Source organism: Falco punctatus (assembly GCF_963210335.1).
Source record: "Falco punctatus genome assembly, chromosome: 1".
Classification (NCBI taxonomy): Eukaryota; Metazoa; Chordata; class Aves; order Falconiformes; family Falconidae; genus Falco; species Falco punctatus.
The window spans coordinates 6,578,905-6,835,417 of record NC_137580.1 but is presented as its reverse complement, the minus strand read 5'-3'; the positions used below and the strand labels follow the sequence as shown (position 1 = coordinate 6,835,417).

Below are 256,513 nucleotides of genomic sequence, written 5' to 3'. Positions count from 1 at the left end.
TACAGTGCCTTAGTCTAACCTAAGGTAAGCAGATGCCATCCCAATGGGATGCTTGACCTAGCACCCAAGTAACCTAGTTGTGAGTTTGATTGCCTCCACTGCAGTTCCACAGAGCCTGCTTCCTGCAGACCCTTTGATATAAAGCTCTGCCAGGGTTTGCCTGCTTCAAAGAGTTGTAGGTGATGTAAAAGGGCTTGCCTATTCAGGTGGGTCTGAGGTCCCAGGAGATCCCCCGGGGTCAGGGGGTCTGGGGAGAAGACCCCTGTACTGCTGCTCCCCCATTTGACTGGCTGGCAAGATCCCTGCCTGTGGTAGGGAAAGGCAGGCAGGCTGATCCCAGATAAGTGCCTGCACATGAGAAATATAGGACTGGGTGCAAGTCAAAGAACATTCCTGCTTTTTGTACCCTATGCTGTATAGGAGACATTCACACAGAGCTTAGTGCATTCCCCGAATGCCGCCTTTACTGTCCTTTGCCCCAGCTCCTCTCTACACTTTATTTCAATTTCAGGTTCCAAGTGCTCTTTTCTCTCTAATAAGAGATGTAGAAGTGTGGGATATTGATTTAGTCAGTGCTTGTCAAAGGTGAATTTATGATGTAGAAAGAATAATAAATGTGAAGTAGAGTTCATGTCTTAAAACATGGGTTACTTTTTCTGAGGTGATTTTTAAGTGTAGTATATTCTGCAAGAATTTCATTTTTCCAATTCTCAATTTGGAAGAAAGATGCCTCTCTTTTAGGTGAAGTATCAAAGAAAAGAAACAACATTTTTGGGTTTTAGAGTGTGTTTTTTTTAAATACCGAAAATCATTAAAGTTGGCCTCGAGGCCTTACTGCCACCAAATTCTAATGCTTCTCCTGTCTTCGATTTTCTGCTAATCTTCTGGCCAGCTGACCTCTCAAACATTTAGCCTCTGGAATATTTTCCTACTCACCATCTGTATTTTTTTAAGTGTAAAAGTGTGAGAAAAATTGCCAAGAAATGAACAACAGAAATGTGAAACTGAAATTTTATTTAGATTGCTAACCAGAAAGAGAGCCTTTAATGCTGTTGGGAAAATAGAAACACTAGCAAAGTGTAACTCAAAGATACATGCATTTGAAAGAAACAGTTAATATGACAGCATAACTGAACAAAAATCCATTAAAAGCAGTGAAAGAGACTGCTTTTGATGCTAATATAAGTTGATAGCCAAGTCCTGGAACTAATAAAAGGGTCTAGCAAGGCAGGGCTTTTAAATTGCTGAGAAGGCAGAAGATTAACAGAGAGAAGAAAGTACTCCTAGGTCAGCTGGTCTGCTGTAAAGCCGATGTGCGTTCAAATGATAGGAACTGAAGGTACGAATGAAAGTGTTCTGAACAGGGCAAATGAGTTTTGGTTAGGTTTAGGTCACAGTTGTGGGGGAAAGAAGATAAGTCTGTAATGAAAAGTCAGGGTGTTAGCAGGCAGTCCAAACTGCTTTGGTTGGGTAAAATGACCATGGGTGCCTAAGGAGTTGGGAAATGGAGAGAGCTGGAAGGTCTGAAATTTCAGGAAAAGTATAGTGCAGTGACAGAAGCCATTGCCACCTTGTTGAACTCTGATTGTCTTCTAAGAGGTGAGATTTACTGTCATGTATACTGCTGAAGTTTGTCCAGCAGCTATGGGCAAAAAGAAAAAGGGAATGTCAGAAAAATATAAAGGTACACAGAGAACGTCTGAAACTGCTAAATCCATTTCACTTCAGGAAGTTTTCAGCTTCACATTTCCTCTGACATGCCCCACCACTAATGTGGCGATGTGCTCACTCACACCCCAACCCTGGCTTTTATTTCCATCTGGTCATGATGGTGGTATCCAACTCAAAGTGGATTTGGGGGAGACAGGTAACAACATGATAGCTAAGGGCTAATTTGAACAATGCGCCCACCTAACAGTGCTGGTGAAGGTCCCACTCAAGCCAAGTTTGAAAGAAACTAACTTCTGTAGTCGGTATGCAAATATAATGAGTCAATTACCTTACTCCATAATTAGTGGACAGCCCCAGGGCCCATTGAGCTCCTGCATGGCAGCAGTGGGCTGCATGCCAGGACCTCCTCTTGAGTCAGGATGCCTCTCAAGGTTACTCCTTGAGGCTGAGAGATTCTTTGCTGCAACAGTTTCTCAGTAACTGATTAATAGCATGCTAAACCTTGAAATCTTAGCTAGGTGATATAAAGCATTGATTATGCACATATAATCCTTTAGATATAAACTGTTGACGAAGTCTGAGACTGTCTGGATCTAGCCACATATAAACTCCCCTCTGAGAAGGGGTTTAGAATGCAAGGGAGCCCTTTCTGAACCTCATGACTTAACAGGAGGGTGTCCCTGAAAGTTTTGTCTGACCCTGTCCTCTATGCAGTAAATAATCAAGTGTACCTTGCCATTGAATCTTGTTAAACCACTGTCACATTTACTACCAAGCTTTGTTAAATTGTTCTTTTATACCAATCAACATATTGCTGCTTCTCCTTTGAGTGAAGTGTGTCAGGCCACCTGCGGCAGCTGGGTGTATTTCTTTTTCTCCTGGTTTCTACCAGAGTGTGGTTGCAGTTGTGTGCCCATTGCCTGCTAGGAAGGTCTCTGAATCAAATCCTAACTATTGCTTTCCCTCTGAATATGTGGCTGTTTCTTTCCTCTGTCTCCTGCACCAGTGGAAATTTGGGCACTCTGGGTATCATGACCAACAAATTTTACACAGATAAGGCTCAGTGCTTCAGTTTTGCTCTGAAATACCTGAGCTAAACACATATTTTCACTGTAGGTCCTGAAAGGAATGAGCTCTGAGCCATATGCTATGCACCATTATGAAGATTCTGTTTCACTTTTTTTTTTTAATCCAGCGCAATGTACTCTCCAGATCAATGTCCTCTGGTAAAGACCCAAAGGACCATCTTTCCCCTTGTAATCCAGTAACGGAACTGTTAGTCCTCAAGGAACAATGTCACTTTTCCACTATGGGAAATTAGAAAATTCTTCTCAAAACTTCTGTTTAACTTACTGGTGGTTGTTTTATTTACGCAATGGCTTTGCCTTATTGCAGTATCTGAGCACTTTATCAGCATTATTTAATCATTAAAAGTGAAGCAGGATGCTTTTATTAACTTTTTTTAATTGCTTGAGCTTTGGAATGGGATAGAGAATTCTGAGATAATACAGGTTTAAAATGATAAAATTAAGATTGGTATATACTATTCTTATTTTTAACTGAATCTGCCTGTTATGATGTTGGAAGTTGGAGGAGATCTCGTTGCAGCTATAAGCATGAGAGGTCATTTAGCAAAATGTCAGAAGCGGTTTATCTTGTTATTGTTTAAGCAGCCTCTGGCTATTCTGCAAATGCCCAGAGCACCAGGCCACATGCAACGCTCAATCTTGAAGTATTCGCTGGGGTCTGAGTATACGTACAGGGAATATTTTCAGTGGAGGAATATATATATATATATATATATGAGACAAACTGAGAATAAAAAAAGAACTGCAGAGCAGTACATAGAGAGGCCTGTGTAGCAGTTGAAAGAAAGCCAAAGAAATGCTTGGACTTGTCTCTTCCTTTAGAGAAAAAGTAACACATGTGAGAGGTGGCCAGTGACAGTGAGCATGCAGTGTAGTGTTCGAGGTAGAATATCTGATGGAAAGAGTCTTGGAAGTATAAGCAAACACCCCCTATCTCTTCCTGATGGATCTACACAGAGCTGGGGGAAGACAGAACTTTGTGCACATTTATTGTAACTTAAGTGGGATCGCATCAAAGAGATGTCTGATGCCATTGCCAGTTTCACCTCCTAATGCAAACAATATGAAACTTCCCAGATATATGAGCTATATGCTTGGGTCAACTGGAGCAGTTTTTCAATTTGTATAATTCAAAATTAAATACAAGTCAGGAAAGTACTGCTCACATAAGAGCTGTGTACTTTTTGTAGCTGTTGGGGAATCTTACTGTAACTCACTGTGCTTTGAGTTCCATTCTCAAAAAATCTACCAGTTTTTATGCCACAAAGCTAATATTCCTCTTTCCAGTGTTATGTTCCATGGCCTGTCCTTTTTTTCTGATCAACCTGCTAAATGTGGTGGGCTTTTTTCTCATGTTTGTTTATGCTTCAGAGGTAATAATTCTTTGAAATAATAATTTATTTTTCCATCCATAAATACAGCACAGCACAAAAAACGCCAAGTCATAGAAAAAAAATGCATATTGCAGCTGGAACTGATATTCAGTGTATTAATTAGATCCTTCCTCCAATCTTGTGAAAACACAACTGAACCATAAAAGAAAGAACGCTACATTAGCTCAACTAAACATACATCAGTTACTCGTCAAGGAGGGACTCTTAAAACTCTATTTTCAATTCTAGTCTCCGACAATAAAAGTAAACCCAACAGAGAGCTTAGTATGGTTAGATAGTGCTATTTACTGCTAGTGCACTAATGCAGGAGGAACCTGAACAACCCTTTAAAATATTAACTGAAGCAACACTAGAACCCCTGCTGCCCCAAAAACAAGCATTTAACAAAGCTGTTTGGGTAAAGGGATAAGGGAGAGAGATAGAGGAAGAATTATCTGCAAATGTGGAGAGAATGAGGAACAAAACCCACTGACTGAAAAATAGGAAAGAAGCAATGGAAGAGGAAAATAAGTAAAAATAATTACAGCCATTGAATAACAATGATAGAAGAGGTGTCAGGGCAGAGGAAAAGCAGTTTGGAAACACAAGGCTTGATTGCAAAGCAGTGGTGTAACCCAGCTGTATTTGAAGGTTTGGTTATGGACAGGACTACATCATATTAAGTGGGTGTATGTATTAGCACTCAACATGCAATTCATGACTCTTCAGGGGAGGGCAGGAGTTGAGATAAGAAGCAATAACCTGGGAAGCACCTGCTTATCTAGCACCTGATTCAAGAGATACCTGTTCTAATAAGGGTTCCTTTTAACTTAATTTCCCAAGAAGATAAAGTTTTAGTCTTTTTTTTTTTTTTTTAATGGTTACTTACTAAACGCCTGTTGCTAGGTTTCCAACAAAAACAAATAAAAATGCCCTCCCTCCCAGACTTCTAAATCATTTACCCATATTTGGCAGAGAATTAGGAATCCAGTAAGATTATTACCCTGAACAAAAGATAGCTGGGATCCGGTATAGCAAAGATGTTGTACTAATGCCCCTGTTGAGTGGAAAATTCAGGAATAGCTTATCTAGATATCAGAGAATCAGTGTGAAGAAATAAGCACAGAATGAGGGCTTATCCACAGAAAAACCTTTCCGTGACAGTTATGGCCTCTTAGACAACAAAGAATCCATTCTGGATTCCCTCATGTCTAATGAACAAACCCAACCTTCCTACAGTGCAATTACAAAAATGGTGGATCACAAAACAGACTTCTGAGGAAAATCTTCCAAAAGCCTACACCCTATTTGTTATACCTTGCTGTGTACCTGCAGTTGACTGTGGTCAATGTCTCGGTGCCTACTTTGTGTGTTAATCTGAGCCCCCAAACCAGGTTTTCCTACAGATGAAATCTATGAATGGCTCTGGATTGGTGCCTCATGTCTTTCCCCCTAGAAAATAAGATTGTCTAAGGTTCTGTTCAGGTTCTGCCTCTAAACAGTCTTGAATCCTCTGTTTCGAGTTAGAAGATTTTAAAGGAATTAACTTCTCTTCCTTCCCATGCAGCCATGCAGTAAGGCACTGTCCTGGGAAGTGAGAAATGTACAGCTGTGGAGGAAAATTAATTCCAGTCTTCCATTTTCTACATACATCTTCCAAGCACTAGGTTACTTGGTAAATGATGGGGTGTCAAGACTACTCCTTAGTCTTAAGAGTAAAGTGGGCTCTTCCCTCTGAAAGCAGCATTGTGACTTGCACTTAGAAGCACTTCACGCTGGGAGTCCAGGTAGAAGAACCATTCTCAGAACTGCTGTAGGGCCACTTTGGCTATTTTCCTGCTGAGTGTCAGATTGAGACTGCCCTTCTCAGTACAACATGTAATCTTGTTCCCATTCTGTGGTACCTACTTGTTTTCTGGACTACAAATGTGGAAAAGGGTTTAGGTGCCAGGCATCCAGGTGTTTGCTGTGTTCTGGTCACTTGTGATACTTGTGGAGCACATTCTGTATTCCCTTCATGTGAAGTGCAAAAGGGTAGCCATCCTCTATATATCGTTTGTTCTGCAGCAAGTCATAGAATACCAACCATAAAGTAAAATGAGGCCAAATTAATAGATGTGCTTTAAGCAAATTCAGCCTATCCTGATACAACTACTCTGTAGAGACACACAGAAAAAAAAAAAAAGCACAAGAGAGTCATCCAAGGTATTAAAGAAGGGATTGACTCTGTAACCCTTGGTTTATGAACTGCCAACTGTTAACATTAGAGTTGCCTGTAGTTATGGGATTTTCTATCACCGCTGTTGGAGAGCCAATAGAACATGATATAACAAAGCACAAAGACCTGATTACTAAAGTAAAATATGTTTTGTTTGTATAAGCGGGACCTAGAATGTGTGTTTATCGTTAATGTTACGCAGATGGTAACACCCTAGGAAAGAAGACCCTTGATCTGTGTGTGTCATAAGGTATCTTTAAACTCAGTAAAAGTCATCATTACTTACTCTGTGTGCCATACTTCTATATTACTGGCTGCCAAGTTCTATTATGGCTAATTGATTTACTATGTACAGATGTAGTGAACTTTTTCATGTCTTTGGACCAGATGTTCCTGAACTAGAGGTCAGTTGTGGAACTTGGTATATCAATCCGTTTTTGTATAGCAGTACAATGAATCAGCTCTGCTGAAATCTTTGGCACCAGGAAATAGAATAAACTGGTTTTAATGCTGGAGAGAAAGGAGATCTTTGCTTGTTGTCCTGTTTGTTGTGTTTTTCCTTCAAACTATGCATCAGGACAGATGTTCACCTTGAATTTTAGAGTTGCTTAGATGCCTTTGAAATGAAGGAAAAGATAAACTGGAGTCCGTGGCATTGCCATCAGCAGCATTTCTCTATGGACTTACAGCACAATTTCAGATCACTTCTTGCACTGGTTTCAAAGGTAAGATGTCCTCAGTCTTGTTGGAACACCCTGATCTTTTGAGAAGAGAGCAGATTCAATGTAAGTGCTCTGTTTCTAATGACGGATTCTAGACGGCCATAAGAATGGAAAAGCAATTGTAACTCCATGTAGTGACTCACTGCATTTTCAACTGACAAGGAAAATGTTATCTATTCCACTTGTTAATGAGTGTTAATGAAAAACATTTGATCAAATCTTCCTCAGGCTTTTTGAACTAGGAGTGTGCCTCTGTTAATACTCTAAGAGGATCTTGAAACTTGTCATAAATATCAAAGGACTAAGGTCTAGTAAGACTTTACAGAGTTAGGGGAAGATAAACTGAATATGTGTTGGCAGTTTCAGAAATAGGAAAATGTAAAGCTCTAAGGTATATTTGCTAGTCACTTGTGCTGACCATCTCATTTCCATTTTGGGACTCGCAGAAGCCTGTTGGTCCCTTTTCTAGATGACCTAGCACTAAAAGCATGTCAAATTTGAATGAATTAAATTTGGTGGTTTTATAAACCATATGGTCTCATTAAATCAGAAAATAAAGGCTTGATGAAGAAATCGCTTGGTAAGGGTCTGTACAGGAAGTTTTGTGTTATGTATTATACAGAAAATTAGACTAGATAATCAAAATGGTACTTCTGGCCTCAAAACATACAAATCTGTCCAATGAACATTTTTTTTCCCCATGTTTGAGGAACCTTGTGGTTTCTTGTAACTCCTTAAACTGAGAATGGATCTTAGCTGTATTTTAAATCAAATGGGAATAGGTCTTTTAGGTATCAAAGTATAGCAACAAAACCAAATTTGTGCATGTAAGAGCAAACAAACACTTATTTAATTCAAAGACAGAGTTCTTTAAATTTTGTGAGGCAATATTTGCCATCATTTTCTCACTTCCTTAAGTGGAATATAATGCTGTTACATATGACATAAACCTCTATCTCTTTCTTTCCCTTTGTGTGTGTGTACAATAGTATAGATCAAACAGGAATTAAGGATAAACATGACTAAATTTTTTAAAAAAGATTATGGCATTTCCAGATAAATGCTAGAGCGGATACTTAAATCTACCCATTTATGATGTTTTTGTTCACTACCACCAGGCTACTTGTCAAAGATCATAGTCTTCATAAACAAGCTCACAAGACCTCAGTTACAGTTTCATTCATTAATTTTCCTTCTGGGACTGTATCCAGTTAGCCTTAAATGAAGTTACTCAGGAATTGGCCTGCTTTATGTATACATATGAATCAAATGGAAGCCAGTTGCTACATTTGTGATCTTGTAATAGTAGCTTAGTGTTGGTGACCAAAAGAAGGAAAAAAATAAGAAGACAGTAAATATTCCTTAAATATTTAATTGCACACTTACCTAAAACAAGATTCTCAAGACATATATCTATCCTTGAAGCATGTTTGATCTTAGTTACTTTGTTGTTGCGGGTACTAACTCTGAAGCAAAATATTGTCGTTCTCTAAAAAACAATGTATTTTTTTTGAAAATGTAATTTTGCATCTGAAGATATGCATATTAGCTTTGTGTAAGGCTTTGAACAGAACTTTGAACACTGAAATATATAATTAACTCTTTCTTTGTGATTGTCCGAAAATAATCTGTAGATTTCAGTAAATTTAGCCAACAGCTAAAGCACAAACCAGCTGAGAAGTATTGCTATGGTAGAATTAAGGACCTCACTGATCAGCCTAATCTTTTTTTCAGTGAATGTAAACTATCTATAAAAAAACCCCTATGGATGACAAAGATATTATTAAATCCATATTCCTTTTATCTAGCTCTTTCCATTTGGGATTAGAGCTCAAAGAGCTGTGGAAGTGCTTTCTAATGAGTTTTTGAAATTCTTGTAGCAGTACCACAGGGAGCTCTTTTGTCTGTGAATTTGCTGGCATATAACTCTTCCTTGATTTCCAATATATCTTTAGAAACGTTGAGGATCTTAGTTGCAGTTCAAGAAATAATATTCTCGAATCTGATAGTAAAATTGGACATTAATTTTATCTGACTGTTGTAGTATATGGTTGCAAAGTAGAAAGTTTTGTAACAACCAAAATTTAATAACATGTAATTAAAAATTTCATCAGACTGAATTGTGTTTAAAATCAACCACAAATTTTATGCCCAAAGGTGTAATGTGCTGCTGTCAAGTTAGACAGTATTGTTGCCACTGAAGTCAGTATTTAACAGTAACCTTTCTGTCTCTGTTGAGTGTCAAATTCAAATTTTTTCACTACTTGTAAAATATTTTCAAACATAACCATCTGAAATACTAACAGTTCAAAGGATCTAGAATTTGTGTTCAACTGTTTGCTAAATTTAACATGTCTGCCTTGGTATTAGACCTTATAGAATTGCTGTGCTTTCTTTGAACTTGTGGCTATGCCTATTTGTTGTCCTTGTTTTCATTCTTGCTATTATTCAGGAGTGATCGCCAGCTTGTCTGTGATGCCCCTCTGAAGGAGGAATACCTAATGTTAGTAAATATGACCAGACCTTGGGCAGACAGTGCATGGGCTGCAGCTGCAGGTGTGTGGTTGCAGGGTGAGGATTTGGTGGAAGCCCAAACTGGCTGGAAGGAATATGAGTGTGGCTGGGGAGCCTTGCACCAAATGTTTCACTAAGCCTCTGGAGACTTTAAAGTTTATTGACTTGCTACAGCTGAAAACTTCGTCCTATAGCTGGATAAATGAGGGGAAAAATTATTAATATGTGATTTTATTACACAAACTGAGAATTTCCTTACTTTGCCCTGCTGGTTCTATTTATTTATTTATATTTTTTTTTAATGTGTATGAACCTGTGTAGCAGAATAATCCACCTCTGGGCTGGCAACCTAAAGCTATGTGAAGGAATACATAAATTGTCTGTTTAGGAATATGCTTCCTCCCAAAGCCAGAAGACTTGAACTGTTTCCAGCAGCAGTAAACAACACCAGAGCATAACGCCTTGCTGTGTGAGTAGTCAGATTAGCACTGTGATCCTGTATTGTAATTTCAGTCCCCTCAGACCTGGTTTTTATGCCAAGCTGATAACCAAGAAGGGGCTGTTACAATCATAGATGCCAAAAGAGAGGGAGAGATTTGTGGAAATATTTTTTTTGCTATTGCTTTACACAGCGAGTAGCTCCAAGCTCTCCATCAGGATGGCAGTATTTAAGTGTAAGTATGTATACATATTTAGGGTAGTTGTGTGGTTAGTGACCAAGAAAAGTTTGGTGGAAAATGACAAAGATTATTCAATTCAAGCTCAACACCAGCATATACTCTTACAGTTCCTTTTGGGCCTGCATGGTGAGCAAGTGGTGAGAAGTCAGTTCAGGTGATCAGAAAAATCTATTTGTTTACTACAGAATCCTTCAATTACATCAAATGTAAAAGGTTTTATGTTCTTGCAAGTCAAAGCAGGAAAAGATAATTTTTGCCTGCATGTTCCTCTAGACATTCCCCCCCAAATCTCTGTACTTCAGGTGTCCCCAGAGGTTGTTTCCACGGTCCTACAGGCCTGACTGGTGCTTCTGTGGTGATACCCTGCCCCCTCAGTTTTGGCTATATTTGGGGGTTTTTTTGCTATTTTTTCCTGAATTTCACACAGAATCCTTTCTGAAACCTTACTCAGTGAATATTCATCTATTCACACCCAGTTGTTTTTTGGGAGCAAACAGTAGTTGTTTCTGTTTCTGCCCAGAAATGCCATGTTTTTCTTGAAGTTGTCTTCAGCGAGCATTGCCTCCTCAGTGCTCCCACAGCTGATGGCAGTAACCTGATTTTTAGTGACCACAACTGAAGCTGGGGCAAGTCAAGCTCTTCGATGGGTGTTTGCTGTAAGGCGGACCTCGGTGTCCTGCCCTTCCCTGTGCACGCCCTTGACTCCCAGGTAGCTTGTGTGTGGCACCACGCTGAGCTGTCGGACATGTTTGCCCATGTGTGTCGTGCAGGACCTGCAGGCCAGCCTCTGCCAAATTCTCCAAAGATTTTAATCAGTTGGACATTTTGTAATGGGATTTACCAGTGCCAGGTGTGCGTGCCCAGGCCGTGCCAGGGGGCCGCAGGGACCCCTGTGAGTGGAGGGGTGTGTGTGGGGGGGGCTCAGGGACCCCTGTGAGGAGCGGCTGGGGCACAGCCAGTTCCAGGGGTCAGAGGGGCTGGGGGCACCTCGGGGAAAGCCTGTGTAAGAAAGCACAAAAATGCCAGAAGGGCAGAGGAGGAGAGGGAGAAAAAGGTGTAAGAAACAGCTGAAGGAAGCCTGAGACCCATGAAGAAGGAGGGGAGAAGGAGGAGGTGTTCCAGGTTCCTGAGCAGAGAGTCCACTCCAGCCCCTGTATTTAGGAAATTTTTACTCTTGCAAATGCAATTAGGAAATAAATTATGACAGAATTTACACAGAGCTAAATTAGTAATCATATTCATGCAGACTATGCTTATGGAAGTTTCTATTTGTAAGTCTGAAATAGGCCACGCTAGATTCTTTCACATTATAGTAAGTGCGTATCTTTAGAGGTGAAAGACAGAGTTCTTTATGGCGCATAAGCACTATGAATTTTTCAGATTGATAAATAATGGGAATGTGTACTATTTTGTTTACCGCTTTTACAGAAGTTATCTTGTGATGTAAAATCATAATGTAGCAGGTTTTACAACTCCTTCCCAATTTTCATCTATCCCCTTTCTCCTGCTAACGGCATGGTTTATTTAGCTAATAAAGGGAAAGCTCACTCCCATCAGACAAAGGAGGTAGGTAAGAAAAATGCTTTTCTGTGATTTTCGTATCTGCTTTAACAATTTGCCTGATTTTGACAGTAAAGTGACAAGAGAGTACTTGCTCATAGGCCACGTGGTGACTGACACTCACTCTCTTTCCACAGCTCCTTCAGGTGGTGATGGATTCATGCATCCTCAGCCCCCAATGATGTTCTGCCCCAGAGGCAGCTTTCCCAAGTCTCCTAAATAGTATCTGCACTTACGAAAAAGGAAACAGTGCTGTGGATTTGATGTACTCACAGTTTGCCATAGACGGATAGGTACTGTCAACCTCTCTTTGGGTTGCCTCTAAAAATCTTCTAAGTAGTGAAATCAAGGGCAATTACTGCATCATTTGCTTGTGTTTATAACATATTAGAGCTTTCTGGGCTTAAGCACTACAATCCATCCTGATTGCTACCGAGTAATCCTTTGCAGACTTGTAAATCAAAACTGTGGCTGATTTTCAGCAGCATGATTGTCATGTTTTTGAAACTTTGCTAATTAAAACTTTATGAGCATGCAATTAAAAAGCAGAGAACAGTTTCCCTGTGTTGCAAATGAAAAGCCATAGTAGTCTTGGCAAAAATGAGCCTCCTTTATATTTGCTTTTCTTAAAAAAAATAGATGACATTTGTTGGTTTCAGGCTTTCCAAACCATTTACCACATTTGTCTTTGAAACTTTCTCTTCTGGTTGACTTAACAGCATGAACTGAACAAATCAGACTGCTTAGTTGGACCTTCTAAATATGCTGCAACTTCAGGTGCATCCTTTGTCACTGATTTAGTGTGCTTAGTAAAAATATTTTTTTTAAAATAGAAGACCTAGTCTTCTGAGCTATACAATACTGTTTAAAAAAGGTTTCTGGGATCCAAAACACAAGCAAGCATTATTCCAATATGTAAAGACAAGGTTGCTGGAAATCTACAAAGAAATTCAAGATATGAAAAATTAAAGGAAATAATAATTCGTTTAAATTAACAAGTTTGGTTAACTTCTAGAGTATATCCCTCTGGTGGGTTTCTATAAACAATATGGAAAAAAAAGTGAGAGTTCCTATTGAAGCTATTATTAGGCTGAGCTTGTATTATGAGTCAATTGACAAACCCAACAAATCATGACTGCTCTGGCTTAAATTTCAAATTGAGTCATGTGTAGAATGCCAACACTGACTAATTTTTAGTGATGACAAATAATTAAATTCACTTTAATTTCGAACTACCATTTAGAAGACACACAAAACTCCAAACCAAAAATTAATTCACTTTGAAGTGCTCCATACAGTCTATGCAATGCATAGAAAAATAAGCATACATTAAGCAGAAGTTTCTCTTTTACTGCAATTTCCACTTAGGCAATCATAGTTCTGAATGCGGAATTTGGAATCAGAAAAGAAGAAGACATGTCGAAGAGAGGTATGGTTATCTGGAATGTATAGGATATACAACAATCTTCTATGTGATATGATTATTTCCTTTGTTTGCAGCAACGGAAACCCATATGAGGGGTAATAATGCTTTAATTGTGAGACCTAATGATAATGGTATTCTTTTTTTTTTCCCCTTTGCCCCCACCTGTATACTATATTAACTTTGACTTAGACATACATCTTAATTTTAGATGTATGTAGTTTGGTGATGTGAATCTTGTATCTACCTATTGCACTACTCCTATCACTCTGTACTTTGTTCTTTGTCTTACTGTCAAACAACTTGCAATTTTCTTCCTTTTCTCAGTGATTTTCCAGGAAGCCTTGCTACTGTAAATGCTCAAGGGCTGCATAAGTGCTATATAAATACTGAAAGACTGTAGAGTGTGGCTTAGAATAAAAGTATGGTTCCATGGATGGGTTGCCAAATTAAGGCTTTCTTCTCAGTATTCCTACTGGCTTTTTGGCCACCTCTCCTCATCTTACCTTACCTCTACTTTCTCAGTCACCTCTTACTAATTCAGCTGGTAACCGTTTTGAGGTTCTTATTGACAGTATTTTTTCTTGTGATAGGCAGTGAACAGAGAACAGCTTGTGACTCTAAGCCCCATATCACAGACTTGTTTAATTCTTACCATAATGGGAATCCCTGTGTATAGTGGAACCCCTATTCCTGTAATAAAACAAATAGAATAAAATGAATTTAAATTGTTGTGACTTTTCCAGCTGAATAATTAGGTTGGTATAATGTAGGAAGTATGTATACAGGAAAATATAAATTTGATCACAAAGCATGGAAAGCAAATCAGAGCAGAAGGCATACTTTGACATTTATTAACATGCAAATTAAAGATATCATTGCACAGAAGGGATAGCGCCAGAATGCCAAGTGGCAATTTCCCAGTATATGTCATGGCTTAGCACTACTAATTATCTGTTCATTCTGTGAGAACCAACCTCTGGAACTAAGTAGATGATAGTTTTTTGGAAAATGTGTGTGACCTAGTTAATGCTCTTTAATAGGTGTTAAAATGCAAACAATTTCTCTGTGCTGGCCTTTGCATATTTAACATCAATATAATGTATTTTTAATTGTAATTTCAGAGTTTTCTGAAAGGTTACAAACTAGGGAAGGAAGAAGGGGTAAAGAATCAACTACATACACCCTACACAGGTCACTGGCAGGTTTTAAACTTTAAGTTACTGTGTTACCTTGAGAACCACAGCAATAAAATGGGTGTTTTTTCTTTAAGTGTACCTGCCACTAGAGGGGAATGGAAGCACATGTGTTGCCCCTGGGCTTCACAGCTATTTGCCCATTAGGAAAATGATGTCCTGATTGCACAACCTTGGGTCTTGGAAGAGCCTGTTCTCTCACAGTTCTGTCTGTTCCTTCTCTTTCCAGTCTGAGTATTCTCCCAAACTTTTGTCTCCACATCTGTCCCAGAGCCTCTCTTCCATTGCTCTATTTCTCCTTCCCACAAATGGTCCTCACGAGTGTCACCTGCAATATCCTCCCTTTTGTGTCAACCCTTCTTCCCTTCCATTTCTGCCATTCTGTCCTCAAAGCCTGGATCTGCTCTTCTCCCTGCTTTGTGCTTCCAGAGCCACTCTGTTCTGCATGACTTTCTTTTCCTTTCCTGTCCCTTCCTTTGCACTTATATCAGGCCACTTTCTCCTGTGTTTCTTGCAGATAAGCACTTGGAAATGAGACCACAGAGATATAATTTTTTCCCTCTGATTTTTATTCTGATATTTGGTACTATAGGATCCTCTGGGAAGCTGGAAAAGCATTACTGGAGAAAGATGTGGGGAGTCCCTGAAATCCTGGAGCGGAAAGAGTGCAATGCATTTGATGTGAGCTGTGTGGGGCTAGAGCATGCTCAGTGCAGAGACCATCCATCTCTGGGGAATTGCATTACCAAACTCTTTCATGTCTCTACTCTGAAATTACTGGTATATATGTAACTTGGTTGAAGCTGAGTGGGTTTTGAACAGAATGGGAAAAATATGCCTGTGATCTGACAGAAGCAATGGAAACGTCCTAGAGCTCTCCAAGATTTCTAGATGAAACAGAAATTACAATGTAATTAACCTGTCTGAAATAAATCTTCTTAAGGGGTCTGTTCATACCAGCTAAGCTTAGGCTCCTAGTTTAAGGTTCTATGCAGGCTCATTGCTGTGAGTTTTTTTGTAGTCATTGATGAAAAACAGATTTCCAGATGATGTTTCAGGTTGTCTAAGGTAGATTCTACTCAGCACAGTCTCTGGAATAATATGTCTTCTGGTTTTCATTGTATGTGGAGCTTAGTGTGTCCAGCCTTCTCATACAGGAACTTAAGTTAGAGGTCTAAAGTGGAGAGGTATGAAAGAAACATAACTTTGTCCAGGGTAATATGTGTATCGTCTTTTTTTAAAAAAAAATAATTAACTGTGCCCTGTAATTCACCATGGGGCAGATAAATGTCTAAAAACTTCTGGTGACTTATGTTTGCTAAACTGATAAGCAAAACCTGAATTTATGTAGTCTTGTAAATAAGAGCTAGCATTTTCACAACCTCATAAATGCTGTTCACTGTCTGTGAGAAAGAAGTTGCTGGATAATTAATGAAGACAAGTAAGACTGAAAAGGCATTTGTTAAAGTTTCCTTTGAACTGTGAAGTTCAACATTTGTTAAGACAGAAGCGACATTGAAAAGAAAGTGGCAGAATCTGCAGTTATTAATCACCTAACCCAGGAACTGTGCCACTATTTACAAATATTAAAATTAGTTATCAGGACGCACCTGTCAGGCTGAGATTACCATCTGGTCAAATTGTATAAATTTAGAAAATGAAAGAACCTTTTTTTTGTACATGTGTGTTTAATGATTAATAAGTTAGTGATAGCGAGCTGTGAGTTACACTAAGCATATGCTAGAAAGCCCAGGGAAATCAATATTACAATCCATCCATTCATTTTGTCCATAGAATTTGCTCACAATGATGCAGCAAGGGATGAGGAATGAAAGGGTTTTATAACAACTGTCTGTAAAAAGCATTAATTATCTCTATCACGTATAAATAGATCTGTGTTTTCCACAAATTTTCTTGAGCAAAGTTATTGACCTAAAACAACTTGATCCCAATTAAGAGCAATGAGAAGGAAGTGAGTAATATTTTTCTGTGGCTGACATGGTCTACTTTGCTTTATCATGAAAACAGAGGCTGTTCCAGAAAAAAAAAAAAAGTAATACTCCAAAATAAACCTTAGACATTCTCACATCATGTCTATAAAATAGCTGGTTAAGAGTGATTAATCCCAGTTTGAACCTGAATCAGAGGAGTTAAATGATAAAAGAACACGTTTTATAACTGCTGAGACCTTTCTGAAGACTTTTCTCCAAAGAATAAAATGTTGGGCTGTATAGATACATTCAAGTTGAAAAGAATTGATTTTTACCAAGATCCCAAGTGAAATGAATGGAAGGAGAATCAAAATGTTTGTCTGCAATTACAATGCTGCAGAATATTGCTTGGAGGTTAAAATGAAAAATATTTTAAATGTCTAAATTGAAAAACAAAAAAATAAGTGCCTTAAGTTAATTGGAGCCATCTTTTAAAGGGGTCTCTAAAGTAAGACAAACTTTTTTTTTGTGTGATTTTTTGTTCTTTAACAAATTAAAATATAAAGAAGGATGAATTCTGCATACTTTTGTGTCCATAAAAGGTTAGGTAGCACACATTCATTAGAAATTTCTATCTGCTCTGTTCTACTCCTGCGTGTTTACAGTACTGACATGAAGAATAGGATTTTGTAACCTAGTGAGAAAGGCGTCAGGTATAAAGTGAGGTTTAAAATGTTTTATATATGCCTTAATAGATGGGTGATTGATTGTCAAAGCAAGTGGAGTAGGGTGACAGGGTTGACTTGTATCTGCAAAAATTCAGTTTTGCCTGCCCTCAGAGGTGTGTAACGCTTTTAGGCACCAAAGCTTTCTAGGAAAGTCCCAATAGTATCTCTGTTTCTCTTACTAGCTATGCACACAGCCACCTAAGTTGAAGGCAGCTGCCTTTAATTCCTGCCTAAGTCGTACAGGACTCTCAGCGTACAGCTTTGGTACTTCACACACCTCACCTTCAGGATTTCATCTGGCAGGCATACACAGAGCAGGACTAAATTTCACACAAAGACAGTTTATATTTTGGCATTTCGGAACAGCCACATGGAAGAAGGAGACCTATGTTACAGTTCCCAGCTGAAATCTAATATCTCCCTTTTTAGAAGAGTGCTATAACCATTAGATTATGTGTTCCAAGATTGCTCTCAATTGGATTCTTCTACCTAAAAAAATTGAATGTGCAGTGCCCATGAATTTACAGCACCCTTGCTATTCCCTGCTAGCTCCCCACATGGGAATTAATTTACACATTTCATTTTGGTAAGGTGCCTTTTACAAAAGCACTTTTACTGCATGCTGTTATATACGCACAGCCTTTGCTAGCATCTGATCTTGAGCCACAGCTTACTGACCAACATACTAAACATTTCATCCCATTACATCACCCCTGGAGTTAAAGGAAAGCCAGCTAACAGTGGTGAACTTGTGATTCCTCTGTCCTTCAGGTTAGACCGGAGCAGAGGAAAAAATGGCAAACATAAAGAAACACAGGTGTGGAAGTTGGTAATTAAGAGGAAGAGAGATAATAACTTGTAAAGCTGCTTTTTTTGGTCTAAGTGGTCACCTGTGGCTTAAGCTAACCATTTTGACTTCACACAGGAACAGACTAAGAGAGTCTTGAGACATCTTCAAAAGCCAGCACTGTACAGCGGAGATGGTTAAATATGTGAGCTCTTCTACCTACTTTCATTACAAAGTCAAGTAAGATAATTCAAGCATATTGAATTACAATATATTAATCTTGTGGAATGATTTTATTTTTCTCGATTGAAACAGAAAACCCCATTATTTTACTATAACGTGGCCAAAATGGCAATTTCAATAGGAAAAAAAACCCTTGCCTGATCATGTTGGGCAAAATCTAGGGCTCAGTAATTTTGCAAGTCATTCATTTATTTATGAATGTAAGTACAAGCTATCTGTTAAACATCCAGTCTTCTAATACCTTTTAACTCTAAAAAGTTATATGCCTTAAAGTTATGAAATTAAAAAGTTGATTTCACCATAGGTGTGAAATTAAAATGCTTATCCCATTCTGTCTAATCATTGTACTTTCAGGGAAGCTGCTAAGAACTTTGGAATCTTTTAGAGTAGGTAGGTGGCAATCTACTTCTGTTTTTACAGTGCTGTTATACATATATTCTCTCACACAGATAAAATCAACAATCTGAAATTATAATTAAGATATAGAATATAACTGTATTACGGCATGCAGTTTGAGGACCGTTACCATACAGTTGTTTTTAATTTTGCTCAGATAGTTCACCCACCTGTTATTCACCCAGTTACACTTTTACAGTCTGTTGCCTTCCTTCTGTTTCTTTTCTCATACATTTATATATTTCTTCTAGATGTGTCTGAAGAATGATGGTATACAATGGATATGTAATGTCCTACCCATCTTGGTTGTAGCTCAACATAATTCAAAGGATTCGCATGTAAGACTGCAATACTTAATGCAGAAACTAAGTATTAGAATGGCTTCCCATTTTACTAGGGTCCAAATACATTTTCTACAGTATGATATGGCGGAAAACCCTAGTGACCTCTGCTATAAATTCAACAAGGCTATGGGGCCTAATGTCTGCTTAAAAACTAAGTTTTACAATAGAGAGGGTATACGCCCATTTTCTCATCTGCTTTTTGTATGTTCACCCTTGTAGGGGAGGCAACCATGGAAAAGTCAGAAATCTCTCTCTTAGAGCTTATACCGTAGGGTAGTTGTAGCTCAGCATGAAGTTTGCTTGATGACAGGCGCTTTTCTGTGATGCTTGAGGTGGGGACTTTGGCAAAATGCTGAAATACGTCCATAGGAGATGATTAATGGTGTAGTCATGTGAGCTGATGAGACTGACCCCAGTGGCATATCCCAGTAAGCACTGGGAACTGTCAAGAGATGATGGTGGCTGTCCTACAGGGGAAGCACCAGCTCAGGTGGTGAGCAATATTCAGGGTTGTGCTTGGCCGGTCAGGCTGGAAAGGCAGTAGAGTTCCCTTGGTGCTTGGTGACAGTCAAAGGTAAATAGTGGGCAGTAGTCTGTTAGCCATTATGCTCAGGGCAGCCCTTGGAAAGAGACCAAAAATGAGCTGATGGCCTGCGGGGTTTGGCAGAAGGTACAGAGACCTGTGAGCATTTATATGTAAAGGGACCTTACTAAGGAGCTGCCCTTGTCTGCTTGAATTGAACTGAAGGATTTTGATATCTCCCTGCCTGGGTTACAGAGGAGGGGAAAGGAGTCCTGTGTCTGTTTTACCTCATAGTCCCTGGAAAATACATAGTTAAGTAAGAACTGTGGCCTTCTGTTCAAATTCAACTATTTCAGTGCCCATGTCATCCTTTCTTCTATTGTCAGGATCAATGTGGGATGTGATGATTTAGGAAATGGCAGCAAATACTGTGGTTAAAAGGTTTCTAGATTTCAGTATAGGCTCTGCAACAGATCATAAATGTCATGATCACATATCAACTATTCTAAAATAGCAGATTATTTGAAGAAATAATACCAGATCATGTATTTGGAGATCAGTGCTTGCCCAGAAGAGAAAAACCACACTTATGGCTGACCCTCCAAATTCTCATATGTAAATGTCATATGAATAATGTTCTTTGCATGGATAATCTCAAGAATGACTCCTCTATTGTAATTTGCTGCCACACAGTAATGCCAAAATTTATTGTTTAAGCTGGGACTGTTTTCTCAGTGAAGCTGAGTTAGATCCTAACTCTGTATCTCTGCATCTGTCTCCTGACATCTCTGCTCCTTAACATCCCCTGGAACTGGAGATCTCCAGGATCCTGGGCAGTACGTCTTCCCTTGGGGGTGCGAGGCCAGGGAGGTGACAGGGCTCACTCAGCAGTGTCACTGTCCCACACAAGCTGCATCACCTCAGCACTGTTGGGCAGGGAAAGCTCACCTCAGCTGCAGCAGGCACTGTAAAACACTGTCAGCACTGAGGGCAGCAGGAGTTGGAAAGCACCCGGCACCTAGCAGGGCATGAGCATCCACCACCCTGAGGTAACGGAGTACATAACCCTCCCCTCCTACTCCTCCTTGGAAGTTTGACCTCAATATTTTAGAAGAGGGGAGTGTGTGGATAGGAAGATAAGTGTGTACAGAAAGTCTGAACAGACTGGTAGCGTCGTCCCCCTGCTCTGTGTTACTGGGCTGCTCCTTGCGTGGCCATGTTGCACCCGTCTGCACCCGTGGTTCCTGTCAGTGGGAATTCTGCAAGTCTGGTGAATGTGGTCAACAAAGACAAATTAAGGGAGAGGCGAATTTTGCCCACAGCTATGGAAGAAGAGAGTTACGTCTTGTTTTAGCTCTGTGGGAAGCCACAGTGGTACATACAGCATGTTAATGTTAGGGTGTTTTATTGTATCACTCTCATGCTGTGTTCATTTGTAGGGACAACATGACTTCCATAATATTTATTTTAGGGTCATTTTATTACTTTAATAATGCAGATTTAGATTGTAATTAAAGCCTGTATGATTTGTTTTAATAGCTTGCAGCTTCGTTCAGCATATGTTTTGATATTATGAAACTGCTTCAATAGACAATGAATTCATTTGTCCCTTTTACTTATTAAAATGCATGTGTACTTCATCAGGTTTATTCTTTGTGAATTTTATGAGCATGGAATTAAATAATAAAGTCACATACAGACACATGCCAAATTTGGGACTTGATTGATTCTGACTACCCTTGTGAAAGAAAGAACTGAGAAAACAAGTAATCATAATTGTATTTAATATTAGAATAATAACATTTTGTAGATTTAAACCACATCTTAGGAATTATTCCACTTATTGAGTCATATGATATTGTTAAAATACATTACTGACTAAAATAAATTTACGAGGTATTATGGCTATCATGCTTTTTTCTCAATAGTCCTATAGATAAAGTTCCTCCCTTTAAAACTGCACCTTTCAATTAACTTTGATTATTCCTTTTTTCATTGTTTTGTAAGTGGCATTCTCTGTTTTCTGGCATAATTCGTACTGTCCTTTAGCACACTTCATATAAAGGAACAGTTTTGCTACCCTTTTGTTAATTTCCAGTATTTTCTGACAGTGAGCTTATGTTGTCATCGTCTGTTACAAAGATTATTTTCACTTCCAGTTCCTTTAAACTGTTTCTCTTGTAACAGGATCCAGACCCATGAGGTGTTGAACATTTCTGATGAGGAATCAGGTACCTTCAACATTATGTGACTGCAAAGTGTACTCCTGAAGCAGCTGAAACAATATTTGGTGAGGATTTAATAGACTTTATTGTGACACCTAAATATCATGTACCAAGCCAAAGCCCCCTTAATCAATTTTGGTTTTCATCTATATATATTACAGGGAAGAGAACTGGAAAAGCATTGAACTAACAGGATTTTCATTTCTTCTCTCTCTATCTCCCACTTTCCCGTGTTGTGAGATATGTTTGTGGGGTTTTTTGGTGTTTCTTGTTTGTTTGGTTTGTTTACGTTTGAGAAAGAATGAGGGAGATCCTGTCTTGTTCCCATTTTGTTGTAGTAGTGATCATTCTAGCACACTCTTTTGTATCCAAGCATGAACAGCATTGGTAGTAGCGGCCAACTCTTTTCTTGCTCTGAAACATCTTACGTATGAAAATGTCTCATGAGATAATGACGTAATTATCATCATCATCATCTCCAAAACTGAGAATGTAGATATTTGGAAGCTATATCTGCTTATTGGTTAAAATTCCTGGATCAGATTATCTTGAATTTTGGGATTGGTAAAATCAGAATCCAAGTTTGAGCCTTATACACTCAGTGCTTTTTATCTGTCGCCTATGCTGACCCATAAATTCTTCTTGTATATTACTAAGAAACTAAAAGACTTTCCATGGCATTTTGTTTTCATGTCATAGCAAATGAATTCAGAAATTTTAAAATGTATTTGAACCTGGGTAAAAGAAAAAGGAGTATGATTAATAAAGAGTTTGAACCTTCAACTGTTTCACTACAGTCTTCTGAGAATAGTCAGATTATCCCCATACACACACACACACGCACTTATTCTAGAAGTTATTCTCAAAATGGTATTAAATATACCGTCATTGTTTGCCAACTCATGCGTGTACTGTTCTAACAGGGGGTACCAGCTCTGAGGCACCTTAAAAGAAGGTTTAAAGTTAACGTGTTTAAAATGGCCTAAGCCATTAACTTTCAGAGATATTCAAAGCTACTCATCTATATAAGTATTTAAATAGCTTAAGAGCCAGACGGATAAATAACGCCCCAAATCCAGAGGCTCGCATGGTATAACCAATCAGAACAAATAGTCATGAGGTTAAGTTTTATGGTTGGTGACCATGGATTTGGAGCCTACCACAGAGGTCTGGCAATAGAAGTCTTCAATGGAGGAACTTCTGCACTCCCTCGGAAGTGTGAGATTCAGTACTATCGTTGGTATGGTAAAAATGAACTATTCTCCTCCATTTACTTTTAAGATGAAGTTGAAATATGTTATGAGAAGTATTTTATGACATGGCTGCCTGTGGTAAGAAGCAACTGGATTGCATAGCCCTGGAGGCCTTTCTGATTTTTGTGTTTCAAAGGAGGAAACATGTTGCAGAGCCAGCCTTCCTTTCACCTCATGCTGCTTATCATTTCACTATGTTTGACTTGAAAATCAAAGAAGTAAAAAGGAACCTTTATTTGTTTTGTCACTAGATTTGTTGAAGTCTGGGAAGATGGTGGGGTTAAATCCCTAATGGCCTCGTAGGTGGCTCCCAGTTTGGAAGGCAAATGGCTACTGTTGGGGCATTCACTTTTGGGGAAAGGGCTTATTTTTAATGTAGTGTTTTCCAAAATCTGAGCTGGAACCTGGGCTTCTGCTTTGGACGCATCTTGGACCTAACTGTGTCACTTGTATCTGTTTCACCTAGAGGTGTCATAGTGATATGCAGTAAACTAGTGGGGGTGTTTTTTAATTTTTAATCCCTGCCCCCCCCCCCCCCCCCCCCCCCCCCCGCAAGAAGCAAGAGTGACAAACCAGTCTGAGCCATTGGGTATTAGTCAGAATGGTTACTGTGCTAGTGAAAATTTGGAATGCCATTGCAAACTGGAGTGCTTGGTAGAAGCAGGAATTTCTCCGTGTTGTTTATGAGTTATATTAAAAAATCAGTGTTACTTTATAGATCTTTAGCCTTAGCAGTATTTTCTTTTTTTATTATTTGCTTTTTCTTACTTTCCAACATTCATGGTTTTTTGTTTTAGGAATGTAGCTTTTTTGATTGGTTGGTGTGTTGTCGGAAAATACATTGTGTTTCTAAATTCCAGACACATTTTGACTGTATCATTAAGAAAATATTACTCCTGGAATAATAAATGATGGGGTTATTTTAAGCAATTGTCTTATATTTTCTAAATCTGCAAAAGAATCGGAACAATAAAAGAATGATCAAGGCTGGGTTTCTTTTGTTTTAACAGGCAGGTCATCACTTGGCCTGTTGGCAAAACTCCATTCATTGTAATGGACCTACATGAATTTCCAAAAGTTGCAGATTTGGACAGTAACTTCTTAAGTGTTTCAGAGTTCTTGACTTCTCATCTGGCACTGCCACATTACCAATTACAGGATCAATTTTGTGATGCTAACCTGCCTTTATAAATAAAGGGAAGAAAAATATTTTTTAGGTCACTGGACAACAGCATTGTCCAGTATGAGCCAGCATAAGATAGTGAAGTAAGACTTTGGATGTATTTGTATTTTTTGTGGTCTTTTTTCTTTAATTTAGTGATTATTTAGAAAGGAAAAAAAATAATATTCCTGAGGTGCCATTTTGCCCTACCAAGTGCTTAGCTTTTGTGAGGCATTGATACTTTCTGAAACGCAGAGCTATGTATACACTGTCAAGTACAGACAATGAACTGCAAAGTGTTGGTGGTTTCGTAAGATTGCATTCTTTTCTGTTCTAATTCCCCCAAAGAAATCTATGTACTCTCCTTTTCATAGAAACTTCTTTTCTAGGTACAGAATTCAATGTTAAAGAGCACAATTAAAACACATTGACTTAAACAACATATTATTTTAATAGTTAAGTGACTGCGCTCCCCCTGTGTGGCCTACAGTACATAGGTATAACACGGTAATAGCAGCTGTGAAAACAGTCTGCCTTCTCTGTGTTTAGATACCTATCTGTGGCTAGGGAGCAACAGAGGAAGTCAAAACTCCAAGAATATAATGAGGGTAGAGAATGTACAGTCGGCGCATTTCTTCCAAATCTTGCTAAGTAAAGCAGTTTGAAGACTTGTCCTTTTGTCCTGCCCAATTTACCAATCTGAAGTTTCTCAGACAGATAATGTGTGCTTAATCCCATTCTATCAAAGACAGCGGCCCCCCGCCCCCCCCAAGTGCTATGAGATTGTGGCTCAGGACTTAAATCTTCCTCCCACAGAAGCTGGTGTGATTTAGCCCACACAGAGGCATAGGTAGCAGGGTTAAATATGAAGAACACTGCTGGCTCCTCCAGAAGTATATTGAGTCCTAATGTCAGTTTGTGAATTAGCTCCTGGATGTGCAGTATGTACAGAAAACAGTTTTCACACTTAAATTAGGAGATAGGCTAAAGTTCCTCCTGATTCAATCAATGATAGGGGATTTAGTAGAGGTGATCAAGTTAATCAAGATTTGAAAAAAATAAAGTGTAGATTCTCTTTACAGTGATAACGTGCCCTTTCCAGAATAACCGTTTCTGGAAAACAGCTTTCCTTTTGTTGTCCCCCAGTGATGTGTTTTGGCTTTTTTTGAGACACGTGATCAGTCTGGAAAAACTACAGAGCTGATCACTACTTTGACAAGCAAGCATTCAGATGTATTTGAAAGGGCATCCTTTATTTTCTCCAAGATTTTGCTGCCTTTTGTAAATCAGGCATTGGAGAAATGCCTTAAAATCATCCTCTGGTCTTGAGACTAAGAACTGTGTGGCACAAGCATCCTGGTGAGATTTCAGTCATCTGATGGATATTAAATAAGGTGTCAGCAGACTATGCAGCCTCCCCTTCATAGAGGAGCTGTTGTCAGTACCTGCCTGGAGATGAATGAATAGATCATCCAGACGTTTCAGCATCTGTCATCCGCTGGGACTGTTACACCATGTTCAGATTTACCATTCCAGCCATTTAAAGGTAGCTACTGCTGTTCTCTAATTCACAGCCTATTTATTGCTAGGGGAAGTTATTTATTCTCTTTTCATTTATTTTGTTTACTTTATGGCATTAGAAGCAGTAGCAAGGCTTATAAAACAAGCACAAGCTTAAATAAATGCTATAGCAAGCTGGTGAACTGTTTTAGGGACCCAGATTTCTTCCATAAATTTTAAGTAGTTACTCAGACTACACAATTTTGGTATGATCTATATTATTTTCTCTCTCTAGCTGCAGATGTCATTCAAATCACTATCACTTTTGTAGTTGGACCTACCACCTATGAAGTTGGACTATATGATCATTGTACGTCCCTTTGAACCAAACTATTCTATTCTGCCTTCTGCCCCAGGTGGTGGCATAACTCCTCTTGACTCTGAGTCTTTCGCTTCCGTGTTATGGGCTTGATTGTCAGTCACTTTGGTCTTTCTATCATCATCATCTTCTTACTATAATAACGTCTTAAAACCCTAAGTGGGATAAAGCCCTACTGTGGTAAAGATAAAAATAGAGTAGCCAATGATTGATAACTGGAGCAGACAAATCAGAAATTAGTTGATTTGCACAGGTCAGAGAAGAACCTGTATGGAATTATAATTCTTCTAGTCCCACCTACTGGCACCTTCACTGGTGCTACCCATTTGCCTTACCTTCTTCTACATTGCTGCTCTGTTAATGTTGTGTTTCTTCAGTAGTTGAAGTAGTTTTGTAACTTCCCTGTATTTTAATAAGTATCCATTTCCTAAACAGCCTCTTGGTCATGTCATTTAATATAATTTTAATTCTCATTACAAGTTTATAGTTTGGTAATAATTATTCCAAAGACTTTCCAGGCTCTGTGATCTTCACTATGTTTAAAACAAAGAAACAAACCAACAACAACAACAACAACAACAAAAAGACAAAACACCCAGAAAACAACCTGAACCCTTTTGCTGCAGCAAATAGACCTGTTGAGATAAGTATCGTATGGCTATGCCAGCCAGAGAATGAATAATCAAAAGCTTTGCTGTGTTACTTTGCTAATGAGTTAAATAAAACAAACAATTTTCAAACCATAGGGATTGGATTCTTACTGGGGCAGTCTCACTGCATTTTTTGCTGCTTGTTCACTGACTTTTAGAGTCTAGGTACTACTTTTCAACAACTAGGTATTTCCTATGTGCTTATCACCGTAAGATGATGTTGATGTACTTTAAAGGTGGCTATCTGATATCTTGAGAACATGGTGAGGTAAATAACTTGAAGGGTATTTACTTCATGCAGTAAAAATTACAGCATCATTGTGCCTTGGGCAACACTGGTTAAGTAAGTGGAGAATGACCTCAACACTTGATAAGTGGTCTGAGTTTAGTACTTGGAGGGGTAACACGACAGAAAGGATCATCTTAGCCTAAAACGTAAGGGTATCTGTACCATTCTAGAAAAAAATGCAAGGGGCTGAACCAATTATTTTGTTACTCAGTCTTGAAAATCAGTCTGTTTAAGGGTATGGATTGCCTGATTTGTTCACTGCATACATTGTGATTATTTTTTTTTTTGTTCATATAGCAGAAAAGGCTGCTTCACTTGTTTTGAACACACAGATCTGCAAAGGTTTGCAAAATTTTCATTCTTTTCCATCTCTTCATGTAGCCCTGACATCTACCTTGTTCTTGTCCTTGTATGCTACCATGAAAACAGCTATGTTAGTACATAGCATAACATATATATATAGCACATAATGCACACTTTGAGCAGATGAAGCAATCAGCAACATCTTTACTCCCTGCAACTGTTCTAGCCAAGGCTCCACTTGGCTCGTTGTGTCCAAGTCGGTATTCCCTCATCCCCTTGGTATTCAATGTTTTAAAAACACAGAAGCTGATTTTAGAAACACTAAAGCCAATGAGAACTGCAAGAGCGCCGCACCTCTGGGAATCCAGCCCACATCCCTTTTGTTTTGAGTGTAGGATGGATCCTAAATGAGAAAACTTTTGTATTTTGGAAACTAGGAAGGAGCTGAAGCAAATTTCTTCATACTTGGCAAAACCAGAATTGTTCTTGATGGAGACCAAGCATGGAAAGTTCTGGTCTGAGAGGATTATTTTTGTCAAAGTTATGACAAGTCTGAACATAGAGTTTTGCATAGAAATCCCTCTCATTTTACTGTCTACAGCAACAGTAGAATACATTTATGCAAAAAATAAAATATGAGAAGTTAGATTTATATTCACCAAACAATTACTAGTAAGCAAAAACCAAAACCAGATCAGCATAATGATGTTTTTGTCAAGCGTAACAATTTTGGTTTGGCCCAAATACACAGATACAGATTTGGACTTTCTGTCACAAGTTGCCAAACATTTGTTTTCATTTAGATCTGTGTATTTGTGCGTGTGCATATTGACAAAGGGGATTTGACTCCAAGAAGAACAGAGGTATGATCCAAATCCCAACACAAATCCTTCTATTGACTTCACTGGGAGTTGGATCAGCACCTTAGTGAGAATGTTCAAAAGAGAGTGTCCAGAGTTAAACTATCAGTTCTTCATCCAACTCTCATTGAAATCAATTAAATCTTTCCAATAACTTCAATCATTCTTTGATCTAGCTTTAAAACACAAATTTTGTATAATGGGACATATGGAGGCTATTCAATAAATATATTTTGAACAGACAAGGGCATGAGGATTTAAGGACAGTGGACTGAAAGCCAATATTAACTGACTACAAACTATTAGAGGTTAGAAAAATGCAAAATGAGTTACTTTTAAAAGGGCATGATTGTTGAAATGAATCAGAAGTCTTCATTCTCTTTAAACCATTTTTAAGGATTTAAAGAGGATTGAACTGTGGCTGCCTCTTTGTTGGTTCTGGTTCAGAAAAGCAGCCCCATTCAGACAGCAGTTAAGCAATGCAACTTAAGTGTATGCGTAACTTCTTTCTCAAGGAGGGGTGGAATTAAACACATGCTTTAGTGATTTCCTGACCTGGGGCTTTTATTTTCCTTCTGTGAATATTAGTGAAAGTACCTTTTTGTTCATAAGAACACTCATGAAAAGCACATTTTGAGCCCCTGGCTCAGATTTGCTTAATCTAATCAAGGAAAAGAAAGTCACATGATGTATATTAGGTAACCAGTTGCACAATTTGTGGGTGACCATTAAATCATTTCAGATAATAAAAATTGTAGTAACTTACAGTGTGCTCTCAGATAATTCATGAACTTATTAGAAAGCTGTTCTCTAGTTCTGGATACTCTCTGTGAGGAACATTGCAAGATAAGAAACATTTTTTGCAAGGAAGTAGAAACACCTGAAAGAAAATTCAGATTGTCTGTTTTCTTATAAGGCAAAACAAAACCATAATTCCCTTCACATGTGGAAAGAGCTTCCATTGTCTACATTGCTCAGAAGTTTTCTGATTGAAAAGAAATACAGCCTGACTAAATAGACTTGCAAAAAGTTGTGCTTAAAGTAAACCTGTGGAAATTACAAAAGAACTAAGAACCCCCACAGGTACCTGCAGGTACCTTTCAAACGATATTACCAATTTTATTTGTGCAAGCTCAGATGAATATAGCATTTGTGTGAAAAAAAAAAGTTAATTTTTCTGAAATGCCTTTGAGAACACATGGGAAAGCATTTTTTATGTTTTATACCTTTATGCACATATTCCATATGTTTTACTCAGGCAAACTTTTAAGCAAAGATTTCTGGGTCAAATGACCTCATTTATTGTTTGTAAACTAAGCTAGCTAATCTGGCTCAGAGTCTTTTTATCATATGGTGTAAATCAAATAAACTCATCTGTTGCTCAGGCTTACAATTATATGGAATTTTCAACTCAACAGTTAAACATGAGCTCTGGTCAGGACAGGGCCATAATGGAGCAAGAGACACTATAGAAGAGTGCATCAGGCCCCAGAACTCAGCACCATGAGATTACCCATTTTTTGTTCTTCTGAAGGAACTTCTTAGCTCAGTCTACTTCAGCTGGCTGTAGCTGATGCCAAGCTGGCACCCAGAATCCATAAACACCCTGAAAATGGGTGACTCTAGGAGCTGTTAACCAGCCCAAGCACCTCTGTGCATCTGTCAGAGAAGGGTTCTCTTTATTTTTGCAGAAGAGGACTTGGTAAGGTGAAGCAGCTGTGTCTTACCCCACCTATCTCTCCAAGGCAATGCGTGCATCCCGGTTCCCAGCACCCTTGTACCACTGCGGAATGGTGCGAGGGGGAAACTCCTCACTAGCAGTCTGTCCTGTTGGCTCTCATCTCCTGTTTGCCAGGCAGCTTCATCCAGCCAAACAGGGGAGGTAATGTAAAAGCTGATGTTATGGCAGTGAGCAGAATGGACTGAGGACACTAAAGGGCATAAAGATACCGATTCTCTTTTTTCTTTTGCTTCCACCTAGAATCCTGCCTGTGAAATATCTGAACTGCTTCAGCCTCCTCCTACCTACATGTGAGCAGAGAAAAATACTTTCTTTATTCCCTGTTCAGAAGTCAGTTCATTCACTGTTTTTGAAAGAGGATCTTGTAGCTTGCTTGAAGCAGAGGGTAGGGTACCTCCTTTTACTGCGAGGCAGTCTTGAGTGCACTTGATAACTTATAATTACTCCAGCAGTGGGTTCATAACTACTGGGACTGGCTGTGGTTATTGAATTGAGTATGTTTATTGAAGAGGCTGGCTAGACATAAAGCCTATGGTACACAGGATCTACTGAAGAGCATTCTGTAGTTTTTCTTCTGCTCAGTCCAGTATTTTTTGCCAAGGTCTGAAATTTCATGTTAATCTTTTGCCGCTACAGGGGTTATTCAGACGACGTTTCACTGAAGTTCTGTCTCCGTTCAGAAAGACTAATCTCCAATTAATCCCTGTCGAGGGTGAGGTGTTTTTGAAGACTTACAGCCAGCCACTAGGAAACAGCAGACATTAGGGCATAGTGGACTTCAGGTTCCTGATCCTAAGCGATTCTTCTCAACTGCTCAAAACCCAGACACTTACATCCTTGTATGTTGGGGAGCAGAGGTGCATATGGAAGCTACGCATTTTACCCTTATGTTCCTTTTTGGAAATTTTAACACGTACCCTCTTAAACAATGTCATTAGGTTGGATACCATAGTCTATAAGGAGTCTGGAATGAGTCACAACTATGGCCTTTTACCAAAAAAAGATGGGTACTGCTGCTCTATAAAATGCGTTAAATGTACTTGCATGCAAGACTGGCCTTGGGCTAGACTCCCTCAGGAGCTAAGGGGATTGCAAATCTCTGCATGTTGTAGGTACTGTGTGCATTTCTTCAACCTTCTGCAATATCCGCCTCCCTCTGGATGGAGTTTGAGGGAAAAGGCATGCACTGTTACAGCTTGCTTATGTACTAGTTGATGTCAGAATAAAAAATGATGTTGAACATGGATAGACTAGCTAGGAAATTGTAGCGAACTGAGGCCAGTGGCGAGAAACTTCATCTACATTAATTCTTGAAGGATTAAGATAGGATCCTGTTGTTTTAAAACGCAAGAGAGGCATATAATGATGTGAGCCTGGAGACAGGAGGAAAGGTGGTGTGTTGTGGCATTTTAGTGAAGTGCCTAAATCTGACCCTAAAAAATGCAGAGCTGTATTATCCAGTGGATAGAACAAGGACCAGGTTGAGCTGACTCCTGCTAGCTTTACAAATTAAAACAGATTCCATCCAAAAATATTCTTCTGGGGCAGAAATAAAAGCTATTCCTGGGAAACACAGTTTTATGGCCAGAATTATGTGCTTTTTTAGCTAAAGACACAATGTTTCAGAATTACAGTGACTGAGCAAAGGCCATCTACGGTAGCCTGCATTATCATCTCTATTTCAATTGACAGAGGATGATTAATCATTTATCCCCCCTCTTCAATTTGCAAGTTTGCTTTTGAACCAGTTTGGGCTTGTTGCCAGGTTTTGCTGATGTCACAGAGTTCAGTGAACCAGTATTTAGCTAATTTCTCTGTTCATCTCATAGCATAACTTCAGTATAATGTAACAGCAATGTTGTGATACAGATGTCTGAACCATACTAAAATATGTGTTATCTTGTGTATTTGGTTTAGCAGGCTATGATGCCACTGATGCAGGCATGGATTTGATTTCTTTGTGATGAGTTTACTTAGCTCTCTATAATCTAAGGGCAAAGTACGAAAACCAGACATGGAGATAAGGCATGTGAATACTTAGGCACGAGCATGTCTGAGGGACAAATCCTTAGAGCATGTGAAGTTGATTATTTATTTTACCAGCTATGGACTTCATCTAGTGTATGCCCATTCTAGTCTGTGAATTTTAAAGTGCATAAATAGATAATTTGCTTTCAGGCATAACCTGCCTTCATGTGCTCTGTTACTTATTTCACAACAGTAAGTAGATATTTTGTGCCCCTAGCTGTGGGCACAAAACCTGTCTCCATTTATTTTCTATTTCTAATTGTAGTGATTAAGATCATGGCAAGGGGGGTGGGGTGGGGGATGTGTGTTCATTCTCTGCTTTTGCTAGATTCATTATGCTAAGTGTGGAATACTCTGTGCAGAGGAAAATTCTTTTGCTTGAAGCATGAAGTGAGCACTAGAAATGACCTCTGTCATTTACATGCTTATGAAATAAAACAAAGCAAAAGCATGCTTTTCCTTCATTTAGTGGAGGAAGCTACAATTTTGACCCCATCTTCAGTCTTCCGGAGAGTTAGTCTTCTTGGGGAATGCACCATTGTTTGTGATTTATGCTTCCAGTTCTCATTAGTGACTAGTTATATGTGAGGAATTCCTTTTCTTTAGTAAAAATACTGAAGAGTTTACATAATTGTTTTGTTTTAATTGCATACTTGGCCTTGGATTTAAGGAAAACAGAAGAAAAAAGAAAACCTCTGAAAAATGTTGCAATCCCAGCTCTGATCAACGTATTGCAAGAAGGAAAAAGTGAAACATCAGGAGCTGAAACTGCGCAAAGAAAAGGGGTGAGATCTTTGCAGGTATCTGACAGGTAAATCTCATGGATTTCATTAAGGGCCTGGCTTACCCTTGTTTAAATAAGCAAGCTGAAGACATGGATGAAAGTTATGCAATTTGTTTGACATTCTTTTGTATTGTTTTCTTATTTTCTCTGCATTCCCTAGGGTCTAACTGAGATTGACATTTTCAGTGAGAAATGTTACAGGTATGTCCATGCATATTTAAAATTTTAGGGTTTATGCCTTATGAACATACCTATTTAAAATATGTGGACTTTTTCCAACTGATTATGTATGATGGCACTAATTTGAAATCTAAGATTCCACCACCTCCCTAAGATCTGAATATTGTTAATGGAAACAACTCCCATACAGAAGGTTAACAAATAAAGTCTGTGAGTTTTAATGCAGAAAGGTGTTAATAATCAATAAGAGGGGAAAAAAAACCCAAACAAACCCCACACCTCTTTGCTTCATTTGACAAAGGAAATACCGTAAAATAGAGTTGACAAAACAGGAAATGCAGAATACAGTGAGCAAGATTCACTGTCTTTCTTGAAATCGTAAGTCTTTCTGTAGCCACTGAAGTTATACATACATATAACTGGTTATTGAGATCGACATAAACAGCGGATGTGGTGATGAAAGCAATACAGATCAATAACAAGTCACGATCCCATTATGGAAGTAATGTATTCTGCATAATGTTCAAGCACCTCAAAGTATGAAGGCTGATTTAAGTCATTAGGCAGAAGCTAGCATCCTTGATAATGGCAGCACTACTTTGCTTCCCAGGATAATTATTGAACTGACGAAAGCATTTCTTGGATTTGATGGTCTGCTGAAGATATAAACATACAAGGGTTTCTGCAAATCATCAATGAAGTGTTATCCAGCTTCTGCAGTACTCAGCCACCAATGTTGCCAGGAACACTCATATCAAATTATTTACAATAATCGTGAAAACACCACCACCAGAGACCACACGAATGGCTTTCCCTACAACACATGACTCTGGTGTGATGCTTCCCCAAAGCTAAACTCTGCAATTCTGTGAATGTTATGCATTCATGTGGAGTTTTCTTCTTGTTTCTTATAAAACTACATGTTGATCAGTGTCAGCTTTTCATAGCATTTTTCATAATGGAATTTTGTCCCTAAAGTCGTGATTGGCTTTGAAATTTTCAGATTGCTGAAGATGTGCTTGTTCTCCTTCTCTTTGAGGACTCACAGAGGCAGCCAGTCCTTCCTGGAAGTGTCACACATGATTTCAGTATATTGCCATGTTGTCTGTCGAACACATTTTGGTGGGTAGGGAACATGCAATTCACAGTGAGGGCTGTGTGCGTTTTCCTTGAACATAAGAATGGTGCTTAATTCTGTGTGGAGGACACATATGCAAACAGCAAAACTACTGTGACTAAGTAGTACACTGAGAAAGTCCAGCTTGCTTCCTTAGGTTGCTGTGCAATGTGAGATCATTGGCAATAAGGCAATTTTTGAGAAATCACTGGTTATGGTGGTTAATCGACCAGGTTTTGCCTTCAGAAACCAAATGCATGCTTTGTGAGGATGAGAGAACAAAAAGAGGGGGGAAAGGTGTGTTTTAACAACTGTCTCAGTTATTCCTAACCTTATTATGAAGGTCTATTCAATACAGCTCCACCTGCAGAAAGAATCATGGCATGTGTTGGAGATGGTCATGAGGAACTGGGGATGCCAGCAAGCCAGGTGCCGATTCCTGAGCAACGTTGTCTGCAATGACAGGTAAAAACACAATTTTATTTTGTGAAATACCACAACGTAGAGAGGAAGTTTAAGGAAAGCAACTCTCCCTGACCATAAGGGCATGGATCTTGACCCCTTTTTCACCTCAATGCTCTCTGACCCTGATTTAGTTTTATGAGTTTTTTTCTCAGAAGGTGATAACTCTGTGAGGAAGAAATAACACAAACCATTAGGACTTTTCCTATCAGGGGTAGAAATGTGTATAATGGCAAGTCTTGTGTTGTGGTCTGTTACTGATGGTTTCATTGGAAATTTTTATTGGAAAAGCTATGTAGGGGAAATAAAAACTCCAGCAAACAGCTCTTGCCTAATATTTTAACTGTAAAGCATAAGGAGAACAAGTCTCTGGCTGGTAAAAATGTTTCTGAACTCTCACAAGGTGTGTTTTGTTTGTAGTTTTAGGGTCTAGAAAGACCAAATCATCAAGTCTGGTACTTAACACCCCCCACTCCAGCAAAATAGACTTTTAGTCTAGGATGGATTTTTTATGAGCAGTTTATAATCCATATCAAAATAAGGATTTATAAAGGAAGTGCTGACACAAATTCAGAACAGGATCCAATAAAAACGTTGTATGACTTCTGGAGTGCAGAAACCTGCATAAGGTCACAACCCTTGTTCTCACCCCCCTGACACCCAAAAAAATTTGTCTTAGTTCAATGTACGTGGATTTTTGTGATGCCAAAGCCAAACAAAAGGGAATAATTGCATTTGGCCTCTAATGACAACAATGCAAATTTGTTCCTCTGGGTGGTTTACAACCTTTACTTGTATAATAAGTGACATGATATTACATTCTGGAGAATAAGAAACAGTTTTCTGACATAGAATTTTAAGGAGAGAAATAAGATTTTATGAGTGAGGTTTGAATGAGTGACAGATGGAGGGAGAAAAACTGATTTATTTAATGTTATCTGCACTTAAAAAATCATAGAAACTGGGATGTGTCTCCTTGCTGATTTTTCAAGCAAACACAATCTGTAGCAATGGTGCTGTGTGACAGGAAATTATCTGAAATAATGAACGGGTCAAGTATGCTAAAACTGATACTCTTCTCATCAGCATCCAAAATATGACACCTGCCAAAAAAATTTTAATTGCAGTATACTCTGTCCAAATTATTTTACTACTTGCCAAGAAGGGCTTTGAAATATTTGGCAGGGTCTTCTACCAAGAGAAAATGAAACAAAAGAGAATGAAGTGGAACACAATAAAGAAATACCCCCATCCCCTTGAAAAATAGCAGTTTTGGGGGGTTAGTGCTTTCATGCAGAGCTGGTAACTCTATAACTCATACTAAGTAACTAATCAGAAATAATTTATCATAGATAAACAAAATGGACTCAGCTAAAAGGCCTTCCAGTTTTAAAGATGTTTCTTGTTAGAACAGCTGCTTGAATACTATGATATTCATAAGGTATGTTGATATTAAACATCAAATAAAGTATCTTTCCATTCATTTACCTTGGTGCACAGCTATGATCCATGAAATAATGTACAAAAATGTCACTGACTAAACCAATTCTAAATTAAGCCATCACGAATAACTCTAAAGTAGTTTTAAAACAGCTCCAAAAACTTGCTTCACAGTCTAAGGTAACATGGACCATAGTCCTTGTCTCATTGTAAGAACAGTGAGTTAAATTGATTTTTCTTTTGGGACTAGCTCACAAATAAGTAAAATCCAATTCTTTTTTCAATTTCCTTTTTGTTTCTTGTGCCCACACAAGCAAAGTACAAAGTGCTGCTTCACCTTCATCTACATATTTGTGAGATGGGAGTACCGCAAACAGTATGTTTAGGACAGGTCTGAAAGGTATTGTTGTATTGTGAGAAGATTTTTATTTCAGTTTGCAAAGTATAACCTGAGTAGCAAGATGCTAAAATACAGCTAATAGATCTGCCTAACTGGATTCAAGGCTCTCTTTGTTGTGTCTCCTCTTTTTATTATAATGAACTACACTGAAAATAATTTTCAGGCTTTCATACTTATTAAGCCCTTGCTTGTGTATTCAAAAGATATCTTTGGCCATAGCTTGACAGATAAAAGATATTATTTAGATAAGATAATTTTGACTCCAGACATCATTACTGCTTGTGATTCTCACTTATCAAACAGAATTCACAGGAGGTTTAAGCTGCACAGATATGTTTCAGTCTTCCAAGTGGATGCCCCACTGGAGCTCTGCTGCCTTGGCCACAGCCCTGTTGTGTCTCCTGTTTCCTTTGACACCTCTTCCTTTATCAGGGCTGAGTTCTGCTGCCTTGGCCACAGCCCTGTTGTGTCTCCCGTTTCCTTTGGCACCTCTTCCTTTGTCAGGGCTGACAGCGGGAAGCACAACACATTTATGGATCTGGCACACGTGTGCCAGTGAAGACTCTCCTGCAAGAGGAGGGAGCAGTACTGGCTGTGGCCTCTTCCCTCCACCTTTGCAGCTCCCAAGGGAGGCGAGAGGGCCAGAAACTGATTAGAGGACCCAGGTCAGAGATTTTTGAACTCTGAATTTGGCAGGCAAATGGAGGAGTAATGGATTTTTACAGTATTGTGTTTTAAGATGCATTTATTCATAACTGTGAAAGCTGCAGACATATTGTGTTACTGCATCGGGATCTTAAGCAGATGTTTAGATTTTACAGGAAAGGGCATATGGAGAAATTTTCAGTTTTCCTGTAATTCTAAAAAACCTCATTGTTACCTTTGATTTTACACATTAATGTCTACAGGGAGACAGTCTGCTTCATTACATCAAATTGCTTGAATATATTTTTTTTCCTCTTCTGATTAGGCTAAGTACATCAAGGTAAAGGTGTACTGTCCTGCCATAAGACTGGGGCCAACATATGTCATTCGCAAGGAAACGTGACATGAAATTGTGTAGGAATCACTTAAGGTAAGATTTCTCAGAGTTTTCTGTTATGTGATCATAACTTAACACAAGGTTTACATAACGGATCAGTTTATTCATGTCGTAGTTTCTTGGACTACCTCTTGTTTCCATTTACGTTTTCATAGCAGACCTGTCAGTGAAGCCAGATCAATTGGAATGTGGAAAACCTGTATTATAGGGAAGGAATAATGTTATCTTAGTTTTCTATTCATATGATTTATTAGTTGATCTTTTTTTAAAAAACAAGACGACCCTACCAATGATGGTGTTGTCTCTGCAAACCATTAGGTAAGGTTCTGTGGGTCAGTGAGCTTTGCCAGCCCTCCACAACGCAATGTGTATTCCAAAGAATATGCACAGGGAGCATCTACCTGCATGTTTTAGTTCAGCTCAGAAGTGCTCTTTTGAGGAGAATCTCCCAGTTGTCCCCATTTACCTTGCTTTGATATGCATTGGCAAATGATCTTGGAGCAGATGAGCTGGATTCCTTTCAGATTAAACTATGCTGTGAGATACACTCCAGCATTGCAGCTAATGCGCTCCAGCTGCTATAAGGGCTTTCAGGCCATGGGACCTGACTGGTCCAAAGTTTAACAAACAAACAGCTAAACAAAAAAATCAGAAAGCCCCACAGTTCAGACCCTCTGATGATTAATGCGTGGACTCTGGGTCCCCAGCAGCAAATACTCACCTTTAAAAACTCTTCCTGTTGGTCTGTAAGACATAATAATGTCATTGCATGTGCTTATCTTTAGTAATGATTGTGTTTAGAGGTTTCTAGCTTCAACTTCTGAGATTACATATTTGTACCCAGAGTTTGGGATCTATATTGCCATTTCTTCTAATGTGGTTTTGAATGATTAAGAAACTTGAAGCTGTCCTAAAGAAGAAAATCCTTCTGAAGGAAACTTTCTCAAGTTTATCTATCTCTATTTTGTCACTGGTTTGCAAGATACAGGAAAGAAACCTGTAGAAAAAAACCCCATAAAATCAAAGTTACTCTGTTCTCCATTAAATATTTAAGTGATAGTTGTTGTAGAATCTGATTTGAGGTATATATGTACACCTTGATTAGAGACAGGTCAGAGATAAAAACTCCGAACACTGGAACAGTGTTTTCAAACATTGGGAAATTTAAGTACAAATGTGAATCTCTCCTTTCGTCTCATATCTAATATAAAAAGAACAAACACTCCCTTCTTACATGGGCCAGTTCAGGTTTCCTCATCTGGCTACTAAAGGAGCTCTGACAGCTTCCAGGAGTTCTTTGCTGAAATACTGTTTCAGGTGAAGAGACACGTACACATTCATTACTTGTATGTGGAGATCAATGGGTTCTAAATTTCTGCTGTTGACTCTTTTATGTATTTGATTGACATTGGTTATGAAAAGCACTGGGAGAGTGGATCTGAACTAGTGGGCTGTGGTGGGTATTCACAAAAGTATTGGTAGGCTGTGGCTAGATCTCTGTGGTGGAATTTTAGATTCTCTCTACCAGATCATCATAAAGAAACAGATCATTCTGCTTGCTAAATCTTCTGTTGTGTGCAAATACAGAGGTAGCAAAGCCACCAATGATAAGCTATATTCCTTGGTTACACAGGTACTCAATAACTAACACCCCTGTTTCTTTGATTGACCCCTCTACAGTCAAACATTGTCAGTCATTTTGAGAATTGTATATACAGGAGGAAATCCTAAGTGGTTAAGTTTTATGTAGTAAAAAAGGCTGATAAGCATGAAGCTGGGATACATTGCACACATGGATTAGCCAGTGCATAATGATATAGGAAAGTAGTGCCAACCTGGCAAAATATTAGGTAAGTGTGCTTTACAGAAGAAGCGTTTTTGTTGCTGCTGTCTGATATGACCTGTATGGCTTCCAGTAGCTACATACATGGTAGTTGGTTACTGCATCCAACACTACTGTTTTCAGCTGACTGCTTGCATCTACTAGCCTTACATTCATTTTATTGACTCTGTTGTCACTTTATTTATTATGCTTTTATATAGATTTATAGATGTTCACAGCACTTTATAAAACAGAATTAGACAACCTTGTTTCTGCAAAGAGCTTGCAATCAAAGCTCTGATCTTGCACTGAACTCACACTATCCAAAGCACAGTCCCATTGAACTTAATGCAATGCCACACAGGAATAGAAGTCTGCACAAGCAGATCCCTCTGTAAGGTCTGGGCTTAATACACTGATGGTTGATGCTGATCCAGAGGTTGTAGGTGAGCATCCAGGCAAAAATGTGTGTCCTTACATCTTGGCTTATGTAATAGCCATAACCTCTGCCATTCATGTCACAGTGCAAAGGAATCTGCTTTCTCTGGTTATGATGGCTGTTAATCTTTCTGAAATAAAATATGGCACCTCCTTCCATGGCTACATGAACCATGTTGGCCTCCTTTTGCTGGAGTCAAGTAATGAGAAAACATTCAGGACTGTAACTTAAATGGCTTGAGAACTGGGATCTCTTAAAATATTTTTTAATTTTCTCCTCATTCTGGCACCAAGGCAAATGTGTAGGTGAGTCCAAGAAAAATATGAAATATCCAAATATTATTTAACATAAGTCATGCAGGTCCCAGATTCCCAACAAAATACATCAGACCTAATAGTTAGCACTTTGTATCCTTACAATGGAAAACAACAGGAGTTGTAAAGCTAAGATTATTCTAAATAAGGATTATTCAAGTTCTTTAGACCTCTATCCACAGAGGAACTTGTGGAGTCTCACTGCTTCTGAAAGTAAATGCATTGTATTTTAGTAGTATGAATAAGGAGTTAGAAGTCTCACAGCAGGTATCTGAGACTGACAATTTTTTGTCTCTAAAATTTGCCAGTTACAATTGTGGAATAGTGCTATGACTTCTTTTGTTCAAATTCTATTCTAATACGGTTAAAAATCTGCACTTCTAGTCATGGGAATAATTTGGTTTTAGTGTTTGGCTTGAGCTGTTACTGATGGAGTTTTATATATAAAAATATAAAACATGTAGTTTATTATAAATGTAAAGTCCAAATGATTTAAAGCCTGTGTCTAAAACGTGATTTAAGACCTTTTGATTCCTTACCAATTATGGGATGGTTTGGCAGGTACTCAAGTCTCTGATTAAAATTTGAGTAATTCATGTTCTCTTAGCCCTATACCTCTCTGCCTATGTCCTAGTGAGCACGGAAAGACCACTGAAGGTAAGAAACTGTCAGAAGAGGTTTTGTCCTGAGCCCTCCTGAAGGTAGTAAATGGGATAAGAGAAGGCATCCCACAGTTATTCCTGGAGGAGGTTGGTTTTTGGAAGCTTTATAAACTATGAAGCAAGAGCACTGTCTTGATGACCCAGCTGTCTGTACTGGGGTAGCTACTGGAATTCACTGCAACACTTTCTGTGTCCATTTATCTACATTTCCTCCCAAATGGATTTCATTCCAGGTGCTGTGGTGCTCCCCATGTTAAAGATCATCGCTTCCAAACAAGAGAGGCAGTTTTTGAGATTTGTGTCAAAGTGATATGATTTGATTAACTGAACATGAAAAAAAGAAGTAGGAGTGACACTGAATAGTGTGTATTACAGAACCAGTTAATGCAGAACTACATTCACGACCAATGTCTGGACCATGGATTGTAGTTGTATATATGCTTACATTTCAAGTGTTTTGTAGGCACTTAGTCTATTCTTTGCTATGTTCTGTTACTTCCTAGTATTTGTAATTTTCAAGAAAGTGAGGAATTTAGTTTCCTGCACTGAGCCTATCAGCAGGGATTGCTTATGAAAGTGTTAATTTCACAGATAAGAAACCAAAAGAATGATACTTATGTTATTAGAAAACCCTCATGTTCACCTGGGAATTGTGGTATATTTTTTTGTGTAGGGGACAAAAAGACAAAATTCTCATCATTTCAGAGCTTAAGCCTATCTCTAGCAATTGACCTTTCTAGGGAGTGGGTTAATTCATGTTTGTCTAGCATGGGGTTGTTTGCATTTAGTACTGGATAGTGAGAGAGACACCATGCTGAAAAACTTGGCATTTAGTCCATCATAACACTTTGTATAACTCTGAAGAAGCTAATGAACATCACATGAAAACAGGTGCCAAGAATGTCACTGATATATTTGGGCTGATATGAAACTGGCCAGTTTCTTGTTTTCTCTTGTCAAGCTCCCTGTACCAGTGAGAGTTTTAAATGGCAGAATATTAGGACTCGCTTTGTGTATGTGAAAATTCCACAGGTTGAGAAGAAATTTGGTGCAGCTGCAGAATTCATCCCTACATCAATGAAAATATGTGGTTTGGGTATAGAAGGACAGATCAGCTTGAATCTAACTTTAGGCAAAACAAAGTAATGCTTCAAGAAAGACAAAGGAAAGAGAAAGGGATACAACTGACGTGCCAGTTTCTTGTAAAACCAATACAAAGAATTCTTTCTTAGATAGCATTCAGACTGCTCTTAGATTTTAGTAAGTGGATCCTTGACTTTATGCTAGCTGGGACCAGTGTAGATAGATGCATTTTAACACCCAATGAAGCTTATCACCTGATTTCTAAAAGGCAATATTTATCCTATTTTTATATAGTTTTTGTTTGCTTAACATCTCTAAATCATCATATAATACTGATCATATAATACTGATTGTACCGTATGCCAGAACTGTGGAATCATTTCCAGTCCTTTTCTTGCATCTTTCTCTTATGCCTGGATTCCTATTTGGAAGAAAAATGTCCCCGGATTTATAAAAGTCTAGCCCTGAAGATGGTTAGTGACTTTGTGTAAACTCCATTTTAATCCTGCAAAGGGTGAGTTGAAGTCCTTTGGGTGTGTGTTTTGTATGTTAATGCTTTGGGCTATTGCTTAGCACTTCAGAATAGCTACTCATTTTCTCTAGCCAACTACTTGTAGATCTTTGCAGATTTTAGCGCTAAAGAAAGCCTGCAAAATTGTAAACATGTTCAGTCATGTGAGAATCTATCAATCTAGTACATCTTGGAAATGCAAACCATATTTTGAAGGAAAATGATAAATGAGAAGACAGTATGAAGCTAAACCTAAGACTGTGCTTGAGATTACTTACTCCTTTCTTGGCAAATGATTAAATCTTTTCCTCTGTTGCTCTATATCTAGGGTGCTAGCTGGGGGGACAGTTTGAATATTCTTTCCCATGTTGCCTATTCCTCTAATAGGTTGGTATTCTTTGTAGAGAAAATCAATAAAAATAAAAGGGGCAAGGGGGAATTAGTCACCTGATTTCTGATGGCAAGGTAGGCCTTCCATGTGTGTCTGCCTAAATTGAGGACTGACTGCTTGGGAATGGAAGGGTGGGTAAAAAAATACTAAAGAAAAGTTCATATAGCATGGGGAACATTTTAGGCCATCGCCCCTGGAAAACACAAGTTATAGTGTGTATCATCTAGGCTCTCCTTCTCACTTAGTCTCTCTTTATTTCTCCCTGAATCTCTCTACTTCACTTTGGTTTCTTTGCTCAATTTATTATTAGGCACATTTACGGGAAACAGGATTTATGGTCTCCTTCTGCTAATAAATGCTGAGGAATATGACTTAAAGTGGAGAATACCCAGCAGGAGATGATGAACTCTTAATAAACAAATATCCTGTTTTCATGCAAATATTCTTAGTAACACAAACAAAACAAAGCAGAGAAGGAAATACAGCCAAAGTGTTATACAAGCTGTGGTGTAATTAAATAGGAGGGATTTCAGAATTTTCCAGAGGCCAAGAAGAGTTTCAAGTTATCCTTCAGACTCTTCCAACTCATTCCTTCGGATGGTTTCATCCCATAATGTTGGATGGAGGGTTGGAAAAGGAGAACTGGAAGAATGACAAAGTAACCTGAGAACTTCGCAAAATTCTCAGTGCCTGTCTTGTTCCATATCTTCTCCTCAATGAGAGACTCTGACCTTAAAGCTTGGCAGACTGTATTGCTTGAGGGTTTTGGAGTTTTTAAGAAGTTTCTAAGGTCATGTTGGTGTCCTCACTCTGATGAAAATATCTTCCTCCCCAGCCATAAGCATGACAGTATCTGCAAAACGTATTAATCCTAGTTAATTTGCGTTAACATTATGTCTAACATTTATCCATATTAACATGCTGGAATAAAATGTAAAAGCTTTTCTAATGGTTAATAGTGGCATAAGAACTGGGGAGTGATTAATGAGGAAGGAAAATCTAGATCATATGGTCATCTGGATGCAACAAATAGTTGGTCTGAATATGGCCAAATACTTCCTACATTGACTAGCCAAGGGGACAACTGTAATTACAGAAGAGGGGTCTCCAACTTGGAAAGAGTGAATAAAGAATTGGGAATAAAAATGGATAATAACTGATTGCTACCTTCTGGACTACTGCTGTGGCCAAAAAGAGCTGATAGTTCCTTACACAAATAACGAAAGGAATCTCAAGGTACCTCTGATTTGGTCTTAATGCAGTGGCTATTGGGCTTTAGTGTGCCCAAGCACCAAGAATTCAGGTTGGATGGTCAAAAGCTGATCAGAAAAAAAATGTCAGTATCAAGGAAGGATTAGGAAACATGTATCTTTTATGTTTATGTTTACACTGTCTAGCCTGTGAGAAGCTTAATGGGTAGTTCAGTCATTGCTGATGCGTGCTTATAAGGTGAATAAAACTTGAAAACTGGGATCACCAGTCTAGCAGAGAAAGCTTTCAGAAGATCCAAAGACTGCAGATTGGGACCTGGATAAGTTTAGGTTAGAAAGAAGATGCACATTTTTAGTTACTATTGGAACAATTTTCTAAGGGTTGTTGTAGAGTTGGCCACACTGCCAATTTTTACATTACAATTTTGCACCTTTACAGAAGAGAACCAAAATATTCACATTCATCCAAAGTGTATTTTTTGCTCTTTGGGTCAACTGCACTACAGACCAAACTAATGTCAGGTTTTGCACACTTTGGATAAGGTAAGTCTTGATCCAGACTATGGGCCCAAATTCATATCTGAACTTTGTGGCTATTCCATATCTTGCTCATGGATCAAACCAAAGCCTAGTTCATGAAAATTATTGAATTTCACACACAGTCATTTATGTAGCCAAAATCTGCAGCTGGCTCTAAACTTTCTATTGTGTTGAAACAATATCTGGCTTCAGCTATCTTTAAATTTGGGGGAAGTCTGGATTTGGACTTCATAGCTTGGGAGCTTCTGTTTTTTCTTTGCTACACTCATGGGATTGCAGGCATGTACTGTGTGTACTGTTGTATAAATGCCACATGGCTACTGACTTTGGCAAAGGATGAAGTTTTCTATCTGCTGAAATGATATGATACACTTACCAGGTTATTTCCGAAATATTCATGTCATCCTTGGAAAGAGTATGGGACAGATATAACTCACTGATGATTTTATATCTTAAAACATCATCTTCTTTCTTGCTTTTACTAGCTTTCATTTACATTTAGAAAGGGAAATCTCTCTGAAAATTGTAACTTTTTGGAAGGTTATGTTTGCAAAAAGTAAATTTGTTTCAGACAATACCGAGATGGGTACATCACCTGGAAGAGTTTAGTGGTGCAGACCAGGGTGGTGTAAGTGGAACAAGGCTTTTCAGAGGCTTGAAGCCAAGGTATCAACTCAGCTTCTCTGGAGAATGCTGGTTAATCCTTGCTTGGGCACTCTTTCCTCTGAAAATTGTAATATTTTTAATATCAAGAATCAATCATTGCTTGACTTCCCTTCATTGTCCATCTCAAGAAAACAGCTAAGAATAATACAGGCTGGCTGACCTGGGCCAACAAGTCCAGGCCCCTAAAACTGAAAGCCAGATATATGGTAGATGATTAGTTTAGATGGCTTAAATAACATCTACTGTGTAGACCTCTCTGCTGCAGGTGCCAGAGCCTCACGAGCATTAGACCCCACGGTAGAAAACAGAATGTCACAACTAATTGATGTCTTCTATTTGTTTGTTGTCTACTTGTCGTTTAAGTGACGTTTAGCCAACATTTGCTCTATGAGCCTACTGATAAGCTTTTTAGCCTGTCTTGTTGAAGTACAGATTGACACTTCAAAAATTTCTAAGTGTTACACCATCTTAAATAATTTGGTGCTTTTTATTTAAGTCCTGATCAAGAATCCTCATGCTAGCAGGTTTCCTTGCTTTTACTATTTAAAACCTACAAAATCCATTTAATGTCTTTTCTTGCAGAAACAGAATACAAATATACAATATATTTCATTATATATTTTTATATATTTTATTTTCTCGTGATGTATGTTATTTTTGTATATTGACTTGTCTATATAATCCATCTTGAAGGATCAATATTGTTTCCTGTGTGGTACGTGAAGATGGCGGATTTTAATTGCCAGATTCAACAGTATATCCAGTAGTAAAATGTTGCCATATAGCACATTCAAGTTTGCTATCTTCCCTATTAGACTGGAAAATATGTTAGTGACTTCAATTATTTTAAATACCACCAGGACAACTATGGGCATTGTATGCTTTCAAAAATTCAAATAAAACACATAGTTTCAAGTTAACCCAAATTTTAGTCATATAAACATTTGATTAGGAATGAGTAAAACCTTATACAAGAATAAAAAAAAAAAATATAAAGCATCTGTTACACAGTTTATGTAACATGATCTGTAGTATATTTAATTTCTTTTCTATGCAGAGGTTTATATAAAATTGTATGGTATGATTTAAAGGGACGTTATGCACTTTAAAACACCCAGCTTTGCAGCAATGCAAGCAACATCCTGATGTTTCTGTATTATCAGAGCTTGTATTGTGTCGGGTGCCAAGGATTATTACTTTTTCCCTTTGGTGTGTTCCCACAGTTCTCCTCCATATTATTATTTGGCTTGCTTTTGTGGAGGAAGAGCGCTGCCATTGCCTCCTGCGTACAGCTCCCTCTGTCTGGTGGTGTTAGCATAGGACTTTACCATCCAGTAGTCAACTTCTTCCCCTCTTGACAATGCTTATGCCATAGTCTTCTAATCTTTGTTTGAGCTGCTGTGTGGAGCACTAGGTTGCTAGATACCTAGAGAGCTTTTAAAAAAGCACAGAGCCTTAACAGTGACTGAGTGCTTCTTTGCACTTTTGTAAATCATTCCCCAAACACTGGCCTTTACAGTAACTAAAACATCAGCTGAAATGCTACAGCCACTTTCTGCAAATCTCTCTAAATAATTTAAAATAAGTTTTTTTAAACTTTGGATCAGCAATGTAAGTGTATTGAAATTTCGTGAAGTTGAAATTTCATGAACTGTTCGATCATTTCCCCAAATGTTTATACTGGAAAAGGGGCATTTGCTATTTGTTTGCTATCCTTTCAAAAATGTATTTATCTTTCGGTAACATGGACGCGTACTCCAGAATACTTTGTCCAAATCTAAGATGTTAAATTTAGCCCCCAGAATAGGCATTCCAGTGTAATTCTTGTGTGATGGCTTTGTTGTTTGGTATAATGGCTTCTGGACCTACGCTTGGAACCCAAGACTGATCTCATTGTCAGTGATGGAAAATGTACGTAACCCTCTTGAAAACAGATGAAGATCTAAACTGGCCCTTTGGTGAAAAGCTGCCTGTTTTGGAGATCATTATTTTTTCAGGGTTGTGAGGTATTCTGTTAGCATTTAATTTCCGTTTAGGGAATCTGTAATAATCTTGTTGTTTTGCTTGATCTGCTTTCTCTAAGAGTTGTTATACTGGCTCTCTAGAGCCCATTCAAATGCTTTTAGCACTACTTGTTCAATATTTTGCTTGTTAAGATGATGGTCCTGCATGATCGCAAGGCCTGTAAGGACTAACGTTCAGGAACGTGGAACAGTCTGAGTAGGTTTTGATTCAACGTGTTGAATACCTGACTCTTTCTTCCCCCTGCATTCTGAATACCATGAAAAACTCCCTGTTATTTGAAATCTCATGATACGATGTTGCTGTTTGCTGAATGCTTTGCTGCTAGTAAGGTTACCCCAACATGCTCTGCCCCGGGGTCTTGATTGACACTGAATGTGTTTGGAGAAAGAGAAGGAAACACACATGCACACGCAAATATCTTAATTTTTTGGAGACTTGTATTTTGGTTTTTAGCATTAATACTTGTGCCTTCAAACAGCCCAAAGCTTTTTTTATAATCCACACTTTTATTTGTTATTCCTGTTAGCTCCTCTACTATCCCTGACTGCATTTCACCTCTCCAGAACGAATGCCGTTGTTAATCTTTGAGTAATTATATACTTCTTGCCTCGCTGATATTTTCAGTAAGCCTTCTGGCATCAAATTAATTTTTTTTATTCTCATTTTGGAAGCTCTGTTTGTATGTTTGTTTCTTTTAGCAAAGCAACCATCTTGCTTTGCTCCCTCACTATATGAACCTGGGCTATACATTTAATATCATCTCTTTCTGGAGTTTTTCCAGAAGGGTACTTATCTTCCCTTCCCTTAGAAATTTTTTTCTTCAAACCTCAACTGTAATGTTTGTATGAAAACACTGAATATGAGGCACAGATTCAGGGACTAGTCTTTTCTTATCTGTTTAGAGTTATTCAGAAAAATGCAAATCTTTGTGTCATATTTGTGCATTGTATCTGCATTTATATAATTGTTTTTTAGTACTGATTGGAGTTCTGATCTGATGTGTCTGTTAAAAAGGATATAGTACTGGAAGAGGAAGAGAGAAAGGTAATAAGGAGTCATTTTTGTATGAAGAATGATTGAATAGATACATCTCTGCAGATGATTTGGGAAGCAAAAGGCAAAGGTCTGTAAACTGATAAATGTGATGGAGGAGGGAGCAGAAGAGGGAATGATTGCTCTTTGTCTCTTCTAATATAAGAACTTGGGCTTTAAATGCAACTGGCCAACAGCAGGCTCAAAACCAACCAACTGGAGTAACTTCACAAAGAAATGCTCTGTCCTGGGACACTGCGGATGCTTAAAAATGGCTTGGCTTCTGAAAGTAATAAAGTAAACTCATTGGAAAGATACAGCACCGAGACAGTGGATCTGGGTCAGGAAGGTCCTCTTTCCCATCTCACTGGAGATTGTAGGTGTGCATTGGGGTAAATATTACTTTTTGCTTCCCTAGGTATCCGCTCGTGGCTACAGGAGGAGACAAAAGTGCTGGGTTAGAAGGGAGTATTAGTCTCACCCAGTTTTTGCATTGCCCAGAGAAATTTAACTCTCTCACTACCTCTTCTGTGGAATTTTAAAATATTCAAGTAGCCTAAGCCTAACTTTGCCAATAGGTACTAACTTACCATACCTAATTCCTGTTACCTGGAGAGTAGATGTCTTACAAAACCTTGTGGTTTATGCTGGTTTTATTGTTGGTGGAGACAGCTCTGAAGATATCCCCACATGTCATGAAGTAAGTTAAGTGGTAAATTTGCTCCTAATGACAAACTGATTTGGCAGTCTGGAGCTCTGTTCCTGCCCCTGAAGGGTTGTATCAACATTTTGTTGCCTTCCCTTCTCTGCTCCCACATGTGTTTCCATTGGGCAATTTCCCCTGCCTGCTGTATTTGTTTCCATCCTTGGTATTTGGCCAAGCAGGACCAGTTGCACTCCTGATTCCTCTTACAAAATGTCTTCACTTCTCAGTCTCTAGCAGGTCTCCATCCTCACACTTCCAGACTCTGCATCCAGTCACAGCTTCCCTCCTTCAGACTTAAGCCAAAGTGTCACGGAGGATAAAAAGCGTCATTACAAGTTCTCTTCTTATACTTTAATTGCAGGAAATGTTTTGCTCAGCTGCATATTACAGTGAGCTGAGAATAGGAGGACTCTTCAGGGGAATTTGCAGTTCAATTCCAACTTCCAGTTCGTGCTGGGCTTGCTTAAATAGTCTTTTTTGTCCTTAATAGGAGTCTGGGTGGGCCAAGTATAGGCAGATTTTTACAGGTGTAATCGAAAGACTATCCTTGACACAGAACAAGTTTCCTGCCTAATTCCAGGCTTTGTTCCACAACCAAATTAATAAGGAAAGCTTATTAATATACTATTTTTTCAGCAGGAACAAAAAACCTCTGTTTTCCCCTGTCTGTTCCTTAGAAACAGGTAAATGTTTTTTGGCTGAAGCTTCCGAAAGAAATCTTGCGAAGCAGACCCCCTGCTTTGGGAATCATCAGTCCAAAAGTCACATTTGGCAGAGTCATGTGAGAAACAACACTATTGTGGGAAGTACTGAGCTTCTTTAACATTAAGCAGAGCTTCAAGTCTCACAAGTCTCAGTAGTTGTGTACTACCAGAGCGATATACTGTCTGGAGCATTTTTAATATTCTGGGTGTAACTTTAAAATTAGGTAGGACTCTAGTAAGCTAACTCTCTATAAGATTTTTTTTTGGAGGTAGGTTCTGCCTTGAAAATATTAATGACATGAAGGTGTCAGCCATTTGTAATTCTGGTCAATTTGTCAGCAAAGTGCTTAAAATGCTAAGTCCCAACATTGGTTGCATGCAAAGGTTGTGCAGGAGGGTTAATCAGTAAACCAAAATAAATTCACTAGATTTTTTTCTTATATTCTGTTATGAATCATGTCCTTATGGCTATTAAAACCACCTGTGCATGTCCATTTCAAATGATTTATAGACATGCATCCTCTTTCTTCTCAAACATTCCAAAGAATCTTAACCTGGTATGTAAATGCTTTATATTTCTCCATAACTGGGGGGAAAAAAAACCCACCAAACACCGAACTAAGTAAGTATGGCACATTCATCCTGAGGATTTTATGTGGTAGAAGGTAATGAGAGGCAGTTGTGAAATCATATGATACTATGGTTTAGAATTATAGATGGAGCAGCAGCAAGGCCTTTAGCTGACGCTGCCTGAGTGTGATACAAGAGTGATGGGAACTTATCAGGAATTCTCCAGAATTATTTTTTTCTGGAGAACTGAAACAAAGCTAATTTCTTGAACCTTAGCATTTGTAAAAGTGGCAAGAAATTTCTTCACAAAAAGGTACACTCCATCAGTTCTGTCTTATTGCTTAGCTCTGTTCTATGGTGGAAAGAAACAGATATCCTTTAGGCAGGGTTGGCAATGGCTTTGAGAATGTTCCTGTTTTGAACAGGAGAGTTGATCGCATTTTTGTGGCAAGGTTTTGGTAGCGGGGGCGTACAGGGGTGGCTGCTGTGAGGAGCTGCCAGAAGCTTCCCCCATGTCCAGCAGAGCCGATGCCAGGCGGCTGCGAGAGGGACCCGCCGCTGGCCGAGGCCGAGCCCCGGGGCGATGGTGGCAGCGCCTCTGGGGCAGCGCGTTTAAGAAGGGGGGAAATGGCGCAATGGCAACTTCAGCTGGGGGGAAGAGTGAGACTGTGAGAGCAGCAGCCCCGCAGCCCCCGGGCGGGTGCAGGAGGCCGAGGGGCTCCAGGCCCTGAGCTGATCCCCCCGGCAGCCCCTGGTGCAGCCCCCGGCGGGGCAGGCTGTGCCCCTCAGCCCCGGGGAACTGTCTCCCGTGGGGGGGCCGCAGGCTGGGGCAGGGCAGGGGTGAGGGGGCAGGAGCGGCAGAGGCCGCGTGTACGGGACTGACCCCCCATCCCTGTCCCCTGCGCCGTGCGGGGGAGGCGGGAGGGACATCGGCAGGAAAGCTGAGCCCGGGAAGAAGGGAGGGATGGGGGAAGATGTTTTAAGATTTAGTTTTTACTTCTCATTACCCTTCTCTGGTTTGACTGCAATACATTACGCTAATTTCCCCAAGCGGAGTCTGTTTTGCTCCTGACAGTAGTTGCTGAGCAATGTCTCTCTGCCCTTATCTCGACCCATGAGTGTTAGCGGCTTTGGTGGGCAACTGGTGTCTGGCCAGGGTCAGCCCACCACAGAGAGAAAAGTCAAAGTTTTTTTCATAGGTACATGTGCTATTCCTTTTTTTTTTTTTTTTTTTTTTTTTTTTTTTTTTTTTTTCCCCTGGTAGAAGTATATTTTGAGGTACGGAGAAGCCAAGGAGGGTGATTTTCTCATGGAAACTCTTTGTACAATTTTGTTCTGGGAAGTTAATTTGTCATAAAAATTCCACCTGATTTTTTTTTGTTGTTATTTTTGCTTGGTGGGATTTTTTTTGTTGTTTTTAATGTCCTTTGTAACCTATAGAGACAAAAATACATGGTTGACTCATGAATCAGCAGCCGGCATTTGAGTTCCTATCACTGATACAGTCACAATTTATGTCAAGTATGACAAATTCTTCACTAAGTGGTATATAAATAGTAATCAGAGCAGCAATAGGACAGGAATTATTTCCTTCCCTCCATCCACTGCCTTTCAGTGTGTTGCACAGGAAAAGTCTGCGTTTGTTTGAACTTTCTGATATTTCTTAGGGCAGATTTTGTGTAAGAATCCTTGGTTTCAGTTTAAAAGAAGGGACGAGAATGTGAAAACAAGCAGCTTCTGTCTCTTTTGGAGCATAAGATTTTTACATGTTTTAGTAGTTCGTTGGTCACCAGAGCAGGACAATCATATAGATCATAGTATCAAAAAATAATGTAAATATTTAGGCTCTTGAATCTGGCCTTTAAAGGAATTAATAAGGTTTACCAGCAGAACCGTGTACCTAAACTGGTCCATCAATTTAAGTGGAATTTTTAAGTGCTTGTGGAAAACTTCCCAATAATAATTGTTACAATCCTTTTCTTTTAATACATATTCATGAATTTTCTACTTTTGTAATATTTCATTTATCTTCATTCAGCCTCCCCTGTGTGTCTTTTGTAAATATATGCATTCTGCAACAGGAATTTATCACTAGGAATTTGTCCAGATTCACAATCACACTTAAGTCAGTGCTTTTATCCTTAATTTCTTGAGTCATGTGGTAGAGGACCTTATGCTTGACATCATGGAGCTCAGTAAAACTTGGCCATTGAAACACTGGTTCCATTGAAAAACATCTGGAGGGAAACCAATAGTCTAATATATCCTGCTACACTACACTCGACATATCCAGCCTCCTGGTCTTTCTCTTTGTGTTCTGCCTTGCAAAAACCTGGCTATCCTTACAGAAATGTACAAACACAAGAACAAAATGGATGCACTCCATGTTCCTAAAAATGTCATATCTTGGCTGTGCTGAAAGTGTATGTGTGCTTGCTTGGCTGTAGCAGTGACTGGTTTTTATGTTAGTCTTTATCATGCTGATGCTAAAGTTAAAGGCTGAAAAGCCCTACAAAGACATCTGGTTCTTTTGCTATTACCTCTGCCCACTTTTTCCATATAGTGTATTACTCATGTTTTACTTAGGTGAGTTTTAAATAGCAAAAATGGTCAAGTTTATGTAATTTCTTTTGAACCTCTTCAGTAATGTATGAAATTACTTGCTCAGGACAAATAACATTATCAAATTAGAGTTTCCTTTTCTGTTTGCCATGTTCCAAGTTTTAAGGAGAAACCCCAACCCCTTTTCCCTCTGTAGGTCAGCATTCCTCCAAGAAAGGGTTCTTAAGGGATATGTCAATATATTAAACTGCAAAGAAGCTATGTAGTATCATCTCAGAGTACTTGTCCAACCTTGGAGAAAGTTAATAGTCTGGTAATGTTGATATTATTTTAAAACAAATCAAAGAGTTAATTGTGGTTGTAGGGTTGTTCTTTTTTAGTCCTTAAGAGCAAGAAGAAAATAGGAAATAGAATTGTTCTTAAGCTGATTCTGTTCAACAGTTTTTCTGGTTTTAGAATTGTAGCTAGTGAAGAACATTGAGTTTAGTCACTGGTTCTGAGAAACAAATATTTGCCTTTAAAATTGCTTGTTACAGCTTTTGAGTTGTACAATATGAAAACGGGGCAGGGTGGGAAGTAACAGACTACTGTTTAATCTTCTATATATATATAACTGTGTGGCACATCATAACTGAAAAATATTTGGAAATAGTTAAATTTATTTGCTTATTCACAAAGGCTGAAAATTACTCAAAGTTCTGTTTCAGAATGAGAAAAACACCTAATGCCTGGGTTTCTTTTTAAAGTTAAGTTTGTATTTACATCTCCTATTTGATTACCTGTAAATAGCCAGCCAGGATTAAAGAGGCATCCTTATTCTGTGCACAGGACCTAGCCCATCTCCTCTGCCGTACAATTTGGGTTTGAGCCTTACATTTTCTCTTAACAGCTCTCAGCATATCAGTATCCTCCTTAAGAAAGGGAAAAAGAGAGATTTTAACAAAACTTTTAAAAGTATCAAAATTAGTTTAAACATTTCTCTTAACTCTACATGGTCTACAGAAAAGTTAAATAAATAGTACTGAACTATCAGTGTGAGATTCAGTCCAGATCCATCAGGTGTCTCTGACAGAAGAAAGGTTAAAAACAGACATCTTGACTTTGAAGCCAAAAGCAGCTGATGTTTTTTCACACGAGCAAGACAAACATTTCTATTCATCAGTGGCACTACAGTCATCCATATGCATGTGCACGTATATGGGATTACAGGCTCTAGTTCTCATACAGTGAGTGTTGGTGGGGAGCTGGCAGCAGCCAGCTTTCAGTTTCCTGTTTTTAGTGGTCCTGCTTCATCTGCTGCTCCTCAGGCTTCTCTCCTTTCAAATGTGTGCAAGGTACATGGGAATGAATAGAGGGAAATCACCAACATATATTTAGTTTTTTAACCAAGCACCAAAATCACAAACTTCATGAAGTTCTCAAGAGCAGCTGGAAACATTCAGGACAATTAAGTGATGTGGAAATATCAAACCTGAAAAATAACACTAATTAAAAGAAGTCTGAAGGTAGAACTGTTTCTGTTCCTTCTGAATCAGTGACATTTGTGTAGATGGAGTGTAGGCCAGAATTTGACCTCTGTACCTTATCAAGCTATAAATCTTATGTGATGAGAAATCCAAAATTAGCTGTGGGTGTTGTCCTTTCTTCACTAGGATTCAACATTATGCTGAAGTTTAAGATAATGGAATTTCAAATTAGAGGTAAATATCAGCTGATTTATTTTTTTCCTGAAGGCAGATTCATTCATTTAAATCCAATTCTGACTCATTTTCTTTTAAGATCTGAAGCTTGACTCCACAATAAAGCAAACTGATTGTTTTCTTTTATAACAGTTAAATGGTGAAATATAACCAATCATTGCTGCTCAGTATGGTAAAACCCCCAAAACATATATTGCCTTGATAAATATGCCAGTATGCATAACCTCCCTGTTAGTTCAGCTGGAAAAGACATGCAGGGGGGAGATCTCTGTGTGAAAAGAGGTGGCAAACAGACCTATTTTCAAATCTGACTTAGGTGGCCAGGAGCTGTTAGCTCTGACACTGCACCATTGATATCGGTGGCATATCAGCAGACAGCAAGAACAATATTGTTTGGTGCCACATTCGGCATCTATGTGCCACAGCCACGGCTGACACCAATTTAAGGATTCAAAATCAGACAATGATTTCTGCTCGTGCTGCTTCCCACCCCCCCACCCCCCACCCCCTTTATCCCTTTGCATTTCCTGGAGAGATTATTGATATAATTTGATCCTGTAATGGGTAGATACTGTAAAAATAACTTCTTACCAATGAGAAAATGGCCATGTATTGAGCCACAACTGGAAATTTGACAGTGCTGAGGACAATAGAAAATGTGACTTGTTTAGGCCATTTACAGATTTAAATGTTCGATCAGCAGTGAATTTTGCCTACACTAATATGCTAGCATCAAGTCTAACTTAATGGTTTTCAACTGTAACCAGGATATTCTGTAATTAGTTGTTAATAAACTGGAGACATGGTTACAGCAACATGCACAGAACAACACCTATTCTGTTACAAACCCAAAGTTAACTAAAGTGTAATGGGTTTCTGCTTCTGTCTGAGGCCTACCTTGAAAAAGCAGGAAGTGCGGTGCACAAAATAGAATAAAGAAAAATCTACTGGAGTGGAAATCTGTTAGTTCACTTTATCGATAATCAGAAAGAATAGAAAAGTGAGAGAAAGGCAACATGATGAATGCAGCTTGCTCAACGTAAAGTGAGACTTTAATGAAAGATAGTTAAACTATTGTCTGCCCTTCAAATTCCTCATCAGTATTCTGCCTTATGCAGTGGGAACATCCATTAATTACAATAGAATCATTACTAGGTAAAAATTGTAACCATGGCTATGGGTGATGCACAACAACTTGCAATGCTGGTCGCGCAGCAAAATTGCACAAAGACGACCGCCACTTATACATGTCATCACTGCATTCATAGCCTGATTCCTGAACTCTGTGATTAAACACTGCTGAATATCTTCCCCCACTATTCTCTCTCTTGCCTGCTTTTATTTCCTGTGAAGATTTGGACCTCTGTTCTTTGCATCTCCTGCCATGGCTCAAAATCCTGCTTCTTGGTTCTTTCAACCTGCCACGTCCAATAATCACGCACAGAAAATGCTTATGCAAGCCAGTTGGCTTCGATTTCTGTCTTAAGGGAAGAGTGCATCTGTTTTTTGGATTAAATCATGCTTATAAAGTCGTGCTTATTCAGTTGACAGAAAAAAAATGCATAATTTAAAGCTTTCATTTGCTGTTGTGCTAAAAGATTTCAGAGCCTTAATTCACCCTGGTTTTATCCTTCTAGAGCAATACAAAATTAGAGTTCATTATGGTGATCCAATCTCTCCTTTTGTCTTGATTGGAGACACAGTAAGCTCTTTGCCAGAGATGTCGACTTTCATGAACAAGCCTTTCAAGGCTTGCAAGCTATCTGTTGTTTTCCCAGTAGGCTAATTAGGGTGGATTAGCACCCATCAGATATACCCTAGGGATGAGCCAAAAACTGAAGGGGAAGGTAAAATGCAATGCCAAAACCTTCCACCTTTGCAAGGACTGCTGCCCTGAAACACAAGGTAAGGTGCTGGAGGAGAGCAGGGTACAGTTGCAAAGGCAATTCTGTTCTGCAGCAGGACAACACCCTAAATGTGGAACATGAGCTCATGAGTAGAACTGTTGATTTTTTGGTTGGCTCGTTCCAATAGCGTTTGTTTTGTGATTAAAACGCAGGGAAATTTCAAAATAAAGCATGGCTTTGAATACAAAAAGTTTCATTAGAGAAACAGCAAAATGGAAACATTCTCTTCAGAGAATGAGAAAAAGATTTTATTTTTCTGAGCAAAAGAATTAATAGAAACCATCACTGTTTTGTGATTTATGTTTTATTTCTTGACCAGAGTCTGTGATTTCCTTCAGGACAAGTTTAGCTAAAAAAAATTCACTTGGATCTCTTCTCAATGAGACTGGAAGGAAGACTTTATAGAGACCCCCGCAGCAACTCTTTAAAACATGTCTGTGGGGATCCTCTTCTGTTAAAAGGTAGGTTAAGCATGGTGAGGTTTATCTGTCATTTAGACTGTCTTCATGGTCAGTGCAGAAAAAGATGCATCTAGCACACAACTAATCTCTGCTGAAGTTAGACTTTAAAATAGGTCAAATGTGTAATCTGGAAGTGTTTATTTCCTCTGTTGGCTAAAGGGGCAGTTCAGATGACTGGTTCATACACAGATACGTATGGAGTGACATACGGTGTATACGCATACATTTAAAGTGAGGTGAGAAGAATCCTGCTTCTGAATCGTTTTGAGGTTTAGGTTTCAGAAACAAGCAAAGGAATAGAAGGAAACGTAGAAGTTTAGATAGGCCTCACACTCAGGAAAAGGCTGTCTTGTGGCAAGGGTGTGAGAATTCAGTGGTCCCTTGTATTCTGTGAGTAAGCAGAGACCGAAAAGATCTGCACTGCTCTGCTGGAGCTGCATCTCTGTGCATTAGCTCCAGCAATGAGTCTGGTAGACTGGTTCTCACAAATAAGAGTGAAAGCTACATTATGGATAACTGGAAACTGTATTCAGAGTCTCACGCTACATTTCAAATAGAATTAGTGGAATTATTCACTAATTACTAACAATTAGTCAGAATTATTAATTATGCTTAGTAAACAGCAACTAAAAAAAGAGTTGGAGAAAGTTTTTCCACATCCTCTTCAAACGCCTGTAAAATACTGAAATATTCAAGAGGCTAAATAAGGTTTTGACAGAAAAAAAAGGAAAAGTTCCTCAGCTCTTATAGGTATATTTGTCTTCAGGAAGCAACCTAAAGTTTGACAGTATCTTGGTTTGTGTATGCTTTTGACAGCACAGAGATTTGTCTAAAACGTATGGTGACAGGTAGGTATCCACTGGAATTTATGAAATATTTGATATAATGTACATGCAAAAAGGTAAATCTTCCAGACTGCTGCAGGATCTTGCACACTGAGCCTTTGCCACTGCAGATTCACTGAACTTTTCCTCTGACAGTCTGGCTCCCACCCCAGTCCCGAGGTCCGTACCTGTCATGGGAAAAGATTCATTACTCGGTGATGCGCAGTAGCTGTGGGATCCCTTTGTATGGCCTCACAGCATCCTGCCTTGAAGTGCAAGCGCTGCAGCAGTTAAAAACTGTAAGCTGAGCCTCTGCTGTTGTGAATGTTTTATGAAGAGAAGAGTATCTTATGTTTTTGGGGCTTGTTTTGAAATCTCAAGGACCTCTTAATTTGGAAATTCCTCCAGCGGCTGTATCTATTTTTATTTTTTTTTCCTTCTCCTAGTAATTTTAAACAGCGGTAGTTAAAAGGAAAGAAAAATAAGTTTTCATTGCCTATAAGGTGTATAGAGCCAATCATCATGTTAATTACATGTCACAGAGTCATGAATAATCCTGCACCTTTATCATGTGGGGAATAACCTGGGGTTTGTCAGATGGCTTTGTGTTTTAGACGAACACCCCTAAACAAAACTTTGCACCACTCCAATTATGTGAAGACAGACTCTGGTTCAATGCTTTCTTAAGCCTTAAAGCTTTACAGCTGTGGGAACAGCAGTTTGACACACTGTTCTGCAAACACCAGAAGTCTAAGCTAAAATGCAAAGCATATATATTGTATTGCTGATTGGCTTTGTAGTATTCATCCATATGCTTCAAGACCCTAGTAGTGGTGAGAATAATAAGTAAAAAAAAATCTTCAGAGCTGAAAAACTGTTATGATTACAACATATTATTGTATAATTGTCTAATTTTGCAGCTTTGGAGAGTGTTTATGTTCTCAAAATTAATTAGTGTGGAGTGTAACTGCTTTTAAAAATGTCATTCCTCTCAAAACTATGTGGTTAGAAATGTATGCCTCAGTGAATATACACTTCGTTATTATTGAATATAAAAGTTTATTGTTCATTACATGGAAAATTGCAGTTGAGGCATTTCACAGCTTCAAGAATGATTATTATCCCTGATTAAATTATGGAAAGATTTTTCATGGGTCAGCAAATTGAAATAATTTTTATTTGAAATACATTCAGGGAAATATTTATGCAAAAGATAAGTGAAGTCAATGATTTAAGGAGAAAAATGAGCACACAATTTAGAGAAAAGCAGCACAAAAAAGAACATAAGGCACATTTCTGGAAAATTCTTGTTACTGTAGTGGGGAAAAAAACTGTGCCCCCAAATCCCTGGCCCCAACATGATTAGTTTTGTATCTTTTTAAAGAGCCTTGTTACAGTGGAGCTCAGTGTTAACCTTTTCCTTTATGCTCACCTATATGCAAGTTAGACTGTGGTTTCAGAGGCATGTGTGCAGAGGGAGATGACAGTGCTCTTGCATCATTGGTTATATATGCTGTGGGTGATGGTGTTAGGGTTATGTGGAGTCCCGTGAAGTGCTTATTCTTCTCTCCAAATCCAGTAGGGAGTGGAGTCCTCAGTGGCTGGGTTGGTCCACACAGACCTGGTGCTGCTAGCAGCCCTGAGCCATCTAGCCTGCATATCCCCACAGCGAGGAGATGGGTTACAGGCTTGGGCGAGGTGCTCCACACTCAGCTGCTGTCTTTGGTGTCTGCTTCCAGTTGTCTTTGTGCTACAGAAAAGAGATCTCAGTTTCTTAATGTGGCCTCACTGATCTGTGAGCTGTTTTGTACTGTCTCCCTGTGATAGCTGTTGGCAGCTAGCAGTCCTGTTGGCAGGAAGCAGGACATTTGTTCCTTCTTGAGATGTATGATCCATGTGTGTCTTGGTCTCGGTCTGCTCTCTGTCTGCCCTCTTGGAGGACTCCTGGACCAGAAGAAAAGTTTCATGCTGCTGCCCACCTCACTTCTGGGAGATGGGAAATGTGCTGCCAGCTCCTCAGTTTAAATGACACCTTCAACAAAGTAGACGTGCTTTGGGACTGCAGTTGCAGATTGTCTTATTGTGGCTTTTGTAGATATAGAATCATAGAATAGAATCATTTAGGTTGGAAAATGCTTTTAAGATTGAGTCCAACCATTATGTTTCATTTTGAAGTAATGGTAACCCCTGAGGCCTCAGATCAGGTTTTCTTTCTTGGCCTACCTCTTTACATTTCTGCAAATCCCTAGTTCCTCTAATGTCAGCCCCTAATATTGCAACCATTCATTTTCTTGCTTTTCAGTTAAATAAAAATGTCAGCAGGTGATGACCTAGGCTTCCTTGGTGCCTTCTTATACTGGATAATGCTGAATGTATGGATCAGTGCCTGTAGCATTTTCAATAGGTAATTTATTATTTTGACACAGGTTTGTAACTACCTGTTTTGATGCTGTGGAGTAGAAATTGCATGTCCAAACCCAGACTTCTCTGCAAAATGCTTGAAATCGTGCTCAGTTATCTGCAGCCCATGCCATCAAATTTAACTTCCTTAGGAAGAACTGATTTTACATTCATGTGCATGGAGTAGGTGAAGCATTCTATACCAACGCAAATAAATTAGAACTACAGTCCAGAACAACTTCTGCCCAAGGTAAGCTAGTTGGCTGGTGTTGTTGCACTGACTTAATTTTTCCTATTCCATGAATGGGACCTGGCTTGTGTTTCTGGCGTAGGAAAGAAAACTTGGCAATTTCTTCAATATTGCTGCTCATTTGAGACCAAAATAAATGTTGCTAGCCCTCTCTGTCCATTTTCTTCGATCCCTAAATGACCTGCAGAATTTGTCTCTAATTTTTCTTAAGCAGAACAGTTTTCCTGCAAAAATGAACAAATGAGTAACTTAAATCACTCCGGAACACTTTTGTCAGTCTTTTTCCTGTTAAATTGCTCACTGTGAGAAAACAAAGTATCAGTGGAAATGTATTTAATTATGCTTTTGAATATACAGATATAGTTTTGTTTTGCCTCACTTATTCATGGTTGTTGTATCCAGTCTCAGTTAAATATTGTATGAACCAGAAATATGTAAATGGACAAAATCTGTTTTATATTTACCACCTAACAGAAAGATGGTGTTCACCAAACAAATACACTTCTGAGCACAAATTTCTGGAGCAAACCACATGACTAGGGCCTTTTTTGTTTGGTTGGTTTCTTTTTTGTTTAAAGTGGGTGTACCTTGAAGGAGGCATGACACACATAAAGAGGCATTGTTAGCCTTTAATTTTAGGGGGCTAGGTGACCTGCTCTGACTTAGCTTAAAAGTCCTGTGCTATGCAGAAAGCTAGATATCTACATAAAAGATATTTTAAGATTCTTACACAAAAAAAAAAACCAAAACCAAAACAAAAAAACACCATACGAACAATCTCCAAAAATTTTGTTCTTGCTGTAGTCATCTGCAGAAGTCTATAGCAAAGCCCTGCTAGTCTTCTTCTGTGCAATCTGTGGTGAAAGTGTTGAGACAGTGCACTAACATAACCATCCTAAAGCAGTCACCCTGGAATGTCTTCATGTAGGCTTGTCACTTTTCTGCGTTGTCCCATGGGACGTGGCTCTCATGGAAACCCATTGGTCAATTCAGCCTCTTTAAGGCCTCTCAGCAGTTTCTTTTCTCCTTACAAGCATCTTGGTACATTTGCTGGTATTCTACATGTGCACTGGCATCCTCATGCTTAGTGATGCACAATTCCTTCCTGCTGAGGCCTTCCTCTTGCTTGTGCTTCTTGGATAACTGCTGACTCTGGAACATCCTAAATGGTCAAAACTTTCCTGAACAGCAGCACAGGGAAACATAATTATAATCATTTTCCTATTTATGCTGGCAAATTGGCAACTTTGTCACAGTTTGGATCACAGAAGTTTGAATGGAGACAAGCCTCATAAATTGCATTTTATATTTCTTTTTCCAAAACCTGTTCAAACTTGATTTCATGATACAAATATAAGTTAAGCATTATGACCTTTTGGCTGCTGCTGCTTGAATATGGCAGCTTTCCAGAACATGTGAACATGTTCTAGAAATTTCTTTTTAAATTTGCTAGAACAAAGTCAGGGTTTTGGGAGAGCAAAAGCAAAGGCAGAGCCTAGATTTAGCCAGCACTGATACTTCCAGGGAGAAGAGACTTACAATCCAAACAATCTGACACACAAAGATAAGCCTTCTGCTTAATTTTTATTCTTAAAGGAAAATCTGTGCCATAACAGATTCTGAAAGTAAATTAATTTTAAAAATCTGTCTTGATGAAAACTTTTAATACACTGATATTTAAACCATAACAAGAATGATTTTATAGAAGAAAAAAAAATCATCTTTGTTGCTGAGAGATACTTGTGACACATCCTGAAGCATTTAGAAACATCTGATAGTTAATGGTGAGGAGTTAGGTACTTCCATATGGGAGTGCAGCATGCCTATTTTGGGATGGCAAGAATTGAAATTCTTTGCAGGCCACTCTAGAAAGCCTGATTGCCCAGCTTGAAGATTAGGGGTAATGCAAATAAAGTTTAAATTAGGTGAGATAAGTATTTACTAAAAATTTATTGCATAAAATTGTCTCTGGTTTTTGTCTTTCTTTTTTGAAATAAACAAAGCAAGAAGTCATTGCTAATATCTTGGAATACTTTCAAGTCAGGCTTAGGTATTAAGCATATAGTAATGCTGGTATGTTACCTTTTCCAGTCTGTAAACAGGGAGAATACGTAGATGTTACTGAACCTTTTGCTGTTTTTTGATGCTTACATGCTTTACTTTCCAGCCTTCTTGGAAAAGCAGTACTCCATACTAATAAAAAAGTTCTGACAAAGCCTTCAATTTTTTAATATTTTTTTTTTTCTCAAGGAGATTTGAGTTGTATTCTTCTCTTCCATGAACTTCAGTGTCTCTGTCTGTCTATGTGAAGTACAAAAGAAAAATGTAAAGGTAGCATGGGTTGCAGCATACTGACGGCAACTTTTTCTAAACCTCATTCTGGAAATTAGAAAGGTGATTTACATAATCTTATATGTTTCTCAAAGCTTTGTTAAAATGAGCATTTCAGTGGAAAGATGCAGAAACAAAGCTGAACCCCGTTTGAGACTGGATTAATGCTGACCTAGATTAATGTTCTTTGGAAATCCCATCAGAATATCTCTTTTCTAATTACAGCCTGTTGTCTAAGAAAATCATTTTTGCAGATATGGCCAAGCCTCAAAAATGCTTCCTGATTCCAACTAGTCACCATACAGACTGTTTTGCTGTTTCTAGCCGAGGACATACCTACATCAGGATGATGCAAACATACTGAGTGTGAGAATTTTGCAATCTTTTGTATGTGGAAACAGGGCCTGGTATGTCAATTGAGCATGTTGACATGCAACAGTCTTTTTGCTAAGCTACAGCAATCAACGATAACTTTTTTTTTTTTTTTACCACAGTTATGAAATCAAAGTCGTTCTTATCAGTTGGGGAGATTGCCTTTAAGTAAAACTCTTCTTCCATTTATTCTTTATAAAAATAAGTCAGGGCAAATATTTACCCCTGTGGTAGAAGAGCTGGTGAAAGCATTGTGAAATTTGGACTAAAACCAATGTCGGCCTGTTTAGCATAACAATTACAATCAAAATACATGTCATGGACCTCTAATATTTTTAATTGCATAGGTTGCCACATGAAGCTTTCTCCTGCTCTTACTTATTAGCCCAAGATTTGTTTTTATGCAGTTATAGTCAATGCTTTTTTACTCTGATGCTTTATCCTAGATGGGATCAAAGACACCACCTACATATGTAACACTGAACATGCAGGTATTTGTTTTCACATTCTTTGCTCTTGTGGTCTTTGTTTTGTTTTAAATGCCTTCCTGCGAAACCTGAATGGTGACATAGGGGATTACTCTGCCATTGTATTGTCCTGAATCCTTCCTGTGGTCTGAGGACAGCAGGGAATGAAGGACAGACAGTGCACCCTTGTGAGCTAGCTGTTGCCTTTGGGAGTCGCGTACCGATCCAACAACAGCCTTCTCAGGTTGGGGCTGTGCTGAAACTGGGGTACTGTTATTGCTAAAGACATGGTCTCAGGAGGACTCTGCTTTGACTAGGAAGAAAACACGTAGTCACTTCCAGTAGATCAGTGTGGATGTTCTTTGTTTCTTCTCTAGTGACAGAAAGGCTTCTGTATGTTTTTTTCAGAATGGAAATAGAGTTTGCATTTTTTTGATCTAATACAACGTGACTAGAGATCTGTGAGGAGCAGCTGAGGGAACTGGGGTTGTTTAGTCTGTAGAAAAGGAGGCTCAGCAGGAACCTTATGGCTCTCTACAACTACCTGAAAGGAGGTTGTAGCAAGGTTGTAGAAGTCAGTCTCTCCTCCCAAGTAACAAGCGGTACAAGAGGAAACAGCCTCAAGTTGTGCCAGGGGAGGTTTAGGTTGGATATTAGGAAAAAATTTATTTACTGAAAGGGTGGTCAAGCATTGGAACAGGCTGCCCAGGGAGGTGGTTGAGTCATATCACTGGAGGTATTTAAAAGACTTGTAGATGTGGTGCTTAGGGACATGGTTTAGTGGTGGACTTCACAGTGCTGGGTTAATGGTTGGACTTGATGATCTTAAAGGTCTTTTCCAACATAAACATTTCTATGATTCTATGAAAGATGACTTTTCTTTATGCAATATGGAAAGGGAAATGTCTGCACATTATGTAACTAAGTGTCACCCTGGAGCTTGAAAGAGGTTTTTGCCTTCAGAGACGTGTTATTCTCTTTAATACAGAGAGATTATAGAGAGAAATCCTTAATCATACACTTGATTTGTTTTTATCTAACTGGTTTCATTTTGGATCAGGCGTGCTCAGATGAATGCCTAAAAGCTTTGTTGTTTGGGCCACATACTTCATGACATGATGTGTTAGCTCAGTAAGAAACATATATTTGTATTTTAAGTTTTTTTAAAAAAAGTTTAAGTTCTGAAATGGTATTGATTTCAAATAAACATGTACTGTTAGCAATTTAAAAAAAAATTAAAATTTTTGTTTTCACCCCCCAACATTTTAGCCTGCTTTGCAATATCAATATGGTAAAACTGTTTCATTCTGAGAGCAGCTACATTAGTTAGAGTAGAAAGGGACAAAGTGGTAGTGTAGACAGCTTGCAGGTGTTTATGTTGGATGACAGCATGTTAAAATACCTGGACACTCTTTCTGCTATTGCTTGACTCCTGGTAGCACCTATGGAGTTCAGTTGTGGATTAAATGTATTTTGCTAGTAATTTGTAACACCTTTCACAAATCTAGATGGCTATTTTCTGCATTTTTGTAGCTGCCTGTGTATGCATCTGTCCTTCTATTTCTGAGTAGCACCTTTTACATATATAATTTGTGTTTATGAATCAAGTCCAAATATAGAAATGGGGGATGTGAAATGTCAAGTTGTACACTTGGGGTTTTATATTCCTTGGCCTTCAATTCATAAAGGTATTAAATATTTTGAGTCTTCCTACTTACAAAATGTTTGTTGATAGGAGATTGCTACATCAAATGAGTGGATAGTAGACAGTTTAGTATCTCAGAAATGTTGAGCATAACTGAGTTAGACTTTACAGGTAAAGTCAGTAATATACTTGATTTATCTTAGGAATTAAGGCAGTGTATGAACATTTTGCTTAGTATTTTCTACCAGCTTACTACCCGCCTTTTATTTGTGATCACCATTCTTAATAATAGTGGCCTAGGGGGTACAGATTCAAGGAGGGAAGTAAGTTTAAATGGCAAAATACCACCCCCACCCCCCTGAAATGATTAATCACATCTATGCTTCAGGGATCACAATCTATTGTCATTTTCTGCATGTTAAAGCAGTTACTGCAATTGATGGCATACTGTCTTTATAATAGAATCCAAAAGAATTTTAAACCATTAATCTATTTACATATGTTTTAAATTATCCCATGAAATTTAACAGAGGATTGGCAATGTCTCATTTAAGATTGTAAAGGGCTTTTTTATAATGGTTCCACACATTGCTTTTGCGTCCCATGGCATATGCACAACCGAAGGTTGATTTACCTGTTAAGGGGCACACAAAATGTGAATTTTGAGACTGCATTTACAGTGGTATCCCATTAGGTCATAGTATTTTAATCAGTCAACAGTTGAAGTGAGGACATTTTTTCTGGACTAAGGAGGAACGAAGCCATTACCTATCCATGGGTATGGCCTGTACCTTTCATACCTGGCTGTTATGGTTTAATCCCAGCCAGCAACTAAGTCCCACACAGCTACTCCCTCATTCCCCCTGCATCAGGATGGGGGAGAGAAATGGAAGAGTAAAAGTGAGAAAGCTCATGGGCTGAGATAAAGAGAGTGTAATAGGTGATGCAAAAGCCATGCACACAAGCAAAGCAAAACGAGGAATTTGTTCACCACTTCTCATCAGCAGCCATCTCTGGGGAGGCAGGGCTTCATCACGCGTAATAGTTACTTGGGAAGGCAAATGCAATCACTCCCAGTGTTCCCTCATTCCTTCTTCTTCGCCCAGCTCATGTGCTGAGCATGACATTTTATGGTATGGAACATCCCTTTAGCCAGTTTGGGTCAGCTGTCCTGACTGTGTGTCCTCCCAGTTTTTGTGCCCTTCCAGCCTTCTTGCCAGCAGGTCCTAAGAAACTGAAAAGTCCTTGACTTAGTATAAACTACTTAGTAACAATTAAAAACATCACTATATTATCAACATTATTCTCACACCAAATCCAAAACACAACACTGCACCAACTACTAAGAATAAAATTAACTCTATCCGAGCTGAAACCAGGACACTGGCTGCACACACAAAGGAGAGTGAGTAAAGCCCTATTTATTTGCCTGTTAATAATTGCCCCAATTATTGTCTGTCTTACTTTTGCACATCTGAAGCAACTAATTTTCATCACAATGGTCAGGAAACGTCAAAACCAAATAGTTACCCTGGTTCCTTCTGCTATGCCATCTGGGGATACCAATGAGGAACTCTCTTTGGAGTTATCCAGAGTGGCATCCCAGGGCAGAAATAAACAAGAGTATAATGGTTAGCTTCACGCTTCTCAGAGGTGGAAAATATGACCAAATCTTTACTGGTGACCGAATGCCTTCTGAGTCTATCCACCAAAACTGGCACCTGGACTCTGAACATACTTCAATTTAGAAATCAAAGACTTGAGGCTTGGTAGATGGGCACCTAAGGACTTGGACTTTATTCTAGGCAAAAAGAAGTGGAGAAGGGCTCCAGTTTGAGTCTGATATTTATGTCATTCAATAGGTTTTGAAAAGGCTGATTCTGTATGTATCACCTCCATAGAGTGTTAGTGTCCAAAATTCAGGTCCCTTCTCTGAAGAGCAGCACAATAACAGAAAGGTTTCCCTCTACCATTGTCCCTCCAGTGTTTTACTGGGAGACATGTTGAGGGTCTTGGGTTTATCCTCGTACAACATAACAGTCTTTAAATGTTTAAACGTTTCATAAGGCAGGCAAATTACTTCTTGCCCAGCTTTATCTTGAAAGCTCACAGATTTGAATATCTATTTTCATTTCTGGATCATCACAGGTATAATGGTGAATACACACTGGAGATCAACTGATTCATATCTATTTGTGCATGTGTTAGAGGAAATAACTAAATATTTTCAGATCTGCTCTTCTTACTCCGCTGCTTCTATAAATCATATCATATAAAGATGTCTGTTTATCATCTACATGAAAAATAGTCTACTATATCTATAGTGTATGTGTTTGTCTATTAATACATACTTGTGTGTAGATGCATACAAAATATAAACCATAAATACAAATTTGTGTTTAGATTCCAATGTGCCATCTAAGTAACATTTTTTTTTTTAGCAAAGAAATATATACTTAGTTTAGTTTCCTTTCTAAATCTGCTCACAACAGTCTACAGTTTTGATTCACCTACCCTTTTTTTCACTGTTTTCTTAAAATAAAATTAAGATTTTTAGTTTTAGGTTTATGTAATATAAGGAAATAGCAGGTTCTTCTTTAACTTTTCTGGTTTTAGAAGTAGGAATATTCTGCCTTATGCTATCCATTCTCTTGCCAGAGGAATGGGAAGCTGTTCCTCATTTTTCTGGGCAGAGGAAGACATGACTTTACCAACTTCTTCTTTTGACAGCTACACACACAGGAGACATAGTAATGAAAAAGTTTCTATTTTACGCGGGTTAAATTTTGATTCAATGCCCAAAATTCAGGAGGCTCATTGTTTGAGTCAACTGTAGCATTTCACTTTGTCAACATTTACACGGATATTAAGCACTTTCTTATGTAGAAATTATGATTCTGTTTAACTCACAATTGTTTAATAATATATTAGTTGCAAACATAACGTGGATAAAATTTCAAATCCTACTGTTTTTCATAGTTACAGAACATAAGACCAGGAGTGCTGAGAGGACTGAGGACAGTCTTACAATGTGGAAACACCCAACAGCGTAGAATTGCTCACAAAGGTCTTTAAATATGATCCTTCTGGATGAAGATTAGAACTTCTTCAGGCTTTTAATGTCAATTTTCCTAAACGTGCAAGGACTGAAACAGTCTTTTGTCAGCAATCCCCAATCCATTTTTTTCTTTTCAGATGCTATCAGCACCTCTCCAACTCTCAGGAACCATACTTCCCTCATATTTTCTGATGTAGGATCACAAGATCTTCTGTGAAGTTCTTAGGTGTCATGCTTTAACCCCTGCTAGCAAATAAGTACCACAGCGGGATGGGGAGGAGAACTGAGAAAAAGGTAAAACTCATGGGTTGAGATAAGAACAATTTAATAATTTAAATACAATAAAATATAATAATAATAACAACAAGAACAACAATTGCAATGAAAGGGGGAGAGAGGGAGAGAGGAATGAAACCCAGAATAAAAAAGTTAACTGATGCACGATACAATTGCTTACCACTGATGCCCAGCCAGTCCCTGAGCAGCAATCTGTGGCCCCTGGCCAAACCCCCCAGTCTATATACCGAGCACGGTACTCTCTGGTATGGATTATCCCTTTGGCTAGTTCGGGTCGGCTGTCCTGGCTCTGCTCCCTCCCGGCTTCTTGTGCCCCTCCTCGCTAGCACAGCATGGGAAACGGGCAAGCCCTGGACTTAGGGTAAGCACTGCTTAGCAACAACTAAACCATCGGTGTGTTATCAACATTATACTCGTACTAAATCCAAGGCACGGCACTGTACCAGCTACTAGGAAGAAAATTAACCCTATCCCAGCTGAAACCAGGACACTAGGTATTGCTGACCTTGAAATTCTCATATTTTGGGATTCTGCTTTTTTAACCTACCTTTCCTGAATAGCATTGGGAACACTGAACTTCATTTGGCCGTAAGCGCACCAGGGCTACATAGTAGCAGGTTCTATGACAACTGGAGAAGATGTAGAATAAGGAACTGTGGCAACAGGACAGAAGAAAAGGGGTATGTTTGGGTCAAGAGAGGAGGTTCGCCTTATATTAATAAAAAGTAACTTTTGACTTTTTTTGGGTTCAGACAGAGTTTGCAGTGTAGGTAGGTTTGTACATTCCTGTAAGAACTGATGTGCCTAGCTCTGCAGATACTTAGTGCAGGACTTAACTCCAAAACGTTTCTAGCCAGATTCCATTTATTATCAGCACATTTTTGAGTTTCAAGTAATACTGTGCAGGTTTTATTTCTCACTTTCTATTAGTGAATTCTGTAGTTATGAGATTTTTCATTCTCAGTTTTCCAAAACTTCCAACAGATGTCTTGCCAGCAGTGAAGATGATTAAGGTTTCTGAAGAAGTAGGCTGCTGCTGGAAATCTGAAAGGGATCCTGCTGCAGTGCCAAAAGTCTTTGGAAAATATGTGTGACCCCCTTCTTACTGGAAATGTGTATAACCCCTTCTTGAAGAAATCTTCCACAATAGAGCCTCTTCTGTGTGTTTTTTCCTGAACTAGACAGAACAGGTAAGTGAAATTTCTAGAGGTAGGATGAAAAGAAGCTGTAGAAGGATGAACTTGGGCCTTAGTCTTGGTGAAGTGTTGGATAGCATCTACAAATATGGTGAAAGTATGTTTCTAAACCACTGAATGCATTTCCACAGATTCTTTTCCTGTGACGCTAGCTGGTCCCCAGTTAGTTTTTAGAATACTGCTCTTGAGCACTTCCATCTGGCTAGGAGTTTTCAACATTTTTTTTCATAATGTGGACTTAATCATTATAATTTGTTTCCTTGTCACCTTGAAATTAAATTAATGCAATGCATTCTGCTTGGTATATGAAGCATTGTTTGATTCATATTCATCATCGAAGTATAGACACTGAGCTGCAATTGAAAAGTTCAAACATTACTCTCCTGTATGAATAAGTAAAAGGGTTAGTGTATTTTCAGACAGTATGTTTTGATGACGAAATATCTGTGCTTCAGTTTATTGAAATGAATTAGTACAGTTTTGAAAGGGTTATGTGATGTGGTGGCTGGCATTATGAGGAATTGGATTTAACCCAGGAGACTGTTTCCTGTGCTAGATTTCTCTGTCAAGTGTTGGGCATCATACAGATAAATCCCCCATTTATCTGGATTGAAATATTCAGATATGTTCTCTTTATCTTGCTTAAGGCAATAGAAATGTCTTCAGCAGTATCCAGAAATTTATAACCTTTCATGACTTCTTCTTCTTCCTGCTTTCTACAGACTGTTTTAGAATTGGAGATTTTAAAAAACTTTTCAAATTTTTTTCCTATCAGTGGCAGAGAAATGCGGCCCTGAGCCTGTGATCTACATCAAGGTATTGTGGAATCAGCAAAGCTGCAAAGCCAGATGATGATTTGATTTTTTTCTCAACATTTTTCCCTTGAAGGACCAATTTCAGTTATCAGCTTATACCACTGCAGCGCAAGATAGTAGGAAGAATACAAGAACATTTTTCTTGAGTGAAAGTGTGTTTTCAAAGGATGCTACCTGAGCATTGTGTAAAAAAAAAAGGCATCTTTGTTCTTTTTCATTTAGGTCTGATCCTCCTCTGATTGGAAATTGAATATGTTGTTTGTAATTCTGAGATGATACCTGAAATTTTTATTCATCTTGAAGTATCTTTTCCTTTTAATTTTTCATTATATGTAAAAAGGACCTTTAGGAGTCAGCATATAAAAAAATGCTTGCACTTACTCCTATGATTGTCTCACCAAGCACTTAACTTCCCAAAGTGTCTTGGAAAGATAAGGAGAGATGGTTTTTTTGTTAGTTAATGCTAGTTAATACTCTTGAAGGACATATTTTGACGGCGTTTTTTATTCAAGTGGCTTACAGAACTACGCTGAAACAATTATCCAATGTTACAAGATGATGAAGAGGAGCTTACAAATGCCCCAGTGCAAGCCAGGTAACAAGCTAAATGCTCCTTTTTCTTTTCTTTTTCCAGATAAATCTCAGTTAAAGACAGTTTTACTTTACCCCTCAGGAATGTTCTGTTTGAAGCAGCCCCAGCTAATCCATGAGTCATTATGGAACAATTTACAGTATATGCCAATCCATGCTACACTCATTGCATACCACAGTATGGGACAGATGTGTGTGGATATTTTTTTCTTTCAAATGACTCTTACACAGTCCTAATGACACAGATACAAATTAAGTCTTGAGCTAAATCACTTGTGGAGTGAATAACCTGTTTAGGCTCTCCTGGAAAAAAACTGTACTCACAACTGGTTTCATCCCAGGGTTGCAAGAAACATAGGGCAGAACATCCCAAGCCCTGCAGTTTTCACTATATTGGTGTTTAAATGGAGCCAATTGCTGTGGAACTCACTGCTGTTGGGAACTTTTGCAGTGAGAAGTATAGGTTTTTGATTGAGTATTGAGTCTAGCCTGCCCAGATATTTTTGAAAGTTACTATTTTTTTTCCAAGATGCAGACATATACATTACAGTACTTTAGTGATATTTCTGTTGGAATTGAATTTGAAAATCTGACTGCCACACATTAATTTTATTTAATTGAAAACAAGCTTATTTTTCCCTGGGCTGAACTGGAACTGAAAAGATTTGGCCCTTGGTAGTTGCTACCAAAGTCTTTTACAGGTAGTTTAATGGCAACGTTGTGATAGAGCCAAGCTTGTCTTGAATACTTCTTCCTGCAATTTCATAGAGTTAGGGCCAGGCTTCCAACTGCAGAATTCTACTGAATCAAATCAATTAGCAGCAGCTGAAGATCTGGACAGCAGTCAAAAACAAATACTAGGATTTTTGTCACAGTTTAGATATCACTTTGCCTAGATCAGAGGAGAACCAAGTGATTCTTGCTTTTTGTACTAACCCTGCACTTAGGACACCTACCAATAGCTTCAACTCAGTGTGTGCTAGGCAGTGCCTGACCACAGACTCAAAACATAGCCCCTGCCTGAGGGGGCTTACAGCCACAGGCCTGGTACAGTACATGAGTATGGAGAAGGGGAATATAGGGATGTCAAAAAAATAATGCCAGGGTCTTAGCATTTTTTACTGGGATAGGGATTCTGGAGTTGGATACAAGATGTAAATTTGCATAAGTGAAAGCAGAGGTTCCTGGAAGAGTGAGAAAGGTTAAATACATGGTTTAGACGAATGATAGGTAGAAATGTTATGTGCCAGGAGGAAGCATATATTCTCTTGTAGGAGGGAATTCTGGCTGCAGTAGTCTGGTTAAAGTTACCAATTCAATACCAGTGGTTCTGGTATTGCAATACCCCTGAGAAACGTCAGTGTGCCTTAGGTTTTTCATCTGCAAATGGAGACCAACATTACATGCTCTGAGATGTCTAAAGAGCCATGTGAAAGTAAGATTTACAATAATGATAAAATAAGAAAGTTGCCGTCATTTTGAAAAAGAGAATTAGTGTTAATTATTCACTGTGATGAAATTACCTATTAAAACAACCCAGAATTTGAGGAAGGTAGGCAGCATGGGGATTTTTCAGTTGAGTATTTGTAGCTTTGCAAAGCTGCAAGTTATTGAAAACAGAGTCTTACACTGAAGTCTCAGGAAATCTTAAAAACTAAGAACTACCCCTACGTGTAAAGTCTTTTTTTCTATAGTTGAGTGGTGGTTCGGTTTTTTTTCGGGTGGTTGTTTGGTTTCTTTTGACTCTCAGTGTATTTTTTGCTGACTTACTATTGTTATATGAGTTACACACTAAAGGAAAAATATACCTTTGTATCTAGCTTTTATTATTGGGGCTACTCTTGTGCCTTTACTAGGTTTAAACAACCTCACTTCCATTTATGATCATCTGTGCTGTTCATCTGTCAGTATAAAATGTAAGAGCAGGTAAAAGGCAAGAAGCTATATATGTATATGAAGAGTAGTTTGGGCAGATGTGTAACTTCCTTGTCATTGTGCTTGAAAACATAAAGGGAGAGTGAAGATGCTGAAGAATCAGCTGTGCTGAACATGCATGGACCATGTGCATCCTATACTTACTGTTCCCAGAACAGTGTTTTTGCTTTGCATGTGCAAGTGTTCACAATAGTGGATATAAGGAAGAATACATAAAGTTTAAAATAATACATGGATTGCAGTTTGTGTAGATGTTTTCTGGATGTTCTCCCAGATCTGTGATTGAAAGTCCTGGTCCAAGTCCCACTAAAATAATTAAAAATTTCTTCTGCTTACTTCTTCAGGGTGGGGCCACATCTATCCATTAATTCAACAGCACTTTCAGTTAGGGCCTAAACTTACTACTGAAGTAAGTGACAAACTCTTCCTGCCTTTAGCAAAATATGCCTTGGCATAGTGTATATTACGAGATGTTAAGTGTTTTAGCAACTGAAGCATCTGTGTTCTGTTGAGCTCTGAGATGGTCACCAGCTACCAAGCTGATTGCATTCCTCATGTTGGTATGGCAGTGGTCACTCCACATACTGTTTCCATCATTATTACAGTCATATCACCAGAGTGTCTTAATACTTCTGCCAATTTATATTCTTGAGAAATTTTTGTCACAAGAATAGATTTTTTCCACACTCTTATTATTTTTCCTGAGTTAATAACCCACTTAGGGCCAAATTTAGAAAATTTAGCCAAAGGACTCTGGTTTGTTTTCTCATTTGCAATTATTTATTTTCTAATTCATAGAAGTAAAAGATGCCAAATTAATTAGTAAGCAGATAGTCTGAAATTGTTAACATACAATAGCGCTTTTGCTTTGTATTCCCTTTTGTCTTGGGAAAAGTCATCTTCTCTGCTTCAGTCTGTTCTTGCACTGTAAAATGAGAACAGTAATGCTTTTGTATTTCCCTAACCAAAGTGTTTTCAGGATCACATTGAATCAGACATTCCCACTGATGACCACTTTTATGCATGAATGCCTTTGTTGCGGTCAGTGAAATTGCTGGTATGAGTTGGGGTTCAAAATCTTTCCCTGAGTCATCTCCAGTTTCTGATGAGCAGTGAGGTGAGCACTTACAAGAGGAAATAAGAGAATTTAGGCCACGTAACTTTTCCTAATATCAATGGAAACAAATACCTAAACCCTCACACTTCAGTATTTGGAATATTTTACATTTTGACAGCTTGACAACTTTCTAACATTATCATGTTACAGCTATTAGTCCAAATCCCCTAGACCTCTACTCAGTTTTTAGGCAGGCAAATCTATTTAGAGCTTTAATAGTGGAATGTACTTCAGTAAGGTCTGGACCATCGCAGAAAAAAGGAAAACAAAAGACAGATTGGCCATTTATGGAATGAAAGGCAAAGCCATGAGTTGCACAGTTCACAGTAGAGTTTTACCAGAGCAAATCAATGTCTGTTTTTACAATGAACATTTTAACCATAAACAATAAAACTCTGATCTGTTAGTGTGTGAAAATCTAAAAGTTGTGTGATTGTTGTTTACTAGTTTTTGACAGGTACTCAAATGAAAGAGCAGGATAATGTGGGAGAGAATAACTGCCAGATGAAAGACAGCCTCTAGGCACATCTTCTGTTAGTTGTTTACAGGTGGATCATTTGCTATGAAATTCACGCATGAGACCAATACAAGCATCATGTTACATTCTACAGTTCAGCGATTTCACATTGCAAGTATCTGAAGAACTTTAAAAGTTATGCTATCTGGACCTGTAATTTTGCTACTTTTTTTTTTTTTTTTTTAATTATTATTCCCTTAGACCTTCCCTTGCTTTCTCCTTTGTGATAGTTCTGGAGATAGCCTCAGAGCTGGGAGCCTCAACATGTGTAGTTTGCCCAAGCCCTGACATATATCTGCCCCCCATGTGTGACAGATGAAAATCATGGCAAGTGAAAAACTGTTCTGTGTTCCTCTTCTTCATGAAGCATATGAGGTGTGTCAACAGTCCAGGGTACTGTGCATGACAGATGTAAAGGAATGTCTTTAAAGGACTTGAAGGGTGTTTTATTGCCTATCCTAAAATGTTTTAATGCTTGCTGCCATCACTCTGGCATGGCAGCACTGGCATCTTTCCCTGAAAATTCCTGTTCCTGTAGCATAACCCTAACTGTAGTGCAAGGTGTTCTGAAAGGATGCAGTCATGTAAGCTCTGTAGATGAGTAATTACACAGGATACCTTTGTTTCTATATATTTAAGAATAAATTATTGTTTAATTTATGTTAATAATTTTATATGCAACAAACACCAGTTCTTTCAATTCTACACAGGTCAGATTTGATTGTTGTAAGAGTACTACATTATATGTCACAAAAGTTGTACTTTTTCATTATTTATTTATTACTATGATTTTATTTATTTGCTAAATGTTGACAATATACTCAATAGGACCAGATTTTCAATGTCTACCTGTAGATACATTACTGTGGTTGAGACAGATGATGATTGAGAATTTTTTTGAGTTAGATCTTCTAACTGTGACATTGCATAATTAATAATGAGTGAGTTAACAAGCACTAGATGTAAGGAGTTGGGAGGGGAATCAGAAAGCTAAAGAAATCGTTAAATTTGAATTCAACTTAGTTCCTACAGTCACTGAGTTTTGTCTGTGCATGTTTAAACATGAGCGTGCCTGCGTATATATATCTGAAAGTAGCCATACAACAAGGGATGTATTCATCACTTCTTTCGTGTTAGCTGCTTTAACTCCTCTTTCAGATGTGTGCTATCTTTGTTAAAGCTGTAGGCGTGGTGAGCTTACTGCGGCCTTATGAACATTTCTCTGAAAAGCAAAACTGTGGGGCATCCATTTTTATGTGTATTCCATGCTACTTTAGAGTAAATTGTGCAGGCAAATTCCACCATTAATGGTGTGTAACCTCATTAACGGTTTAGGCCAGAAGCATCTTAAATTGTGCTTGCATTCCTCAGGATAATGTAAAGCACTCATACAACTTGTTGCTATTTGAATATGTCCCTAAAGCACATGATAAATGCATTAACAGATTTTGGACCCAAAGACTCTAAATAAAAGGGGGATGGAGGGAAGTCATGGGGAGAAAACAACAAGTCCTAAACCATGAAGTGATAATGAAAAGTAGACTGGCCAACATACTGATATTTCCTTTAGGATACTCAGGAAGCTGGTTTTTGGCTTTTGTATTTTATAAAGCACTTGCTCTAATCTCTTAGCTGGTTTTATTACTGCAGTATAATGTTCCAGTTTTGTTTCTCCCCACTGCTCTGGGGATCTTTTTTCCTACTAGTAAATGTTGTCTAAAGGAAAGACAGCTCTTTTGTTCTGTAGATGAAATCTGAACTGGCAAAAGATATGTATTGGTTCTTTCTTATACAAAAAGAGATGACATCTGGAATGCAAGTTTTAAATAGAACCCTTGATTTTCCCTTTTGTATGAGGAATGTGAAAGTTATATGAAGCTATATATGTTGTCACTAAAACTAACAATGATGAGGTTAGATTCTAGTTTTTATCAGTTTCTCTCTAGCATTTGTATTCCAAATTGTTGCTTCAAATTTCCAACCCTTTCTTTTCTGAAAAATGGTTAAATGTGTTTTATTTTGTTTATATTTTGAAGTATATGTGTTGAGACAGAATAGGTAGCGCAAGAGTAACAGAATCATTCTTCCACTGGTCAAGAGCCTGATCTCATATTTGAACTACATTGATTAGGATAAGTTATGCAATAAATCCCAAATTATGGACTAGTGAAAAATGCAGTTGTATTCTGGATGAACCTAGAGACCTTGTGTCCATAAAACATAAATGATCAGGATCTTTAGGAAATGCCCCAAAGTGATTTGGTTTTAGCTCCTGAAACCAAGCCTAGGAAAAAAAAATCCATTTGACTTGCACTTTTCACAGTTCTATTTAAAAAAAAATTATTAAGCCTTGAAAGACTTTTCAGCCTGACACATCACAGTGAAAATTCTTTCATGAAAAATGTATTTTTTTTCTCAGAAAGGGTGTGAAAATGTTTTTAAAAAGTCACAAAAACCCCTTTCAGAAATAAAGCTCTGAGGCTCCAAAACATTTAAGCACTTCCATTTCTGTAGGCGCAGGGGAATTCTACCCTATATATAAAAATACATAAGCACATGCTTAACTTTTAGCAGGTATTAAGTCCCATTCATTACATTAGGACTTAAGCATATACTTACATCTTTGAGATGCAAGGCCTGCCTCATGTTAACTTTCAAGCTGAAAGTTTCATAAGGTGTTGAAGGTGGTCCAACGTTCACTGACCAACAGTACCAAATGCTTCCAATGCAGCAAGCCAGATAAAAACCTGGTTTAATGGGATTCTGAATTACAATAAGTAAATTATAACAAACGCTGTTGACAGAAGCCTCTGGGCTGGGTCCAGGCCTGAAGCCAGACTGAAATTTCTCATGTAGCAGGTAATCAGTAAGATGAGAAACCAGCTGGAAGGGAAGGGCCTCTTTTATGAAACAAGAAGGTACTCTGAGAGCCAAGTCTTATCCTGGTAACTTTTTCAGTGAGACAGTGACAACTGGTGCCCTTCATTATTTGGACTTCAAAGGAGTTGAATTAATTGCAGAGGAAACTGATTATACTACTGGAGCAGGCCACCCCGTTGATTGTATGTGTGTAGAATGGGTCATTAGATTTACCCATTACTTTTCTAAATATTTCAGTGTAAGCAAAGCCCATAAGTAATTTCAAATGCAAGTTATTTGGTTGTAGGGGGAAAGGATTGCTAGGCTGGCATTATCCCCTTCCTAACATTTAAACTCAGCAATGTGATGACATTTCAAAACCATCTGGGACTTTATTTTTCATGATAGACTCTAAAATGACCCATTTTACTTAAAAACAATGAAGCTGGTGTTTCCTTGTCCTTTGCAATGATCTTTTTAAAGCGGTTGTCTCTAGGGTTTGGTGCAGGTTTTGGCAAATAGTGCAATATACTTAGTCACCAGATTGATTGATTCATATAGGTGATCATATCTGTCAGCCTGCCATTTACCCTTTCTTTTAAGGAGTTGTTTCCAAAATCATACTAGAAGTGTCTGAATACTGTAGAAGGGTTTAGAACAGTTTTGGTGTAACTTGAATAGATTTTGTAAAATACATGATGATTTGTGGTGTGTATCTGGACTGATGTTTCCAATTAGTTTTCCTGGGGACATATAGCAATCAGGTCTTCTATGGAATCAAGAGAATGGGACTCATTGTGTCTCTTTTAGAAGGCAACATTACTGAGTTCTTGCTCCTTATCTGACATCTGTAGTGTCCAGTCATCATGGTGGGACTGAGGTTGGTTATTGTCTTCCTGAAAGCCAATAGCTTTCTTAGTAGTAGCTTGTTCACATGGAAAAGCAAAAGTAACCATATCAAACCAAGGAAGCAGCTAATTCAGGGCAGCATATCAAAGGGTATGTAGTTAGCAGTAAAAGGAGCGGGCTTAGGAAGCATCAAGGTCTGGAGGGATCCACTGCATCTCTGAGAGTAACCTGTTGGGTGGGCAACACAGACGCACCTGTAGCACAGCCGTAGAGATAGCCTGGGAGCCTGCAAAGCAGAGCTCCAGTATGGAACTTCACTGTGGCACTTCAGAGGGGGTGAACATAGATGTTGTCAGTGTCCCTAACAGAGCTGCTCTCAGGCACCAAAGTCTGTCAAAGCAAACTTGGCCAGAGGGTGGAAAGGATTATGTGAAACACATAGAATTTCCCCTTATTCCACAAAGTGTAAATTTTTCAAAACATTCCACTGTACATTTTTCTCCATTTCAACTCCCTTTCCTTCCCTCGCCTTCCCTCACAGATTAATTGAGGCTTCCTACAAAACTCTGGAAGTAGGAGACATTTCACTTACTTGTATTTTTAAGTTTTAAAGTTAGTAATCCAGCCTAAGTTAGTAAGAGGAAGGTAGGTATTCTACTGGAGAGCAATTAATCTTTCATGTTCTCTATCCACTGAACCAAATGACAGGCTTAGATGACTTTATGCCTACTTTTTCATCACCTAAAATTTGCTGAGATGGATCCTGGTTTAGCAGAATCTTCCCCAGTGGATGCAGGGGAAGGTTAATTGTAGAATTTTTAAGCTTTGAAGTTTGGATTTTGCAAGTGGAACACTTCTTTTGATGAAGATTTTTAGAACTGAACTTCCTAGCTTTTAGGAATAAGCAAATAATAATAAACAATGTTTGCTTAATAAGGAAACAAAAAAAACCCCTCTGAAAACTAGTTTAATTCCCATCTGTTTTGTAGAGCTTTTGCTTTTGCTTTTCCATAGTAAAGAAGATGACTTTGTTATAGAATAGTGTGGAGGAGAGGTTGTGGTCCAAAAATGTGAACCTTTTGTGCAGCAAATAACCGTTGGGAACTGGAAATTCTGTTTTTCATTCTGGGACTAGAGGAGCACAGTGATCTATATAGGAGGTACATCAAACTCATCAGGAGAACGCATGCTGAAAAGAAACGTGGCAGTCACTAGCCATATTAGAAACATGGGTTCAGCTTACAGTCCTGCTAATTTCTCCTGTGCAACCTCTCAGGTGCTTTTGTAATAAAATTGTGTGGCTGCTATTTATCTACTTCTATCGAAGCAGAGTAAGTAGACTTGATTGATACTGCTTCCTTTATAATGGAAAGAAATGGAGAGAAAAATAATTTTCTTGACCAAATGAAGTTTCTACTGAAAGTCTACCTTCTGTGAAAATGTTCGATCTTTTTGCTTGAGTACCCCATCCCACACCCTTTCCCTTGGTGTTTCTAACTGGAAAACTGTGATTTGCTGGGCTTGCAGAACTGTAGGGAAATAATAGTAATAATAAAATATAAAATTCTTGCTAGATCTTTTTATGAGAGTGCCTTCCATAGTACTGAAAGTATAATTAGTAGAAAGGGGTGGGTTACAGCTCAAGGTCGTCTCCTACTCCCGGTTTGATGCACTGTTTTGAGATGAGTGAATAGTAGCACCTTTTGCTGTATATCTTAGCAGAAAATTCTTGTCCATGCAACTCACATGAGCTGTCCAGTGCAGCCCGGGTCCATTCCTGGTAGTTTTGGCATGCCAGTGATTAGGGGGAGCTGCGGGCTGCTTTTAGCAAACTGATTGTGAAAACTTTCTAGTAGCTAGCCCTTAAGAAGCCCTACTACATGTATCTTAAGCCTGAACTGATGTATTCAGATTTGGGTGGATTTTTGAGCAGGAGCTTAAGGGTGCATTAATCATCTTGGCCTATACATTAATTTTTTTCTTCACAGCATAATAGTACTACATGTCTTCAAAAAGTAGTTGGAACAGAGAATAAAGGTAAATCTGGACAAGATACTTCTTAAAAATGTCACTGGTCTGTCCTGAACATCTGAGTCTAAGCGAAATAATTGGCATGGAACATACCAAGCTAAAATATCCATTTTGAAAAACTCAGGAGCAACTGAAAACATACCAGATACAAGAGAATTCTTTGGCAGCCATAACTATAGATATAGCTACCACTTAAAACAGAAATGTTTCCAAACTGTAAGTGCTTATATCGCAGAGATTACCATATCATCACAGGCTGTCATTTGTCCTCTTATCAATGCAATGTGAAATCCCTGTGAACGTAAATACAGATTAATCTTCAAGATACGTGGCATACCAGCTCTGTAGAGTACTGCTTCAGTGCTGTCAGAAAACACGCTCAGCACAGCCACCACATGGCCTCACTGAGGCTTTTAAATGACTGTGAGGTCAACGTCCAACGCCTGGCCTTCTCCAGTCACAAACATTTCAGCACTCGCTGAGCAATGGATTTGTCTCCATTATGTTTTGAATAACACACCCTGGCACAGGAAGCAATAACCCAAGAGTAATTTTCTACTACTATTACTAACCTAATAGGAGCTCATACATGATAATTAGGCCTTTCAAATATATTTTGGAGAGTGTAATTTTTTTCCAGCCAGTTTTCTTTTTTTCATTTGGTAACTTCTGAAAATATTTTACTGCTTAAAAGAATGGGGTTTAAAAGCAAATCCTTTGTGATTAGTAATGTACAACTAAAGACATTTTGAGCATTAAACACCCCTGTAGATGAAATCCCTGGAGTTTTGCTACAGTATGGCTCTAAAATTACAATGAAATTACAGAGCTGGAAGAAGAATCATAACTGTATAGAAGAAAGCTAATGCAGTTCCTTACATGTCTGTTTAATAAAGAATCCTTCAGTTCTCAGTTTGAAAAAAAAAAAAAGGAAAGGTTCATTAAAGTCAGTACCATAATACATGCTGAATTTATTGAAGAAAAACATTAAGTCAATACCCAAGGCTGTAGTGTGTTCAGAAGGCAAAATAATTAAATTGATATTGTTTCCTTTTTTGACAGGGTGTCCCATGGGAAAGGATATTACTTGGCTGCACCACTAATGGCTCTCTATCTATGCAAAGAATTATTATGTTAAATTAAAACCTCTCTCTATTTATCAAACAGCCAAAACTAATAAACAAAACTATGGCAGTAAGAGTAAACTGCTACTAGACTATTACTTCCTGCATCAGAGTATTATTTATAATTCAATTTAGACAAAGCGTCTGCTCCTCAGGGAATGCTGAGATGTGGTATTGACACAAGAGCTCTTTACTATTTGGACAGGGGAATCAAATTGTTTTGCAGTCACTGTGGTTGGAAACAGTTTCTACTGGAAAAACACCCACATCAAAATCCCTTCAGAAGTTTTTAAGGGATAGATTATAAAAAGAAATGCATAAAATATTGTTTCTAATTGGAAGGCACTAATACATCTATAAAATAAAGGATTTTTTAAAAAGAAAAAAAAGGGAAAAAAATGTGAACAACTTTTGCCCTTGTGAATTTATTTATTTATTTTTATAATAATTAAAAGGCTAATTTTTTTTGGCAGATAGGGTTTTTAGTACTAGAAACTTGGTATGTCCTGCAGTATAGTATTTTGCTTAGTGCACACTATGTAATTTTGAATTTTAAGGAAATCCCTGAAATCACGGTACTTGTACTTCATGGATCCTACGTAGTAGGCAGATAGAAATAAAAGATACCATTCAAAATTCTTGCAAGAGCTTGCATGATATGAATATTCTAAAAAGGTAGACTGAAATTTGAATTTGCAGCCATTTTGAAACATCAAAGAGCATATTTAAAAAAACTCCTGTCGTTAAGTTAAGGCAACTTTTCTGGGAGGCTAGCAGACATCCCAGTAATGCCTATATGTAATACACCCATGCATAAGACAAACAAGGAAAAGAAAATCTGATACATCAGCCACTGCCAGCCAGTAATGACCAGTGGAATTCAGCTAACATAGACAATTTAATTTTAATGCCTAGTGGGAATTTGATTAAAGCAATTAGGGGGAATTCTGAACATAGTCCAAATCATGTGTCTCTATTTCATTTTATTTTCTTTAAGAGCAGTCAGCATTCTTGGCCTCTGAAAATATATGTAGTAAGTCTCCTGAAGACTTTTAAGCAGAGTTATAACTTTGTTCACATAATGGTGACATTGAAGTGAGTGAGGCTAAGTGAGGCTACTTGCAAAAGGGAAATTGTATATGTGTTTAAGTGTTTGCAGGGTATCATGCTAAGTGCTTGGAACAGAAAGCTCTTCCACAGCCTGCTTAAACCTTAACCCTAAATAGAGCTTTTCCTTTCCAGCAAAGCACCTAGGCAAAGGCTGATCAGCCCCGAGAGACCGAGAAATTCAGGGGCGCAGTTGCAGGGTTCAGGGTGAAGCAGATGAGGCTGAGAGACTCCAGACACCAGGGAAGTCGAGTGATTTCTTAGAAACTGGCTGCTTAGTGTGTCTGATTATTATTATGATATAGGTGGAAATTAAGGGGAATAAACCTCTCATAAACATATATGGAGCTGCACCCATGGCTATGACATCACTGGCAGCCAATCAGGTAACTAACTCCATTTTGGTCCATCAGCTTCTACAGCCATTAAAAAAATTTTATTATTCTACCACATGAATCTGGACTGCAGCCACTCACCGTAAGACAGACTGGACTAATAAATCTTTGGCACATGTAACCACCATGTTTAATATAAAACAACCCATACACTTTTTTTAATATGATTTATAAAACAGAACATGAAGCTACCTACATGATCTTTTCTAGCTACAGTAGATACTGTTATATATCACACATTTAATTACTAACAGCAATTCAGTCATGTTAACTGACCTTAAGGCCTTATGATTACCTGATCCAACATAATTCACATGATAAAAATGTCGAGCTCAGAGAAACCCACCAGTCTGGCTTTCTGTGAAATCTAATTATAAACAGCAATGTTAAAAAAAAGGTTAACAGTTTAAATAGTCAAGGCAGTTATTCATTTCGTACGTGTTTGTTTTGATTGAAATGATAGCCAAAAGGGCACCATGCAGCTTGGTACGCTATGAATAGTGGAGCTTCGTCTCACTCGCCTTCATTTTGGCTGCTCAGTTAGAACTTGGGGAGCTCAGCTGGGCCTCTGGGAACAACTCTGCACAGCGCCACGGGATGTGTACATCCCTCTCCCTGTACGACCTATGTCTCCAGCCTGCATTGGTGCACAATGGGGAAGAGAAGTCAGTGAAACTATTTTTTGGGAATGGACGCAGCCCTTCCCTTAACTCTTTTAACTCATGGCTCCACAGATCATGGTGCTCTGAAATGCACCATTAAATTGTAGATGTTGAGCCTGAAGTTGTCATGAGCTGTGTTATAACAGGCCTCGTAGCTACCTAGGTAAACTGACAAGGTGAAATCCTCACCCACTGCAGGTAACATTCCCATTGATATCCTGAGTTTAGGAATTGGTACAAGACTAACTATTTCTGAATGGTCTCCCGTGCCTTGCACCTTTGTCTTGCTCCAGCTCTGTGTTTCACTCAGGGTAGAAAGGCTCACGAGCAGGGGGAGTGAAAGGAAGGAGCCTCTGCATGCGAGACACCAATAACAATAGTAATAACAGCAGCGACAATAATGATAATGTATCCAATCACAGCAGTGACTAAGAACTTCAGTTGGAAACTTGGATGATACTGTGCCTGTCCAAGGCAAGTCTTGTACAAACAAAATTAAAAGACAAGCATCATCCCAATTTCCAAATTTCAGATAGGTGATACAGTGCCTTGAGAAATTAGACAGTGCATTTTAGTATATACATTCTATGACTTCTCATGAAAAAAAGTTTTGACTTTGCTGCCTGTTAAGTTGTATAAAATTAGAAAGAATAATGACATAATTTAACATGTATTAATTCTATAGTTATAAATCAATGCATTATAATTTTTCTCCTGGGAGATGAGTAAATATGTTTTTTTATATATATATAATAATATGTCATGTCTCTAAGTATATTCTAAAATACAGCAATACTTTCTGTAGCATGCTAGATCTTCCCATTCCTTTTTTGTGGGATAGCAGATGAACCGGGACGACCTCATGCTACAGTATTGCTTCTCCGGAAAAATGAAGCTGTCAACAACATAGGAAAAGACTCATAACCACAGGAAACAAGATGTTCACAGGAGCTGGACTAAGATTATGGAACTTGTTGCCAGACAAAATAAGAATGACCAGCACGTGTGCCACACGAAGCCCTCAATGCAAGAACCCAATTATTCAACCTAGCTTTCTGATGATAGTCCTTTCCAAGCATCCTTAGAATAAATGCTTTTCTGGTTGTTAAGACTATGAAAAGCTCAAAAATGTTTAGAGGTTGGAAAAAATGGCAAGATCACACATAATTTCCTGGAAAATGGCTAGACATTACAGTGACAGTCTGATACAATCCTGCATGAATAGACAGTTGCTAAAAAAATAAGTAAAGCAAATAATCTCTTCCTGTCTGTAGCAGTGGCAACATTTTGAGATGTTTCTAAAGCCATGTAAGATCTCACAAGCTCAGTACAATCTGTTTACAGTTATTAGTATTTCTTATTAACTCTCCAGAAAATATCAATCAAATCATTGGACAGTAAACACTATGTAGGTACTGTCTGTAGTGACTTCAAGTGTCACATGTTCCTCCTAAAAATTGCTATAATGAAGTTTACTAATACAGAGTGAGCACGTGCACTTGATGCTCTCATATACCTTTAATTTTTCAGCCTCTTGTAGGATTGTGTCCAAAACCCCATGGTACCAATTAATGAAATTTAAACTATAACAACTTAATTGACTTTAGTGACCAATAACAATATTTTCATGCCTTTATATTTTGTGCCTCTTGCCAGTCTTCAGTAAAATTCACTGAAGCACTGACTTGCAGTGAAGATGGTCCCTCAAAAATGTTGCTGAAATAAACCATCAATTTAAAAGATGCTCTTCCATTTGCCAGACTGGCTTGTGGAAACAGCTCTCAAGGAATTCAGAAAGAGTGCTGCCACGATCATCGTGTGCTTGGTATTAGAAAGTGGACTGAGGCTAAATCTTTCCAAGAGAATATCAGTACTTTTGCTTGAAATGATCGAAACATGCAAGTTTCAGTCATATTCTGCAAGATGTGTACAGTATTTGGATGTCACTGTGGAGTTGGCCTAACTCTTCTTTTTTTTGAGTCACATACTGAAGTCTTCATGTGATCAAAAGCCACGTAAGATGCATACTGAGGGGAACAGGAGGTCCTGGAGTGATTCACAGACAGTAGCTGATGACAGCTCCTAGAAGACCCATTAATTTATGGTAGAGCAGGTCCAGCTCATGCCAGCCGTGTTGCTGGATCCCCGAGCAGCCCATTGATTTTGGCTTTAGCAGCTGCTGCTGGCTCATTTCCTTCCATGGCCAGACATTTGAATCCTTGTCCTTTTTTGCCAGCACAGTCTTCTGACCGGCCATGTGATTCGGCTATCAACTTGGACCAGTGCTTAACCATTTGTGAAGGGCCATGCTTTGGTGTGGAAACAGTTTGAGAACGGTGTAGGCTGCTGCTGTGCAACTGCTGAACCTGTTAGGAACCCAGATAGATATCTGCAACAAACAGTATGGTAATGCATTTTAGCCTGTGAGGAGAAGATAAGTATTCCTTTCCTATAACAGAACAAATTGGGCTTTTTGTTGTGACCTTGCAAGAACATAACTGGAATTGCGCAGATCAATTTTCTTAAGACCAAAGAAAGCTAGCAGGAAAACCCTGGGAAGCCATCTCTGATGTGTACAAAGCTGAACAAATCCCAGCAACTGAAGTACTTGAAGGCAAATGGTACATAAATCTCCAGTAGCGAGACCTGGGGAGGAAGGAGGAATTGAAATAGAATAAAATCAACTCTGACAGAAAACAGTGTAAAGGCATAACTTTAAATACTTTAAAATAAGTTAAAAACTTTTAAATAAGTAATGTCTGTTTTTTGCTTATATACATTTTCATACATCTGTATTTATACCTTTCTCTCCATGTATATACACACACATATATTTTTATGTGTATAGACACAGATCTAAAGTACCTTTGAGGACTGAAGCATTGCTCAGCGGTGGTAGAACCAGACAGGCAGTCTCCAATTGCTGGCTATACTTGAAATAAGAAATCTTCAAAAGCTATAGTGATGACAGGCAGTACAAAATACCAACAGAAAAACAAAAGTGGGTGAGTAGACATGGTGTGTTTTCCAATTTGGTGGCCAACAGCATACCTGAAGACAGATCCCTTGTGAAAGGGTCCTTAAATGTTTTGCCTGCTTAGTCCTTACAGAAGTGGTACAGTGACCCGTGCTTTCTTCACACAAGGCCAAATGGAGCTTGAAACAGTTCGACTCATCAGCATCCTGACCTGCCTTTTTCCTGCCTTCGGGCAGTAAAACAGGAAAGTACAAGTGAGCTGGAGCTTGAAATTTGGAGACCCTTAGGCACTGGTTAAACTTGGGACAAACGACTGTTAATGGCACAATTATCAGAAAATAATCCTTTACTTAGCTTTTAAAAGCTGATACTGTGTGTTGCTCACAAAAAAAATCCTAAACCCCAACAAAAAATAACTAATAAATACCCACCCCACCCCACCCCTCCCCCCTGCAAAACCAAAAAAAAAAATCCATCCATTCAGACCTGTGTTGTAAAAAGTCCAGTGTGGTTGAGCAATGCTTACAGAATAATAATGGTGAACTAAAGAAAGAAGACTTATTTAATAGCTGGGGACAAGGTTTCAGCTTATAAGACTCCCTGCAGTAATAGCAAGACCTGAGGAGAGTGTTTTTTGACAACAGCAGTTTCTGAAAAATCTTTCGCAAACCAGAAGCACATAAAGAGGATAAAGACATCATGCAGCTGCACACCGAAAAAAAAAAGTGTTTCTAGCTATTTCTGACCTGGAAATGAAATACTTTCTCTCTAAAGGTGTTAAAATGCACAGTGAAGCAAAAAGAAAATGTGAGGCAAAATTGAATGAAAGGGAGAAGCTTTCCTAAACTAATGCTGAGGAATAATAATTCATAATCTGAACACTAAAAAAACTCTGTTATCTTCTCTAAATCTTTCATAATTACCAGAATGCAAGCAGCTACTTTTAAAGAACAGAGTTGATTCAAAGCTAAAATAACAATAATAATTAAATAACAAACACATTTAAGGCACCAAATCTCAGTATTACCTATCAATATTTGAAGTACAGGCTTTTTATTTTAATGGTGTTCAAGGTTAATGGGCCTCTGATAAGTTATCCCAGCAGTGGCAGACACCTGTATAACTGTGACAGTGGTGAGTTTTTCTGTGAGAACAAGGTGATGCAGATTTCCAATCAGGTTCATGCAGACTAAATTGATGTGACAATCTAGCATTCAAAGCCTTTCACTTGGCATGTTCTAGGTTATATCTACCCTATTGTGAAAGGTGTAATGGCAGGAGAGATATTGTAAAGAACTAGTTTTGCTATGGGCACTGTGGCAATAGCAGAGAAGCTGGCACAGCTGGCCTTGGCATGTGTAAAGTCACGCTCTATCACATAATGGCTTTCAAATGGATGAATTTGTCCTGGCTTTACTGTTAGTGGTACCCACGCTAGCTGGGTTAAAACTCGGTTATATTGGTTCTGTCCACAGGTCCTAGAATGGTGCCTTTGCTTGCAGCATAGTTGTATATTTGAAATGAGGACAATATATTTCTCTTTGCTATACATACACAAAGAGATAGGAATTAACATACATCCGTTTCTGTAGTGCACAGCATGCATAATGTACATGGCACTGTTTCTTCGTTAGATATCAGTTTATAAATAGGATTCCTTGCATTATGCCAATTCTAAAAGGTTTAAAAAAAAAAAAAAAAAACCAACAAAAAAAAAAAAAAAAAAAAAAAACACAAAAAAGCACCCCAAATCAACTACAAAAAAAACCAGGTCAGTGATTGAAGCTGTGAATCTACTACTCTGTGTTTATATGCTTACTATTTAGCCATTGATTTTTAGGGAGAACAAACATTTCCAACTGCAGTGGAGCTTTATTTAAAGGCTTTTAACTCAGATTTCTGGAAACTGAGTGATACTTAAAGTTGATGGTCAGAATCTTTCTCAATGTTTTATTGTAATGTAACATTTGCTGCAATAAACTATGCCCTCAATTAGATCTGATCAACTCCATTAACTTTAATTATATCATGGCTGTAACTGAGAGTATAATTTGGCCTTCTGGGAATAGAATATACAGTTAAAGCTCCACAGGGTAGAACAGGCAGAAGAAATTTGCCCTTCAGCTGGAGCTGTCAGAGAAGTTATAGGTTGTTTTAGTTGTTCTCTCCGACCTTAACAAATCCTATTAATGACGTAGTTGCAGTATGTAGTTTCCAGTGTACGGTGGCTGCTAGAAGCAGCACTGTTTATGCTTTTTCTCTTGCTATGCTGCAGGTGATCAGAGATCAGCAATTAAAGCTCTCGGGCACTGACTTTTTGCTCAGGAAATAGGAGAACAGAAGCTGAGTAAACAAGATGAGTGCATTTGCAGCAGCTGGCTCTGCACTCTACAGAAATTGGCAATCACAGTCCAGGACCAAGCCCAGGCAGAGGATGTGGAAGGCTTGGAACTGAGGGCCTAAGGAATAATATATTCTTATTTGACATAATACCATAGCAACAAGCTGTTGCAGAAAGTAAAGCAAACAAAGAGCTGTAGGAAGATTCCTGTGATAAGAATGAACTAGTTTTTCATCCCAACTGCTGTAGTAGAATGCAAATAGTTGACAGTGTTATTAAGTTTTATTGATAGGCCCTCCAAATCCTTTAAAAATATGACTAGAAAAATTAGCTTAGGTAATAAGAATGAAAAATTTCTGCCTTGCATTTTTTGTTTCCAACGAGAGATGTCAGAGAGAACTTTTACCCAGTATGCAGGGTTATTTTCATATTTGCTTTTGGTTCGTCTTCCTAAGATAAATGTGCGTGTTTGTCAGTATTCACATCTGGTGGATTTCAAGGACTTGAAATCAGGGAAAAATAAATCATGAGGGCATTGGAAGGTGAAGTTCCCGTGGAAAAGCTGTAGGACAGTCAGGGACCATCAGCAAAAATAAGCCACTAAGCACTCCGGTTATGTTAAACCCCAAATGGCTGTGTCCAGGAGACATCAGAGCCCATGGTGTTTCTACAGGTTTGGCACTTGAGTTTCATAATGCCTTCTATGGCAACCTGAGCTCAGTCTCAGTCCAAGTGCTGCCAAGCTCCAGCAGTTTTCCCATCGGAAAATTCCTTAAGGAAGGATCTTTGGGTTGTGTCTGTTTTTCAACACCTAATGCTGCCAGCAGGGACAGGTCTACACAGTTGCCCTCGCTGCTTAATCTGCACATTTTACACACTGATCACACTGCCATGCATTTACAAAGAAGCACAATAAAGAATTCCCTTCTGTACCCAAACACAGCAGCCTGGATGCCTCAGGAGCAAAGTGTTTTCACTGTTGGTACCTAACTCCTGTACTGAAAGCTATTAAGTTTCCGCACTGGTGCAGTTTGTGTGTACCTCAAATCAGTTCCAAATTTAGCTGAAGCACTGCTAACATGAGTAGCAAAGTTCAGCTCCCTGTGCCATCTGTTTTTCAGTCTTTTTTGACAGGCAAATGTACTGCACCACTTGTATTTAAGACATGGACTCAGAGGTTTCTGGAGGGTCAGACTGGTTTGTACTCGTATTTAGATCTGAGTCTAAGACATGAGAAGAAGCCTAAAATGATGAGGAGGCCAAAGAAAGTAGTATCTAAATTAAAGAAAAACCTCACAAAACCATCTAAACCAGGAATGGCTTAACCCTGTGATATTAGACCAATAGAAAAATATATTTAAGAGTAAAACTTCCACCTGTTGGTTGAAATTATGGGATGGAAAGGAAACAAAAGGAAAAGAAAAAATATTGATGAGAAAAAGAAAACCTTTTTCAAACCGGTGAGTATATGGAAGCCTTTCCGTTATTATGTTTAAGAGAATTGGCCTGAAAAATTGCAGTGAAAAAGCCCATTTGTAAAATTTGAAATGATCTGTGAAAATAGCACTGTGCTAAATAAACACCCAGGAAATCCAGGCTGCTTTTTTTCCAGAAAAGAACACAATTTATTTCTCTTTTCCTTCCATTCTTCTTCCAATTTTTATTTTTTTAGATCTTAATTAATGTATAAAGAAGAGGTATAAATGGCATATTCAATATCTTTGCCTATTTAACTGAGTGAATGATTCGCTGCAACACATGTCAATTTTTACGTTCTTATCAGAATATCTAAGTAACTTATCGTTACTGACTTACTCTATTTTCTTAAGGTTTATCTACTATTAACTATTTAACTGGAATAGAAAACATATTCTCACTTCTCATAACTTCGCATTAGAAGTCCCAACTGCTTTTTTAGGCCATTTTTATCTTATTTTTATAAGCAACTTTTGTTTCTGGGTTGTATATGCTATTCCTATACTCCATTGAGACAATGGCAAATGCCCACTCATTTCAAAAGGCCTGTTATTTAAAACTTAGCTTTCTTATATTTTTGGTACTTGGTATCATATTGTGAAATTGTGCTTCCTAATTCTGCAGCTGGTTTCATTAGGACTGTGGTTTGCATCATTCCCTTAGACAGGGGGACAGTGCTGCATCCTGTGGTGAGGACTGATATGTAGCTGTGCATTGCTAGAGAACGAGAGAAGTGGAGAATGATTTGAGTATGCCTCCTTCTAATTCTAGTTGATACCCTCTAGTTCATGTGTTGAAAGGGACAGGGACTTCTTTATGCTACTTGTAATTTTGTGAGATGGCTGACTGCTCCAAACCGAAGAGGAAAACTGAAAAACCCCCAAACCTCATACTTAAGATTAGCATGCTTAATGGCATTTTGTGGGTGGGGTTCTCCACCACCTTACACTTGCTGACTGTGTGAAATGTTGTGAAATTGGAAGGGGTTGTACTCCTTCGGTATAAATGGCTGTCCACGCTGAAACACTGGCTATTTGCATCCTGTAACATAATTTGCATCGTGAGGTAACCTGCAGCTGAGAACGTTCGGATACGCGGGAGCCTTTCCCCAGCCTTGCAGGAGACAGGCGTGCCGTAGCTAAAACGAGCAAATGCTGAATGCTGCTTTCACAGCACTGCTTGTGAAAGAGTAATATTTAAAGACAAGAGTAGGAAAATGAATATATTTGAAAGATTCTTTCTTGGACTGGGCAAAGCCTTACAGAGCCAAGTAAAGCAATATTTGACAGAAGAAATGTCCCCAGCACTGTCATGTTGCTTTGTGATTCTCTGTATTGTGACCTTTGCTGATCTTAAAGTCCCTTGCTAGATGTTCGATAGCCACTGCTAGTTTGCTTATCTATAAGACTTTTGTGAAAAAGAATAGTAACTGTGTGTATAAAAAACCCAACCAACCAAAATCCAGAAAACCAAAACCAAACCCTTTGCTTCCTAAAAATAGAATGTTGAATGTGATCCTTTCAAAGAGTGTTAGAAATAATTTCTCCTTCTAAATGTTCATAAATGTCACTATTTTAAAATATATAATAAGAGATAAGCTCCCATGAAAGTTAATACTGTTTCTTTTCCTTGGAAAATGATATCTGTTCTTTTTTCATGACATTTTGTCTAGGTTAATGGTATCATTGCAATAGAGTGTCGTGCATGTTTCTCAACATGGGTGGGGAATCAGATAGCCAATTATTTAAATGAAACAACGGTTGAATTAGGAGGTTAGATGAAAACCAGATTATCATAATATATAAATTACATGACCACATCAGAGTGCGTGACACTGAATAGCTGTTTGGATTTGCTATCAGGTTCTGAGACATTTTGTGTAAAATGCTGATTTCTGCTTGGCTGCTTACTGCAATGCTTGCGTAAAGGGCAAGGAGAGGAACACCGAGTACTCCTCTGTTCAGAGCACTACGTTTCTAATTTTGTGGTCTTTTCTTGGATGTAATACCTAGAGTGGGGCAGATTACATTACCAGTTAATGATCTGCAGAATGATATGCAGTGCTCTTTTGGCCACTTTTCTTTCTGATGCTTAACAACTCTATATACAAAACTGGGGCAAGAATTTAACCTGCTCTTTGCCATCCATCAAAACACCATGAAATACATTTATTGAAGGGAGGAAGATTTGACAGGGGAAAAAAGGAAGTGGTAGTAATTGTAGACAAGCCAGGTGCAAGCTGGCTGCTTAAATGCATGCAACTCATGCCTAAGTGGGCATAAAAGCTTCTCTACAGGCATATTGGGTGGTCAGATCCTCACCCCAATTATATGGCTTGGAATCAGAAATATCTCCACTTTCCTCCCTGAATTTCTTCCAGATTCATGCAAGTGTAACTGAGATAAAATATTTAATGATAGACTGTCAGGATCTTTCTTTTTACGTTGCAGCCATGAGCCAAGACATAGAATGGCTCATGTTGGATAAATGAGACCATGCTAGTAGTCTGTGCTGATTAATAGCAATGAAAGGGCTCTGTGCTTATTTAATTAACTGGCTCTTTATTAAAAGAGCTATTTCAATGGCATCACTGTACCTAGTAACTTAGTATGATTTCTCAGTGCCTCCTTCAAACTGCAACTTGTGGTAATTTTTTCCTTCTAACAAAAACATTATTGTTGCACGGCATATGTGTGTTCATTGCCTTGCTGCTCACTGGTATCCAGCGTGTCGCAGGAAGATGGTGTTTACCAAACTGTTACAGCTTAAAGACTGTCGAGGTAGAGGGGCAAACTTGATCTGTATTAAGCCTTAAGACGGGGTTTGCTGATTATTTTTCCCTTGGAAATCATGTTGACATGCAGGTGGCATGTGTTCAACTCTCACCCTGACATGGATCTTCAACACAGCTGAGGTGGGATACATCTGGGACTGAGATGGTGAATGATGCCAGGTCCTGTACTTCAGACACAGTCTTAGACCTTCAGGGACTTCAGATGCTAACATCTGGCTTGTGATAGTGCTTTTGGCCTACAGAGCCTATTTTTACCATTGCCCTGTTTAGTGGTTCTCCACTAGTCCTCTGTCCTGCTCATAAGCTATAATTTTTTTGACTTGCTAATTCATACCAGCTTATAAAGAGGAATTTTTTGAGCATAGCCATATCACTGTAGGGGTGTTAGCTACTATTCAGGTATTCAATTTCATCTCTAAGGATACTCGTTTGATTTTAACTCTCTTGTAACATGTAAAAGCATAAGAAAGGCTTTGTTGGATTAGATCAGCGGTCCACCTAGCTCTCTGACAGTGGAGAAAGAGATGCTGTTTAGGAAGGTCATGTGCTCCTGACCTCCCTGCAGACTATTCCTCTCCCATCAGCATTCACAGCTGTTGGATTAAGTATACTAGGGGAAACACTCACGCCTATTTCTTACAGTATCTGTGGACCTGTTGTCCCTAAATTTGCCTACTCCTCCTTTGAACCTCCTGATGATGTTTACCTTCACAGTCTTCTTTGACAACAAATCCTAGCAATTCACTACCCACTCTGTAAAAACTATCTCCTTCATTTAGCTGTGAACTGACCTCTTGTTAGTTTCAGTGAGTGACCACCTACTACAAGGACTGCAGGACTTTGTTAGTTTTCCCTTTGATTTATCCTTCACCAACTTGCAAATGTTGATGATGTTCCCTTTCAGCCCTCTTCACTCCAAACTGAGGCATAGTCTTTTCACTCTCTTATAAAGCAACGGCTCCATACCCTCTTTCACTTTAACAGCTCTTCTCTGTACTGACTTTAACTCCACTATGCCCTTGCGATGCAGTTACTCAGGAGGGTATAGCTTTTTTTATATAGCAGCTAACCAGCATACCTGTTCAATTGTGGTAATCTTTCTTTGTAGTATCTGGTAGCATGTTACCAAGTTACTGTTATTTGCTAACAAAAGTATTTTGTCTTTTTTTCTTCCCGTGACAGAATATTTTAATTATAGTTTAAAATTTGACTGTAGAATTATCACAGTCTAAGTACAGATGGAGTTTGGGATATGCCCTTCCAGTCTTAAATTCTGTGACGTTTGGCTTCTTAATTTTGTATGATAAATGTGTATTTCAACACTTTACTTGGAGTCTGAGCACTCATCAAGTATGTCATAGTGAGTCATAGTCCACTGTTAACAAAACTGCAATTCAGCTGTGCTTTTAGCACTGTCTACCAACTGTGCCTTTCCCGTCTCATCCTTTTGCTCCTGTGTAACATTATAAAGACCTTTATTTAGTTTTTCCAGCTATATTTCCTATGGTCATCTCTCTTTATAGAGTCAACTGTTGCCTCCACTGAAAGATTTGGGAAGAGGAGGAAGAGACTGGAAATTCAGTGTCCCTGAAATGGTGAGAGTCCAGATCCTGTATAAAGTTTTCTCTGTGCTGTTTTGCTTGTCTAGTCATGACAGTTTTGTCTTTCCTCGTAAGCATCTCCAAGCAGGCCTCAGCAGCACGTTTTGTACATCAGGTTTTGTTTGTCTGTAGTACTGTCTTACCGCATCTCTTAAACAGAGCTGGAAACTCCAGGTAGACTTATTGCCGTATGTACGCAGGCTGAATTTTGCAAGTTTCTTTCTTATACTTTAACCCTGAAGCTTTGTACTCCTCTTTCTAAGCAGTGATGTGCTTGACTATTTAGGCAGATGAGGCATTTGCTTTATTATGATTTCTTCTTTTGGATTGGAGGCAGCCTGAAGCGGCAAGGCAAAACAGCTTGTTGCAATTTGACTATTTTATCTCCCAAAGGAAGAAAGTGTGCTCCATCATTATAACAGTGCTGGACTTATTCCAAACCAAAATACAGCAGTACTCATGAAGTAATGTTGAGAAAGGATAACAGAAGCAGCTTTTTGCAGGAAAACACTTGTAATGTCACAAGCAAAATTTGGTACCATGGACATGAGATGGATTAAAACCTGACTGTGTTTCAAAATGGTGGGCAAAGGCATTTAGTGCAGCAGTTATATAGATGTTTTATGATATTAATGTTTTAGGAATAGTTCACAGGACACAAAGCATTGCAAGAAAAGAGAAGAAGCACTGTTACATTAAGCTGTCTCAGGACTTAAATCTTGATAAAGCACCTCTAGCTAAAGTACAGGAATAGAGGTTGAGGAATAAACAACAAAGCCAAATAAAAGACAGAAAAGGCAGAAAAGGAAGGAATGAATCAAGCTAGAAGAAGGTAGGTAGAGTCTGACAGGACTGGAAGAACTGGGATTCAGCACTAAAACTAGCAATCTGGGTTTAAAGGAGGAAGGAAGGAAAAATATTGAGAGAACATTTGTGAAATAGGAATAAAAACTTGGACTGTTGTGGAAGGGTCAGAGGGAGTGATAAGTATTTGAAAGTATGAATGCAAGATGTGTGACGAAGAAAACAAAGAGACTAGAAATACCCAGATACTGTTGGCATCATTAATCTAACTGGAACAGAGAGAGGAAGCAAAAATCTGTTAGGCATAAATAGCATAAGATAGTATATAGATCATGCAGAAGTGAACAGATGGGAGAGAAGATTTGGAAATAAATAAAACTGAGGATTATGGGAGAGCACATAAACTGGTTACAAAAATGTGTGCATGCTTAGAAACTCTGCTTAACTTGAGCTCCCACCATCTGTAAGAGTGGCGTTCCTGTTGCTGAATGGGTTTCAGGTACCTCTAAGTAGGATGGTTTGGAGACTGTTTTCTTCTGTAAAAGAAATACCTCAGAAAAAACTAGAGCCATCCTTGCAAGTGCTGTGGTAGTTCTAATCTGGTGGTCCTGTCCCCTGTGTCTGCTGAACCGCCCAGGGATTCATGGCATTCCCAGTTTATCAGAGGGCAGGCGAGCGACTCATAACTAATATATACAGGAAAAAACCTGGGCCATCAGGCGTCATGAGAGCTGAAGTCCAGCTTAGGAATTCAAAAGGAAAAAAGGGACATGAGGATTTTTATTATGGTGCTTCTATGGTGTTTTTTTCAGTATCCTGGTACCATACTTCTATGCTAATATTTCAGAATTATAGTAGTTGGTTCTGAAGCAGTTAGTTTTTAGAAAATACTGAACCAAACATTCAAAACAACGTTGAAAATTGCTTGGGAAAAAATACAAATCCATCCATGAAAATGCCATCACACCTAATTGTAAGGAACATTCTTTATTAAAAAGTTTAAAGTTGATTAAGCACACCTGAGTGACTGCTGAGCTTCCTCGAATCCTCCCTTTTTCAAGGCAAATTAGCTCAGGTTAAACATCTTCCATTGAGTCAGATATTTGAAGCAGAAAGGGGTGAAAGTTTCAGACAACATTCAAGGAGCTGGACGTGAATTGCCACTGAAGGATTTATTGGTTCGGGTGGAGCACAGTGTAAATGCATTTCTAGACACAGTTATAAGTCTGAACTGCCCATCTGGTCCTTGGCTCCCTGTTCCAGCTGTCACCCCCCTAACTGTGCCCTCTATCCAACTCTTCAGACTTGGAGGAATTACTCCCCTGTGCATTTGTGGTGCAGCTGGGCTCATTCCAGTTGCATGGGAGAAGTGGACTGGCAGCATCACTGCTGGGAGGGATGTGATGTTGCTGGCCTGGGGGGCTGCTGCTGGCAGAGCTCATCCCTTGACCATTTTACTGTGCTTGGTTGCAGGCTCGTGCGTGACAGACCTCCATATCAGCCCCGGAGGAATGGGAGTGTGAGGCCAAGTGCCGGCTGCAGGTGCCAAGGGTGCACTAGGAGCAGACTTTGGCGTTTGGTGACTGAAAGGCCAAAGTTCAAGCAGGGGCTTATTACACAAGACTGGTAGGTAGATCAGCCTTGGGTCCAGAAGTAAGAAGGGCACATTGGTGTTCTACTGTGCTCTGAGGATGTATATTCATCGGTCATCACTGGTGCACAGATCTTCCCACTCCTTATTCCCCCTCTCCCTGCCCCCATCTCCTGTTGTGGCCTTGTTTCATCTTCTTCTCAACTAATTTTGTGTATTTGCAGTTCTGCTATTTCTGAATTATTCTCCCTCACTTTGCTTCATCTGATTGAATAACTGAAATTTGACTTTGAGTTGTTTTGGGTTTGGTTTTTTTTTTCATTTTTCATGCCTGTGGCTTTGCATCCTTAGTTAGGCAGTGCAGTTTTATTGTCTGTAGTTGCAAATACTTCTACCAGGTCAGAGGTTAATGTAATGCTTGGTATTCATGTGGTATTTTTCTCAGTGTATTGAGGAATCAGTGTACATAACACAAATCTTCTGAAAAATCCAACATTCTCCGTATTGCCAAGGCTGCAACAGTCATCGTAGTTCTTACCACTTTTTATTTTTAGCAGTGAAATAGGCATAGTTGTGGTAGATGCTATGTCCTCTTGCCAAGATAAATGACAGTGTTCTCATCTTTTTTCCTTTCTCTTCCCCCCCACCCTCCCCCCCTGCTTCCGAGGAACTGTATTTAGCAAATTGTTTGAGCATTACAACTCAAATAAGGTTTTACCTTTTATAGGTTTTCGTTTGTCTAGTTAGGCATACTCTATTCTGGGGGATTTCAGCTGCTAGAGAATGTTTCAGGCTCTAAACATAAGAAAACAAAGACATATTTTCTATATCTTGAGAATACTGTAACTATCCAACAATCTTAAAATAATTGTTGCACCTCGTATTTTCAAATAACTGGCAGGAACAGTAATCTTCTACAGCTTAGTACACTCTATTAAAAATGAGTAATATACATATTGATCATAATGCTTCTCTTAGCTGATGAGGCATCTCTTGGGGATGAAACCACAGTACCATATGGCTTTAATGTACTCTGTATAGTTCTCCAAATAACCACTATAAATTATATTTCAGAATTATGCTGGACAGCAATAGAGTTAGTTTTCAAACTGTCAATAATATATCATGACTGTAGGTAAGAAATTGATTATGCACAGGATGCAGTATTTAAATAATTAACAGCTAACCAATCCGTTTTGTAGCTGTGGTTTGTGACACTTTGAATTAGACTAATTTTAACTTTAACATCCCATGATAGAATGGGTTAGTAATGCACCCAGCTAATTAAAACTGATACAGGAAGCAGAATGCATCATTTCTCTAGCAATGTAGCTAATGTAATGCAATACAGTTTCCTCAAAAAGAATGAGATCCAGCATCTTATTGCAATTTTAAATGTAAATTTTAAATGGAAACATTCTTCTGAGTACGAAAGCAGTTTACTGTCCAGTTCTGGCAAAGGGTGATGTAATAAATAGCTGAATTTAAATTTAAGGCAAAGATAAAGGCATGGTTTGGTTTGCCAGGATTATATTATATATTTTTTTCCTTCAAATGTTTATTTGTCAACAAGTGAAATCATTAACACAAATCAATTTCAATACCAACTTGGAACAAAACCCGCTCCATGAAATAAGCACTATTACCTGTTAAACACTAACAGCAATATTGTTGTTTCTGACATTATCAGCTGACAGAAAACACGATGGCCTTTTAAAAATCTAAACCTGGAGTGAAAAATTTAGAGACCTAGTCATCAAGTTTAGAATACATATGATATCTGGACCCAAAGATCAGTTTGTGGCAATACTGACACTGCCCTTCCTCCTTCAAAAGGTAAGGAAGCTGAGTAACATGCAAACATCTTTTTCGCTCTGCCTCATGATTAATGATTCCATGGCATTTTCTCAGGGTAGAAGTTCAGCATTTTGATGAACGTACTGCAGGCCAAAATCCTCTTTCCTTCCACCTTTTTAACAATCCTCTTTGTGCAAATTTTCAGTATGGCTGGAGCTGATATTGCATAGATGCTGCATTCCAGGGCTGGCCTTACAACAGCAGTTCTGGGTAGGGGATAAAAAAGAATAAAGAAAAAAGATGGGGCTTATGCAAAATAATCTTTTTCCTTCCAGGAAAGTCACAGACACCTTTGCAGTTTTTCACAGGAAGTGAGAGAGGCAATGTTTTAGCATAATTGCTAGCCCAAATGACAAATATGAGAAAAGGTATTTGAAGCTGGGTTTGCACAAAGTAGGTAGCAAATGCAATATGCAGTCAGCTGTGCTCAGCTTTTCTCTTCACTCTTTTTTGTTTAAATAACTCTTGAGGGGATCAGAGAGAGAAAATGCAACCACTAGAGTTATGTTTCAGATGTTATAAAGATTGTCAATCATCACTTTCTCATAGGTATGAGTCAATTGCGGCTGCTGTCAGGAAGGTGTGCTTCAAAGACTTGCTGAGCTCATCCAAATAACAAGGTCTCCAAGGTCTCAGTAAGTCAAAAAGAAGATCTAATTGCATATAGACTTAAGAAGCAGAACAAGACACAGTCAATTTGAAGTATGCTGCTGTTGGCTGGACAGGAAGCTTATCACTAAGTCTTGACAGGGATTTTATTTAGAACTGTAGGTGATGGATGAGAAGGACTATGAGTCTTTGACATAAATGTTTAAGCAGAAGAAGTTTGTGGGTTTTCCTCTCCCAGTAGGTCCCTCCTCTTAGAATTTGCAAAGGTGCAAGCAGTATAACCAAATGCAGGAATTTAAAGATGAATGTCGTACAATTGCTTTCCAAATATTTTTACAAGTATAGTACACGACCCTTGCATAAGGCCTTTGTGTTAGTGAAGAACTATAAAGTAATAAGTGGTCATTGCTAAACTCAGGTGTAAAGAGAAAGTCGTCTTTTTCCCTTCTCATTGCCATTGTGTTGTAACTTTGTTTTCTGCAGTGTATTCAGTGCCATAGTGGTGAGGAGTAGAAGCACTTTAATTTTTTTTAAGTACTGTCAGTGACTTCATTGTTACTTTCTGAAGGCTGCCAACTTCTGGACTATTGAGAAAGAGGTATATGATGGCCCGTTATTATTCTGGAATAAAATTTGGAAGTGCACCTTGGGGTGGAGAGGAAAACCTGATCCAGTGAATCCATGAAGGGAATGTAAGTTTTCCCCACCCCCAATATATTTTATACTCCTAGCATGATGTAAAACAAACATACAGCTATTCCTTTTCTGGCCCTTGCTTTATGGCAGCTATTTAAAAATTAGATAATGTTTTAGACATCCATATGTGTGTGTGTTGGGTGGTAGAATTGCATTAGAACAGAAATACAATGCTAAAAATAAATTAATCTCATTCTACACCTGGTCACAATCAGTATTCTCCAACTTTGCCCTCTCTAATGTTACAGTACTTGTTGTAGCATGGAATTTAAAGTACGTTTATAGTGTATAAATGTCATGCATTTGATGCTATGATCTGTGCTAGCTACCCTCATGGATAGTTTACTGCATCTCTCTCCTGATATATCAAACAGATCATGGAAGATTTGAGGCATTCAAGACTTGCTTGGCAAAACCCTGGAAAATTGCAAGTTTTACTAGTTTAATGGTGTACAGACCTCTGTCTCCTCACCAAAACCCCAATATTTTACAACATCCAGGATTCATGAGATCACACATATTTTCCCCAAAGCTGATGAATTACAGGTTACCTCTTCGAGCTGGAGACCAGAAGTGAAGAACAGAATCAGATCCAAATGGCACAGAAGGTAAGAAGTAGTAAACATTGGCAGTCATCGCTTTTTCATAGGCGTAACGGTCGACTGTGGCTGCTGTCAGAAAGGTGTGCCTCAAAGATCTGCTGAGCTCGTTCAACACTTCAAGTTCTCAGCAAGCTGAAGTAGAGATCTGATGGCATAGATGTGAGGAAGCGTAGAAAGAATCAGATTATGTTCACTTTAGGCAATTTAGATTAAAGCATGCTTTTGTTACTGCTACATATTCTGTGTTAGTGGGAAGTGCCTGACAGCCTGAAGCATGAGCTGTGCTTTGCTTTGCCATGTGCTGGTTGTACCTTGCTTTCACTCGTTTTTATTCACTGTCCTTGCTAGGCCACTTGATCAGTAAGGCTATCAGAATCCCAGTCCTCACAAACTCTGTGTATGGGCCTGTGCTGTTTGTAGCATGCCATGCTGTCCTTGTCCCCCATCATCCACAGTCCTTCTGGCCCGCATTTCTGTTTTCTTTCCATGGCAGCCAGGACAGGGAGGTCAGGGAGATGATGCCCGGTATTCTTCCCTAGTATGAAGTCAGGAAGTGCTTCTGGCTGTACACTAATCATCGTACCTTAGTCATGGCCAAAGGAATCATCCTTTTCTCACTCAAAGTGCTCCTGAAAAGTTCCTTTTGTCCCACAGTAACAGCAATCTGAGGAAATATTATAGCAGCAAATGCACACAGCCCCTGCACAAAAACCGGTCTGAATGATCCTCTCCCACAGATTTCTGGTGTGTTCTGGCTCCGCCAAGTCTGGATGATAAAGCTTAGAGCACAGACTGTCTTTGTGCTTTTGCAGTGAGGATCGCACTTTTAAGTCTAATAAAGGATGAGCAAATTAATAATCCAAGTACTGCAATTATTTAAAGAACAACTACACCGAATGTAAGTAATCTCAGTAGTATCTGGTATGCAAATCCAAATTATCTCACACCTTTTTCTCTTCATGTATCTCCTGATTTTTTCCTGAGGTACTGCTCATTGACTCTTCTGTGCAGGAACATCTACTAATCTAATAAAATCTACTGGTAATGGGCATTACAGTTGGCACCAGAAATACGAATGCACTTACTTAACACCTGTGCCATGGGAATCAATAACCTGAAGTTTTCAGAACAGTGTCAAGAAGCTCACTTGCTATTCTTGACATTATGACCATGCTACAAAGTTCTAGCTATTTTCTGTGTTTTCTTCATATCTCTCACCTTAATTTATTTGTATATTTCACAGACTTATCCCAGTGAACATTCTGGACAATAACAATAATTGTCATTACACTGCATTAGGCTATGAATACACAAAATCTTTCAAGTGTGAACAAAACGGGGCAAAGTTTGAATAGGGGTTTGCAGAATGGTATAGCACAGGATTTTTCCAAAACAAGTGAAGACCAAAAATTGCTCCCTACCTATTCTTTTTTTGACATTGAATATCAAATTCAGATAGTATGATCTGTTTTTAATTATATTATGATTTAAAAGCAAGTTATGAGGCCCTGGGCACCTAGATCTAACTTTGACATCAGCTTTAGTTTGAGCAGTTGATTGGACTACATGAATTCCTGAGGTCCCTTCCAGTCTAAATTACTCTGTGAGTTTAAGAATCAAAAGTTATTCCATTAGCTTTGTGCAATGCAAAGGCAGAGACCACTGAACAGATTTGTTCAAAATGCTATTTGTCACTAAGAAACAAATCAAAGAAAAGGTGTAACTTTTTTTTTTTAAATAAATCAGTTTCAACATGTGAATCCAGCACAATATGCTATAATCTCTTCATTTAACACTAGAACATGAGTGAAATCACCTCCTGAATAGAACTCTGAAGGATGATGGGGAAGAAATGAAAGAAAACATTGTATCTGCTTGGAATTGCCAGGATATTTGTTGTATTATAATTATCTAGTATGAAATCTGGCTACATGAATATCATTACTTTTCCAAAAACCGCTGAAGGATTTTTAACGACCACTAGGAGCTAGGATTCAGAGATTTTGAGTTTCTTCTATAGTCTCAATCCTGTGCTGTTGGCATCATCCAAGAGCCTTAGTGTTCAGTAGTAACTCAGACAGACAAGGGCTACCAGTACTATTTCCTTCAGCACATGCACTCAGTTTTCCTTGGAGGATCTCCTATTTAAATTCAGACTTGGCTCAGTACTGCTTAACTTGGGAGGTCTGACTGGCTCATAATACAGAATGATGTGGCTACAAGCCACTATATTCATTTGGTCTCCATATATTTGGATTCACCTTCTGTTAATCACATATATTTGATTATGATTCATCAGGCACTTCAAGAACATCATCTGACAGAGAAGTCATTTGAGATCTTTCTTTACTAATTTGTTGCCTATGAACTCCTTCTTCCTGCACCTCCTCACAAAGTCATGAGTGTTCTTGAGTGGGTCCCAAACAATTTCAGAGAGCCAGACTGCCTACAGGAAGGGTGTTACAAGCACACTTTTTGAAGACTGTGGGGGAGTTGTGCCTGCTGAAGTGCTCCCCAAACAACTCCTCTGGTGACATGGCTCCATATGAGTTCTGACAGGCATAAATGTCAGTTTCTTATATTAACCAATGAAGTAGGCAACATGCTGTAAATTCTTGCTTGTTCCTGTCAAGCATACGAATGTGTTGGCTGCTTCAAATAAGATTTTTGCCTAGCGAGAAAAGTATTTAAAATTCATCCTTCTGTGAGCAATTTCATGAGGATCCACCTTCTGAAAGTTGCTGGTGAAGATATGCCTTCTGGCTATTGAGCATATGCGTTCCATTAGTGTCTGCATATGCTAAATAGGTTAACTACCCATAGAATGTCCTGGGTGGGCATTAAATAAGATTAGTCTTTAACACACAGAGATTATTAATGTGAACTTAAATTTTACCCACCTAAAAACCAAACCAAACAAGCAAACAAATAATCAGAAAGAGCCCTGTGACATTTTGCTGTAAAATACAGAAGACAAAGGAGAACCAAGAAGTCTCTAGGGTCTTCAGGAGGCTGGTTTGCTAGCCTGCTTTGTTTATGACCCTATTTTTCCCTAATATTCACATCCCTTTATTTAGCATCAAGTCCAAAAGCGACAGTCATCTTTGTCTTGTTTGTTGGGAGCTTTGCATAAGGGCTTCAGGCGTTCTAGTGCAGATGCTGCAGTTTTCAGGAAGTGAAGCTTTTCCAGGAAATACGAGGAAAGGTTCACTGCTCCATCTTAAGGAAAGCTGTTTTGACATATGTTTCCTGAACCTTTAGGAGGAGTTAGCAGAAAAATGTGATAGGAACAATTTTTCTGTTTTTGAAAAGGAGGTTATGGCTGAAGACCATGCTCACACATGTTGCATAATTTCTGGTTGGCTTTTCTTTCCTGTGGTTATGTGCAAGACTGTGTTTTGGCTATGGGAAAAGTCTCTTGCTTCTTAAAATCCACTATGACATTAATGGTGAATAGTAAAGACCACTGTGCTGCACTTTGCACGCTAATCAGTCTTTGCGTTGCTTTATATCTTGTACCATATGTACACTGTGACTTGGCTGGGATGAAAAACTGTAACTGGCAACACTTACTCTGATTGTTCTTATAATGATCAAACAGTAACACAGTTTGACAGAAATTTTATAAACCATCATGTCGTAAAACAAAACCAGCATAAACTAGCTTGAGCAAAGAAGGTGTGTTTAAAAAGGAAAAAAAAGTTAATGAAAAGCACATGAAACTGCCCATCTGCGCAATTGTACTTTTTCAGTGTATGAAGGCAAATAAATACTGTGAACCTTTTGTACAGTCAATTTGAAGGTATTAGAAGAAGCTTTTTTTGAAAATTAAGAAGCAAACTACAGCAAATGCTGTATAATTCAGACTGTGAATCTACCGGTGGTAGTTAGGGAAGGATTTGTCAGGCAATATTTGCCTTGCCCTTTCTGCTTTCATATCTCTAAGAACTGTCTCTTACACATCCTCAGCATTTCCTTGTTTGGTTTACATTTGGGATCTTATATGTCAACACATGTGAGTTGCAATATGAAAAAATAGTTTTACAAACTCGAGGGACCAGGCAGTGAGATACGTGTCACCATTTTGCACTTAAGAAGACAGTGTGTCATATTGGAAATGTTTTATTTGTAAAATGAATATGGTGATTTCCCAGCCTCATCCTTAATAAGTATTTATCCACATCATAAAATATATATATATATATATATATATATATATATATATATATATATATGTATATAAATCATCAGAACCAGGCAGTCATAAGGGATTCAAGAAAGTCTATTTTAGCAAAATCAGAGTTGCTAGGTTAGGGTCTATGAAAGCAAACTAAGGAAAAAAGGAAACCAGAAGAGAATACAAACATCCTGGCAAGCAAGCCTGACTCACAAAAATGACAGGAAGGAAGAATAAGTGGCTGTCAATAAATCAGCATCCTGATAACCTGATAATCTGAAAGGAATCATGGAAAAGTATAAGCAAAGACTGCACAGGCTAACGGGAATGAAATCAGAGGTCCTTACATAAGAAGTCAATTGATCAGGAAAACATATATAAAAGGCATTAAGTAATGGTTCTGTAAATATATCAGAAGCAATTTAAGTTAGTTAAAGGTAGTTAAAGTAAGAAAATTAAAAAAGGACAGGTCTAATAATCATTGCAGATGCTTATTGAAGAAGATAATAATGGGATAGAGAGTACAGTGTAAGACTTTTACTGTGACTCTATGGTTAATGCAGTAATATTAGTGAGGAACAAGAGGGGAAGAACCAAAATGTCAAGTTGGAGAAAAAGTGATTGGATATCGAAAATCACCCATGAATGCTTACATTGCACTCTGGATGATTAGTGATTACCATCTGGGAATAGAGGGGATCCCACAGGCTATAGGTGATAATAATATGATGCAATGTAGCTCCCACCTGGATTTCTACTCACCACCCCCACCACCCCCCCCCAAAAGGAATGTGTTTTTTTGGGAAACAGCAAATATGTTTTGTCTTCATTTCAGATGCATATATGACAGTCTTGCAACATATTTTCAAAAACAGATTATGGAGATGGTAGAAAGAGCAGTTGGTATTGGCTTTAACATAGTTGAACTGCAGTTCCAGTAAGTTTGAGGCCACGCTGATATCAAAGTCAATAAGGTTTTGCTGAAAGCTTTCCTAGTCTCAGTCTCAGGGCAATTTAATTCTTCTGGTTATAGCTTGGAGGGTAGCTTACAGAATGTACTTATAAAATGTGTAAAAGAGTCAAAGCTAGGAGAAGAGAGTAAGTTTAAATATGAAAGGGAACTTGAGAACTGTAGAGATGTTTTGCAATCAGCAAGAAAACTAAAGGGCTCCATGTCCATCTGAAATAGGACAATTAAGAATTGACTTGGTCTGCAGAAAAAAGAGCATTAGTTTGGATGACTATGCATATAATTAAGCATTTGAACAAGCCACAATAGGAGACTGTAGGATTTCACCCACTGGAGATTTTTCAGAAGATTAGATACGTGTAAAGGATGACCTAGATACTCCTCACACTATACTTGAGCTAAGGAAAGGACTAGATGAGTCGTTGACATTTCTGTGAAACCATGACAATGAAAGATCATTTTGCACTTGCAGATGTTATGCTTTATGGTTGCCAAATTATACATGCAGTTCATGTCCTGTATATGCTGTTTATTTTTCCTACTAATTTCTACAGCAAATGCAGATTGAGCTGTAATGTCTTTGACATTTTAACTGCATGATCACAGGTATGTTGGCCTACAGGTAACCACGTTATAAAGTGCTGCAAGTGCTGGGAGCAAAACAGGCAACTGAAGTGCATTGCTGTGCCATAAATTACTGTGCCATGAAAATCAAATAAAAGCTGCAGGAGGTCTGCTTTGAAAACGGAGATCATACTTACACTTTAAAATGAGTAGAAAATTCATTCTCTGTAGCTTTCATTTGTAGTCTTTTGTTCTTGATAACGTGTCAAATTGTCTTTTTAATTTAGGTAAGTCAGTGGCTACACCCAATGACATTAATTCACACTTTCTGATTCGCATTTTCACTGAGCTCTAAAGTCCAAAATCTTAAGTGAATATTGTGGGCTTGCCTTGGCATACTCTTACCGATCGTTTGCATGCCTTATTTATAAACACAATTCTCTTTCCATGTGCAAGTGTTTTATTTGGGTCTTTCCACTGGGCTTGGACGCTAATTTCTTGCTTACATTCATGTTGTGAAATCAGTTCATAAATTTCACATTTTTCTCAAATAATTCCCTCTTTGTCTTCTCAAAACAGTTAAGGAACAACCAAATATTTACCATCGATGTCTTCTGATATTTTTTTAATTCAATTGAGTACCTGTTGATGTTTATTTTCTCTAGCATAATTGTTGAAGTTCCTCTGTTTATTCTGGCTAGATACATCGACTCAGGGGCTTCAGAATATAGTACTGCCATGTAGAAAAATCTAAGGGCAAGGTATAATCTCAAAACTGTAAATAAGCAGATCAAAAACATCCTTAAATAGTTTTATCTGAGGTTTATTGAGGTAGAAGAAAGTGACACTGGCATTAGAAAAGGCAGAGTAGGAGGCAGAGATGCTGAAGGAATCACTGGAAAAAAATGAATTTAAGCCAGCCTTCAGATCTGTGTGACTGAAGATCCTGGGTCATGAGAAAGAGAGGTGAGAGCAGGAAGGGCGGCAAAGGATGAGCAGGAAGAGTTGTAGGGCAAATACAGGTGTTATAAAATATGGTCAGTGTTTTTCTTAACTGGGATTCTTAGCCTTGAATATTTTGACTTGGTCAAGCAGTACTGCCCAAATCAGTCGCTTGATACGTGCATGCATAATTTAGGAGATTGGAAAACAATTTTTCACATTACATGTTTTGAACAACAGTCTGTAAACACAAACTCATTGCAATGTTCTCAATAGGGAAGCGATTTATGGGAACAGAAGTGATTTAAGGGAATGTGGACACAAGTAGCAACAGGAAGGTTATAACTAGTAAAAGGTAAAGGGTTGAGGGCTAGATAGAGAGAAAAGCAAAGATACTTCAATTGCCATTATATGTATATATATTCCTCCAGTTTTACAGTTAACTGAAATTTACTTCAGTGCTGCCCATCTTGAGTTTTTGTGCAGAATTTACAAATATGAGCATTGAGTGTTGCTTTTTCACAGTCCTTGTAGCACATGGCAGCATAAATGGTCATTGCAATCCTGTATCACATTTATAGCTTTTGTTTGTTGCTGCAAGTATACAATGGATACAATAAAAACAGGTACATTGAAACAACGCAAAAAAGCCCTGTTGAAATTCATGTTAAGTTTGGGGAGAAACACAAATTCAAGCTAAACCAAATGTTTCAGTTTGCTCTGTCTCAAGTAAATAAAATAATCCAGTGGGACTACATCGCTGTAGTGAGATGCAAACTTTACCTGCCAGTGATTTGAGGCAGATGTAGACTCAGCTGTCTTGGCTGCACTATGATGTGAAAGAAACACACGCTTTTTGGGGTTTTATAGCTGGAGTTTTGCTGAGTGCAGCTGCTCCCTCAGCATATTATTAACTCTAAAACATGTTCATTTAAAAAAAAAAAAAAAAAAAAAAAAAAAGGAGAAAAAGATTCCTGGCTCTTCTTTATCATGCAGGAGATCTCTTGAACTGTTCTGAGGGGATGCATTTGAAAATTTCTGTGGAGGATGTGATACACTACAAACCAAACGGAATCTAAAGAATTTAGTGAGGGTAAAAAAAATGACAAAATGGGAAATACTAGAATTGTATCTCCCTGGAGCTTTTCTTAATAGGCACCCAGAACCCTAACAGGGACTTTCTTTCAGATCAATTGCAAGAAACTTACTAAAAAACTCAGCATTCTTCTTCTATCTCTATTTTATTTCTGTGGTGACTGTGTACTTTCTGAAGAGATTCATAATATTATGATGGCAATAGTTTTGCAGAATCACAGGATAACTTATTTAAGGCTGTAAAGTGCCTCCTGAGATCTCTCCTGCCCCAGCAGGAGAATCAAGTATGCCCCCCGTGTCTCTTAATTTGTCTTAAGGACTTCTAGTGATGCAAGGTCCACGCTCTCCTTGGGCACACCAGATAACTTTATTAGCTTTCTCCCAATGCATAACTTATCATTGCTGTTGAAGTTTAAGCCCATAACTTTGTGTCTGTTTACTGTCATAACTCTAAATAGTTTAATAATTGGTCTCTTTTCAGTTTACTTCAATTGAACACCACAGTCACCTTTATCCTGTCTTGATTAAGTAGCTTCAGTTTCAGCCTTTCCTTTCTCTCTCTCCCCATCCCCCCTCCTCATCCCCTTCCCCTTAATTTCTCACCTTTTCTCATTCTTATCACCCATTTTCAGACTCACTCTAAATGGTGAACCTCTTTTCCCAGTTTTGTGTTTCCAGGACAAGCACCCAGATGCCTCCTGGCAGAGTCACAGGAAGGTCTTCTTCTTCAGTCTTTTACAGGCAATATTGTAAAATACATCCTGATGTGATGCCTGCCTCTTTCCACAGAACAAAACTTTGATTTATGTTCAGCTTGTGATCCATGGCACTCCTTAAAATCTCTTCTTAACAACTGCTGTTTAATCATTCTTCATTCTGATTTGGTGCATACAATTTTTCTGTTCTAAGCTAGGTCTTTTGCCCCTGACTTTATTTGATGCTAACCCACTTCTGTATTTGTCTAAAATCATACTGATTTTCTGCCTTTTCTTAACGTGCTATCATTTCCTCCTAATTTAATATTTTCTGAACACAGTAAGATTTCTGGGACGGTGTGTCCTAATGTACTGGAAGTATGGGTTTCCTTCCACTGAGGTTATACTAAATGCATTATAAGAAACTGAACATCATGGACTGGAAAATGTGTGGAAAATGCTATTTGAGGATGATTCTTGGGATTTAGCACAAAAGTTTACTGTCTGGCATGAATAGGGACAAATTTTTATGGAGGATATCGGTAAGCATGGTTTAGGAATTGCCTTTACCTCAAGAATCACATTTGCCAGATTGCAAAGTCTTTTTGGGGCAAGGGAACATATATATATGTACTTTGTCTTAAGATATCTGTGATTTGAAAACTAGGTTTGTATGCTACCTTCTTGTTCTGTGTTTATTTATTTAACACTGAATACAATAAGCTCTGGCTTTATTTTCCACTGTAGTACATAAGCATATAATGAGGTGACAGTTTGAAAAAGTGTGATTTTACTGAGTCAGTCATTCTGCTGAGTGAACGTTGAGCATTGCAGTACACTACAGTAAATCATAGCACATAGTGCCTTTCAAGTTTGCATAAATTATTGTATGTTAGAGCAAACCTATTTTCTCTACTACTTCTACCATTTTTGTAAAAAAAAGTCTGGCATACTTTAATACTTTTAAAAAACATCATAAAAACCTCCAGCCCAGATCTTCTGATAGCCCTTTAGATGTCACTGTTTTAATGAAGATGATCGATTGATTGACTGACTAACGAGTTAGTGAAGAAACCCTGGGGTAATGTGTGTGGCTTTTGCAGCATGTCCTGTCATAGTTTTGTATATATCTGCTGTGAACTGTCTATGACTTGGAAGAAGCAGCTGTCTCTGGAGTGCCTTTATCCTATGCCATGCACTGGTCAGGAAAGATGAGGTTTTGGGCTTCATTTTCTGATAATTTTTCTAAGCAAGCTTGTCTTTCTTTTGCTCTGTCTATCATTTTTCTTCTATGGCAGTTCAGTGATACATTTTTCTACCTAGACCAGAAAATGTCTTAAACATGAGTATTAAGCTTTCTTTGATCTTTCTTGACAGCACTTTGACTCTTCTACTTAGGCAAACACTCAGACATTTATATATTACTAGTGTACTGCATTAAAATATAACAAATATGTTTTATTTGGTTGACACATTTTGCACAAGGCACACATACAAGGGTGTTTTACTGAATACGTAACAAGAAGGGATGGTGATAGTAAAGTTAGAACAAATGTCATACTGCTTTGGGGATTTGCAGGATACTATTCAGCTAATTTCATTCAGTATATAATAACCCACACCATTCCCTCACATGAAACACCTATTTAGTACTAGAATCCACACACCTACTTTCAAAACCAGCTTCATTCATTGTTTGATTTATTGATCCATTAAGTGGGTTTTCAGACCTAAAAAATAGCCCCAGATAATCATTTCACTCCCACTTTTCCACTGGGACAGCAAGGGTCAATTTCTGTTGTAAGCTCTTGACTCCAATTTAGAATTAGCTGGAAGTCATTAACACTCAATATACATTCAGCAGCAAGCTTGAAATGAGCTGGTAGTCCGACTGGGCTTCTGTAAGACCTCCATCCTTAAAGCAGAGGTAAGTCCACCTCAGCTAACACTTTTTTTGTGTCAGAATGATCCAATGATAGTGTTGCCACCATAAGTTAGAGATAGACATATAAAGTTGAGACTATTGGCTGCTTTCAGACCTCCAAAAACTGAAGTCCCCTTGCCCCATGGAAGTCCCATGTTGTAGTTTTACAGGTAATACATTTCAGAGCAGCAATACTGAAGCATTTGGATCCATTGCAAACAGCGATCATGTCATACTTTGTAGAAGATGCCAGAAGTGCAGTTCTACTGAAATGGCCAAAAAAATAGTAAGATGAAATAGCATATATTGTTTACAGATACCCAACCTGCATACTTAAATCAGGTGTTTCGGCATAAACAAAATCTGGTAGGCAGCTAGATGGTACGGTACCTATTAGATTTCATTTACTTTCTTAGACGCCCATACAAACACCAGTTGTACTTATGCTTTGGAGGTGAATGATGAAATGGGAGCCTTATTTTTCATGCTAATTAAGTTTGTTAGCTTGAAAAAAACAGTAAATTAAAGTGGCAGATCCTCAGTAATTTACAATTCACCTCAGTGACTCAGAAAAGGTTCTTGGCTTTTCCTGGTTAATCATCTGATTTTTTCATGTAACAGCATTCCCTTCCAGTTCATTATTTTTTCCTGTTAGCAGGTGATGCATATTTATCTAACGTTGCTTCCTAGGTATTATACTTACTTAATATAGTCCTATTTTCTGTGCCATATCCTCTTCTTATTGTTGGTCATCAATGCTTTAAAATGCATGATTAAAACAAATATAATAAAGATGATTTAAATGTAAAAAAAAAAAAAAGTTAAAATCTATAGCTGAAACTAAATTTCTCTAAAACCTGAGGGACCTAGCAGACCACTGTAATTTTAGAGCCTTAAGGGAAATGAAATTCTGTTGTAAAACTGCAGTAGCTGCCACACAAAACACAGGAAAGGCTCCCTGGAGGCAACTGGAAACAATACCAGTTCTCTCAGCTACTGTTTTTTGATTGTATGACTGTGGGAGAGATGGGGAAAAGACGAAAGAATCTGATGTAGAGGCTGGTAAGGGGACAGGAGACAGAGCTTAGTCATGGAGAACATATCCCCAAGGAAACAGCTGGTGGGAAAGCATTTTGACTAACAGAGGTTTGGAAAAGTGAGCAGGAAAACTGCCTCATGTAATTTGATTTTAGTTGTGGTCAGGAAGAGAGCACCTTAAAAAATTCTGTAAATAAATAAGGCAGCATCAGAGAACACTCAGCTACCCCACCCCTTTCTCTTCATAACGGAAACAGCAATTTTTGCTCGTTGTTAAAGTGAAAAATGGGCAAAGTTAATCTTATACTTTATATAGTACATAGTACATTTGCTTTACTTCACTTTTCCTGTAGCATAAGGGATTGCTATCATAAACTCAGGATGGCTGTGAAAGTAAATCTTACACCAGGCAGACATTTCCTGTTGAAAGATGAAACTTCACATTATAGAAGTGCTTTTACTTTGCTGACCTGAAAATAAGTTCCTCAGAGCATAGCTTAACCTTTTCTGATTAGGGGTAGAGGGAAAGACAGCACATACTTTGTGCTACAGAGACAAAAAGAAAATTTATGTTTTTCTTTAAAACTTCCAGGGATTTACAGAAGTTTCTATATACCATTTGTGATGCCCAATGGCAACTTTTCCTTTTTAAATATTACTGTTTCATTTGATTAGAGTCAGCTTTTTCAGAATGCTGGCACCTGACACAAGGTGTAACACTAGTAAATGATTATTTGTTGTTCACTATCATAATATTATAATTTTTTGAGGGTTTTAGAATTTCTTCTTATGAATTTAAAAATGGTTTGATAAAATTGGAATGGATAGGACTTAATTTTAAACTCAGAGGTGGTCTTGGGCTGCAGTTTGTACCAATTTAATTGCAAGATTTACCTATAGATATCTGCAGACTATTCCTCAAATATAATGAAATAATAAATAAGAATAATCTCATCTTTGATTGCTTTTTCTTTCCCTGCTATTCAGTACAGAAGGCTTAATGTGAATATTTTATTTTATGGCAGTGCTATTCTGTTTGATAGGGAAAGGAAAGCTACGTAAAAAATAGGTATTTTTTTCCAGGACAATGAAAAATGTTTCCTTTATGTTGTCTGTTGATTTGGGGCAGTTCAAATACTGAAAAATTTTGACTAAAATCTCTTGTTTGGCTGCCATTTATGTGAAGTTTCCTTAAGAGAATTGTTTGTGCTGCACTTACTGGCATACATGTACTGCCATTTTAATCTGCCATATTTTGGCCTTCAGAGAAGAATGGTAATGCCTCATGAAGGTTCCCGGTAACTTATATTTTGTAGTCTAGGTAAGAACCCAATACTTGGGAATGCAAACCAACCAAACTAGTTTATATGGGACATCAGGAAAGGTTCTCTGGAAAGAAAATAATAGTTGTGAGTTTGTTTGTTTGTTTGTTTGTTTTTTAAGAAAGCCAACATTTTATGTGAAGACACTGGGTGCTAAATATTCTTTTATGTGAAAAACTTTTCATTCCTAAATAGTGGGAAATACCATAAATACTTGGCAATATTACTCCTCAGAGTTAAGTCCATGTAACTTCATAACCTGTTTTGGAGCATGCAGGTTAGCTGTGAATTGAAAGAGAAATGGTGATAGGAGTGGGAATATAATGTCCAGTCAACTTATTTTAATTCTACATTTTTTCCAAGTCCTACATGATAATGGGTCACAATGAAAAGCAGTATAAATGTGTCTTCAGGAGCAATGGATAGACTTCTTCAAAGGATCTCCAGTTTCACAGATAGATCTCCATTTCAGAAACTGTGCTAATTTTACGGAACATGACAAATATCTAGTGATTTAAACCAGTAATATATTTATATGTGCATATGAACAGTCATGGGAACTGATTACTTGATTAATCAGCGAGCATGCTCATACATGAAAACAGTGTTTTCTTCCTGTAAACCTTCAGCAAATATGATGTTTCCATACTGGCTGTCTTGTAAGAAAGAATATGAAAGGGAAATTGCTTCACTGGCTTAGATCCTACATATGGACAATTCCTTTGTAATCCTTCTTGAGAAACAACACGGGCTCAGGCTATTTATTTCATCATAGATGAACCTGAAAGAAGTTCAGTCCAAAAAGGTATATATAAGTCCTCTAAAGTCTGTTCTCTCACAATTTGAATGAGAGCACTGAGCTTTCATGAATCCTGAGAAGCATAACTGGGAGTAGAATAAAATAAAACATAATGAAATTCTTTTTTTGCGTATGGGAAAGTTTGCACAACAGAGAACATAACCCAAAAGATATCCTTAAAAAATGAATGGAATTTATGTATGTTTTACAATATTCCGTACAAAGAAATCATATTGCAAAAAAGCCCGAGTCAATGCCTGTAAGCATTTCCGATTGAAGATGTATTTTAAATTTGTTTAACGTGGATTATACTAAAATAATTCTCAGATATTATGTCTCATTAAGATAACTAATTTTGAAATTTAATCACTGTGATACTTGGGAACAGAAAATATAGTAAGATTACATGATTGCAACTCTGAAAATGTACTTTAAGTTTTGTATACATAAATATATTTCACAGCTTCTTAGAAATGTGTCCTGCAAATATTCAGAACACTGAGATTACAGTAATTTCAGGAACTTCACATCAGAAAGGTCCTTCAGTATTAATTAACGCAACTTGTCATAATTAAGTGGATAAACACTTCAGAAACACTTCATGAGAGTGGCAGAAAAAGTCTTCCCCTCTATCACTGCTTATTGGGCATGCCAAAATATTAGCATGACACTTGAACAGCCCTTCAGTCAGCTTGGTCAAATAGCTGATATATAAAAGAAATAACCTGAGGGGGATTTAATGAAAGCAAATGGAATGACTACTGTTCCCATGCGTTTATTTGATTTACTTTTAATAATTCGGTACATAAATCATTCAGACCCAGCTGCTGAGATGTAATATTGAGCAACGGTAGCAAATCTATGTTTTGTTTTTGTTTTTTTTTTTCACCTAAGCAAATGTTGCTGAACACATATTCTGAGTTTACATTCCTTTTTCACTCAGTGGTTCTTCTGCAATACTTCAAATTATAAATACAAATTGGATTACCCAGTACTATCTACTCTGCATAGTTATGATTTAAAATGTAATTCTATTCCGAAGTTGTAACCTGGTACAAATATGAAAGATCTACATTTCTGAGCATGTTCTATTTTTTCTTTATCTTTTATAGGTAAAATCAGTGTTTTCAGAATTTTTTTACCACCTATCAAGAAGTTTATCTTCTTTGCTGCTTCTCCCTACCCCTTTCTCTCTTTGCCCTTTCCCATCCCTATTCCTTTCCCCTTCCTCCTCATGCCTACTCCTGTAATTTGGTTTGGTTGGTTGGTGTGGTGGGCTGACCCTGGCCGGACACCAGGTGCCCACCAGAGCCGCCTGTCCCTGCCCTCCTCAGCCGGGCAGGGGGGACACAGAGCGGAACGCTCGTGGGTCGGGGTAAGGGCAGGGAGAGCGCCCACCAGTTACCGCACGGGCAGAACGGACTCCGCTTGGGGAAATTAGTTGAAATTATGACCTTTCAAATCAGAAAAAAGACTTTTCCCTACCCTCCCTTCTTCCCGGGCTCAACTTAATGCTGGATGTCTCTCCCACCTCCCCCTGGCACAGCTGAGGAGGGCAGGGACAGGGCGAATTCGGTGGGCGCCCCTCGCCCCCTGCCCTGCCCCAGCCTGCGGCCCCCCCACGGGAGACAGTTCCCCGGGGCTGAGGGGCACAGCCTGCCCCGCTGGGGGCTGCACCAGGGGCTGCCGGGGGGATCTGCTCAGGGCCTGGAGCCCCTCGGCCTCCTGCACCCGCCCGGGGGCTGCGGGGCTGCTGCTCTCACAGTCTCACTCTTCCCCCCAGCTGAAGTTGCCATTGCGCCATTTCCCCCCTTCTTAAACGCGCTGCCCCAGAGGCGCTGCCACCATCGCCCCGGGGCTCGGCCTCGGCCAGCGGCGGGTCCCACTCGCAGCCGCCTGGCATCGGCTCTGCTGGACATGGGGGAAGCTTCTGGCAGCTCCTCACAGCAGCCACCCCTGCACTCACCACCGCCCCCCAAAATCTTGCCACGCAAAGCCAATACAGTCGATCTGTATTTTCTCTTGGGAAGGAGAGAAGGACATTGCTTTTGTGTTTTGGTTTTGAGTTTTTCTTCCTGCGGTGATTCAGAATAGCTTTTTCTCTGATCCTGTTTGAGGGCTTGGATATTTTTTTTCAGAGAAGGTATGTTGCAAAGTGTATCTGTAAAGTGACATAACAGGAATCCAAGTTATTTATTCTTTATTTGTATGTTAATTATGCTTTAAAAAAGCTACAGTTGCTCTGTGATGAACTATCAGGAAAGATCGTTTCCAGACTGAGCTGAAAGAAAGAAAAATGCTTCGGTTAAGTACAAAAATTGCATATAGCTGAGCAGGAGAAACACAAAAAACTAGTGGATTCTACTTTTTTAGACAGAGTAGATCTTTTCTTTAAATTGGTGGTCAGTCATTTTTACAGTTTATCACAGTATCCTCAATGAAACCTGGAATTTTGTGAAATTTTCTTGATATGTCATGACATATCTGTTTAAAAAGAGAGGCAGTACAGCGAAACAGTATGTATGGAAATGGGACTCGGTCATATGTGAAGATGTACAGATTAAACGTCCATAAGGTTTTCTAATGTCCCAAAAGGTCACAGAGCAAGACTGTTTCCTAAAAGCCTTTCTTGCCTCCTGAAAATGCTGCCGTGTCTTGGACAAATCCATTCAATTGTATTTATATCTTTAAGCACAAACTAGGGAAGAGCTTCTAGTGCCAGTCATAGAGTAGTGACTCCTTGAGTCTGCATTGCTGTAGGATTAGAGTCCTGTATTCCACATTTGTGTTGAAGAGACCTGGCTGGGAGAGTCCAAAGTGGACCCAGGGAGTGAGCTAAAAATTGCATGGACAATATTCAAATGAGACCTCTGGTCCTCTTTTCTTAAGCATTAAATGGTAAAGATAATGATTTGTTAAGCAGTAAAGGTATGTGTTTGATTCCTAGGCAAAGATGCCAGAGGAACTGGGATGAAAAAGTACATTGCTGTGATGTGATGCGATCCGTCTGGCATGATACCTATCCCAAGCGGCCAACAAAACAGTGAATCCCTCTGAATGTATGGTTGACACTCCCTATGAAGTGAGACACAAATTTAACTTTCTCTGGCTGTGTACTATTTTTAGCTTAAATGAAATTAGTCCATCTGCTGGTTTTACTAGGATTTTTAAAAGAGCCTTTCTAAAAAAAAAAAAAAAAAAAAAGGCAAGAAGTGCTGCTTTTTATTTTACTGTGAGCATACATTCATCCAGTCTTCATGTTTTATTTTAAACTATAACTAATTACATACCTTTTCCATATAAAAAACCCATATGAATTTTATTATATTTTCATATGGATGAGGCATTCTTTCTTCACAATATACTAAGGGGTGAAAAAAGAGAGCAGTAGATGTTGTTTAGAGCTGCAGCTGTCTTTATGAATCCCTATTTATTAATTTCCTTTTCTTCTTTTCTCCAGGGAACCTTGAAGGTGGCCAGGGTCATCACAGCAGACTGAAAACTGATTTGAATCCTCAGAGGAGGTAATAATACTTTTTCATTCCTCCCTTGTTTAATCTTGACAAACTAGCTGTAACTCTCTGTGGATTAGTAACATGCAATCTGGCATGGTAGGACAAACCAGGTTTACAGAGTATCCTTAAACTTCATTAAGCGTCTTCCATTCCAGTATGATTAGAAAGATTTTTGTTTGGATCTGATCTGCGGCAAAATCTGGGTCATTCGGTTAATGGACAAAAAGAAACAACTGATGTATAAATCCATTAAGTGATGATAATGATATGAAATAAATTCTGAAGTATGTGAGGACTTAGTGGATGCTATTTTCATTTTTTGTCTCTTAAGGTAGAATATACTTTGCTTTTCCCAGCTTAGGAGACATTTTTACTTCCTAAACAACGGGCAATGTTTTCATTTGCCCATGATATGTATTTTCTTCTTAGCGGACTGTGTAAATCCTTTAGCTTCATGGTGAGTATTGGTGAGCATAAGCAGCAAACCTCCCTCTGAAAGTGAGTGACCGATTTGATGAGCGTTGAATGGGTAACCAAAACAATGTTTCTCTTCCACATCATAACAGTGAACAGAGGTTTTGCATTCAAGACATTTTAATCCTATCACTATCGTACTGTGCCCTTTATCTAGGACTAAATATGAGCCAAAGCCTACTTGAAAATGAGCCTAGGTTTTGCTCAAATAAGCTAATGAACCTCTGTGAACTTTCAAGACTGGTCTGAATTTCAGCTTCAGAACAATACTGGAAGCCAGATGAGTTTTACTGTAAATACTTCCAACATGGTTCCAGCAACAATCTGATCTTGTTTAACTAGTTTAACTAAATGCTTGTGTAACATTGAGGCCTGGATGACAGACATTTATATATATATATATATAAAAAAAAGATTGAAAAGTAAAAGCAGTGATAATATGCTACTGTTGAAACTGTGTGCTAAATTTCTAAATGTGCAGACTGAGATGGTGTAACATGGAAATATTCTGTTTCTTCATCTATACATGTTCATATATAGATACCGATAGGAAGCAAATGCCCTAAAAATGTAAAGGACTCCTCAAATTAAGCAGCGTATTAAGACAAAATGAACGTTACTAGTTATACCTTCTCAATCAAGTGTTGCTAATCACAGTGGCTATAAATTCCTTTTTAAAAGATTTGATCTTAAACATCGTTCCTTACAGAAAGGAAAGAGAATAAATGGGGGATTCGATGAGAGAACTAGAGGTTCAAGAGACTAAACAGCACCTCACAACCAACAGTAAATTGCATACTGCTGGTAAATAGACAAGAGCATAGAAAACTGCGTCTTTCCATAAATCTCTTTTTGCCTCTTCCCCCCTACCTTAAAACAGAGTCCAAAAAATTGCGTGGTCTTATAAGCAGATGGAGCTAGCATAGAGATGCCTTCACACAGAAATGCAATTGCTTCAAGATGGACCACAGTGGTTGATAAATAATGAATAAATAATAGTATACGCTGTGCTCCTAAGACATAGGGGTTTATAGAGAGATCACCCACCATTTTTCTGAAAAGTATTTGAAATCTGTTCCGAATAGTCAAAATGTAGTAAATACACTTATTCAATTCCCTAATATAAGATCTGTGATGATGCAGGCAAAAGACCAGATCAGTACACGTGCTGTAAGTAGATGTAGCTCAGATACACCGAGGCAAAACTGGTGTGACTAGATGAAGAAACAGGCAGTTAGCAAAGGCAAACCTCCACCTGGAGCTGTTATTAGGTGGTGCTATTGTAGAATTCTAAGGGTTAATGTTTTGTAAGCTTCTTTTAATTGGAAGTAAAGATTGAGTAAAAGTTTTCTTTTTATAGCATTAATCTGCAGATTAATGTTTCCTGTGTTTTAATGACATGTTCCCCAGCAGCAGATGAGTGGTATAAAAATGTTTAATTAGAGTCAGTCATAGCCTGCTGGCAAGCAATGACCTTACCTTCAACTCAATGTACCGGATAAAGACCTTGCAGACTTTTTTGTTCTTTAACATGAGTTTTAAGCTTAAAAGCCATAAAGTGTATTTTTTTTGCATACCCTGCTGAAAGCTGACCACAGTAACAAGACAGCAATATCTGTTTCTTTAAGCAATTTTCTTTATTTCCTGGTTGGAATTTACTGAGGGGTGTGTTTGTGCATGTGTTTGCGTGTATGTGAAAAAGGAGACAGACACAAAGAGGGCTGAAAGTTCAGCAGATTTTCTGAGTTTTCAACTGCAGCTTCTGTTTTGTTGCCTGTACCTAAACCAGAACATGAGCTAGTCTAGGCTGATTTTAATGTAACCACTGCACTTAAGCAAGGCTTCCACTCACCACTAACTATTCCCTAAGGCATTTATTAGTTCAGGCATGTATTCTATAAATTATACGGAGGGCATGACACTGTGTTTCGGTGTATCATCTAGATGTGTATGCTTTTTAATCTATCTCTGTTTTACAATGGAAGTGAGGTCTTTTGCTCCCCTTACCTTGTGCTCCCCTGTTTCCTATGAAAGCTTCCTCTCATGCTGCAGCCCAGAAGGGAAGAAAATCTGTCTACCATTATATGCTGATACAATTAAATGCACGAACTGGCTAGCATTTATGTGGCTTGGCTGCAAGTCAGGAAGGTACCCATAATTTTTTTTCTTTTTTTAATATCACTGTGTGCATGCATTCATGTATGCATATGTATAAAATGTAATATAACTGGGACATGCCAATTATTTTTCTCCTGGTTTTAAAATAGATTCCACTCTCTTATCACTGCCAAAATAAAATAAAATAAACCAAGTGTTTCTTTCAATACATCTTGCAGTCTTTATCAGCTCAATAAACATACACTGGAAAACCAAAGAGAAACTATTGGTGTTCTTTAGCAGAGTGAACCAAAACCAGACATTCTGAGAGTTTATGAGAGCATGTAAAAAGATCATTTCCTGAAAAAGTCCCTAGCTATAACTGGAAGATCAAAATGTCCTGATTGGGAGATTGTGTTAGTCACAAAATATGATATACACGTTGCATTTTGGAACTATCATCTACTTAACACTTACTGTTGCTGGACCGGGAAAAAATAACACATATGTTGCTACCTTATTGAATGTAACAGTAATAATGAAAAACGTAAAGGACGTGGAGGGGAGAAGAAAGTAGATGCTGGAAGGAGCCAGCATTGTGCTGAGAGGGCATGCTGCGGTGTGAGTGAAATTCTTTTCCAGTAACCTCTGGATCAACTTAGCCCCAGTACCTATGAACTTCTGGCTCACTGACAGAAAAATAAGCCATGCAACGTTCTACTTATATAAAGAATAAAACCAGCTCAGCCGCTGTCAGTACATACTGTTTTGCTCTACTGCCCTGATGCATCAAGATGCTTTTATTTTCCAGTTACTAAACTTGGAAACAAGGATCTGGTAAAGCTCCCATGTTGTTTGCCAGGTCTGTCAGAACTATCTTGCAGATGCTCAAGATGCAGTTATGTATTTCAGCGTGTATATGATTGACCCAGGTATAATATCATCTCCTCAGCACATATGGAAATACTAAGTGTATAATAATGAGTAGGACAGGTTGAAAACTATATATCAAAGCTGGTGGGTTTTTTATATAAAACTGTGCATTTCATGTTTTACTTGGAAATTCAATTATCTGTGGAGAGAAACCCAAAGGTACCTCAATGAAAAAATCTGTCTGGAAGTGTGGATATGACAACTAGGGAAAACTACATGGGATGTTTCATGCACCTCTATTCCCCTGCGGCCAGGGCCCAGCCATCTCTCATGAAGCACCAGGTGCTTCAATAGAAGAAGGGATTGTAAGGCAACAGAAGAGAGGTTGCTTCATCAAAGACCCTAATTGGGGAGGATAATGTGGTGATAAGGCATCTGTACCACAACTGTGGTAATATTTTTTCAATTCAAAAATTTTTTCAACAAATTTCATACTTTCAATTTTTAATGAAATCAAAAGTTTGGCTGAGGAACATGGATGGAAACATCTTACTTTTATTAAAAAATTCTCAGAAAAAAAAAAAAAATTCTTGACATAATAGTAACCAACAAAGCAGAACTTAATTTGTATAACAGTTTTAACTGGAAATACTGTTATTTCTGCTCCAGTGCATATGAATGTGTTGGATTCATACTGTGAGGAAGAGAGAAACTAGAGAGAATACAGGAGCTGCCACACTAAATCATACCCAAAGTCTTTCATCTACAGCCGCTGGTGTTTGGTGGTAGTCACAAAGAAATGTGTATACTAAGTAAGCAAAAGAATCATGAGCTAAATCAAGGGTGATGCTGATAAAAGCCAAACATCTTTAACATTAATTTCCACTCTAGTTTTGATGTTTATCTTACATAACTTTACCTTCCATTTTTATCTCCACAGCTTCCTGTCGCACTCATGCCTACAGTTACATCTTGATGATAAAATTTTTTTTTAGTTTGGTTTTCCCTACTTTTTGATTTCAGTTACTGTCTCAGATTTGTCATACTTGTGTTGCTGTTTGGTGTCATCCAGTACTGTTTTGTGTTACAGTTTCTCAGGGGTCCTCGCCACCTCGGATGGCATTTCCTAACTCTCTCTCTGCCTATTTGGAAGCAGGGTGATCAAGTCTTCCCTTCTTTAAGAAGAAGAGAGTACGCATGAGAAAGAGAGTGAGAAGAGATTGCAGCTTGGCCAAATGCTCTCAATCCTTTTGGGATTTAAAGGGCAGTTTAGCAGATTGCCAGCCCTAAAGGAAGCAGCAACTGATGCAAAGGCTGTAGCAGTCTTCCTCAGTCAACCCTGGAAAAAGTATCCTTGTCCATCTTGTTCTGCCTTCAGGATGCGTTTGGCTTCCCTTTTTTACTTGGAAGACAGAAATGTGCTAAAGTACAGAGGCCTTGAAAATTATTTTGTCAGAGATGCATGCATACCTACTGCTTTTTCACTTGTAATTTTGAGATGACAGTAGAAGTGCTGATGTTTTAGAATCATAGAATAGTTTAGGTTAGAAAAGACCTTTAAGAAGACCAAGTCCAACTGTTAAATCCTTTTTACTGCTTTAACTGTTGAACCATTTTAACCTTGTGTAAACCCAGTCTTACATTTAAGGAGAACCCCAGGATTGAGGATCAGAACACGGGTTACAGAAGATTGATTTGAGTGTAAAAAAATCTTGAGAAATGTTCTCAGTGACCTGTTACGGTTACTCAAAGTGCAATTCTAAATAGCAGAATATATCTTCTTTTCTTGTGTTCAGTGCTGTACATTTTTACTTTGATGCCTTGTTTCCATTAATTCAACTGAGATGCTCATTAATCGGGTATTCCTATTATCAGTATACATTGAAAGAGACCAGATTTCTACCAGAAATCCTGACATACATGTAAATCTTCTCCCAGTTAGGAAAAGAAATAAACCCCAACCAAACGCTTTGGTGTCTATAGGTCAACCACATGTTCTATAAAACAAGATTTTGTGTAGGTGAGAGAAATGAAAAATATTTTCATTAATCCATGTAAAGGATGGGGTTTTACTCAACATCCTTTTGAATCAGATCTATGACTTAATGCCTTCCTTGAAATTTTAGCACTAAGGGAGACAGTATATCTCTGTGCTGAGTGGCTGCAGTCTACTTCAGCGATGATTTCTCTTCAGCACTGAAATTTCCACCTCTGCTTGCAACATAGTGCCCTTTGTGGGAGGAGGGTAGAAAAAACTACCTAGTACTGCATCTTCTGCTCCTGTATTATTTCAGACTTTCTTCACTGTAGAAGGCACAGAGTAAGAGTTAGGTATGTGGGGCTCTGGGAAGATACTACAGATATGCCCTTCACTTCCCCGTTATCCTCCAGAGCCCATACTGCTCCGTCTCTGCCAGTGCCTGTGGGACCCCAGGGTCATGGTGGCTGTGGTGATGGCATTGGCAGAGAGCACCTGCCTATTTTCTCTTGAGCATAAGCTGCTCCCCAAGTACTGGTGGTAGAGCCTTGGTCCTGGTACTGGATTTGCTCTGTTTTACTGCCAGAGGTGCAGATGCAGTCAGAAAAGATGGGTTTTAATGTACTTCCTTGTAATTTTGTAAAAGCTTTGTAACGGCTTAAATACAGTAGGGATTTTTTAAGCTGCATAACATGGGACTAAATTCAGTGCAGGGTCTTCATGTCTCGGTGTGGGAAATTCTTTCCCATGCTACGTAAAATGCTAGTGGTTGACAAAAGAAGCCTCATTCTCCATAGAGACTGACCCATCATCTTGTAAGGTGTGACTTTCTGGTAGAGGAAGGGTGACCTTCGCTAAGCAGGATGTTGCTGAGATATTGCAATAGCGTGTTGGTGTCTGATAGCTTTGGCATGGTTTGGTAGAGTACATATTCAGAATTACAGGCCAGGGGGAAAGAATAGCTCCACACGCTACGTTGTGCCTGTGCACAGTGCTTATAGGGTAAATTACTCTTTAGCAAAGTGCCCTCGCCTATTCTCCACACAAAGAAGGAGGAAGTTCAAGGAAGTTGTAGCTTTCTCTGTGCTCTTAATTTGCCATCTTAGGCAAATTAATTTGACAGTTTAGGATCAGTTTTGTCTGTAGTTGTATATTTAAGGCCCTTGAGCATGGGTGATAAAGGGCTTGTAGGAATCTTTGAGTGCCGGAACACATGGAGGGCCTGCAATGTTGAGGTATTGTAGAAAGAATTAATGTTTGATACTTTGGAAAGTAGCCTGTATTTTAAGAAAATATTGAATTTCTTTGTGTTTTTAAATGTCAAAAGTAATTTTTAAAATATATATGACAGTTAATATTTTTGTAACAGTTCCCCAAATAAGAATGCATTTCATTATTTTAAAATTGGGGGGTTTTGTAAAACAAGTCCTAAACTTATTAAACATAATTTTTTTATCTGCTTACTTCTTTGTTCAGATCGTAGCACACTGACAATTAACATTTGGTGCCCACACAGTGCATACGCCTGTATGATTATAGCTTTGGTACAATTATCATATAGATAGATAGTTATAAAGACACATACACAATGTTAATATTCAAAATGTCTTCCAGTAATAGGCACTTTCAGGTAGGTAATTCCAAAAGAAAATTACACCATCATCATGCTAGAAGAGTATTAAAATACTGTCATTCACTATCAACAAAGGATGTGTTCAATTTAGGTGCTTTTACTGGAAGAAGAACTTTTTAAAATGAAAATATTTGAGATGGAGTTGTTTCTTTTTGGGGGACACTTCTCATTTTCCATTAAGTGATTGGAAACGTGAGACTATTATTATAATTGATTTTATTTTATTCCCCTGTGTTGACTGGGAGTCAGGCACCTCACCTGCAGCAATCTGATTGTTAAAATTTCAAGTGGTGTTTACGGTCAGAGCTTCTTTCATTAGAGCCCTCCAACCTGAAGGGGCAGTCAGTCTGCTTGGCTGACATCCTGAAAACCGAGCATCATCAAAACTATTAACATTTTTCTTCAATCAGCCAAGTGGTTGTATATTCCCGCTTCCTCCACACCCCAAATTTCCTTTGCTTTTTCCAGGACATCAGAAATCAGTCTGTCAGCAGCACAGCACAGCCACATCTGCACATAAAAACTATTCAAATTAATAATAAAACACACCTCAGTTGAGTTTTTCTCTCTAGTACAGCATTTTCTAGCACAGTGTTTCTCTTTAGCAGCTCATTTGACACTGGACGCCTGACCTGTGCTACCATAATAGCTGTTAATGGAAACTTCACCTCATGCAATGATAAGATGGATTTTTGGCAGCTGTGAGAGATTATGAAGAGTAAGAACAATCTTAGCTGGAATCAGAAGAAAAGAAAGCATCTGTACCTTGAGAAACACTCAGCTGGTTTTCATTACACACCAAGCCTATATTTATTACAAAGACTAGCCAAGAGACAGAAATTGATAGGTCTCTGCACTCAGAGCAAGGAGGCTAGTGTCGGCTTGATAAATTCTTCCTTTCTTCTCAGTTGTATGAGTACAAGTGACCAGAGCTGTTCAAAACTACTGGGGGTCTGTCTTGCAGACCATCTTTCGAGAGCGTTCTTCATCGTGCTTTTCCTTCAGTGTTGAGCTCCTGTCTTTAGCTGTCTTTCCCTTCCAAAATGGAAAGCCAAGGGGGTGAGGCAAAATGAGGGGAAAAAATTACTTGTTTCTTTTTACAGCAATTTTACTACATCAGGCATCTTTGATAAATATAGAAAAATAATTTATTTAAAGTCTTTAGCACTAGATAACTTTTCCCTAAGCATGTGTAAATGCTGAGAAACATTTCAGGCCATGGGGAGGAGCAGTTAAAATTCAGAGTTTGAAAACACAGTCATTAAAAGTGAAAACCAGAAAACCATTGTTGAGAAGAACCTTCAGTAAAAAAATGAGGAAAAATGACGATGAAAAGGAGAAAAAAAGTTATTTTGTTTTCTGTTTTCTATCCAAGCCTAGAAGACACCACAGATCAAGCTGAGCTGTCACTAAAGATTAGGAGACGACAGCTACCAACCACAAAATGTTTGGATGTGTCACTAAAGGCACTGTAAAAGGAGCCAAGTGAGTCAGGTAAACAGAATGCTGGGGCAGAAAACTTTGATTTAGTTATAACTGAGTAAATACGGGAATACACTGCTGTAAACAAGTGTGGAGTTTGGCTATAGGTCCTTTACATCTGAAGTGAAAATTAAATTACACAAGGCAGATGGGAAAGCTCTTCAGAATTCTTTTTTTTTTTTTTTCCCTGAAATTAACTTGTAACTTAAAGGGGTGGGAGACAGGAGTTGTCTTTTTAGCCCTTCCAAAAAGGATGGGAGTTGGAAGAATGTTTCCGAGGCTTCCGCTGTACTTGTTTTGTCTGTTGCAGCTGCTCCTGTAGAGGCTTGTTCCCTTGGGATGGTGGGAGACACTGTAGTAGTCTTTTGTACGCTCCTTTGCAACAACCTGTAAAGAAAGCATGGCACATAACATGCCTGCCTCCTATACAGACCTGTGTTTGTTTGTTTGGGTTTTTTTACTGTCTGCTGAGCTTTTTGAACTGTATGTTCTAGTATGGTGGAATTTAAATTGTTTACAAATGAATATTACTATCATTGCTGTAGGTGACAAATTCAATTTGAAACTGCTGTGGTGATTTAAAACCAGCATGCTCTTCATGTGCCGGATGATGCTGAGTTAGAGATGGAACGTCATCCATAGGAAACAATGCAGTGTACGTAGGTAGGATGTAAGGTGTTGGCAGTCTGGGACAGAATTTTCTCTTCTACAACTGTAGTTGAGTTCCTCTCTCCTCTCTAGACGCAATTATGCATACAGAGTATTAACTCCTGACCTGAATTAATTCCACCTGTCTTCTACCTGCTTAATGCCGTGACCAGCTACCAAAGTTGAGAAATTTAGCCTTGGGCTCATATACAGGAATTTAAACCTGATTTTTTTATTTGATGAATGGATCCATGCTAAAAACATTGCAGATCACTGAACCTGATTTAATAGACTATTTCAGTCATGCTCCAGAGAGGTTTTTGCATAGCGTGAGCACTGAGTGCTGTAAATGGTGACTCCAAATAGGTAGTTTTCAAATCAGTGTGATGGTTTTCCTTTACAATTTCTTTGACATTTTCACAATACTACTTATATGTGTCACTAGAAATAATAAACAATTTAGACACAGATCTGCAAAAGCACCCAATTTATGTTAAGGTGTCTCACTCCCTCTGATCCATCTTTGAGGATCTGGACCCTTGGCTCCTGAGGTTTTCTGGTGACAGCCTCATCAGACTTTTCAGGTAGAGATATATGGAGGAAGTTAGTTCTACTGGAACTGGAGCTACTTCAGAGAAGTAGCTGTACAAGGGATGACTGCTGGCACTGTGTTTAAAATCTCTAGAATAAGGAAATTCTTCACAGACTTCAAAGATATGTGGTTTTTTAAATGGGACTCCATTTTGCTCTTTTGCACCCTTCTAAATTGTGGTTGGAATTTGAAGGGAGTACTTTTGTTTTCCGGTCTACGAAAGCAGTCAGTATATTTTTAGAATGCAAGATAAAAAGCTTTACTGTTGTTTTTTTTTTAAAGCAGCATGTCCTGCTTGATCAGCTGTGGAGTACAACTGTTGCACCGCAATTGGACTGAAATAATTTATGGAATAGTCATTATTCCATTGATAAAAGGAACTTTACATTTTATGTCAAAGTATCTCTGTTATGTGAATTCTACTGGAAAAATAGTGTATTATAAGGTTGTAGCCTAAGAAAAAGTTACCACCCAGGAAATGCAGCTTTTACTAAATCCTCAAACGTTAAGGTGTAAATGGGATTTAAGAGCTACATTTGCTTCATAAGGATGAATCTTTTCTCTCAAGTCGAGAGTCATAGTATTGCTTTAGTTTGTGGTGCATTTCGTATATTTTTAACCACTGAAACTGGGATATTTTGTTTAAGGTATTTATCAAAGATTGCTCTTTACTCAAAGGTGAGAGACAGACACCTTTTAGAGGCTGTATTACCTTCACTCAGAAAACATTTTAGAAAGGGATGAACTGTCATTGGAGGTTCCTCTTCTCCTCTTGTCTTTCCCCCAATCTTCCCTGAAAAAGCATAGACCTTGAAGCAGTCCGAAAGATAAACCCATTAAATTAAAAACAAACCCAAAACACAACAGGATACTTCCCAAGGAACAGAAGCAGTTGGATTATACAAATGAGACATTTCACTAAATGAAAGCAGGAGATGTTTAAAATCAGACTTTCCATTTAGCAAGAGCAGTGTAATTGTAGACATGATAAAAAAAATAAATCCATTAAATAGGTTTGGAAATGGCTGTAAACAGCTTTTGGAAATGGAAGGTGGTGTCATTTGGCAGGAACAATCCTATTAATAAGAGAATTTCTACAATACTGTATAAATTTTCCTGCTCCTCTCTTCCCCTTTTCTGTTTTACTACAGTTCATACTTGGGCAATAGAACTTGCAAGAGCAGCATCATTTTTCTTGAGCTTGAAGCTTTTATTGCACTACAGCTGAAGCTTATCAATGGAAGCAAAGGGTGCCAGGAAAGGCTGGAAGTCATGAAAGTCAGGGTAAATGAGTTCTCAATAATTCCCTCTGTGTCTTATGAACATTAGGATGTTTGGGTATGTCGCTACCAGGTCCAGTGTAGTACTTTTTGAAGTAACAGCCCTGTGTATTGTCTCAAAGAGGTTATGTCTAAACTGTGGCACCCAGGGCACTTTCCTTCGTTTCCTTCATCTTTTTTTGTTCATTAGTGACAAGCCCAGCAGAGACCAAGGCTGTAGGTGCACATCCCAGACCTGGGTCAGGGTAAGACCACCCCCAACGCTTCATGGCACCCTTCATAATGGTCCAGATCCCTGGGGAGAAAACCTGGGCAAGAAGAGAGCTGTGGTGAGTTTGCACAACGTCCCTGACCCAAGTAATCATTGATCTAAGATGACAGGGCACATGTGCCAACTGAACATGATGTTACCCCCAGAGTCTTATCCTACCACAGGAATTCAGGAAATGAGATGGTGGGTGTAGTGCTTTATGTGATAGAGCACTGCACTCTGAGTGCCCCACCAACTCTGCTAGCTGGTGTACTGTCTTCCTGCTCTCCTCTTATTTATCCATGGTCCATGTTATTATTTCTGTTTCATAGGCACGGTTCTCACACCGCTATGGGCATCCTTCTACTTCTTTGCTTCAGCAAGTCACCTGTATACTGACATAATGGCATTGTGAGTTAATCCCCCCAAAACACAGAGCAACTGAGGTGAGAATCATGCCATATGTATTTACTGATGTTGTATGCTAGTATGGTCACGAAAAGTTGCAGCTCTCACTTGCTAGGCTGCATTATATACAACTTTGTGGTATCAGTGAGAAACTACTGTGTCACAGTAGTGAAGAAGCAGTGACAGCAACTGACATTACTTGTGAAAATATACTTGTGCCCTGTGTTGTTACTGGCTATACAAACAGAGGATTTTGTAAAAAAAAAAAATGTCTAGATCATTCTCTTTATGTATCTAATCTGTAGTAAATATTTGTAGTTGCATCTTAAAGTTTACATTCTTTGAATACACAGCATGCTGCTTGTTGTAAATATTAGATGCTAAGAGAAGAGCTTTGTTGAAGCTAGAATATCACTGTGTATTTGAAGCCTTCTCAACTAGAAACAAGCATACTTCACCTTACATATGATTTCCAAGATTTCTTGCACATCAAATGAGTTTTGTACCTAGGTTTTTAATCCATGCATTTGACGTAACATAAGCCCATTATTTAATGCTATATAACATAAACCACCATTCACTTCATAAAAGAGTTACATTCTAAACCAGCTGTTCAGCAGTAAAATGAGCTTTAGTTGAATTTATATAGTGGGAACTTTTTTTCTGGTAGTTGTGGTGTGGCAAAAGGGAACTAATTGTTTAAAGACCTGGCTATCAACAGAACTGACTTCAATAAGCTAGGTGTCGTAAGGATAAACCCCCTACAACTCTTCCTGAAAATGCCTCTATTTTTAAATAGCAGAAGAAAGTGTATATAGAATGGAAATAAAACAAATTTAGATTAGATTACTAGTTCAGTAATCTTCCCAAATAAAAAATCCAGAATTGGAAGAGTAATTAAGAAAGATCACAGTGACAAATGCAAGAAACAAATAGGGCATGAATTGATGATGCAGAGTCAACTGCTCACAGATGGTTCTCTAGTTTAGGAAACAAACCCAGAGATTTCTGATAACTAATGTGTAATGTCCACCAAAATATTCATCTGGCAAGGTTGTTTAAAGGCAAAGTAGTACTTGAGCTAGATCTTGAGTATAATTTGAATGTGTGAAGTAAAAGCATGATATCTTTTCATGAAACTTGAAGTGCTTTCACAATCAAGTGACAGAGAGTGTCAGGAAAATGGGAGTAGCCATGAAGAAGGCACATCTTCAGTTGAGTAAGTAGATGTGGCTCCCTCATGCTTCAGCAGATCTGCTCTCTTTTGTACTAGCTGAAAACCCTGACCCCTGGCACATTCAAACTTTCTTGCAAAGAGTTATTTGAATAGAAAACATAGTTAATGATTGTGAAATGTTTGAAGAGATTGAATAAAAAATTGTATTGCTAATAAATCTCACGCATAATGCAGGGTTAGAGCAGCACTGTCACAACAGTACTGCACATCAAGGATGATTCCCCCAGCCTCAGTGGAACTGGGTTACCTTAGGGTAAAAGAAAAAAGAGATACTGATACATTATGGATTTGAATTTTATTAAACTATGTAAACAACAGTAGCCCACTGGGCCATGGTATACTGATCGCTTTGGAATAAGAAAATCCTTCTTCAAGTTGAGTAACTAATTGCTTTGTGGAAGACAGAGATCATTACGGTTGCCTCCCATCACATCATTGCTGTCAAGAGGATTTCTGAGGATTAAAAACTTGTAAGAAGCTTTCAAAAATAAATACATACAGTGATTTAGATCAGTGGCAAACAAGCAAAAGTTTCAAGTAATGTCTTTGAACATACATTAATTGTTAGAATACACATAAGATGAAGAAAAAAAGATCTTCCATTTAAAACAAACTCAGACCTGATATACTGAAGGATCTATTTGCAACACCTGTAATATCTGCATTTTTGTAAGAAATTAGTTTTGATAATGATGAAGGTGAAAACAGATTACAATATGATGCGTGTTGAGTAGTGGAAAAGATAATCTGAGATCTTACGTACACATTTACTTTCATGAAAGGACATGTACAGTATTATTTCTAGTAACAAATCTCCAGGTTTTTTTACATCAGTGGACTGCTGGAGAGAGCAGTACAGAGAGAGTGCTGCGTGTGTGCGACTCTGAATACAGCTGTTTTTTTAAAAAAGGTTGTATGGATTTAACTGAAAAGTAAAGATGTGCTTTGTCTACTTTTGGGAGATAATAGTGCAATTACCTGAGCCTCGCAGCTGACAGACATTTCCCATGCAAATCTGAAGAATTGTTACAGCGCTTCATGGAGATTTTGTGCTCTGATCCATTATCTTCAGGAAATAACTGTGCTGTAATTGGCAGCTTAAAAGGGAGTCAATTAGGAAGATCTTTGTGGGACAGCAAGCCTCCTCGGTGGGCAAAGTTATGGCAATAGCACATTTTCTTTGAGGAATGCCACTAAAAATTTGATTTCGTCCTATACTGTTTTTAACATGAGAAAAAATGAAAGTACACAGATGAAGAAGAATAAATTACATATAACCACATTTCCAGCCTGAAAAATGTCTAATGATTCCGTTAAAACTCTGGCTGCTCCTCACATATCTAATCCATGGTAGTACAGATAGCACTGGACATGGTAGTTAGAAAGATTAAAAAATAAGATCAAAACAAGAGTGGTGCATTTTCAATAGGTTTTAATTCCATTATAGTTTATTGACTGCTGGAGTTTATCCCATGCAATTCTTCACTGAATGCAGTGGTTTACAAGACAGTTTGATTTGTCTCAGTATTAAAAGCCACTGTTTAAATTGTTCAGTAATCTGTCTTTGACCATTTCATAGCTTTGGATGATTACTTGTGACATATGTGATGAAATGAAACAAAATAGAGAAGTAGTGCCAAAATGCAGCCTGTATTCAGCATAAACAAGTTACATTGAAAAATAAATAGGATTTAGTATTAAAAGGCTGATGCGAGTTTAATTTGCAGAATTCATGAGGAGAAAGTATTTGTACAAGTCTTTTTGCTTTTATAATGAAGTATCAAATTGGCGGTGTTCCAGACCACTTTCCATAATAGACGAGGTTGATTGTGCTGCTAAAGCACTTACTCTAATTTGTAGAAAAGAGGAGCAATAAAAACTCCACCTAAATATCAGAATGGGGGTGGGGAGAAGGTACTCAAAATATAATTAGAATTAGCTTCTTTCTTTTTTTTTTTCTCTTTCACTTTGGATGATGAAAGGATGCCCATTTTCTGGAAGACCACCAGAAAATGTTGAATTACTCTCTTTTAATTTACTTCTGAGAAGTAAAATAAAAACTGGGGGGACACACATGTTTACTTAGACTAAATCAAATATAACAGTGATCTTTAAAAGTAAATAGACAAAGAATCAACTAAAGAGTCTGGATAGCTACTGCTTGTTATGATAAATTCCTAGCCCAGTTGAATTCATGCAAAAATGTCAAGTAGAAAAAAAGTTTAATCACTAAACAGTAATCCTTCAAAAGCACTGAAATAATCAAAAAGCCATATGTAAGTAGTTATCCCAGTGGATGTGTGAGACAGTTATTCCTTGTGGGCAGCTAGGTAAATGCACTACTAGCAGAGTAAATAAAAAACATTTTGCCTATGATGTGAAATGCAGTTCTGACACATTCTGGGGAACTCTAACATGGGATTTCTTTTAAAGAATGGGTTTACGTTTTGAAAAGTAGCTTGGATCTTACTGGATGACAGAGACTATCCTTTTTATTTCTTTCCCAGATGAATGACAGAGTTAGTGGCTGAAGAGAAAGCAAAGATGGCTGGGGATTCATAAGCCCACTTCACCTATTCACCAGCCAAAGCAACTGGGAGCCCTCAGCATGTTAATTAAAAGCTAACTGACCAAGGGACTTTGGAGCTCTGTAAGGAGGTTCTTGGGGCGCAGGGTGTCATTGCAGGGGGGAGCTCTCGGGGCAATGATCAGCCAAAGCAAGGGCCTGAGAGTGTGCTCTGGAGAAAGCATGCCAGGATCTGAGAGCTGTATCACTTTGTCTTGTTGGTGGGATGCTGCATAAGTAGATGTACACCCCTGTGGTTTCTTTGGTGCTTGGGCTCTGTGAAGGTATTTCAGTTCACTTACAAAGACCCTGAATCTTTCACTTAAGGTTCAGACACATAGAACTCTGTCAAAAGTTAGAATTCTGTTAAATATGATTTTATGTATTTATTTAATTGTTAAAGAGTGGAGTCCCTATTGGTCCCCATTTTTTATTTGAACATAGAAGGGTATGCATCTCTGTGCAAGTGCGTTCAACAGGGAGCATAGCTCTGCAGCCTGATGGCTGCGGCATCCACTTTGGGATGGGAAGGTTATGTTCCTGTTCTTGTTCTGAAGCCTGTTTCTGAGTTTAGCATCCAGCTGGTTTTGGATAGGGTATGGAAATAGGCTTTGAGATAATGCTAGGTCTTACCCATCCCAGCTGAATGCTTTCCTTTTCTCCGTGATTTACCACAACAGAGTAAATCATCAACAAGAGTACCCAGAGATACTCCTTTGCATCCTTCACACCAGCCCTCTTGCTCCCTCCCTTCTACCCTGAGCCTCTGATCGCTCTGAAAGTACGAGCTGAGACATCCACCTTCCCAAGAGACGGCATAACACTTGTGGTGTAGCAACATCAGTGAGAAATTTTATTTGTGGATGGTTGCATCCTGTCATTATAGTATGAAAAATGTCTTTTAAGTATCTGTTGGGTATCTAGTGGATAAAGGTCAACCCACAGAGGTTGGGCAGATGTCAAGCTGTTACAGTGATTTCATGGTCAAACATGACTGTGAGTGATGATTTTAGACATTTTCAGTGGCAGATGACAGCCAAATGGGTATGGGTTAGTTTTGTTTTGTTGTTTTTGTTTTTGTTTTTGTTTTTTAATCTCAGTGTTTGTATGCAGGTGGCCCAGTTCTGCTTTAATGACCCAATTATTTTGCTGAGTGTAACTGTAAGTAATTCAGTCCGTCTTCCCATAAAAGGAGGGAGGGAGCAAGAAATTGTTATCTCTTATTCTGGGCTATAATTAAAGACAATTGAACTGCAGATGAGCAATCTCTTTTGAAAATCTTTCTTATAGAATGCTAGAAGGTTATTTTAGATATTAGCTCACTTGCAATTTGGATGCAAGGATAAAAATATTGTTTAAGAAATTTACTGGAAATAATACAAAGATATAAAAAATTCCTAACATTTTTTAGAAGTTTTGGGAAGAAAAGATTGGATGTTTCCTGTTTCATCTTGTTTATTTCTCCTTACTGAAAAATGCATTCCCTTTAAGCTTAGAAGATTCCCTTTCTAACTTCAAAATAGCTAAAATAGCTCAAAAATCAAGAAATGCCTGTACGATTTTCAAATTTGGTAAATAGCCTTTTTTTCTGTGAAGAAAAAAATAATACTTGAAAGTTTTTATATAACTCTCCTGTTTAATGTAATGAAGTGGTCTTCCACCAAAACATAACGGGAAGTGACAGATCCATCTACCACTGAAATATTCCGTTAAGAGAAGCCACATCTCTTATGAAGTAAGAGATAAGCATTTGCATCCTAAGGAAGCCTTGGAACTGTAAGGATTTCAAATGGCCAGGTCTTTTTTTCTCAAAGCAGCACAAAAACCTCGTGTGCACTCCTCTACCCAAGAATATTTTGCTTGTAACTGCCAGAGGCTGAAATAGGAAAACGCCATTTACTTGGTAGCCGTTGCCACCAATGACAAGTCCATTGGCTTATGGACTAACACTGGATTGCAAGAAAGGCAATAATATGCTTTGTTATATCAGCCCAAGGCCAGGTTTCTAGTAATCTAACAATAATCTGTTGATCAATAAAATGAACAGTGTTACTAACAGTGTATTGAGGAGCTGGAACCCGCACAGTGAATGACTTTCATGTCAAAGACTAACCACGTATCTTTCCTCTTAAGTGTTAAACTAATCTTCAGTAGCTATAACATTTCCATATCTCTTCCCTTCCTAACTTTTAGTTTACTGATTCAGTTGCCAAAGTTGGACTTGAATTTTTGTGTCTATTCCCAGCTCTTGCTTTAATAAAGCATAATACAGCCTACAGAAAAATATTTTGTGGTATGCATACATACCTTTTCCTAATGCAATTAGTCCCATTTCATGAGATCCAAACTTTAATCATACAAGGAGTCATATCCTGCAGCTGTAATGTAACTTTAGGAATCGGCTTTGGTACTGTATCAAATAAGGATGAGCTAAATCAAAATGAAGAACAAAGTGCATGCCAAAATGTTTTTTTGCTGACTGGAAGGCTGATGTGCATTGTAAAGATTAAAAAAATACAAAAAGGGGGAAAAAAAAGAAAGTACCTTTGTACTGGGCAAAACCTGAGAGCTAGAGGAAACAAAGCTGATGTTACTATGCTGTTGGGCTCTATCTGTCTATGACCTGTCTGGCAGTTTTACAAACATTTAAAGTGGTAGAAAGTTATCAGGAAAAAAATTGTATTTACAAGTAGGTGAAGGAGAGAGCTTTAAGTTAGTGTCCCCTGCCTTTTCTTCTTCTTCCTTCCTAAAGTCTGAGCTCAGGAGCTCTCATGTCTGACTGGGCTCATGGGCTAATCAGCCTAAAAGCTGTATTATTCAGCTGACTAGTATATGTTAACTCTGGTTGTGTTTTTAATTAATAAAGAGAACAACCTGTGGGTATGGAAAGGATAAAATAAGAAAATGGGGGGGAAACTAGAATATTACTGTGGAAAAAATGAGCCAAGAGAGAACATGGGTTCAAGTGCTGAAGACTATTACACACAAAAGCACAGTAAATCAAGGCTCATTTTGGAATTACTTACTTTATTATGGAAATATGAACTTTTGACATTTTATGTGAAATTCCAATATTTATAGACATTTGCTTATATAAATAAACTTGATCACACATATTTATGTACTTAACATACTTAGGAAATGCTCTGCAGCACAAGTTATTATGTACGTGACAATAACAAGGAGATTTTTAATTCCAGTTTCCTTTCATGTGCCAACCTGACCCCAACGAGGAGAGTGAGCCATCAAACCATGGAAATAAAAGTTAATGTGACTTTTTCCTAGATGCCATGCGTTGCCTTGTGAGGACAAGCCTTTCCCGTTTCTATGTCCTGCTGTCCCAGTTGGTGTTTGGTGCTGCCTTCCCCCATCCTCTCCATGGCTCTTCTCTCTCTTTCCATGGTTGTCGCTCCCTCATGCCTCCAGCAGCCATCACAGCTCTCCACGCCGAACCGAGTTATCGACTCGTAAGTGTCAGGAGGGAAGGGCTAAGGGAAGGGCACGTGGGAGATGGGGTGGTGGGATGGAGAAAAGGGTCCTATGGTGAGGGCTGAGAGGGAAGGAATCTGCCATAGCTCTTGCCTACTGGCTGGAGCCAGATGCTTTCTGCATTAACTTGTACGTTATCTGCATACTGTTCTTTCAGGGGATGACGGTTTATCTGAGGGTGGATGATATATGGAAAACAGCGTAATTGGTTACAACCAGTCCAAATACTGTAGAAGATCAGACTAGAAGATAATCATAGTTTAGGTCCTTCCAGTGTTAAAATCTATTACGTGTTGGGCTCAGTGCCTTTTTAGCTGGAAGATTATTATTTATAACATTTAGAAACTCTCTTATGTTTTGCCATTGGCTGCCTGTGACCTTTAGCATATGTCAAGCATATGGTGAATTTCTGAATGCTTAAATTGTATCAGCAAGGTGTTATATTCCTATTATTTAGATGTTTTTAACTCCCAGTTTAGGCATGAGACCACGGTAGATGGGTCATTTTCTATTCATTTAACTTATTAAGAAAAATAAATCTTTCCTTGTTGATTTGTTGATGTATTCACTTTGTTTCTGCAGCAACAGCAATAGATCTGGTAACAGTAAGACAGCTGAAAACAGGAAACATTACTTTCTACTCAAAGAAGGGACAAATCCCGCACATTTCTAAGTAATCTGATATAACAAGGCTTGTAAAATACTTACTTTACATATACAGTCATTGTGAGGTACAAATTTCATACTATTCTCTCTCTCACACAGTGTGCTGTAGTGGACCATTACTTCCAAATGTTTTCACTAACGTTGGGTGCCATACTTTGGGTGACTGTTTGAGCTATATTGAACCTGACTGTGAGACTGTGCTTTAACATTTTATTTGGAACTGTAAATATTCAACTCTGAGAGCAGGCTCTGGGAGACCCAAGGCAGGCACTTGGCAACGAGGCACTGAAAGTTAGGAGATGTAAAAAAAAAAAAAAAAAAAAAAAAAAAAAAAAAAAAAAAAAGGGAAAAAAACCAATTTGGCTTAATAATATCAGGGGGATCAAACAAACAGTGACCCTCTTGTCTTTTTTTATATCAAATTTATCCATTGATTCACCTAATCTAACTATTCCTTATAATTTTTGTCCTTATGTTCTGTGGCCACAAAGATGTTGATGACCTGCTAATTTATTCCTTGTGTTCTTTATGAATTTCGTCTGCTGCCCAAAATTGTCCTCAAATGATGGTAGTCAAATGAGAGCATTTTCACATCTCTCTTAAGCACCCTGCATGTGTTCTGATTTAAAAAAAAAAAAAAAGGCTTTATTTTATGAGAGGTTTTTTTAAACTCACAGAGCTGTGAAGCTTACTATAATTTACAGAAAGCTTTATGACTGGGAATGGGTGGGAGGAGAAAAAAAGAAAAAAACTGAGCCAAAGGAAGGTGAGGAGGTCTTTGAATTAAATAGATAAAGTGAGACTATGTCAACTCTTCTGCAATAATGGTAGGAGAAGGAGACAGGGAAGTGCTAACAACATCTTTCCCAGGTTTCACCAAATTAAAATTAGAAACAATCTTGGCAGTGGGTGAACAGACAAATTGTCATGTCAGTTCCCTTCCATTTTAATATTCTTGTGTATAAATTGAATTAACACCTTTACTTTTATTAGACATTAAAGAATAATTTTATTTCACGTATCTTTGGATAAAATGTTGAATAGAGAAGGAAAGATTAAAAGGATGTTAATTAGACCAAGAAATGTGTCTTGTGCAGAGAAATATGTTAAATTTTTCTAGAAACAGACATAAACATGTAAGTGTGAATAATGGTGGTGTACTATTGGCCTTTAGTTTGAGATGGCTGTATGATGAGTTGTACTGGTCCTTGATTTGTGCCAGTAAGGTACCAAACTGGAATGCCATTTGAATTGTAATACTAGTTTTACTGTGACAGAATGTATCCCATCAGCTATCCTCCCAGATGAAAGCAGCAATTACTTTTAAAAGTAGTGGAAATCCTGATAATCAGGGCTAACAGAATTACAGAAAATTGTATTTTCTTCTAATGAAAATTTTAGGGACTTCTGGAAAAAAATATGCTTTGCAGCAATTTTTATCACACTGTACTTATAAAGTCAAGTTATCCTCGTTGCTGTGGGACCCAAATATATTGTCTGAGAGGGAAGGAAAAAATGCAAGTTACTTTCAGTAGCTTTTCATGCCTAATAAAGCTTTGCATTAATATTGAGCCCCTTATGTCTAGAAGCAAGAGCTAAAAGCTTCAGCAACTTTGTACTTTGCAGTCAACCCATGAAGTTAAAAATGGAATTGTCTGGATTTCAATGCAGTGAAATAGGGATCTATAGCAACTCCAAAAGCTAGTGCCCTGCTAAAGTAGGTAGAAGTCTAATGTGTGGGACATGGGTTTGCATATTTTAGCCCTAGAAAAGGAGAATTCCTACCACCCTTTCTGGTGGCTAACAGTTTTTAAAGTAATTGCAGCCTGTTGTTTTGGAGGACCAAGAGTGATTTTAGTGACTCCAGTGGAATCATTCCAGATGTGGTGGAAATGAGATCACGTTCTGGGCCTCCTTTTATAGCTCTGGTGAGATACAAGATTGCAAAACTTACACACAAGAGGCTGTGCCAGCTCAAGCAAGCAGGTTTTTTTCTTCCCCCCCACCAATGAGTTGTTGTCTTCTTGGAGTTTGCTAATGCCAGGCAATAGACTTCATCATTTGCAAGGAAATCTGTGCTTCCCTCGTAACTCCCAGTGACACCCTCTTGTCCCCCAGTTCATGCCAGGAGGTGCCTTTCCAGCCGTAAAACGGGTGACCCAGTGTGCTCAGAAGCCAAGTGTGATCGTTGCGGCTAGACACCCAGCCAAGTGGTCTCCGTGTGCTAGGGGCACAAATGTAGAGGGAAAGAAAAAATACTGGTTTTCTTTGGAGGAACCAAGAATATTTTGATTGACTCACTGTTGGTTCACCAGCAGTCTACGAACAGCTATGGCTGTTTTCTTTCCCAACATGACACAATTTCTGTACTCAACATTGTCTGTGGAGGTCTATATATAATTTTCTTTTTATGATTGGTAGAACATACTTAAAATTAATTTAGCACATTTTTAGCCTAAAATGACATTTTAAAGGTATGTAATAAAACTGATGTGGGCTGGAGCTTTAGTTTATGAGGAAGGGCCTTGCTCTATGGGATTGAAAAAGGTGAAAACCTATGAGTTTAAATCCTGAAGCCACAAGCGAGGACATTATTATTCATTGGAGGCAATTTTTTCAACCCAGAAAGCACTAGTTTTCTTTATGAACTGAAAACTACAGTCCATGTATATTTTATTATGGCCTAAGAAATGCTTTTAAGAAAAGTGAAACACCTCTACTTATCCACTGTGAGAGCTTTTTTGTTAGATCATAAGGGCCTGATTCTGTCCCATAGCTATGTTGGAAGGATAGGGAATGAAATCAGCAGGAACACTCCTGGGCTAAGTTACTCATGGCACAAAGACAGACCTGGGCTCTGAGGTATGTGGCCACCAATAGCAGCAGTCATGGGACAGTTCCAGGAATAATAGTGTCAGCCATTTAAATAAGTGTAAGTGGAAAATTGTCCTCCATTTTTTTTACAATTTCTGTCCCTCAGATGTCTGCATTTAATAATCACATTCTAGTATGCTCATTATTACTCATGAAAATAGTAACTTTCTGGTCTGCTGAGAATGCAAGTGGGGCAATTACTTAGATAAAGACATCTTGACATTTTGCTAGGACAAACTACCTTTTGACAGAACAGAAAATGCAGGAAATCCTCACTTCTGACAAACCCAAGAAAAACGTTAATCTAAAAAAAAAAAATTTTTTTTGTTATTATTTTTTTTTTCTCCAGCACTGCTGTAATTGACACCAAATGTTCCTGGCAGCAACTGCCTTCCAATTGGTTACTGCATCTCTACAATGCAAACTGAAAACTACACTGCTCTCAAACTGTGTTTTAGTATGAGGGAAGCAGTTTGGAAAATAACTTTATTTTTATTCTGAAAGGCTGCTGATGCATGTCATTTTTACTTGTAACCACTTTATGAAGACAAGATATAGCCACAAAACAGAATACATTTTCAAAGACAACCAAAGAAAAAGACTGTTTTTATAAATTACACATTACTAGAGCTCTCAACAATGCTGATTACCAGAAAGAGTAAACCACAATGTAAAACCTTATAAATACATAATCCCACCTTAAAAATATATTTGCCTTGGGTAATTAAAATCTTGACCTCTGCAATGAAACCGCGGGGAACGTACCTTGGTGAAAATTTAAGGACCTTGACATTTGTTTAGTGTATAACCACATAATCTCCTAGAAGTACTGAACCGGCATGCCAATGTCCAATTGCATGTATCATAGTAAGGCATTTCAAACACAGCTAGTCTAGGCCTTGAAAAGAAATAAATCAATTGATTAAAGATGAACAGTTTCAATTAAATCTTTTTTCTTTCTTTTTTTTTTTTTTTTTTCATTATGATTATTTTTAAAGGTTGAGGTAACATTTAAATATTTTTATAAAGGGAAAAAAGTATTTCTCAAGGCTGAATACCATCTTAGTTTAGCATAAAAAGCGAGCAATTCTGTCGCACTGAGAGAGAAGTCGGTGGCTGATCTACCGTGTAAATCAGTGAAAGCAAGTGTGCTATCTTGTCTACACTTACCAATGGCTGGCTTTGGATGTTTCTATTATTTTAAGTTTCTCTTCATGTGAGAAAGAAATCATACAATATTGATAAACTGAAAAAAGACCTTGAAGTCTCTTGTGCTGTTGGTTACCATATACAAAGCTGGAATTAAAGGATATGGATATACCCGATGTGTTTATGAGATTCCTGTGTCAGCTTTTTAGGTGGACCTATACCTGTCCACACCTTTGTTTCAAATAAGCCGTCCTTAGTTACATCTGAACTCTGAGGGTTTATGACTACAGATGGGGAACAAACCAATGTTAGGTTTCTTCCTCCTTCTCATATATTGTTTCCATGCAAAGCAGAACAGTCCTGAAGGATGTAGTATATGCTTGGAGTGTGTTGGAAATCTGTGAGATCAAGACCTTAATACCCTTTATGTGCAGATTGAAAAGATTAGACATAGCCTTTGCTTCGAGTTTTCCTTTGGGGGTATAGGTATATACTTTCTCATATATTCTTGCTCTTCATCATCTGAAAATATTCTGCAGCATCCAAGGCCCTCAGCAACATGGTACTTTCATGGTGTATTTAAAAGTACTGTGATTGACAGAAAACAGCTGGAAGACATTCAAAATAATGACTTCTGTGATCTGGATTTTCTTAAATTTGGTTAGCTCACATGCAGAATTCACTGCCAGAGCAAGCTCCTCTGCTAATTGCTGTGGCTTGCCATACCAGGTTTAAGAAATATGTTGGAGGATATGCCCAACAAATGGACATGAGGCACACTTAGCAAATCCAGTCTTACCTGAAGCATCATCAGATCCAAGAAAGTGCTGCTGCTATCCTTCCTACCTACCTGCTGCACTGAGCACTGCTCAGCAGAGTAAAACATCTAGTCTTTCATTTCTGAGTGAAATTCTCTTTTCTCCAGAAATTGTGAGACAACTCTGAATTTTTTCTCTCCCCTGGTTTGATTGAAACAGATACCTGGCATACCGCAGGAATTCTAGTGTTACTGCGTTAGTGGATAGATTGTGTGTTGGTTAATTTTCTGCTTGACCGAATCCATTATTGAACTAGATACATCCCAGATTTCATTCCTGTCCTGTGATAACTTAGAAGGTTGTTTTTTTTCCCACAGGGAACTCTATAGTCTCTATAGTAATTGTGGATAATGTGACCTAGTTAGTGGATATTAATATTACTGAACTAGGCTGGCTTTGGTTTCTAGACTAATCCCTAGTTCAACTAATTAGGAATAGTTTCTTTTGTCACTATCTAGCTGGTGATGAGCAAAAATACTAAAAGAATCTTCAGCATAGACTTGGAAGGCACCATATTCCTTGATCCCTTGGTCACTTCTCCCAGTAGCAAAGCATTCAAGCCCAGCTCAGCCTTCCGCTATGGTATGGAAAGCTCCCAGCTATGGATACAGCTGTTGCATTAAGTAATTTTATCATGACATTGAACTCTAAAGTGACATTAGAACAGGGAAAAGGCATGGGTTATTTGTATCTAATCAGATGGTTAGGTATAGGTTTTTTTCTTTTTATTTCCTTTTTATTTCTTTTTAAACCTTGAAACTTCATGTACTTTTTCAACTACATGCGTTACAAATTTATGCTGTTTTCACATATTACTTTACCTTCCTTTAGAAAACATTAATCCTTCTCTTTACCAGCATCTCTGGGCAAAACCACAAGAGCAGTCCTTTAAAATGACTTTGTGAAACAAAATATGTTCTTTCCTTCTAAGTCACTATCTTAGCTATGGCAAACTAAGGAAGAGTGCAAAGCAGAAGCCTTGAAGTCCTTGGGCACTTCTGCCCTGAAAGACAGAAAACCAAAGTGACTCTATAAGATGCTTTTGCAGCTGTACTTGGTCTCAGGTATTTCCTGGGTTGGAGAATTTACGGTGGCTGTGGTGCATCTGAATCATTATGACTCAAGGTTCATGGAGCAATTGTATGAATGGCTCTTTACGTTTAAGTTCTTGTAGCTTCTGTGGCCATACTGTGGACAGAAAACACAAGTCAACATACCAGATCTGTGAGATGATATATTTCAATTGTTCTTTTTGGTTTTGAATCCCCGAAGCAATAAAAATTTCCACAGTGAATAAAAAGGACCTGCAGCACTACCATCATACCTACAGAGCTTGCCAAAGGAAAACTAGGCCTTTGGTTGAATTATTCATTTTTTAAAAACAGGGAATTAACAATTTGCTCCATTTTCCAAGGAGTTAGTTTACAGGCATTTCTGTAGTCACTAACAAGTTACTAGTGGTGACTGCATTTGATCCAATCATATTTGAAACCGAGCTGTTGCTGAAAGTTTCAGCAGTCCATTGAAACATCTAACCATAATACAGTTGACAGAGTGTGCTGTAATATGCGTATGAGTTGGTTGGCTCATCTCCATCGAGACTATTATAGTAAAAACTTTCAACAGTTCCTTGCTTACACAGTTGTAATTTTCAGAAGCTCATCTCAGAAAGTTAGAAACCCATTTTATATTAAAAATTAGTCTCTGAAAATCCCAGCTCTACCTGAGAAGTTAACATAAGTACAGGATTTTTAATATTCTGAAGACACCTGATTTTCAAATTATATGTCTGGTCATTGCTATAACGCATCATAAGGATATTTTTAAATTTCTGTCTGGCATTTTTGTTTCACACCATTCAGATTCTTTCTATAGTGTTTATTAAACTGCAGTGCAGATGAAACAAAATTTCCGCAGGAAGGCATTAATTTTAACATTTTCAATACAAGAAATAATGAATGACTTCTTTTGTTTTCTTGATTTGATTCAACAACATGAAAACGTCCTTATGATATGACATGATTAATTTTAATTTTTTTATTTTTTTTTTACATCTAGTTTAGGAATAAATCCTATGAACTATTTTATTAGAATAATTTATTATTTTTTTAAAAATATGTTTTAATTGTTCCTATGTAAACTTTCACAGTTTGTATTCTATGAAGACTCTTTAATTTTGACAACTTTCTATGCAATATCAGAGTTAGTGTGAGGACAGAATTCCCATTAAGTCTGTGTCTTTCACATTGTTACGAAATAGAAATATTGATTTTATTCAGACTTTCAATGGAGGTTTTTGATCTTTCCAGTATGAGTTTTCATGGGTTGGAGAATAATTTTTCACTTTGAACTCCTTGACCTTGTTTGGATTTCAAAACCTACATTGATAATTCTGATTTTCAGCTTTATAGTTTCTGTAACACAGGATCAAACAGAATTTATGGTTATTTTTCCATCACAATTGTTAAGATACACTTTCTACCCTGACCCAGTGAAGCTACTTGCAGTGGATTGATTATAAGGTGTCAACAATGATGTGTCTAAAGTGTTGTTAATACAAATACTGAGTTCAGTTACATAACTCTCCCATAGTTACTGATGTTTTTATTCATCCAAGAAACATTTCCAAATTCATCACTCAGAAAAAAACTATACTGGCTTTTTTTTTTTTTTCCTGCGCTCAGCACATAAAGTTGTCTTTATCGGGTTTCCTCAAAAAACATAGCAGACTGCCCATTTATCAAATTTCCCACTGAGCCCTTTCGTGCTTTCATTCTTAACAGCTCTCTTGAAAATGATGAGCTTCTCAAACGATTAAAACTTCTCAAAAGCATCTCATCATCCTTTTCCCATTTCTTTTGCCATGATAGCTATAAAAAAATGAGTGTGTAAATAGCAACGGTTTTATGGCTGTAATTACTACCTACCAGGCTGTTCATAATAATTTTGTTGCTTTTATTGCTCTTCTTGGGCTTATTGAAGCCACCTTTTTCCCTGCTGTAAATTCACTTTCTGGCAGATGACAGGAGCTTTCCTGGCATGCATTCAGGAGGCCAGAACTTTCTGTTTGTTTTTAATTTCTAAGAAAAAAAGTAAATATTTTTAGGGGTTTCTGGGGGTACAGATTTGGGATCAATTTCTTAGAAATTTGTTTGTTTGTTTGTTTTTAGGGCAGGGAGTATTACCATTTCTGTCAAGTTCTGCTCTTGAGTATTTCAGTTGATATCGAGGGGTCAACTTCGAAGATGAAGATTAAGTATGTATTTAAGTGTTTTGTTGTATTAGAAGCCTCAGTCAACTGCTAGAAATGTTTTCTGTTGGCTATGTTAGAAAAATTGGTAGAACATATAAAACTGCAATATTTTTTTAGTTTGAAAATTATGTTAACAAGCACAGTCTGTTTCTTTTCTTTCTGTTGTGCTATTGTTTTTAAGGGCTGGAGAGAGGGAAAGATGGTCAAATTTACAATCTGGACACTAATGCCTTTTGAATACAATAGCTAAGCCCTCCAAACTCCAGGCTGATTTTATTAAAGGACTGTAGCAGGATGTAAAGATCAACACATTAAACTATTCTAGTTTCTGGTGGAAAAAAATTATATTTTGTGGATATACAGCCAGAGTTTTATTCTGGTTTGCATTACACAATTTTAGTGAAAGCAAGAGCATATCATTAGATCCAGGTAACACTTGCTTAGTTCATCTGTAGGCAGAGCTCTTGTTAACTACCTACCCATGAAAAATTAAGAGCTGCGTTTATGTATTGTGTATTTCTTAGTGAGTCCACGTTGTCATATTCTCCCAGCTGAACAGACCACATATAAATAGCACAAAATATCCCTTACCCTGTTTGGAGTTGCACAGACCAAGAAAGAGACTAAGAGGGTTCAAAAATGCAGAGATATTTCAGCATATTTATTAACGTTGTTTGCTATATGATTTTTGTTAGGTTTTTTGTTTTGTTTTGGTTTTTTGGTGTTTTTTTGTTTTTCGGTTGTTTTTTTAAGTGTTAAGGTGATCAAAGTCAACTCACCTACTAAATGGTTCAAGTACAAATTAAGTGTTGGCATATCTTGTCAGAGTTGGTATTTCCAAACATAAAACAGCAGTAATCTTTCAAGGGCAGCTATTAGGAGCAATTACTGCAAGCTTTTACATTCTCTAGTAAGAGCATAGTGTTAGGCAGAAATAACAAGTACAAAATTACAGTGAGGGGGACTAAGTAAGCAGGAATTCTAGCAAGAAGAAAACCTGAGGTCCACGTCCTAAGCACTATTTAGAGAGAGAAGTTGATTATGCACAGACTGTATGGAAGAAACTGCGAGGAAAAGTCAGAAGAGCAAAATTGGTAAGTCGGGAGAATAAATATGTGGGTTGCAATTTCCCACAGCCAGCCAAGTTGTTGCTAAGTGGCAGATGCTGGTCTACAGAGCCTGGAGGAAATTTCCTCTCCACCCAAGAGCCCAGACATGATGCTGGACATCACTTACTCATTTTTTGTTGTAGAGTTTTGTTACTTTTGTTGTAGAGAAAGCTGAGGTAGACTAATGCAGCTGCATATAAGGAAAAGTGACCCCAAAGCCTTTTTTTAAAAAAGAACTTTTCTCTGAAACTGGTGCCATCCATCTGAAACCAGCCATTACAGCTCCCCTTGTTCGTGACAGTCTGAGAAGTAGCATCCATTTGCACGGGAGTTTTGCAGAGTTAGGGTCATTAAACATTTTCAAGACAGGTTTTGGGAGCCGGAGGGAGGAGGCAGAACAGTGGTTTTCCTGGTTACTTGTTCTAGAAACTGAACTCAAAATGCATGTGTATTTCCATGCGTTATGGCTTATGCATTAGCAAGGGTTGCAAGGATTCAGTAAAAGGAACTTGGTTAATTTGTGCTATCCTGACAAATGACACTGCTGAGGCCAAAATTAAAGGCAGGCAACTGGAATTTACCCACCTCTGCTTTTTGGTTCTTTTTCCAACAGAAAGGAAAAAAAGTCGCTTTCAGTTTTGCTTCTCAACACTTCTAAGAATGAGTAAAAAATCAGTAGAATCGTGAATTTGAAGCCTTCTTTTCATGAAAGGTTATTTTTCTTGAATGAAAAATTTCAGCTGTTTTCACTTTATACCTTAAAAATCTGATCTGATTTGTCCCATGCTTCCTTTGGAATTGATCTAATATGTATTTTTTGGAGAAAACTGAAAATGGACATCTCAAAGCATTTAAAAATATTTTAGAGAGGGATCAACACCTGGTGTGTTTAGTCAAACTGTTTATCAGACAATAAGTGCATTCAGATGCAATTTTCTTTAAATATGTTGGCACTAAGGGAAAAAATGTTTTGGAGGATGAAGATCTGTTCATGACTAATATTAAAAGCTAATTTTAACAAAAAAGTATCTGAAATCATACTCAGCTGAGCCTGTTCAGCTAGTAATGATACAGAAAACTTCAGGGAAACCCCCAAGCCTGTATAGTTGGCTATCTCTGGCGTGCACTTGAGATCATGCAAAGATGTTTCTCTGGGGAAATCTGTTGCTGGCGCAAATTAAATTGAAATACTGCAAAGTGTGTGGATTGGCCACAAGCAGTTCTTGAGCAGCATAACCCAGGGATGATGTCTGTTTACGGAATGCTGCAGTGATATGTGAAGGGGAGTAATTGTTCAGTGGCATGTTTTAAGGTTCCAGGCAGAGGGAATGGGAGTGTTTTGTGTCGAAAAAATTGGTTAGGGCTTGTAATTGGGAATTTGTCAATGACGTGTTACACCTATGTACACAAACAACAGGTCTAGGTGTTTGAGTGAATCGGTTCACTCATAAAATAGGAACTCATGTAAGCTTCCACCAATATGGACCTTTTTCTAACTGTAATACTGTATATATGTTTATACTGTTGGACTTGCTGATCTCAAAGGTCTTTTCCTTTTCCAAGGAATCCTAAAGGATTCTGTGATTCTAATGTGGTTTTCTTTTTTTTTTCCAGGGATCTGTTATTTCTGTTTCCAAAATAGGTCAGGAATCTAAATGCTACTGTAGCATCAGACAGGAAAATGTTTTGAAATATTTCTAACTCATAGATACACAGACAAAGGGCATAGTGGAAAGTCTGCGAGTAAGGTCACTCTTGTGTTGCAGTCCCTTTTTGCATTCTCAGGATGATTACACATTTTGGACAATGTTCACATAAACATCCAGTCGTTTGAGTTGTTATTCAAGTCGGAACTCTGACTGTTTGTGGTTGTTTTTTTTTTTCAGCAGCAGATCTATTGTTCTTGAAGTTTCCAACCCCATTGATTACAGCCAGACATTTGTTTTTTGCATAGCACTTGATATAATGAGATATAATCCCCATCTGGGCACTTGTGAAGAGTAATTGCACATTCACAAGATACTGCAAGATTTATAGTAACATCTCCTGATACCTCACAATACGAATAACTCCATCGTACTGCAAGAGGTAAATTGGCACAATCACGCAGTATGGCAAAGTTTTGCAAAATATCTTATGTTATCTCCCATGAAAACTACGAAATTATTGCCTGTCACTTTGTGTGTTTATTACTGATTATCCTGCAAGGCTGTATTTCAAATCCGCTGCTTGTGGCCATGAACAAATCCAGACTAAACAGGATACAGTCAGAGATGAAATATTGTGTTTGCTGAGATATTAGCATAGAGACCTCAGCAATTTTTTAAACCAGAAAATTGAATTATGGGTGCCAAGGGCTGAGAAGTCAGAAGTAAACGTACATTTCAAGAGGAAAAATGGTTGTGCTGAAGATAATGATCCTTCAGAATTTGAAAATTATGCATCTTTCTGCAAATATGAGAAGAGTTTTCCTCTCCATTCTCATTTATGCCTTTGCCAGAAGTTGAGGCTTCATGTAGCCTCCAGGAATCAGGTATGTCCATAAATGTCTTTCATTTGTCTGCAGCAGACTGCTACCACCTGTGCCTGAAGTCCTTTAGCAACCTGCGCCTAAATAACCTCCAGTGTATACTCCCATCGTTGTCACAGCCACTGCCTTGCATCCATTGGGTTCATTTGGCTTCAAAGCTGCCTGTTAGACATTTCACACCTTCTAAAACTTCTGGTTAGCAGAGGGAGAATTGTGTTCATTGACACTTAAACCCTATGAGGTGCCTAGCGAGCCCAGAAAACTAATGCACTACAGAATCTGGCTGCACCACAAACAGCACTGGGGGCAGCCAGTGGTCTATGGATGGTAGCAAAGTTAAAAAGTGTGTATATATATATATATATATATATATATATATATATACTGCTGTGATTTAAAGGGACAAGAGTACTTGTTTGGTTATCCACAATACTCCACAGCCAAAAATACCACCACCACCACAGCTAACTCTTGCAGAAGAGGATTATATGATTTATCTGCATTTAGTCTGCATCTTTGTTTTTCTCCGTTAGTGCTATTCTATGGCAAAGTAATACTCCATCTTCATATCCAGTATTTGGGTGCCAATCTCATATCCTTATTTAATATTGCACATGTTGTATTTGCTTCAGAAAGCCTAGTGGGAGAAAAAAAAAAAAAAAGTTATTCACATCACACTCCTCATCCCCTCCTATGTGTGGGCCACAGATCTTCTTCCAGCACCTCTTGCCGCCTGGCCGGGTACACACATCAAGGACACAGCCTGCACACTTGACCTGTGGCTTTAGGAGGATCTGCTGCCCTTTTCCCACCACTTCCACTCAGAGATGTTATTGTACTTGAGAGGAATGCTGAAGTATTCACAGCTTACGTATTAGGGAAAAGAAGTCATCTGGTAGAATGAGAAAACTCAAGCGCTCTGTGATATGACTGTAAATAACCACACTTCAAATGAAATCAAAGCCCATATCTTGGGACAAGTATGCCAGCTTCCAGAAGAAGATGGAATTTTTTCATGGCAGACTTATCACTGGTTTCCTAAAAGAACCAAGATAAACAGAATAAACTCTTTCATGTGGTTGCTGTGATTAAAGCAAGGTCCTCAAGTTGGCAGCCTGTCGTGGGGGGGCTCAAAGTGGAAATGGGAGCTGGCTTTTTTCTTTCTTTCAGAGAATCCTGCTATTTGTATGTAGTCTATCTTGGTGACTGGCATACGCTGGAATACATGCTGTCTGTGGGCTTGGAAATCTCATGGCAGTAATCAGGAGTGTACTGGTCCTTATGGCAGGCATCAAATGGGCTACTGCCAGATCTTTGAACTACAAAAATAAATAGAGAATAGAACTGCATTGTATTGGCGAAGTCTGAAGCCCAGTCGTCTGTCTTGGAGCATGCTCTGGTGAGAGTGTTTAACTTGGATTTTGTCCATCACATGTGGTAGCTGCAAGAGTGGAAGAACAGAACAATGTTAGACGGTACATTTAATAGTGTGTTGGCTTAGCAGTCCTCAGGAAACTGTTACTCCCATTTTCTCTCCTAGGACTCTGAGCTCTACCCTCTTTGCTGAGCTTCTGTGTAAGCAAATGTATATATCAGATAGTTCAGCTTTCTCCCTGGTCCTACAAGGATCCCATACACACGCCGCTCCCTGCCAACCCCAACCCCCCGAAGAAAGAGCTCCACGCAGAGCTGTAGCATGCGTTATGGCTAGGATAGGGCCAGTGCGTAGTTCCACTAGCAGTTTCGACAGCTCTGCCTTATGGGATGCTCCGGGCGAGACGCTCTGCCCCAGACTTGGGAGGCACAGGAGAGGAGCAGCAGGTTTGTTGGTTTTGGCTGAAGCACGCCTGTTTTCCTCTGCTTGCTGTGGGCAGTCTGTGGAACAAACTACAGCCTCCTCTTTCCTTGCTCAGTTATGTCTGTGCACCAAAAGGGAGCGTTCTGCCAGCCCCCCCGCATGCCACATGCCCACCTACCTGCCTGCTAAAGCCGTGTGCGTGTGTGTGTGTGTGCGCGCGTGTGTGCAGGCTGTGTTCATGGAAAGTGCACCACTGCTTTCTTGCGCTGTGCATTACACAGCACTGAGGATGTTTTCATGACTGAATGGTTTGTTATAGATTATCAGACAAGGTTTCTGAAGAATGAAAAAATGAGTATGAAAATTTTCTAGTGAGGCAATACTGAAACTTTTAGTTATAACTTTCTTATTTCTTCAGTAAAATTTTTTGAGTTTTTTTTAATGCATTGGTTATTTGATATAATGTTGGTGAAAGAAGGGAGAAGAGAACTTAAGGAAGAGTGAATTCCTTAGTAAAAATCATTTGTTTTGTGTCACTTTGGAAATGCAAAGCAGCTGTGAATTGGTTCTTGACTATTCCAAGTTATCAGAATGGCACAACTCAGTGGAAATGCTGCCTTGCATTCTGAATTACTGGAAAGTAATTCAGAGTAACTGTGTTCTAATTCAAGGTGCATTTCCAGCATTTTTTAAATGATCAGACTATGTTCTGAAAGGGAAAGATGTATCAGAGTGAAAATTCTGTGGCTTCTCAAGCAAACGCTTTATTAAAATGAAACTATTTTATTTAGCTTTAAAGCAGTGACATTTTCATTATCATAAAAATGTGTCTGTTGAGAACTTGCTGGCTCTGGTACTGTCTAGAAGCAATGTGGGAAAGACACTGTGTAGTATGTGAATATGAGATGAAGCTCTCCTTTTTTTGCCTGGTTTGCAGTGGTGGCCAAGGCAGATGCCAGCCATGGAACAAGGGCAGAGGTGGTGGTGGCTGCTTCTGCTGCCAGGGTCTTCCCCAGATTCCTCCTGAGGCAGGGCACAGCAGCGTGCTGTTGCTTTCAGAATGCTAATTAAAAATTAAAAAGGATGATACTGTAGGCTTTGCTGAAATAAATTAGGGAGGAGAGGGATAGCTTATGCTGATGCTTGCTTGGCATAGTGTCTGACCACTCTGAACAATAAGCAATCCATAGTGCAGTAAAAACATTTCACTAACTTGGCAAAATGCAGGTAGTTTTTCCCTGATGAATTCCAGAGATTGTGCCATTCCACTTATTTGTATCAGAGACCTTTAAGTAGAAGTTGTAACTCTGTCTTTACTCAGCTCCACGACATTAGAAAGAGATTATTTTCATCTGACATAACTGATGCATTTTAATTCGTGTTTGCAATAGCCGTTCACTGGGCTAGGTTTTTGCATTTAGCTTGAAGGCATGTTGATCACTTCTGATTAAAGTAACATTTACCTAAATACTCATCTGAATGGAAGGTGCAACTCACCCTTGTTTATGGTCCAGATGCTTATTTATCGCGGTGCGCTTAGTTTCTTTGCTGTGGGTTCCTGCTAAGATACAATGATGATAAAAATACACAGAAAAATACGTAAGAAAAGCTATTTCTTTCCTAACTGAAACCAGGAAATACTAAAAATATCACGTGTGTGAGGTGTAATGGAAAGCCTGATTCCTAGAACAAATGGCTGTAGATGTATGTGACTGAACAGGGTAACTTTTAGGATTTCATCTGCAATGCAATTAGAATCTTCAGTTATTCACCCTTTATACATTTAGAAAAACTACATAAAAAAAAGTGGGCCGGCAGGCAGAATACTTGTTCTCTCAAAGTCTGTTCTTGACAGGGGATGCTGTTCTTTTTTTGTGTTTTCTTTGTACATAATAGTAGCAAATGCCATCTCTGTGTTTGAGTACGAGGTGAACGAACAGAACATTTGACATAAGCCCTCAAAAAATCAAGCTTGCAAACAGACCTTGGATGAGAGAGCTTTTTAAATCCTTCCTCAGGGAGGTAGACTTATGTGGCTGTTATGATGCATAGCTTCATTTCTGGTAATTTTCTATGATATTTAAATGATGAAGCTCAGTTTGTGTGGTATCAGGCTGGTGGCTTGCTGCTGAAATGCTCTGACATGCTCCTTTCTTTTTTCTGAGATGGATCGCAAGTACTGCCTCAGAACATTCATTTTTACCATCTGTATATGAGTTTTTCTGGTCATTCCACTATGTCAGCTAGTCCAGAGATTTCTTCTGACCTTTAAGTTTCCAAGTAACCACTTGGATTAGTTAATAATACTCAGCTTCACCGAAAGTGTGATTCTAGAGTAATCACTGTGCCTAACTGGAAGAAAATTATATGGCATATGTACCTTTGCACATTAGAGTACAATGTCACTGTGTGACACCTTTGGTAAATACAAACAGACGGCATAAATTTAAAAATAATTTCTTTAATCCATGTAAGAAAGCTTGAGGTTCCATTATTTCATTTTAAACAGCAGGCTATTGTGTGTAATCATAAGATGATCTGATTTGCCTGATGTGTTATATTTAATTCCCATTAATGCAATAGGTAGTAGTGAAGAAAAAAGGTTGAACTGGGATGACAACAGCTACCCTACTGTAGGGTGAAAAGCATTTTTAGAGTAAACTTGAAGAGAAAATGTAATTAAACACTCCAAAACTTACCTTATGTTTTTTTTCATAAAACCTTTAATATAGGTGTATTATTTGTTACAATACTAATCACAAATCTATCCCTCACAGACTCTGCTTATATTTCCTTAGGAATATGTGTTTGTGTGTGTGTGTAATTAAATAACCCAGAATATACATCCTGGAACTCATAGGAGACTTGTTAGTTCAAAGACCTCTACAGAGCCAGCATGCATGCTTTGTTGTTTCATGTTTTTCAATTTCATGCAATGAAAATTAATAACTGAGAATAAATTAAGTTACTAATAAATCTTCAAAGCATATTCACTCTTCTGATTTTAATTATCTAATTGATAATTGTGCAGATCAAAGATTCCCCTGATACTGATCTAGTTTCAACAAATTAATGCTAGAGCCATATACACATTTGTGTATAGAATAAGAACTAAAGACTTGTTTAAAAATGGATGCAAAAAATATTTAGATTACATTTTTAATCTTTTTCCTAAATCACTTTATTAACAGATTAGTGAAAATATTTATAATTAAACCTAATCTATCCTGCCAGCTACCTGCTGATTTTTTTATTCTTTGAGAGAGACATTTGTCATTTTCTAACAGACTGTAATTAGACAATTTGAGTGTGGAATTATATCTTATTGCCTCATTTTAGGATTAGGAAGTGTCCTTTACATAAGAAACATTTATGAAACTTCACTAGGGTATTCAAACTCAGATAGCTCAAAAAGAAGGAGAAAAAGGTAGTGAGGTTGAAAGAATGATTTTTTAGTGTTAGGAAGACCAAACAGATGAAGCATTTACAAATCCTGTCAGGCTTCAGGGATTTGAGACTGAAAGAGTTGTGTCACCACGTAGAAACCTTTTCAATAGCACATACAAGCCATAAACCACATTGCAGTTTGAACATTTAACAATGTGCTGTAGAAGATTGCACTTAGACATGCATATATTCACACTTGGACACACCAACTTCCTCTGCAAAAGCACTATCGATACTGCTCAGGCTGAAATCATCTCTGTGTCCGGGGAAGACTGCTGACAACGTGTCTGGATGAGGCCAAGGCTCCTCCCTGCCCTCCCTGGTGAGAACTAAGCTGCTTTTGCCCTGTTACACCGTGTCAGGCCACCTAGTGCCGCAGCAAAAGCCAGATGGGGGGTGAAGGTGACAACCCTGCTGTGGAGGCTCAGCATCCTCTTCTTGCATCAAACAGGGCAAAATTTTGCCCTGTTCATGATAGGAAGCTGAAGGTGATCTTCTGCCTTTTCTTAGATCTTTTTTTAGTCCAGCTATTCCTCTTCACCCACCACAGAGGCTTCCTTTTGGTACAGGTACCCGTAAGCCTGTGCTGGCGCCAACCAGACTGGTATTTTCTCCTAGGGCTGTCTGTCTTTTTCCATTCCAGAGCCAGTAAGAAAAATTCCTAGCAAATTCACATATTAGGGAATGCCAAAGAGTAAAATTTTGCAAACTATATCCCAGTCTGTTGAGGATGGTACCTGTTTTATTTCTTTGTGGTTTACCATGTGTGGTATTCCCTAGAAAGGCTGTCTCTTGGCCTTGTCTCATCTGCAGCCCATCGTCCGAAAAAAAACACCCGAGGACAGAGGGAAGATGGGAAGTGAGGTCCTTCCCTGCAAGTGATGGAGCACACACAGCTGGGAGAAGTTTCTAAAACAGAGGTGGAAAGAAGCCCTTGATGAAGAAAGGTACAGTGCTGGAAATGACTGTGATGGGAAGGATCCCACAGCAGGAGGTGAAGGGAGGAAAGCCACTTCTCTTAGGTGTAAACAATCTGGGAAGTCTACAGGTTGCCAGTACTGTAGGAAAGGCCCTGCTCTATGAAAAGATGATTAATACAGCCAGATTAAGTTTTATATCTTACGACTTTTTTTGCTTCACTTAGTTTTTTCACTGGTCTTTAAAAAATTAATAGTTCTTGACTTCCCCCTCCCCAAATTATAGAAGCTAGTCATTGGGATTCATAGCTCTTACTATTTTGGGAGTGCTTTGAGATTGACATGGGGGTCTGGGACATCCCATTAAAAGTGTGCTCCGTTATAGCGTATTGTTTTGCAGCCAAAAAAATAAATAGTTTTGGTTGGAAAGTGGGAGCAGAAATTATGTAACACCCAGCGTATATAAACCCCTGAAGCTCAGTTTACTCAGTATTGTTAATGATGTATCTAAAGGGAGGGGAAAGAAAATGTAAGAGATAGGAAGGAGAATGATGTGAATTGCCAGAGCACAAAGCAGACTTGGAACATGAAAGAGCCAAACACCATGCCAAAGTAATTAGATGATACAAGCATAAGACGGGAAAGTTAGCCAGCACTTATCTTCCTTTATAAATAACGCTTCTGGACACTTCTTCCTATCCCCATTCAGAGATGAATATTCTGCTGTAAAGCAGACCTGCTCTAAACATCAGAGCCTCACTTACCCTGGATTAGCTTAGCGGTTCTCTGCAGGACATGGCGAGGTCAGCACAAGGTGGTATATCTCCCTGTTTTCAGTACATCAGGTGTCGGTACTCTGGGGTTACACTTCTTGATAAAGGTTGTACACAGAACAATAGGAAGACATGAATCCCAGTTAGTCCCCTCTCATGGAGGAAACTAATCCGACTGAAGTGAACTCGAAATCTGGTTTTACTCAGCTGTAGCAGAATAGACCCTCCAAACATGAAATAGGAATTTAAGCAAATATCCCTTATCAACTCTGACATTTTCAAATCTGACATGGGCTCTGGGTGCCTTACAGCTAGTTAATGATAATGGGAAGGGGTCATCTGTGGTCCTTATGAGGCTTTGACACTGTCTGCCGCAGCGTTTAACTTGCCAGAAATCTCTTGCATTTGATGCAACTCTTCAGCATGGTCCAGTACTTTATTTTGCAGGCAAAGTAGTTATCTTTTTTCCTATAGAATGAATATCACGGACATTATTTAACTCAGAGATTCCCATATTGTGTTGAGATGAGTGCTTGCTAGGGACTTAGCCAGTTAACCTATGAACAAATTGGCCAGAGTAGCAGAATACAAAGGGGCAGTATTTCTAGATTTAAGAAGTGATTATGTCTTCAGGCTTCCAAACGTAGCTCCCTCTGCAAAGCATTTGTGATATGTCTGCTCACAATTAACATATATTTTCAAGCCAGGCTTCCCAGGGCTTCTAATTGGTGCTAGTGTGCTGCTGGGTGAAGCACCAAATTACTGTGGTCATCCTTGCTGATGGTCTGTTAGTGATTCCTGGGAAGCAAGCTCGTTGTCTGTGATGCTATTTTTCCATCTTATTGCCAGTTGCAAAGTCATATAAAGGGCATTTTAAAGGAATAACATTAAATAATACTTAATGCTAAATTCTCAAGCAAGGTGATTACTGACGTTTGCCGCAGAAATGCCAGTCAAAGGCAAATATGAGGGGGAGATGTCAGCTGTAGTAGCTGATAAAGTAGAGTCACTTCAACAGTCTGCATCATTGCAAGAAAGAGGGATTGTTAGGATTTTTTTTTCTACTGAAATGTAGTTTTGGCTACGAAAGTATGAGGCCTCCTTAGCTTTTATTTAATAAGGAAATCAATGGATAAATCAGAAAAAGTACAAAGTCCTTCAAACTGACCTCCATTTTGTAGGCTCAAAACCATGCACATGATATAATATTATTTGATCTGTAATAGTATTTCTAGCTTTAATCAGAGCTATAAGGAGACATGCAGAACAAAAAGGAATGTTCTCTAAGTTTTCCTATATCACCAAATGCAGATGTATATGCTTAATGTTCCTGTGATTAGGTTAGGAAACAAACTTCTTTGTGTCTGGACCTTTTGGTTTTGGTTGCTTCCCCCCTCCTTCAATTTAAGAAGACTTCTGTATTCAGAGTATACACAAAGTACTATGGCAGGGAAAATATTTTTATTGAAATAAGAAAATCACACAAATTCATTGTTATCTGTGTCTTGCTTTTGATCTTCAAACTTGCTCCAAATTCTGTGAAGCGCTCAAGCTTCAAACAGGACATTTTTCCCAATGAACTGAATTTCACAGAAAATGCCAACAGATAAGATGCCTAACATATTCCTGTCTACCTGCTTGCTTACTGAAATAAGTGGTTTTAAATTGCTAAAGAAGTGATCCCAAGAATTACTTCGGCTAGCTAGAGAAGAATTATTATCTTCTAAATTAGGGATGAAGAAACGAGAAAGAGATTGAATTTTAATATTAAGCAACTTTTGAAATAAATGCAAGACTTCTTCTGAAGTCCAGTCCAAAGTTTGCCTTCTGGCCTGTTTCATTCCACCTGATTTTAGCCAGAGGCTTCACCTGGAATGTAACAGCTGGAGTTTCTAAAAGGCCTTGAAATAGAAGTTGCCTGAATCACCATAAGAAGGTGCTTGGAGTGACCTGTATTCCAGTGTAGGTGCCTGAACTGAGGTGGGAGGAATGAGGGATAAAGTCTGCGCAGGCCTTGTCTTATATTATGCAGACATTCAGCCACAAGTCCTCAAATGATTTCTTGTCATGGGATTATCAAAGTATGATATCCTGGAGATGCAAACAAGAGTTGAAACAATCACTGAAAAATATATGACAAAATAACAGCTCCTTACAACAACTCCTATTCAAGCTTATCTTCAGTTTCTTCATTCAGCAATTACGGATGATCCTGAGAATCTGACTGAGTTTGAATTTAAAGTAATATTGATCTTCAAAACAACAATGAACTCCGCCTATAACCAAATAATCAGAAGATTAAGCTGAGAACCTCAGCAGCATTTCATTAAGAAAGGGCTAATGCAAGAATAGTTCTTTAGAACGGCTATGGTAAAACCATATTATATACATAAATATTTGACAATTTCAAGTGGAAAGAACACAGTGATGTGTTCGAAAAATAATAGCATTTATTTAAGATGTGACTTTTTAGGAAAATAATTAAAAAAAAAAAACTTAGTTGCAAATATTATCCTTTATTCTGGAAAGGACAAGCTAGAAGCTGTTGCTGTTTTACTTTGACCTTTAGAGGATACCTTAATTGTCATCATTTCATAAGTTATTCAAAAAGAAGAGTAATTTATAATGTTAAAGAAGTAGGATTTATTCTGTATCTCTTTTGAAAGGAAACATACAACTTGAATTGTGTACCTCAGGCTTTTTTTTTTTTTTTTTTCTTATTTTCTTCTCTGCCAATGTTCTTTTTGATTGCTTGGATGCCATATGGTATTATGGTCCTTTTATCTTTCATATGACTATCACCTGCAGGCAGTTGCATCTGAGCTCCTGATCCCTGACCACAGCTTCTTCTAAACCTCTGTGAAGCATCAAAAAGATTTAACAAAGGCCAAAGAAATGAATGATTTTTTTGTTGTTGTTAAAGGATCTTAGTTGACTGTCCAGGTTATCACTGCACTCATAAATGAAAAATGTATTTATTGAGTTTTGTCTAGTCTCTTGGGCTAGTGCTCCTTATACAGTAATAAATGTCCTCTGGATCAGACCACCGTGGTAGGCTTTCAATTGGAGATCATTGATTCCAGCAATTCTCTCAGGTTCAATAATCTCAGTTTAGCTGCAGTCATTTTCTGAATTTTGTTATATCCAGCAGCACATACTGTACTGTTGTGCTTTTCAAGTTGAACTCAACGTGAACTCAGGGGTGATATCCTGCTTCTTCAGGGTGGAATTCTATTTGAAATAGTGAAATTCTAGTAAATGTGAATTATTAACCATGGTGGGACTTTCAAAGTTGATGTTCAGTTTGTTAAATTTCCTGCATTCTTCAGTCATCAACAAAAGAGGACACACGTACTATCAATGTTACGATTTGTTATGACACTGTAACACTGAGCATTTTTGGTTGACCACCTGACAACTTTGTGCCACCGAGCAGGTTCAGGTTGAAGCAGTATCATAATAATGCTTGTTTTACCAAAAATATCTGAGCTCAGTGTAACCACAATAGTGTTTAATTATCTCATGCCAGGTGTACTCAGTTTTGAGCTCGGAATTCTTGCTCCATACCTCAGCTTCAGGCACGATGCAGCAATGGCTCGCTGCGGTCAGAGACGTCTCTCATCTCCCTGGGGCTGTTCTCTGACATCCCTGCCCTGCTGTCCTAGTGGCCAAAGGATCAAAGCCCATACAGCTGCAGGTCTTTGTGACTCCTGGACGTGGAAAGATGCACAGGCCCATCTTTTACCCAAAAGACCACCATGAGACATGTTTTGAAACGTAATGACTAACAGGCACAGGGAATTTGGGATGACTGTTGAAAGTATGAGCAGGACTTGCCTGTCCTGCTCGTGAGTTATACCTGCTTGAACTACTTGTCTATTTCTTCTGTAAGGTACGGCATGCTCTTTGAAGGTGCAGCATGATCCAGTTTGCTTTGCATCAAAATATAGATCTTAAAACACACTACGAACTGCAGCGGTTCACAACAGGTATGTCTGGTGGCTCGGGGACCTGTGTGGTGGGTCAGGTTGGAGGTGGTGTTTGCTGGGTCCCCACCTGAGTTCTTGGTCCCACCGCTGCTGGCTTGCCTCCTCGCCACCCAAAGCTACTTTGAGAATCAAAATTTGATGTTAATGAAAAATATGCTTTTCAAAAACTTACCTGTTGTATTTAATGTTGGAACATTCAGTGCTGGAGTAAAAATGAATATATATATATATATATATATATATTACTCTTACCCTAATGCTTCCATATATTGCAAGGATTCTGTTGCTTTTTCCACTTGTTCTTGAATTGTATTTATAAAACTATCCTAGCACGGTACCACAATAAAACACTGTCCAGCTGACAATAACCCCTTTCTCAGTATTGAGATTTTTCTCTGATATGCTGAACTTCAATAAGAATATAATTAGATAATATCGGTGACATTTCATTCTTCATTTACTAAAAGAGATAGAAGAGAAAGGAGGGCAAAAAGTTATTTTATCTTTTGTGTTGAAAAAATATTTATTTTTAAATGAGAGGCTCTCCAGTGTGACTTTCTGCTCTGTATTATGAGAAGCATTGAAGCAAGTCCATGTCCTTTCCTCTACAAAGCATTTTTATTTTCTTGTTTAGAAAAAAACTATTTTCTTGTTTAGCTATTCTCAGAATAGCTGATCTGAGATTTATCTTGGCTAGTATTATTCCAGTTTTAATGCTATGTGTCAAAACAAGTGTCTCAGCTTGCCCATTATAAACCCTTGAGCAAGCCTCTGGTAAACCAGGTATTTCAAGAAACCAAAACACTTTCACACTGAGCAGTTTTGTTTAGTTAGTTGCAATTCTTTCTTTGCTTCCTCTTCTGAACCTTCCCCAGACCCCAAATATAAATAAGGCTCTTAAGTGGAGTTTATATTTTGGTGGTGAGAGAAGATAAGAGAGGCAGCATTCTGAGTCCATCCTATGCATGCTCGGTGATCTGAATGTGATGTGGAGCGCATGCTTAAATGGAAGAGGCTTCACAAAACTTCTGTTGCTTATTCCATAAGATGATTGAAAAAGACCCCTGAGTTTTTTCTGTGTCTGATTTAATGGGATAGTATCATGATAATTTCTTTGGTATTCCTAATATTGTATTTTTTTTTCCTCTGGAGAAATACAAAACCAGTCATTTCCACTGATGTTTTCTTTTTCAAAGCACGCTTACTACAATGGATGAAAACCTGGTCCCTGTTGCAATTACTATCGCAACTTTAAGTAGTTTGATTCCAAATAGTGTGGGGAAAAAAACACCTTCTCCAACCTAAAATTTCTAAAATTTGATTTTAAAAAATGGCTGAAGTCTTTAATGCCAGCAATGAACAGTCTTCACGTACTTCAGCCCACAGTAATTCTTCCAAAAAACAAAAGTGACTGTACAACAAAACATACTATATTGTAATTGTCCATAGTTATTAGAGGAAATAAAATTTAACTACACCTTTTGTAACAGCCTTGCTGATTTAAAACTAATGGTTGTGAGTATTCATGGCACATAGACAGGACAGTGTTAATGTGTCTGTGTAAGCAATACTGTACATCTATCTGTCTGGATATATGATCATGAGCTGAAGATTGTTTATTGTCAAAGGCTGAGTGGCTAATAAATGCTGGCAATGGCTTGGATTCACTGGAATGCTGCACAGCTGCAGCATTAGTCAGACTTTCCCTTTTCTGAATTCTGTAATCCCTTCAATATTGCATTAAATATGTTTTCAATATTTATCTGGATAAAAATGTGCTGAATATTGCAACTGTTTTATTCTGATGTTTGTCACGTAGAAAATCTGTCTAAGGCAGAAGGTAACAACGTTTTTATTGCTAAAACTTAATGCAGCTGCTTCTTGCATCATTTGCTCGTTCAGAGGCTTGTGCTTGTTCTATTTAGAGCACTTGGTAAGCCTCTGCGATCGCTCGGAGGTGGAGTCGTGTCAGAATTTCTGAAGCCAAATTTCAGGCCTTAGTGCTTGGCTGAACTCTCTGAACTGACCCGTTGCCTTACACGGGAATCAGAGGTCCTATAGATTTCGGTGTCAGTAGAATTTAGAGGATGGATTTTGGATTTGTTATGCTTCATAGTCCAAATACTTGACAAGCCAGAAGTCAGAATGGTTTATTAATATGTCACTATTTTTTTATTAGTTTTCCTAAATTATTAGACCGTCTATTGTTAGCCGATCTATTGTCTCTCTCCCAACTTGTTTTAAAAACAGTTTTTATCTATGAAGCAGATTATTTGGATAACAGTGATTGCAATTAATGATGTGGGAGCAGGGAAATATGCTCCCCTTATGTTGTGGGTTCAGAATTAAGACAGAGAATCCAAACACATGCAGTTCAAGTTAACCACATGGTCTAATGCAGTCCTGGCGATGCTAAAGCTCACTGTGTCCATGTGTTTCCACCAGCGATTACTTTCCCAGCTGCTGGTGAAAAAAACAAAAAACAAAAAGAAAAAAACCAAAAAAAAAAAGAGAGAACACCAAATGGAATGGTTTGTAGGCACCAAAGATAACCCATTGCTGCTTGGGATGATTGCTTTAGACATTAGCCTGACCTGGAAACAAGTGGGCTGTAGGCATTAGGAATAGAGAAGGTAATTAAAAAATCATATTCAAATTCAAAGTATTTTTCATACTTTTTTTTCCCAGCTGTATTAGTAACGGCTTGATCAGACTTAAGCAAAAAGCCTAGTGAATCCATTAACTATAGGTCACTGATTCAAGCAGATTAACAGTAGCAGAAATATGCATTAAGTGAAGGATGAATTAATGTTGTCTGCCTAACTACTTTTAGTGTTCACCTTGCAGTTAAAGCTAATTTCAGTCACTTATTGGCAGTCACAGTGGCACCAGCAAGTGAGTGGGTCATGGAGACTAAGCCATGCATTCGTCCTGAAGTGGTCCCTTAAGGAAAAGGTGGGAGAGTGTTGGGGAAGCTTGAATGAAAGTTGCTCCCGTTCTATGGGAATGTAAAAAGCTTTAGGAATCAGAACTGTTGACATCTTGTGAGGCGTAAAAATCCCATGTTTAACTGAAGTGTCACAAGTATACGCTGAAAATGAGAAGCTTAACATTAAGTTGAAATTACTACGTAATAACGTGGAACATAAACTTGCATTGCTTTCTCACATTATCTCTTTATGATACAGTCTTTTCATCTAGTCTCTTGACAGTGACTCATTGGCAAAACATTTAGTCATTCAAATAAACAGAAAAACTGAATACTAGTTTCTTTGTTCAAGAGGAAACTCACCAAAAAAGATAAAAAATAAAAAAAAAAAAAAAAAAGAGAAAGAAAAAGGACATAAACCTTGCTGTCCCTCTGTGTTCGGATTTCAGCTTTCCAGTATTTTCAAGTATGCAAAACAGTTTCTCATCCCATGCCACCTTATAAAACATTGATAACCAGGGTATCTCACCCATGCAGCCTGTGAGGCAATGTGTCATATTTGGTCTTATAAAACCCAGAAAAATTATTTATCTTGTAGTAATAGCTCAAAAAGAAATGAACCCCATCCCATTAAAGAGACTGCATATTCTTTCAGAGGAGAAGAATGACAGGTATAGAAGGTCTTCTGCTCTTGACAGTAAAAATGTAGAGATATTTTTATATATTCTTATTGAGCTGAAAGTCACAACGACACAATCTAACACTTTTCTTGTCTGGCAGAACACATTGCATATCATTTTTTTGTTGTATGTTGTTGGTTTGTTTGTTTCAGGATCAGTGTCAAGAAATGCAAAGGGAAGACCAGGGAAAGGAGAACATTAGGTAGCTGCCAGGTGAATAAGGCTACTTGTGTTGGTAACTTATCTCCACCATAGTGTGGGATGTGTCTCATCCACTGGAAAGCTGAGAAGTGCATCATAATTATAGAGGTAAGATTTGTAAAAACATTAAGTAATATGCAAATTCCACCCATCCTTGGCAGGTCACCGATGCTGTCGTCACAGTTACAGCTTAGTGAGCAACTTTTCCGTCACTGTCCTCTCTAGTAACGTCACAGACCCCAATCCACATGGACTATTTTGCTGCCATGTCACATTTGTTTAATTGGTTTTCCACTGTCACACCACAGCTGGTTTTGATATTGCCCAATCAACATTTTTCTCACTCAGCAAACATGTTTTCCATTATGTTTTCTCCAGATCAGCAGGCACTCATTTTTCTATCAGATGAAATTTTCAGCCCTTAGTCCCAAGTGCTGTAGGCTCCCTTCTCTCAGTTCTTCTCGCTTTCTGGCCGCATAATATTTTTCCAATCAGATATTGCTTCCGGCCTTATTCAGAAGCTACCGCTTGCAAATCACTGTGAGATATGTGAAATGAAGGTTTAGGTTATTAGTAGCTTTGCTTAAGGCATCTCTTCCCTTCCCCATACACAAATTTAGGTGTTAATATTAATCATGATCATTTGTTTGTGGTCAAGGAGACACTGACCTCCACTGGGATTTACAGTCCTTGTCTGAAACAGCTTGTTTTGTTTGGCACAGTTTGCTGGTTTTCTATCTGTGCCGCTATTGTATGGCTCTGTCAGCCTGTACCAACTGCGTGTCAGCGTGGCAAGAAGCAAAGGGCAGGCAGGGGGCTCGCGTGCCCCCTCCCAGCCCTCAGCTCTCTAGCTGCCTATGGCGGCACTTGCAGAAGCACAGCTCCTGGGACAGTTTATGGACCTGGGAAGGAGCGGGGCCACCACCCCAGCATGGCCATGCTGGCGTCCTTTGGAGACGATCAAACATGTTCGGGCAGATGGTATCGCACGGCTTTGACTGTAGCTGAGGAGCCTGGCAATTATTTAGTTATGGAAAAATATTGCACAAGAGTAACACAGAGGAATTGTACGACACAGAAATGCTATTATTCAAAGATAGGCATCTGCAATTTTTTTGTTCAGTTTGAGGCCATTTTCACAGATAAACAAAGCAGCTGGTCTGCACCTGGTTTATACCTAAAAAGACCTTTGCTTGTGAATAAGTACATGACTAAAAATAACATTGCGGGTCTAATCTATTTACCCTCAACTTCACTATGGGTGCCCTGGAATAAAGGGATGAAGCAATTTTGTCAAGTTTTAATGCAGAATCATTTTATATTTACATTATTAAAAGCAGAGCTTAAGGCCAAGAATCTGTACAGCCAGACATTGTTTGGAAGTTTGAAAACACAATTTCATGTTTATTTTTCTGTCTGGAAGGTGGTTGATAATCCTGACAATCACCACATAGTCTGGATGTTGGGTTTTTCACGGTAGCTGTTCTTATGGCCAATCTGGATCTTCAATAACTAGGTTCAAGTTACAATTAAGAAAAACCAGGAGACACCTAGCAGCAAAAAGAAGGTTCCATGAAAATAAAACCATTAGGGTTAGATACTTCCTCCTAGATTTGTTTTTGTAGTGTCTGATTTTTGTGATTGGATGTCTTCTTTCTGAAAGACAGAAGCAACAAGTTTGCCTTTTACAGTAGCTAATCAGTAATATAGTCCTTCAAGTATTCTCTTTGCTGTGAGCATGGTCAGAAATGAAATGCCTTTCTATTTGCAGTCCACCTGCTTTATGTAAAACACAGATTGCAATTTTGCTCTTTTCCTTTGCCGCTGCTGCACAATCCTCTAAACCACCTACTCCATCCTGGGTATGAGAAGGAAATCATGGCTACTGGCCACTGGGCTTAAGCAGAGTTCTTTAATAGGAAAACTACATTTTACTTAGGAGAATAACATCATGTGGCAGGGCTATGGCAACAATAACACCTCTGCTGCCAGAAAACACTTACCCTGGGTGGCTCAGATGGCCCCAAATATTTAAGAGCATTTTTCTTATACTGTAAATTCCCTGTGGTGCATTATTTTCTACTGAGAGCTAATAACTACCCTGTCCGTAAAGCAACTGGTCTTAAGTTTATTAGCTTGCAAGACAGAAAAATAACAGACACATATCACTGACATTTAACAAAGATATCTTTCATGGGTTTCTGTATTTTTTCATATGCACCACACGTTTCTCTTTAGTTAGAAAAACACATTTTGAACCACATTCTGAGTAACTTCTTAGGAAGCAAAGCACATTTTCCAAAAGGTCCTTAATGCTTCACCAAATACTGAGTCCCTTTTCAGAAGGTTCTGAAGGTTTTTGCAAAAGAAATAACATGTCAGTTTCCCCAGTGAAAGCTGTTTCACCCTTGCCGCAGCAGCCATGCTATTTTCCTTGGCATCATGGGAGAACATCATCCTATTCCTGCACTGAAGTAGAAATGATCGCACAGATGATTTTCATGTGAAAGTGACCTCTTCTTCAGACAGTATAAATCCCCAGCCACACTTCTTTAGAAGTACAAAATTAGTCTATTCCTTTGGAGCGGAGGTGTGGGTCACAAGAAGGTGGTGCATGTGATCACTGTGGAGCAAAGGTGTAGTGATGGTACATCCTGGTGGTTAAATAGAAGAACTTTCCACTAGCTGGATACGTCTTGTGGGTAGGTGATGCACACAGGAAGCAGTCCAGTCAAACATGAATATTTCTGTTCTGGAAGGAGTCCCCTTTCAGGTATTATTTTTAGCCAGATTATAGTGAGACTGTAAGGACATAAAAGCCACCCTCACTGCCTGTATTTTTGATAGGTAAATCTGTACAAATGAACTGGTGCCCAGTGACACAGAGCACATTATTGCTGGTTAGCTCTTACAGTGACCGCATCCTCTCGGAATAACAGCAAGTCACAGGTGAATTTGCCGAGGTCACGGTAAACAGCAAGGTACTATGGAAAAACAGAGAAGAAAGGATGGCATAGTTGGTGAAATTATTTCTATTTTAAACTGGCCTCTATAATTTTTGGAATGCGAATTTTGGTGTGCAAAAAAGAATTTGAAAAATTGCTCCTGCCAAGTGACTCAAGTTTTGAATTGAACCATGTGGAACTTCAAAAGCTGAAGCTGAATCTTGTGAAAGTCCTCCTTGAGGGCCCAGGACTCTACTTTTGTGGCAAAAGTTTTGTTAGCTTAAATGGGAACAGGAACAAGCCTGTGGTTATTAATTTTTAAAGTTCATGAAGTCCAAATACCAGTTGCCCTGACTAGTAATAAGAGAAATTCAAAGGAGAACAATAGTTGTGCGTCCTGGAATGTCAATATTAACGGCCTGCACTGCAGTCCCAAACTTTCAATAACATAAAAAGCAGAGGGACTAATTTTCTGTGACCTAAACACACATAAGGTCTATCCAAAAGCCTGCCTGGGTGGTATGTTAGAGAACAGGGAACAGGGTTTAAAAAAAAAAATAATCAGAAATGATCCAAGCTTCATGCTGAAGAGAAGCTATTATGCTAGGGCTAAAGAGGGGGAACGCTGGTCTTTTATATTTGAACAGTTTCATATGACTTACAAGGAACGTGTACACATCTCTGTATTGGTGTACCTATTCAAAGGTGCACAAGGGTACAATGTTTTATTTTCACAGTGGATCTTCAGCTGACTAAATTGGTGTCTCTGCATGACCTGTAAGAAGAGTAGGCATTTGACAGCAGTCTCTCCCTCTTCCTCACCCTCCTCTCCAAAACTTTGACATGTCAAAATGTTAACTTTTTTTCTGGATGAGTGGCTGTTGCTAATTTGGACAAAAATTATTTGGCTACAGTACTTGTGGAAAAAAGCATAGAACATTGGGAAATGTTTGCAAAATGTGGATAGTACAGCCCTGGGTTTTATTTGGACAGTTTCCCAGGCACTGCAGAAATGGAAGCATAATGCTTATACATTTTAAATTTGAAATAAAATGGCCTTTTTAGAAGTATTTCAAAGTACCGCATCTAGAATCTAGCATTCAGGGTGCTTAGAAAAATTTGCTTGTCCCTTTCAATCTGGCACTAGAAGCAAAGTTGGCAAACAGCAAAAAAGCTTCCTAAGATGTAGTGAATATTCATGTGAGATATGTAAACTAGGAGTTCCAGGCAGCCTTATAGGATATACATGCTGTTTACACATTCTTTAATTGCTGTCAGATAACATGGCAGACCCAGTGTCTCCCTTGTTTTGCATAATTTTATGACTACACAAAATTTAGATTTTAGAGTATCTTTGAATCACAGATTCTCTTAATCTGTTTTCTCTTAAAATGGGCAAGAACTGTGGTGTTGCAAACTGTTTTAATGAGTAAACACTGCTGCTATTTACAGTATTTTGTCTCTGAATATGACCTTTAGTTTTGTAGGGATTAGTGTCTTCTAGAACCCAGGGACGAACATTTATATATTTATAAATGTTGCATAAGGTTGAGCACTGAAAGCCTTTAACATTCTTTTTCTGTGGACAACCATAACAGCGACAAAATGATGGTGCCTGCAAATCAGGGTGGAGATGTGTTCTCAGGTCCACGTGTGGCTTGTCCCCGTCCACCTTGCAGCGGTTATTTCAGTCACTGAAGGGTTTCTTTCTCTAGCTGTGTAGACCCAGTGTCTCCCTTGTTTTGCGTTATTTTATGACTACATCAAATTCAGATTTTAGAGTATCTTTGAATCACAGATTCTGTTTTCTTCTAAAATGGGCAAGCTCCTGAGACTACTACAAATGCTGACAGGAAGATAAAAAGGATATTTGGGTGTATTATGCTTCTGCCCACCTTTTTTTCCCAATTTCCTAAGTATTTCTCTTTTTGTGGTTTTTCATGCACTTTCAACAATAATGTTGACACTCTGTTGGTTTAGAATAGAATGTAACTGCTGCTATTTCCAGCCTACTTGAAAATTATGGTCCCGAGTTTCTTCTGCGCTATGTAGTCACTAAACGAACACAAAAAGGCTTGTGTTCTTTCACAAACTGGCCGTTTCAAGCAGCAGTGAAGCCATCAAACCTGTGACAGCCGGGAGGAGAAGGTAGTAAAAGTAGCTTTAAATTTGGGGATCTTCTTTCGAAAGCTGGGTTGTTTAGTATTCAGGGTTGATCTCTCCTTCCATCTCCTTGTGCTCGGAGGAAACGTGGTTGACTGGAGACAATTTACGGATCACGGAGGTAAATCTGGGACTTGCAATCAGCCTCTTATCTGTCTACACATACTACTCACGTGTGATTAGCTTGTGCTATATTAATCATGGGTAAACAGTCCTGTACGTGTGGTTGACCAAATAGTTCTGCTTTGACTAGTACACATCCTAGGCCAATAAAATAATTTAATACTGCCACAAAATACAATGGTTTTTCGTAATAGTTAGAGAATGCAGTTTGTAACTTGAAACTCTTGTAAAAATACAGAGACATGCATTTGTTCAAGGGTTTTCACATACCATCTGAAAGAGAAGGAAAAAACGTATTTTCTGATGTTTCCCTATTTGTTTTTTAAAACTGTAGTATAGTCTTAAAGCTCAGTTTTAAAACTCTGAACTTAAAAAAAAAAAAAAAAATCAGAGTCCTTTGCTGTTTTATTTCATTTGCTTCATTTATCCCTTTTGAAAATTAAATTGCTTTCTGATAAAATGCAACTAATGCTACATTAGTCTATAAACACAAGGATTATGGGCTTGAGTTTCAAAATTCTGGAGTTTAAACTATTTGCTCAGATGAGTCCCTTTAGCAGAATATATTTTTAATTCTTTTCTTTGGAACACTTACATACAACAAAATCTACCTCTTGAAGTTCAACAATCTACTTCTATTTCTTTTCCACAGTCTGAAAAACCTAAATGGAATTTAAGTGTCCGTAGTTGTTGCACGGTGGTGATGACTTACAGGTATTACTTGTTGCTACAATTAATGCAGGCGGTGCAAAAGACATTCAAAGGCGAATTGTTGCATGCATTTACCCTGCCCTCAGTCCCTGAAATGGGCCAAAATTCATGCAGTGCTGAGTAAACAACATGTGCCATGGAAAAGGGCTTTACATTTGGGAAAGGCAAAAAGAAGACCTAAAAATTTCACGGTTTTTGCTTTTCTTCTACTTGTTGTTATTGAGCAATAAGAATTTATACATAACACACACACCCCCCCACACACCACGCCCCCGCCTGCTTGCGAGGAATCTATTTTAAACTATTGGCAGGACAAGGAAAATGGTTTGTGCTACAGTAACATAACATTTACTTTACAGGGTCAGATAGCATGTTGTATTTTATGGCACTTAAAGGCACTTTAAGCATATATATTTATAGCCAACTGGTTATAAAGGTGCACTCTGGGTTCTCCCAATTTTATCATTACAGTAAAATAATTAATTTTCTTCTCTAGTACTGGAAAACTTCAATATTGAGAGACTCCTGCCTTAACTATTAAAGTGCAGAGGCTTATCAATATCTCAGCTGCAGTAGAATGGTTAATAAAAATATATAGCATAGTTATAACAAACTCATTTTTCCCCCACAGAACTGCACTATAAATGGCATTACCACTGTACCTGGAATTGCAATTTACACATTATATAGGCCTGAAACGATTTGGGACATTTATTTCCCCTCCCTATAGTAGTCTGTAAATGCAGTGACACCATTAATGGAAGAGTCTATAAATGAGTACTAATTATGTGACCAGACTGAGTCAAATGGGATGAGTTCTCATTTTACTTTGATAACTTCAGTTCTTACCTGACAGCACAAAATAATTAATAATGACAGCGACAATTAATAATTGGGAAATACGCATTGTCAGTGGTACTTATGGCATTTTATAATTGTGATAGGAATTTATGGCACGATGAACTAATTATCTAGGGGAAATTGTTTTTAAATTTTTGTTACATTTTTACTTCACAGATTTCAGGAACAGTAAAAATAAGTATGTTATAAGAAAAATGCTGCTGACAATAGGGTTAATAACTTATGAATAAAATCTTTGGCCTCAAGTTAAATTGGAGTAATTTTTAATTTAATTATACGGATATTGGAATATTAAAAATTGTTATTAAAATTGTATTTTTACAACTGAAAAATGGAATAAAGACTTTGTAACCTGTGCTTAAGCTGAAGAATCATCTATAAACATTGTTGAATACAGTTCAGTTTATTACTGATGTAAAAGCCAAGTTGTTAATTTGAGAAAAAGGCAAAACGTTGCATATTTTTGGGTTTTATAGGCTTTTTAGGGTTTTTTATGTTTTGTATTTTGTCTGATGAAAAACTAAGTATGAAATATGATAAAACTTGTATTTTCCATACAATAACCTTTATTTAGAGGTCTTTCATAGGTTGTACCTAGATGAACTTATGGCTGAGCTTTTTACAAGTCAGTAAGACGCAATTTTTGAAAGGTTTAGTACAAAAGCAGACAAGAAGAGCAAAACAAACCTAGTAACCCCCTAGTAAACTCTTATGTTCCCTGTCTCCTGCTTCACCAGATCTGTCTGGTCTCATTTAGGTGGGCTTCATCCCAGGAAAACTGTCTGTCTCACCAGGGATTTTAAGACTAAGACTTTAATGAGTGCTAGCATTCGAAGTGCATGCAGACCTCTCCAACACAAAATAACTGAGATAAGAGAAATAAATTTCAAAACCTGATAGTCATTTTTATGTCAGTAATAAAGTCGGTTATATTTAGGAACATTTTAATACAGATATTTACAGTGTAAAGCTATGATAAATTTTAATGAATTATTGGTAAAAACAGTTTATATCTTTTCTCGTGGAAAGGGTTCTCACAGTAAATATATATAAATATGTATGCAAATACATTTCAGAGGAATCATAAACTAGATAAAGTCTGTATTGAAAAAATTACTCTTCTTCCTGTCTGATAGTAAAAGATCAAATCCCTTGGGACTTTGAACAAATTCATCTACCCTAACGACTTTGAGAGTGAAAGCTCTTGAAATAAGAGAACAACACTATAGACAACATTGAGCTCTTTAGTCCCTTTTCTGCTAGACCTTTCCTGATTTACTGTTGGCCTAAACTCATTAACTACTGGCTCTGTAATAGTCCCAGACCAAATTTTACAACTTCCATTTCAACTTCCGTCTTCAGCTCAGTCTTTGACCCGCTGTCCTTGTTAAATCCTTACATGAGAGCTAGCTTAATTTCAGGGGGGAATGCAGGGGCTTTTGATCGGTAGGAGATGATGTGAGTTTTGCATTTTTTAGGTTCCTTACATCATCCACAAGTTTTAACACAAAACCTTAGAAATAACAGATTCATGTGAAAATAACAGTAATACTCTTCTGTCAAGAATCTAATTCCTACCTACCATTTAAATAACCTAATTTCTGACAGAGGAGTCCTCATTTAAAACAGAGTAGCAACACATTCCTTTGCAATCAGTCTTTCTTCCACAAACCAATTTTTTTCACTTTCCTCCACCTACACTGCCACATTAGTATAAACTGGTGGGATGATGTTCTGTAAATTATATCTCAGAATGACATTTGCACATAAGGAAATGGAAACCAAGTGGGAAAAATGATTATGGCATATTTACATGAAAATGGTCTGTAAAAATAACTGCAAGCAAAATCTTTGAATGTGGGTGACAGTGATTTACAGCCTATTTAATAATTTTTTTTATTCGTTCTTTTTTTTATTTTTTTTTTTTTGGGGGGGGGGGTAAAGGGATACATTGATGTTTCCACTTAACTCAAAATAGTTTATTTTTAAAGTTATGAGCAGGTTTGCCAAATAAGTCTAGCTTTAGGGCTAAAATGTACCAAGTGCTTTGTTATTTGTATTTAAAATTTCATTGATAGTGCTGAATACCACCACTTTGATAATGAGTTTGGCTTGTAGAGGAAGATTTTAACTTCTGCTACAAAAACCATGCAACAAGATTACTTTGACCTGAATCATCCCTACGCATTGTTAGAAAATTAATATGAACAATATTTTATCATTAAGTTGACCACATAATACAACTTCAAGGTAAAAACTTATGTCTCAAAAATAACCTGTCAGATTGTGACCTGAAGTTCTGCTTTGCCTGTGGAAACACTGTACGGAGAGGACAGAAGGAAAGGGGTAAGTAAAACACTCTTTTGTGTTATATGTTAACATATTTCAGTATTAGCATCCAATAGATAGATCTGAGGAATATAACTGAAAATTGCCAGAGAGAAAGAAGCAAGAACCATTTTTGAAACCTGCATCTCTGTTGCATAAAGATAATTCAGGGTGGTTTAGAGGAAAAAACTTCATACTTCTATGCAGTAATGTTGCATGCTGAATCCCAGCCTCCTGCTGCATGTGTACTGGCCGGACAGCTACATGCATTAAAAAAGCCTTCCCTCCCCATGGGAACAGTGAAGGTCTAATCACATTTTCAGTACAAGATTGCAGGTTTTATGTCCTGTGAGTCCTAGTCCTAAGCATTTTGTGCAACTGGTACCGAGAGGACTATTTGCCTAGGAGTTGTTATTGCTTTATGGATTTATTTTTTTTCCCCCAAAATTAAGAAAGCTAATTTGACATGCAAGTGTTTTAAATAAGATGGTAATTTGCAATGATAGTTATACAATACTGAATGATACCTAATTCTCTAATGTGTAAGATATAACAATCCCTGGGAAAAAATGAGAACACAAATAAAAAAATGTTGTTATCAACCTCACCTCAGCTATTCAGAAAGAACTTTCAAGCAGAGGTCGATTTATTAACTTACTAATTTTAAGGAGCTCTGTCACAGGCTGGTCATAATAATCCTTAGCAATAAAAATTCTGGCTGTCAACAATCTCGTCCAAGGTAGTAAATATACATGGAGCCAGATTTAGACGTACTTTTTGTTCCAGTTCTGTACAGTCCCTATACCTACCACATCTCTTCTACCTATCATACACTGGAATGCATTTACCTTGTGCCCTAGACTTGCGTGGTTGTTTTAAAAAATAGGGTGGTTCCCCAAGGAATTTACACTCCGAATGAAGCCACCATAGAACATGAAAATAACAAACAAATGGGAGGGTGGGAAATTAAGAACAGGAGGTAAAGTAAATAAAAATAAAGAGCCAGACCTCCAGCTGCTGGAAATTAATGTAGTTCTATTGAAGCATATGCAATTACACTAACCAAGCAATTCGTTCATTATTTTTATTTATTTTACCCTTTGTTCCTTCCCATCATTGAAGCTTTGAATTAACTGAGCTGAATTAACATCAGCTGAAGAGCAGTTCTGAAGTGCATCCTGTTCTGTAGCAAACTGATATTTGTAAGGAGAGGGAAGAGGCAGAGTGGGTAGCTTCTGAGAAGGACTTTGAGGCAAAATAGTCACTACCTAGACCATTGCTCTTGTGCTGGAGTGTATGTTCTCATTTTTGTTTTGGTTTCTTGTTTGTTTTTTCTCCTTTTTGCCTTTTTTTCTCCCTCAACAACAGCAGGTATGGTCATACCCACACCGCATAAAACCACAGAAACGGAGTATTCCTACCTTCCCTGTGTGTTTTCCAGCTTGGTCTCAACCCTGCCTGTGGTGAGCCCGAAAGCTTGAAAGCAGGAATCCACTGTGCACCACCGTGTTTGCAGGGTGGGTGATGAGTGGACTGTGTCTGAAATGTGCCATCAGATCACCAAGAGGGTAGGGCAGATGCACCCAAAGGGAATGCGTGCTGTGGGGTGGCAGCTGAGTAAATCATCATAACAGTGGGTAAATAACAATAGGAGTATGACCGCAAAGTTACAGTTTGTAATAAATGCAGTTTTTGACTGAGTTGGTTCAAATGGGTTTAAGATGATGGTGTGGGGTTTTTTTATAGTGCCTGTTTGAATTTTAACTTGGAAAGCGAAATCTATGCTTTTTATTAGCACTTCATGAATAAATTGTTTTGAAATTAATTTTCAGTACAAAAGACATTTCTTATCCAGATTTTATTTCCTATAGTTGTTATACAGTAAATCTTTCCTGAATCAAAGACTTGATCCATTGCTCATTCAGTGCTTAAAAGTGTATATATGTATATATCTATCTATCTGTATAGGGTTGTACATCATTACTTGCAAATACATTAAAAGAACATTATTCTGTGAAATTCTCTGAAGCAAGGAGTGCTAACAGTAAGTGGATTTGCAGTCCTAATTCATCTGCCGTTTGCATTAAGGTATAGTCTTTAATTACATGTTCACACATACTCTAAGCAATGTCCTACTATTCTTTGTTTTCATTCACTGCAGAGCCCTTCCACATCCTTAAAGCTTGAATTAAATATGGAATTATACATTTGTTTTTTGTCTCATTTAAGATATTTATCAACGTTCCAGCTAAGTACCTGGAGAATATTAAGGTGTTTATCTCCTTTTGACATACAGGGCTATGATTTCCATTTTACAGAGAGAGAACCTTAAGAGAGGGAGAGAGCTTTTAAAATTGTATCAGGGCACATTTAACCTAGTCAAAAAAGGAAGCTTAGAGGGGCAGGGTATCCTAAATTCAGAACTGAGCTTCATTCCCGGGGTGCAACATCTTCTTTTTGGAGGTGCTTATTTTTTAATGGAGAATGCCATTATGTACAAATATAACAATCTCACTATGCATTACTGTTAGAGATTTTAAGAGGTTTTACATAAATGTTAACCATCTGAGCTGAAAAGCTGCCCTTTCTAAAACTCAGTCTCAAGGGATGTGGTTGTTTCTGAGGTTGGTCGTGAGACAGAGGAGCTCGTTGCCCTCCTGCCACTGAACACTAGAAATTACGGGCTTCCTGACTGAGGTCACAGCCCCAGGAGCTCAGAGCTTCTTTCAAATCCAATTGAAATTTCACAGTACAAGGGAAAGTAACTTTTGTGACCTGTTGGCACTCTCCATGCTGAATATTAAAAGGATTAATGAGAACAATGGAGGTGTTGAACTTGAAATGATCTTATATGACATTAAGTACAAGGCAACTCAGATATAAAGGTGTATTTTGACTACTAAAATGTAAAACACCTTACCACCAAATATGTCTTCAGCTGTGTGTTGTAATAGCCTTTACTTGATATCAGATGCCCAATTCAAAACGCACTTCACTATCAGAAAAAAACCCAGCAAAATTAATTATAATGAAGAATTCTACAAAAGTAGAGCAAAACAATTTTCATCTCTAGTATAACTGCATGACCTAATGCTTCTTTTTGACTCTTCAGATATTTGATTAAGTATGTAACAAACAAGTATTTATGTTAAGCATCAAACTTATAAATGTGAAGAAGAAAACTGGATACCCTGCTATAGTAATGAATGGTATTTGATGAAATTTCTACTCATGTTGAAATATAAGTTGTAAATATCCCCCTTTATTAATGCTGTCGAGATTTTCCATCCCTAATGGTCTTCTCATGTTACTTAACCTACCGTGATTCTGTGAAGAGATCAGTGTTGAAAATCATGTCACTGGTAGGGGATTCAGTTTTGTCATTATTCATTCTGAGTTCAGTAGTAATACAGGTAGAATTATAATCAGGTATTTTTATTTCCTCCATGAAAACGCAAAGAGATTTTTAATACATGTTCTTTTCCTGTGATGTGAATCTTGCAGAGAAAACCTCCAACTTGATTACATATGTGATAATTTCATTTTACATAGCAACAAATAGTAGCTACCAAACAGGATGGCTATCAAGATAACCTACCACCAGCTAAGGAAAAAGAAAGAGTGCCTTAATTCATGAAATATGTAAACAAAACACTGAGCTTTATTTTGAACATATGGATCCCATTCACATTATTTTCCCACACTGTTGAAAACTGTAATTATATATGATATGTGCTAATGAGAAAGAAAGGCATACTCTAGCTGTAAAAGAAGGTGGAGCCATGGATGTTTTACACGTGCGGCATAGAATAGAGAGGTGAGGGGTGCAGTGCTCAAAATCGGAGGCTTTGGTGAGGAACAGTGAGAGACAGAGGAACAAGGTGAGGGAAAGGTCCCAGGAGAGAGCTCAGGAGAGGAAAGTGAAAGCTATTATCCGATGGTTATTGGTATATGTGTCCTTTCACTTCAAAGCCCTTTTTGAAGTTACCGGTGATTTTTCACGAAGGACTGGTGACTGCAATCAATGACAGTCTTGTGCTTCTGCGGAAGATTTTCTTTCTCAGCAATGCAGTATGACAAAATACCCAGTGGGAAAATGTTTCTGGAGAGCCAAGTGTCAGCTACAATAGCGATTCATTTTCATCTGGCATGAAGATCTGCAACTCTTATTTCTCGCAGCCAAGCCGTGGACTCCCCTAATTGCTAACATGCTTCGGTAGCCGTGCACGGCGTGCCAAGAACGAAACCGTACCTGCGAGCTGAAAGAGATAAAGTGTAAGTGAGCAAATATATGAAGTAAAACTTCAGGAATTCTAGTAAAACCAGGTGAAAACTAAGAAAAGATGAAATAAGAACTGATGTGAAATCATGCCTAAACCTCAAACAGCACCTGAAAATGTGTTTGTTCTTCCTCAAAAACAGAGGTATGCGGAAGAGCCCTGCGTGGCTCCCCTCTCATTAGCTCTGTTATTTTCTAATCAAAAGTACAACTGGCAGCCTTCCTGACTCAACCTGGGAACTTGGAGAGTCAAACTTCAGTTCCTGCTGCAGTTATTTTAAAATCCCGGGAGGCTTTGGGTAAGGAATATGCAGCAAATCTGGTGAGCGGGATTTACCAGCAGCTGCAGAAAGCAGCGCCCTGCAGGCTCACTGAGCCCGACTGATCCAGCGCACACAAAATGCAGACCTCATTTTATACTCGGATCAGCTGTGTGGTGCCTGGAACGTCAATCTGGCTGGGATCAAATGCTGCCGATCACCTTGTGTCAGTGGGCAAAAAAAAAACCAAACTGTAAAATTCAATATTAAATCTCATGTGAGACTGAGATTTTCCCAATTCCGTGACTTGGTACAGGTCAGATCGTATTCTGAGACTTATAGTTTTCTTTTATAGCTCTAGAAAAATATGTTTTTCCCATTCAATAAGATGATGATGACTCTTCTTGCTGTCTTATAACTGTCCAGTCTTTTCTTGAATGCTAATAAATTCTTAGCTTTGATGCTATCTCGCTGCAAAGAAAGGCGAGTTGTGCACTACATTAAGAAGTGTTTACTTTTGTTTGTAATGCTACATAGTAAGGGCAGGCTAATAAACTTTTCTTTCCAAAAAGCTTGATTTATTATTTTTTTTTTTTTTTAGATTGTTGTTATTGAGTTTTTGGTTGGTTTTTCTCTTTTACAACTTGTAGGAAATTAGCTGAGAAAAAAGTTATGGAAACACATAGGGGAATTGCTTAGGAAATTCTAAACTGCAAACCATATTTTTAATGTATCAGTCTCAAAGCACAGGGAAAAAATATTGATTTATTGGTAAGGGTTGTTATTTGAATCTCTAATTCTAGTTTGTTGCTTTGCCTGTCTCCTCCTGAGGCTCGCGATGCCCCAGTAACTTGATTTGTGAACCATGTGATTTCCCTGGACAGGGATTAGAAAAACAATGATATATTAGCTTTGATTACCTCCCTCCCGCTTATGTGGAACGATTTTGTTAAACTTTTTGCTATTTTGTCTTAGAGCACATCAGTATAGGAGAAAGATCCGATCTTGGCTCCTTCCTTACCTTTACCATCAACATCGTGAAATGTACCCATCTCTGCAATGAAACCCAGCAGGTACATGGGAAAGGGAGACATCGTTTATATGCAATATAAAGTTCAAATTATTGAAATCATGTTATCTTCTTTGACAAGGTGATGCATTATTGAATAGTTTTCCTGTATTTTTAAGAACTAACCCTCTCATAATTGTCCTGGTAATATTAAACTGGAACACTATTTTTATAATTAAGTGGCAAAACCCACTTTCATTATCATTTTTATTAACTGCTTTTTAAGATAGAGCTCTGATATACCTAAGGGTGCTTGCCTAGCTCACAGTTAGGTTAATGCAAATGAAAATGTATATTACTTTTAAACTGTAAAATTGAAATTGCTTTTCATTTAATAATAAAGAAGATTTATGTGGCTTTCTCCAACTGACATAGTTACATAGATAAATTCTTGAGAATAAAAGAGATAAGAGCATACCTCCTAATGCCTACCTGTGTTGTACTCTAAATTCCTTTAAATGTTTAAATATAGTTACCAAAGTGAACTTTCTAACACAGGCAGCTTTCATATAATGAAAATACATAATGGTAATACAGTTATCATCATCATCATCACATTAATGAGAAAACTGCAGAATGAGCTGAGTCCTGAGGGAAACTGCCTGCGTGACAAATATCATATTTTTTTCCATGGCGCAAAGATAGTTGTATATTAAAATATAGCACGTCTCCTGAGAAAGGCTGCTTCTACTGTAGCTGCTTACATGAAGCAACAGAAAGGTTGGATAATTCCAAAGTTGTATTTCTTTGTATTAATGACATTTGGCAACAATACATGCTCCAGAAAATTTTATACAAGGTAATGTTTGGCTGGTGAGCTCTGCCTTTCTGTCTGATGTAAACATATTTATCCAATGGATTAATTATTTATGGTCTGGCCTTTCTATAAAACTACTGTTGTATTTCTATTTACTGGTTTTAAAACATTGTCTATGTGGGTGGGCGAAATGATACTGCAGTGCTTACCTCCCGTGCCAGCTGGCCACCTAAATGTCTGACTGTGTGTGTTCAACTTTGTTCAGTTGCCACATGACATGAAGCAGGGCTGTGACCCCGGTGATACTCTTGCTTGTAAATGTAAGCTCAGCTATAAAAATTGCTGTGATTCCGTCAACAGTAGGTTCCTCTGTGATGTTTTCTGAACTCTTCTGTTTGCTGAACCCAGTAGAAATAAAGTTTTTCACATCTAGAAAAGTAAAATGTATTTGGAACGGGACGAAAAATTGTCATGGTTAGACCTAAACTTAAAGATTGTTAAAAAATGTTTTGCTTATAGTCTACCAAAAGACATCACAACTGCTGTAAAGTCATGTTCTTTTTCAAAACCTCAACTCTCCTTTCAGGTTTCAAGTCCTATGGTTAGAGGCACAGAGAAATACAGAGTTCTGGGGGTTCGTCTTGCTTAAAGCAATATTCTACATCATCTACAAAATTCTGCCAGCTAGGGAGGATGGACTCTGTGATGTGTCTAAGCATATAACATTGAGCACTAAAACAGTGTTTCAAATAATTGCTTTTACTGGTGTTACCTGCCTGTCTCTATGAACATTTGGAGGTCACCGTTATGAATTATGTCTTGTCTTCAGCAGCAACATCGCTCTCTGCAGAATACAGCAGATACAAGAAGCAGAGGACAGAAAATGGAACTGGCTTTCTGAGGAACTCTCACACCCTGACTTGTCTGCTACATTTGCTTAAGCGTTTGATATTGGGTCCTATCAGGGGCTAGTTCAACTTTTCATACAAACCTAGACAAAGAGATTTTATGAAGAGTGAAACAATATAGACTAGTGGAAGTATAACGTTTTGTGACCAGATGTTCCTAAGAACTGTACAGACAGAGACATGAGCAGCACATTGGCAAGTGTTTTCAAGTGCTGGTATTCTTCAGATATACCGACAGAAACAGCGAGCATACTAGAAACTCCTATGAACAGATTATCAGGAATCTACTTTTGTTTTGCAGTGGAAACTCAATGCTAATCACTCATCAGAGCCCTCGGGATGGGTCCCAGCAACAGGGAAAGCGAGGACTTCAGTGCTGACACCCTTGCTCCCACTGCTTTGGCCTCCTAGAGAAGGTGCAGCACTGGGAGATGAGCAGAAAGCAGAGCCAGAGGAAGCATGGGGTAAGATTAGAAGAGGTCCCAGCAGCAAAACCTCTCTGTGCTTCTTCTGGCACTTGCACAGGAAGAGACTTCCAAAAGAACTCCATGATACCCTGCTGAAACCAAAGCTGAGTTCACCTAGCGTGCTTTGAAAATGTAACACTTTTAATGTGACTGCAGGCTGTAAGAATTGGTTCATAAAAGCATTTTTTGTTTTATCCCTTTCTTTCTTTCTTCCCTTTCTTTCTACCTGTGCTCCCCCCACCTTCTTAATTTCATCCTCTCTTTTTTTTTTTTTTTTTTTTTTTTTTTTCCTTCCTTTTGAATCACCACAGGGGTGGATGGCACAGCAGAAAGTCTAGGTTGCCTTGCTGTAAAGCTTGCTTTTGACTTCAGCTCTGCTTTCTGCTGCAGGATGCTCCTGATAAACTCACTGCGTGCCAGGACCTGGCCTCTCATGAGGGCAATGGAATTGCAGGATGGCCAGTTTGGAAACAGTAAAGTTGTTTACAAAACTTCTTGCTTACCTCTACTAGTCTTCTGAGTCAACTATACTCAGTTGTCAGTTTGAGCTAAACTATAGTCGGTTTGGGCCTGACTCCAGCCCCAAAGTATTTCTGACTATTTTATTCCAAATAAAATAGGCAGCAGGCATAATGCATTTTTCTCTGAAAACAATGCACAATATTAATAATAGAAAAGCTAAACCCCCTAGAAGCAAGATGTCAGTTTTGACGTGTGATGAAGATTGGCAAAGTAATCTGTAAAGGAGTCAGGAAATATATGGTCAAATAAAAAAAAAAAGAATCAAATGGTATTTTAAGTCTAACCTCAGGGTTCCAAAATAATGGTATTTACTGATGAGACATTTCATATTATTTTGGTTGTGTATTTGATTCTCTGGCTTTGCTGTAATACATAAAAGTCAGATTTCTGTTCTGTTCACAAAGGTCACAAGTTGTGACTGGAGGTAACAGAGGCAGGTCCACTGATTTCAAGGGACTGGCTCAAGAGATTGGACCCACTCCTTAAAGGTGTCCAGGAGTAGGTTATGACACCTAAGGTCATGCTAATTCTTCATTGGTGCACCAAATGAAGACCATGTGTTTTCTTACACTTTTCCTCTCTTAGATGCAAGTCACACAATATTTATACACAGAATTACTGATCCTTCTCATTAAACATAGTTTTTACTGACATCGCTACAGTTTCTGTTCTTATTAGAAATTGTTTTAACAACAGTTTTTTCCTATTTTTTTTTTCCTTAGAAATACTGGAGTAACTTTCCTTCTGTATTGGTTTCTAAGAAGTAAGGAATGTACAGTGCACTGCATAACAGGTATTCCTAGTTTTTATGCATCTAAATGATGTGGCAAATCATCAGTGGTCAAAGAATATTTCTGGGGAAGCTTTGATATTGGAAAGCCTCTTTATATGTCTGAATCTGCTTGTTGCTGTATAAATGTGTAAAAGACCGTTATCTTATGCATCTATGTACTGATCTCTTTGCACAGATTCTACCAGGACATGTGAAAATGTGTACATTTGGAAAGGAACAAAATTCCCATACTAAGGGAGTCCATTGCTGTGTCCTTTCCACAGGAGTAACAGCAGAGAAAACTACAGGGTTTTTTTCTCTAAAGTTGTACTCAATGTCTCAGGATCACGTAAGAAACATTTTTAAATTTACTCAGCCAGTTTTTCCTCCCTTTTCCACATGTTCTGGTCTTTGCTTTAATTTAACTGTGTTTTCTGTTTCCCCTTTTTTGGAAGAACACAAGACTTGCCCTGGCTAGACGAGACGGCTCCTCATCCCTGCTTTGTGTCCCCCTTCCCCCTGCCCTGCTCTTCCCAGTTCACCTGGCATCACAGCCCAAGCCACCAGCCACACGTGCGACCCAGGGGCAATTTGGTTTATGTCAGTTCAGTGTCAGATTTGGGCAATCAGCCTGTGACTTTACAGCGGTGTTTGTGGATTGATGGTGACTAGCTAATGCTGTCGTAATGTGTTTCTCATCTGTTGGTCCTTTCAGACCGTTCCTCAGAGTTTAGGTCCTGATCTCAATTAGTCGCAGTGATTCTAAACATTCAGAGCCAGCTGATGATTACTGTGGTATCAGAGACAGGGGCAGCTCCTGGGTGAGGGGCAGGGTCTCATGGGGTTGCTGTGCACATCTTTAAACTCCTGTTTGACATTAAGCATGGAACAGTGGATGAATGCAATGCAGAAAGTAATAATAAAAAACCCCATGATTTTTACCATTATTTTATTATAAATTATTTCAAGTGGTCACTGAATTAAATACAGACATGGCATAAGAGAAACAAATCCACTTGATCTGGAATTAGCACACGTTAATAAGTATTTTTTTAAATACCTAGAACTTAATAATCCTTCACTGAATTTTTACCATTGATATCCAGATCTAAAGCTCTATTCAGCTTCAGTGAGCTCAGAGTATCCTCCATGACTTCTAAATGCTGCTTCGTGTTAGGAGGTTCATCCTATACCCTTCTGGAGATACAGCTCCTTTCTCCACTTGAAGTCTGATTTATCACTCAGATTTTGATGTGAATTAAACACTGATATCTCACTACTGAGAAATTAAAATACAGAAAATAGATCCAATTAACTGCATTGTTTCCTGATGTTGCCACTGGACCGTTATTCCATTTTTGTCTTCTGGTACTCAAAGATGTGACTGCCTGATCAGACCGCTGAGGAAACAAACATCCACTAACTGAACATGGATCTCAGGGAAGCTACTACTTGTATTTCTTGACGTAAAACCTTCCTCAGCGTTTAGTTTTGCTGCATTTGCTGCTGAGTGATGATCAGTCTTCTGCGGCTGCTAAAGTGAGTCTTGTATATGAGGTTTGAAAACACCTTTGAAATCTTTTGAAACAGAGAGCAGCAAATAAGTATGAACATATTTAGGCATTTGAAAAGAAATGTGACATGAAGTGGAGTTTCACTACTAATTCCATGTATTCACAAGAATAAAATGGCTAAGTTGGTAACTATTTAAGACGACTATAGCAGAAACGATGACGAAAGAAAAAAAGTTCTTTACTGTCTTATTAGATTATAAATATAGCACTTCATGCTGGACTGAAGGAGGCATGTTCTTATAGAGATTAAGGAAATATATGTCCCACTGGAGATTGCAGAAAATCAGGCATTTCATTCTGGACCTCACAAGCTTTGTAAAATTACAGATTTAGTAAACAAACCATTTTACGTCTCTGCATGGAACTTAGAGGGGATTTCGTAAGTCAAACATTGAGGACCCTTGCTTTGACTGTGGTGGTAAAAGTAACATCTGCCTCAGACATTTTAACAACAGACTGTTCAGATCATTTTTTTCAGCTATGGTAGGAGACTTGACAGACATAAGCCATCCTACCCCTCGTTTCTACACTTATATCTCTCAGCTGAATTAAACCTTACATCAAAGCACTCATATCAAGGACATTCAGATTTAATTTTACCTTTCAGATGTTCAGTTCATCACAATAACTTTTGTGGTTTCCTAATTAAAACAATAGCACAGAAATAAAAAATTGCTGGGGTGCCACGAAATCTTTTTTTTTTTTTTCTTTTTTTTTTTTTTTCCCCTCCAAATCTGACACAAAAGAGCTGACTGAAATTTCTGCTGCAGTCACATATATTTACCATACAGACTCAGGACCCTGTGCAATGTGAGTCAGACTGCTACCCACAAGTAAGTTATCCCAGTGATGCTGATGCGTGTGCTGCCTCTTCTTGAGAAAAATCCCCAAATCATCAAGTACAAAAGCATTAAGCCCTGGGATGGGGAGTAGACCTGAGATCATAGACCAATCTCTTCCTTATAAAAACACATTATTGTATGTCCAGATAACATTAGCTTGGGGTAAATGCAAATACAGAGAAAAAGAAAAGGAGCCAAGGATCTTCATTGCTGGTTCCAACAGTGAGGCTCCTTCCTCTTCCATTGCTCTGTTTCTTTGTTTCCTCTTGGGTATACAGCTCTGCCCAGTGTAAACCCACCATGAGTGGGTTACCTGTTAATTCCTTGAGGTTTGCTGATATCCTTGGTGCCAGGCAATTTTAGTGATTGTATGATTCTTGTGGTTCACAAAATGTTATAGGAACATCAGCTTCATTTCGTGCTTTTGGTTTAAAATTTTGTGTAGGTGCTTGGTTAAAGATTGTGAGTTTACGGATGCAAGAGTTTTGTGAAAGCTCTACTCTACAGATTTATTTCCCTGAGGAAAGTTAAAAGGCAAGTCTCAGACAAGGCACTCAAAAAACAAAGCCAAAGAAGGAAAAGATAGAAACAGCTTGAGAGGCATTGAAAAATTTGTTTTAGTATGGAGAGATAATAAACAATAGCTTTCAGGGTCTTATCATGATGTATTGTCTGTATTTCAACACACGGTCTTTGTAAAGCGGACAAAACTGGTTTTATTGAAACATCAATGACAATGAAAAAATGTGTTTCCCCAGATCATTTCTTCTCCTGGTCAGAATTTATTTTGCCTGGCAGGTGTAGCCCGCTTACTGCACAAAAGGTGGAAGGTTTGATGTGACTGTGGAATCTCAGGGAGACAACAGTCAGCTGAACACTCAGTCCTCTTTGGTGAAAGTTTGTGGAAGTTTTCCTTGCGATCTGTTTCCTAATAGTTTCCCAGATTTTCTACCACATCAGGAACTCTATTGAGTGTTACGGTGGATCATGACCATTTCTCATATGGAAAGTAAGTACTCCATCACAAGAGAGATGAAGTAGTTTCTTTGGTGGCTGTGAGGTCCCTTGATATTTCAACATTGAAGCATGTGCTTACAAACTTTTAAAACTCAGTTTTGATCCAGAGATACACATGCCTCTGCAATGTGTCCATTTTGATTTATTAGAGAGACAAGCAAAGACTCTGAAAAGGTCTGTAATCTTTGATGTAGTTGATGAAATATTTATTTCAGTGCCCAGAGTTGTTAGTGATATTGTATCCAAGTTCCAGGGCATATATTTAGCGAAACATCAAGAATTTGGTCCAAGAAAGTGATTGATTATGGCCCTAAAGTAGTGCATAAAATCCACCATAGGAGATACTCAAACTGGGATCACAAAACCCCCTTCACAGCCAGCAAGAGATTGCCTGCAGATGCAGAAGATAAAAGGCCAATGAGGGTGATACTTTTAAAATATTATTCCTCTCTGGAGCGTAAGTTCCCTGTAGTGGATCTTGAAACTGTTTTCTGATATTAAACTCCCCTTTATCAAAACTCTGTAGCATATACACTCTTCCTTCTTAAGAACTTAAACTGGGTGATGCTGTGAGGACAACCTAGCAAATGGCTAGTGCATTCACCCAGGAGGCAGGAATGCAGCCTGGTGTTGGATTGCTGCCCTCTGCTCCATGTGCTCCTAAGCTGGTGCTTGTCCCTGTGCTCCTGGGTTGTTGCTCCTCACAGAAGACCTTCACGGCTCTCTGCTTTGCCGACCCAATAGCTGCCACCATGACAGCTGTACCTTCTGTGTCCTTTTCCTCTTCCTCTTCCCATCTCTCCGTCTAAATTGGAAGTACAGGCAACTGTGGTGTTTTATTTCCATTCCTCCACACGCTTTCCGCTGACATAATTAATGTCATTTGCATTCAGTCCCCTCCAGTTTCTTGGACAGATATCTTTTGCAGCCATCCATACTTAATACATTGGAATTGTTCCCCTCGTTTTCTCATCAGGCTTATGTCCAGCCCTCGTAACGAAAGGCAGGTGATCTGTGCGCCAATATTTTACCTCATTCAGGCTCCCTAGTTCCTGCTAACTGCAGACTTCTCAAGAATAATAAGAAGCTGAATATAAGCCATCATGCTCATCTCCACCTGTGAGCCTGTAAGCCTGTTGGTTTGTATGTCAGAGAAATTTGAAAACTTCCTTGACAAACAATACGTAAGCTTTTTTACACCAAAATGATTGAAACAGATTATAATGGGTTTTCTTGCAGAATGTAGTTCCTATAATTAGCTGGCAAATCTTGAAATATTACCCTGTTGAGAAAACAGACGATAGTCTGATTGAACAGCTGAATAGTCTCAGGATCACTTATTCTGTACATGTATGAATCCTTCCTGTCTATTGTCATCTTTTTAACTTGAACCTACTATTGTCCTGCCATTTACACCCACTGTATTTCTTGAATGTGAGAAAAGTCTTTTTCCTATCCTCTCCATACCCCCCTCACCAAATTGATTTTACGTCCATTGCATTTATTCCTAACTGCTTCCATGCCTTCTGCATACATGTAAGCAAATGATTGTACATGAAAGATGTACAGTATGAAACAGCAAGCCTAGAAAAAAAATCAGTAAAAATGTTCAAAGCTGGATTCTTACTTCACCATCTGGGTAAAACGGCTTGTCTACTGGGACGGTTGAGCAAGCCTGCCTCTTGTTCGCTTCAAAATGCTTCTCTTTTTGCTCATCAGTCAGACTCATCTTTTGACTCACAGTTCAGAGAGGAGTGAAATGCGCTCACAGAGTTTGCTCATTCTCATGGTATCTGAGAATCCCCGACTGGAGAAAACTAGGCATTATTTCAGACATCTCCCAGCTTATTCTATACAGCTGGTAAAAGCCACAAAATAATTCTTTTTAGTGACTTAAGAAGGTTTGATGGTGATCTGACAAGACCTCAATGATTTTCTTCTACTGTATTGCCAGTAACGAAGCTCCGAGCTGGCCCATTTTGTTGGTAGTCTTTCTTGAGAGCCCCTTCAAGGACGGCTTTCTGGGTGGATTCAGATACCTTTGTTCTTGCTGTACTGCTGCTTCCAAAGGTGCTGACTAAAATGATGAAAGATGAACCAGACAAAAGCCTGCTGAAGGTTTTATGCTGGCCATCCAGACAGGATTTCACTTGATACCGCAGTTCCTCACATATGTTCTGAGTGCTGGGGGGACCACATGACTCATGCAGCAGAGAGGAGAGTTCAACCTGGCAAAGGGTAAGGAGCTGTCTCTGAAAAATGCTGATGTGGCCTTTTATACTACGTCCCATGCTCTTAATTTCATGCTTTCACACTTTTTTTATTTCTGGAGCTGGAGAGGAGTATCCAGTGACCTTGGGACAATATTTTCTTTATGCAAATTTCCTTCTGTATAGAATATTAATCTCTGCCATTGGCATTGACAGACAAGAGTTAAAGTTTCGTTTTAAATACAAAGCTCTGAGAGAGCATACATAACGTTCTGCTGCGTTTGTAAGGTAACTGTACTTATTCTTAAAAATATTTAACTTTAAAAGTTGCAATCTCCAGGCATGCTAGTCCCTTCATTGGTGTCTGCTTAGGAAGAACTGCACAGGAGCAGTTGGCTTTCTTCACAAAATACTGCAGTTACAGGTATTTTGGTGCAGGGTTGTTTTACTTTATTGGATTTCAGCTTGAAACTAGTGTTTGTTATTTTCTTAAAAGAAATGCGGCTATTTGTTGCCATAACCCAAATGATTGCCCTACAAACAGTAGCTGCCAGCTGGTACTGGGTTTTAAAACTCTTATAAATTGAGATTTCCAATTATTTTGGCAAAAGCCCAGGAGAGTCTTATTTTTGTTATATGCTACTCTGTTTGCGGGAATTCGTATGGATGCAGTCCATCTCCAATAAAAAGTTATATTATGCCACAGGTATACAGCACGCACAACCAATAAAATCAGAATCAAAGCTTCACGGGTTTCAGCCATTGTCCATTTTTCATAGCTTATGGTGTTGGCAGGGAATCCGTGTTCTAAACCAGCATTGGGCAAGGCAGCCCATTCGCTCAAACAGGAAGAAGTGAGGAGTTTTAGCTAAGGAGCACAGAATATCCCTTCTCCTGTTCCCTGCTTCCCCCTTCTTTCCCTCCGGCCCCAGGGAGGTGCTGCATCGCTGTGCACGTCAGCAGGTGGTGGGAGTCAAACCAGCATGCTGGGTGGTGGGAGTCAAACCAGCATCCTCATCCGCAGCACCAGCCAGCCAGGGCCCGCGGAGGGATAAATCTCTGCACGAGAAGCAGTTGCTGACCACCAGCCCCGGAGTTTCCTGAAAGGCCGGGGCTGCGACTGCAGCTCGCCTCACCCTGGGAAAGGTCTGAACTCAGTTTCTGTGGAAAATCACAGCTATCTGAACGCTTCCGAGCTCCCCAGTTAAGATAGTGAAAACGGGCTCTCCACTCTCAGTCTGTTGTCTTGAGAGGAAGGGCGTTGTGACTGTGAATTTTTATTTTCTGTACTCATTTCACCGCTCCTCCCTCTTCTCGGTTTCCACACCGAACACTAAAAGAGATGCTGGCATTAGCTTTTGACAACTTTATAAAAATAAGTCGTCACGTATTATTTACAGAATGTTCAGTCAGAAACTAAATTATCTGGAATTCCAAAAAGGAGATTGACAGGGTACATAGATTTGGTATTTGACTAAGTGCATAAAATTGGAATTAGAATTGTCTGCGAGTTTAAAAGAACCTTCTAACATGTGCTTGACTGCCAGCTAATTCCTATTCTATGTTTGCTTTTTCCAAATTTCTTGTTTTCTTAAAGTTTCCATTTATTGCTTCATTAACATGATTCCCTTCCAATGAAATAATTTTGGTCAAAAATGCCCCGGCAAAGGCTTTTCAGGTATTTGCAGTGTTTTCTTTTTTAACGTATTTCATATTGTTTAGCAAGCCACACGGGATGGAGGCATGGCTGCTTCCTCTGGGGAAATGTCACACCAGGAACTTAAGCGGGACTGATCTGTATCAGGAGAGGGAAAGCCTGGGCTGTAAAAGGAGCTGCGTTCTGGAAAAGCAGATTTCCACCACCCTTCGCCGGAGACCCCAGGCCGCCGCACCACAGAGGCACAGTCTGAGAGTCACAGGGAGCTGCAAGGGAATTCTCCTGTTGAAAAGGTTCTCTAAGAAGTGTCCCTTCACCTCGGCAGGGTGGAGCCTGGGAACCGATAAGAGCAGCAAGGGAAAAACAGCCTCCGGAGCCTGGGGAGGAAAAGGGAAAGGAGGGGCAGGATCGGTGACTTTCACCTTCAAAAAACAGCCTGATGAGATTGCATTGGACCAGGAAAAGCAGATATCCTTTCTCCTAGGCTTATCAGCGGGGCCGGTAAGGGACAGCAGATCTCTTCCCATCCTGGATGGAGGCCTTTGGTACACCCGTGCCCAGCACATAAAGCTGTTGTGGACACAAACCCCGTCCTTCCCAGAGCCCTGCAGCAGCATCCTCGGCTGACCTGTGGTTCCTGACACTGCGGGTGCAGACACTGTCCCAGCCAGGGCACTGCAAGCTCAGCTTTTGTCTTCAGGTGAGGACGTTCAACAGGTTTTTCTGTACTCTTCCCAGCACACCTCCTGGGGTGGGTTAGATGGCTGAGGAATAAGAGCATGGTTTCAAAGCCTGAAACTAATTTTGTCAGAGCTTCTGGCTGTTATTCTTCTGGCTGTTATTGGGTGCATGGCCTCCCTCCTGCCATGCTGCCCCCCCTCCTCCCCCTCCCTCAAAAAACAAACAAAAAAAACAAACAAAAAAAAAAACAACAACAAAAAAAAACAAACCGAAAAAACCCCAAACCCCAAAAAAACTAACTGGCTTCCTAGGGCAATCATGAAACAAGGGAGAACAGCGGCTGAGCACTAGCAGGCTGAGGAAGGCAATATGACCTTCCACAGTCTAATGTGGTAGTCATTCTTCTTTCAGCAAACAGCTGAGAGCATTTGGGGTGGGCCAGATTGCAGGTTTGGAGCGAAGGTGGCCATCAAACATGGAAAGCGCTTAATGCAGTAGGGGACCTGTTTGCCAAAAAGCATGAGACATACCGTTTCTTTAAAAGGTCTGAGATTTACAGTGGAAAACAACTGAGATAGCAAACAGTTGAAACATATTTAAGCCAGTGTGTTCGCCTGAAGCACTGAAGCAGCATCATGTATACTAATTTAAACAGCTTGATTTTGATCAAAGTGCAGGACCATAAAGCAACTGAGCTCAGATAAAAAGAGGTGTGGCTGCATATATGTTAAGATAAGAGAAAAGAAACCACTAATTTGTATGTTGATAAAAACAAGTATAACCCCAGTCTGGTCAAACCTAGGTGCATTTTAATGACGCTCAGGTTGCCATTTCTCTCTTCCTTTTCACTTCTGTTGGAAATCCACACACAAGACCTTCATTCTCTAAACCAAATTTTGCCCTTATTCGTCAGCAATGCAATATGATTGTTGCTCAGTCTGACAGGGACACAGAGCCAAATCTGACCTTAAATAGTTTTATAGAGGTCTTCTTGTAAAATATATGATTTACCAACAGCTGCAGTGATTCTACAACAAATATGTTAGTGTATCAGAGGGCTGGGACACAAGTTTGTTTAAAGAAATCCAATAAAGTTATCATGGGAAACTGAAAGAAGCTGGTCACCAGCTTTCCTGATAATATTTACGACAATCCATAGATAAGAGAACTGGAGAGGAGGCCCCTCTTTCTTCCATAGTTTATCACATGGTTAATGCAGAAAGACAAATTGTTGTAGGATAAATTCTGATGTCATATGCTAGCTTTGTCACTCAGACCATGTGCGCAAAACCATATATAATAGTGTGGAATCTGGGGCAAACACATGATGTTTAAGATAAAGATTCTGAAGGAAAGAAGGGGGAGGATGATAGATTTCTGTAAGGCACATAGTCTGAAGGCAGAAGGGGACCTGTGAGCAAAGAGCTCTGTGCTCTAAGACCTAAGAAGTATTTCAGTGTATTTCCTCTGGCTCTGCCATGGTTTAACCCCAGCTGGCAACGAAGCACCATACAGCTGCTCACTCCCTCCCCCCACCCCCACCCCCCGCCTTGGGATGGGGAGAAGAGTTGGGAAAACGTTAAAACTCCTGGGTTGAGATAAGAACAATTTAATAATTGAAACAAAACAGAATTAAATATAATATTACTAATAACAATGAAAATGAAAGGGAGAGAGATGGAGGGAGGAGTAAGACCCAAAAGGTAAAAACAAGTGATGCACAATGCAGTTGCTCACCACCCGCTGATTGATGCCCAGCCAGTCACCCAGCAGCGATCGGCAGCTCCCAGCCAACGCCCCCCAGTTTATATACCGAGCATGATGTCCCACGGTATGGAACATCCCTTTGGCCAGTTCGGGTCAGCTGTCCTGGCTGTGTCCCCTCCCAACTTCTTGTGTCCCTCCAGCCCTCTCGCTGGCAGGGCCTGAGAAACTGAGAGGTTCTTGACTTAGGTATGAACATTACCCAGCAACAATTAAAAACATCAGTGTGTTATCAACATTGTTCTCTTACTAAATCCAAAACACAGCACTGCACCAGCTACTGAGAACAAAAAATAACTCTAACCTATCTGAAACCAGGACAGGCTTAAATGTAGTTATCACCCACTGGTTTCAAGGTCTGAAGCAAAGAAAAAGCTGGCCTGATGTCTCTGGGCTTTGAAATGCTTCTCTTTACTGTGGTACACAAGTAGTATGGACACCTTCAGCAGACAAATGTTAACTTTAAGGAGAAGTAGTTCTGGTGCCAACAGCAAAATAAGGCTAGTGTTAACAGTGGTGATGCTCTCCTCCCTTTCACATGCCAAGTCGTATGCAGAAGCATCAGGCCACGTGCAGGTGAGCAGCGTGCACATCCCATCATACATCACAGCACAGCTGGGAAGCCTAGAAAAAATTTTAATGAAATGACAGTAGTGTATAAGCTCCTTAAAACACTCCTGGCAGCAAATCCTTGCTTCCAGAGTAGAAGTGAGCCATGGACTGGTAAGTGGATGGCTCTAATTCCTTCTGAGCCATCCATGGAAAGATGACATAAACTGTGCACATATCTTACTTTTGACTAGGTAAGTAACCAAGCATGGGTAATACTTAACTTCAGTGACAATCTCAGAAGCTTCTAATTTAATGATAGCAAGGTTTAATTAGGGGATAGAAAGGCCTTGCTGAAACTTAATCTACCTATTACGCTTTTGTGTTTCAATAATGCTAATTTAATTAGCTTGAGTTAGACAGAAAGCTAACATGAGCAGTGCCCCATGGTGAAGGCAAAGGGTTTCAAAGTGCAAGACCACGTTTTTTGGTTTCTCCAAGTTGTAGGCCCCATAGCATGCCTGGCTGGAGCATGCTGAGGAACTGTTCTGGTGGGTCTTCCCTTCCCATTCACAAAATGGACGAGGTTAAGTAAGTTGGCAGCAATATCCTTCTTTCACTGAGTTTGGAAGGGGTTTATGATTCCACAGTCCTTACAGGGGGTGTATACCAGAGACCAAGGCAGCCAGCAGCAGAGCAAAATCCCCCCCTTCCCCTCCCACCCCAAAACCTCAGGCATTTCAGCCATCACTAAGCTGGGTGGTCATCTTTAAGGAAAGAGTCTCTTGGGACTCCACCTGAGTTGCATACCTCTTATATTTTTGGGGGAACCTCGCTGGTTGTTTAGGTTTTCATCTGATCTCTCTAACTGGTGCAAATTCCAGACCTAAGAAGAATAGCGGTGGCCTTTCCACGGGGAACGACACTGTTTCATTTCTAAGAAATAAATAGCGAAAAAGTATGACACGAACCTTGCTGAGATTTCCTCTTTGTTAACCCCTGTCTGCTGTATTTTTCCACAAGTCCCGACATGGCTTTGATTTCAGGTCTTCAAAATATATTTTATATTCCTTCCCTGGCCTCCTTTGCAGGACTTGGTTTTGCAAAACAGAAAATATTTCCTGGATTTATATCTTTGTCAGTAGCTTGAAGTGGGGAAAGTCCTTTTTAAAAAAGCCAGTGCTCGTAGGAAGAGGAGCTCATTTCTGCTTCTCTCCCACTGCAGGGTGGCTCTTCGTCCCACTTGTGGCCCAGAAAGTCTCACACTTTTGCCCACTTTAATTGTTTTCCGCATCGCTGTATTTCTTCGTTTAAGCCTTCAACCTGTGTTGAAGATGTGGCTCATTAGCAGCGGCTGTCCACAACCCAGGACAGACGACCTGGTGCAGACGTGGTTAGCGGGGTCAGGCACCTCAGGAACGAGGAAGACCTGCTCCTGAGGGAGAGCGAGCCTTCCTCCAGCGGCTGGAAACCTCCTGGCTGCAGAGCTGAGCAGCGCCCGCCCAGTCTAGCAGGAAATTTGCTTGACAGAGGAAAACTGTGTCATAAAACTGGTTTTATTTCTCTCGGCTGTCTCAGCCTTTGCGTGGTGGAGCAGGGAATGTAGTGGGAAACCAGAAATCACCTAGGGCTGCTCCATACGAGCTATTCTTGGCTGTCAGAGATGTCCCTGAGGCTGCCCTTGGTCAGGCTGAGGCATAAAGTGGTTCTTGAGTCACCAGGGGTTTAAGCAACAGCAAAGTTTGTGCAGAGCCTGCCATTTCTCTCCTTGTTCCACACCGAAAGTAGCTGTAGTGGACCAGGAATAGCAGTGCCCCGTCGTTTTTCAGTGTCTTGCTATTAGATCTCCAAGCGAGCAATCTCTAAGTCAAAGATCCTGAATTTATTGCTCCTGCACTCCTGTGTGACAAGACATTTTGGGGTAATTTTGTGGCTCCGTTTCAGTGGTGAAGAAAGCCTGAAGGAGACTATGGTAACCTGAAAACTACCCGCGGATGTGCTGCAGGGAGGAGAGGGGAAGGTTTTGTTTGGAAGAGGAAAAAAAAAAAAAATGATGAAAGCAGACATGAGCCAAGACATAAAGACTCATTTTGCTCCCATGTGCTAGTGCTTGAGCAGACTATTGTTCTGGACTCAGAGATTGGTTCTTAATTATGTTGAGCAGTGAATGGTTTGAATTACGGCCACATAGTTTGGTGAGCACAAGCCTGTTAAGAATTTTTGGCTGGAGAGCAGCTGCAGGGCGGCTCTGAGATCGCAGAAGGTGGCTGCTGCTGGAGGTGCTTTCAAGAGTTAAGAGGCGTGCACGCTGCCACCTGAAGTCCCATGCTCGAATGCTTTATCTAGATCTGCCCTTGCCTTTATTCTGCTATTTCAAGCTAAAATAAAACATCCTGTATTTATTGTATCATCACATTCAGACACTACCATTTTGGAATCTCCTGTGGACATCATCAGATCCAGATGTTTCCAAATGTCATCATCCATACACTGAAATGATTACAAATGGAGATATATTTCTGTGAGCTGTTGCTACTTGGTGCAGATTGCCAGTTTCCACTGGCTTGGAGGAGACTTTTATTTTTAATGGGGTAGGGATGGCCCCAAGTTCAGTAATACAGATTTTTAAATTACGCATATTATTGCATGAAGCACAAGTGGTTGCTGTCTCTGTTCGCTCATAAATTTGGACTGATTTCCTAAGGGGTTCACTAATTTTAACACGTGTAGGATGATTTTAATGTTAGGATAACACAATCTGATTACCTATCTCTGTCTGTAAAAAGCGCAATGTAAATTCATTATGCACTCTGATCAAGGTATTAAAAATACAATTCGTTTCCAAGGAAGACCTACTTTTCCGTCGCATGATTCCGTTTGCCTAAATTGTCTGACAACTGCACTGGCATTTATATGTACTGTACACAGCTCTGGCTTGTGAACGAATACTACTGCCCTCTACTGCAATGAATAGCTAATTCCTGCTCAAGCTTGCATACTCTCCGTTCTAAATGTGCACAAAATATGGGGAAATGAGTTATACGGATGCCCAGATACACTAGAGAGACAACCAACAGCTCAGAAGTGGCAAGGTTTTATGCTGGCTTCTTTGATATTGCTCTGGATGCCAGGAAAAGATTAGAGTTTCTACAGTGGGGAAAAGAAAACATGCCGTACGTTGTTGTTGTGCCCTGATTAGAAAAGTCAGGCTACGTTTCAGGTTTTTCCATCTCTTTCCTGATTTGGACACAACAATGGCAAGTCAGGGATTATAAATTCATCTTTTTGGCCATCCAAATGATGAGTATCACAGTGCTAATATGTAAGTTACTTGTGTCTCCTGAAAACGGCAACTCTACATTAAGTATTGTAGCTTTCAGGCATAATTAACAAAGTTAGTTACACGCTCAAGAGTGAGACCCTTGAACCAGAATCCTGGATCAAACACTACCTGTTGTGACTCTTGGGAACACAAAAGAGATGGTGGGAAAGCTGTCTTTTTTAAAGCTTTGTGCTATGTGCACATTGCACTTACTATGTGAAAGCACTTGGTTTTGCTAGGAGTTATCATCCAGTAGCTTCACCTGGATGAATGTGTCTTCCTCTTTTTCTATTAAAAAAAAAAAAATAATCAGGAAATTGAGGCAGGCTCTCTCTTAAATGATCATCTTATGACAATGTACTACAAAAATCACCTCACTATCTTTCTCTCCGTTTCCTGGTAGATGATCTCGATTGGGCGAATGTGAAGAAAATGCATTTCCTAAAAAGATGAGCAAAATCCCCCGAACTGGTAAGAAAACAGGAACTGTGACTTCCAGGTGCCAGAAAGTGCTTTGACAACTAATGCATACACAGAATAACTAACATTTGTTTTTTCTCTTTTTTGTATTTTAAAAGAAAATTGGGCTTTTTGTACAAAAGTGGGCCCTTATTCTTTTGGAGCATACAGGTCATCTTCTGCAAAAGGCATCTGCATCAGGCCCTGCAGGGGAAGTAACCAGGGAAATTACATGGCTGGGCTGAATTTAAGCATGATCAAGGGGATCAAAGCTCAGAAAAGGGGATGTACCCTGATGTAAATCCAGATCCCAAAGGTGTCTACTGAAGTCTGTTTTCAGAAAGGAGGTGCTGGGAAAGTCAGATGCAGCAGCTACACAGGTGTTTTGTGAATTCAGTACTGGTCTTAGGTGCCAAATCCCATTTGGTTCCTTAAGTTCTTCCTGAATCTGGTAGTGTGCTAGAGAAGCTCATTGCACACAAAAATACAGCAGGAAGTTATGATGACAACCTAGCTGTTGATTTGGTGCTGTCACTAGCCTGAGGTTACCTTAGCTATAACACAATCCCTAGAAGCCTCTGAAAAGTATTGATCGCTCATTATTTTCAGAACTTTGTCTTACTCTAATGCAGTATGAACTGCAGCATCCTGGAACAAGCCCGGCTGATCTGTACCCTCTGAAAGAGTCGAGAGCCTGTCAGAGACCGATGCATAAACCTGGTCCTGCTGGATGTACGAAGCTGTAAACGTCACTTTATTGCTTGGGTGTGCAAGTTAGAGAAAGTTGCATCCCTTCGCTGACAGGTAGGTTTAGCCCAAATCTAATGCCTGTGTTTGGTTGGGGTTTTTTTGTTCCTTTTTTTCTTTTTATTCGATTCTATTCATGTGCCATTAGCTAGTGATTATGGTGTCTTAAAACAAATAGCTGCAGATGATTAAAATACAATGCTGTATGCAGTAACTGAGTGTGTCTCTTTTCCTACTACTCCCAAGTGATTAACAGGCACATTCTTTCCAGCTTCCAGCCTCCTAAACCAGAATCATACTTAGGGTTAACAGACAGTTTGCTTTATACAGAATGTTCTCGCTACAAAACCAGATTAAACAAAAGACAGAAAAACCTCATGTGCTACCAGGCACGCTTGCCATTTACTGAGACATGAGGCCACTTGATGCACACATTAGAGGAGCAGACACAAGAGCACAGCAAAGGATTGAGACTATGTGAAGACTGCACGTGTCACACGACCCATGTTGCAAAAAAATACACTCAAAACCATTCTGAATGAGGGATATATACCCTCCTTCATTAAGTCATTTCTGTCTTTACTCAGACTTGTCAGTAGGATTTTACTAGATCCCCAAACATATTGTAGTGATTTTTCATAGAATAAATATTTGGAGATAATAAATATGCTTCAAATGTACAGTGTATGAGTTATTTGTAAATGCATGTTGCTCAGTTCCCCAAGATTTCAAAAAGGCAGTAAGATACTAATACTGATAGTATTACTAATACTATTACTAATACTATTACTAATACTAATACTACTAATAGCTACCAAACAGGGAAAAGTATCCAAGAAAATAATTGGAGAAGAATTTGAGGTAGTAGGTTAGAGACCTGCCTATGCCTCGTGGAAAATTTCAGAAATATTTAACTGTATTTTGTGATGTTTCATGTCACACAAGACTCAAAAAATTCAAGAAGCAAGGTAATGTCTGACACAAATAAGCCCTAAATACTGAAAAAGCCTTTAAATAAACAAATTGTGGATTCTAACTCAAATGATATTACATTTTCCTTTTGTAGAGTATCTACTAACTTCATACTAGATTAGTGATAATATAGTATCAGCAAAAAGAAGAAAAACCTGAATTGACTTACATGTAAAATAATGTAAAATTAAATAAAGAAAAAATACACTGTATTTAAATTCAATCTAGGTTTACAGTGATGGAAAGAAAATCACCTGTACTGCTTATTATCTTTTGATAATGTATATTAGAATTTATTTTGGAAGGTGTTTGAATTTTATTGTGTGAAATGAAGGTTTATTTACTAGTCTGGCTAATGTTGACAATTTCAATAACTCAACATTTGAAATTTTAAAAATGGCTGAATATTGAAAGTTAAAATAGATCCAAATAAGGTTAGTTAGTATATATAATTATTCTTTTTTATTGTTTTCTTTTTCCTTTTTTTTTTTTCTTTTTTTGAGTTAGCACATATTTTGTACAATCTCCAATGTATTTTCTCATTGACCTGGTGATGATCTGTGGCAAACTTGCACATCTTCAATAACTGGAGAACTCAGCAATATGAGGAGCTTCCAGATTCTAAAAGCAACTGATTCTATTAATTTGAAGAAATTGGTTGTGGGGGTAATTGTTATCACAATTACACGTGCCGTAAGGATATTGTTTTCACAAATACTTACTGCCAGGTCAGTGAAACTACACTTAGTAAACTCTAGACACAGGGGACTCATCAAATTGCTCTTCATGAAAGGTCTTCATGTTGTTATTGGGCAAGGCATAAATCTCTTGAGGAGGAAGCGTTGTTGATGCTGAGAAAAGTACTTCATTCAGCATCATGTATGTAACATATGGTGCTGTGAGAAGTGTCTCTGTCAATATATTATTGAAGCAATACTATAAATAGTGCTGAAAATCATATGCAAAGATTCTTGAAAATAGGAGGATAAGAATCATCCTTTGCTGAATTACAGCTGAAGTAAAAACCACCAGAGGTCTTGTGTCTCCTGTATAATTGATCAAGTGATTGGCTAATTCTTAACTAGAGTCTTTTGGGGATGATTCCTCATGTGACAAAATGAGGAACAAATGTGATACCTTATGTCTGTGCTGGAGACTGGAGACTCAGTCGCTCTTGGGTAGCAGTGAAGAAAAAGGATAAAAAGTTAGCTGAATCTCTTTGTAAACCGCCAAGCTTAAAGACTCAGGCTACAACTTGAGATGGGTTTTCTGTTAACCCAGCACATGATTTATTTACTGTAAACAATTCTGAAGCATGGGAAATGGTTTCAAGAGAACTGAACATGAGTTTTCTGGACAAATTGAAAAACCTTTTTGTAATGAAAGACCTGTGGATTGAAATTGTTGAAGGAGATTTTATTTCCAATTTAGGTATCTGGCTTGACAGGATCAGTTGACCTTTTCCGCAGTCCATTCCAAAAACATGAACCACTAAGCATATATACATTAATCAAGGCTTATGTGCTTAGTGGCTCATAAGACTGTAAAAGAAACATTTTTTTCCTTTTTGGATCCTGAAGCACAAAAAGCAGGCAAAGTGTGGTTTTGTCTCACCAGCCAACAGCTTTCTGTGTCCGAGTAATAGTTATCGTGAATTGGGTATAGCAAAACTGGGTAGCATCATTCTGTCTGTACAGGTCCAGGTGTCTACAGAAATATGACATATTGATCCACCATATAATTCTTGAAGAAAGCATTGAGAACAGAAATGAAAGCTGTAGAATGTGGCACATGATTGAGGAAATGAAAGTTCAAATATCCTTGATGCCCTGCTTTCTTTAAAAAATGTCATCTGATAAAAGGACATAAAGGATGTTCTAAAAAAGTCAAGTATCACTTTTTTACAATTACGCACCCAAGTTGTGTAACTGGAGGAATAATGAATTTAACCAGTGGGCTAAATGACTAAATCAAGGAAATGAACATGGACATTTTGAAAGTGATCCGCTCAGTGACAAGCAGATTAAGAATGAGACATCGCTTCCTGTGGCACTGAAACTTGCAGTAAGGGATTTTTGCCACAAGATACTAGGATTGCAGTCAGAAAATGATACAGTTGATTGTTAATACTGTTTGTCAGAGAATGAAACATTCATTCTTAGTCTATGCTGATGAAAGTAAGATAAAGCAATTTGCAGTTTATTATGATGGTGGTGGTGCTTTGTGTTTTTTGGTTTGTTTTGTTTGGGTTTTTTTGTTTTTCCTGGTTTGTTTTTGTTTGTTTGATTTTTTTTAATAAAAAGAAAATATCTTAATCCAGCAAGACTTTTTTTTTTTTTATAAGAACTACAGATAGTCAATCTAAATATCTAAATATCCATTATAAGAAGGCAGACACAGTGGTTTCTGAAACAGTTGATTAAAAATTTTAACATCTCTTCTGTTGGTACGACAGTCTCCTTTCTACATAGCTGTAGTATATATAAACAGGAATGTGGCTGAATATATTTCAGTATCAATCGTTTACTGTCATTATTAGGTAATGTAGAATTTTTATTCTTCCCCTCTTTTTTCCTCTCTATTTTAAGTGCTTTCCTCTCCAGTTATTTTGTACTATATCTTGCACATAAAAACATCAGCAGAAAAACTCCCAGAGCCATGTACTTGTGCACAATCTGTTCAGTGGAATAATAATTCTGTTCCTGCAATTTTCTTATCCCGCACTGCTTCATTTCTTCAAGGAAGTTTGTTCCCTAGCTCTAAAGAGAGGTTGGGAATGTATAGATAAAGCAACTTTGATGCTTGGACCTTTCTGCTTTGTCTTTAAGTAACTACTCCCTTAGAATTTTGAAAAGATTGCAGCTCAGTCTTGTTCTTAGTTTGTTTTTCTGCCTGGAAGTTCCTGCTTCTAGGTCTCACTCAGCAAAGTTATCGCAAAGAGAGGGAAGCACATTTTCTCTCAGTGATGTGCTGCCAAAATTGCTGCAGGAAATTTCCTCAAAACTTGTTTTTGTGATTCATGTGATATTTCTAAGGTACTTTTTTCTTCCATTTCCAGAGTCAACTACACACAACCAGTGTTATATACTTTGCATTATCCTGCCTAATTATTAGCAAGTGCATGTTGGTTTCTTTCTGCCTGTGGCTTTTCTAGCTGGACATTCCATGGGAGCTTTTTAGTTGTTGGGTTTGTTGTTTTTTTTCCCCAGCATTGGTAGCAGCCATAGGTAATTGTCTGACTGCATCTCCTGGCAGCAACATCTTGAAAACTGCTGAGCATTGCGAGGCGGTCAGTTATGTGAGCATGAATTTCTTCTTGGAAGTGTGCTGCATAGTTACGGACTGAGTGGATTTTTTTTTTTTTTAATAAATGATTTTTATTTATTTAAAATTAATTGAAAAACAAATTTAAAATATATTTTATTTTCTTCCTGAGGTGAACCGGTCTTTCCTGACCTTCAGAGATCTGCTCTAGTCTAGGAACCAGATTCTCCATGGCTGGTATGCGTGGTGGGATGGGAAGCAGCAGCAAAGGGGGGTGAGGGAGAGGGTGCCATAGAAATACTTGGATTAACAAGGCTGAGATCTGAGCTTGTCTTTTTAATCCCCCTTGGCTAGTCTGTCTTCTTACTGATGTATGTACGAAGGCAATTTGGTGGAAGACCTGCAGCTTAGAGGAATTACGAACCGATTTGTGAAAGGCATGGACAGGCCAAAACTAAGTGACTGGCAGGCAATCCCGAGTTTTCTTCCCAGCAAGCTCCCGAGGCTCCGAGCTGAGGACAACGCACCAAAATTTGTCGGCGATGTACTTATCTGTATGGTTCAGTATATGTAATACATTTACTGGAATTTAAAGGAACAGAACTCCCTTTGTGTGTCAAATACAAGGCGTTTAGGACCTCAGGTCTACTCTAGGACTACTCTAGGAAAAATGGACCACTCCAGGAAAAATGCCTTGTAAAGTGTACACTGGCAGATGAACGTGGCTCTGAAAAAGTACCCAAACTGAAATTAAATGGAAGAGCTTGAGCTCTTCTGGCAGTGGGATGGAGCACAAACCCCATGTAAGTACTGCCGTTTTGGACCTCTGTAAGACAGGTGGGTACTAACTGAGGATCAGTTCTGACTTCAGCTCCTTTGGTGATGCCAGCTGTTGCACAAATGCTAAAGCCCCGTGTAAGTATGGGGCAAAAAAGTCATAGATTCAGGTTTGAATTAAGGCTGTAATGGGATTTTAGCTGAATATAAAGATGAAGTCAAGTATTTGTACAGGAAGCTGGCCATTTACCTTCCCATGTTTATCCCTCATTACTGCCTGGTTGTATGCAGCAGACGTTGAGTTGGCAAACCATAGTTTTTCAGAAATTTTAAGTGAACTTACTTTGGCACTAAAATACCATATTGCTTCATTTTGCACGCTTGAGTTGTACAATTCCTGGCGGTAAAAATTGCACTTTGGGGTTTTTGTATTCATTCTACTTAAGACGCAGAAATCATAAGTGGTTATGTCTCTCCTGGCAAACTATAAGCCGAATGCCTGAATTTCCCCTTTCTCATACACCAACAGAAGGTCTCCACTGACCTCCTATTAATAGGATTCCCTTGATGTAAAAGTGGTGTGAAGGTGGATTGAATCTCAAGTGTCTTTGCAAGTTGAACTGAGATTCATCAGACTTGCATCTAATGTAGTACAATAATTATGTATATGTTTGGCAACATTTGTCTTCTGGTTAATATTTTTATGTTCAGATATTTTATTACTTACAGATGCTTTCTTACTGCTTATTTAGCAGATTTCCATTTTTAAGCAATTTCATGTAATTTTGCAAATATTTAGTAAACATTACAATACTGGGATTTTTCAAATGGTCCAAAATGAACTAGCTCGCTTAAGTTAAAATCTTATTGCACTGTGAAGTCTACTATTTCTTGTTTTTAATTAAAATAACATTCTTCAATTTAATGCAATTATGTATTTTCTTGTAGATACATAACACAGAAACAGTGCTGGTAAGTTCTTCGCTTACATTACAGTTTACAAAGTTATTCCTAATACCTGAGGGTAAATATTTTAGCCTTGTGTTCAGAAAAATGAAATAATAATCAGTAAATCTTATCCAAACATTTGGATTTGTCCGTTGTAATACCCTACAAAGTTTTACTAATGTCAGTGTATAAATGCAGGTTGCTAATTTATTAAGAACTGTGGCAGCCAGGTTCTTTAGGTGGTGCTTTCTGTTAAGAAACTTATATTCTGTCTATTTGAATGATTAAACTAGCACTAAACCCACATCTTTCTCTATCAAGCCTTTCAGGTTGACTGCATTTGGGATTCATTCCCAACTCTACCATTTTTTTTTCACTTGAACATTAAAATGTCAGATAGCAAGAAAATAATTCACAGCTGTCTTGGGGCTTGATTCACCCGCCTCTGACATCAATTTTATGCCAGCATAACTCCATCAAAAAACCATGATATTACTCTGGTGCTATACTGGTTTAATAGAGTAGCAAATCGGGCCTTAGAGGGGCTTCTTGGTTACTTCTAATTTTCTGATTAAAGCAGAGTTATTGAAACTCATAAAATCCATGTAACATTGTTGCTCCACTGTGGGCTATCTGCATCAGAAACCTCACATCATTCTAGGGCTTAAGGAAGGTCCCAGCTGGCCTCAGCTCAGTGAAGGTACCTTCAGTTAAATGCTTCAGCCGGATTTTTAATTTTTGAGTTGCATATTATTTTAACTATGTTCCATAGCCTTGCAAAGACAGCGGTTCCAAATATTCCATGGATTTCGGATTCTTAGGCAAAGGTACCATGTCCAAATTCATGCTTCTCTTCCTAACCTCATCCTTCCTCTCCATGCAGCCAACAATACAGCAGATTGCTACCTAAAATATTTTCAGGACCAACTCTTTGGGCAGGAGAATTCATTATTCACCATCTATGGCCTGTCACTGGTAGTGTGGTTGTGTTGCCATAGTCTGAGGACTTCCCCAGAGGAGTACTGGCATTCATTGGAACAAATTGGAACATCTGGAAGAAAAGAAAAAGGATTTATTTTTTTTTAATGGCACTGCTGCTATTCAGATTCTGCCCCTGAAATAGAAAAAATAAAATAAAATAAAATCTCCCAAACTCTACTACCCTAAGCAGAACTTCCCTCTGCTAATGCATCATCTGCAGGGGTAGTCAGTCGTGCGGCATGAGCAGCGCCAGCCAGCTGACATTCCCTCCCCAGCGTGGGGCTGCAGGAGGGCATCCTGCTCTTCTCAAGCCCGGCTGAGTGCACGTAGGGCACTGGGTTTATCATCTGGGGGAATCAATGTAGCATGCACACTGCCACCATTAAGTAGTTCAAGATCATGACTCAGAAACTCCATAATAAGTTACACTGTTCAAAAATCATGCAACTGTTAAGAATTTTTTTTTTTTGGGGGGTGGGGGGGGTGGAGGGGGAATTTTGTTTGCCCCTTTGCTGTGCTATTCTAGTCTTTGTTTTATTTTTTATTTTTTTCCTCTGCAGTCCCAAGGGTTAGAAATGAATTATTTATAAATAAATGAAAACTGAGTTTCCCACATCATATACAATTCTGAAAGCTGGACCTTAACACCACCGCCAAGATACTGGGAGACTCTAGGCTGGATCAGAAGAATTGGCAGCTCTCTGACATGTTCGTCTGGATTGTTTATGTTTTCCCCACTGGGAGCAAGAGCTTTCTTTGAAGGCATTGCATCACTTCTCTCCGGGAGGAACACTTGGTGATGGGCAGCTGCTTGCAAAACTAGCCGGAGAGTTTTCAACAATACGTAGCAGGGCTAAGCTTTCCAACACCGCATCCAAACCTCCTGTATGGCAAGGAAAGAAAAGAATGGATGTAAACAGAAGTGGAAAAACAATGAGAAGAATGATTGCACAAACTCTTTTCATGTCTTGAAAAAGGTCCAGTCAGGTCTGGTCTGACTCACTGTTCTTGTTTGTAATCACGTGCGTGGCATTTGACAGAGGGAAGGGGGCTGAGAGCTCAGTTCTGTATGCGGGCAATCTGAGAAATGCTAATGACTTCAATTTCTATAGATTAGTGTAGTGAGAATAGAAATTGTTCTGTGGCCTTTGCCTGCAGGGGCATAGAGGTTGTCTGCTTCAGGAAAGTCAACCCAAAGTAACTCCTGAAGTGTGCAGTGTTTTTAGGATCAATCTTCTTATGCATAACTAAAATGGGTTTTCATTTGATTCTGCTTTATTCAATACATCCAGTCCAAGGGATAATCAGAGAGGTCTTTTATTTCCTAAGAGGCTAAAACCTAGAAGTGCGGAGACCTAGGAGATACTGAAAAAAAAAAAAAAAAAAAAAAAAAAGGTTTATGGGGTAAAAGAAAAAGAAGAAAGGAAAAAAGCTTATTTAATTTCAGAATAGTTCCTGGTATGCTTAGAGCCCTGAATGAAGATTTATGTTGGTCCCACTTGATCCAAACGAGTTGCCTCTCCTTAATAACAAAGCTTTCTTTGAGAATGTTTAATGCATATTGCTGCTGCCAGATACAACCTCCTACTTTTTCTGAGTTTTGAAATAGACTGGGCAATTCCTAAGCTTTCTTTGGCATGTGAAGATAATTCATGTGTTGGACTACAAACCGACTGCTCACCCAAAAGTGCAGGAGGCCCGGATGATATAGATTAGAAATAAACAAAAGGAACTGGAAAATTCTGTAGACGTAACATTTTAATAACATTGCTTCTGCATTGTAGGATGGAAAATATCTTGTGAAAAGGAATAGCCTGTGGAGGATTCTCTGCCCTCGACTATAAAAAGGTTAGTTTTCTTGTCCCCTTACACGTGTAGGCAGAAGATAACATAGAAAATGCTAATCCTAGTTGTAGCCTGCTGGGAGGGAATGAAAAAAGTGATACTTTAGTAATTAATCTGGGTAATATACTCAAAGAGCAGTGGCACAGCAATGGCAGCAAATGCACAGGAGAGAGTGTTCAAGCTGCAGAAGCATCTCCAGAAAAAAACACACTCCGTCAGTTTGTTCCAAAACTCAGCATTCCTGCTGGAGTGTCAGGGGCTGCAGTGCCCCAGAAATACCCTTTAAAATCCCCAGACATAATTGCTGACCCTTGAAAACGTCATGCCAGCACTGATGTGAATGGAGGAGATTCCAGCAATATGCCTGTTTCCATGGAGTACGCCAAAGAACAATGGAACAGAAGACAAAACTTGGATGAAGATACCCCCAGGAAAGGTTTGTTTTTGTTTGAAAACTAAGACAAAATGTACATAAATGAATAAACTGAAACGGCTGTAAATAGCCTATGAAAACATGCTATAATAAAATTGTTTAGAATTCTTCTTCATTATCCCACTTCACATTTGAGAGGATGACTGAAAAGGAAGATCCCATGTTTTTTTAAGAAATCCACAGGCATTACAGCAAATGAGCGTGTTTTCCAGTTCAAATATTTTGAGTATTTTTTAATGTTTGTGCAGGCTCAAGATTTCTGAGCCCATATAATAATCTGTAAAAAATCCCACCATTTCTTGCTTTGCTGAGACTCACCACATGGCATACAGTTGAAAACACTTTGCTGTGGCATGTTTATTACATTGCAGAGTAGGCAGTACCTCTAGCCATATGTGGTTCCTTACAGCAACTGGGATGAGAGCAGATAAAATATGTCCTGCTTTCCCAAAGCAAATTGCATGGCTCTGTGGCTACCTGAAAGGAAAGACCACTTCCAGTTTAGCCACACAAACGTAATCTGCGTGTATTCTTAAATTTATGAGTGGCTACATTACTGTGCAATTAGCTTGGATTACCAGAATGTTGGATAAGAAGGGGAAAAAAAGCTTTACTTCTCATTATTTTTTCCCTCTGAGCATATGTCTCCTTTACTCAGAGTTTCCTATACCTGATTCTTCAGTGTCTGTGACCACCAACAGAGTTTCCCCCACCCCTAGCAGTCTGGTTTAAATGTGTGTGCTGTATATTCTCGTGGTCCAGAGGGTTCTGGTAAAGACATTTATCTGTTGAATGACGTGCAGACTGCCAGATTCAACAGATGACAGCTTAAGCACAGCACTAGTGACCACCAATGGTGTGGGTTTTATTTCGGGTTCCTGCTCTTACTTTAAAAAAAATAAAATGTTGTTGTTATTGACTTTTTTCTCCCCACTTTTGCAAGCTGTTTCTTGTGAGCTCGTGAATCTTTCTGCTCTGTCCCATATTAAGAGCTGATCTTGATTCCACGTGCACTAATTTCGTGCTGCTCCTCCTCTTGCCTTCAGCAGTTGCTTGCGGTTTGTGCTCATATGAAATCAAAAGCAGGAGTTTGGGAGCAGATGTGAATAAACAGGCATGGGCACAAACACATGCCTTCTTGCTCCCTCCCTCTTGCTCACCTCTTGGCCATTTGCTAACCTCTGTTGCATTTAAGACACAGGGCTGTTCAGAAAACACACTGATCACGACTCCCTTTTGGTTTTCTCATCCTTTCTACAGGTGGAGATTTGCGGAAGGGGAAGGCAGAGGCAGCAGGGGGATGCAGAAGAGGTAGGCTGGAAGGGCAGCCCTGGGTCACCCAGCCCGGACCCTCAGTAGCAGCAGCAGCCACCTCACGTAGGTGCAGTTGGTGAGTGTAACAAGCTGATAACTGCTTGGCAGCATCGTTCTCAGAAGAGTGCTGTCCTGTCCTGATGAAGTTGAATGCAGTCCAAGTTAACCTCTTTAGGGGTGGCACACTGTTCACGTGGGATGGCTTTGGAGACCCAGGAAATTAAAAAGTCAGGCGGATGCAAATGCGCATAGTGCAAATGCGTCCTGCCACAATACTGCGTATCACCACAACAGTTCTTAACAGGGATTTTCTTAGCAAACAACATATGCAAAGATAATAACCTCCCTGCTGATACTGGCAGATATCCTCCTTTCTGATGGACTCGGTTTCATTCACATGCACAACAGGGGGAAAGGATTATTTTAGCATACTTATTTTCTTTCCTGGTTCACATCATTCACTGAGTATGTACAAATAAGAGGGATGCCAAAATTGTTTACAAGATCAGAGATTATTTGAGCCAAAAGTGTCAGTCCAAGTGCCCTCAAACTTTAGGGATTTCCTGATGTGGCTATGACTCCAAAAGCTGTGACTGAGCCCCATTTCTGCACTGCAGTGAACGTCAAAATTAATATTAAGGACAAAAGCCCATCCTAAGTTGTACTACGAGTTCCTGCTGAGCGCAGACATGAGGAACCACCCCGACTCCGTCAGCATAAAACTTTCAAGACACAGGTAATGTACATCACAAATTTGAGCTGAGAATTTCACTTTTAAGTGTTTTTCCTTTGAAAATCTTCCTAAGCTTCTATCTCCTTCCCCTCCCAGACCCTTCACCACCCACAAGCCAGTCACTTTGGTGGTCTTCAGAGGTCATCTGTTAGTCTTAGTATCATTCTAAAAGCATAAGTGCTAAGCCAAAAAAATCACTTTAAACAGGTACTTAATATCAAAGATACAATTAATGTAATTAGAATGTAATTAGAATATAATTAGAAAGAATATTGACATCTATGTGTTTACTTCCCACTAGACACCTGAATCTTGACTACATATATAATAACAAAGAGATGCCTCCATAGAGATATGGAAATCTGACATCTGAGGGAAGGAGTTCTGCCATAAAGCAATCAACAGGAGGTAGGTACATCATCAGCTCTGACACACCGGCGTGATCTAGGGATGCTTCTGTAAAACACTCAAGCCAGTGTCATCATCCAACATGAAGCGATGGATCAGGGAATATTGTAAAGACATTTCCAGTACTTCATGTTTCCCTTTTTGGTTTTTTTTTTTTTTTTTTTTTTTCTTTTTCTTTTTTTTTTTTTTTCTTCTCAGATTATATGTTATATGTTGATTGAAACCACTGAGTAGATAGATGAGTGGTAAGGAAGAATTTTCAAATCAATCAAAGTAAAAGAAAAGGTTTTGGTGATTTCTTATTATAGTTATCCTCAGTTGCATAATGTTGTATTTTTTTAAAGTATTCTTGAGACTAATACTTTCCTGCTCAGGGAGCTGAGATCTTCACCTATGCCCTTATCATCTCTGGCTTCGATGATGGTCACATTTTCTTCTCTGGCTTATCTAACGCTTATTCAAATACAGCTGCCATAGATGATCTTCCTTCCTTGCCACTACAGTTAGGATTACCCCTCCACTGAATCATCATTTGCAGTGCTAAAGGAGCTTGCTTGTCCTCAGCTTCAAAAGACGAACTCACATTCACTTTTTCTTGATTTTTTTTTGTCATCTCTCAACCTGTTGCTCTTTGCTCTCATAACATCTTTGCTATGGAGGTATGTCTGTAACATTTTGAGGTGTGTTTTTGTCCAACACTGTAGAGTGAGCATGCTATTGGAAACACTGTCTTTCAACAACCTGAAAATTTGCTTTGTCCTTATTTGGGTCCATTCTCAAGACTTATGTCCTATGTCTCTAGGTATCTCCCTTTAAGAAGAGAAAATGATTTGTGATTGGGAATTCGTTTTTACACTTATTTTTAAAACATGAAATATGGTGTGATGATGGTCATGATATACATGTGTCTTAGATTGATTCCACAATATTATTACTGTTTATTGCTTCTGTCATCCTCGATTTCCCCTTCTGTTGCAGCTTTCACTTGTTGAAGCTTGTCTTAATTTCAGACCCAGATCCTACAACTTACACATCTGCTTACCTTTAGTCATCTGTGTATTCCCATTGATTCCTGTGAGAATACACACATACTTTAAATTAAGCACATGTGCAAGATTTTTGGAATTAAATCATGGGAAATAAAGTCTACGTGTTGTTATTTTTTTCAGCTTCAACAGCTAGCAGCTTCTGCAGGTGGTCAAACCTGAAGAGATTTAAAAAACATTGTAACTGAAGAAAAGATGACAGCCGGCATGAAATCGGTAAGATTTGAGTAAAGGTCTTGACAATATTAAGATGAAATTTTTTTATAGCAATCACAGTGGTGTGAGCTTTCATGGCAAGGCTTGTTCCAAGACAGTAGAGCTGGCAACGGCCCAACATTTTATTCTTTTTTTTTTTCTCGAGGCAATATTCAGATCATATACAGTTTTTCTCCTTTACATAAATTGGTGTTGTCAAAAGTATGGGGCAGGAAGGATAGGGGAAATAGCACTTTCTAATTTTTGATGGGAAAAGATCCCCAGCGTAACTGGTGCTGGGTTGTTTGGCAATTGGAAAGGACTCTGTTTCCTGAAAAACAAACACCAAAAGGACAGCAGAAGTTTCTGAGAAAAAATCAGGTGGAAAATATCTGTGTACTGTGAAGATTGACTAAATTATTATATATTGTGTTTCTTATTTCTGTGTATTTTCTTCATATTTAAAATGTTACAACAAGGGCTGAAAACAACTCATATTTCAGTCTGCATTAAGTAGCATTATAATTGCACTTCAATTAAAAAGAAAAAAAAAAAGAGAATTTGCAAGTTATGGTATTTTAAATTACATGCCACATGATATGTAAGTTTTTTTAATTAATTTTAACCATTAAAATCATTACCTTTATTTGAAGAAACTCCACCCCCACCCCCACCCCTCGCCTTGGCTAATACAGGCTAGCAGTGTCAGAGTAAAATATGAGAGAAAATGAAAACTGTGGGAAGATCATGAAATGATTAATTTTTATTTCACATTTCATTCTTCCAGAAGTGCCAGTTTCAAAAACATGGTCCAAGATGTGTGATAGTTAAATAAAATGTTTCATTCCTGCATACCTTAAACACCGGTCTTCAAATATTGTCATTCCCAAAAGACGGAAATTCTGGGCTACCACCGTCTGCAGGCCTGTGTCCAATGTTTGCGTTATTTACTCAGCTTGGAAAACCCCTCTGAAGGAGCAGGATCACAGGCAACTCAGATGACAGGGCCAGATGGGAGGATGGGAGGCTGAGCCCTGCCCTTGGCTCATCCATCCCTTGCAGCTTTCCCCAGGTGACTGCTCCTTTGCTCAGCAGCCGGGGAAAGAGCCTCTGCAGCTCCAGGTCCCTGTTGGGAACAGAACCCCAAAAGACAGAGAGAGAGAGTGAGAGAGGAAGAGAAAAGCAGTGGGAGCAAAGAATGTAACCTAGTGTTTCCCATCATTATCTCCTGACAAGAGCCCTTCAGTCTCTGTCTTCTGGCTGCACAGAAGTGTATGAAGTGATCTCAGCCTTGGAAATCAGTAAATTAGATAAGCTAATTAATTTCTCTGCTTGCTTAGAATTATTTTTGCTGATGTGTGATTTTCTGGTTTTATTCTTATAATCTGTTGGTAACAATTCTTTTATGCTTTACAAAAAATGTTTCTTCCTTGTCTACCTTTGAGCCGTTAGTATAAAGTAACTGCGTGTATGAAAGGAGCACAGAAGCCCACAGGGGTGAATGCACTGGAGACCCAGAGCCACATTTTTTTCAAATTTCTGCCTTCTGATCTCTGACATCTTGCAGGCAGGGCAACAGTGATTAGCATGATCTATTCCCTCTTCAGAGAATATGTATATTTGCCGTACAATAGCACACATTTTTTTTCATTATTCTATGAATATGACACTATCTGCAAACCATCCTTGTTGTCTCTGACACGTGCTAAATATTGACAGAGAAACAAAAAAATATGCACGCTGAAACAAGCTGACCTATAGTACAAGAAGAGTAAATAAGTTAATGTCCTTGGAGATCTCTTTTAGTATTACTAATTGTTTTTTAAACACCACAAGTCTCTTCTCAGTTGAAAGTGACATCTGCTTGTCCCAAACGGTAAATTTGTAAGAAGGCAGAGCAGGCTGGCTGTGTTGTTAGTAGCTCTGGTTTTACTGGAGCTGATGAGTTTTGGAGTGCTTCTACCCCACAGCACTCACCTCTATCATGTACCCGGGGAGAGCAGTTACTTGACTACGTACAGAGGTATTAGGTAGTACCTGAGAGTATTCAGCTGGTTTGGACCGTGTCTGGAGTCTACCTCTTCATAAAACGAATCCATATCAAGGCCCAAGACTCTTCCTCTGTTGCTTATCCAGAAACGGTCCATGAGTCAAGAAGCTGAGAACAACCAAGAGTACGACAGTGCAGGTAAAAGGGCACGTGATACACACGGAGGCTGTATGGGAAACAGTCGCGGGAATTGTAAGGCTTGACAGAAAAAAAACCACCTTGCCCCAAGTTATGAGTGCTTGGGAGGCTTACTTAACCTTCACCCTAGCCATTTGCACACAATTTTATGTTATTATTTCAACATGATTGAACTGAAATTCCAATTTGCCATAGCAACCCAGGCTTCAAATGGGGCATACGTTGCTTTCCAAACTTACAGCACCTCCTTAAAAAGGAGTGCTCTGTGTATTCTGAACTCTTGCAAAATGTTATTAACAAAACATGACTTTAATAAACAACACACTTTTTCCCAATATTTAGAGTACATTTAATAAGGAGAGTGCATTTGTGAAAAAAATCATATATATTTATAAATATATAGATATATAAAATGAGCTATTTCAGCTTAATTCATTTTTGAGAAAATAGTAAGATAGGGGACATATGTCTGGCAATAGTAAGACCAAGGCCCTGTGGGACATTTGCATGTTGTGGGTGAGGGTTTCTGTGCCACTGCCTTCTTGTTTCACTGTAAGAAAAACAAAATAGTGACAGGTCATGCATTCATTCATGCATTTTACTCTTTCCACTTAATCAGTCCTTTTGCCAGAAAAATAATGGAGCATCCAGCAGATGACATAACTGTACATAAATAAATATTTATTCAAATCCCCTACTTGCAGTCACTTCCCACTAACAAAATACCAGAGTCAGCTGGCTTTCTGGAAAGCAGAATGTATCCAAAAGTTTTGCTAGGTTATGCAGAATTATGCTTCTTTAACTGAGCCTTTGAAAGTCTCATATGGTTGTAAATGTGTATGTGTACCTGTGTGTGTATTCATATTATGTGACACAAAACAGCGGACTTGCACATCCATTTAATTTTTTTCCTGTTATTCTCAGGTAGACATTACTAACAAGACTTATCCTAAGCATAAGTACACATAGGGGCTTCTATTGTGGACATCAATTTTATGTAACTGATGGGGCTTTTTTTAAGCAGAGTTTGAAGAGATTCAGCCATGTGTATGTTTCTTTGGCATGAGAAAAGAGCTATTAGAACAAGGACCAGCCTTCTCACCTGTGCAGATTATTTCTTGTGTTTAAAGTGACAATGAAAGTAAGGCAAATCACAGCTATTTGTTACTATCTTCAAAAGCAACTCAAGAACCCGAGCCCTGTAGAGAACAAGTACTACAAGGGGGGGAGATAATCCATGTCCCTCCAAACACTTGTAGAGATATTTGGGAATCTGTTTTCAATAGGAGATAAATGGGAGCCTCTTCTGCACCTAACTGAAGAAGAAGCCCCAGGCCTCTGAATTTTGGAATTGCTACATTACCATAAGCTTTCTTTCACAATGCAGGCCAGAGCAAGGATAGAGGAAACCTGGGGCACATTGGCTGCCAGATTTACTTCTGCGCATTTCTAGTATTCGAGCTAGTAGTCTAGACTTAGGAGAAACATAGCTTCAGAGCTCAAAAGGCCAGTGGTGGGACCTATTTTGGACCTGCTTCTTGATGTGATGCAAGTTGCACCAGAAGCCTTTACTGGCAATGGGAGATGCCTGGAAACGGGGCTCAGAAGAGCTAATTCCTATTCCTTAACTGGGCACAGTTAACCTATGGTGGACACACCAGCCCTGCTGGGTATCCACAGAGTCTCAGTCTGGCTGGTTCAACTCATTAACTTTCAGAGTTTCTGTTCATTGTAAACAGAGACCTGGGAATCTGGGCACAGCATTTTTGAAGATACTCTTGTCTTTTTCTGCTTTATTGCTGGTTTTCTCTTTCAGGATGTTACAATATAGTATTAGAACATGCTTCAGCCTCAAATATCAGCTTCACATTAGCAATTCACGCTATTAACTGAAAATTTCACAGGACAAAAGCACATCCTATAGACTGGCTTAATTCCAGTATCCTTATTCTAGATTCTTGTAAGTTAATGAAAACCACAGCAGGTTTGAATTTTGTTTTCCTTTTTAATCTAAAGATATTATTTGTTTTGGCTTAAAGAGAATTGTGAGAAATACCAATATACTTAAAGGGAACACATTTAAGTGCTTTTTGAGGACAGCAAATGAACCTTAGCAGTGAGTTCCTGCTGTATGTGAGCCTCTAAAATTGCAATGTACAAGTCCTTGACTGGGATGTAAGTATAGGAGTGTAAAATTAGTTACATGTCCAAATGTGTGTAATCCAAGATGATATCCAGTCAAAAATGTCTAATGCATAAGGAAAAAATTATTCTCAAATTTTAAAGAAATCAGTTTATACTCACATCCAAGATTTCTAGTGACATCACACACCATGAAACAATACAATCTAATAAAGCTTGTTCACTTCAACAGAAGTTTTAAAGTACATTCATAAAGACCCTCCCTCATCACTGCTGCCTGACTTCAGCCTTGAAATCCTAAATCTGACAGTCATTCACTTCTTTTCTACTTCTCTTTCTAGCACACAGAACAACATCTCTGCTTTCCTTCTTAATCTGCACCCACAGCGTGCATCAGCCAAACCAACGCTCTGAAATATTTTAGGTAGAGCATTCCCCACAGTCAGTGGGAAATACCAGAAACTGATGCAAGTCCTGATGTAAGTTTTCAATAAAATCATGAAATTAGATCCTAGCTAGCTAGGAACAGTGCACATTTGATTTTAGATTTCTATAATGACATGGCTACAGGCAGTATAATTTCATAGTTCTCAGAATATGTGAAACTCAGAAGCTACTCAAAAACATAAACTGCAACTCCTGGAGGTAAAGTGAAATATCTATTAGTTGTACCTATCAAAGTCTGTCTTCTCTAAAAGAATATACATTACAGAGAGATACTTCTGATACCTGACATATGGTCGTCTTTCAGGGAATCAGTGCTGTGTAAGTATTAAAAGAAAAGTTCCATTCCCAACCTTATGCAAAGGCAGAGTCTTTTTTGGCCTTGGTCTTTACAGAGTAAATTCATTACTTTGAATCATGGTTTTATGAATGCTAAAAGTTAGGACTGAAGCCCATAATGCCTTGTTGCACTATTTGGAAAAATTTGCTTGTCTGTACTTCAAGCTCCTTGGGACAAAGTCTGTCTTTCCAGCAGTTTCAGACTGTGTATAAGACAATAGAAACAATGCTGGAATATAATAAATGCTTAACAATATTAACAGTGCCAGTGGATTCAGTTCTGGTCCATGTAATTGCAAAGTGTGTCCAGATGCTGCAATGATGCATACCTTGTAAATGCATATAATGACAAACAGATAATAAAGGTTGAATTAAAGAAGTCAATGGCTTTGGCCTTGTTGCTGGCTGGCAGTTAGGGAGCACATGTGAAATAAACCATCGCCACACTTAACACTGATTGGCACTCTACCATCTCCAAGGAGATCCAAGATGTTGACTCTCTCACTTCTAAGAATGTTCCCTCTGGGACAGCATTCAAAGCATTGACAGGTTGGTGCAGTAAAGCCTTAATGCGTAATGCCCAAACTTTTTATGATTTGCAATTAATTTCAACTTTGGGAGCCGTCAGTTCAACCCTTTTTCCAAAACATAAAGAAGTGCTTTTAAAACCGTTTTCCTCACAAAATAATTGCAGAAGGATGGTCACAAAACTCAGATATAGCTTTATTAGGTACTTAAAAGGAGATATAGGCCTTCCTTCTAATTCATCATCAAAGTGTATATTTATCTCATGCTGTCCCATGTCTCGGGCACTGCACAGACTATCCTCCAAGCTCCACGGTACACCCACCTTGTAAAAAGCTGTCTAACTCTATTCAATTATATAGAACAGTTTAATCTAAAACAACAGCGAGGCAGGGTAACTGTAGGGTAGCCTGGGTAAAAACAATCTTGGCTGTTCCAAAAGATTTCCCATCTGTTTCCTAACTCTCCATAATTCAAATCTCCTCTGTAAGAACATTTGTCTGTTACTTAGCCTGAAACGATAGATCACAGGGTTTTCACAAAGGTGTATCGATACCTACCTAATGTTAAAGACGAACACGGGCGCTTCATGAAAATGGGATGCACTTGATAACATACTTTATTGATGTTTCTCTGGAGGTCAAAGGGTTCTGTGATGGAAGGTAATGACAAATCAGGGTATTAGCAGTAGTAACTTGGCAGTATTCCCCATTTTCCTGTTTTCTTTGAATTACAGTACATGCAGGTCTATTTGAAATGAAAAGTAAGGACACTCCTGGTACAGGGATGTGCCTTTCTACTAGGACTGGGCATTGATGGGTAGGGGTCTTTTGCAATGAAAGGAGTTAGAAGACAGCTGAACGAAACCTGAGACAAAAAAGCAAGTTCTTTGTGCTAAATGATTAAGACAGGCACTTTGCCAAAGCACGTGTGCATGGTAGCATGCTACTTATTTGGGTGAAGAAATCCTCAAAGTTCCACTTCTTGCACAATGACAGATCAGCTCTGAGCCATCACTTATCCCCAGCGATGTGCCCAGGACCACTGCTGTCAAACGCAGAGCAAAGCCTGCTGCCCACCAGGCCCATTTGAGGATCTGGACTCTGCTTTCTCCCGGAACTACATTTTTGAACACGTGTGACACAACAGACTGCATTATAATGAGCGCAGAGTTGAAAACCTGGCACCAGTGCCTGCTCTTTTTCCAAAGTCAAGTGTAAAGTCTTAGGGCCCTATTAATGAAAAATCAATCCCATGGCTGGATCACAGAAAAAGGAGGGCCTCAAATTATGAGCAGGATCTGTTATAAAAGCCATGTGTTCATGTAAAAATATGATGGAATATGGGCACAGAAAGTTGCATGTGGATTTCACTAGATGCACAGGGATTCTTGGTATGCACGTAAATTTATATGTTATACTTAGAGACACAATGCAAAGGGTCAGGAGGCTGTAAATATGTTTCCTTGCTGCATAAAGTAGGGTGATAAACAATGACATGTCAAAATCCCTGAAAATCAAGGTGGAGGCCAAACTACAGCTTGAAGTAGGACAGCCAAAACCAACTGTCCATGCATGGATGGTAGAACTGAAGAACTCAGCAAATCGTGAAAGATAAACCACATGACATCTAGCTAAGGTTTGCTTTTCTTTGCCCTGCCTAATATTGTTTTTTTCTAAAGAATTAAACCAATTACTCTTGTTTGATATATCAACCATGTTTCCTGAGCAATCTGGGCACCTGTTAGTAGCTTATACCTATCAGACTATTTGACGTAAGCTGTGGGAGTAGTTAACACCTGTTATTTTTACAAAGACAGTTCAGCAGTTCTAAAACATAAATGCATACTAGGAGCATGTTATTGTTCTCAGCAAAAATAGCTCTTTTGCCAATGGTCTCAGCAAGTTAACATACTTTTATTTCTTTGTACTGTTTTAATCAAAAAGTTCAGAAAAAGATAAGACAGAAGAATTTTCCATCAGAAAATATTGCTGTATTAATATCTTTAGCTTTAGCCAACTTACGCAAAGCAGACTACTCTCCTTTTTGTAATATATTAAATTTCCCATACATCTCTGCTCCTTCTCTCATGGACAACCTTGATTGCAATGAAGTATTTTACCTTTTTTTTTTTTTTTTTTATAGCAAGGCAGACTGGGTTCATGGTGCTCACTTTTTGCAAGATATACTTGCAGCCTAACCTGCTTCACTCCCTTTCTCTCATAGCTGCATGTGTGCAGTCTTTGCCTACTGTTAATCCCCAGTGTGATGGGCTTTGTGAAAAAAACAATGCAGAAGTCATGAGAGGACTCTCTGGGAAGGAGATTTGAGGCTACTTTTGTAAGGCTGCTTTCAGAAGAGTCTTTTCTCCTTAGCATATGCATCGTCCTACTGTCAGGAAAGGCATGGAGAGGAGTGAGGCCAGAGCATATGGTCATTTGGCGGTTCTGGATAAGAGCTTTGTTCTTCAGACTACTTGAATTTGCCATAATTTATGCCATCTGAAAGCTTCTAAATTATGTCTAAAGCAACTCCATCCTCTTTGGTATGGATTCTCATTAAAAAGCATGAAACATGAGCCATTGTGACTGAAAACTAGTCTTTCGCATTGTCCTGGTGAGTGAGTGGCTGCATGGTACTTAAATGCTGGCTGGAGTTAAACCACAACGCTCACCAACACGAAAACCTCACTCTATACATGATATATATTCTATACATGAAACAATGTGGCAGCAGCTTTGTTTTTTGCAGTGTAAGCATGGCATGGCAACCGGAGGAAGCATTAAGCCACCTGATTCAAGCAAGGCCATCCAGGATCTACACAGAACGTTGTTGATGCTGCCTAGATTTTACATGTGACTACAAGGATGAATTTCACCTCCAGAAGCAGAGCTTCACATCACATCATGACGGAGATGCAGCCTACCTGCACTGCCAGTCAAAGACTGCTGGTAAGGACCACTTTAATGCTATAGAATTAGTTGTGTCAAAGTGCAACGGCCTTCACCAAGAGAAGATGGGAACTCAAGCATTTCTGCTTAGATTCTACTTTCACACTACTGGGGTCTCCTGGCAGAATGTGGGCAGGGGGGTCTTGGGACCTTAAAAACGGAGGGGAGTAGAAAGAGTTGTCATATGCATTGGCTTCTATATACCTTGAGAGGTCATTAAGTGGTCTATTAATTGCTGGGAGTGAAAAACTAACGGTCTGTTTGTACAGTCAACAAAGAGGAGGAAAATAAACACCACCAAAGCTGTAAATATGTCATTAAAAGTTCAAAAATGTATGTTTCCAGGGGAAGAGAAGGTTTCATTACAATTATGACTTCATCTCTGGAAAAGAATTCAGTTGGAGCACAGGTGGTTGTCATAAAAACTGTGTATATTAGGAAAAATCACAGTGTTGTCTGTTGCGAAGTAGGAATAATTCTGTCCAGTACCTTCTAAGCATCCCAACTGGCAGGTTTTATTTAATAAACTGGGGTAATAAATACACTGCATAACCACATGGTGTATGTGTAATATTACTATACATGTATAAAATGCTGTAAACATAAGGGTTTTTTTTTAGTATCCTCTATGAAAAATCCCCTCCATCCTCTGAAAAAGTTTATCATTGTAAAGACAAGATATATTACAATTAATGTGCACAGACTGACATAAAGTCTGATTCTGCAAGACGTTGCAGAGCTTTCTCTCTTACTGCTATCACTAGGACTACGAATTCCTTGAAATACTTGCTTAAAGCATTTTGCAGGAGATAATTTGTATGTAATGTAATGTAAGGAGTTCCTTACATCCTTAACATTTTCAGAAAGAGAAATGAGTCTGTATTTACATGGACAGATGGCTCAGACAACATTGCTAATGCTGTTTGGGATTGATGTGGGACAGCAGGATAGACGAGTTTCCTTTATATATCACCCAGCTAGAAAAAAACATAAACTCATTAAAAGGCTCTCTCTGTCCCATCTTGCATAGGAGAAAAAAGTGAGGAGGAGATGACATTTGGGTTTTCTACTAAGTGCAGTTGCAGGCAGTTGCAGACTGGCTGGAAAATGACTGCTCTTGCATGTGCATTAAAGAATACATGTACAGCTATGTAATTTTTTCCCTTAGCTACTAGGTAGGTGTTAACAAAACAGCTGAACAATTTATGAAATTGATTTTGTCCATTTTTAGTTTTCCCATCCACAGGGTCCGCACGTTCTGTTCTGTAAGCTGTAGATGTTTTAGCTGTGACTCTCAGTACAACATACACTTCTGTTCTGAAAACCAAATATTTTGTACTATCGTTGCCAAGAGGTCTTAAGTAGAAAACAAAACAAAACAAAAACATGAACTGTGATAAAAAAACAACAACAACAAGACAAATGAGCACTCTTCTCTTGCCATCTTGCAAAACAAAATCCTTCAGGCGTGACTTATTAGGAAAACCAGCTATGGACAGTTAATAGGGTACATCTGGATCTAATGAACAAATGCACAGCCAAAATCAATTTATATTTTTTTTTCACAGGGTTTAAGTGAAGTAATTCATCTGTACTTTAACAAAAGCCTTTATTTCCACATGAAGAGGTGGGCAGCCATTCAATCAGACATGATTGAAATTGTTTCAGTCAGTTAAATTGCCCAATATTTTCACGTTACCTTGAAAATAGAAGAGAGCACATGCATGCCATTTTGACATAAGAAAACATATGTTTTTACCTATGTTTAATATATATAAATTTGTATACAAATATTTATGAATCTATTATAAACAGAGAAGGTAATACACTTCCATTAACATGAAACATCACAATGAATTAGGCTCATACATAGGAGAAATTGTAGGTGGAACAAAAAGGCTGGGTTATTCTTTACTCAGCTCTATAGCCTTTCTTGGCAGAAAAGCTCATTTTGACAGCAGATGCTCCTGTCTACTATAACAGAATTTCTGTTCAAGTTTCTGAGTGGGTGATCACTGCTTTCAGCTGGCAGCAAGGATTTTTAGCAATGCCTCCCATCATTAATTGCCCAGATTTTGTTCCATGCACATCAGTAGAAATGGGAGGACACATGCTTAAAGAAAAAGCTCAGTAAGAGTTTCTCTCTGGCACATATACAATATACAATATTTCAGTACCTCTGAGCCATGCAAGGAGGCTCACCGAAGTCAATAGAACTACTGACATGTTTAAAGTAAAACACGTGTGATGGTTGGTAGAACTGGAGTTTGTGAATTTAATTCTGTTTAACAGTGGCTTAACTCTTAATATCATAGAGCTACCAGGCTGATTTGCTTTTACTCTTTTTTTTTTTGGAAACATACCACAATTCTTTTAAAGGAGTTTTTGAATTAGTCTAGCATCACTGCTAAGCAGCACAACAGAATATCAGGCACTGTTGTAATTTTTTTCCAATTAATTTAGAATTTGCAGTTAAATTTAGGTGACATTTTAATATATGAATAATTCATGAGCCATCAAACAGCAAAATTTCAGTGGAAGGGTGGTTTTTTTTTTTAAAAAAAGTGTGTTTCAAACTATGCTAAACATTGACAGGATTCTTAGCAAGTGGCTGAAGGAAAGCTGAGTAATAGCAAATAAAGCATCTTTAGCTGATGGATTGTTTAAATCATCAAATAACAGCTGATGACTTCTTCATAGTCAGGTAATCTTTACTGACACTGTTACAGTCTCATGCTCTTCTTAGTTTCTGAAAATCTCTTACAACAGGGGACCATTGATGTCTGAAGGAGGTGGACCTAGTCAGTAATTTTTTCTTGATCTGGAACTTAAACTGACATATTTTTTCCATGCAAGCAATTTAATTAGAACTTGCAACTGTACAGAAAAATAAATCTTCCCTAAGACATGTTTGTGCCGATAATTGGCATGTCTCCTCTTACACATTATTCACTTTCTATAAAGAACAAATAGGTTAAAAAAAACCCTCATGAAGAGAAAAAATACTATCGTCCTTTTAATTTAGCTTCCACAAGTCATAAGGCAATTAGATATGACAACAATGGAAACTGAAAAAAAATGACATAATAATGAGACATTTATATCCAACATATACATAAAAAGCTAAATGGGCTAAATATTGTCTTAACCGCCTGTATTATTTCTAAATGTTGCCCAGAGTGGCACACAAGACCAAGAATTACTCATTGTCTAGTAAGGGGAATTCTGCATGCCTCCAGCTGGCCCTTCTTTGTGAGTAACTAAAAAGAATCTTATTTAGGTACTATATCTTGTTTTGCCCATAATTTGTCTGATCTTGGCTAATGCCCAATGGCTATTTTTTATATGCAGTTTTTATGCTGTATTGGAAAGTCTTGTAGTCTAGCCTTCCACGCTACCAAACAGAAAACTGTAAAGGTACGAGCAGGGTCTAAGAGGAGGTACTACCAATCAAATGGTTGGAGAAGTCTTCCTTGTTCCCAAAATAACATTTGACACCATTTCCTGAAGTTATATTTTCCTTCCTTTATCATATATCTTAGATACTTAGATACCAAAAAAAAAAAAAAAGAAAAAGTGTATGAAATATCAGATTCATTTCCTATTTGAAGTCCGGAAACGCTGCAATAGGTAGAATAGGTTAACTGCTTCCAGCCACTGCCTAGGGATCCAATGATCATAAGGTGCTCTCATGAAAGCTGATTTATAGTGAATGCACAAAATTATTTATCTTACAATTACAATGCTTTATAGTCATGACTTTTTTTTAACAACCAAGGACTCCTATTTGTTGCGGGTGGGGGGTGTCCCCCCATTTTTTTTTTTGAAAAAGCAGCATTGACATCATTTGCAGCTTTGACGGCTTCGAAGGACTAAATTAAGAATGGCAGGCATTTTAGTGGGGGCTCAGCTAATTGTATATCTGGAGATGTAATGAAGCTCTGAAATATTTCTTCCCCCTGGGAGGGGAGTGCTGGCTATTACAATAGCTTACTTCTTTCACACTTGACAGTTGAAGGGCTTTTTTAAATAATGGCAGGAAGTCCAGAGCTTTTCTCTGTACTCCTTTCCTTTCAGTATGCCGGATGCCCTGGCACCACAGAGCCTTTGAAACCTTCTCACGTTTCTTCAACACCTGATGGTGATTGTTCGACTGGAGATTTACAGCTGACCTGAAACTTAAAGCTTTCAAATAGCTGAAGTTACAGGAGCTTGAAACGGTGATGGATTCACCAGAGCGATAGTGTTATCGTCATCTGACGGCTGCTGAACAGTGAAATGAGATGGTAATTTCTGCATTCCAGCCCTTAAACGTTCCTACCACCAAAAACACCAACACAACTCAAAGAAAAAGCTATTTAGAGTCCTTATCTTCCGGACACATTTGCATATGTTTGAGCTCTAACCACATCAGTAACATACCAGCTTTAATGGAATATCTCCTGTGATAGTTTATCGAATGTGTAAGAACTTGCAGGATGAAGGCCTCAGTTATCTCCAAGGGGAAGCATCCCAAGAAACCATGATTGGGGATGAAAAGAGACTTCCTCTCCCCTGCTCTTGGAGACCATCCCATCCTGTCAAGGCTGAGATGAACTGATGAGGCCAGATGGTGTGTGTGTGGGGAGGAAGCTTCTCTTTAAAATGTCTGTGGCCTGGGCAAGTTTTCTTTACAGAATGGCAGAATCACAAAGTGGCTGAGGTGGACAGGCACCACTGGAGTTTGCCTAGTCCAACCCCCCTGCTCAAGCAGGATCAGCTATAGTAGGTTGCTTGGGACCCTGTCCAGTTGGGTTTTGAATATCTCCAAGGATGGAGACCGTACTATCTCACTGGAAAACCTGTGCCACTGTTTGATCCCCCTCACAGTAAAAAAAGGTTTTTTTCTTATGTTCAGAGGGAACCTCCTATGTTTCGCTTTGTGCTGATTGCCTCTTGACCTGTCACTGGGCACCAGCAAGAAGAATTTGGGTCTGTCTTCTTAACTCCATTAGATATTTATTGATGAGATTCCCCGAGTCTCTTCTCCTCCAGGCTGATCAGTCTCAGCTCTCCCAGCCTCTCATGGGGAAGATGCTCCAGTCCCTTTCTCATCTCTGTGGCCCTGCGTGGGACTTGCTGCAGTATGTCCTTCTTTCTCCTGCACTGGGGAGCCCAGCAGTGGACCCTGCACTCCCATGTGTCTCAGTAGGACTGAACAGAAGGTAACGTTCAACCTCCCCTTGACCTATTGGCAATGCTTTGCCTAATTCAGCCCAGGGAGTTGCTGGCCGCCTTTGCAGTGAGGGTGCATTGATTTCAGTAAAGGTGATACAGGTCCATCGAAATCTGGGGTCCTTTCAGGGACTAATTGCTCAGGCATTATGAAGGTCCAAAACTGCACATAAAACTCTGTTGTCTTGTCTCCCCATGATCCACTGTTCCTAAGAAACCAGTAGTATATGACAGCCAAGGAAAAAAAAAAATGCAAGTTCTTGATAAGAACAACTTCACATCTAACATTCAGAAATGGAGGGTTTCATTGCTACTTGCTCCTTTAAAATCACAATGCAGCATTTTAAGTGACACTGCAAAATTGCTAAACAAGTGTTCCTGCAGTTATAAACAAAAGGGGAGACAAGGTTGGAGATTATTTATACCTGTGCAAAGAAGAAGTTACTATAGATACATAAAAAGAAAGTTGTGAAGCTTTATTAACTAAGACATAAAAGAATTGCATCAGGGATAAAGTTTCCTGATGTAGTAACAGTGAAAAAGGAAAAGTTATTCCAGAGATGAAACTAGTTCAACATCTGAACAATATTATCAAATTGTAAAATGCTCTCTTAGTGATTCTTTCTCTCATTAGTCTTATTATTACCCTCATCACCAAAGTCCCTATTCAGACCTGAACATGTACTGATAGTAATTTCTACATCTGTAAGAGCAGACATTATGTGGAAAAGGGAAGAATTAAAAGGAAAATCCTGTGTCAGGAAATGTCTTTTATTCTTTTTTAAATTAAAAAGAATGGTTGTATTACATTGTCAAAAAAAAACCCCAAACCCAAATCTGAGCAAAGAATGGAGTAGAATTTATTTTGTGAAACACTAAGAAGTAATAAGCTAGGAATAAAAAGATTAAGAATGTCTTTGAGAATATTAAAATATGGTATGTCTTAAATTATCTTCTTGAAATCAGTAAAATATTCTTTAAATTAATTTAGTCTGAATTATTGTAGCAGAAAAACAGTATCTAAGAGTAACAGACTATCAACATCTTGCTCTTACTCTGGTATATACAGTTTGTTGTAGTAAATCAGGCACACACAGAGGCATACACAGGTATGTGTGTAGGTATACATTTAGCAGGTATTTATATTTTCATATTATTAATTTCTATTTAAATTTCTAACACAGATCAATATACAATTTCCAGGAACACTAGCAAGTCTAGCAAGAATGAACCTCTGCTTAGGAAAAAACCCCTAAACATTATTGCCTAAAACTGGCTTGGCAACCTAATTTTTAGGCTGAAAAGAATATGCAGCAAATATGAGTCAGAAGAGCAGTTGCAGAGTTTTCTTTAAAACCAAAAGCAGTTATTTAGATATTAAGATGTTTAATTCTTCAAAATAAGAACCTATAATTTCATTGGTACCCTCTATTTGTACAATAATACTGTTTATGCGGGTGGATTGCTACCTACCTTCCCAACTTGCTATCTAGTCACATGCTTTAAGAAAGGCTTGCCACCCTCCCATCCCTGGTCGGTGCATTTGCAAGCAAAATGTATCATGAAAAATTACTGAAGCTACTATTTACCAGAAATAGTAAATACAGTAGAATGTTGTAGCAGAAGCCTATAAATAAAAGATGTTGGTGGGTTTTTTTTCACTAAGACCCCCACCCCAAACTTGCAAAATTACTTGTAGTTCAAAACATGTTACGGTTTATCAAGTTACATTGAGAAGAATGTTTTTCCTGCTGTTTTATAAGTCCATAATACAGAGTTTTATAAGACAATTTTAAACTAAAGCATCTTCAATAAAATATAAAATAATGTCTTAGGAGCAAATATATATAAATAACAACTACTTCTGCAATGCCTGTGAACAGGTTTAACATATCAATGTATATGTAGGCGTAATACAGACCAGTCAATAAAACAGGGAGCCTCTAACTTTTTCATGCTCAAACAGTTTAAATGTTGGTTTTTAATAGCTCTTGACTCATGCTTTCTTCCTTCACTTCTGTTTAATGGGATAGGAGTTTGCACTATTAATAATTACTCTTAGAAAAATAACAAAAACATATTTTTAGGTTTAAACCAATACAGATTCTTGGGTAGGACATGTTTAGCCAAACACTTTATGTGACGAGTTCAACACAAAAGACGGTAGAATTGTTTTAAAGATAGGTTGTTTGAAAATTATTCCTGCTTATATCTTTAATGCAACACTTGTTTCAGTCATAAAACTGCACCCTGAAGAAAATCCCTTGCAATTTTCCAAAGAGAATCAAAGTACTACATTTTCAAGGGCATTCTTTAAAAAGCAGATAAGTTTCACAGTGGTGATTTTATATCAGCTGGTCTAAAACCAGAAGTGGTCCTTTTGGCATCAGGGAAGCAACGTTGAAATCTGAAACTGCAGTTTGCTTCTGCTTGCAGAAGTTGGTATAGGTCTTCTCTTTACTTTAACAGTGTCTGTATTATGTTACAGCAAATGAAGATGTAGCTTTTCATTTCACTAAATAGATGGCTTAGGAAAATATAGCCCCCAAAAGGATGATAACTATATCTTACTTCAAACCACAGCATTAACTGTGCCAGTTCGTCAGGCAGACGTTGCAATGCAAGCAGAAACATTTATTAACATTTACATGTTAATATGCCTCAAAAGAGGCAGGCATCTGCCAGCACTCTCTGAGGAGCTCCCCACCTGTAAATATCTAAATACTGGATTGATGAGCACTGCTATGTCTAAGCCACTTGAATCTTAATGTCCAAAGATATTTCCAGCTCCAGGCAGCTGAACGGGCTCACCAGGCAATCTGAGCCCTGAAACCAGGACAGCTCTGGCTGGAGTTGCTTAATGAAGCACCGAGGTGAGACTCAGAAGGAGCTTCAGCTGCGAACCGGGATGTTTGTGGGTTTTCATGGGTTTTCCTTCTTTATTCTTCATGTTTCATAGAGTGCAATTGTGGTATCCTAAGCCTCAAAAGCAGAGAATGAGTAGCTTCCAAAAGAATTATGAAAATACCTGAACTGGAGTATGAATTTAGTTGAAGTTGAAATGATCTGTATACATGAATGATTTTCTGAAAAGCAGTCACTTTCCAGGATTCATGCAAACAAATTGAATTAGCATGGATGATTAGAAGTAGGGCTGTGACAATGAATCACTTAAGAATCTACTGAAACAATAATTTGTGACTAATATTTCTAATTATTTTCTCAGCTATAGTCATGACAGTTCCAACCTTTTAAGTTGCTTAAAATTTATGACTTTAATAGTGCTACAGACTACATTTAAACATTCATTTTAACACCAATTATAGATATGCTAGTAAAAAAGAGCATTATATCATTGCACTGGTGAATTAAAAAGTAGATCTATATAAGAAAGTGTCATCCCTTAAAAAAAAAAAAAAAATTAAAAATAAACCAAAGAAGAAATTACTGTTTTTTTCTGTTCTTCTGTTGAACCTCATATGGAAGGTAGTAAGTTACCAAAAAAGTGTATTGTAAGAGTCTAAAGAATTTTAAAAAAATCATATTAAAAGTATTCACCATTATTACTATTTGAACAGTTTAAAAGGAGTTCTACATAACTCCGCAGGCCTCATCCCCATTACATTCTATAGAAACTTCTTGATAATGGATATCTACTTTTATATATATTAATGCATATATTTATACGTGTATGTTTATATATATGTGTGTGTGTGTATGTATGCATTGCCTTGAGGATTTATACTGGAACTTATTTGTTTTAAGAGATTAGAGAAAATACTCATGTGGTGGTTGTAAAACCTTATCATCGATTCACTCGCCATCTGTTCGCTACAACTGACTTCTAAGGAAAAAGAGAGGGTAATACAGAAAAGGACTATTGTAAAAAAAAAATTGCATTTCATTAACCATATGAGTAGTATTTATTTGTTTAGAGCTTTAAAGTGATCTAGAACACACAATATAAAAGGTTATTTGAGTATAGAACCTATTATCAGTCATGAGCCATGAGACAAGAAGCTGGTTTTCTCATATTGCCCTCTGTAGACAACTGAGTTTCTCCATACCATTTACTCAAAGAGGTATATTTTCTTTTGGCATCCTGGCATGTTAGAAACTTCTATCAAGCACGTGAAACATCTTGTTTTTCCATTTAATCTCTCTCTCCACTACGTGAAAAAAACACAGTAATAGCTGGAGACTTGTTCCTTGGAGAAGGAAGTTTTCTGTGTTCATTTGAAACAAGCGATCTCATGACGCAAGAGGTCTGTATGATAAATAGTTTTTGGAATGAAAAGTTTAATGAGTTCAGATATTATTAGAGTTGTTTGTTAACCCCACATGAATATTAATGGCGTGTGTTTGGTATTTTATGATACACTTCTTGAGAATTCTTAATAGAAAATGCTTCAATTCCCAGAAATAAGCAGTGCTTGCCATTCAGTAAGATTTTCTGTAAAAGCAATGTGATTTGAATAAATGGTTTTTGGCTCTCACTGTGAAGCTAGTGTGAAGACCTCAGCTAGATACTTAATGCATTCGGTACTTATTGTTTTGAAACTTTTGCTATCCTCAGTCAGCCTTCCAAATCTAAGGGCACCTTAAAAATGAGATGAAAAGCAATAAACATAAATAAATAGCAATGGGTTTTGGTCAATATCTAATAACTCTGCTTTTCTATAGAGATGGTAGCCATTGGATGTTGAGTTCAAAACAAACTGTAACGCTTTATTTCCTAATTAAACCCAAGATCACCAACTGGCCCTCTCAGTTATGCATTCCTTCGAACAGTTTGCTTTTCTTCACTCCCAGGTTGTTTTTCTCTTAAAACCAGAGTTCTGTTTTTTTAGATCATATCTATTTTCTCAATAAGCCCAACATCACCAAATGTTCCTCTTTATTATGGGTTCTAAGAACACGTAAACTACAATAATAAATAAGAGGTTTTAAAATATGACAACCAAAAATGATGAACTGATAGGATAAGTTAGAACAAATCTGTGCCACTGACAACACAAATAAGGATGTAGGAGCTCAATTCAGCCAGGCATTGTAAAAGCATGAGAGAAGAAAGCTGTTACAGAGTCCCTCTGCCAGCAAATGGATCACTTTGATCCATTAACAATTATGAACATAATTTTGAATAAATTCTTGTAAGGAAATAAAAAAAGAAAAGCCACCAAAAAGAAAACCAACCCACCACCTAGAAGTATCTTTTAAGCCAAAGATTTTAATTACTTAGGTTTTGGTAATTAGAGGCTAAGATTTTTACTTACTTTTTCATATTTGGATTTAATTATTTTCCTTAATTGCTTTCAATAAAGCTCTTAAACACCCTACTTAAATTTTTAGTAAGTTAGTTTCTATTGCTTTAATGTGACAAATGCAGCTGGGATTAATCAGAGTGAGCAGCGGTGTTAATGGCATTAAGTCAGGGTGTATTTATCTCCCAGGTTATGCAATCTGGCACTGTGAGGATCTACAGGATACTCCTCACCTTGCTCGATGTTATGGAGTATTCAACAAACTCTGGTTAGGCAGCTCATCTTACTCACTTTCTGAAGTCCCTCTTACTCACCACTGACCGGTAAAGAAATAACAGAGAAGTTAGTCCAAACCCACCACATTCTTGCTTATTTCTAGGGTTTACTTCTGCCATTTCATGGCAGTACCTGAGGTGGTACTTAGCTAACAGAAAAAGAACTAATTCCAGAGTAGAGTATGAACCAGAATAAGCTAAACTGGCAAAACATAACCAGAAAGTATCAAGGTCCAGTTGACTCACATTGAACAGACCTTATTTCACGATGCCTGACTCCTTTCGAAAAGTAATTCAGTCATGAGGAACCCCATTGAAATGCTTTGTCAGGAAATGTGTCTGCTTAAGATAGCTGCAATGGTGACTTTTAGTAACACGTGGGTACAACATCAGTCACTGCCTGGATAGCAGATAATTGGAATTATTCACTAAACCAATCACAGCAGACTGAATCTATGAGCATGCACATGCACCCACAGAAAGTTGGGAAATATTTCACCATCAGCAGTTTCAAGATAGACAATGTTTTTCCTGGTTTATAAGTGTCAAGGCCATGAGGATCTGCTTTCTGTTCAAAATAAGCTCACTTGCTAAAACCCCTCAGGTACATCACTACCGCGATTCCTGTATTGATTGCTGTATTACATGCTCTAGAAGCTGCCCCCAAAAAATCAGAAAACAATAATCCTGTACAAAAGTCTCTCTAAGGAAAAGGATGTCAATATGTCAATATTCTTTTAGAGATGCACAAACCCCAGGCTTCAGGGATAAAAGACTGCATGAGTGAGTGAATGCTATGGATGTGTGCCACAAAGTTTTCAAGCAGATTGTATGGTGACAGACTGTCTCATCCAGTAGTGGCAATCCTGTATAGATAAAGTATGACTGAAAAGTTGCCAGTATACATCTGTAGAACTATGCTAAATTTAATCTTCTCTCCCACTACTTACATTCTACTTCTATGCCACTGCCTATAAAACAGTGGCAGCACCACAGATAATTGTTTAACTACAGCAGCGCAAAGCACCAGCAACAATAATTTCTTTCATGAACGAGAAAGTGTGAAGCTATCTGTATTGTTCATAAATCAAACAATTTTCTGTAAATACATGTACTAGAAACTCCTCTGCACACTGTGTGTGCATGGGGAGCTAGTGGTAAAAAGGGGGGGGGCGGGGCTAGAGGGCAACACAGAACTGAAATGCCTTTATTGTCACCGCTTCAGAAAAAAAATTTGGAGATCTCTTCATCCTCAAATGGAATGCAATTTACATTAGAAATCCAATATCTTCTTGTTATGGATGAAGTTCTCAGTTTCCTAACAATATTCCTATTGGAAATTAAAAACTGAAAAAGGCCTTGTAAGTGTCAGCCTCCTCTTTGATGCAAAAAGAGAGAAAGCACATCCGTGGCCACGCATTCCTCCTCAGTATTTTGCCCATCCTGCTGGTGGGCTTCTCGGTGGTACTTTAGGAGAAGAATGAGTATCGCCCTGGCCTCTGCCCTTGGACAAGACGCAGGAGGGCAGAGGTCCGGTGCCTCAGCGCAGAATGCTGGCCTGCCGGGTGGGAATACCTCAGCTGTATTTAACCTGGCCTGTGCTCTGTTTCCCACAGGCTTTGCTTGCGATGCCAGGAGTTGGTAATGTACATGGCAGGATGCTCTCTGCTGCCTTAGACTTCACAGGAGGGATGAACTGTAATTCAACAATGTTTAGTGGGAGGTAGACCCCACCTGTGGGGCTGTCTTGGCCACCGCTTTCTGTGGTGTGACAAGAGCACAGAAAGTTTGGAAAGCTGTGAAGTGCTCCTCTGAGACTCAAAAATACCTTTGTAAAAACCCTGGTTTTCTCTCACACTGCCTGCTGCTCAGACTAATAGAAGCTGCTCAAACAAATACACATATTTTTATAGACTGTGAAGTTAGACTTGTTCTGCAAGGAAGTGAAACAGGGAATATTAAAAAAATGGGAGAGTTTTGTGTCGCGAAGCTGCAGCTGATTATCCGTTCATTATCACATTTTCCAGCGGTTTGTCTCGATAGGTGTGAAAACGTCTGAACAGCACTGCAGTTCTTCCAGCTCTTGCTGACTGAAGCTTATGATAGACTACATAGCAAATCACTCTCCCAAACTTTCTCTATTTACACACTTACACTAGCAAATTTATGATCCATGCTCTGTAGCAAAGAGACCAAATGAAGGTTATTTTTATGGAGTTCAACCAGGAATACAGAAGAAGGAAAGATAAAACTCATGCCTGTGAGATTTCGGCACTGAAAGTCTTACACATGTACACAGATGAAAGTGCTAATGGATATTTAATTTTTTTAAAGATGCTGTAAATATACCTGTGGCATTTTATAATCATTACACAAAGATATATATTTCTGCAAAGAGTGATAGAAAGATGCTGGCAGATGTAAAAAGTGTAAGAAGTCCTTTACCATTTGAACTAACGAACAAGTCCTAACTTTTTAGGTTTCTTTATAACACTACTTTCAGTAGTTGAAATTCAACAGATTCAATCACACCACTGAAAGCGCTGTGTGGTTTCTCTCATACAATTTTCAAACTGATTATTCCAACATAACTAAGCTTAAAAGGGCAGCATGTCTGAGCAGTTGAGTAGGTAACAAGTCACTATAATCTTTGGTTATAGCACTATAGCATTGTGCAGTCTGAGATGACAGAAGGAAATGACTTTGTAAAGCAGCTACTGATGCACAGTTAGATGAGCATTATTTTAAACACACGCACACACAAAAGATTTTTAAAAGTAATACGAGGAAGAAACTAATGCAGTCGCCTCCCCGAAACACTACTCCAAGAGGAGCTTTTGCAAATCAAAGTTCCTTGTCTCTCCTCTCACACACAAAATTCCACTGCTATAGTCCTTTTGGGGGGCCTTTTGCCACAGATTAACATTAGATGAATGCAGAATTATCACTTGAATTTACAAACTAGGAGACAACAGGATTTGCTGACTGATTGAATTATCTTCACGCAGTCTAGCACTTCTGCATGTCAGATACTATTGTAAACTAGGAAATAATATTTCTCAGAGTATCCCTTATGCAAGATACTGTGCTAAAGGAGCGAAAGAATTAACACAAACAACATGTGTTAGGAAGCAGTATAGTTTGTGCAGTGCACATTTTTCAGACTTCCAGTATTTTTTGTAAGCCTCATACTGCATTACTTAACGTGTTCCTGCTGAGACAGACAGGCTCTGGGATTTTTTCTCCTCCACCCCCTACCTGTCAAGATATTCTTTGTTGAGCTTTGTGTCATGTGGCATTAGGAAAGCTTTGTTCTTAGTTTAATTCTCTTTTCCCATGTCTGCTGCGGTGTGACATTTACAAACTAATGCACTTGCCCTTTATGTAGCCCCTAATATAAATCCCATGCCCAATAGGAATTATGGACCATTTTGCTTTGAGAAGGAGTTTCATTTGTGCTCAAGGAAATTCAGAAATAAACATGTACCACAAGACTTAGTGCCTTTTTCTACAGCAGCTTTAATGTATGCAACTTTTCACTCCTTCCTATTAGAATGTATATTCAGCATTGCATTTATGGTTTAACTGAGGGGTAAAGGATCTTTCTTCATGCTCTTAAAGACAGCTATAATAAAAGATATTTTTTTTTTTATAAAATTGATAATATATTTCTGTATATCAAGACCAAAATCAGAGTCATCCAACCAATTGCTTGTCCCTTTCTTCAAACATGTTAGTTCACTTAATAACAGCTACTCTCTTTCCCCATCTGAGTTCTTTTGTACTTCTCTGAACAACATGTCTAAAATATGCTACCGCTATTTTCTTTGTAGCAGTATTTTATTATTTTTTTTTTAAACAGGAGCCCACAAATAGTAGTAATTGACTAAAAATTTGTTCATACAAACTTTTAATTGACTGTTATGGACATTCTACTTACTTGTATGACATCATGCTTGGGGTCCATTTGTGTTATTAGAAATTCAAAAATGAAAGGGTGAAGCATGTTAAGCACCATAATCAGAGATAAATCATTACCACTGTTCCCTTCTACATAATGCCATTCCCATAACCTGAAACAAAACAAAAAACCAAACCAAAACAAAAAAGCATATTTTTTTTTGTTAAATATACAGAAATAGGATATAGAAGTGAATCATTCTATAAACAAATGAAAATGCTTCTTGGAAAATGAAACACTCTGGGTATACTTGAGACCTGATTGTTTGAAAGAAGCAGCAGCCTGTTTAACACGTGTTTTTTCCACAAAGCCATGGTGAGTCTCCTAGAACATGATATTAAAAAGCAGGGCAGCTATTAAAGACTGATAAATTGCTGTAAGTACATATTCTTTATTTGAGAGTTTGGCTTTATTCCTCCTTGTAAATGTCTCCTAGAAAAAATCACTGCAGAATAAGAAGTAGTTTGTATCTGATTCTTATAACGTACAATGCAGAACAAAGACTTTGGTCTAATTTTTAAGTAGCCTCAATGGATACCTTCTTTTCATGTTTTTCACTGATTTTTGCTTAAAAAAATTTTTTTGCTTTTTTCTGCTGTTACGGTGCCAAACCCAACAGTAGGTGACTACCAAGATTTTTCTCCACTGTAGAAAAAGCTCAGCTCCAAAGAAGAAGAAAACAGAGGTCTTATAAAAATTGCCTGGGCAAATAAGTGGTTCAAATCACTAGAGCAACCCTGGCAGCATTTCTAGGTCATTTGTGAATAGCAATATTAATCAATCAATGCGGTGAAATTTTCATTCAAATTAAAGAGAGGTTCCCAAAGCCATCAGCAAGGCTTGGACATGCCGGCTCAGGATGCTCTCCTGCCACAACCGCACCAGCACTTCCCCCATCCCGTCCCACGCTGCCGTGCTGCCAGCAGAAAATAGCTGCTACTTCCAGGGCTGTTATGACATTAAAATCCCTTCCTGTGATTTGTTGTAGCCACCTATAAGTAGAGTTAATCTGCTGTGGCACAAAGCTGAGCCCGCTCCTGCGACAGCCCCTTAGTATAAACAGTCCCTCCCGCCGCTCTGGCGCAGTACTGCCTGTCACACGGATCACGGCACATGGGCCCTTTCACAAAAGGTGGATTTTGCACTGAAATGTGCAGCTCGTACGGAAACAGAGCTACTGTGGGAGAGGCACAGCGTTCAGTCTGAGGAGAAGGGTACAAGGAAAGGTTTAGGCACCTAAAAGTCAGACCGGCATCTGTTTCAGGTAACAGGCAGCGGCAGACAAGGCTGCTGTGAGGTGAGTGGTGTCTGCACTGGGTTACTGAGCTCTGCTCTCATCCACATGTCTTTGGGCAGAATGGTTGAGTGCACAGCAAATGCTCATATTTTTCTATGGATTGATTTTAAAAGCAACAGCGTTTAGCACAATGCTATCCTTGGCAGTGGGCTTTCCCCAAGCTGAGTGCTTGCTTGGCATCCCCTGTACCGATGAGGGCTTAATGAAGCAGATGGGAACAGTACCTTTGGCTTTTCTGCATCCACCGTTTAGTTCCCGATGCCACGTCAGCCTGAGTCTCCTTGAGGTTGCGGCTGCAGCCGTGCCTGGAGATGCAACTCTGCTGTCCTGAGATCAGGCTCCTGTGAGCGGAGTGGGAGGCCACCAAGTGGGTGTCCAGGATTGCTCAGTTTGGTTCATCGTCAGCACCTTGTCTTCCCCGAGCCTCTCCATGCATCTGGTGTTTAATGGAGTTCTTGCTGCACATCGCAGACATTCACCATTACAGCGGGTCTAATACCGTATTCCCGTGCTTTGTCACAGACTCAGTCTGTTTGTGCATACTGGTGTTTTTAGCGGTACATTTTTCAATGAAGGTAAAAGCTTTTAACGATAAAGCAGGAAGTACTAAACAGAGTGTTTACTGCAGTAAAGATCTGCTCAGCGTTTACCTCCCAATTCTGCCATCTTCACTAAACTGATTAATATTTTATTTTCCTGCTCTCCCCAGTTCTTTTTCCACTGAAGTCCTGATGACTGCAATGGGAACAGGAACAGGGATAGTGACAGGACACATTCCCCCCAAGAGAGTCACCTCAGTTTATGCTCGATGAAAATGAATGAGGGATACAGAAGCCTCAAAGGATGGTTCATTGTGCTTTTGGTGTGACTCCAGGAGAAAGAGAAGACATAAGTCACAGTATGGATACTGTCATTATTTAGAACAGCATTGCAAGTGTGACTTCAATTGTGACCAGTTTAATTTCTTTCTATGAAGGCAAAACCCCAATAACAACTTCTTATAAGTAATGAATTATTATTCATTAAATATTTCCCCCATATAAACATGGGGGGAATGCTGCTGCTATGCTGAAATCATGCTTCAGGTAGTGGCCGTTTTCAGCTCTCCTGACATTGTCTCTATGCTCTCATTCATTCATATGTACATGCCATTTGGTATCAGTTTTCTGTTTGATGCCACAATAAAAGTCACCTAATTAGGTAACAACAACTTAATGTATTAACTAGATCCTTGTAAAACCACAAGAAATTTGTGGGACAGGTTTACTGCTGATGTTTTACTACCATTTGCTTTCATTTCCTTCAGATGTATTTTGACCCTTAGCAATATTAGAGGTGAAAATCTGATCCATTGTAGAAGTCAGTAGCAAACCTGAAATGACCTTAAAAGCATTGGGATTTTGCATCTGGTTCTTCAAACAGCAATAAGAGGACTTGATCTCATGAGAAAAACCCTACTAAACCAACCCTCCATCTACAGTAATATTTTATACACAGGACGTGTGGATACACTACTTTTTTTTAAACACAGTTAGAAAGACGACAGCAAGCTAAGCCAAGCAGTCAGACTAGGGGAAGCGACAGAAGAGAGATTCTCTGTATAACTTCACATCAGACCCCTTGTGTGCTTTGGTAGTCCTACTGGTTACTGGGTTATTTTTGTTTTTCCTCAGACCTCACTGAATCACAGGAACTCTGGCAGGTTAGCAAGCAGTTGTTCAGTATTTTACAGTGTGGACTTCAATGTGCACTTGCATCCCTCCATCCTCAATGCTATTTAAACACAGTTAAGAGAATGCTTTATTTCCTCAGAATTTATATCGTGGCACTTGTCATTGCTTCACAGCCTATTTATTCTCACAGGACCCATTATTCTCAATTTGCTCACAGAAGCTGGACACACAGAAGTAAGAATGTCAGAGGGGATAATTTAGGGCGTATGCTCCGAAATATTCAGTAATATCAAGACCCTGATTATTAGAGTTCAACACCACGTGACAAAAGAAGAACTCACAATGAAAAGGTTCAATGATTTCAGATGAGAGTAGAGTCCCTAATGTGTACACCAACATTATATGTTGAGAAATAGCTGAGATCAGTTTAAATAATTAATATCACAGTAGAAGCCAGTTAGTCAAAGTAGGATAGAGCTCAGTGACTTCTGTGTTATTCTTAATTAATTTTACAACCTGTCCTCTGAGCGAAGCAGTGTAAATGTAAGCTTTGTGCAAACAGATCTATAGTACCAGGCACCTTGTTAATATGTCCTTATAGACAGTAATTCTTTAAGAAGAATAAAATGGGATTACAGAAAAACCTCAAGTTTTGTCTAACTCTTGTGACTCATTTTTTCCCTCTTGTGGAAAATGTTTTGACTTGTGAGTGCTTCTCTAACAATTAATATGGATTTCATTTAGTCATCCATGTCTAGATGTTCTGCCTGATCAAACAAGTTATCTGCTGGATATGTGACAGATGTCTGAGCATTGGCAGTTCCTCCTCAAGCAAACAGAGATACAGAGTTGGTAACAAAAACGTTCCATCTGCCTTGGGAGGCATCACAGAAGTCAGGTAGAAAGCTAAAGGGGAAGGACAGTTCTGACTAAGCAGTGTCCTGATGATGTTCAAATGCCATTTCTGATGATGATTCCAGCCACCCGAAAAAGATATTCTCAGGTTCTAATATAAGACCACAATTAAAAGATGGATTTGTGCAGCAGTATTACCTGTGTATCAATAGTTATCCATTGTATTTTACATATAATCATACATTTAACATTTAAATGCAAGGTTGTGGGGTTTTTCTTATTTTCTATAAACATTTCACTAAAGTTTTGGAATAAAATATCTACAGCAAGAACTCAAAATAAAACAAAATTAACTTTACTACAGTATTTTCCTGAGTACTAAAGCCAAATGAATTAAAGAAAATAAACGTTGTAAGTAGCATCAAGTAAATTAGATTTTAATAGAATTTCTTTTACAGTTTATGAACAAGAAAGGATTTTTTTATGTTTACCAGAAATACAAGGGGAACTAACGGCAAAATAAAGACCAAAAACCCCAGTCACTATACAAATCTAGTTTGATTGGCATTTAACACTCACACAGCTGGAGGGGCAGTTGGTTTTACACTTAGTATAGATTTTCAGGACATCTGAATTTTATTTAGTTGTACATTATGTAAGGGAGGAAAATTTAAAGCCATATAATGAATGTGATCTTTGTGTTAAATGAGTTTACTTAAGGGCAGATTCAGTGGGAACCTGAGTCCATTCCCACCAAAACTGTCAGCATATATCCCTTTGACATTAGTAGGAGCAGGAAAGTGACTTGGTAGACCTAGCATCTTGTAGAATCCAAATATACACTTATGGCTTGGATCTTGTTTATCATAAACTCTTTTGTTTTCTTTTCAGTTACCAGTTACCCATTTTCTCAGGCTTGAAATTCTCAGCATGAATGACTACATCATAAGGCCCAAAAAGTTTGAAGATAGAGTAGCCTCCCTAAAATGTAATGTAGTACAGATGCTTGCAACATGTCACTCCTTCAATTCACCGATAAATATCTATAAAGTTTTCCCTGAACCTTGAAATCTAGTCTAGCCACTCATTTCAGGCATCTGGGTAAAATAAATCTTAAATTGAAAGTTGACCTCATCACCAAATGTCATTTATTTATATTGGATTTCATCCTTTTGAGTGGCCTCTCTGTACATATTAGAGGACGAACAATTAAGGTCTTTGGTTCAGAGAAAGGAAGGGCATTGGAGGTCACCAGCACTATGTATCAGATTTTAGCCAAGAAAACTTTTTAAGTATGTTATTAAATCACAAAAATTACAGATTAATGCTCCACTAAGAAGGCAAAAAAAATGCTGAGTTTGCTTCTGGACTGTTCTCTGATGCACTGTAAGTAAGGCTGGAGACGATTAATCTTGGGACTGAAATTCAAGGCAAAATACTTATGTGAAGGACCCTTAAGACACATTTCTCTATGTCTTTTTTTAACTTCTCCAGAAGTTCTTGTAATACTCAGAAAAGTCTTTTAAATCATATTTCTTGTCTCGTACAGCTGTAAGATTATTTTATTCCTCTTGGATTATATAGAGGAAAAGTGTCTTCAGCATTAAGAAGAATTTGACTACACAGCTATTATACAAAATAACCTTTCCCAACCTTTTTTCACTCAAAGAGCTCTCTAACCTTTTTGGGGAAAATAATGAAGATAAACTTACAGTGTACTACTTCTGTTCAGTGGATGAGATGGAAGATTGGGTTGATGAATCAATAATGCACTTAGTAATAACAATGGACATTTTTTTCAAACTGTCACAGGTGCAGTTGCAAAAAATTTAGCTAAACCTTGAAGCCATTGTGAACTGGCTCTCGACTAAGCCTGCAGGTACTCAACTCACTCTGAGGAAATAAACGTGTGCTTACAGCATTTGGATTTTTGATTTTTCTGTTGACTGCCTCTTTACAGACCACCTTTGGAGGCTTATGGAGAACACTACTGTGGGAGGAATAGGTTAACTAATGTTGAGCCTGATGATGAGCATGGTTTTACAGTTCGCCGACATACCAAATTATAAAAATGAAATAAATTACATCACACCATTTAGAAGTCAAACTTCACAGAGAACAAGTAACCATACTGCCTTAGGACAGAAGAAACTGCTCTGCCGCAAGACATATGTGGTGTATCTTCAGGACTGGAAGATGACCTTTCCACATCAATCAATTATGCAATTAAGATATATCCTAAGGTGGGGCTCATTAACAGAGCAAGGAATTGAACCCAGGTCTGATTTGTTTTGTTCTTTGATCACTTCCTTCCCTCAGCCAACAGATAGAGAAAAGCTGGAGCGTTTAGCTGAGTTCCGATCACATGAACATTTTCTTCAGCACTGTACTCATGGTAAATTTGGCCTCATATAAACGAGTTAAATGAGCAAGTACTCATTTCTGGGCTGCCATAAGCTGTTTTCCTTCTGAGCCTCTTTCTTAGATGTACGTCATTGATAAACGTACTGAGGTTGTGAGACTGCAGTAACTGGAGGCATACAGTTAAATAGACAAATTTGGATAAAGCTATCAAAATTATACCAATAACAACATTTTTTTTCTGAAGCTTATATCAGAAGGCCCTTCTGGTACTCAAATACTCTTGAACACCAACCCATTAGTTTATTGCCCAACTCTGTTAGGCCTTTTAGCCATTGTGGCTATCGCTGCTCTCTGTGTATCATTAACTAGACCTTTGATGGCACAGCAGTTTACTTCCAAACTTGAAAAGATGTCTTAAACAACCTTACACCAGGTGGAAAAAAAGTCACTTCTCCCTGTCCAAAAGTCTAAGATCTCCAATAAAGAATTACAACTCACTGCTCATTCTTGTTAGACTGCTAAAACAGGTTGGAAAAAAAATATCTTTCAGCCTTCATAAACTAGCCAGGTTACCAGCAGAAGTCCTAGCAGTTTCTCATACTGCACTTTCGCTAGTATGCCACAAGAACTCACCTTAAAATGATAAAATATATAGGAGAAAAATAAAGAAGAAAAGTTCATTTTATATTGACACAAACTAAAATAACCCTCATAACTAATTCCTTGAGGAACACACTGTGAAGCACTGTTGTGCACATGGACTAGGCACAAAACTGCTGTCAGCACTAGGCGGTTGCCTGGACTTCATACATGATGACGTGGATGTACATGAAAGCCACTTGAAAACCAAGACGGAGTTTGAGAACTGTGCAGTTTGCCCCTATAAACATAGCTGACAAATAGCTAGAGCTGAGAATGTGCTTTTGGACTGAATCTGTTTTCAAGCTTTCAAAGAAAGAAAAAAAATAAAAGTAAAGAGCTTTGGAAAATTATTGTAGTTGTTCTAGGGCCTGAAGCCAACTCATCTTTAAGATGCCCTAGAACCTTTTCAGACTCTTATGAGGTAACAGTCTTCAGAACTCTTCTGTGGCTCTCCGACAACACAAAATCAACTTTGTCAACAATGAAAGGAACTACCAGGAAGGTATGCTAATCTTTAATTAGCACACAGCACATGTAGGTACAACGTGGAATCTACCTCGGTCCCAGAGCAGCCAATTTTATGCACTTAGAGAGTCCCAGGGTGTATCAAACCAAAGAGGAACACAGAATTTAGTGGTTGCAGATTACCTGTCCACAAACATATAATAGCCAGAATTAGGTAGCAAGTTACGATGGTATTGTGTGCATTAAAGCCGCCACAGGCAGAACTTATTTCAATTTAAGCACTATTCAGATCTGACATGAGCAGGACTGAATGCTTTGTGGAAAACCAAAGGTGTGGAGTCCTGGCCCCACAAATGCACTGGGAAATTTGCCGTTGATTTAGTGAAGCCATTATCTCACCCCAGGTCTTGAAAACATTTAATAGAGATAGCACTGCCCAGTCTGTTCTCTGGGGCCAGTCAGTACAGTAAACATACACCAGCTTCAGCAAGAATAGTTCTTGCTGAATAGCTGTCCCTTTAGACACACAGGAGGACAGTCTGAAACTCCACCAGAAAGTAACTACAAATAGCTGTCACGTCAACAGCTGATCTGGTAACAGGCATAAAGATCCATTGTTACCAGGCAGAAGAGGAACCATACTTTTAATGTTTTTACTATTGCACAGGAATTGCGAAGAGAACATTCATAACAATGATGTAGCTGCACAAATGCATCTTAAGGAATGAATGAGTGAAGAATGTTACTGTCTTTAACCTTTTTTCACACTGACTGGCATGCCTCATTCATGAGCATAGAGTTTTATAACAAAGTATTATACAATATAGGTGCCCCTTGGTAACTGCAAAAACTCATGATCTATTTGTTACTTCAGTTCTCTAGGATGAGCATAAATACACCAAACTCCTCAAACGCTCATAGTAGTCAGTCTTTGAGCAGCTGTTAAACAGCACTTAATAAAAATAAAATACTAAGCCTATTCATTTGTCACAGCACTAGCAAACTAGCCGGCTGCACCAAGGCTTTTACCACCCCAGACCAGGTTAACTTCAATAAGTAGTTCCCGCACGTCACCCCAGCACAGCCACCAACCCCCCACAAGGTTTCAACAGTCCATCTACTGTCCGTGCTGTTTCTTCACGCCCTTCAGGCCACTCCACCCTGCTTCTTGCCTCTGCTGTATCCTTCTCTTTGTCTCTCCTCCCTCTACTTCTTCAAGGTCTCTCTTCATCCCATGCTCCCCTTCCATACAATCCCTAGAGCTATTTAACTACTTAGCAGGAACCAGCCACAGCTGCACCTTATCCACATCAGCCAGCCCACCGCCCCTGAAGCCAACCCACAGCTGTATATTATCAATGTTAATCAACCTGCTTTCATTCCCCTACATCCATCCTCCAGTTCTCCATGCCCCTCTTCTCACTCTTGGGAAACTTCACAGTTAACTGGGAAATCGGATGCATGGCAAAAGAGCCACGCAAAAGTGCCATGCATAAAATAATGTAAGTGTACCTTACCTGCAGAGTCTCGTGCTCGATTTATGCACTGCCCCTGCCCCCCCCCCCCCCCCCCCCCGAGTATTATCAAAGCATCCACTAGAAAATCCTACTTTTTTCAGGCATCTAGCCTTGACTTAACTTGATTGACAGAATATGTTTTTCCAAAATATTCTTGGCCACATGCAGGATCAGTGGCTGCAATATGTGTGGTGGGAGGTGGATGTATGAGGTAATTAAGAGTCAGGGAAATCCACTTTCTCCTCTCTCATGCATGTGATAGGATCAGTGAAGAGAGCAGTGAGATGTTTCTTATTTCTCCCAACGGTTCAACCTTCTCCCTCTGTGTGTGGGTGTGCGCCAAGATATACGTATGTGTGCAGGGCTCTGCTCCTCTAGAGGAACATTAGTTTTTTTCTTGCTGCTCACTGTGCACATTTGGGAAGCTTTACATTTCTGAGCTGGTAGCTAAGAACTGAAGCATAGAGAAAGCAAATAACGTTAGGACTTGGGAGTGGAGCTGAGGAAACATAAACTTGATCTGCAGGGCTCCCAAGTACCTGGGCAGGGGGTGGCGAGCGAAAGAGAGAGAGAGAGATGTGAGAATTATTTGCTGAAATGGAAAGAGCAGATCTTACCTAGAATTTATTCTTTAAAGCCATATAGTTTTGTAGGTCAAGATCTGTATCTTGAGGAAAGTGGGCGAGTTCTCACCTCTCATGAAGCAATCTTTCAAAGTGCTTGACAATTCACTTTGCAAGATAAATGTGTGCCTCATCAGGTAGATCGCTAATCCTTACCTGGAGACATTTTGAGTCAGAGCTTCTCAAGACAAACCCTATCATCTTTTTTAAAGTGAACACACTCTACTAGTGAATCCTCTGCTGAAGAAAGGTATTAACCCAAATCTCAGAGTAGGCTCCGAAGGGTTTGTCCAACATTTACTCAAGACAACATATATGTTCTCTGGGAAAGAATACTGACCGTAGAATGAGGCTCAGAGTGTTGCCTGCCAGATGTATTGATTAGTCCTTCCCCTATTCACTCTGTTAAAGTGGAGAGAGTGCGCGTGTGTTTAAGTCTGCCTGTAACCAAACCTGGGAAAGGCAAGAGGTACCACAGACAAGTGCTTGATAATGAGATATGTTCTCACTAAGAACAATCTCATTGAGAGTGTACATTCAGAATATATTTTCCTAATCCACATTTCATTGCAAATGAGTCAACTAAGTGCTCAGAGTTAAAACCACAAGCTGGGAAAAAGAAACATTTCATGATTTTTATTTCTGCATGGCTTAAGCCTATTTTTTCAGTTAATATTTTCCGATTTGGGCTGCGTTTTCATTTCCTAATTTTCAACAGGAAGCTGAAAGCAACTTCCCCCAACATTGTTCCTCTGACTGTCTAGCAAACAGAGGATTTGAATTGCTCCATCATGGTGATAAAGAACAAGAATAGGCTCTGATGTTACCACAGGCAACATTTTCAATACTTGCAAAGAAAATGGATCTGGATTTTAGTTGAAACATGGGTCAATCTGACAAAAGACAGGTAAGCTTTGTGGCTTTAATACGTAACTTTGGCCTAAATTTCAAACAAACCTGGGGCAACTCAAGCTTTGGATTTAAGTGGTTTCATATGTCTCCCAAGTGCAGGTCATTTTGCTTAAATTTCAGTTGAGAGTCTGAGTTTACTCAATCCTGAAAGTCAGAGTTAAATTTAGGGGTGTGAACCCATCTGGACTAAAACTGAAGGAAATATTGGCACAAACCAAAATGAAACTGCCAGAACTTGAAACAGCTCTGATATACACATCTACTCAGAAAGAAAGAGTTTAATAAAAGTCAGTAGTTTGTCATAATCATAATCAATTTAGTCTGTTTCACTCTGAGTATGAGGGAAAGGAAGTAAATTTAAGTCACCTATGGCTTTATAAGCATTTTGACTAATTTAAGGAAAGCAGAAGTTTAAATATTCAAATTTTTGCTAACATTTACATGCTAATCAAACCTAAATTAGGTCAAGAAAAATTAAGAGGTATTTGGTGTAATGCTGCACTGGGAACAGAAAGAGGAAAGAAGAGAGGAGAGGCAAGGAAAGAAGAAAAGAAGAAAAAAAGGAAAGAAAAGCTTAACATGAAAAAAGGAAAGAAAAGCTTAACATTAAACAGAGTTCTAAATTCCTTAAAATACTAGTCATGAACATCTGAACTGGAAGAAATTTGATGGGAATTATTAACTTTTCAGGAATTTTATGGCTTGCATAGGTTGATTTGTTCATTATTCAAAGGGTGAGCTCACCCCATGCTAAAACATCATGCCGAATTGGGTTATTAATCTCCAGAATTCTTTCAATTTCAAGTTTATTTTCAAGGGTTAGGGAGTGTTACTCACATTGTAAAAATGCATAAAATGATACTATTTATCAAATGTAGAGAATTTCCCAAGTGTTCTAAATAACTGCTTAAAATTAAAGCAGATTGCAGAAACTGAATAAACTGTTTGATAAAGCAGCATATATAACAAACAGCTCTAACTGAGCTTTTATACTGAAAAAAACCCTCCTCGCAAAAACGTCTGTGTTATAATGTGACCATTGTTTCTCTGGCTAATTACTGCTGTCTATGCCAGGGGGAAGCCTTGCTGTAAAGCAGCAGGAGTGTACACCTCCCATATGCATGGACTTTTTAGAGATCATATAGGACCAAAAGCAAACTAGGAAAAAAACACAGAAATGAAAACAAGGATCTAATAGTTTATTTTTCTAGGAATTAAATCAGCAGAGTCCATAATACACTTTCTATATTTGTTGGAGTATGCCCTCATGCATGAGTTACTAATCAAGGATAAGAGTGTCAATGTGATAACCAGCCTTATGTGCGTAGTCCCATTCAAAATAGCCTCTTTGGACCTTGGACCATTTCCAAACTGTTCAAAGAAAATATGTTTTAACTTACGCCATTTTTATTTTATACTTTAAAAGTATTGTTCCATTTCATAGTGGAGCTAGCCACCTAGCCAAAATCTTCCAGATAGCTTATGTGTGCTTTGGAAGGTAGAGGAGAAAGTGAGCAACACCTGAATGAAATACAAAGAAAAAGATACATAGGGAGAAGTAGTAAATTCCCATTATTGGGAACAAATATTTTAGAGATTCAAATGTGTTTATTGGAACATATAAACAGAAAGATCACACACTTCTTGTCCTAGAAGCAGCAGCATAGCTTTCAAATTTTACCTATTTATTTCTAGTGTTTGCTCTCTATTGTAATTCTACGTTATTACTGACAAAACAGCTGAAGTAACTCCTTAGAATGAGCATTTCCCTGAAGTCTTCATTGCAGTTTGAGAACAACTTTCAATGGAAAAATAGAGAGCGAGACTGAATACTTTTAAAATGTAAATCCCACACTAGTTAAATAAAAAAGCTTTAAAGCCTTTAAAATTAAAATGACAGAAAAGCTGATCATTGACATATAAACTTTTTTTTTTTTTTACATTACTTGCATTCATTAGATTATGTATGAAATACAATTTTGAGGAAAAAAACCCAGGAAGCTATAATATTAAAACCCTGTATATTTTAAAAGCTGTCAATTTAAAGATACACAAATCATTAGCTTTACCAATTTGTTCTGATCGCTTCCTGCTGACGTCAACAGAAATGTTGGCATAAACTTTGTTGGGGAAAGGATTAGAACATACATAAAAGTACAGAAGTTTAACAAAATTCCTGAAGATTTTGTTCTTTCAAATGAAGAAAGAACATATTCCTTTTAGAACTTAGCACATTTTTCTTGTGCATGCATTAAACGTATTTTATAGTTCATTATTAAATCACCTGGCTAGTTATTTTTTCTATGCAAACTCCCTCAGTAATAATCTTCATCATAAAACCTAAAATTTTGTTCTTATTTTGTGATCTGTACAGAAAATCTTACATTTGAAAAAATATTGAAAGTGAATAGCAAGTGAAAATGTCTTTTAAGACTTTCAAAACACTACGTTTAATATGCTAAAACATTAAGCAACTAATACATTACATGACTTTATAACACATGTTGACGTTTCTATTCAACTGTGTTCATAGAATCATTTAGGTTGGAAAAGACCTTTAAGATCATTGAGTCCAGCCATTAACCCAGAACTACCAAGTCCACCACTAATCCACATACATAATTATTATTTGTTGACAAGTGGATTAGTGCTCTAACGTTACAGTTGCTGATATCATTGTTTTGTGGTTTTTTAATACCTCTAAAAATGTCCAGGGGAACTTGCGATACTCTTAAGTTACTTTTGGAGTTCACTGTCCTCAAACAGATCGATAGTTCAGTAGAAAGAGACCTGTCATCTTGTATCACTTTGTGCAAATCTTTCAGTTTTTTTGGTAGTTTCAAAATGCAGTGAGTACTGTTGTAGTCAAAACACAGGACATGTGTTTGCTCTATCAGAGTTGTGCCTGAGGTCTAGTAACAAATACAAATCAATCTTTCTTGGACTTCATCAGGATCTGGCATTTCTGTAAGAGTGTTTCCTTGTCTTCTACACCCGTCTTGGGCAGATATGGACAGGAGAGAAGACAGACTTCTGAGACAATCAAATTCATCAACCTTCATTCTAATTTTGAAATCCCACTGGAAATAAACTTAGAAAAAATTACCCCATTTTTTTCATTACATTCCCCTTGCTAAAAGCCCACTATGAATTTCAGTGAAATGGTTTGAAAAGGCAGTGATAAAAGAAAATTGGCTATCTAGCTATCCTTATTTTATCCCAAGCACTGAGGGGAAGGAAAGATTTTTTGTTATGATTATTACAGCTGTGCAGAGTTGTCATGAACACAAATCCACTTATAGAAAGCTCACTTAAAGATTGATAGTATTTTATTGACTTGAAATGCCTAATCACCCTGCACAAGCAGACTTCTTCAAGGCTGAGATGTACTTGTTTATCCCACAATAAAGGATAGAATAAGCTATACAAGAAGATAAGGTCCATGCTTAATGGATTAATATGTATGTAACTGGCAAACATCAAATGAATTTCCAGAATAGTTTGGTGAGGTAGGATTAACAGAAGAGTTAATTTGAAAAGTAACGGAAAGAGCTGTAGTCCAGTCCTTGGTGCAGAAAACACTTTCTGAAGCATAACAGAAAATAAAAAAGAGAATCAAAAGGATGATGAAGAGATGGAATATGTACTCATAGCAAAGTAACAAAGGAAAAATGAGATTATTATTGATGAAGTGAAGAACTTTGGAGAAGCTTGAGAGGGAAGAGCAACAACAGAGAACCTGGCAAATTATGAGAAAGAAAGAAGAAAGTGAAATGGTCTGAGGGACCCACAAGGGACCAGTTTTCATTTTCACTGGCCTGTACAGTGAAAGTCACAGTTGTCCATCTAAATAAAAACAGTCCCAAATGTGGCATTAATTCTGATAACAATGAATAAATGCTACAGTCAAAAGTGTAATTCTGTCTGGAATACCACTGTGGAATGAGGCAGCTGCTCCACTCTATCTGGTTGAAATGTCTCAGAGTGCTGTTACTTAAAACAATGCTAATGGTCTATTTGTAGTTAAGGTAACATATATATATATATTTCTTTTAAATTGACCCAAAATATGCTTAAAAAGTAAAAGTATGTTTTAAACTTCATTGCCTGATTGGCAACGGCACTGTTACAGCACATGGTGATGTTTTTGCCAGTTAAATTTGTCTCCAATGCCAACAGAAATTATTTGAAAAGGAAGGGTCTGATAGAGATCATATTGCAGTTTACAGTCTGTGACCACAAATCCTCTAGCATCTGATCTCCAGCTGGGTTTCAGTGGGGTGCTTTGGATCAATCTGTATGCAGAGAGCCACAGCAGAGATTATATCTCTGTTGTCTGTTGGTGAACTGATCAGGAAGCAAACTGGAGCACAGTGTATGTGCACAAAGGTGGTTATGAAAAGTCTTTACTGCAGCAGCCACCATATGCTTTCTTGCCTTGGGGTGGAGGGGTGAGAAGGCACCTCGCTGACTTTGTCTGCTGGAGGTTGGTCAAATGATATCATCACATGACAGTGTGAGATATGTCGTGAAGAACTGTTTCTTTGGATTCTTTGCACTGTGGGGAATAAACATGCAAAGAACCACGCTGAGGGCTAGCGCATGACACCACTTTCTCCTCTGGCATGGTCTAGAACACATCTAAAAGCTCTAATCCAAACAGTCTGACTGTGAAGCAAGCGTGGATTTCAGATCACACTCAAGGAATAGTATAAATCTATCCATTTACTTCAGGAGGCTTTCAAACATTGTTAATATCCCCCTAGCCATTTTGTAGATAAGCTACGGAGCTATGTTTTGCATGGAGAATACTATGAAGACTTGCTGTTCACGAAGGAAGGACCCAGGCTTGACAGTATCAAATCCTGTAGCAATTGGTGTCTACTGAAACACACACATGAATGAAGATATTGAATCTTTAATAAGTCTGATGCACTTAAAAAATAGATTTTTCTTCCTTTCTGTATATTATTTTCTGCATTTCTTCACTGTGGGTAGAAATGACCTCATCCCTGAAATTCCTGTTTTGTTTCTGTAGGGAAATACAAGATATTTTAGGCCCATTCCACCAGTATCTCAGCATATAAATCTGACAAAAAATCATGTATACTGTTTAAAGTTGATCAAAAGTGGGAAAGATACGCTTGATAATGTGCTGAAAACCCAAATCAATATACTTTCCCTTTGAGAAACATGCCACTGAGACCTTAGCCTACGTGGGATTTGTATGTTGAGGGTGAGCTCCACGTCTATTCCCTGCTACCAAGTACTTGGGTGCCCACATGGATCTTTACTTTCTGAGGAGACCCTCTCAACAAAGCATAGAGCACCTGCTCAGCTGCCTATGACTGTAAAATTTATAGGAACAGAACACCTTTGAGAGCATTGTCTATCACATTTAACCACATTTGGCTAAATTTAGGTGATAGTGACAATGGAGACAAACAGGATGTTCCTACGAGACTCATTTCTCCATGAAGCAAGGCTGAAATGAGGAGCTCCTCCAACACGTGTTTGGTTTTGTGGAAGTTAACCAATATTCATGTGGCAGACTAAACAGAAAGCGCAATACTGTGTATGTCTTGTCAGGTTTTTGCATATTTCTCTTTGTTATTTTCGACAATTCTGTCCATTTTTTCATATATAAGAATAACTCTACTTTTCTGTAGACCATCAGCTCAGATACATTATCAATTATGGACTTAATCCAAAATCCACTGATATACTTGGCAAAATCATACTGATTTGAATTGAATTTTGAGAGTCTTAATACTCCACAAGCATGTAACTAATACTTGTGCCACTTCCTTTGGCTGCTATTAATATATGTCTTTTCATCTTTGTTGGTAGATGATGCTGTTATGGGCACAAAAGTAATGGAAAATACAAGCCTTTCTCAAGAGACATAAATAAATTCCCCTATTTTTGTGTTTCATCTTTTAAGGTGTTTCTTTAGATCAAGAACAATTTCATTTTCTCATATTACAATACCAAGAGAGGGACAATATATATGCCTAAATGGGCATAACTGATTTCTAGGCAAGGTGTCAAGTATTTGTAGTTGACACATATAAAATCAAGTAAAGAAAACAAAATAGTGGTAGATCTCAAATAAGCATTAACTATAAAGTTTAACATGTATTTCTAGGTAAATTAGTTTATTTCATTGTGTTCTGCCTCATGCTTTAATGTGACAATCATTCAGGGAATCCAATATTGCAATTTTTAATCACCATATTGTTGACTCAATTAGATAAAATTATGCTGAAAAATATTACTGACCTTTCATTTTTTGACAGAAAGGAAGATTTTTTTTAACAGTTGCCTGGAACGGCAGAATAGCTAACTAACAGTTGCTTGGAATGTAAATTGAAGAAATACAGAGTTTCCTCCAATTCTCCTGTCGAGCTTTCTGGGGTGTCCCAGAGCAGCCACTATAGTCACACTTTGAACCATACTGTTTAATGATATGGGGGAATTTTGGACGATTTAACTGCGGTAGCTTATTTTTTATTTTTATTTTTTTCTACTTCTCATGTTGCTTTGGTATACCACATACAATATATATTTTCCTTATCCTCCAGCATTTGATGTTCCTGTTAAATTAAAAAGAAATCAATTCCCACTATGCCTAATTTTCAAAATGAAAGTGAAGAAAAGTGTCCCCCCTAACCCCCATTATGCTAATAGTGACTGTGGGGAATCACCACAGCAAAAGTTGTGAAGTTTTCATGGAAAACAACAAATCCCCTGCCAAGTATGTAGGATATGCAAAGAACCCTTGCAAGTGAGAAGAGCTTGGCAGAGGTACAACTAGTCTCCACTGAAGGGTTGCTTTCTGCTGCCTCACCAGGAGACGACCATTAGCTCAGGTAATGGGAAAGCAGGTAATGGAAAAGAACACACACAGGTAAGGGAAACGCAACATTCCAATTAGCTAAAAGTAGAGCTAATTGATTACTTTCAGCCTTGGAAAAAATTGTTCATCAGAAAATACAGTCTCATCTGTGCAAACGTATCGACCTGAAGTTGTGAGAAAGCTCAAGCTCTGTTTCCAGCAAGCTTTTACTGGCAAGCTGCTGGTGAGCCTGGGTTTCTGTCCTGCTCCCGGGCAGCCCTGCCACATGGACTGCCATTTAAAGGGGTCCTGCCTGCACTGAGTTTGTCGAGTCCCTCTTTGGGGCTGCTTCTACTTTTAGCATGTGTAACAGACATGCTAAATTATGGGAATTATGTTCTGCTTTTTTTTTTTTTTTCATATGGTGCACGAAACCAGACAATTCCTGTTCTCTGTCTCTTCTTTTCCACAAGAGAATTTCATTGAGTGCTTTCTCAGTTGCCAGTTATGACAACTAATCATCAGAAACTGCTCAGCTTCTTAATAGCACTCATTACTGTATAGACTGCTATCGTGCATCCTTCTATTCAGCTCTTTCTCAGCTGAATTAGTTTCATGTTTCCTCTGAATTTCACCTGTTTCGTATAGAACCTATTTTCCCTATAAGACTTTTGCCTGTGAAAGATATTTTCGGCCTTTGGTCATACTTGTCATCTTCTTTATGCCTTCTTAGCTTTGCTAGAGCATTTTTGACCTAGGACACCAGAGCCTAAGTTTCAAAGCTTAAATTAAATTGGAAGCTTTCCTCACAATTTTTTTTCTTGTGTTCATTTAAAAAAAAAATAATTTACATTTTCCTTTCACAAAAAAAAAAAAAAAAAAAAAAAAAAGACGTCTTTTAGTGTCTGAGAAGTCTAGCAAATCAGCTTTCATAGATTGGCATCGTCCAAGCAAGCTCTAGATCTATGTCTGACATGCCAAACATTATGTTGTACTTACGTACTGCCAACAAATCTGTGCTCACGTAGCAGTAACCTGCTGAAAACATATACAAGCATAGAAACATGTCATCTTGGTATGGCTTGATGCTACCAGTGCTACAGATGCAGTTTCCATTTGTTTTTCGGGTGCAGCCAAACTGAGAAATGGCTCTCAGGATTTCTTTTAAAAATCAGGTTACAGAGAAAGAGTAGGCTCCTGCAGTGCTTTGAATCCTTAATTATACCTAGGGTATCCCATCTGAGAACAGTTATTTCACACAGGTATAAACCTACACTCCAGATATGTTAGATGTTAAAATAATCCGATAAATATTAACTTAGATATGCCTTGAACTTTCTTGTATATATGTGCATGAAACTTTGCAAGGTCAAGCTCTTTCAGAAGAATACCAATCAAGCCACAGTGTTTGGTCAGAGAGAAATCAACATTTCACATGTTCTACTTTGCTTCTATTTTTTGCTCCTCTGTCTCTAGAGTCTGAATTGCTGTTAGTCCAAACTATGGAAGCTAAAAAAACCCTCTGCTTTTTCTTTTCATGCACAGAAATGACAAATTTCTTTACTTCAACTAACTGCTCACAGGTGTGCATTTCAATTTCTGAACATCACCTTCTCCAGAACTTACCAAAATTAAAAGCATTCTGCTTGAGGGAAGAGATCTTTCAGTCATTTGATACCATATCTACAAAATCTCAGTTTCTCCCACACAAATTTCACTTCAAGTACACACAATTACTATTTGCTACAAGTATCATGAAATGAAAGGGAATTCAATGGGAGCCATAGACAGCAACCTGCCTTCTCCCCTTTACTCCCTTTTCTTTCTGATCTCTGTTGAAATGGAAAAAATGGTGACGCATAAAAAATATTGATGGTTGTACTCAAAAGGCACAAAACAAATTTATAGCAGAAATCAAAATCACTGAGATTAAAAACAGTTTGGAGATATTTTTTTTTTTCCTTTCCCTCCTCTGTAGCAGATGAACAAAATGTGCACAAAGGAGAGAATGTGAAGTACCCCCGGGCTCAGCCAGGTGTAGCAGTCTCTTGTTCTCCAGATAGAACCGTAGCCATACTCCCTTCTATGGCTTCTTGTATTTGCTGGTTACAGTGGGCATACACATTTACCAACTATTTCTGCTACAATGACCAGAGAAACATTTAGAGATAAATTGTCTACCCTGGACAAATTAGCTCTTCAGTCCATCAGATGGATCTGTTTGTCTGGAGACTTAGGTAAATGGCATATGGCTAGCAGATTTTCTTCATAATTTGTAGTGCTATAATTCCATTTTAAGAAGCCGTGCAGGAAAATTCAGTTTACATCTACTTTATCAATACAACTAAAGAGTTTCAGCTATGGCACTACATACTTTCTGGCTTCATCCATATCAGGAATTGTTTAAGAAGGACCTTTCCAAGTTATTTCATTAATTCCTCTTTCTGAATGAGGAATGAATGTCTGAATGACAGCTGAAGAGAGACAAGCAGGTGAAAAGCATTCACTTTTCCCAATTTTAAACTGAAGGTTTTTACTGCTGTGACTCTTACAGAACCACTGATCTGTCAGCTGCTGATAGTAAGTCTAGCAATAAGGCATACAAAAGTTCAAGTTGATTCTGATCTCAATCAGTTGACTTAATCCTGCCACATATCTAAAAAAAGGTAGAATATATGATATGTAGGTTGAAAAGGAGCAGTTTACTACCTAATAATCTGCAGTTTATAGCATTTTTTTGTTGGATTTGAATTTTGCAAATCCAGATCCAGGCATGATTCAACCTGAGTTCTGTTTCATTTGAATCCAGATTTCAAGAACTGAACGTAGGATAAACAACTTCTGGTTTTTACTCATCCCTACTGAGTAGTAAAAAAACCCCACAAAACAAACAAACAAACAAAACCACCACACCACAAAATAAAACCAAAACAACAAACAAACCACAAAACAAACCAAAACCCCCAAATCCCCCTTTTCTTTGTCAGATTGCATGTTTCAAAATTCTTGACCTTGTTTGAATTGGTTCAGTTGCTTTTTAATGCCGCATATTCAAAAGAAAAAAAAAAAAAAAAGAGGAATATGAATCTCTCTGCCTTGGTAGAAATAAGTCTCAAAGTCAGAGGCCATTTGTATCACTGCACTCTACTGAACTGTATCTCATCAGGTTTAAATTCTTCTTTATTAATCTCTCCAGCTCAGCTTCACAATCTTATCTCTGCTTCTTTTATTCTAAAGTGGAAATAAAGGAAAACCGGGGGGGGGGGGGGGGGGGGGGGGGAACAACAACAACAAAGAATCCAAACCATTAATGAAATATGGCTGTGTCTGTCAAAGCTTTTGTCTGCTGTAAACGTCCGTAAGTTAAATTATACACATTCATTGATTCATGGTTCAAAAGCACAACAAATGAGAAAACTTGGGAAGCTTTGGAGAAAGAATAAGAAATAATCTGTGCTATGTTAACGGCATTAAAAAGCTATTATTTGATATCATAACTAAATCATGTTATAATTACCAGCAGTTAAAGCCTCAAATGACATTTTATCCTCCATGGACAAAAGTATTTTCATTTTATGTTGTTTCTTTATTTTTTATTAAACAATGATCAAAAGCTATATATCTGTCAACTTCAAACCATATCTATGAATTACAGTAAGGGAAAAGAAGTCATCACCCCTGAGAGTTCTTCAATGAGAAAGAGCAGATCAGAGAAATAAAATGGAAATGGACTGTACACATACTTTCCAGGTTTCTGGCTTTAAATCTGCACAATAATTGAAATTATTGAATGCACAGAGAGTATTAAATCATTGCAGTTTACTTAGAAGTGTTTTTAACTTAGAACACAGGGAATACAAGACCTGCTACCTACATTTATCTGCAGATGCTGGTAATTCTTGAGATGTACAAGGAAAATGGATCCAGCATTTCACATATTATGTAATCGAGGTATCTGTATAAATCAGAAGGTTATTTCAAGCTGGCTATGGGACCCAAGCCAAGGTTATCTATCAAGAGATAACACACTATGAGACTTTCAGGGAGGGTACATAAAAAAATGTTTTAAGCCTCTACGAACACGAAGAGCTGTGCAAGATCCTAGTTAGGTGTCATTGCTTTTAAATGAGCCTACCAATTCACCTTAGTAAATCCTTTCTATGCAGTGAGAGAGAAAAGACATTACTTGGATTACTCCCCCAAAGTGCATACCAGCTTGGTATCACAGAAGGGAGGATATGTTGGTTTTGCTTTGCATAGATAAGTAACTCGCTTTTTAAATAGGTACATTTTTTTTGTGGTTAAAAACTTTCTTTCCTAAGTCTTAATTTCATTCCAGCCAAGTTCTCCATGAAGAGTTTTCACTGGAGGCCAGACAGACCTAATGTAGGTTTGCAGCTACAAAGAGGACAAGAGCTGTCTCTTCACAAGTTGCCACATGTAGAAGACAAGGGGCAAACAGGTACAAGTTTTGGGAGCGGTTTTATCTTGATTTAAGAATTTTTATTTTTTTTTACAGTAAGAACAATCATCCACTGGAACAACCTCTCCAGGGACATGGTAGAGTTCCCATCGCTGGAGGTTTTCAAGACACCTTTGGACAGGGTGCTAGACAATCTCATCTAGGCTCCCTTTCCCACAAAAGGCTGGACCAGACATTCTTTTGAGGTCCTTTCCAACCTGGGCTATTCTATGATTCTGTGATATGTGGTGTTCCATGGAAAGGCCTGATGGCACCCTAGACACTGATTTTAGGAGCTAGTGTGCTCCCAAGGGCATTTCCCCAAGGATTAGGGACACTGACAGGAGGAGTCTGGATACTTTCAGAGGGATTACTGGTGACTGAAGGCTCTCCAGACCTAGGTGACTGAAGACTTTTTAGAAGATAGTGATCATGGCACACTGTCCATGTGGAAAGACTTGCCCTGGCTTTTAACATCCCATAACAAAATGCAAGACTTTCAGACTAGATCTCATTGAAATGGAAAACAATTTCAATATTTATTTGATTTCACTAAAGAGCTTCATTCAAGTTTAAGCAGAGGCACTGGAAATGGTCAACGGTATGACTGTTTTCTGAGGAGTGACTCCTCACTGGCTAATGATGTCAGGACCAATAGATCATTTTCCACTATAACTTATACATCATATTGCATGATATATCTATTACTACTTTTAGAAACTACAAAAAGCACCATTCTGCATCTTCTGTAAGTTTAGAGTACACATTCAACAATTTCTCATTCTTTTTCCGTTGCAGACATTGCTCAGGGTCTGGCTACACACTGTAACATATTGTCCCATAGAGATAGCCGAGATCTCTCTCTAAACAAATCAACTTAATGCGGACAGCACAGCTGTGTTAACGCAGTACTCATCCAAACTGACATTTGCTGGTTTGCTACTGCTGCATATGTGATATCGTGGAAAAATTTCTAATGCAAGATAAGGTAAAAGGGAATCGTGGACATAAGATCAAAAATCTGATCTAGACAAGGATCTAATGCCCTCTCTTTAATTTCAGGATTCCAAAGACTGATGTTGTGATTCAGGATTTTGAATCTTCCCTTAGGGGTTAGCACTGAGATCCAGCAGTTTTTAAAAGCAAATTTATTTTTCTGAGGTAAAAACTATCTCTGAAAGGTTTTCCTCTCTCCACCTCAAAACCAAATCCTAATTACCCATTAAATCTAGTATTTCTTCCCCTTTTATTATGAGTCAAAATTATGGGATAAAGGAAATAACAGAAATTGTCCTTTTTCACAATTTACTCCTAATGGAAGCTAAGAGAAGCTTCCTGAAAAAACACTTGAATTTTAGCATCTTTTAAATGAGCTTCAATCAACTGATATGTTGCTATAAAATTATTTGAAACTAGTAGTTCCTCTGAGAAATACAAGTGATCTTTGAATTATTCTTGGTAGAAAGCTTGAGAGGCTTGACCACAGATGCATCAAAACTGGTGGATTTTTTTTTTTCATGAAATTATAAAAAGTGAAATGGAAAAATCTGGGACAGTACTAAAATCCTCCAACAGCAGGAAACATAGTAATATTATTTTGAAGGAACATCACACAAAGAGGGTTAACAAGCACGTGGCCAAGATGTGTGGAGTTTATAAATTTTTTGTAAAGATGTTAGGCCAAAATACTCCAGCATTTTGAAAAATCTAAAAACATGTATCTTTACAGGTAATTGAACCAAACCACGTCTGCCTTAAAGGAAAATATAA

The 256,513-nt window shown here is 38.5% G+C and overlaps 1 long non-coding RNA gene across 1 annotated transcript; it reads left to right on the top strand.

Moving 5' to 3' along the window:
• Positions 1 to 88,051: 88,051 nt before the first annotated feature.
• LOC308058268 lies at positions 88,052 to 232,987 on the top strand. The gene is made up of 11 exons (XR_013925751.1): positions 88,052 to 100,102; positions 117,182 to 117,316; positions 117,695 to 117,758; positions 126,180 to 129,132; positions 129,389 to 136,734; positions 145,434 to 145,519; positions 159,983 to 160,079; positions 163,841 to 181,233; positions 182,005 to 182,075; positions 182,251 to 218,381; positions 223,416 to 232,987. It is a non-coding gene; the product is annotated as an uncharacterized lncRNA (long non-coding RNA).
• The last annotated feature ends 23,526 nt before the right edge of the window (positions 232,988 to 256,513 follow it).